At 42.2% G+C, this 288,358-nt stretch overlaps 5 protein-coding genes across 17 annotated transcripts in view; 3 read left to right on the top strand and 2 right to left on the bottom strand.

The window, feature by feature from the left end:
• The window catches only part of Evi5 (ecotropic viral integration site 5), a 159,881-nt gene extending 83,838 nt beyond the window's left edge, over positions 1-76,043 (top strand). For 4 of the 7 annotated variants that reach the window (XM_052735694.1, XM_052735689.1, XM_052735691.1 and 1 more), the window contains 7 exons: positions 5,929-6,063; positions 8,148-8,288; positions 10,055-10,213; positions 22,205-22,351; positions 24,556-24,651; positions 50,081-50,176; positions 72,486-76,043. In XM_052735694.1, coding sequence (XP_052591654.1) covers positions 5,929-6,063; positions 8,148-8,288; positions 10,055-10,213; positions 22,205-22,351; positions 24,556-24,651; positions 50,081-50,176; positions 72,486-72,797 — 1,086 coding nt within the window. In that variant the 3' untranslated portion in view covers positions 72,798-76,043. Of the gene's footprint in view, positions 1-1,035; positions 1,128-5,928; positions 6,064-8,147; positions 8,289-10,054; positions 10,214-22,204; positions 22,352-24,555; positions 24,652-50,080; positions 50,177-68,512; positions 68,526-72,485 lie in introns of those variants that run through there. The other 3 variants (XM_052735695.1, XM_052735690.1, XR_008217597.1) reach the window with 3 other exon arrangements.
• A 21,017-nt stretch (positions 76,044-97,060) lies between these two features.
• On the top strand, positions 97,061-105,278 carry Gfi1 (growth factor independent 1 transcriptional repressor). The gene is given in 9 exon segments (XM_052735849.1): positions 97,061-97,210; positions 97,363-97,586; positions 97,736-98,035; positions 99,046-99,191; positions 99,475-99,657; positions 100,947-101,443; positions 101,566-101,703; positions 102,495-102,660; positions 105,100-105,278. Coding segments are annotated over 9 exon segments (1,983 nt in total).
• Positions 105,279-154,723: 49,445 nt separating this feature from the next.
• Positions 154,724-236,666, bottom strand: Rpap2 (RNA polymerase II associated protein 2). Of its 5 annotated transcripts, XR_008217596.1 has the most exons (14): positions 236,539-236,666; positions 235,864-235,909; positions 232,464-232,578; positions 231,248-231,346; positions 230,986-231,051; positions 227,460-227,548; positions 215,433-215,468; positions 212,587-213,517; positions 209,313-209,407; positions 206,580-206,660; positions 197,787-197,855; positions 163,415-163,564; positions 159,234-159,381; positions 154,724-156,247 (listed from the first exon to the last, which is right to left on the bottom strand). XR_008217596.1 is itself a non-coding variant. In XM_052735681.1 (13 exons), exons 1-12 carry the CDS (start codon positions 236,609-236,611, stop codon positions 163,423-163,425), a joined length of 1,842 nt encoding a protein of 613 aa, XP_052591641.1. In that variant the 5' UTR covers positions 236,612-236,666; the 3' UTR covers positions 154,724-156,247; positions 163,415-163,422. The 5 variants fall into 5 exon arrangements, 4 of the variants coding, with proteins under 4 accessions (XP_052591641.1, XP_052591643.1, XP_052591642.1 ...); XM_052735681.1 differs by lacking the exon at positions 159,234-159,381; XM_052735683.1 differs by lacking the exons at positions 159,234-159,381; positions 236,539-236,666 and adding an exon at positions 236,249-236,529.
• A 51-nt stretch (positions 236,667-236,717) lies between these two features.
• On the top strand, positions 236,718-275,312 carry Glmn (glomulin, FKBP associated protein). Of its 3 annotated transcripts, none has more exons than XM_052735687.1 (19): positions 236,718-236,808; positions 237,559-237,634; positions 239,065-239,190; positions 245,247-245,363; positions 246,225-246,333; positions 248,764-249,001; positions 250,785-250,887; positions 252,815-253,002; positions 259,664-259,717; positions 260,163-260,193; positions 260,381-260,470; positions 261,572-261,613; positions 261,718-261,791; positions 264,550-264,634; positions 265,115-265,221; positions 265,846-265,909; positions 273,853-273,976; positions 274,801-274,880; positions 275,150-275,312. In XM_052735687.1, exons 2-19 carry the CDS (start codon positions 237,596-237,598, stop codon positions 275,279-275,281), a joined length of 1,803 nt encoding a protein of 600 aa, XP_052591647.1. In that variant the 5' UTR covers positions 236,718-236,808; positions 237,559-237,595; the 3' UTR covers positions 275,282-275,312. The 3 variants fall into 3 exon arrangements, with proteins under 3 accessions (XP_052591647.1, XP_052591645.1, XP_052591646.1); XM_052735685.1 differs by having other exon boundaries at positions 236,719-236,808; positions 274,798-274,880; XM_052735686.1 differs by having other exon boundaries at positions 236,748-236,808; positions 237,569-237,634; positions 274,798-274,880.
• Positions 275,313-275,441: 129 nt separating this feature from the next.
• CUNH1orf146 (chromosome unknown C1orf146 homolog) lies at positions 275,442-286,293 on the bottom strand. Its single transcript, XM_052735688.1, has 6 exons — positions 286,144-286,293; positions 284,841-284,951; positions 280,546-280,639; positions 278,642-278,810; positions 278,192-278,270; positions 275,442-276,868 (listed from the first exon to the last, which is right to left on the bottom strand). Exons 2-6 carry the CDS (start codon positions 284,907-284,909, stop codon positions 276,725-276,727), a joined length of 555 nt encoding a protein of 184 aa, XP_052591648.1. The 5' UTR covers positions 284,910-284,951; positions 286,144-286,293; the 3' UTR covers positions 275,442-276,724.
• Between the last annotated feature and the right edge of the window lie 2,065 nt (positions 286,294-288,358).

The raw sequence follows: 288,358 nt of genomic DNA, 5'->3' as shown, positions 1-288,358 counted from the left end.
TAGCAGCCAAGAAGCAGAGAGAGAGACACGGAACCCAGTGTCTCTTTCAAGGGCATACCCCTAGTACCACCCCCCCACAACTATAGCTCTTTGGTTGGTTTTTACTCTTTGCTCTTTTGGGGCCCACCACCCAGCTTCTGAATAAATCCACATGGAGACTTATTCTTTCTTATGAAAGCCTAGCTTTAGCTTGGCTTGTTTCTTGCCAGCTTTTTTTAAATTATCCCATCTACTTTTTGCCTCTGGGCTTTTCCCTTTCTCTATTTCTGTATTTCTTTTCTTTCCTTTTTATTCTATGTCTGTCTATGTGGCTGGATGGCTGACTTCTTCTTTTTTTACTCCTCAATCTCTCCCAGATATATCTTCCTATTTATTCTCTTTGCCTGCCAGCCCCACCTATCCTTTGTCCTGCCTTGCTATTGGCTGTTCAACTCTTTATTAGACCAATCAGGTGTTTTAGACAGGCAGAGTAACAGTTTCACAGAGTAAATCAAATGCAACATAAAAGAATATAACACATCTTTGCATCATTAAAACAAATGTTCCACAGTATAAACAAATGTAACACATCTTAAAATAATATTCTACAACATACCCCATTTCCTAAAGGTTCCATATTCTTCCATGTCATTTTCTCTGAGGGACATTCAGGATCTGAACTACAGCACTTGGCCCCTTTAGGTGAATGAGATGGGTTCACTTGTGGAGATCTGGAAGGAACAGGCTTAATAGGCTGCTGTATGGCCACTGGAAGTTTGTGTAATTTGACAGCTGAGAATGACTCTTGCCCACTATGAATTTTCAGGAGTTAAAGATAGAGCCAGTGTGCCCACAATTTTAGGCACAATGTGCTAATTAAATGGTGGTGTGGTGGTTTGAATGAGAATGTCCCTCATAGGCTCGTATATTTGAATGCTTAGTTCCTGTTTAGGAAGTATTTAGGAGGTATGGCCTGTTGGAGAAGGAATGGCAAGGGGTGTGGACTTTGAGAATTTAAGCCTAAGCCTCTTTCTCTGTCTCTATCTTGCTGATCAGATGTGAGCTTTTGGCTACTGCTCCAGAGCTATGCCTGCCTGCCTGCCCCCATGCTTCCCTCCATGATGATCATGGACTAACCTTTTAAAACTGTAAGCAACTCCTGGTTAAGTGCTTTCTCCTTTAAGTTGCCTTGGTCATGGTATCGCTTTACAGCAATAGAATGGTAACTAAGATGGGGAAAATTAAGGATGGGAAGTTACAACATCTGTATCAAAGTAGATTTCAGAATTAAATAGTGTCAGGACTGTTCGCAATAGCAGGTGTCTGCTCTCTAGAGTGTAACAACCTAACTTAAGATTGTGTATATTTAGGAATATATAGCATTCAATGTTCCTTCCTATAGAGGGTTTTTTATTCTTAATTAATAAAACAGGTAATATGAACAAACTCACAGTTGTAGTCCTTAAGAGTTTGTTGTTTAATTATATATACTGTATGTGACTCTGTGTAGGTTTGAACATATGTGTACAGTGTCTACAGAGGCCAGAAGAGGGCTTCTGGAGCTGGAGTTACAGGCAGTTGTGAACCTCCTGATGTGGGTGCTTGGAATTAAACTCAGCTCCTCTGGAAGAGCAGTACATACTTTTAAGTCACTGAGCCATCTCTCCAGTGCCAATACACTTGTAGTCTTTAAATACTCCATTCCAGTAACTGGTAAAAGCCAGTTGGTGACAGATCATGACTGAATAGAAAGTCTGAAGAGTTCTGTCGCCACATTGAACTGATAGGCATTTATAAAAAGTATCAAACAACTCAAAATACACATTATAGTATGTGTGGGGTGTTTATAAAGACACATTCTGGGTCATAAACTTTAAGATATTATATTTAATATTTTTACATGCATATAATGTGCTTTGATCTCTTAAATATTTAAAAGAATTGAAGTATCTTCTACTTTTATCCTTATTCAGTTAGAAATTAGTAATAGAGGGGCTGGAGAGATGGCTCAGTGGCTAAGGTATTTGCCATGCAAGGGTTTGGATACCTGGAATAAATGCTGGGTAGGAGTAGCAGTCTGTCTGTAATTCCAGCACTTGGAAGAGGGAGGTGGAATCCTGGAAGCAAGCTATAGCCAGACCATCTTGTAGTTCAATTGAGAGATCTTGCCTCAGTGAATAAGGTGGAAAGCAGTTGAGGAACGCTCCTGTTGTCAACCTTGGACCCCTACACGCACACACTTGTAACACACACACACTTGTAACACACACACACACACACACACACACACACACACACACACACACACACACACACACGACTTAGTAATGACACCTGGGAAACATTAGTAATAGACACCTGGAAAATCCCCAAATGTTTGGAGGTTAATACATCTTTACATATGAGTCAAGAGGGGATCTGAAAAGAAACTGGAATATACTCTTGATTAACTGAAGACATAACATGTGAACACTTGTGAGCTCCATCTACTGTAGTGCTTAGTAGAGAAATGTAAAACAATGCTTGTGTTATGATAGGCACTAAGTCTTAAACCAATAACTTGTTTTTCCCTTAAGAATATAGGTATATGAGAGCAAACTGAACTTAAAGTAAACAAACAAACAAACAAAAAAGAAAAATATCAAATAGAAAGCTACACAAAGCAGAGTCCAGAGAATCTGTGTAACAAAAAGCTGAGTCTTTGAAATGATCAATGATATTGATAGTCCTCTGTCTATAATGACTAAAGAGGGGAGAAACAGTAACCAGGATCCAGAATAACAACAACTTTTTTCAGATAGAGCGCAATTGTTTTATTTCATATTCAGAATTTTTCTAATTCTTCCCCAGAGTGTCATTGTGGTTTTTTTTTGTTTTTGCTTTTTTGTTTTTTTTTTTTTGTTTTTTCGAGACAGGGTTTCTCTGTGTAGCTTTGTGCCTTTCCTGGATCTCGCTCTGTAGCCCAGGCTGGCCTCGAACTCACAGAGATCTGCCTGCCTCTGCCTCCTGAGTGCTGGGATTAAAGGCGTGCACCACTGCCCGGCCATTGTGTTTTTTATAAACAAGATTCACTTAGACGTTTAGATGAAAAAGAACATTATAGACTAATTCATCTTGTTTTTAATCAGAAAGTGAGTTGTGTCCTAGACCACTGATGCATTTGTTGGCCAGGCTTAGGTTGGTTCCTGTAGCTTCCCTGTAAAGATGTGACTTTGTCTTTGCAACTGTTAAGCGGTCTGTTGGGAATACTTTTGTACCAAATGAATACAGCTAACTACAGCTGTTTCTTGGTATCTTTAGGGTTATTGATTCTAGGAAGTCCACTTAAATTTGTGGCTGCTTAAATCCTTACATAGCATGGCATCATATTAGCATAAACCCTCCACATATCCTTCTGTGTACTTTAAATGGTTTCTAGGTTACTTATGCCTAATTCAGTGTAGTTCACATGTAAATAAATAGTTGTTATATATTGCTTAGAAAATAATATAAAAAAGATATATTTAATACAGTTACAGATTTGTGAAACTTCCCATCCTTGGGTTGTGTCCATAAATACAGAGCCCACTGGTGTGGGGGCTCTATCTGTCTCCATCTGTCTTTTATCTAAATGTTTGGACATCTGTGGATCTCTGTAAAGTTGGTTATTTCATTAATTTTCCAAAGTGGTGGTTTTTATTTTTTCCTCACTTGTTCTGCACTTACTAGTGTTCTTCTGAAAGAAAATAGTTCTTTCTTCCTTTAACCTCTTTTTTCCCCTCCCAGGCCCTCTCTAGAGCCTCTTTTGTATCACTCTAGGTTCACAGACTTTTGTTTATTCAATATTTCACATGCTCTTTAATGGTTTAATGAAATTGGTATAATATGTTATACTCATTTAAATTTAAAAAGTGTAAGGCTTGCCTTTTACTTGTTTATCGTTGGAAGTTGTGAATTTTTCTTAATAGTTTATTTGAGAAAATATGTTCAATAACACATCAGAGTTTCTCATTCCCGACTTGTCCATTTGATTTGTTTTCTTTGTAAAACTGATGCCCTCTTCTGGTCTGTGAGGGCATGCACACATGCGTCCTGTATTCTTAGACACACACATGTAAACTTAAAAAATAATCATCTTTTAAAGTAATTTTGGGTTTGATCTAAAGGTTAAATATTTTATATTTATATATAATGTTTGTCTTTCATTTTTTAATAACAAATAAGAGGTCACCGCAGTGAGAATATTTGTTTCCTTAACATTTCTTTATCATTAACAGCAATTAAAAATAACTGGAGATAAATTTCCATTTTAAAGGATTTATGCAATTTTTTTAAGTATTAGAAGGAAATCATATTTAAATGATAGGTATTTTTTTAATAGTACTGGGATTTGAATGCAAGGCTCATGCATGCTAGACGTGTGGTCGGTCTAAGCAGCTAGCAGTATCCCCAGCCCTCTTTTTTACTTTTTGTCTTGATACATGGTCTTACTAAGTTGTACATAGTGACCGGAATTTCCTCTGTAGCCCCATCTAACTTTGAATTTTTAATTCTCCCCCTTAGCTTCCCAGCTGCTTCAGTTATAGGCTTGTGACACTATGCCTGATAGAGTTAAAACATACACACACACACACACACACACACACACACACACACACACACACGCACGCACGCACGCACACACCCATTTTGGGCATATGGATAGGAATGGTTGTGAACATTTTGGGGGGCCATGTATTGGAGGAGATCAGAATATGCATTTTTGTTACAGAAACCTGTTCTGGAGTACTCTGCCTTTTGTAATTGTTTATTTCTTCCCAATGTTTATGAATGTGACAGTCACATGTACTGTCTTACTGTTCTATTTTGTATTTACAAGTACTATTATATGTTGTCTTGGGAATAAGTAAAAACGTTGTATCATTTTTAAAAGTAGCTCTAAATTGCTCGGTGGACATTTGAATAAAATTAAAACATAGAAATGAGGGTGTTTACCAACACCCTTAGCTTTATTTATTTATTTATTTTTTTACTTACTGCTTTTCTGCTGCAGCTTTTATATGGAATGAGCTTTAAGAAACTGCAGGTGGCCTCGTGGCATCTGTGACTCCAGTGGAGTAGAGAGGGAAGGGGAGATGTCAGGCCTCTGCCGTTGGTTTGTGCAGCATCTGCTTCAACTTCTTTTCTTACACTAATCCATGCACATGTTGTAAAGAAATTGGCATGTGTAAAGCAAATGAAGTTTTGCTTCCTTAGGGTTTAAGAACTTCACCTTGTTTGATGTGCCATTTTTTACTTTCAATTAATTTAAATAGAATTTTTAGTCTTTAAATGCTTCTGTACTCTAGTGAACTAAATAAGCAGTCTTAAGGTATTATATTAACCATACTGAAAAGAGTAAAAGGGAAGTTAATGTTTTTTGTTTACCTCAACTTTAAATAATATTTCAAACATGCCATCCACATGAAAATCATTGAGTTATTTTATGTGCTTATTTAATTTGGTCGTCGTGCTGGGAGTTCAACGCAAGGGACTTGCACTGAAAACCAGTTTGTGTCTTTTAATAACCATACTCAGCAACTTTTAATAACCATACTCAGCAAGGATTAGGCACATTTCAAGTACTAAGTGACCATGTGAAGCTAATGGTTACCCTATTGTCTATAGAGTCAGAACAAATTCTTAGTATCTTGAGAGTGGACAGAAAGAAGATAGATGCTTTGTATGAACAGGGTTGAGGAGTTGAATAGCTCGTTACCAAAACCAGAGACACTAGAGCTGGGCTTTTTTTCCTTTCTTTCCTTTTCAAACTCATTTCTTGGGAAAAAGGAAATAATTTGGAATACTGGGTAGATCGAATTTTACTTTTTAGTTGCCCATGATACCCACATTATATCATTATTTTTCCTGTATGTGTATATTTACATGCTTGTGTTCCCATAAGATTTCAGTTTATGTCTATACCTTTAGCATAAATGCAGTGCCACCTACAATGAAGATTTTGTGCTACAGCTGGAGAAGGAATTGGTCCAAGCCAGACTGAGTGAAGCCGAGTCTCAGTGTGCACTGAAGGAGATGCAGGACAAAGTGTTGGAGATAGAGAAGGTGAGAGACGACATACGTACTTCTGCTTCCACACCTGATGGGGACCATGCTAGGTGCCTTAACTTACCGAGGGACTGAGTTAGACCTGATGGGGGGAACTGTGGATTAGTTCCTGGATCAACAGATAAGGAGATGTCGCTGGTTGGCAGGTGGTAGAGTGCTTGCTTAGGATGTGTGAGATCCTGGCTCCGGGCCCCAGCTCCACATAGAGCAGGTGTGGTGGCTCACATCTGCAACCCCAGGACTCAGGATGCAGAGGACATAGAGCAGGTGTGGTGGCTCACATCTGTAATCCCCAGGACTCAGGGTGCAGAGGACATAGAGCAGGTGTGGTGGCTCACATCTGCAACCCCAGGACTCAGGATGCAGAGGACATAGAGCAGGTGTGGTGGCTCACAACTGCAACCCCAGGACTCAGGCTGCAGAGGACATAGAGCAGGTGTGGTGGCTCACATCTGCAACCCCAGGACTCAGGATGCAGAGGACATAGAGCAGGTGTGGTGGCTCACATCTGTAATCCCCAGGACTCAGGGTGCAGAGGACATAGAGCAGGTGTGGTGGCTCACATCTGCAACCCCAGGACTCAGGCTGCAGAGGACATAGAGCAGGTGTGGTGGCTCACATCTGCAACCCCAGGACTCAGGCTGCAGAGGACATAGAGCAGGTGTGGTGGCTCACATCTGCAACCCCAGGACTCAGGCTGCAGAGGACATAGAGCAGGTGTGGTGGCTCACATCTGCAACCCCAGGACTCAGGATGCAGAGGACATAGAGCAGGTGTGGTGGCTCACATCTGTAATCCCCAGGACTCAGGGTGCAGAGGACATAGAGCAGGTGTGGTGGCTCACATCTGCAACCCCAGGACTCAGGATGCAGAGGACATAGAGCAGGTGTGGTGGCTCACATCTGCAACCCCAGGACTCAGGATGCAGAGGACATAGAGCAGGTGTGGTGGCTCACATCTGCAACCCCAGGACTCAGGATGCAGAGGACATAGAGCAGGTGTGGTGGCTCACATCTGCAACCCCAGGACTCAGGATGCAGAGGACATAGAGCAGGTGTGGTGGCTCACATCTGCAACCCCAGGACTCAGGATGCAGAGGACATAGAGCAGGTGTGGTGGCTCACATCTGCAACCCCAGGACTCAGGATGCAGAGGACATAGAGCAGGTGTGGTGGCTCACATCTGCAACCCCAGGACTCAGGCTGCAGAGGACATAGAGCAGGTGTGGTGGCTCACATCTGCAACCCCAGGACTCAGGCTGCAGAGGACATAGAGCAGGTGTGGTGGCTCACATCTGCAACCCCAGGACTCAGGATGCAGAGGACATAGAGCAGGTGTGGTGGCTCACAACTGCAACCCCAGGACTCAGGATGGAGAGGTAGCAGTTCAAGCTCAGCTTTGGTTATGTGGTGAGTTGGAGTACAGCCTGGTGTACATGAGACCCTTTCTAAAGGGAGAGTGGAAAGGCAACAAATAAAAATAACTTTAAAGCTGCCAATTTAGAAAATCCTTTCATGTGTCTGTGAGTTTAAGACTGTTCTTCACCTCCTCTTCAGTCAGATTGTTACTGTAGCTCTGTAGTACAGCTTGGAAAGGGAGTGTTGATACTTCTAGCAGTTCTTTATTATTCAATATTCTTTTAGCTATTCTGGGATTTTTTTGTGTTTCCATATAAAATTGAAGATTGATTTTTCAATTTCTTTGAAGAATTGTATTGGAATTTTTATGGGGATTGCATTGAATCTGTAGATTGCTTTTGGTAGAATGATCATTTTCACTATGTTAATCCTACCAATCCATGAGCATGGGAGACATTTTCTTCATCTGATGTCTTCTTCAATTAAGAGTGCCAGTTCTTCCTGGTAACTTTCATACAAATCCATACAAATTTCCATATTTAAGAATACAAATAGAGATGAATTCTATCCCCAGAGTCCACATGGTGGAAGGAGAGAACTAACTCCTGCAGGTTCTCTTCCCACCTCCACAGATGTATGCATGCACACACACAGGCATACAAAACTAATTTTTTAAAAAAATGATGTTTAAAAAAAGAAATCTCAATTTTTCTCTGGCTTTAGAGGAACAACTCATTTCCTGATGAGAATAACCTTGCGAGGCTTCAGGAGGAGCTCATCGCTGTGAAGCTGCGAGAAGCTGAGGCCATTATGGGTTTGAAAGAACTTCGGCAGCAAGTCAGAGATCTGGAAGAACACTGGCAAGTATGTCGGACTGTCTGTGCTTTTCCAAAGGAGCTGAAACCAGAGTACTTAGTTTGTGGGGATTTGAAATACCTGGTGACCAGTAGTGGGTGATGGAAAACAGTCTTGCTTAGTGTCACAATTGAGAACATTTACAACTTAAAAGTACATTAAAGATGTGCTTTATATAATTCTTAAAGTGAAACAAAAGATAAAGTAGAAACCAAATCATGTTTTTATTATTGCTTTGAACTTTTGCATTATTCTACTTTTCCTAGAGAACTGTAAAGAAATATTCCTCTTATATGGTACAAAACTTTTCTTTTTTAATAAATATAATATTTTTTTTTGAGAATGTCATACATGTATGCAATGTGTTTTGATCATATTTACCCTCGTGACTACCCCAAATCCTCCCAGATACACAATTTACCTTCCCTCCCAACTTCAGATCTCATTTTTTTCTTTTAAATTTACTAGTCCAATTTATGCTGCCTGTATACTCATGGGTGTGGGGTCATCCATTTGAGCATAATTGACCCACTAGGGGCTACATTCTTAAATAAAACTGACTCTCCCTTATCCAGGAACAACTGTCAGTAGTTCTTTAGCTATGAGTGGGAGCTCAAGAGCCTTCCCCCTTCATGCTGGAGTGTTGACTAGCTTGATCTTATACAGGTCTTATGCAGGCAATCACAGTTGCTGAGAGTTCATGAGTACAGTGGTCATGTCCAGAAGACACTGTGTTGTCCTGGGTTTCTCCAACCTTTGACTCTTAGATTCTTCCCATCCCCTCTTCTACAGTGGTCCCTGAGCCTTGAGGGGAGGGGCATTGTTGCATGAATCCTAAATGGTCTTACAGTAAAAACCCAGAGCTAGATGTTGAGGTAAATGCTGAAAGATCAGAGAAAACAAGCCACAGCCACTTCTCACCTCACCAACTCCTCAGCCGAAAGGAAAAGATCCTGTCTCTACAAAACCTCAGACTGAATGCCGCTGAGTCTGCAGCTGAAAGGGACCTAATTCCTGTCTCCTCCTGCCTTATATTCCTTTCTCTGTCCAGCCATATCACTTCCTGTCTCAACTTTCCTAGTTCTGGGACTAGGCGTGAGATTCCCAAGTACTGGGATTAAAGGTGTGTGCCACACTGCCTGGCTGTTTCTCTTTTAATCTGGATTAATCTCGTGCAGTCCAGGGAGGCACGGCACTCCATCACTTTGATCAGTCGTCAGTTTCTGTGTGGTTGCCCACTGCACAGACTAACCCTTGGCGTAGAGATGGGACTTAGAGGACAGTTTGATACTCTGTTTATTTAGCAAACAAAGACTTGGGAAGTGTGAAACAACTGAAGGGGGACACCAATGTGTATTTGTAAATTTCTGACTTCTTTTGAAAATGCTTATCACAAAATAAATGACACTTTAGGTATAGTCCCACAGATGTATCTACTAGTAAGGGAAATCTAATAAAGAACAAAGTGTAACAACATGTAAGAAGGAAGGAAATTAGTCCTTGATATTGTCATGGCTTTTAAAAAAATGTATTTGGAAAAGTACCCAGCTGCAATAAAGTATCAATTAAGCTGAACATGGTGATGTGTATCTGGAATCCCAGCACTTAGGAGGCTGAGGCAGGAAAATCATAAGCCTAAAGCCTACCAGTAGTACAAACCAAAAGCTTCTCTCAAACAAATAAAATGATCTTGAACAATACTTAAATAAGTGATCTGTAAAGTTAACTTTTATTTTGATTAAGTATTTGCTGAAATATTATGTTTTATGCTTTAGCGGCATTTAGCTCGAACTTCTGGAAGATGGAAGGACCCACCGAAGAAAAATGCTGTGAATGAGTTACAAGATGAACTAATGAGCATTCGTCTTAGAGAAGCAGAGACACAGGCAGAAATAAGAGAAATGAAGCAAAGGATGATGGAAATGGAAACACAGGTATGATGGGCAGGCCCAATTGGATTGAAAGTAGCAGCAGATCAGCCTTACACAGTTCTTTTCTCAGATTTTTTATGTAACTAAAAATAACATTGAAGAGATACTATAAAGTTATGAAGAATGAAAATATAGACTTTGGCTGGGCAGTGGTGGCGCACGCCTTTAATCCCAGCACTCGGGAGGCAGAGCCAGGCGGATCTCTGTGAGTTCGAGGCCAGCCTGGGCTACCAAGTGAGTTCCAGGAAAGGTGCAAAGCTACACAGAGAAACCCTGACTCGAAAAACAAAAAAAAAAAGAAAAGAAAATATAGGCTTTAAATGGGAAATTTAAATTTCATGCCATTATGTTTAGGGGGTGGTAAATGAGTCAAAAATTTAACATTGTATCATCCTTAGAATTAAGGTAAAAAGTGAAGTCTAGACAGCAGTTTTCTAATCCTCATAGAGAAAGCTAAAAGTTACCTGTCGCTTCCTGCCGTTATTCTCTTGGGATAGGGTCTGTCATTGAACCTGGAACTCCAGCGACTTACCATGTTTTACAATTAAGCTACTGGCCAGCAAGCTCCAGTGATCTTCCTGCCTGTGTGCCCAACCCCCCAGCTCTAGGGTTACAAATGTGAGCACGCCTTTCACCTGAGTGCTGGTGATCTGAACTCAAGTCTTCATGCCGGTACATCAAGCACTCTTGCTCACAGCCATTGCCCTGCCTTGTTTTGTTTGTTTTGGGTTTTGTGGTTTTTTTTTTTTTTTTTTTTTTGAGACAGGGTGTGCAATATCCCTGGCTGGCTTGTTACTTACTCTGTAGCCTGGATTAGCTTCAAACTAGTAACAAACCTGCCCCAACCTTCCCAGTGCTGAGATTATGCTTATAAAATACTTTTCCCAGAGATTTAATCTCTACTTTGACCCATCAACAAAATTTAAGCAAGCCAGACTCCATTTGGGTTTATTAGGGTTACCTTATTGCATAAATTAAGAAGGGAAATTTGTGTAGAACAGGGTTCCTCAACCTGAAAACATAACATTTGGGCTAGAAATTCTTTGTTTTATGTAGCTAGCCTGTGCATCATAGGGTGTTTAGCAGCACCCTGGCCTATGCTCTCCAGATGTTGTTCTCTGTAGTAACTAGAACTGTCTCCATACATTTCGGTAGAGAATCACAAGTGCCAACTATAATGTGCATTTTACCTTTCCAAGTTATGTCATGTGATACTGAGTAATAAGTTTAAAATTTAAGTCTAAAATCATCCTCTCAGTTCCCTTTTCTGTGTTACATCCCTATCTTAAATGTATTCGGCCTAAGAGGTGCAGATTCTTTTGTTTACAAAACTTGTTTGCATTGTAAAGGTAAGTTTGGCTTTTATGAATTACATTTGTATGAGCTGTATTTCACGTAAAGGTGTCCTGTTGGGATCCATGGTGCAGATTGTAGGGTCTCTGCTGAGCTGAAGTGTCTTCAGATGCCCAAGTTCCTTAAATAAAATGGTTTATTATTTGTGTACAACATATGTACCTTCTCCAATATACTTCAAACCATCCCTAGGTATAATGCCTAATACAGCACAGAAGCAATAGAAATAATTGTTACACTGTATTATTTACGGAATAATTACAAGAAAAGTCTGCACATGTGCAGTACAGATACAATTTAAAAAATTTCAGTTCTTATCAGTTTGAATTCGAGGATACATAGGAAGAGCAACAGTGCATTTTACTGATTTTCAAAGTATTTATTCAGTCAGTAGGGGGCATAGTTTACTCATGTCTCTCTGTATTCTAGTGAACAAATATAGTCATTCCATGTCAGGCATGCTAATGTGAATATGCAGTGTCTCTAGGATAAACATTTATTGTTTCATGTAATCCAATTACTTTCTCAGAAAGTTTTATTGAAATTAAAAAATATGGAAGAGGTTAAAATTATGAAAAGTAAAAATTAGATTTTATAGTGGGAAGTTTTATTTTTATGAACAAAATTTATATACATGTATGTGTATATTTGTGTATGTGCATATATATGGGGGGTGAGTCAAATTCAGAACATAGTTTGGAGAACCTTTGAAATCTGAAACATTGTCCAGCCATTAAAGGGCTGACAGCTGAGCAGTTAGACACCACAGACTATGTTAAGTGTGACTCAGAAACTGAATCTAAGTCAGAGTGAGAGAGAAGTTGCTGCCCAAACAGGAGAGAGCATTTAGCTGCAACTGGGTAATTTGGGGAAAGGCCTTCCAGAGGATTTGTATTTCAAACTGCTGGACTAGTAGCTGTGACTTTTGCTAGATTTTTCCATGAGTCACTGGTTTGAAAATGCTAGATCGTGGGCTGGAGAGATGGCTCAGAGGTTAAGAGCGCTGGCTGCTCTCCCAGAGGTTCTTAATTCAATTCCCAGCAACCATATGGTGGCTCACAACCATCTGTAATGAGATCTGGCGCCCTCTTCTGGCCTGCAGGCAGAACACTGTATACATAATAAAAATAAATCTTAAAAAAAAAAAAAAGAATATGCTAGATCTTGGACTGGTAGTAATCATGAAGTTTTATGTAAAAAAATTTTTGAAAAGGCAAAACAATAAAGCTGTGGTATAATGGTAGTGGTATATAGTTAGCTACAATGTTATTTTAAACACCAAGTCACTGTCCAGAAGTTTGTTCATGTTGGTGTAACTTCATTTCCTTAGTTAAAACACTTTCAGAACCTTGACTACGGAGTATACTCCAGTTTATTGAGCTGCTCTCTTCTTGTTATACGCACATTTTTTTTTTAAGTTTTTATTTTTATTTTGCAATACAATTCAGTTCTACATATCAGCCACGGATTCCCTTGTTCTCCCCCCTCCCGTCCCCCTCACCTTCCCCCCAGCCCCCCCCCCCCCATTCCCACCTCCTCCAGGGCAAAGCCTCCCCCGAGGACTGAGATCAACCTGGTAGACTCAGTCCAGGTAGGTCCATTCCCCTCCTCCCAGGCCGAGCCAAGCGATCCTGCATAGGCCCCAGGTTTCAAACAGCCAACTCATGCAATGAGCACAGGACCCGGTCCCACTGCCTGGATGCCTCCCAAACAGATCAAGCCAATCAACTGTCTCACCCATTCAGAGGGTCTGATCCAGTTGGGGACCCCTCAGCCATTGGTTCATAGTTCATGTGGTTCCATTTGTTTGGCTATTTGTCCCTGTGCTTTATCCAACCTTGGTCTCAACAATTCTCGCTCATATAAACCCTCCTCATTCTCGCTAATTGGACTCCCAGAGATCCACCCGGGGCCTAGCCATGGATCTCTGCATCCAGATACCTCAGTAGTTGGATGAGGTTTCTAGCACGACAATTAGGGTGTTTGGCCATCCTACAGAGTAGGTCAGTTCAGGCTGTATCTCGACCATTGCCAGCAGTCTGTTGTGTGGGTATCTTTGTGGATTTCTGTGGGCCTCTCTAGCACTTTGCTTCTTCCTTTTCTCATGTGGTCTTCATTTACCATGGTCTCCTATTCCTTGTTCTCCCTCTCTGTTGTTGATCCAGCTGGGATCTCCCGCTCCCCCAAGCTCTCTTTCCCTCGACCCTCACCCTTCACTACCCCCACTCATGTCCAGGCTGTTCATGTAGATCTCTTCCATTTCTCCGTCATTGGGCGCTCCCCGTGTCTTTCTTGGGGTCCTGTTTTCCAGGTAGCCTCCCTGGTGATGTGAGTAGCAGTCCAGTCATCCTTGTTCCACATCTAGTATCCTGCTATGAGTGAGTACATACCATGTTTGTCTTTCTGAGTCTGGGTTACCTCACTCAGGATGATTTTTTCTAGATCCATCCATTTGTCTGCAAACCTCATGATGTCATTGTTTTTCTCTGCTGAGTAGTATTCCATTGTGTATATGTACCACATTTTGTTTATCCATTCTTCAGTTGAAGGGCATCTAGGTTGTTTCCATGTTCTGGCTATTACAAACAATGCTGATATGAACATAGCTGAACAAGTGCTCTTGTGATGTGGTTGAGCATTCCTTGGGTATATGCCCAAGACTGGTATAGCTGGATCTTGGGGGAGATGGTTTCCCAATTTTCTAAGAAAGCGCCATATTGATTTCCAAAGTGGTTGTACAAGCTTGCATTCCCACCAGCAGTGGAGGAGAGTTCCCCTAGCTTCACATCCTCTCCAGCATAAGGTGTCTTCAGTGTTTTTGATCTTAGCCATTCTGACAGGCGTAAGGTGGTATCTCAGAGTTGTTTTGATTTGCATTTCCCTGATGATTAGGGATGTTGAGCAATTCCTTAAATGTCTTATGGTGATATTTGTATTAAAATGTTACTTGTATGTTAATAAATAAAGTTGCCCGGGGGTCAGAGCTATTAGCAAGCCATAGGAAAGCAGGGCAGTGGTGGCGTACACTTGTAATCCCAGCACTTGGAAGGCAGAGCTGGGTAAGTCTCTGTGTGTTCAGGGATACAGCCATTATTGGATACACATGCCTTTAATCTCAATACCAATCATGGAAAACCTGGAGGCCTATACAGACAGGCTGTGAGGAGGCAGTCATGTGGTTGGGTTTACAACCAATGAGAAGGCAGGACAGGAACTCTATATAAAGACTTTAACACAGGGGTAGCTCTGGTTCGGAGAGGTAGGACCACTGCAGGAGGAAGGGTAAGGTTTTAGCTCTTAGCTCTGACCTCTTGGCTTTCTTCTTTGCATTGGTTCTGTGTTTCTTATTTAATAAGAAGGTTGTTTACATCTACAATGTCTTTCAGCCATTTGAGTTTCCTCTGTTGAGAATTCTGTGTTTAGTTCTATAGCCCATTTCTTAATTGGACTGTTGGGCATTTTGATGTCTAATTTCTTGAGTTCCTTATATATTTTGGATATCAGTCCTCTGTCAAATGTGGGGTTGGTGAAGACCTTTTCCCATTCTGTAGGCTGTCGCTTTGCCTTGTTGACCGTATCCTTTGCTCTACAAAAGCTTCTCAGTTTCAAGAGGTCCCATTGATTGATTGTTTCTCTCAGTGTCTGTGCTACTGGTGTTATGTTTAGGAAGTAGTCTCCTATGCCAATGTATATGCACATTTTATCTACTGCAAATAGTTCTACTCTGAACATTCATGCATATGTTTCTTTGTATTTTATCTAAGAGTTTATTGAGTGTGGTGTTCTCTTGTTCTATGTGCTGTGGACATTGTTGCCATCTAAACCATTTGGAACTCTTACCTTGTCAATGATTTTTGAATGCATAGAGCAAGATACATGATTGCAAAAACAAAGCACTTGCACTGAGGTAGAATTAATCAAAGTACTAAAACAGTTGTGTGATATAGAACATATGTACAGAAACACTCAAAATGTGTCCCTACTTCTGAATAAAATTTTCCGAGTTGGGGAACTTACTCATAAGTCAAACTGCACTGTGATTGTCTCATCTTTTGTCTTTCTGCCTTACTTGCATGCTGACTTTTCTGGTAAACACACAGGTACTTTATAACACTGAGTTTGACAAGTGTTTTTTTTTTTTTTTTTTTTTAATGCAGTATTTGCTAAAAACGGCCAAACTCAATGTATACTTGAAGTGGTGAGTCATATAAATGAGTTTTATCTTGGTAAAACTATAAAAATCTGACCTCACAGTTTCTTATACCTGCCCTGCTTAGTCCATATTTTGTGGTTCTGTTATAATTAATTCCTGTCTGTTGAGTCTTTTTATTCTTTCCTTTTCTTTATCTCCTGGGTTTATTTTGGTTTGACTTTATCTTCACAGATGACTTGTTTAGTGTCCCTTCAAGCAGAATCTTAGTGGTTGCTTTGTGTTTTACAATAAGCATCTTTAATTAGCACTATCTTCAAATAATAAACGTTGAATTAGAGGTAATAGTTGTTGCCTCTAGTTGTTTGTTTTGAATTCATACGTAGTAACTACAGGGTGTTCTCAGACCTTCCTCACCTTTAAACTGTTATTGTCACACATACTATGTGAATAATTTCGTCTTGATGGTTGTATTGCCCTAGTTAAATGCGTTTTTCTTTCAATTGACTCCTCTTCGTGTAAACTGTGTTTCTGTCTGGTGTGTCTTTATTTCTTACTTCTCTTGCTTATAGACTTTGCTTTTTGAGACAGGGTCTCTATGCAGTCCTGGGTCTCTTGGAACTTGATCCTTGATATATAGACTAGGCTGGCATCGAACTCACAGACATCTTCCTGCCTCCTGCCTCCCAATTACTGGAATTTGAGGTGTGCAGTATTATACTTGGTTTTGAAGACTTTTTGTGCTCCTCTGCTGGTAATAGATTTTTCTTTGTTTTTTGTTATTTGAGGAAGTAATCATTTATCCAAGTTTTATGGTTTTATTTAATTGTGTATATGTGTATGGACATGTACATGTGAGTGCAGGTACTCATGGAGGCCAGAGGTATAGGATCCCTTGGAACTGGAATTACAGGTGGCTGTGAGTCACCCTGTATAGGTACTAGGAATTGAATTTTGGGTCCTCTTAACCTCTGAACCATCTTTTTGACATTTATTTCTCCGATTTTAAAAAGGACAGACACTGCTTTTCATTTGCAAATGTTTTTTGGGCTCTCTTTTTCCTGATGGCATTGCTGGTGTGTCTGTACATGTACCTCACTCTCCCTAACTCGTAACTCCATGTCTATGCTAAGCTGCCTGTTAGATAATTCAGTTTCTGTGTCATATGTAACACTGCTTCTGTGCGTTGTTCTGTCTCTTGTTACATTTCTTCTTAATTTTTTTCTTTGCCTTTTCACATGCTTTGTAAATTTTTGCACACATTTTCATCATGTGCCCCAACAATTATACACCAAAAAAGATTGGCTATCTTGAAAAAGATATCTATAGCACAGGGAAGGGCACAGCAGCAATTGGGTATTCTGTATAGGGCAGTAACTAACTAAGTTGTTTCTATGCCTGAACATGGGTGCACACTTCTTCCTGCCAGGCCTTTCATGTGGCATTTTGAGTTAATGCAGTCAGATGCTGAATTGAGGTTTGCTCTGTAGTTGTATACAGGGCACCGCAGGGTTCAAATCCCTTTGGCAATACCTCATTTTTAGAAGGAGGCCTGGTTTCCCAGAGGGCTCTTCTCAGAAACTTCATGACTTCCTTCTGCACCACACCCTGGAGTTGGGACTATCTCCAGCAGTATCCCTCTATTACTTGTTGCTGGGAGTTGGAGGGGCAAAGGTATTTCCCATTTTCTGATAAAGCCTCGGCCTTAGCCTCCATTTTACATTTACATTTACATTTGTATCAGAGGTGTTTGGCCTTCTAATGCTTCTGCCCACCAATGGCTGTAGTCCTTGGTCCAGAACATATTACTGCCTCTTCTTTCAGATACAACGTGTTTTATAACCCCAGAGACAGCAGTGCGTGCTGGTCCTGTACCAGATGAAGTTTTCATTCCTTGGAAGAGATAGGTAAGGTCAGTGCTTCTTCCTACAGTAGCTGCTTTCCCTCCCTTCAGCCTATTCTGTGGATATATTTCTGAGACTGGCCAGCAGCCTCTGTAAGGAATGTGTAAGAGAATCTGTGAATCTTTCTAGGCCAACATGTGGACTCCATTAGTCTGATGTTTATTCTAGCTGAATTTTCTTTACAGCTTCTGCCTTGGTAAGAGCTAAAATCCCCTCCCTTCTTCAGTAGGAGACTTCTGGGTAGAACTTAGAGTTCAGTCTTGGTCCCCATCCCATCCCTGCCCTTATTTAATCAGAAGGTTGGAATCAGCATTCTAGCTCTTCTGATCCCCAATCAAAAGTCCTCATTATTTGTTGGTTTGTACCTTCCGTTTCTGTTCTTCATTGATTTTTTTTTCTCCTTTCCTGGTTTTAATTTTTTTCTTTTACTTTCTCTGTATTAGTTTGAATTTTAGAATTTTTTAAATTAATTTATTTTTTTTATTGGTGTTTTGCCTGTATGTATATCTGTGTGAGGTATTGGATCCTGTAGTTACAGACAGTTGTGAGCTTCCATGTGGGTGCTGGGATTAAACCCAGATCCTCTGGAAGAACAGCCAGTGCTCTTAACTGCCAAGTCATCTCTGCAGCCCTGTAATTATTTTCTATTAATGTTTATTACCTGAAAAATTGGAAATACTTGCTTGGCTAAACAAATTCTAAAGGCAATAACTATATGTTGATTTTAAGCAGTAAGGCCCCCAGAATTTACTGTGTTCTTCTGCACTATACATTATTTTGTAGACGTCTTTTAAGCCTCTAGATTAGACACTTGCTCAGTGCTCATGTGAACTTGGTACAACTGCTGTATCCTTTCTTCCTTCTTTCCCTCCTCCCTCTTGCCTCTCTCCCTTTTCTTTATTCTCTCTTCTCTGTCCTGTTTTGTTGCCCAGGCTGTTGTCGAACTCAGGATCCATCCCAGTAGCTAGGATTATCATTGTGTGTGTCCCTGCACTCGGCTTTCTTTCACTTTCTTAAATTGAGGTTGCCTTTACTCCATTTTTTCCTTTAAAAACAGATCTTGCCTCGTTTATTTGTAAAAACAGCATACAGCACTGATCATCTGCAAATAGTGTGTGTGTAGGTGTGTCATACCAGTCCATCTGTCTCCACAGCGGCAGACAGAAACCTTTTCTATGGGGCCTTCACAGGGGCCTGGGCACCTCTGGGAGCCTAAGATGGAACTGAGGCCTGGGCCTTGGTTTAATCCTTGTACTTTGGTTGGTAGCTTCTAATCCGATTCCCAAGCTTGGGGTGAGCAGTGAAAGCAAGATGGCTGAGTTTGCGGCTAGAGTCCTGTGGAATCTTGGGCTTAAAACCACCTTGGGCTTCACAGGGCCTTGACCTCTGCACACACATTCGTAGCCTTTGCACTGTTTGCCTGCATCTTCTTCGGGCCTTTTTGTTGTGCTTCTTGGCAAAACTTAGGTTCCTCAGGAAGTTGGGGTTGACCCCCTTAAGAGATTGTTATCTTTATCATGGGGTTTTCTTGATGCGGTTTCTGTGCCATTTTTGGGATTGGTTATGTGTGGTGTGGTTCTTGGACTTGGCCATGTCTGAACAGTAACCTATGGCTCCTGAAGTGCTAGAGACCCGAAGAAAGTGCCTTTGCTCTTATATGAGCACTTAATTGAGTAAACTTTTGTAGGCTGAAAAATTTTTTAAAAATCATTATATACATTTGCTGGTAAAATGCTGTCATTATCTTTCCTTCATATACACTGTATTTTCCTTTATTTGCCTATTTCTTCAGTACTCTGAGTCTTATTATAATGTATCTTGGTGAAGATTTATTTGCCTTTAGCATCCTTGGGATCAAATGTGCTTCCTGAACTGTAGGTTCACACCCATATGTTTATTTTTTTGTAGCATTGGAGATCAAATCCATGATAGTCAAGTGCTGTACCACTGAGCTGCCATCCAGCTTTCTTCTTATTTTGAGGCATAATCTCACTAAGTCATCTGGGCTTGCTGTCTTTCACATTATAATCCAAGTTGGCCTGGAATTTGTGGTCTTCCTACTTCAATCACCTGAGTAGCCAGTATTACAGCCTTATATAACTAGGCCTTGCTCACTGTGGTAATTTGAATGTAATTGGCACCAATAAGCTCATAGTGAGTGGTACTAAGAGGAGGTGTTGCTTTGTTGGAGTGGGTGCGGCCTTGCTGGAGGAAGTGTGTCACTGTGGAGGCGGGCTCTGAGGTCTCAAGCCATGCCCAGTGAGACAGACCACTTCCTGCTGCTTGTGAGTCAAGATGTAAGAACTCAGCTCCTTCTCTAACACCATGTCTGCCTGCATGCTGCCTTGCTTCCTGGACTAAATCTCAGAACTATAAGTGAGCCCTAATTAAATGTTTTCCTTTATAAGAGTTGCTATGATCATGGTGTCTCTTCACAGCAAGAGACCTATAGAAACTCTAACTAAGACTCATATATTTTTTGTGGGGAGAATAAAATTTTCTCAAATATTAACATACCTTACTACAGCTTTTTAAAAACATTTTGTCCTGAAATTTTGGATCTTCTTTTCTTTTCTGTGTCTTATGAACTTTCCTGGAACTCTGATATTTTCCAGTATTCCAAATCTTGTTTTTCATCCTTTCAGTGAATATGTGTGTATTACGCACATACACATGTTTGTATGTGTTTGAGTGTGCATGTGGAGGCCAGGGATTGACTTTGGGTGTCTTCCTTCATCATCACTCTCCACATTATTATTTGGGACCGGTCTCCTTTTGAACCTAGAGCTCCCTCTTGGCTAGACTAGATGCCAATGAGCTCTCGCGGTGTGCTTGTCTCTGTCCTCCCTGGCTGTTAGCTCCCCAGCATTGGGGTTACAAATAGGTGTTGCCATGTCCAGCCTTCACTTGGATACTAGAAATGCGAACTCAAGTCTTCATGGTCTTACATGACAAGCATTTAACCCACTGAGCCATCTGTCCAGTCCCTCATTGAATTTTTAATATCAGCAGTTATATTGATTTTCAGTTCAGTACTACGAAGTCCATTTAATTTGTAGTCAGAATTCATTAAATAAAAATTAGAATAGACTCACAGGGGATAGACTTGATAAGTATTCTTCTGAGCATGGGAGGAAGATAAGAAAAAGTCAAGAAGTTTGGAAGGAGTAGGAAGTTTTAGAGTCTATGCATAGAATTATCCACTTTCTTCCCCATTAACACCGGAGGCAGTGCCATTTTTCATAGAATGAGGCAGAAAGAATCAAATGACATGCCAGCTGAGCATTCATTGTGCCTGTAAACTTCTTTTTGCAATATTCCTTTCTTTTTTAAAAAAATTATTTATTTTTATTTTATGTGCATTGGCGTTTTGTCTGCATGTGTGTCTGTGTGAGGGTGTCAGATCCTCTGGAACTGGGGTTACAGACAGTTGTGAGCTGCCATGTGGGTGCTGGGAATTGAACCTAGGTCCTTTGGAAGAACAGTCAGCGCTCTTAACTGCTGAGCCATCTCTCCAGCCCCCATGCAATATTCCTTTCATAAGCTTTCCTTACACAGCCAGAAGGCAAGTGATAGTGTCTACCTATTTTTCCAGTATACTGAAATTTGGTAGGATTAAATAACTTATCAGAGAACATATGTTCATAGAGATCTTGCCACATATTTGCTGTTCATGTATCATATCATTTAGTTCTGGAGACATCCAAGTAAAAAACAAGTAGTTTTGTATGGACAAGAAAACTATAGACTTGGAGATGTTACTTTCTTAATCATCAAGGGAAAAAGCCAGACTCACAAGCAGTCTGTGGCTGAACACTCAGACACTGAAGCAGGAATATTAGCATGAGTTTGAGGTTATATAGTGAGATCTTATCTCAAAACGTAAAGCAGGAAGTCCCACTAGGTGTCCATGAAAAGAAGCAATACTGGACATTGGGAAATGTAGGACACATGACTCATAGGGTGATGGGAGAGAGTTTACAGTTCACTTTTTGCTTTATTTCCCCATGTGTATCCCCAGTGTTTCAGAAATAACTGTCTCTAGGTTGTATGTGAAAGTCCTTATAGTTTATAGATTTTTTTTTGTATAAATGGTGTATTTAGGTTTAAATTTTTACTTATTTAAGTATTTAATGTTTTGAAGTAGGGTCTCATGTAGCCCAGGCTAACCTCAAACTCTGTCGAGACAAAGCTAGCCTAGAACTCCTGGTCCTCCTGCATCCTCTTTTCAAATACTGGGATTACAGATGGATGTCACCATGCCTGACTGATATGTTGATTAAGAATTTTTAATATTCTTTGTAGAATTCAGTTTTTTTGTTTTAAAGAGTTTTTGAGACAGAGCCTTACTGGGTAGTATGGGCTATCCTCAGATTCACAGTGTTGCCCAGGTTGTCCTTAAACTCTTTGATCCTGCTTTCTCGTGCCACACACTTAGCTGAGGATTTGTTTTTATATCTTTTTTCCATTTTTAATAAACATTTTAAATAACATTTTATAGATTGTTGAAGTATAAGATTTATAAGTAAAAATTTATTAAAAATTTCCGGTCTCATCTATAGTGAGTCTATTTATATTTCTCATTAGAACCAGATTAATAGTAACCAACTTCGAAGAGCAGAACAAGAGGTGAACAGTCTTCAGGAGAAGGTGCATTCTCTTTCTGTGAAGAACAAAGGGTTGCTTACCCAGTTGAGTGAGGCAAAGCGCAGACAGGCAGAGATTGAATGCAAGGTAAGTGTCAGTGTAATGATGTCTTTTATATATTTATTTATCATGATCATATTTTGTCTTTTTGTTTTTTTGAGACAGGGTTTCTCTGTGTAGCTTTGCGCCTTTCCTGGATCTTGCTCTGTAGACCAGGCTGGCCTCGAACTCACAAAGATCCGCCTGCCTCTGCCTCCTGAGTGCTGGGATTAAAGGCGTGTGCCACCACCACCCGGTCATATTTTGTCTTTTTGAGACAGGCTTTCAGTATATGGCCCTGGCTAGCCTGGAGCTTGCTGTGTAGATCAAACTAGCCTCAAAAATCATATTAATTCTTTTGCCTCTGCCTCTCATTGCTGGGATCACAGTCATGTACCACACCTAGATTAAAATTTCAGACAAGATTAGCTCATCTTGTTCAAAGGGTGAATTGAAGAAACCTCATTTTTAACTTTGGATTTGGTTAAGTTAATGTCTTCTTACATTGGCATTTACTAGTGTGACTTTTTGATGCTTCTTTTGACTAGTGTCTCTTTAAAACTTAGCTTGTGATGTCTCACCTGAAAATGCAGGAGATTGGAGAGGGTGAAGCTCACTCCCTTGATTCACATCATATTAGCAGGCAGTCAGTACTGATAACACTTTCTGGGTAACAGAGAAAGAGAAACGTGTATGTACAGGTAGATTAAGAAAAATGAGTACAATTTCCTCTCTTTTAATCAGTTTTTGTTTATATGAAGCTTTGTGTTCAAAAAAGCATTACAAGTATTTGAAATAAATTGAATTTTTTCATGAAAGGAGCTTATAGTAGCTTTAGCTAATGAAAGGGACAGATGGTTGGGGACATTGGAGAAGAGGAGTATGGATGTACATACATAAATGTGTGTGAGAATAACTAAAGAGATGCGTGTAGTCTTAGCCTTAGAGTAGATTACTGGCGAGAGTTGTGATATTTTAAGAGGAACTACTCATATCTTTAGCATAGCTCCTTTAATAGTTACAGTGCCCTTCATGTATTCAAGCCTATGAGAAATAAGACTTTCAGTGGTACATATAAAGCTGTAATTCCATCAACTTGTTCTGGTGTCATTAAAAACCAAGAGTGAAGCTTGAGTGGTTTATCAGTGTCACTGAAATCCAGAGATGAAATTACATCCTAATAAATATTCATGACTGTTAGAATTTAGACTGAAGAAATCTGTAGGCAGTACTGACAATTATATTAACTCAAGAATTGACCCTTTTAAAAGATACAGCTGGACTAGTATAAAGATAAAGTGGTATGCAATGAGGTACCCTATGACTTGTCACAACTAGAGCTGATAGACTGTTTAGGATTTCACATTGCCTTGTGATCTGTCTTTAATAGAGAACTAAATGTAATCTTTTCTATATGAACACCAGTTTTCTTTAAACATTTTGATAACAGTATTTCTGAATTTAATATTGTCTTGGCACCTATTAGCAAAATAAAATGTTCTTTGGAAGTATTTGTGGAACTTGACCATGAAGATACTTGTTTTTCTAAGTAATGGATACTCAGAACAGTAGAGGACTGGGTAGACTGATACGGGATTTTCACTTAGTTTGTATTTGTTTGTTAGTACCCTGTAAAGTGTACCGAGGATACTAACTCTGATGTGCCTTTTGCAGATCCTGGTCACTGTATTAGTGTACTGATTGTTACTCTAGCTCCTAGTCCTTTGTCACATTCCCTGTAACAATTCAGTAACAACTGTAACATTTTCAAAGAAGCCAGTCCCTTAGTTACATAAATTAGATTTGTTTTCATTAAGTTTTATATAATTAAAGCTTATGATTTGTTGATGAGTAATTTTTAAAGCTTGTTTTATTTTTCATTTACATAAACTATCTGAATATTATCTGTATTCTCAACATTATTTTTACTCTGTAAACGAGTTTGAATAGTCTCACTTAAAATAGTACAAGCTTATAATCCCCAGTTTCGATAGCAAATACTCTGAATCCCAAAAGTTTTTTCATAATTTTCACACAGGTTCATTAGGAGGCAACAACTGATTTGAACTTGAAGTTGTTTTTATCCCTTTGGGTGTGTGTGTTTATAGCTGACTGCATCATTATAGATACCATCTTAGACACTGATGGATAATACTAATGTGCAGCTTTTGTACCTTAATATTTTGTACAATCTGAAAAATCTCAGTTCCAAACTCAGCTGGCTTCTTATTGTGTTTTGCCTGGTGCTGTAGAACAAGGAAGAAGTCATGGCTGTGAGACTCCGGGAAGCTGACAGCATGGCTGCCGTGGCTGAGCTGCAGCAGCACATCGCCGAGCTGGAGATCCAGGTATGACGTGGCTTCCTCCCTGTGCACCAAAACTGTGGTGTGCTTCTGTCTGCCTCCTGGTGATTGAAGTTCTATTTTCAATACTTCATCCATCTCAGAGTACTTTGTGGAAGCCAGAGGTTGAAGTTCAATGTCTTCCTCAGTGGTATCCACTTTATTTACTGAGTCAGGGCCTCTCACTGACTGGGCTAGTCTTGCTAGCTAGCCTGCTCCAGGGATCCCTCATCTCTTCCCGAGTCTCTGCCTGCTTGACATTACAGGCAACTGCCACGCTCAGGTGACACTTATGTGGTTGCGGAGGATATCTAAACTCTCGTCTTCTCACTTGGATGGTAAGTGCTCTACCCACTGAGAAATCTCAACCCTCAGGTGCATTTTTATTTATATATAACATAAAACTTAAAATTTACAATTCTGTTACATTAAGAATATTTTTGGTGTTGTATGGCCACCAACACCATCGACCTCCAGAACATTTTATTTCCCACATGAAACTGATTGTGTCCATTAAATACTAACTTGACATTCCTTCCTTTCATAGTCCCTGGCATTCACCATCTAGCATCTTATCTCTATGAATTTGACCACTCTAGGTGCATTCTATCAAGAATTATGAAACATATGTCCTTTTGTGACGGACTGATTTCACTTTGCATGAAGTTCTTAAGGTTCATTCATGTGGTGTATATCATAATTTCTTTCCTTTTTAAAGTTAAATGCATCCTTCATTGCATGTGCGTACTACATTTTTCTTATCAATTCATCATTTATCTGCTTTTGATGTTGTGAACGACACTGCTATGATCAGAGATGTGTAAATACCTACTAGAATCCCCGCATTCACCTCTTTGGGGTACACGCATCATCTAGAAATACTGGGTCATAAAATAATTCTGTTTAATTTTTTGTGGCATTGCAATGCTATTTTCTGTAAAATGTACCATTTTGCGCTCCTAACTGCAGAGCACAAGAATTCTGTTTTTTTCCCATCTTCACCACTACTTACTGATTTTTTCAGGAAGCCTGTTGTCCTGGTGTGTTTTAGGTGGCACCACCTCCTTATTCTGATTAGCGATTTCCCAGTGGGTAGTAGTGCCAAGCATCCCTTTACTCGATATTTAGCATTTATTTATCATCTTTGGAGAAAAGTCCATTCAAGTTCTTTGTCCACTTTTGAATCTGTTTTTCTTGTTGGTGATGAGTTGTAGGAGTTAATTGTGCATTCTCAGTAGCAATCCCATGTCAAATGGTGTGGTTTTATAAATATTTTCTTCTGTAGGGTACTCTTTTCTTTTTAAGATTTATTTTTTATTTTTTGTGTATGGGTGTTTGGCCTACATGTATATCTGCACCATGTGCACCATATGCATGTAATGCACACAGAAGCCAAAAGAGCGTGTTGGATCCCTACAGGTGGTTGTAGCCACCATACTGGTGCTGGGAACAGAATTTGGGTCCTCTGCCAGAGCAGCACCTGCTCTTGACTGATGAGCTGTCTCTCTAGTACCAAGGTGTAGCAGCAGGTTTTTCTTTGGACCGCCAGCTCCTGAATAACGACACGGAGACTTTTTATTGATTATGAGAGCTTGGCCTTAGCTTAGGCTTGTTCCCGACTAGCTCTTAAAACTTAAATTAACCTGTTTACATTAATCTACATGTTGTCACGTGGCTCATCACCTCTCCCCAGTACCATGTCTGACTGCCATCTCATCTGGCTGGCGAATCTCTCACCTCAAGATTCTTTCCCAGAGTTCCTATCTCTTCCCCGAAGTCCCGCCTATCCTCTTCTGTCTAGTTACCGGCCGTTCAGCTCTTTATTAACCCAATCAGAAGGTGCCTTAGGCAGGTGAGGAAAACAACATGTCTTCACATAGTGTACAGAACGATTATCCCAGCACCACCGGTAACCCTTTTGCTTTGTTGATAATGTCTTTTGATGCACAGAAGATTTTTATTTTTCTGAAGTTCAGAATCTTAGCAGAGAACTTGGATTTTGCTTTTGTCAGTGTTCTAAGTCCATTTTGAGTGAAACTTCATATTTCTGCACTGTCACTTCTATTTTAAAAAGAAAATTTAGATTTTTAAAAGTAAATGTGGGCCAGACATGGTGGCAAATATTATTCCAGTCACTTGAGAGGCTAAAACAGGAGATTGCAAGGTTGATGTTAGGCTGGGGCACCGTACTGAAGTCAGGCCCCACTCTCCACCCACAAAGTAATTTTCAATATCCTACTTTTTTTCCCTTAGGAATATTTTGTTTTGTTTTATGTTTATGAGTATTTTATCTGCATGTGTATCTCTGTACCATGTGCAGACAGTCCCTGTGGAGTCAGAAGAGGGTATTGGATGCCCTAGAATCAGAGCTACAAATTATTAGACAGGGTTCTGAGAATGAACCTGAATCCTCTACAGGAGTAAGAAATGCTCTTCACTGCTGAGCTATCTCCTGGCCCCATGTCCTACACGAGCAAAGTATTACAGGATTTGTTTGTTTGTTTATTTGTTTGTTTGGTGTCTTAGTTATGTTTTCTGTTGCTGTGATAAAACACTGTGGTCAAAAGCAACCTGGAGAGGAAAGAGTTTATTTCATCATGGCTTGTTCATTATCTAGGGAAGTCCGGGTTTGTTCAGCCTGCTTTCTTATAGTACCCAGGACCACAGCACAAGGGTGGCAGGGCCTGCAGTGAGGTGAGCCCTCCCATACCAGTCACCTATCAAGAAAATCTACCACAGGCTTGTCCACAGGCAAAACGTGTGTGTGTGTGTGTGTGTGTGTGTGTGTATATGTGTGTGTGTGTGTGTGTGTGTGTGGATGTGTGTGGATGTGTGTGGGTATCTTCTCAACTGTAGTTCTTTCTTCACAAATGACTCTATCTTGCCACCTTGTGTGGAGCTGACATAAGACTGGCCAGCACAGTTAGTTTTTTGAGACAAAGTCTCCATGTGTAGCCCAGGCTGGCCTAGAACTCCCGTGAGTACTCCTTTCATGCGTCCAGAGAGCAGTGACTGCAGGTGTGAGGTGCCATGCCTGGCTTTAGTTACTGAAATCATGCTGTTATATGCAATTCTGTATTGACTTTTCCAACATCATGGCGATTATAAAAAATTGCCATCTATCTTAGTTACTGTTCTCTTGTTGTGAAGAAACACCATGACCAAGGCAACTCTTATAGAAGAATCTATTTAATGGCAGCGGGTGGTGGTGGTGGTGTAGTCGTCAGTGGTTATTATGGTGGGAAGTAAGTAGGCACAGTGCTAGAGAGTAGCTGAAAGCTTTACATTCTGATTCATAGTCAGGGAGGAAGGGGAGGGGATGGGGCAGAGAGTCAGAAATCCAGAGATCCTGGCAGGAACTTTTGAAACCTCAAAGCCTACCCCCAGTAATGTACCTCCATTAGAGCCACACTTATCTTAACAAGGCCACACCTCTTGATTCTTCTCAAACAGTTCCACTAATTGGGTACCGAGCATTCAGACATGGGAGCCTATGGGTGCCGTTCTCATTCAAACCACTGCACTATCTTTTTAAACACCCTCGTCACAAAACAGCAAGATTTAAATCATAGTTTTTAGCTAGGTGTGGTAGCCCATGCAGGTAACTTCAACAGCCTCTCTGTGTGTTATACACATATGTGTGTGTAGGTGTTCATGCAAACACAGAAGCCAGAACTGCACATCGGGTGTCTTTTTCTATTGCTCTTTGTGTTTATTGTCTTGAGATAGGGTGTCACGCTGAACCAGAGAATCACTGTTTTGGTAGGTTGACAGGCCAGTGAGCTCCTAAGATATGCTTGTGCCCCTCAATGGTGGGGTCACAGGCATGTGCATTTTAGGTGGATACTGGCTTAAACTGAGGTCTTCATCATGCAGAGCGAACTTTCTTATCCACTGAGCCATTTCCCCAGCCCTACGAATCAATTCTTGTTGATGTTCAAATACTTACTAAAATGAAGAACCTCATTCTGCATATTTTGTTTAAAGTGAAATCTACATATTGCATCATTTTGTGGAAAATGAAATAAAGATGCATGGAATATTCTTAAACTTTTCTCTGACTTGCTGTGCCAAGTCCTTGGTAATCATTGTATTGTTACATTGCTGTAAGGTCGGCTTTCTTAGATTCCAGTATAAGTGAGTGCATGGGTTTACCATGTCACAAATGACAAAACTTCTTTTTGTTACTATTTATTTATTTTTGGTTTTCTAGGTGGAATCTTACTGTGCTGCTCAGACTAGCCTAGAAATTTCTGTGGCCCAGTCTGTCCTCTAACCCATGATCCTGCTGCTTCTGCTTTCTGCAAGTTAAGATTGCAAGGTGCACCATCACAGCTAGTACAACTCCCATCTTTTTAAGGTTAAGTAGCGTTCCACTGTATACATTGACATTTTCTTTATCCACTCATCAACTGATCGACATGTAGGTAGGTTCCGTGTTTTGACTTCTGTGAAATCAGATGTTTTACTATTCTACCCCAAACCTTCTGTTCTTTGTATCTCAAATCTTGATGACTGGGCCATTTGTTAGCACATTTTAAGCCTGGAGTAGCTTCAGGTACTTCTTTCTACCATCTAATCTATAATGCATGCCAAAGATGCACATGTAAGGTGTTCAGGTTTTCGACTTCAGCAGCTGATGTTGTTTTGCACCCTGAGTTTCTTCCCTGACAGTGTTTGCCTGCTGTGCACACTAGTGCTGCGAAGGCACAGCAGTCTTCCTCGTATTGCTGCTCCTGCTGCCATCCTCAGTTCATCTGCTGACGGTCTTTTCTGACGTGGTGAGGATTCTCCACCCAGTTTCCTTTCCTAGCCTCCACTGTTAGTGTCTCCCAGCAGTTACCAGAGCTGCCTCTCTAAAACAAAAGCATTTGTTGGTTGCCTTTACCTACCAATCACGTCAGAACTCCTCAGCCTGAAATCCTTGTCTTTTTATTATCCCCCAAACTCATGTCTCCACTTTTCTCTCTCACCATCATGGCTCCATCTCCCGCATACAGCACTGTCCCTGTGTACTCCAGAGTGTCCGTGCCCTTCTGCATACTGGTGTCTTCTTACACTTTTGTAACTTCTGCCACTTTTGAGGCAATTTCCTTGTTCTTCCAGGACTGAGGCCTGTGTGCTCTTGATCTGACTTGCTGTTAATTCACTCAGGAAGGATATTTTCAGTAAATGTCTCAGTGGCTCAACGTTTATTTAATGTAGATTAAGATCCACAGATAGGCAGCAATTCCAGTACTCTGTAGAGAGTGGCATGGAAGATTGAAAGTTCAAGGCCAGCATGAGCTACTATATATAGATGTGTCTTAAAGGAAATTAAAACAAAAAACAAACAAACAAACCAAAAAAACCTCTTAAATTATTTTTGTTTAAATCTGAAACTCCTTTTTCACTTATAAAATATTACACTTTAGATCATTTGCAGTTGTGGAAATATGTTGAATCATTTTTTTAAGTTCCACTAGGGGGGGACTAAGACTCTGTATTTTGTATTTCTCCAGATTAATCCTTCCAATTGATGTTATATGTAAACCTTGGCTAACCTGAAACTCACAGAGATCCTCTTGCCTTTACCTCTAGAGTGCTGGGATTAAAGACATGTACCACCACCAGGCTTGGCATTTGTTAATTTCTCACAAACTAAGTTCTCTCAAGTTCTCCATATATATTGTTATATAACATGGCTTTAATTTTTGGATTATATAATATATAATCTGTTATTCTTATAGTTAAAGCCTGTTTTTTAATATAATTATGAAAATATACTTTGGGAAATATATTAGAGGAAGAAATACTCATCGTTATAAATTCTTTAACATTCTATAAATATTTTAACATATATATGCATGTATGTATATATACATACCTATGAGACTAACATTTATTGAATTTATTTTCAAAGATTCTTCAGCCATTGTGAATCTTATGAATCCACCTGCATGTTATTGACATCATGACATCTGCAATTGTCTATTATTGTTTTAATACCGCCCCTACTTTTGAAGCAACTGTTTTAGTTTAGAGTTTCACAGTGAACTTAAACCTTTTCCTGGAACTGTTTTGTTGTTTGTTTGTTTTTCAAGACAGGGTTTCTCTGTGTAGCCCTGGCTGTCTTGAAACTTGCTCTATAGACCATGCTAGCCTCTAACTCGGAGATCCACCTGCCTCTGCCTCTCAAATGCTGGGATTAAAACGTGCCGCCATGCTCCTGGCTCCTGGAACTGTTTTAAAACTATTACTACCTACATTTCTTGTTCTTAAACAGAATGACACTTACTTATTGGTGATTCTAGTCACTATTCTGCTATAGTGCTAATCTGGGAACAATATATTTTCTATCTATAAAAGTCAGATGTTGAATTACAGAATGGCATCAGGTTTAAGAAGTTAGTGTATCATGTATGTCGTTTTAATCTTTGGGCCGCCGTTAGTCATTATACAGTTCTCTCACTTTGTTCAAGATTTGTTACCTTTTCAGTTAAAGCTCATTTGTTTATTTGTTTTTCAGTCCTAAGGATTTACCCCAGGGCTGTGTGTGTTCTGTATAGTCAATCTGTCATGAAGTTACACTGGTCTAAGCTCTTTTAAAACTTAATTAGGACAGGGTCCTACTGCGTTTTCCATCATGGCCTCTGACTTATGATTCTACCGCCTCCAAAGTGTCTGGACTTACCAGGTGTTCAGCACCAAGTCTGGGCCCAACCTTCTATCTTAGTAATAGTCCCATCTTAAAAAAATAAAAGGATTTTGTGCTTGAGTATTTTGTATGTATGTATAGCTGGTGCACTGCATGCCTGACGAGGCCCTGGGTGGGACTAGAGTTACGGAGTTTTCGGAACTGAGTAAAGCAGGGTCTGCAGGATAACACATGCTTTTAACTGCTGAGCTGCCTCTCCAGCCCTTAGCATTCCAGTCTGAACTGCTGTGCTTTACGCTGCTTTATTTATCTTTTAAACCATTAGTTATTATAGTTTTAAATCAAATTTATTCTTATTAGATACATAAAACCACAATTGAATTATATTTATGGAATACTATGCAGTGCTTCCATATGTGTATGCTTAAATCAAGTTAAACAATCTATTTTCTCAGGCATTTATTTGTTCATTTTGAGATAGGGTCTCAAAAGCCCCAGATTGTAATTAAAACTAGGCATCCCCTTGTCTCTGTATTCTGACTGTTGGCATTACCGGCCTACTTCACTGTACCTGACACATGTTCTTTCTTTATGGTGAAGATTTTCAGTGTCATTCCATTCCTCTAGGTTTTAAGATCACACAGTATATTCTTTTTTTTTTTTTTTCACACAGTATATTCTTATTCTCTGAAAGCACTGTGCTGTGCAACAGCACAGAGGGATTTAGTACTTCTTCCTAACTATAGCTTCTCTCTCCTTTTTTATTCTTTCCCTCCTTTTCTTTCTCTTTTCCTCCCACATCTGTACTAGGGGTCAAATCTTGGGCCTCAAGAATGCTAGGCAAATATTCTACCACTGTTACATCCTCAGTCTTCCCCACTTTGGCTAGGGCCTCAAATTTACTAGAGGATAACCTTGAAGTCCTGATCCTCCTCTACCTACCAAAGGTTATAGGCATGGCCACCATACCAGGCAGCCCACTCCTTAGTCTGTCTGTGTATGTGCACACCAATGCCAGCAGACACCAGAGGATTGTGTTGGATGCCTTGAACTGAACAAGCTAATTTCTGTGCAGTGTAAAACACTGTTTCAGCATTTTGTTTCTGGATTTATTGTACTTGGAAATGTCCTTCATACTGGCAACTCTAAATATTTCAGCATACCAATAACAAAACTACTAGTAGCTGGCACTTGTGGACACAGACGGGTCTGGCTGTGCTCTCATCTCCTTAGTATATTCCCTAGTTTATAAGACAGAAATTACTAAACCTTTGTAGTTGAAGGAACTGAGACAGAGAAGATTTTAAAATGAATTGGTGTATATAAGGGGTGTGTGTGTGTGTGTGTGTGTGTGTGTGTGTGTGTGTGTGTGTATTTGGTATATATAAGTTCTTTTCAATTACAACAGAATTTTTCTTTAATATAGAACATCTTGTTAGGATAGTTTAATTTTTTGTTTCATAGTAGATTGATTGTCTTCTGTAATAATAACTCCTTCAAATTATAATTGTTCACTACTTAAAATTTTTCTAATCCTTCCTTCCATCAGACAGTGGTTGTAATTCTCGTCGTCTTTCCTCGGGTGTATGTGTCCTGAGCTAAGGTCTCAGTATCACACAGCCTTTCTGATCCATCTTCCTGCTTCACTCCTCTACTCTGACCGTCTCAGTCATCAGCATGTCTAACTTGCTGTGAGTGATGCCTGCCCTGCTGATACCCTCTGTTCTGAAGCTCCCTTACACTGTCTCACACCACTGTAGTTGTTAAATGTTTTCCAGCTTTTCTGTCCCATTGAAGTTCATTGTGAGGAAGAACTGTTATTTGGTTTCATTATTTCCAACATCATATAGTGATAGTCAAAATAGTCTTATTTATTGAAAAAGCGTAACATTTTATTTCTTGAAATACAATTTTTTTATATTAAATGTTCCCATTTAAAAGTGTAATGTGAAAAACAGGTTAAATTATGAATTTAAATGGGGTATTAACTTTAGTTCAGCCAAGATTTATGTGGTGTTTACGATATGCCTGTCAGTATTCATATCACTACCTGGATTAGTAATCATAATTCAAAAATTTCCTCATTTAGCTTAATGGTAGACAAAAAATTTAGAAGAATAGAAAAAGTGAATCATACAGTATACCGTTTAGAAGATGATGAATGCCATGATGAAAAGAAAGGTGTTGGTAGTATGACTGTTGGTCCACCGGGTAAGGTTCATTAGAAGGGGCGTTAAACAAGGTTTTAACGTAAGGCGTGCAGGTTAGAGAGCCCAGTGTAAAAAGCTTGCTGCTCCTCCAGATGACCCAAGTTCAGTTTCTTGACACCTCTGACCTTCATGGGCGGACACGGACACACACACACACACACACACACACACACACACACACTCTCTCTCTCTCTCTCTCTCTCTCTCTCTCTCTCTCTCACGCTTTCTTTTTTTTTTTTTTTTTTTTTTTTTGGTTTTTCGAGACAGGGTTTCTCTGTGTAGCTTTGCGCCTTTCCTGGAACTCGCTTTGGAGACCAGGCTGGCCTCGAACTCACAAAGATCCGCCTGCCTCTGCCTCCCGAGTGCTGGGATTAAAGGCGTGCGCCACCACCGCCCGGCGACGCTTTCTTTTAAATATAATAATAAAGTATAATAAGAGAGATAGTAACACATACTCTTAAATATAATAAGAAATGAAATAACACACACACACACACACACACACACTCACTCTTAAATATAATAAGAAGCAAAGTAAGACAGGCAGATTTGAGCAAAGAATTCACTGCTAAGAGTAAGGACAAGGGCCCTTCCAGAGTAAGGAGCATATGTGAGCAGTCTTTGGTGTAGGACAGGGTTCTCGAGAAGGAGGAAGTCTGAGAAATAAATGGGACCTGTTACATCTAACCTAAGAACTTCCGCTTTTCTCTGAGTAATATGGAAAGTCATTAAAAGGTTTTCAGTATATGAGTGATCAGTCAGGTAACATTTAGCCTAATAAAATACCTAGTCTCTAAACCTCGTTCAGAATACTGCTTGTAAGAAACCAGCTTTCCTTCTGTTAGTGGTGTCTTCGCGGCTCTGTTGATCCAAATGTTGTCTGAACTCAGGTTCTACGTTGACACTGTACAGAACTGTCTGCTTTTCAAGTAGTGGGACAAAGCATAGAAAAGTTTATTTTCACTCAGTTAGTTGAGGAAAATAGGTGAGGATTAAACCCATGTGATACTTAACCCTGGAGCTGAATTTTATTTTGGTTATTAAAAAAAAATAAGCATGTTGGTTTATCAAAAACACATTAAAGACTGTACTAAGTGAGCCTTGAAGTTTGTATTGCTTTGTTACAGGTGACGGAAGCTGATCATTTAAAACGGGATGGTTCTACTCAGATCCAGCATGGGTCCTTTTCCTGGTACTTCGTAGCATTTACCCACTTTTGCTAGTTTGCCCAACAGATAACCTCTAGGGATGCCTCAGATGGGCAATACCCCAACCACTGATGGCTTAGAAAACGCCCACTCAGAATTCTGTTCTGACGGTGAATGTGGGATCTAGGTTTAAATCAGTGTGCCCAGAGCAGTGTGCACTTTTGACAGAGATGGAAAGGAAGTGATAAGGTCTTTACTATCACCTTTGAAATATTAATGCTTTTAATTGTGTGAGATATAGTGAGGTTACTGAATCATGGAATTCACCATAAAGCTTTGAAATAGATTTGTACTTTCCAGCTTCCTAAATTAATAGCTACATAGCAGGTGATAATTTAAATGCTGTGTCTTAGCTTTGTTGGCTAAGATACCATCTGACCCTCAAAATATATTTATTGTTTCCATTTTGAACAACTTAATTAAACAATAAAATATTTGTCTTTCAGGACTTTTTTACTTCGGGCATTTTTAAATTTGGAAATAGCTAGTTTGTAACTGTATCACAACAAAGAAAGTTGGGTATAGAGACTGTTCCTCTCTGCTTGCTATCTAGTTATTAGGGTTTGTATATGACACAGGATCCTCTTCCTGCAGACAGATTCCAATGTGTACATTCTGCAGACACTTGACTAGTATACCTCAAAACCATGAAAAACACAAAGTCTGAGAAACTGTCACAGCCAAAGGAGCCTAGGGACATAACTAACAAAAGGGCAGGCCTAGAAACAACAGGAATTTAATAAACATGGATTTAATTCATGGTTACGAATTATACTGACTCATGAATCTTTGTAACAAACATAGCTCATGAATGTAAGATGCTAATGGGAAAGGCACTGCTTGGTGTATGGAACTGTCTTCTCAATTTTTCTTTAAATCTAAGACTATTCCAAATAAGGTCTGATGTAAATTATGTGGTTTCATACTTTTTAGGAACTTAAAATTATGTAGAATTCTAAATATCTGTAACAAAATTAATTCATTACCAGTTCAACTGCACTTTGTTTTTTGTTTTTTGTTTTTTTCAAGACAGGGTTTCTCTGTGTAGCTTTGCACCTTTCCTGGAACTCACTTTGGAGACCAGGCTGGCCTCGAACTCACAGAGATCCGCCTGCCTCTGCCTCCTGAGTGCTGGGATTAAAGGCGTGCGCCACCACCACCCGGCTCAACTGCACTTTATAAGAAACATTTTCCAGCTTTTTCTAGCTCTGTGTATGAAGGCTGGTCATTTCACATGTTCATTTATTTGTCCAATCTTGTCAGAAATACCACTCTAAAATACTCGGGTGTTTCTCTTTGTAAGTCAAACTTAGCACTGAAAAAAATGCCAAAATAATGAATCTGATTTCTTTTCTTCCTTCTGTACTTTTCAGAACATTATTCTATATATATATATTTCAGAACATATATCTATATTTTATAGATATATAAATGTATTTTCATTATCTTCTGGTTACTGAAAAGACTATTCAAACTTTGTGTCTATGACTTTAAATTACAGGAAACTGTTTTGAGGATTCATCAGTTGTACATGAGATTAGTGTGATTTGTTTTTAGATGTTTCAAATGAGTCATCTTGAAGTCATGGAGAGGCTACCACTTACCACATTTACTGTTCTGATTAATTTTTTCTTGGGGGTGAGTTATAAATCAGTAATAACTTACTAAAGTCTAGTGGTTATTCTTGATGTTTCAGTTTTACTCGGTTCATTAATCAGGGCGCTACTTGTCAACTGTCTTATAGTCATTTCATATGCAGTTACAGTTCATGAGACCTTTGACCTTATTAGACGATTGAGAATAACAGATTAGAACTTAAGAATTCCAACCATGCTGTAAGCAACATTGTGGCCTCTCTGACAGTTGAACCTAGTTTCATAATGTAGCCATTAAAATGTTACTTAACCTTTAAAATGGTAAGGAGATGGCTTTTGAAAGTATTCTGTAAAGGAGTTTGTCTTTAATCAGAGAGAGGGCTTGCCTGTCTTGGTGTGCTCCAACCTCTTCTTTCCTTGAGTTTTTCAGCTCTAGCATAAATTATTTTTAAAATGTAAGCTCTAAACTTGCATTTAAGACTAAGTAACCTGCATTGTGTCATGACCCTGCTAATACCACAGACCTTCTGTAATACTACTCCCAGAGAAAACCCACATCCTATGTATAACCTTAGATTTATTTTGAAATCTTTATGAAAAGAACATGGGGAGATTACTAATTGTTTCTGTTACTTCCTTTAGGGCTGTGATGTCTACTTATAGCAATGTTTTTCATTGTAATTAGCAGGATTAAAATGTCAAAGTCTATTAAGTAATTATTTCAAATTCTAAAAGTAATACATAAAATATTAATAACTATGTTTCAGGTGAAAAATTTAATTGTATGTTAGACATCTGATGAAAACTCAGAAAGGGGAAAGCCAGTAGGACTTAGGGTCACCAATATATACATGTAATCTGGAAACCATTGGCTGGTGTGGTACTAGTAAACCACTGAAGGTTACACCCTGAAGCTTTTTTTTTTTTTTTAATGTGCATTGCTGTTTTGCCTGCATGAGGGTGTCGGGTCCCCTGGAACTGGAGTTATAGACAGTTGTGAACTGCCATGTGGATGCTGGGAATTGAACCCAGGTCCCCTGGAAAAACAGCCAGTGCCCTTAACTGCTGAGCCATCTCTCCACCAACCCCCCCCCCCCTTTTTTTTCCTGGAGCTAAGGATCGAACCCAGGGCCTTGTGCTTGCTAGGCAAGCGCTCTACCACTGAGCTAAGTCCCCAACCCCTTTTTTTCCTTTTGAGACATGATCTTTTGTAGTCCAGTCTGGTTTTGGACTCAGGATCCTTCTGCCTCATCCTAAGTGCTGAATTCAGGCATGTGCCACCATGATTGTCCCCAAACATTTTTAAACTTATTATTAATCACTGTTTATATTACTCTATTTTAGGTTTCTTTTGTGTTCTTTTAAGATTTTTATTTACTAATTTATTGTGCATGGGTAGGTGTGAATGTGGGTGTGTGCACACCACAGCGTGCACATGGAGAACATGGAACAACTTTGTAGAGACAGTTCTTTCCTCCTACCAAGCTCAAGCCCAGGCCTTCACTGCAGGCACTTTGACTTGCTGGGCCATCTTGCAAGCCTTTTGCTTCCTTTATGGGAATTCTTTTTTTAAGATTTATTTATTATGTATACAGTGTTCTGCCTGCATTATGACTGCTTACCAGTAGAGGGCACCAGATCTCATCATAGATGGTTGTGAGCCACCATGTGGGTGCTGGAACTTGAACCTGGGTCCTCTAGAAGAGCAGCCAGTGCTCTTATCCTTTGAGCCATCTCTCCAGCCCTGTTTGTGAATTCTTAAGATAGATGCATAGATACAAAATTACTTTTAACACAATGTTTTTATTTTGTTTTGTGGTATGTATGATACCTAGATACAAAATTACTTTTAACACCATATTTTTATTTTGTTTTTATGGTATGTATTTGTATGTGTATGTGTATAGATTTTAGTGTTAGAAATTGAATCAAGTTACCATGTTTTTAACAATTAGTAATCTTACCCCTCAGAGTGGTTAGATTTCAGTATTCTCTGAAATCTGCCACATCTTTTAGGAAGAATAAATACTACTGACATAATAAATGGAAAAGAACAAAATTGAGACAGTATATTACCATTTAATGTGTTAAAAGTGTATTACAGATGGGTTTCATGAGCACAAATGTTAACTGTGTGCATACTTACTTGATTCATTTAAAGTTTACACCCTTGGTGGCTGGAGGAATGGCTCAGCAGTGAAAGCACTTCTTGCCTCTTTCAAAGCTGGAGTTTGATTCTCAGCACCTTCATCAGGCAGCTTTCAGTACCTGTACTAAAGCTCCAGGAGGGGCAGCACCCTCTTCTGGCTTTTGTGGGTGATAGCACACATGTTGCATATACAAACACAAGCATAATTTTTAAAAAATTGTATATATAATGTGTATATTAATGTACATGTTTAAATAAATTTGCATATGACCATTCATTTAAAAAAGACGGTGTGTTTGCCGTAAAATTAATTTGAAGTGTTTATAGTGAACTCCATTAAAAATGTTGCAGTATTCTTAGGAAAACAGAAGGCTTGATGATACAAAAAGAATAGAGACTAAGATGTCCCTTTTTACTGTGTATGAGTTATCTGATGCTGTAACTTTTAAATATTCATATATTTATTAGTTTAAGATAATCACTGCTAGAAAGAAAACAAGAATTATAACCTCCAAGTGAAAGGAAAAGCAACAAAGGAAACTGTTAAAAGCAAAACTGCCATACTCCCTCTCGTATCTGAAAGTCCTGGGGTTGTGTGGCTTCTGCCTATTTCTCTGGTACGTCTTTACCCATTCACCTTCACAGCTTAGTCCAGGAATGCCTGCCTTCTCTCTTCTTTGTGTTTATTTATTTATTTTTTGAGACAGGAGCTCACTGTATAGCTTTGCCTGTCCTGGAACTCACTATGTAGACCAGGCTAGCCCTAGACTCACAGAGATCCATCTGTCTTTACCTCTCCAGAGTTCTGGGATTAAAGGCATGCACCACTATGCCTAACTGTTTTCATTTTTATATGAAGGCTATTTATTTGCTACTTCTTACAGTTTCAATTCTTTGCTGCCTGATTTTTTTTTTTCATGGCTGATTCCTTTTCATCATTGACATTTCAGCCTAGGATCTCCCATTGACTCATAGATTTCCCTGTCATCGTTGTATAGTAGCCTGCTCCCTCCCCCAGTTATTTTTATCTCATCATTATGTTCTAACTGTGTGTTAAGTGTGTGCTCAAATGTGCTACCTTACATGTATAGGTCAGAGGACAACTTGCAAGGAGTCTGTTTTCTTATCTACCCCCTATGGGTTCCTGGGGTTGAAATCAGTCTGCAGCTTGGCAGCAAATACCTGTACCTATTGTTGTCTCGGGGCTCTATATTACATTGTATAGGCCCTTATCAGTATTTGAATTATCTTCTTTTTTAAAATTAGCTGTTGTCCAGCATGGTGACCACACCTTTAATCCCAGCACTCAGAAAGCAGAGGCAGGCAGATGTCTTTGAGTTTGAGGCCAGTGTACTCTACATAGCAACTTCTAGGACAGCTGGGGCTGTATAGTAAGACTCCGTCTCAAAAACAAACAAAAAATAAATAAAACAAAAAGCCCTCAGGTACATAAATTAGAATTTTATCTCATTGAATTCTGACTGCCTGTTACCCTAGTCTTCTATTTGCTTCCATGCCTGGATACCAATCTTTCCTTTTTTTTTTTTTTTTTTTTTTTTAGTACCTGCCATGTAATAGGCATTATATTTGGTTTACTATGGTTTCTCTTTGTTTTGAAAGATGATTTCAAAACAGTATTTTATTTGGAGTTTTATTAGAATTCAGAGTGCTGTTTCAACTGAATCATGCACAGGTTTGCATTAAACTCTTTTGAAGGTTAGCAATTAAGATTTTTTAAATTTAAATTTAAAATTAAATTTTTTAAAATTAAAAATTTTTAAATTTTTAATGTAGAAGGACTGTTGTAGATTTAAAAAAGGTTAAGAAGTAGTAAAGTACCAGCTATAATTACAAACTTTCGTGTGATTCTAGACAGTAATGAGGCATGTTTAGTCCTTTCAGGTAAATTTGAATAGGAACAGGTTTGATAGACAGAGTTACTATTAATTTAGAGATTTGTAATGTGTGTAGGCCAAATTATATAGAGCAGTTCCTTATCCTCAGACAGTGCATAATAAAGTATGTGATAGTAAATGTCATAACATCTGCTATTTATGTTCAGTGGGTCACAAAAACCTGTGCGCATAAATCCATAGGTAGAGAAAGAAGGAGAACAGCTGAGGCAGAGTGTTCATCGCATGTAGCTGAACATCGGACAGACCGATAGTATGTGGTTGTGTCCGCTCTTCTGTTGGTTTGAAAATGGGAAGACTAAGGTAATTCAGGTAGATGTAAATGAGAGACACGTGCCTTGCTATTTGCCTCCTGGTCTTTGAGCTTTCTGCTACCTGGGCTATTGGAGCTAATGGAGCAAAATCTCAAAAAACAAAAACTTGGTGATCTTATTGTGTAGAATGTTTTAAAACCTGTAGATTGAAACACGGCTTTTTAAAATCAGCTATCTTCCTGTCTAAGGAAGTGCCCTTCCTGTGGCAAGATAGGGTAAGTTCTAACCAACATTGAAACAGATAAAGAAACAAACAAGAATGGCCTTTTAGGCATACCCATTGAAATTTATCTTAAAAATCAGTCTGGCTACATTTCTAGACTTGAACAAGTTTGAAGCGCCTGTTTTTTCTTTCTCTTACCCCCCAGTATTTTTAGTTCTGCCTAAAACTACTAAGCTCACCCTTTTCCAGCCACTTGTCAAAGAAGCTTAATGCTGTCTCTTAGTTTTGCTGCACTGTGATGTGCAGACGCTTGTCACCTTAAAACGTTCTTTTCAACATGGCTTGATGCACCACATTTAATTTTCAGTTTTGAATGATGTGTTGGTGTGCAACAGAATGTACTTGTTTTCTCACTTCTAGTGAACTAGCATTGGTTAATTTTTTCCAATAAGCTGTCAGAGTGTGATACATCCTTAGCGCATTCTGTCTCTTCCTCATGCTTCCTCTGACTAGAGCTTCCTGTGATTAGGGGATAAAATAAGGGAATGTGTGGTTGAGGTCACCACCCAGCAGCTGGGGGTTGAACATCACCATCACATCTTGGTAGAGTAGCCCACCTAAGACACCTGGTGTGTCGTACTGTTTACTATAGCAGCCCACTGTGTAAATAAGTTAGACAGTCCCTTCACTTATTGTCATTTACACAGACACTGGTGCTTTTTTGTGACCAGAGAATTATTTTATCAAATCTTTGGTTTTTCTCCATTCTTTAGAATAGTTCTTAATTTTTAGTCACAGGATTCATATGTGTGGACATTTCTTAGATCCTAAAACAATTTTTTTGTTCCTCATTATGTATTATCAAACTTTACAATAATATTTTCTGAGCTGGGCTGGGTGGCTCACACCTTTAATCCCAGCACTCAGGAGGCAGAGGCCGGTGGATCTCTGTGAGTTCAAGGCCAGCCTGGTCTACAGAGCAAGTTCTAGACCAGGAGAAACCCTGTTGAAAGCTAAGTTGTTAACTAAGAAAGAGATTTGAGTTAAAAATTGAGCTAACCTCTGTAGAGAGGGAACTGACCAGCTAAACTAACATGGGAACAATGCAAAGTGAAACTGGCATCTGAATTGAGAAAGAGTATCAGTTATTAACAATAACTTGAGAATATTTAGAGAGTGTATTTTTCATTGTAGCTAAAAGAAAATCCAATCAAATTGGCTTAAGTAATAAAGATTTATTTCCTCTTAGAAATGAGAAGTCTAGAAGCAGAGTGTGCTTCAGGGATCTTGATTTGGGGTCCCCATTGCTGTTAACCATGGTTCTGTAGGCTCTGCCTTCTACTTTAGATGAGCTTTGTATCTGTGTACACATAGAGTGTCCGCCCTCCAGTTACATGCATTTACAAGTAGGATTCCCCTTGTAGCCTCATGTTAGTGTTCAAAGAGGTCAATTTTGGAGCATTTTGGGTTTCAGGTTTTGTTTGTTTGTTGTTGTTGTTTTTTAAAATTCATTTATTTATTATGTATACAGCATGTATGACTGCAGGCCAGAAGAGGGCACCAGATCTCATTACAGATGGTTGTGAGCCACCATGTGGATGCTGGGAATTGAACTCGGGACCTCTGAAAGAGCAGTCAGTACTCTTAACCTCTGAGCCATCTCTCCAGCCCCCTTGTTTTTTGTTTTTAAGTTTAGGGATACTTAGCCTGTATGACGACTAAACTATATAAATTAGGGAGTTAAAACTTCTTTAGTGTGTGGTGTCTGTTGCTTTTCTTAAAACACTCTGAAGCTTCAACTAGGCATGCACCCAGCCAGTAAGCTGTACATCCAGCCCCCAGAGTTTAGTTTTAGAGTAGGCTGTCATACTTCATCTCTGTAATATTTTGGAGTAGATTTTATGGTTTTAGCATGTTCCCATTATGCAGTGTGAGTGGGATTGGCATTATCACATCCTAACCTCGTTAGTAGGCTGGTAGAGTCTAGACCAGACACATTCATCACACCTGGTTGGCAGCAATGGTTCAGTACCTGCTCATATAGTGTGACTTTCAAAGTTCTGCTGAAGTTTTACACTGTATCTTCTTCTTCTGGGCATTTGATACAGGTTGGGCATCTCTAATCTGAAAATCTAAAGAAAGAAACTTCTTTGAAGATAACATGATGCAACAAATGGAAAATTCTGCACATGACCTCATGACAGGTTTCAATCAAATGTAAATGCATTAAAAATAACACTGAAATGTATTTTCAGCATATGTGAATAATGAGTTTATAAAGTGTGTATGACTGAGGTGTGGTGGTATACTCTGTAGTGTAGATGAATTTCTAAACAGTCTTATTAAATAAGGAACACAGAGCCAAATACAGGGGTGAAAGCCATAGAGATCAGAGAAATAGTGAGAGCCACCAGCTAACCCTAGCTCACCATGCTGCTGTAGCTTCCTAAGGGAACTAGCAACTTCCTGTCTAACCTAAACCTTTATTTTCTTGCTGTTCTGCCCTCTCATTGGCTCTTAGCTCAGCCACCTCACTTCCTTGTCACTGCCTGTCTGTATAGACCTCCAGGTCTCTGGTTGGTACTGGGATTAAAGGCGTGTGTCACCACGCTTGGCTGTTCCCCTAGTGTGTCCTTGAACACACAGAGAATGTGATCAGATTAAGGGTGTGTGCTACCACTGCCTGACTTTTGTTTATGGCTGGCTATGTCCTCTGATCTCCAGACAAACTTTTTTTTATTAACATACAAATAAAGTATCACCACACTGTAGTTCTAACACTGAGGAGACTGAGGCAGGAGATCACAAGCTCCAGGCCTGGGCCACAGAGCAAACCTTAGCAAATCATGTTTCAAAATGAAAACAAAGTGTCTGGGGACTAACTGAATGCTAGATAGAGCACCTCTCTGACATGTAAGGCCATAGGCTCAGCCTTCAGATCTATAAAAACAAGCCAAAGTACAAAGATTTTAAAAATGCATAAATATATTTCATGTTGTGGCTTGGGTTTTGTCTCAGTGACTTCTTATGCATATGCAAATATTTCAAAAGCTGATATATAAAACACTTCTAATCACAAACATTTTAGAGAAGGGATAACTTAATCTCTATTGCTTTTCACTTTAACTTCCCAGGAAAATATAATGAAAGTAATATTCATTACTGGAACAAAATGTAGATTTTTATTTATTTTGTGTGTATGTACTGGGGGATCTATCCCAAGTCTTCTCCCCAAATGCCAGCCAAGTACTGTGTCACTGAGCTGTATTGAACTCCCAGCCCTCACTCCCACCCCTGTGACAGGGTCTCTTCATCCCTGTCTTGTATTAACTCTTGCTTCCAGCTGCCAAGTGCTAGGATTATAGACATGGGCCACCATACTTCACATAAAAGGTAGATTTTAAATACAGAGTCAACAAACCTTTGGAGGGTAGGTATTTTTTCACCAATGTGAACGAAATATAGTGTAAACCATTTGTACTTTTGTAGCAAGTGGTGTGAGGAAATGAGGAATGAATTGTTCTGCATTAGAGTGATTTCTTTCCTCTGAGTATTGTGAAATGCACAAACATATAGACAGTGAACACATTGTGTAATTATCACACATAAGTCACTGTCTCCATCCTGTTAATACTTTGTTTACTTAATTTCTCTGTTGCTTTACCAGATATTCATCTATCTATCATTCTAGCCTCCTTATTTTTTGATGCATTTCAAAGTAAGTTTTGTTATTCTTTGCTCCTAAACACTTAAGCACTCATATTATTAACAAAGTGATTGTTGACCCTTTGTTAAAAGCTTCATACACAGATTCTTTGGCTTAAGGCTTAACTCAAATCCTGATGTAGATGTTCTCATGGTAAAACTAATGAAATGTGCATCTGTGCCTGTTAACAAATACTACTTTATACCCTTTTGAGCTTCATTTATGATCTGACGAAAAGTGTGTGTGCAAGGTATCCTTGGTGAATGCGTGGATTACTGATACACCAAGCTTCTTTCTTTACCAATTAGTTTTACTTAGTAAACCAATGAACTGGAAATCTGTTGTTATCAGCTAGACCAAAAGAAAACCTCAAGAATGCAAGTCTCTAGCAAATTTATTAGTGTAGCTGACATTTTCCACTTGCTTATCAGAAACAAACATATGACACTACTTGAAAGTAGGAAGCCATAAAAATACTTGGAAAAAACATAAACATTAGATAATGGAATGAACTGTTTCAGCAGTGATATTAAATTTATATGTAATTCTTAGAATATGTAGCTCTTTAATATATTTTACATTGTGAATATATGTTCTCCTTTTATACTGAAAGAGGTTCTTTACTAAAAATGCTTTAAAGTAATACTTAAATGAAAGCCTGTTTGTAGAACATTAAAAATCAAGAATTTATAGGTCATTTATACATCTGTCATAAATAGCATTTAGGATCTTTCTGACTGACTCTTTGTTTCCACCTTTATTTATTCACCCACTCATTCATTCATTCATTCATTTATGGTTTTTCAAGACAGGGTTTCTCTGTGTAGCTTTGCGCCTTTCCTGGAACTCACTTGGTAGCCCAGGCTGGCCTCGAACTCACAGAGATCCGCCTGCCTCTGCCTCTTGAGTGTTGGGATTAAAGGTGAGTGCCACCACTGCCCGGCTGTTTCCACTTTTAAAGTATCAGTGATTTTTCCTTTAAGTGGACTATTGGATCCACATGCCCAAGCAGAGCTCTTTGACAAGTGTTTGTAATGCTGGGTACTGTTGATATGTGAAAAGTATTTTGAAATAAAAGTGCTTAATCATTCTTTTCTCCCCTGAGTTTACCCTGCATGCATTAACAGTTGTTACTCATTTTCTAAGTCATATTTAAATTTAAATGTTATCCACTGATCCACTATAGACATTAGATTTAATTGATTATAGTGTTTTGTTTTGTTTTTTCTTGGAATTTCTTTTTGTCCGGTAAGCACAAGTTCCAGGTATTGAGAACCAAACCACAGTCCTCTACAAGAACAAGTGCTCTTAACCACTGAGCCATGTCTCCATCCCTCCATCTTTTTTATTTGTAAAGATTTTTCAGATGCCCTCTTTTTCATCAATGCTGTCTTTCCTTCAGAAAAATCAACTACTCTAGAAAATTTATTTTTAGCTAAACCCTAGTGACCAACTTTGGATGAAATATCTCTGGACTCAATTGTTTTAAACAGACTGACTGATTCTTGCCTCGCCAGCAGAGTTTCCCCCTTGCAGGTGTCCTCGTAGGCGGGTAGATGAAAATGCCTGTTCATGCTCATTCTCCAGCCTTTCAAACCTGAGGTCTTTCTGTGTTCTTCACCTCCTTCCTCACACTGTAAGAGCATATCTTCTGTTAATCATCTTATTTGTATTTGAATTTTATATCGGCTCACATCTTCCTAGTTAGGGAGTTTACTTCTTATTTAATCAAGATTGTAAATATGATAGGATATGAAGATTAGACACACCAGAGGATTGCTGAAGACATCTGACGAGTGACTGTCACCAAATTAGTCTCCTGTGGATGAACAGCGGCCCCCCCAGTGCTGCTGGAATTGGGGACTACTTTCTCTAAGAGTGGTGGTGTCATTGACTCATCTTAGTGAGCACTGGCCCTCCTTACAGTCTCTTTTTCAGTGCACTTCTTCCTGCTCGCTCACTGGCTCCCCTTTGCTCCCCTTTTTCCTACTTTGAAGAGGTAGCAGTTTGAAGGAGAGTTAATGTGGAGCCAAGGAAGCCCTTAGGGTAAGGTAACTATGTAACACACTGAGTTTTAGTGGTGTATTCACCAGTCATTTTTCTTTTCCTATGTTGTTTTTGTTCTGTGCCTTTAAAATATTTAAAAAATGGAATGAATAAAAAAATGATTAACCCTGTCTCGAAAAGCCAAAAAAAAGTGATTAATTTAAACATTTATAAATTATCAAATGCCATGTTTTCAAAATATTTAATAGCACAATCTATATGAAATATTAAAAAAGTTTAGTAAGCATAGAGTATGATCTATGTTTTAAATTTATATTTTAAGCATGAATTTGTAGTTGTAGATGTGAAAATATTCATATGTGTCTGCATACAAGGAAACATTTTGAAGGCTACAATCAAAATGACATATTGTCTTTGGAATTTCGAATTATGTATAAATTGTTCATTTCAATTTGTTTTAATTTTGAGCAATGAGAAATCAGTAAAAACAAAACAGGTTTAAAATCAAACTTAAGAGCTAGAGAGTTGGCTCAGTGGTTAAGAGCACATCTAGCTCTTGCAGAGGAGCTGAGTTCTATTTCCAGCATCCACATGGCGGCTCACAACCACCTGTAACTCCAGCTCCAGGGGACCCAACACCCTCTTTTGGACTTGGTAGACACTTGTACTCATGTGTATATACTCACACATAGACATGTAAACATACAAATTGTAAATAGTAAATTTTGTTATATATAAAATGTGGGATGATCCAAAATCACATGTAGCTATCAATTATAATAAGAATTTGAGGAACAGAATTAATAGCTTGGATGGTAAATACCAAGGGCTGTAGCATGTCCTCTTGGGTTCCTTTATATTTCAATTCCCAGTAAAATTAGCGGAAATTAAAATAAATATGAAAGTAAAGATGGAAACCTGTGAACAATCCAGGACACATTCTGCTTGGAGCTTCGCGTAATTCTCCTGCCCCTGTTTGCATCACTGTTTCTCATGTTCAGAATGCTGTAAAATCACAACCAAAAATGTGTCAGCTGTCTCTAACTCCTGTGTAACCACTTTACTTTTAAATTTTATAGAAATAAATTGGACCTAGTGGCAGATACCTTCAATCCCAGTGCTTGGGAGGCAGAGGCGGGCTGATCTATGAGTTTGAGGCCAGCCTGGTCTATAGAACGAGTTCTAAGACAGCCAGAGCTCTGCATAGCAAGACCCTGTCTTGAAAAAGGGGAGGAAAAAGAAAAAGAAAAAAATTGAAGAAGTAACAAAACAAGGTTGTTGTGTTGATTGCTTGTAAAGAATGAGAACTATTTTTGACTTAAGTGCTATCTTTCTCTGTCTGAGCTCCACGAAAATATTAGACTATCTGAATGAGTTCTTGATGGTACTTAGTACCAGCCCAGGTGCCAGGAGCATTATTAAACCTTTACATATGATAATGCTGTAGGCGTTGGAGCTCAGTTCCCCTGGAGAACCTCAAATGAGAAGGGCTCATATATATTCAATGTATTAGCTACTATTTTTACTGAAAAGTAACAGAAATGAAGAGGCATTATTGTTTACTTAAATGGGAAAAGATGGAAGACTTCAGAAATGATTTTGTTGGGATTCTGACTTAGTGTCTCTGCTGTTCTGTGTTGTGTCTTTGTCTTTTCTCTGGCTATTGGCTCAAATTGAGATTTCTAAGTTTTAAGTTAATATGAGTTACATTGAATCTAAGTATGAGTTACATTGAATCTGAGTATGAGTTACATTGAATCAGTCCAGTGGGTCATCTTCTACTACAGGGTTTTCTTTTTTTAAAGCTATGTTGCCAAAAGAAGACAGAATAGCCGGGGGGTGGTGGCGCACGCCTTTAATCCCAGCACTTGGGAGGCAGAGGCAGGCGGATCTCTGTGAGTTCGAGGCCAGCCTGGGCTACCAAGTGAGTTCCAGGAAAGGCGCAAAGCTACACAGAGAAACCCTGTCTCGAAAAACCAAAAAAAAAAAAAAAAAAAAAAAGACAGAACAAAAAAATCAGTGTATAGGAATAATTTGATAGAAGGATTTGAAGAAAAGACCAAGTTCAGTTAACATGTGATCGTAGCAACAAAGACAGTTCTCATTGAGCGAGCAGGATGGGGGACTAGGTTCCTGACTATAGGATAGCTACCCATTTTTGTTGTTGGAAGTTATAGTTATTTCTACTTTCTGCCAAGGATATTTGAGGAACATATATAAGCATAAAATGGAAGGTGGGCTTGTGTGCACTTTGAGGTCTGAAGGAGAGGTCCAGGGTCTCATCTTCTTGTGATTTTGAAAGGTAGCAGAAGGGATTGCTATACTGGAAAATTTTCTTCCATGTGACCCTTTATTATGAAGGTGCAATACCTAAGACAATATTAAAACTGACTTTAAAAGCCTATAAATACCCAAATAGCATTAAGGCAGCTTACAGGGGCTTGCAGAGTTCTCTGACAACACAGTATATGCCTTGTTGCTCTGTTGAATGTCATTCAGCTTGTACTGCTACTCTCTGTAATGTGGCAAAAGTAACTGTGTGCATGCATGGTGATCATATATGTACAGACTGTCATAGGAAGATTACACTAAAACTGTTCATATGATTGTCTCCATAGACACAGAAGCAGGCAGATCTCTGAGTTTGAGTCCAGCCTAATCTCTGTAGTAAATTGCAGGCCAGCTGGGGGATGTGTGCTGAGAAGAAAAGGAAAAGATGGCTTCTCCCTAATAGCTGTAGCCTTGGAAAATGGCCCCATTCCTACTCAGCAATTGCTAGGACCAGGAGCACCATTAAAGACTTAACTCCACTCTGCTGTTTGTTCTTGGTTCTGTGTATGCATATGAGTCTGAGTGGGTGTGTGCATGTGAGTGCGGTTGCCTGGAGAGGCCAGGGGAAAGTGTCCGGTATGTCAGAGCTTCTGGAGCTGGAGTTGCAGGCTGTTGTATACCACCTGACATGGGTGGTGGGAATTGAACTCAGGACCTCTTTAATAGCAGTACATGCTCAGAATTGCTGAGCCATTTCTTCAGTCCCAAGAGCATTTTTAAAAATCAGCTATATCTAGGATTCCCAGAGCATAGTCCTGAGCAAATGTAACAGGAGACTCACAGTTAATTATCCCTTTGTAGAGTTAGAGAATTTTTTCTGTTTCTTCAAAACGATTTCAAGTATAACTGGGAGTCTCATCAGCTTTTGACTAGGCACTGACTTTTATGGTGTGGGTAGAAAAGCAACTGCATATGAAAATAATTACATAAATGGCCTTGAAATTCAAGGGTAATTTTGTCACCAGAGGACCCGTTTGATCATTAATTTCTAAGACTTTCTCAAGGGTACATTTTATAAAGTGTATGCTTTGTCATCATTAGGCGTATTTTATAAACACTCAGTTTAATTCATTAAGAATTACTTTTCAGAGATAGAATGGATTTGATCATAATTTAGCTCCCTAAACTGCTGCCCTGTGTCTTAAAATACTTTAGTTCATGATGTAAAGTCGTTTGCTGATTTTTCTGTTGTCACAAAACAGAGAGAAGAGGACGAGTTCCATGGAGAGCTCAGCAGGTCCGACTCTCACCAGTACGTTAGGGAGCTGCAGGATCAGATAGCAGAGCTGACTCATGAGGTGAGTGATAAATGTTGGTCTTCACATAGTTCTTCCTTCCTTCCTCTCTTGATGTAACACTTTATTACTGACCTTTTCATGCTAAATGTTGACTCTGAATTCATGAATTCATGATTATAGTTAAGAGCAGCTTAGAAGATTGCCTTTTTAAGCAGATTTTTCTGTTCAAATATTAAGGATTTGCCTTTCTTAAACTTTTAATAACTTAAAAGGATCAGTTTCTGGCATGTATCTTATTTTTTAAATTGTGATCTGAAAACACTTGGTAGTCACCCACGTCTTCAATATCCTGCAGTTATATTAAAATTTCCTTACACCTAACTAACTAGATTTGTGGTGCTTGCCGTTGAGTGGAGGGAAGTCTTCTCTCCCTTCATGGTGCTCTTACTGAGATTGCAAAAAAGGATACTTGCCTAATATCAGTTAAACAGATTTCTTAGTATTTTAATGTTTTTTAAACTGGCACCTAGACTTTCTGACATTCAGCCAGTGAAATTTCCCAGAATTTGACTAGCTCTTAGGCTAATTTAAATTATTTAAACTAATCTATTGTGACTGGAGAGAATCTTTTTCTTAGTGCAGCTTAGGTACAATTTCCTGGTCTTTACTGTTTTCTCATGATACATATTCAGCAATACAGATAAAACTGTATTTCTTATTTTGAATATTTGTAAAATAATATTTATTCACAGTAATGAGATTGAAAGGATAGCATAAACTTGATTTGCTTTTAAAATGAAGAAAGGAAACTCCTTGACCACTAGATGAATCTAAACCTCAAAGAACAAGTGTGGACATTGCCCTTTCCTGACCTTACATCCTTCAGTTGAAGGCTGAGTGTTGGTGAAATAACTTCCTGCAGGTAGTTAGTTTACGAGTGAATTCCTAGTGAAGAGGAAATAAAACTTAAAACAAAGCTGACAGATTCACATGTGGTTGATTCAATCCAGTCTCCTGTGGCGTATCAGGGCCATTCCTATCAACATTAGTAGTATTATGCATGGTAACATTGGAGGGGATCTTATGTATGCCTTTAACTGTTAGTAAACTTTTAACAAATAACTTGTGTTTTATCTTTGTCACTATGGGTATTCTGCAAATCCTCCCTCTGGGAACTTCTCCTTGTCCCCAGAATGTGTTCTTAAGAAATTATGACAGAAATAAAGCAGTTTCCCGTAAAGTGTAAGAAAACTAATATTGTTGGATTAAGAAAATTATATGTAAATTGATTATATTTCTAAAATTAGCCTAATCAACAGTAATTAATTTTGCCTGTCACATGTGACTAAAAAAAAAAGTTTTTTTTCATCAAGACAGAAAATTACATGAGATTTAGCTTTAATGTATTGATTGTTCTGTGGAGGCAGGATCTCAAATTGTCATCTAGATTGATTTCAAACTTTCAATCCTTTTGCTTCAGGTTCTGGAACACTGGAATTATTGAGTGCTCCACTGACTAATAATGTATGCATGTGCAAGGTGTGTGTGTGTGTCTTTGTGTCTATAAATTAATAACTTTGAAAGCAGTTTATTGTATAGACTTGAAGAGAAAACTAATTTTCAGAGTACAATGTTCTGCTAAAGAGCTCGATCCAAATTAAAGACTATAATTGTGATGAGATATAGTTCAGAATAGCCAAAATCCTGAGTTTAAGAAGGTCCCTGGTAAACCGGGCATAGTGGTGCATACCTTTAATCCCAGCACTTGGGAGGCAGAGTCAGGCTGATCTCTGTGAGTTCAAGGCCAGCCTGGTCTACAGAGTGAGTTCCAGGACAACCAGACATCCATGGTGAGACCTTGCCTTGGGTTGGGGGTGGTGTCGGGGGACGCCTCTGATAGATGTTATGGGCCATGGAAAGCACACAGTACAGCTGGGGACCATACACACAGGTCAGAAACAAGCCTGAGAACATGGTAGGAGCTGGGTGGAGGCAGAGCCTGACTGAAGGATTAATGTGACTAAGTCATCAGAAGGGATGGGTAGACTGAGCAGAAGGAAGGTGTGTAGGAGGTAATTAGGAAATCATCTCAGGCAATCAGTTGGAGATGCTTTTCCATTGTGTTTTCCAAGTAGATTTTAATTCATTTGCCTGTTTTAGTTTATCATAAAAGAAGCTAAACAACAAATGAAAATTTAAACTAGGATACTGGGTGAAACAGACTGACTGACGGGCTGAAGGGATGGCTTTCTGGTTAAGAGCATTTGCTGCTCTTTGAAGAGAACCTGGCTTCCAGAGGCTCACGACTGCATGTAATTCCAGCTCCAGGGGGTCCATGTCCTCTCCTGGCATCCTGCGCACCTGCATGTGCACATTCTCACACACAGACGGACACATATACACATAAATAAATATAAAGTAAGTCTTTAAAAAACAAGGGATAGACTTTCCACCGAAATAACTGCTCTGAGGGATGGAGAGATGACTCGGTAGTTAAGAGAACTTACCGGTCTTATAGAGGACTTTGATTCAGTTCCCAGCACGTACCTCAGACAGCTTGCAACAGGCTGTAACTCCAGTCCCAGGTAATCCCATGCCCTCTGGCCTCCTTGGGCACTCACACATGCATGATATACATAGATTCACCACCGGCACACATACTTACACATAAATAATACATAGACAAATCTTTTTAAAAATTACTACTATAATTACTATTGTCCAGTTCTGGTATCCTTCTAAGGGGATTAAGTACTGTGCCACTTTTACATTCTGTTTACATTCTTTGATACAGTCCTTCACAGTTTAAGACAGATAACGAAAGTTAATCTCATAGTGGTAACATTTGTATGCTAGAATTTGCTAAATCTTTGACTTTCAATATGAAAATTTTCCTTTAAATATTAATATTGTAGTTGATCATGTGACTGTTAACAGTCATTTTGTTAGCTATTTGTTCTTATTGAAGGGCATCTCAAGAGGAACTTAGCACAGTCATCTTCTTCTGCAGAAAGGGCACTGTACATGTAATTGTGACCCCTTCCATAGTCAGCTCAATGAAGCAGGCTGTTTTAATGCTGTCTGAATACACTGGTGGTCTGTAACACAGTGATGGTTTATGTCTATTGAGTACTCATTGTGTCAGATAACTCATTTTGACTACCTCTGATCTTGGCCAGACCCTTCTCAATGCGATACCATTCTCAGCTGCGTGGATTGGACACTGAGACTCAACAATAGTTATTTTCCCAAGTAGCATTCAAGAAACCGATGGCTGAACCAGATTCCAGCCTAGTTCAGCTTGCTCTCCCTAGGCTGTTTCTACAGACATTAGCTCTAATATCTGAATTCTTAGGAGTAGCTATTAGCATATGAGCTGTGATACAATTCCCTGGAATATGTTTGCAGATGTCCAAAAGAGACACTTTTCTTTTTTAAGGCAGATCATCATATGTCATAGGAATCTTTTATTGTTTCTACAAACTAAGTAGGCAATTAGAAATTTGAGTGAATAAAGGAAATCCATAAACAAAGCTTTTGCTGATGTTTGCTTAGAAAATAGGTGTTAAATACTCATTTTAAAATTCTTATGTTAATGTACACCTAGCCTCTATGGTTAACTGGTGGCTGACTTTGCCCTCTGATCTTCAGGCAGGCTTTATTTGATAGATCATGCACAAAATATCACCACATTTCCCCTTTTTGTCTAAAATTTTAAAAAGAGATTATAACTAATATAAGAAAAACTGTAATAAGTTCAATAACTGCATATAATATATACAGGCAGTCATTACATCAATAATGTCTAGTCCATTAACACTTGACAAATTCAGAGAAAATACTCCATTATTTATCCTGTTTTGGTGAGTCCAAAGTGTTGTACCTAATTCACTTTCTATCCTAACTTGTATTACCAACCAAAAACTATCTTTGATGTCTCTCAAACTTTAGTGAATTTCTTTTCTGAATCTGGTAACAAGGAAAGCTATAACTATCTAGTCCTCAACTCCAGAGACCCAAGAAACAAATAATATTACCCGAGTAAGCGGGAAGTGCAAGCAAGCCACTTCCAAAAAATGTGAGAAATGACAGAAACAGCTGACTGCCTGGACAGTCATCCAAGGTTCCTCTGTAACGTTGGGGCATCCATCTTCAGCCTACAGGTCTAGACTATTTGACAGACTTTTCTTTCTTTCTTTCTTTCTTTCTTTCTTTCTTTCTTTCTTTCTTTCTTTCTTTTTCTTTTTTTCTTTCTTTGTTTCTTTCTTCCTTCCTTCCTTCCTTCCTTCCTTCCTTTCTTTTTTCTTGACAGACTTTTCTATGAAGCAGGGTTTTTGAAGGGCTGTCCCACCTTGACAAGGTTTGGCAGTCCTTTCTTTTGTGTCCAGCTTGTCCATTTGGACAGCATACTGTCAGCAGTTGAAGCAAGAGCACTTTCTTGTCCAGTGGCTTACTTTTGCCCCAAAGAAAGTAAACTCCATATGGAGTTTCTTGGATGCTCATTATCTTCTCCGAAGTAGATTGGTGCTGCCAGAGCAGACGTCTCATTGTCATAAAAAAAAAAAAAAATAGAAAAAGAACCTGTGTTATTAAAATACTGCCATATTCTCTGAAGTGTTTGAAGATGACCTCTCTATCTAAAATATATCTCTGTTTAACCTTGAAAACATACCTAATATTGACTACAAGTTTGATTGTAATGACTAACTACTAACTTGAGTTTCTTTATATCCTAATTAGTTGGTAATAATAACTTTTAAGGACTAAAAATTTGCATTGTTAAATGAGGTTTATAGGTACAATACCTTGAACAAGAATAGAAATGTATGTATAGTATGTTCTAACAAAAATAATCTCAAATTTTTATCAATATACAAAGATCCATATCAATGTAAAATATTTAAAACAAGTAGTTGCTTTTTAAAAGTAGATTCAATAACCCGCCTTTTTATTCTATCCTATCCATATCCCCCTTTTTTCAGAGCAGATTCAATAATCTGCCCTATCCTATCGTATCTATATCCCCTTTTCTCTTTTTCTTTTTCAAAACAAGAACTCTGAATCTAATCTCCTTTGTTTTTAAACCATTACCAATAACAAACTTGTAAACAATCACCCTAAACAGTGACAAATATCTGTAACCCATTGAACGACCAAAAACTCTAAGAATCAAATGACAGTATACCTCTTTGTACTTTCACAGTTTTTCCATTTTTTCTGATAGTTTCGTTCTTTTGTATTGGTTTAAAATTACTAGTAGGGCTGGAGAGATGGCTCAGAGGTTAAGAGCACTAGCAGCTCTTTTAGAGGTCCTGAGTTAAATTTGCCAGCAACCACATGGTGGCTCACAACCATCCATAATGAAATCTGATGCCCTTTTCTGGTGTGCAGACATACATTCGGGCAGAACACTGTACACATAATAAATAATTTTTTTAAAAAATACAGAATAATTACTAGTACGGGGCTGGAGAAATGGCTCAATTGTTAAGAGCACTGCCACTCTTTAGAGAGCAGGGTTCCCAGCACCACGCTGGGTGGCTCACACCTCCTGTGATGCCAGCTCCAGGGCATATGGCACCTTCTCCTGGCCTCCAAGGGCATTTGTACTGTGTGAACATGAACAAATACACACAAGGATGTGTGAGTAAGTAAATTTTTAAAATGCATTTTGTAAATGAATGATAAAATGATATTTGAATTTGAATATTTTCAATATAAAAAAGCATTTTAAAGACTGATGGCTGCCGGGTGGCGCACACCTTTAATCCCAGCACTCTTTGGGAGGCAGAGCCAGGTGGATCTCTGTGAGTTTGAGGCCAGCCTGGTCTGCAGATCGAGATCCAGGACAGTCACCAAAACTACACAGAGAAACCCTGTCTGGAAAACCCCTCCCCCTTAAAAAAAAAAAAGACTGAGGGCTGGACGTGATATGCCTATAATCCCAACAGTATAGAGGCTAGGGCATAAGGATCACTAGGCTACAGAATGAGTTTAAGACCATTCAGAACTACATGGAAAGACCCTGCCACAATGAAAAAACTCATTTGAACAATGATCTTTAGAACCAAAATATTTAGCTTTGTATGGCTGTGCACACCTTTAATCCCAGCACTTGGGAAATGGAGGGAGGCAAGATGACCATGAGTTTATCAGCACATGGGGAGTTTGCGGTTAGTCTGAGCTAAATGAGACTGTCTCAGAAGCACAGAAACAAGCAAGACTAGCACCAAGAATACTTAAGAGGGGGCTGTACTTGTTTGACTCTCTGCCTTTCCACGGGTTCCAGGGATCAAACTCAGGGCTCAGGCTTGTGTGGCAAGCTCCTTCACACACTGAGCCATCTTACTGGCCTCCACCTGTTCCTTTAGCTGCATGCTTATGTCTGCTGCTTGTTTCTGTAAGTCTTCAAGACTTCCTCCTAGGCACAGCAGGGCTCCAGGAATGTTCCCTGTTCATTAAAGTCGTAGCCAAGAATAGAATTCATATCCTAACCCACAAACTGGATGGCATCCATGCAGTTCTAGAAACAGAAATAAGGATTTTTTAATAAAAATTTTTCTGATGGCTACTGATTTTGATTTCTAAGAAAATTGTAATGTTTAAAATTAATACATAAGGTATAAGTTATCATTTGTTTTTACCATAAAAAACATTAGTTTTCCCAGAGTAGCAGCTTCTAACTACAAAGATGTAAAACCTTAAAATTGGCCTTTCTTTCATTGGATCAGTGTAGGAGCTCATGCCAGTCTCAGGGCAAGTGAGTACTTTTTCTTTGCTGACTAAACGATTCCAGGAACAGAGTAAACAATCATATTTGTGCCTGTGAAAATTACCTTAAGATCCTTAAATGTTTGTGTGGCTTATAAGTCTTAGAACTTCTATTTATATTTTTAAAATTAAGTTTAATTATTGTGTCATGTATAATATTTTTATTTAGAATAATATTACTATATGAAATGCTCATTTTGCATTCTTATTTGTTTGGACCTGGGAATCAAACCCAGGCCTTGTGTATAGTAGTCAGCATTCTACCACTGTATTACATCCTAAAATACTGAGGTTAGCAGATCCATCACTAATGAAATGCCTAAGGATAATGAGCTTGTAAAGACAGAACAATTACTTTAGCTCAACAAATGTGTAGGTACCAGTCAATGATTGGTTGTTCTGTTCCTTGGAGCCTTGTTGAAGCAGCACATCATGGCAGCAATGTGTGGTGGGACAAAATCCCTCATCTTGTGGCCAGGAATGCCAGGGTACCACATTCAATGTGCCTTTAGGAACACTCCCCCAGTGACCTTCTCGGGCACCTGCTGGCTTTTGGATGTGCTCTCTCCATCTCTCACTCTTCTGATTCTCTCCCCTCTCCTCTGAGTATGTGTGTTTGGTATTATGGGTACTAAGCAAGCACTGTATCACTGCTACATCCTTAGTCTAACACCATCTCATAAAAGTTATAGAACTGCCTGTTAATGTCATCCCTGGAGACCAAGCCTTTAATACATGGACCTCTGGGGAACATGTAAGACACAAACTATAGCAGTACTTAAAGCCAAGATTTAAGGTTCATGTATTTTTAGGCCTGAAGTGTTTTTAAAATTTATGTAGCGTTTCACTAGATACGTGAAAAAGTTAGGGCCAGAGAGTCGGGGAACTTACTCATAATTACACAGTTGTTGGTATATGAGAGAGACCAAATTAATGTCCCTGCAAAAGGCCTGACATGCAGCATCATACCCCTTCTATAACCCTGATGATATGTGACTGTGCATGCCATTAACCTACAAAAAGTTCCCTGTTTGAATTAAAAATGAACCACTTCTCTCAGGACACATTATATCCAGGGAAGAGAAGTCTAGTTTCACTTTGTATTCTTTCCTTTTCTTCTACAGATTTTGGATTTTCATTTCATTCAAAGCAAGGAAAATTATTTAACTTTGCCTTGCACATTCCTCAGTTTTTAGTGGAGTATCCTAAAATCTTGAAGATAAGGTGACTTTCTAGACGCAGGCAACTGTTGTTTTCTAGCCAAATCTGATATTGTCAGAAGCAGAAATAGATGAAAATAGTCACCACAATTCATAAATATCTGTTACTAAACAAATAAAAGCATAACTGCAGATGAGTTAGATAAATTAGTTTAGCTGTTGACCATATTCTGTATAAAGAGTTCGTAATTTAACTGGTGGCCAAACTTCTGCTAGATAGTTCTATTTTTTCCCTTATACAGGACTGCATATCTTTCTGCTCATTCCCTGCCTCAAAAAATAGCATAATTTACCACATTCAAGGAAAAACTATAGTTCTACACAGGCTAGCTTGTCTTAACCAATTTTCAGACTTACATTCTATTGTGTGAAAAGAAGGTCTGCCCAGTTATGTACACTGTGCATCTCATTCATGCTGTAGGTCACAGGGACTTTTAACTTTGTAATGAAGTATGTGCATCTGTGGTATTGATCTCATTTAAAACTGGGGTTAATTCATAAGAATTTTTAAAAATTAGGTCTGGTAGGAGGGGCTAAGATCATCTAAAAACCACTTAAGATTCAAAATCAGAAAACAAGAGGAAAGGTGCCAGAACTTAGAGAAAACAAGGAGATCTCTTGGGAATATACAGATTTGCTGAGGGTTTCTAGGATAGGTCTGGAGAGATGGCTTGGGTTAAGAGCACTGGCTGGTCTTTCAGGGGCCCTGAATTCAGTTCCTACCACCCACATGGTAAGTTATAGCCATTTGTAACTTCAACCTCAGGGGATCCAAATACTCTTCTAACTTTGGAGGGCATCAGGCATGCACATGGTGCACATACATACATACATACATACATACATACATACATACAGAAAACTCATATATAAATAATACAAATCTAAAATTTTTTTTTAAAGAAATCTATAGGATAAAATCTGAGCAAGTGGCCAATTTAGAGAATATGGGATTTGGATCTAAAGAGTCAAATAAATATCTTCAAAAGACAGCACACTGGTCATAGAGCAGGACAAGTAAGTGTACATTGACTAGAATGTTGACCTGTTTTGATGGGCCAAGGAAGGGGAGACCACAGCATTTATTTACTTCACTACTGTACTTGTATATTCCTGAAGTGGAAATTGACAGCAAAAAGGAGTCTTGATCAGCTTTCTAAGTCTACTGACTTTTGAAGGTCCTGCCACTGTAATAGGAACTCGTTTTTGTAGCCACTTCTCTTGGAGATCACATTGTCCCAAATATGGCTAATGGGAGTTCTCTCAAGCAGGTTCTGTGTTGAGTCTCCCCCATACCCCTCTACCCACCTTTCCCCCATAATCTGTTACTTCTGAGTTTGTGAGCATCTAAATAGTACTTTACACTACATGGGAATATTTATACTTCAGTGTATAGTACCAAAGCAGTGTTTATTAGTGCTGATCAATAAATGTCTTAAGAGATGGTCCTAAAATTACCTGTGACAGTTAGAATGGCAGTGTAAAGGTTGAGAAACCTAGGATAGGCGTGGTGACTTATAACCCCAGTGCTCAGGAGGCTGAGGCAGCAGGATCACTTCAAGTCTGAAGCCAGTCTGAGCTACAGAGTAAGATTCTATCTCAAAAAAAAAGAAAGAAAAGAGAAAGAAAGAAAGAAAGAAAGAAAGAAAGAAAGAAAGAAAGAAAGAAAGAAAGAAAGAAAGAAAGAAAGAAAGAAAACTAAGGCACATCACTTAGAAGGTTGGGTGAGTGGCTCACATCTGTAATTCTAGCACTTGAGATTGAAGCAGGATTGCCAAAAGTACCAGGCCAGCATGGGCTACAGAGTGAAACCTGTTTAAAAAAAAAAAAAGAAATGGCAGTCAGTATTTTTTTGTAAGAAAACATAGTCATCTCTCTAGCCCTCACTTCGTTTTTAAGTGGAACTGAAAAGAGCTCTCATAGAGAGTAATTGAATAAAGGCAGACATCTTGCTTTCATCCCCCACCCCTGAGCTGGAGCTGGCACCTAGGGCCTTGTGTGTTCTGGGCCCTACCTACCCCTGAGCGACATCCCCAGCCCAAGCAAAGCTCCGTAAGCAAGAGGAGATCCACAGAGGCAGCCTACTTCCTGGGCTACACTCTGAGAGGATTTTGAGTTCCATTCCTTTTGAGATCTTGGTCCATAGAGTGAGTTACAGATTCTCAGGGCCAGTTTGAATCTTTTAAATTTAATTGCGATGTTGTTACCATTATCCACTAAACCACCTAATACTTGACACTTAAAGTTTTTTTTCAGTGTTTGTTTATTTTCATCTTATGTGCATCGGTATTTTGCCTGCATATATTTCTGTGTGTTAGATCCTCTGGAACTGGAGTTACGGTTGTGAGCTGCCATGTGGGTGCTGGGGATTGAACCTGGGACCTCTGGAAGAGCAGCCAGTGCGATCAACTGCTGAGCCATCTCTCCAGCCCCCATCCAAATTTTTTCAATGTTTATATATTTTTATTTTGACACTTGTTTTTCATGCTGCGTGTTCTTAGATTAAGAGGCTGATTTCTTGAATTTCAATTTTGGAATATGGTTAGTCATTTTTAAAATTTTGTTTTCTTTTAGATCTTGAATTTATGGAGATCTGCCTGCCTTTGCCCCTCTAGTACTGGGATTAAAGGCATGCAGCTCCAAGCCCAGCAAGTAACTTAATTTTTATGTTACTTTTAAAAAATAAATTACATAGTGCTAGGTTTCTTTCTTTTTTCTTTTTTTTTTCAAATTAAGAACATTTACTAGGGGCTGGGGAACAGTTACTAAGTATCAGTTAAAGGAGCTTTGGTAAAAGCTGAACTGCTGGCTCTCAGATTTACTAAAACACAAAGTTTTCAACTGTGGCTAAGGCTTTTAAAACAGTAAATCATGTGCTTTTCATGAACAGTATCTCACAGATGCAGTTGGACGTGAGATAATCAGATTTTCTCTCCCCACAAACAGAACAGCTGGAAATGTCTACCAATATACATATCACAGACTTTATGCTGCTCTGCTGCCTGTCTGATTTAAGTTGTGGTCAGTGTGAGGAACCTGTGATGTGATAAGATAGCATTCATGAGGTCATGTGGTTTGTGAGTACCCAATCTTCACTGAGCAGCCTGCAAGCCTCAGGATGAAGAGGAGTCGGATGCTGACCCAGCTGAAGGAGGAGGTTTTGTGCTCCCTGGCAGGGGGAGGGATGGATGTGTCTTACATGTTTGAAAATTACATGATCAGGAGTTACAGCTCCAGAAAGAATGAGCACTACAAGCCATTCATGAGCCCTTCTTTATACTTAATAGCTCAGCCTAAAACATTAAGCTTTTATTGCAGCATTTCCTTTCTATTTAAGACGAAGTTGAAGGAGATAGCCATCGTTTAATTTTTATTGAGAGAAGAACTATATATAGAAGGTTTACATTGTTGATGATTTTTCTTTTATCAGTTAGAAATTACTTTCCAAGTAGACTTACTTATTTTCAACCTGTCAGTATCTGTGTTTGAATCATACAGACAAAATGACTACCTGGTTTTAATCAAATAAATAAATCATTTTATCAAGAGTCGTGTGTGCTCAAGTTTACCCATGTAAGGTTTATAGTTCCGTGGACTTCCAGTATATTTACAGAGTAGTACAGCGGTCGTCACAGTCAGTTCTAGAACTCTTCCAGCACCCTGTAATCATTAGCGCTCACTCTTCATCACCTCCAAAACCCTCTCCCTACCCTTAGACAGACACTCTCTCCTTTGTGTCTCTGGAGAGGTTCCTTGATACTGGACATGTAATATAAATAGAAACGTAATATTTTGGTCTTATATAACTGGCTTCTACTTAGCATAATATTTTCAAGAGTTATCCATATCATACTAGATGTCATTATTTCATTCTTTTATATTCCGTAATATTCAAAAGTATGAATATACCACATTTTATCCATTGACTAGTTGATAAACATTGGCTGACTTCTCTTTTGACTTTCATGAATAATGTGCTGGAAATATTCACATACAAACTTCTGTATGAATCTTTACATTTGAGTATATACTTAATAGTAGATTTTTTGGGTTATAAGTCAACTCCACAGCTGGGCGGTGGTGGCGCACGCCTTTAATCCCAGCTCTCAGGAGGCAGAGGCAAGTGGATCTCTGTTGCTAAAGTTTTCCTGCCTGGCCCACAGTCAGGACAAATCTCTCTCACCTGCCAGTCCCACAGCCGCTCAGACCCGACCAAGTAAACACAGAGACTTATATTGCTTACAAACTGTACGGCCGTGGCAGGCTTCTTGCTAACTGTTCTTACAGCTTAAATTAATCCATTTCCATTAATCTATACCTTGCCACGTGGCTCGTGGCTTACCGGCATCTTCACATGCTGTTTCTCATCATGGCGGCTGGCAGTGTCTCTCTGACTCAGCCTTCCATTTCCCAGCTTTATTCTCCTTTTCCCGCCTATACTTCCTGCCTGGCCACTGGCCAATCAGTGATTTATTTATTGACCAATCAGCAACACATTTGACATACAGAACATCCCACAGCAGATCTCTGTGAGTTCGAGGCCAGCCTGGTCTACAGAGCGAGATCCAGGACAGGCTCCAAAGCTACACAGAGAAACCCTGTCTCGAAAAACAAAAAACAAACAAACAAAAAAGTCAACTCCACGTTCACCAGCTGAAGCAATGCCATATTGTTTTCCAAAACTACTGTAACAGCTCCTGTCCTGCCAGGTGTCTGTGAGGTTTCTGATCTCTTGCTGACCCTAATCCGTCTTTGTGGTGAGGCCATCTTGCTAACTATGAAGACTACAGTCTCATGTGTAGCCCAGATTGGGCTCTAACTCACAATTCTCCCTTGGTCTCTCAGGTGATGAGATTCACGGTGGTTCTTTTGGACATTCCTTGCATGGCCTAAGGAAGTGGAACATCTTTGAAAAGCCCAGTTGGCCATTTATATCTTTCGGGAAATTTCTGTTTGGGTTCTTTTCCCATTCTGAACCCTGTTTTTGGTTTTGTTTTTTGTTTGTTTGACTTTTGGATGTTTTGGTTTGGTTTTTTTTTGGGGGGGGCTTTTTTTTTTTTTTCAAAATTGAGTTTTCAGAGTTTTTTGTATTTTAAGTATACTACTATTGTCAGATATATGATTGCTGGTTTTTCGAGACAGGGTTTCTCTGTGTAGCTTTGTGCCTTTCGTGGAACTCGCTTTGGAGACCAGGCTGGCCTCGAACTCACAGAGATTTGTTTGCCTCTGCCTCCGGAGTGCTGGGATTAAAGGCATGTGCCACCACCGCCCGGATTGCTGGTTTTTAAATGTATTTTTAAGCATATTTGTTAAAGTTGAGCAACTTTATCTCTAGAATAGTTTTCAGGCTGTCTTCTATAGAATATGTCCAGTACCTGCTTTTCTAGATTGAAACATGATTTTCAACAGGAAAAGAAAATGGAACTTACTTTAAAGCTTAGTCTCAGATGTGACACCATAAGCAAGGTGATAAAGAATAGGTAAGCTATTAACTTTGACCTGTGACCTTCACATGCACATGCTTGTGCACACCTGTGTACACCCCACACACTTGGATGGATGGATGGATGGATATGTAAACATTTGTCTGAAAAATATACAAGAAGTTTTCAGTTTCAATATAAAAAGATTAATACCTCACTAAGCAAGTAAAGAATCTCAGACCATTTTTTAAATATCTACAAATATGGCTAGTAACCACAAGAAAAATATATTCAGCATTGTTAACCATCAAGGAAATGCAAATGAAAACAGCAGTACATTTCCACTTCCTACTAACCAGGAACAGATAAGCAGATAGTAAGCACTGACAAGGATATGGATAAATCTGGACTCTGTACACAGCAGGTAGGAAAAGAAAATAGTACATACACTTCGGAAGATAATGTTTTATTTTCTTAAAAGGCTAAGCATATTTACCCTCTGCCTACCAGTTCCACTTCTGTCTTTATACCCAAGAAAAATGAAATGTCCACACTGAAACATGTGTATGAATATTCATAGCATTGTTTATAGTATTTAGAAAATAAAGCCAGTTCAGACATCTGTCTGCTGACAAGTGGATAGATATGGCATATCCATATAATGGAAGGGGACTAGGCAACAAAAGAACTCTGATGTACGCTGTAACAGACGACAAAGAGAAAAAGTCAGCCAGAAAAAGCTACAGATTCAGTGTCACAACTTACCTAAGTAGCACAGGAGAGGAAAATCTGTAGAGACAGCCATCGATCAATGGGTTGTTGAGAAGGGGGAAGGAGGACAAGGGCATGACAGCTGAGGGTGTGGTGGGGGTGTGTGTGTTTGTTTAAGTAATGAAAATACCCTAAGGTCAGTTGTGGTGATGGTTCCACAGCTCTATGGGTATAGTAAAACCTATCCAAATACGTGGGCTATGCTCTGGGTTGCAGTAGACCTGTCCCCTTTTTTTCTTCATTCTGAGACACAGTCTCACTGTGTAACCAAGGCTGGCTCTAACTGACAAGCCTCCTTCCCAAGTTCTTGGATTACAGTGTGTGTGCTACACGTACATGACTGACTCAGGAGCCATATTTGAAAAAATGATGCTATTTGTCTTTTGGAAATTCCCTGAGGTCCATGAATTGGGCCTATCACAGTGTTTAAAGATATTTTGTGCATAGAGATATGTAGATCTTTTGAGCATGGACTCATAAGTGTACCATGTATCTTGAGTGTAATTGACCTACTAGAGGAGACATGGCATTGAGCAATTGAAATATGTCATCCTCAGACTTGGGTCTTGATTTTCTGTTAACTTTGTTTACCATCCCATATCCCATTTTATTTGTAGCTATTCAGGCTGTTTGTGCCTGTCTGAATAGACAGTGTGTTTGTACCTGCCTAATAGAGAGCATGGGACCTGCAGCAGTGCCAGGGGTGTGGTTGACACCTAGCTGTGTCAGTGTGGGCAAATCTTTTTGTCCCTCATTACTTCATAGGAATTAGTGGTGGAATTAAATTCATACCAGAAATGTACTGGAAACAATTCCAAGTACACTGTGAAGGCCAATAGGTTCTTATCAAGCCAGTAGACCACAGGGAAGTATACATTATATTGTCACGAGCAGTGTTACAGATGATTATGTAGACATAATGACATGACTCCCCAGCTTCCATGGCTCCTCAGCTTTCATCAAGTCATTCTTCAGCATAAACTGAGATTCTTCCTAGTTAGTCCCTGCTTCTCTTGTTTACTCTCCAGACCTAGATCCAGCCCCACCAAACCCCTTATAGTTTCTCAACACATAATACATTCTCAGGCCTCCCGGTCTTTCACTGCGCCACCTACACCTGGATTTCCCCTTTAACGCCTGCTTATCCTTGAAAACCCAGCTCAGGCACCATCATCTTGCTTCCTCCTTCAGCTTCTCCCTTTGGGGCAGTGCATGGCTTCTCCTGTGGGTTTGTTGTACACCGGTGTGACACCCTGATATCGAATGTGCAGGCTCTTCCTCCAGACACAAGGTCACTGACTACAGGAGCCGTGTTTGCTCTGTTCTTCAGCATCTAGTGTACTGTTTGTCAGCGTATATTATCTTGATTTGATGGACTGGGAAAAACCCATCATAAAGCTTTAGCAATTTCTGTTAGCATAATTCTGTCCAAATAGAAAAGAAAAACTTCATGAGGGCATCTTGCTAACAGTTTAAGTGTTCTTTAATGCTTCAGCTAAAGGTTAAATCAAATGAAATGTTCATGGTACTTTGATCTAGCCTTAAAAGTTCAGAGTGAAACAAGTGTGAAGTGATTTATTTCCTGTGACTGGTCATAATTTACATAGAACCTCATATATTCCTAGCCTCATTGCCACTGGCATTAGGCTGCTGCCTAAATATTGCTAATAGTTTCAATTTTGTCAAGATTCATCAGCTACCAGGAAGAAGATGCTCAGCAAGTCTCACTTGGCTTGCCCACAGGACTGCATACAGCTTCCTCTGTGTGACAGTCAGAGTCTCTGTGGATGGCTCCCCTCCCTCCTGCTCCAGAAACACGTGGACAGGATCAGTTTCTCCAGCTCCAAACTTCCTGCCCTTTCCACATGCTGGTGCACAGCTCTTCACTGCTTCTGAGTGCGAATAAATCATTTCATTTATGAAATGTTGAGTGTTTTTTAATGACTGACTTAGTGCTAATTCTTTTTTAAGCTTTAAGTTACTTAGTGTTTCAGTGAAATGTCTTAGTGTTTTAACTTAGACTACTTAAGTACTGCATGTTAGGATTTTGGCTTACAATGATTAAGAAGTCATGACCTCCAGATGATCACTTTTATTGGTTTCCTGTTTGAGTTCTCTGGAAATCTTTTGGTTTGGGTGCTTGTTGCTAGTTTTAATCTTTGTCATGTTTATAATACAGCTTTTTTTTTTTTTTTTTTTTTGAGACAGGGTTTTTCTGTGTAACCCTGGCTGTCCTAGAACTCACTTTGTAGACAAGGCTGGCCTCAGACTCATAGAGATCCACCTGCCTCTGCCTCCTGAGTGCTGAGATTAAAAGTGTGCATCACCAGTCCCAGCTATAATACAGCTTTTTAAAGAAACTGATAGAAAAATTTAGAGCCTGGTGGTACATGCACTTGTAATTCTTGTGCTTGGAGGATAGAGGTGGGAAGATCAGGAGTTAGGGTCATCCTCAGCTTGACAATGCTGAAGAAAAAAGAAAGAGAAAATGTAGCATGTCATTTCCCATTTTCATTTGTTTTAAATTCTAAAATCTGGAAAAACTATTGAAAATATTCTATAAAGAATTCAGAGTCACACGCCTTTAACCCCAGCAAGTTCCAGAACAGGCTCCAAAGCTACACAGAGAAAGAAAGAAAGAAAAAAGAACTTGGGCCAGGTGGTGGTGGCACAGGCCTCTAATCCTAGCACTCAGGAGGCAGAGGCAGGCCAGTTTTTGAGTTTGAGGCCAGCCTGATCTCCAGAGCAATTCAAGACAGCCAGAGCTGTTACACAGAGAAATTCAGTCTCCAAAAACCAAAAACAAAACAAAAAACAAGGAATCGAACAAAATTATTGACCAAACTTTTAGGGGGAGGGAGTAAAATGTTTATAACTTAGCAATCTGTGACTGTCGGGCTTCACCCCTGCCTTCCTATGTGAAGCGTAATGTATAGCTAATTCTTGGTGTTGTCAGTCACCTACAGAAATGTTATTCAGCTTAAAAAGATCGGTGCTTTGCAGACGCTGATGCACAAACACACATGTGCAGATGGAGCTTTGCAATCTGATGTGACTCAGTCTCGGAAACTTACTGCAACTGTTTTGCAGTTCTCTCACTATCACATGACTCACTTCAATAGTTCAGGCCGTGTCTAGTAGTGATCAAAGTTCACTTGGTTAGGGGTTTTTTTTGGTGTGTGGATGGCTTTTTCCACTTTGTTGTGGATTGATTTTCTTTCAAAATACCCAATGCTCTTTCCTCTTTTTTGAATCTCAGAACGTGGTACTTGTCTGCACCATGCAATCTCTGTTCACACAAAGGAGAAAAGATATTTTAACTTGAAGTAATATGCATCATTATCTATAACGTGCCATGTAAATATATTTTATTAATATCTTCCTAATTGTATGAACTCCTTTGTTCAGATGTCAAAATTAGAAAATCACTCATGTCTCTTTAAAATCAAGTGTAAAAAGGAACCTTAACCTTTGACAAGCTAATGATACCCTATAATGTGCCTAGATGAAAGCAAACACATAGAGAACGTGTTATCTCCTTTGACCCTGTGGGCATTTGCCCAGGTGATCAAATTTTCTCAGCACGGATTTTTCTGATATTTAGTTATGGTCTATATTTAGAAGCTTCAAGACTCTGAAATTAGGACACTTATTTGTTTCACAAAAGAAATTTATCTTAACATGTAGTGCTTTAGTTTCTAGAGTAAACTAATGTTGAGTTTCAGCATACTTACACACACTCAATGACTATAGAGTCCTGTGGAGCCTTTAGCATGTCCATCTCAGAAGCCCTTCCTGCTCCGAAATCTTAGTGGTGACTTTAATGTGAAATGGCTATAGTGATTGCAATAGCTTTTGTGTTTGAATTTTTACTATCATGCAGTTAGAAACTCGCTGTTTCCTGTCACAGTCTGCACTCATCAAACTATGAACATAACAGTTTCCTGTTTTCTTATTAACTATAAGCATTTTGAGCCATATTCTTTGCTGGTTATATATCTTACCACTTTCCTTTGCCAATTGCCCAATGGTTGGAGTTTCCATGCTTACAGAGAAATTCTGAATTCTGATTTCTTTATTGCTAATTCAAGGCTAAAGTTTTTCTAATTTTTGAAGTGGTAAGTATATTCAGTGTCATAAGTGCGATTTATGTACATTCTACATGGTCTTACTTTCCTTTACTCTGTTTCTTAATGCATAACGTGGTGAAGGCGTCCACATCAGGTAAGAACCAGTACCTTCGGTCTCCAGTTAGTGCTCACCTGACTACTTACCGATATTTGCATCAGTAAATAAAAAGTGTAAAAGTGAGTGAGTGGATGTGGTCAGGGCCATTTCAGAGTCCTACCAGCTTTTTAGTGTAGCTCCTGAACATTGTGTCTGTCTTTATTGAATCAGAATGCTGAATTACTCAAAGCTGATTTTAAAATCATCTCTGCAGTCTAAGGAATAAAGATAGAGATAGAAATATATGTTCAACAACCATTACTCCATTTTTCTGGAGTTGCTCCACCCTCAGACCTATCTATAAATATGTTCTCAATCATGCACAAGGCCCTAGGTTCAATCCCCAGGAGCTAAATGAGTAAATGTAGCTTTTTATTTTTTGTTTGAGGTAGGGTCTCACTCTATTGCTCAGGCTGGGATTACAGGCCTGCGCCACTGCTCTTGGCTAATAAGTGGGTTTTATTTGTTATTTTGTTAGTTGGGTTGCATGTGAGCAGTAGCTTTCCTGGTTGGTCTTATTTAGCACTGTCAAAGATCAAATTACAAGTCAGTTTTGAAGCATATTTGAATATTTAGGGCTTAATTTCACTTAGGAATTTCACTATTAAGGAATTTTTGTTTCTTGGTGTCATAAGGATATTTGTGTTATATTTATCCAAGAATTAATAAAGACAGTGAGCCTCCAAATAGTTTGCTTAAACTCTGTGTACTTTTCAAGACACATAGTGCCAGATGTCGTGATCCAGCCTGTGAATCTCAGCACTTGGTTGGCAAAGGCAGGAAGGTCATGAGTTCAAGACCACCTGAGAAACACAGTAGTGTTTATCAATTGTTTTTATCCTCTGATTGTCCCAAAAGACTATCTGGTAAGACCAGAAACACAAAGGGAACACATTGCCCAGAGCAGCAGTGTGTCACTTGGACATTCGTTCCCAAGCCCGGCCTGAGTCTCCAAAGGAGACAACTAAAGGAAACAGCTGGTTAAGTAAAATGCTCCTGAGGTCCACCTCCAGGGGGTGGGAAGCTCACAACAACCTGCCTGGGCAATGCAAGATGGCGCCTACTGAGTTGTCAGCCAAGACAAGGCAGACTCAAATTGTTTGGAAGCATGAAAATCCTGACATTGAGTTTCTTCTCAGCCAGATCAGCTTCTCGTTGGCTCAGCCCCATTGGGTGTGAGCTGAAGGTCTGCCACAGTGGCATGCATTTTCATTCATTATCCTGTCACTCAGGATGGAACCCAAGGCTTCCTGTGTAGTAGACAAGCGTCCTGCCTCTGAACTACACCGCCAGAACTCAGCAGACATTCTCACACTTTGAATATATCAGGCTCTCCTGAGACATTTACAAGGAAAATACAGATCTCAGTTCCTTAGATGGGAGGGGTCTCTGTTTCTAACAAACACTAAAGATCATTTTCTTGGGAAGAGTGATGTGCTGTTAAGTATAGTTAACTTCTGAGAATCTGATAAAGAGGGTCACAAATACTGTGTTTACAACAGAAGACCAGGGCCTCTGTGCTGCAGGAGGCCTAGTGTTGGCCTTCTACCCAAGCCCCTAGACATGATGAAGCCTTCCAGGGATTTGTGTATACTCAGCCCTTTCAAAATCATACTCAGTACCCCGAAATTCCCTGCCCAGGTGCTCACTTACAGTCCCCACCTAGCTCTTCCTCATAACCCAGTGTGCCCGTTTCTTAGTCCAAGAGAGAGGTAAGGAGTAGCTTCAGTCTCATAACGTTGTCCCGTACCTTTCTTTGTTTCTTTACGTAAACAAAAAATTCCTTTGCTTCATTATGTCAGCAGTTCTCAAGAGGCATTAGGCATCACCTTTGATTAATTTTCTGTAGTTACATCATCTGATAAAGGGCTACAACATGTTAATTATAATACATTTTGTTAGAGCAAAGGAAAACCATAGCTTTCCAAATAATTGAGAAGTTGTGGTTCTGCCGTGCCCTACCTCTGTAACAGCGGGGAAGAAGGAAGCCATGTGCTCCATAGTATTTCCTCAGAAGGATCTGGGGAAGAAAAGAGAAAGGAAGAGATTAACTGAACTGAACTCAACACTCAGAGCTATAAATCATGTGTTGCAATATGATGATGGGATGTTGCATCAGAGCATGGCGGTTGTCATAAAGCTCTGGGCTGCACACTCGAGAAGTAGCTGTGGTGGTCTGCACCTTTTTGCTGAAGATTAGGTGCTGAGTTTAAGTTCCCTCTGTTATGCCAAGGGGCAACATGTTACTTTAGTTTCCTTGTCCCCTGTATGATTTTCTTCTCTCGCTGTAGGGCAGGGACAGTTCTTTATAGCTGAAAGAATGCCTGGGCCAGGCAGTCGCGGCACTGAACCCAGCCTCCCTTGTTCCTGTCGTTACATGCAAGCAGGGAATTGCTAACGTGTCTTCACTTCTTGGAAGTCTTGTCAGGAAAGCTGGGAGGCAGCGTGGCAAGGCTGTAATGGCTTTCCTCTCAGAACCGTTAGTTTTGAAAGTGTTTGTAACATTTCCTGCCTATTTCGCATTGCCTTTATCTCAAGATTTGAAAGATAGTGACTAGGAGTTTGTCACGGAGAAGAAGGATAAAGGTTGGTAGGAGAGATGAGGGTAGGGACGTGAAGTGTATGTCAGCATGCCCTTTAATCCTCAAGATATTTGGTGGCTAATTAGTTGTTTTTTTCTGTTCTTAATTCTGCTTTTTTATAGGGAAAAAATGACAGGATGTACAGGACAAAAGTCAAAATTAACTTTATATTTGCAGCATAAATTCTCAAGGGCAGGACTGGTGTCTAATTATATAGTAAGGATATTCGTGCTCAGCGTGGTGCTGAGTGTGGGGCTTTGATCGAATTTAAGCAAAGCAGCAGCAGACCTCTGAGAAAGACGCTTTGGAGAATGTAGTTTAGGGCTAGAAGAGTTAACAGTTTCCCAGCACTGAACTCAAGACTTAGACTTGATGACTTTTTACTTTCTCAGCCTCCATATATGAGACTGACCCTGAAAATCTCTAGGGAGAGAACAGAGGTCTGGTTGCCAAAGAAGAAAGAAAGGGGAAAGAACTAACCCCTTGAGAAAGACATCCTTTTCTAAGGAGAAGCCGAGAGATGATACACAAGGTGGGCATCTGTGCCCTAAATTTGATTTGAATGTTAGTGTGTGGTGGCCTCTGGAATTGGAGACAGTCTCATATGTTCCAAGCTGGCCTCAAATTTGTTATGTAGTTGAGAGTTAACATTAAACTCCTGATCCTCCTGCCTCTACCTTCCAGTGCTGCAGTTATGAGATGCACCACCAAGCCTGGTTTATGCAGTGTGGGGGTAGAACACATAGCTTTCTTTGTGTGTGCTAGGGAAGCACTCAGCCAACTGAGCTACATCGCCAGCTCCAAGACTCAAAAATTTAATGATTTCTGAATCATTTTTATCATTTACAGAATTATGGTAACATGTTTTCAAGATGGTGTGTGTAATAGTGAAGAGTATGGTCTTTAAGTTCATACCTCCTAGAAATACAGCTGGTTATGCAGGTGAACTGACAGGGCATCTGTGATTTACCTCAGAATAAACCAGGGACAGAATGGTGTAATTTATAATGCAGCCAGACTGTCTATGTGTGTGTGGAAATCAGGTGATGTATACACAGAGTTCATATTATCTTTAGTATAGTAAAGTTTTAGTCGAAATTGAAACTCTGCTATTAGCTGTAAAACCTCAGCAGGTTCCTCTCAGGTTTCTATTTCCTAATCTGTAGAATGAGAATAATAAAATCTAGTACATAGGACTGTCAAAGTCAGTTAGAATGAGTTATGTCCCATTAGAAAGCATTCAAAATCATTATGTCTTTAGGTAAAAAGATCAAGGCATTGTCTTCCTTGTATACAAATTATATGCTTTTTTATGGGACAGTTGTGTTTGCCTCTGTTTGAGTATGTCTAACACTCTGGATTTTGTTTTCAACAGCTCAGGTGCCTAAAAGGCCAGAGGACCTTCTCCAGCCAGCCACCTTTTGATGGTATCCACATTGTCAGCCATTTGACAGGAGATGACGAATCGCTCCACTCGTCGGATGAAGACTTTATAGACAGTTCCTTACAGGAAAGGGGCATTGCTTTTCCTTCGTGCAGAAAACCGGGCTCGACATCTCTGGGTCCCACTTTGGCAGATGGCAGTGAGAGCGAAACAGAAGACCGTGTGCTGCGAACTCCACAGGGTGACCGCGAGCTCCCAAAGGGACAGCCCCCCCAAAGGGAGTCCTACTCAACCACTGTCTGATCATCACTGTGACAGCTGGAGGTCGTGGGACAGACCACCCTGTGTCCTGTGTACATTTATGTCTGTTTTCACAGCCTCGTATGACCGTCTTTGCCAAATGTTCGCTGAGTTTCCGTTACCACAGTAGACTGGAGTATGCTAGTTGTTGGCAAATGGGTTGTAACAGTATTACAGAATATTAATTTTTCTCATTTAGAAAATACTGCTAGGTTTAATTGTAAGAACCATTTTAAAATTCAGGACTGTGGGAAATTGGATTTTCTTTAAACGAAACTGCTCTTGTGCAATATGTTATCCTCATTGAACAAACTACATTTGTGTTTATCAATTTGTTTCCAAGGTGGCTGTCTCTAGACATCTGACCAAAACATACAGGTGATTGAACTTGTATTTTGAGGTTTTTTTTTTTTTCACTAAAATGGCAGCTCTGTTAGTAGGTCATTGAATATTGTCAAACACAAACAGTTTTTTTCTGTATAATTTCTAAACACAAAGTAATTATTGTCTATTCTGAAAGTTTTTGTTTCAGTTTTATCTGTATCATACTTCTGTGTGTTAGTCAGAATAGTAGCAGGTTAACTACAGATATATTACTTGTACATATTTATAAATCAGTGTCACCCAGCATTGGACATCCTCTGCATGAGGAGCAAATGTTGACAATGACTGCTTTCAGCATTCTAACAGGACTTCTGTAAATAGTAGGTTAAAAGAAAACTAAGTACGGACCGGACACTACTGTTCTAGCAGCTGTAGTAACCTTTACTCGGCATTCCACACTAGCGGACTCGTAACTGATTGCTGTTCAAACACTACTGGTGAAGTCCTTTACTCCATCTGTAACTAATAAACTTCAAGATTAAAGAGGTTCTACCACGTGCTATGTCACGGTAATCTATTTAATATAATTTAGCTCTAGGATAAGTTCCAAGATTGGAAAAATATCTATGAGTATTGTATTTAAATTCTCTAGTTTCTAATTGACAGGTAAAGCCATAAGAACTCTTCTTAGTCCTTTCTTTGTATTATTTAGACTTTTTCTCTAGAAAACTGAATGCTTGTTATTTGTAAACTGAGAAACAGCACTCACCTGTGGAAAGGCTGCCAACGTGTGTTGACTGGGTATTTTCCACCCACATTTTTTGTTAGTAGCCTGAGCCATGGAGGAAAAGAGAATTTAGTATGTATGGAAGTACATTTTTGCACAGAATGTTGCATACATAGAGAAAAATATTTTATGAAATGGAGAAGAAGAAATAGAAGTAGTTTTCTTTCTAAAACTGTGTAACGCCTTACGCTGCATTATGGGCCAGGCTTTCCCAGTGAGGGTCCTAACTGCTCTCTTGCCTGACAGACAGGATTGGAAACATGCCTTCTGTGTCCAGAGCACCCAATTTACCTGTAATTACAAGCTAGTTAATTAAGATATTAATTCAGATCTCTTGCTAGACTTCTAAAGATCTAGCGAATGAGTTTTTCAGTTCCCTGCTCCCTGGCAGTGTTACTTAAATAATTTGCATTTAAATCTGTTTCCTAAGTATCTCCTATAGAGATGGGTGTTCATTAGCAGTCAAGTTTCTCAGTCAGTAAGAGAGGACACAGCACTACCAGAGGCTGGTCCTTTAGGGTTCGCCCTTGTGGTCCAGTACTGTGATTCCAAGAGACTGTCAATAGCCCAGTGAAGTAAGAGGACTTGTGGCCCTGTGCTTTTTTGTTTTTATCTAGACCCTCTCCCTCATCAAGAAACCTCAGTGGGCTAGAAGTATAGCTTGGAAGTTAGAATGCTTACCTAAAATGCCCAAGACCCTGTGTTCAATCCCAAGCACCACCAAAAGACAGACAAGCTCAGGGAATTTTCTAGTACTCTTTCTGGTTTGGAACTAGGTGTAAAAGAACCCTGGTCATTAAACCTTAATTCATTGATGCTCTTGTGATTTGTACAGTGGAAAATTAGAAGCAACATCCAGTCAAGCCAGGTGCAGACCTACAGTCCCAGCTGCTCAGGATGCTTGAGTACAGGACCAGCCTGGGTAACATCGTAAGACTCTGTCTCAAAAACTTTTTTAATTCATGTACACCTTAGACATAAATCTTTCTGGGTTCAGTAGGATGTTGTGCCTCAATCTGACTCCATTTCATTCAAATTAATATAAGTATATTGTTTAAGACTTTGAAGCATTGGACTGTGTCCTACTGATGAATTTATTTCATTGAAGGAAGTTTTGTGGGAGTAAATGGGATGACAGATGATGGAAAACCTTGCTTTCTTGGGATAGTGACCTTCCTGGTACCCTTACCACTCCAGGTGACACTAAAAGACAAGACTGTAAGCCCAGACATGAGGATCAAGAAAGACTCCATCAGACTTACTTTCCTAGTACTGGGGTTGGAACCCAGGGCCTTACACAGGGTGGGCAAGCTCTCTGCCACTGAGCCACACCCAAGTCTGACTTCTTCAAAATCAATGTATACATTTTCTTTATGGAAAATGAGGCCAAAGAGATTGTTTTATACAACTTCTACTCTGGTTTTTGTTTGGATTTTTTTTTTTTTTTTTTGGCCCGTTGGCAGCCCCTCGGCATTCGCTGATTGATTGAAACATCATATTCCAGCTAACTGGCCATTTATGTTTTAAAAAAAATCCCAAACCTTTCTCAGCCTTGAACACAATGCAGCTTGTTGATTTCCAGGCAGTGCCTTTGATTGAAAATAACGTCTGCTTTTGAAGTATGTTATTCCTGGCATCACAAAAAGTCATCTGGTTCCCCATTCACCATTTGCATAATGCACTATAATATTCAAATTTTTAAAAATTAAGGATATCAATTATGTTTTGTTAAGCTTTTCATGGCTAGCGTGGTTATCACATAGTACCAAGTCATTGATGACCAGCATTTGTAGAATCAGTAGTTTCCTTTCTAAAGCAGTGAGTTTTAGCCTGAAGGTTTTTGCTGCTCTAGATTAGCAAGCAATTATAATTTAAAATTAATTTCTTTTTAATTCTGAAATTAGTTAAAATTTCTGATTGAAAGTAGGGTAGATGCTATTTAAAATTCAGATTTTTACATTACATCCATAGATCTGCATACCTCTTCACTTCAGAGAAGAGATAACACAGTAATACAGTGGATGTGCAAAGTGTGTTTCATTGAACTGTTGGATTTTTTATTGTAGCACTGTATGATAACCTAAAAATGTTTACTTGTGCCTTTGCTTTAAACAATTAAAGTTTCTCATTTTACAAGACTTTATTTCCTTAAATTATTAACTTTAAGAGGGAAGGGGGGTCAGAGGACTATTGAAGAACATTTGGCCACAGAGAAGATTTGCACTGCTGAGGTCTGTGCTCCCCAGTGAGAGTGTCGCATCCACCTGCTCCACACACAGAGTAACACGCAGTCTGGATGAGTCTGACATCCAGTAGATGTTTTCAGTTTCATAGACAGCCAGATGTCTAGACTTGTTTCCTTCCTGAACATGCTATTTGTTTTAATTATCAGTGGCAGTATTTTCATCACAAATGTAGTTCAGGTTATTGAAGGCATTACCAATGAGTTCAGTAATACATTAAAAAATGTGTGTTTTAGATATCACGTCGAGGCTATTGCAGAATGAGCTTTGTGACTTCTGCAGTGTTACTGCCTGTTAGTTTCGTTAATTCAGAAGCAGCGATGCACTGTTCTGGCCCTTCATGAAGATACATGAAGTTTACAAGAGCTATAATCCAGGCTTCTCTACCTTGGAACTGTTAGCATTTGGACATCCTGCATACTGTAAGATGTTTGCAGGATTCGCAGCCTCTACCCACTACATGCCAGTAGCTCCCATGCCTTCAATTGAGGCAAAATATCTCCAGGTGTGGGGAGTAGAGAAAGCCCTAAGTGAGTGAAGTACCGAGTGAATGTGTGCTGTTGACATGGGCACAACCTTGTTAAGGACCTAAAGTACCCCAAACCATCAGACCCATAAGAAAAAGGCAGAACTTCCTCTGTGGTGTGAGGCTCAGAGAAGTGGCAAAATCTTTCTCCGGCTCCAAGTGTGGATACTGACAGCGTATACAGAAAACATCCACCATAGCCTTCTCCCCCCAGTTGTTTACGGCCTCAGATGGCTTCCTTACAGAGACTGTCCCTAAACCTGTTCTTTGATCTGTCTGTGTGTCATAGACCATGCCTCCTTCATCTGTATGTAACAACCCCGCCCCTCTGTTCAACTGTGTATCGTAAACATGCTGAGCTTCCAGGGTGCTGAGGTTTCTCCATCAGAGAGCTCAGTCCACTAGGCCCAGCTTTTCTGTGTTTGTCTTTTTCTTCATTTTCTTACCACCCAGTCAGGTCTGTCCCTGGAACCAGATCAAGGATGTGGCTTCCAGACATTGTCACAAAGAAGACAGAATGAAGTCACTCTATGGTCGAGAAATGCTTAGAAATTTAGAATATGAAGAAAATCAGTGGACTCCAGTATAAGAACATAGGTACGCCTTGAAGACACAGGGAAAATTTGAATCTATTTTTAGTAGTCAGTGATAAAGAAAATGTGAACCACAATAGGTACAATTTCACATCTGTTAGGACGGCTATCCAAAAAGAAAAAGAGGTAGGCATGGAGGCATGTACCAGCCCCAGCTCTCAGGGTTCTGAGGCGGGAAGATTGTTCCAGCCCAGAAATTTGAGACAAACTGGGTAACTTAGGCAAACCCCTCCTTTGAAAAAAGAAAAAGAAGAAAGGGAAAATAACTAAAAGGTTGGCAGTGGTGTAGAAAAATTGGAGCCTGTGAGTCATTCCTGGAATGACTGTGGAGACCAGTTCGGTACTTTTGGAAAGAGTTCAATAGTGTTACTCTGCAACCCAGCAATGCTAGACAGGTACTTGGAGCAGGGACTCAGATACTTAAGTCCACAGCAGGAGCATCCAGAGGCAAAACGGTAACAGCAACTGCTCTCAACAGCTGAATGAAGGTTGGGTGTGCACGATATATGCCTACAAGGGAACTGTATCCATAAAAAATGATACATAGACAGTAAGAGATGGGCCTTAAAAACATTGTAGTGAAGTATCCAGTGACACCTAGTCCTTTTGGAGTAGACACTGTACTAGGTGATGGGATAGCCCAGGAGGTTATTATCTAGTGGCTGCATAGCTGCTTTTTCTAATGACAAAACGTCCTGTAAGTGCGTAATGCTGATGCTTGTACAGGCTTGAATGTGCCTATTTGGGTTTGTATGTGAAATTCTCCCTCCCCAGGCTTGTGTGTTTGAACACTTGGTCCCTGGGTAATGGTACCATTTTAGAAAATAGTATAACCTATATGTAGTGGGTCCTTACTTGAGGAAGCTGAGAGGTGGGACTTGAGGATTAGAGCTGGTGTCCTATCTAATCTTGATCCACCAAAATGTGAAGAAGTCACCAGCCACACTTCTGCCTCAGTGGACTAATCTGCTCTCATTGTGAGCCTAATACACACTACCTCCCTTGAGTTGCTTATTTAGGGGTATTTTGGTCACAACAATGTGTAAGTATTAAATACAGAAATTTGGCACCAAGAAATGAGGTCATTGCTGAGATGAACATGATCATGTGACTTTTAGGCCTTTGGGACTTATTTACAGGAAGAACATAAGCAAAATTGGAGCTGCAGGGTAAAATACTGTAAGCAGAGCCTGATGGCCATGGTGGGAGCACTTAAGATCAGCATGCAAATAAAAACGTGAACAGGAATGGTCTGCCAGGCTTGAGGCTTCAGAGGGGAGCAAAGACTCTTAGCCAGGACTGAACTAGAGGCCATTCATGTGACAGGCTGGAGCAGAACAGGGTCACATGCCGCCGTGTTCTGAATGGGTGAGGCTGAACTGAACTTAATGGCTAAATTGTTGTCTGGGGAATCTCAAGGCAGCATAGGGTTCAGGCTGTGGCGTGGTTTTTGCTCACTCCTTTTAGCCAGATTGACACGGGGAAAGAAGTATCACAATGTGGAAAATGGGCAGTTTTGTTCAAAAGGAGTGTGAACCCAATAGCAGACGAGGCAACTGTGGGCGAAGCTGTAAGTTCTAAAAAGACGTTGCAGGGCCAATGGAAATGGTGTCTTGGGGACAAGACTTCACCAGTGGAAGGTATGAAGAGTACAATAGTATAAACCCATTTTTAAAATTTCTATTTAGAAAGAGTGCCTGAGAAGACAGCCTCCAAAATGCCCTGCTCCAGCATTGCCACCGAGAGAAATCTGTTACCTACTTCAGCTGCACAGTTTCTTAAAGGCTACTGCAATTATGGCCCAAGGAGGCCAGGCACCACCTCAGACTCTCAGGAGAGCTTGTTGTCATCCTCACAGTGCTGGATTTGCAGGTTTGCAGATTGCAAGAGTGATGGGATAATGGAGATTGTGTCTTGGTTCCACAGAAGCAGCTGGGTAGTATGTAGTAGGGATGGCCTTACAGTGACAATTTACCAGGCTGTGCAGGGGAAGGGTAAGTTTCAGTGGCGATAACGGGACAGTGGAGATGTTGAGGGACGCTATATGCACCAAATGGAGGTAGCTCAAGAGTTAGAGGCACCTGTACTTCAGGCTGTAGGACAGTGGGGTGAGGGCTATCCCTAAGCTCTCAGAACCCATATGATGCCACCAAATCCAAGATACTAGACACAGAGGTTTGTTATTTGCCCTGCAAAGTCCTGGTCTTGCTTTGTCAAATCTTTCCTTGCTGTGTTTCCATCTCCCTATCTTGGAATGAGAATGTTACATCATGCCATTGTGTGTCGGAAGTATGCAATTTGTTCTAACAGTGGCTCAGAGCTAAGAAAAAGATTATCTTAGGTCTCAGAACAGACTTTGGATTTGGAACAGTGTTGGAGTTAGTACTTCAGGGAATTTTACCAATAAGTAGTGGCACATCCCTGTAATTTCAGTAGAGGCAGGAGGACCAATGCAAGTTCAAGGCCAGCCTGGTTTATGTAGTAAGTCTCAGGTCAGCCAAGGCTATGTAGGGAAACCTTGTCTTGGGGCGGGGCTGGTGCGGGGAGAATACTGCAGGGATCTTAAAAGTTAAGTTGAATGTACTTTTCTTTAAGAGATGACCATGAGCCTTTGGAGGCCAGAGGCCAAACATTACAATTTGGATATGAAAATGTACCCCATGGGCTCACACGTTTGAACACTTGATTCTCAGCTGGTGGTGTTGACCTTAGTCACCTTCCTTCACTACCGTGAGCTGTACCTTCTCACACTGTGAGCCAGAATGATCCAAATGCCAGGTGTGTTTAGAATGTAAAGTCAGCTTATAAATGAAAGACATTTAGAAGGAAAAATAAAACCCGAAGTTACAAAATTTACAGTGCTCATAAAATTTTAAAAATGATTAGATGAGCCAGGCATAACAGCACATCAGTAATCCCAGCATTCTGGAAGTGGAGACAGATCAACAGTTCAAGGGCACACTCAGCTACATGGCGAGTTTAACGCGGCCTGGGCTACATGAGCCTTTGCCTTAACAACAACGGTAATAATTTGGCATAGAATTCAGGCACTAACTGGTGCTTAGGTTTTGTGTTGGTTGAACCTGAACAAATCTCAGAAGAGTGTGTGCGTGTGTGTGTGTGTGTGTGTGTGTGTGTGTGTGTGTGTGTGCATCTGATGTGCACTTGGAAGAAAGAGGATCACAGGTTTGCTGTGGGTTGATCTTTCTGTATGCTGTGAATATGTGTTGTTCCTATTGGTTAATACATAAAGCTGCTTTGGTCTATGGCAAAGCATGATAAGAGCCAGGCAGGAAATCCAAGCAGAGATACAGGGAGAAGAAGGGCAGAGTCAGGGAGAGACCATCCAGCCACCCAAGAACCAAGACACCAGCAGACAGGTAACACCACCGCTACATGGCAAAATATTGATGAATAGAAATGGGCTAATTTGCCGGGCGGCGGTGGCGCACTCCTTTAATCCCAGCACTCTTTGGGAGGCAGAGCCAGGCGGATCTCTGTGAGTTCGAGGCCAGCCTGGTCTACAAAGTGAGTTCCAGGAAAGGCGCAAAACTACACAGAGAAACCCTGTCTTGAAAACCAAAAAAAAAAAAAAAAAAAAAAAAGCAAGAAATGGGCTAATTTAAAATGTAAGAGCTAGCTAGCAATAAGCCTGGGCCATAGACCAAACAGTTTCTAATTCATATTAAGCCTCTGAGTGATTATTTTATAAGCAGCTGCAGGACTGTGGGGCTGGGCAGGACAGAGAAAGACTTCAGGCTACACAGGTTCAAAGTCATCCTCCACTACAAAGCAAGAGACCGGTCTAGGCTACATGAACCTGCCTCAAAAAGCAACAGAATACCCAGCAACTCCAGGTGGGTGGCCTCTTCTGAAGTGTGTCCCAGCTGCAACTACACACCGTATCTCATTCACTTTGTATGTAGATGCTGACACTACCTAATTGGGTATGTAACTCTATTTCCAATGTGTTGGAAATACATCTAAGTCCAGTGTGTACTGAGGGAGGGTTGGATTCAGAGAGCCTTTCTCAGATGTCACTCAGAGAAGCAGCTGCTGTGACTACAACCGCCTCTACCCCCACATTGCCAAGGATAGCCACTTTTTCAGACCATCCTCACCAAGGGGTGAATGGAAAGCTGCTGGTTGATTTGAAAGATGTTTCTCTGATTTGTTTTACAGGAAGTGCATTCTGTACACATGAGAGGCTCCGGGGTGAGAGGCATGTGGCAGTTGAAATGCACCTGGAAGCTTCTAACTGCTCCTGCCTCTACCACCGTGCACAGCCCTGCAGAGCAGGCTGGAGCAGGCATCCAGTCAACTGCTGTGCCTAGAACCGCATGTCTTCCCTGACCATGGGGTTCTTCCTCCCCAGGTTGTCTGGGCTCTGGATAACCTCTGCCCTTCCACTGTAGGTCTGGGCTAGGTGTTCCTTCCTGGTGCTTTCTGAATAGTCAACCTCCAGGTACATGGTAGGGCCCACCGCAGACAGACTGAGTCTTCCTTGTGGGTAGAAAGGACAGCATCTCAATCAGTACTGACCTCTGTTTTATCTTCCTAGAAATCCAGACCTTGAGGCAGTTAGTGGAGTATGGGGTTAGGCCAACCATACTATGTTAAGAGTTTTGGCCTGCAGACACAGCTCAGCTGCTAGAATACTTGCCTAGCATGCACAAAACCCTGAGTTTGATCCCCAGCACAAATAAACCAGGCATGGTGGTATGTACGGACATACGTGGAGGCAGAAGAATCAGAAGTTCAAGGTCACCTGTGGCTACATACTGAGTTGGAGGCCTGCCTGGGCTACGTGAGACCTTTTCTCAAAAACAGTGAAAAGGGAGTTTTTTAAAATCTTAGATGAACGAACAGTGCGTCTTGCAGCCTCTCTGCCATATCCACCCCAGCTGCTCACCCTAGACCCTCTGAGCCACATTCTCCTTCTACCTGCCCACCCCAGCATGGCTGAGCTGTCGTCAGAACTGAACATTTCAGGTGAACTGGTGGTAACCACATACGTGCAGGTGCCCACAGAAGCCAGAGATCATTGGATTTCCTGGACCTGGAGTTACAGGTGGCTGTGAACTGCCCAGTGTGGGTGCTGGGAATTAACCCAGGTCCTTTGCAAGAACATTTGGAGTTCTTAACTGATGAGCCATCTCACAAGCTACCGCACCATGCCTTTGAGGCTCATCCATGTTTGTATCCACTGCTTTTTTTCTCCATTATTTCATTGTGTGGGCGTACGTGGTTTGTTATCATTTATTTGCTACTGTAAGTGATGTTAATGCAATTATCCATGCACACTTCCTGTCAGGACATAGATTTTTCAGCTCGGTGTGTAGGAGTAGTAGAATTAATGGGTCATATATAACTCTATCTTTAACATTTTCAAGAAGTTTCAAGCTAACCTAAGTGTCTCCAGTGCTTCACAATTTCACAGCTACCATGAGGTTTCTAGCTGCCATCTGTCTTTGTTATCCTGTGGTGGCATCTCATGACGAATTTGCTTTGCTCTGTGGCTGGTCATGCTGAACACTTCCATGTACTTTTTGCCCTTTGTTTATCTTCTTTGGAAAATGTGTACTCAAGGCTTTTGCCTGCTTTGAAATGGGTTGTTTTTTATTAGTTTGGTTTTCGTTTGTCTTGTTTTGACTTTTGTCTTTTGATACAGCATCTCATGTAGCTCATGCTGGCCACCATGAAGCAAAGGGTGGCCTTGAGTTCCTGATTCCCCTGCTTCCACCTCCCAAGGGCCGGGATCACACATGTGTGCCACTTTGCCTGGCTTGGTTGTCACTTACTGCTGAATTATAAGAATGATTTATATATTCTGTATATGGATTTCTTTGTCAGATAAGTGCCATCCAAACTTAGCAAATACTCTTCCTGTTCTAATTAGTAGTTTTCCCACTTTCTTAATTTGTTCTTTGAACTACAAAGTTTTCATTCTGATGAAATTCATGCTGGTCCATTTATTTTGTTTTTAATTAATATTTTTAAGTGTATGTGGAGAACGGAGGAGGGTCCCTTTCAGGTGCTGGCTGTCTTTCTACTCTGGTCCTGGGATCAGCCTTAGGCCATCAGGCTTGCTGGCACGCACCTTACCCACTGAACTATCTTTATGCTGGAATCGTTTCAGATTTGCAGGGACTTTGCAACCATGGTGCAGAGTACCTTGCCCTTCACCAGTCCCTTGTCTCACACAACCACAGTCCATCAGTTATGTGTGCCAGCGTTAACAGAGCTTTATTCAGGCTTACATTTTCCCACTAATGTCCTTTTTTAAATTTGTTTTTTTTTCTGTCCCAGGCTCTGATCTAGAATAACATATTGTATTTAGATAGGTGCTACCCTCCAACTGGAACCTCCCCACCTGCCTCCAAGTGCTGTAGGTATGTGCTATCATCCCACGTTTTGAATATGTTGAATCATTCAATCCTCACGTGTAGCACGAATCTTAAAAGGTCTTATTAATAAAAACAAACCCAGGGCCAGGTACTGGGGTGAATTCTGGAAGATCAGAGAAACAGAACAAGCCACAGCCACCTCACCTTGCCAGTTCCTCAGCTGGTCCTGTTTCCTCAGACTGGAAGCCTCTGTGTCCTCATCCGAATGGATATCAGCTGAACTGCTGCTCAAAAGCCTAAAAGCTTAACCAGGCTCTAGTTCCTGGTCCTCACACCTTATATACCTTTCTGCTTTCTGCCATCGCTTTCTGGGATTAAAGGTGTGTGTCACCATGCCTGGCTATTTCCAGTGTGACTTTGAATTCACAGAGATCCAGGTGGATCTCTGCCTCTGGAATGCTAGGATTAAAGGCGTGTGTGCCACCATTTTGTGGCCGCTATATCTAGTGGCTGTTCTGTTCTCTGACCCCAGATAAGTTTATTAGGGTGCACTATATATTGGGGAACACAATATCACCACACTCACAACAGTATCATTATCTTAACTTTATAGTTGAGGAAATTAAAGAACAAGGTTTAAAAAGCTTGCCCAAAGTTTAGAGCCAATAATTGGTGACTTTTTTTCTCATCTTATAATAAATTCCAAATTCTGGGTCCTATATGTTCAATCATTCCTTTTCTGAAAGATGGGCAGGGTGTAGTTGGATGCTTTCGGTCATAAGTGACTGGAAACCCAACCCAAAAGTTAACAAGAAGTAGAAATCCGATGCACTCTCGGGATTTTGACAAAAATCAGCATCTCTTTGACCTGCTCCATTGAGTTCAGCAATGACTTGTTACAAAATCCTCTTGGTGTTATCAACCATGTTGGCGACTTTTCTTGTTGGTGAAAACATCTGACAAAAGCAACTGAAGAGGAAGAGTTTATCTGGGGTCATGGTCTGAGGGGTCAGTCTGTGGCAGGAACACGGTGCTGGGGTCAGTCTGTGGCAAGAACAGGGTGCTGGGATCAGTCTGTGGCAGGAACGTGGTGCTGGCGTGGGAGTCGTGTTTCGTCCCCCGCAGGAAGGAATGGGGGTGATTTGCTTCTTTTTATTGAACCCACGACACCAGCCCATGGATGCTGCTGCCCACATTTGGGGTTCTTCTGTCCTCAGCTAACCCTCTCCGGAACACCCTCACAGACGCTCTGCAGTCTAGCTGAGTTGGCAAGACTGACCATCCTTTGCATTTCTCCGTGGTATGGTGTTCTTTCTCTCTGCTGGTTCTCAGTACAGTTTCTGCATTTGGGTTGTAGCTGTAGCTCAACTGGTAGAGTACTTGCCTAGCATGCAAGTCCTGGGTCCAGTCCCCAGCACTGCACCTACTGAGGATGATGGCAAGCACTTTTAATCCCAACACTGGAGGGCAAGTTTGAGGCCAACCTGGGATACACAAGAAGGCTTGGCTTTCTCTAAACGTGCTCTAATAGATAAAACTGCAGAGGAAGGTGCCTGGTTGTTAAGGGCTATATGCTGTTTCCTGTCTGGAAAGAGTTTTATTTTACTTGATTGATGGTTTGGAAGTATAGACAAGACTTCCTACTCCTTAGGATCTCTACATTCTGAAATTTCAGTGCTGTACCTACATAGAGGATTCCCCCCATCAGATCCTTTCAGACAGGACTGTGTTAGCTCTAGAGACACTCCCTTAGTTAGGATTACTATTGCTGTGATGAAACACCATAACCAAAGCAGCTTGGGGAAGAAAGGGTTTATTCAGCTTACACTTCCACATTGTAGTCCATCATTGAAAGAAGTCAGGACAGGAACTCAAACAGGGCAGGAACCTGGAGGCAGGAGCTGATGCAGAGGCCATGGAGGGGTGTTGTTTACTGGCTTGCTCCCTATGGTTTGTTCAGCCTGCTTTCTTATAGAACCCAGGACCACTAACCCAGGGATGGCATTACCTGTAATGGGCTGGGTCCTCCCCCATCAATCATTAATTAATGATTACATTACAGGCCTGTCTACAGCCCAATCCTATGGAGACATTTTTCTTAATTGAGGTTCCCTCCTCTCAGATGGCTTTAGCTTGTGTCAAGCTGACATTAAACTAGCCAGTACAGACACCTTTTTCTTTTTTCCTCACCTTCTCCCATCTCTCCCCATAATTTTCTTAATGGAATTTCAAGACTTCTGAATTACAGTACTAATTTTCCCAGGATATTTTATCACAGCAACTGAAAAGTAACTAATACAAAACCAAAATATACCCTTTCTTAGGCCAGGCATGGGGGCACACACCTTTAATCCCAGCATTTGGGAGGCAAAGGCAAGTGGATCTCTGTGAGTTCAAGGCCAGCCTGCTCTACAGAGTGAGTCCCAGGACAGCCAGGGCTACAAAGTGAGACCCTGTCTAAAAAAAAAAAAATCTTTCCTTCCTCTTGGATGTTTTGGCCCAAGCAATGGATGAGTTATGTCATGAATTATTTGTTCCTCTGTTAACTAATACAGAAAACTGGTCATCAGAACTGCTGTGAATTTGTAGGACTTGAGAATGGTTTTATGAGGCAAGCATGTAAGAGTTTGGACAAGGGGGACCTAAAGTCCAGGAAACAGAGATTAATGCAGGAGTCTGGTGGAGTTCAGAAGACCAGATGCTGACTGAGAACTGGCCTTCAAGCTGTTTACTCCAGTTACACTCTGGAGAATCCAGCTGTGTTCTGCCTATGTCCTTAAATTTTAAGTTCAGTTCAAGATGTTGAATTCAACTTACTTTTTGGCAAAAGAGATTTCATGATAACATTGCATTGGGAATGTGCCATGGCTATTACTCATTACCTTTAGCCAGATTTATGGTGAAATTTGAGAACAATAAACAGAAAGATGTAAAAAAATGTACAGTTTAATAAGGAAAACTCTCATGGGCAGACTTTTATTCACAGAAGGAGCATCCTGGACAAACAGGGATACATGAGAAAGTGTCTTGTCTGATTTAGCCACACAGAGGCTGCTGTAGCCATGGTTCTCTGTTGCCTGAGTATATCTCAAGCTGGCAGCAAAAGCTGGCATCATCCAAGTGGTGCTGATTTTGTAGGCATGCCAAATGCATGAGTTCTAGGGTCAGGGAGGCTTGTACCAGGACACCAGGATGAAAACCAAGAAGGCCCCTCAGAATGGGCAGCAGAGCTGCTAGCTTGATTTGATTTCCATTGCTGTGATAAAACATCATAACCAGAAGCATGCCTGCCCCACCATGACAGGCTGTACTCTCTAAAACAGTGAGCACAGTAAACCTTTCCTCCCCAGCCTCTCGGGAAAAGGGAGATTTTCATAGAGATCTGACTGTGAAGTCTAACACATACTTTGGAGTTTTGTTTAGTAGCCACACAAAAATGCTACGTTAGACACAAAGACCAATATTAATGGCTGTCAAAGGTCCTCCTAAAGTCCCATACACTAATGTTCTAATTCATGATACTCCATCTCCCCATGGTATCACAGAGCCCCTCCCAGTCAGTGAAACAGAAATGATCTGGAAGCTTGAATGTGGCCTTCATGAAGAAAGCAGTTTGTACCTGGGAGAGGTGCCACCTGTTGCCATACTTATAGAGCAGGAAACCAAGCCACAAAGAAGCAAAGGCATGGTTTCCAGCATCGGCCAGCCTGGCTCAATGCCTCCACCTTTACCATCCTCTGCTGCCCCTCAGTCACCCTGAGATTAATCATCTTTCCTGGAAGAGGTACAGCAAGTACATGCCTTCAGGAAGATGACTCAGCGGTCTGTGTTCACAGACCTGAGGGGGGTCTCAGCCCTGATCCCACAGTGCACTCACCTCTGGTGAGCAACCTTTTAAAAATATCTTTAAATTTATTCTTTGAGAGTATATGTATATGTATATATATTGAGATAAAGTTTCTCTGTGTTGCCTGGCTGTCCTGGAACTTGCTCTGTACACCAGGCTGGCCTCGAATCACAGAAATCCACCTCTGCTTCCTGAGTTCTGGGATCAAAGGCATTTGCCACCACTGCCCGGTGGATACATGTATATTTTGGTCCACTCCTTATTCCTCCCTCCCCAGCCAACTCCTTCCAGATCCCTGCCTTACTGAATCCCCTCCTAACTTCCTCTCTCTGTCTCTCTGTCTCTCTGTCTCTGTCTCTCTGTCTCTCTCTGACTCTCTCTCTCTCTCTCTCTCTCTCTCTCTCTCTCTCTCTCTCTCACACACACACACACACACACACACACACACACACACATGTGTTAGTGCTGCCCATAAGCGTGTGGGTGTAAGGTCATTCACTGGAGCATGGGAAGCCTAGCAGGGGGCCAAAGGCCCTCCTCCAGGAGCCATGATTGCCAACAGGTCCTCAGTTAGATGTAGAACCTTGTGAGTCCCTCTCCCAGCCAGTCTGGAATTATTGGCTCGGTGCTAGCAGGTAGCCACAGCTGCTGTGAACGTGTAAGCACAAGGCTAGTCATACATAGAAGACACTGTTTCCTGGTGATCAGTCTTAAACTTTTACAAAATCCATTAGGAACGAAAGAAGTAATGCTGGAGGTATCTCAGGACTTAATTTTGGATAATGCAGCCGAGTTCATAATGACAGAAACCAGCGTGGTACTGCCACAGGCAGACATGAAGGTAGGTCACAACCATCTGTAGGCACATACGTGGTACATATACATACATGCAGGCAAAACACTGTGTGCATAAAATAAATCTACAAAAAAGGAAGGCGGGGCATGGCAGGGAGGGGGGAGGAGGGGAGGAAGATGGCCTCTTTAACACATTGTGCTGGGAATTCTTTATGCAAACATGTAGATGACTGGCATTAGATCCCTATTTTTCACTATGGACAAAGGTCATTTTTGAATGGGCAAAAGACCGTAACAAACTTGGAAACACTAAAATATAGGGGGAGGATTTAGGATGCAGGTATTGGCAACAACTTGCTGAATAAGACCCCAGTATCTCAGGAAGTAATTAGAAGAACTGGCAGGTGGGGTCATACCAAATTAAAAGCCTCTGCACGGAAAGGAAACGCCGGAGTGAGGAGACTGCCGATATAATTTCTCAGAGTGAGAAATCCTCCCAGCCTTTTATCTGACTGGGATTAATATCCAGAATCTATAAAGGACTAACCAATTAAACAGCAAAAGAACAAATAATCAAATCAATAAATGACAAATGAATAGACAGCTCACAAAAAGGAATTACGTGGGGAAATGTTCGACCTCTGCAATAACAGGAGGAATGCAGACCACAGCTACATTGAAATTCTTTCACTCCAGTCACAGTGACTGTCACCAAGAAAGCAAAAGACAAGACAAAAATGCTGGCGAGAACCCAAGGGGCTGGGACACTTGCCGACGACTGGTCAGAATAGGAACTGGTTTTGCCATTATGGAACTCAGTATGGAGGTGCCTAAAATTAAAAAAAGCTGAAAATAGAACTACCAGCGATACCATTCCTGCATATGTGTCAGAAGTAATAAAAGCATCACACAACAGAGACACCTGCACATGCATGTTTATTGATCCAACGCCCACAGTGGCCAAGTTATGCAATCAGCCTGGGTTTCCATTAATTAGTTTAAGAAATGTGTTGCAATTTTACCATGGACTATTACTCAGTCGTAAAGAAGAATAAAACTATGTCACGTGCAGAAAGATGGATGGAGTGGGAGGTAGTTACATAAGCAAAGGAAGCTAGACTCAGAAGACAAACTGGATGTTTTCTCTCATATGCAGAATTAGGACATGAGAATAGAGTAGAGAGAGGAGAGGGAAGAGGAAGGGGACCAATGGGGGCTAAGAGAGCCACAGGTACAGGAAAATGATCTAAGTAGATTACATACAAGCATGAAAACGTCATAATGAGACTCATTAAAATGAAAACATTTAACATTTTAAAGTTCTACTTTCAGAAAAACCCAAGCACACTTTTTTTTTTTTTTTTTTTTTTTTTTTTGGTTTTTTCGAGACAGGTTTTCTCTGTGTAGCTTTGCGCCTTTCCTGGAACTCGCTTTGGAGACCAGGCTGGCCTCGAACTCACAGAGATCCACCTGGCTCTGCCTCCCGAGTGCTGGGATTAAAGGCGTGTGCCACCACTGCCCGACTTTCAAGCACACTTTTTTAAAGTCACAGTATAATTTATAGTGGAAAAAGAGATAGAGACTATAACGTCCCAGTAATAATAAAATCCCAGCACATCATCTAGATGGACAAGTATATAACATAGTCACAGTGTATGAGATATGTATCTAGATGTTTTTATAAAGACAATACTCAAAAATGTCCTAAGTGTTTGAACTAAGATAGTGAAAAATGGGTGGATGTTTTAAATTTTCTCTTTTCTCTACTTTGAAAACAAATGTTTTCCTGGTATTCAGGATTAGATCAGTTGGTAGCATTCTTTCCTAGCACTCATGAAGCCCTGGGTTTAGTCTCCAATACCAAATAAAATCAAGCATGGTGGCACACACCTTCAGTCCGAGCACTTGAGAGGTGGAGGCAGGAGTAGGAGAAGTTCACGGTCATCCTCAGGTACACAGCTCATCTGAGGCCAGCCTGGGCTTCATAAGACACTTTTTTCTTTTCAAAGAAAGTAACAAAGAGAATGTTCTATCATACAGGTATGCTGTTTTGGGAAGTTTAATGCTGTTATTTTCTGACCTGTTGAGAGTAGATAGAATAAGCCTGTGTGGTTGGGGTCTTTGTAGGAGCAGAGAAAAGAATTACCTCCGCATATCCTTTTCATCCCTCTCAAGCTCATGATGGCCACATGACTTTGAGCGTAAACGTTTTCCACTCTGGTGCAAAGAAATGAGATTTTGAATTAGCAGAATCTGTTGGACTTTAAAATGTCATTTTATTTTTTATTTTACTTTTATTTATTTTTTTTTTGAGACATGGTTTCTCTGTGTAGTTTTGGTGCCTGTCCTGAATCTTGCTCTGTAGACCAGGCTGGCCTTGAACTTACAGAGATCCACCTGCCTCTGCCTCCTGAGTGCTGGAATTAAAGGCGTCATTTTAATTTTTTAACTGAACTAGAAAAGTATAAAGATGCACATGTTTACAGGACTCTCTCTCTCTCTCTCTCTCTCTCTCTCTCTCTCTCTCTCTCTCTCTCTCTCTCTCTGTGTGTGTGTGTGTGTGTGTGTGTGTGTGTGTGTGTGTGTGTGTGTGTGAATACACAAACCAGGACTTTTAGACCACTTCTTGGATAGGGATCCATGAAACAGAACCACTAGAACCCTGCTTGGGGATCAGCCAGGCATCCTCTTGATGAGGCAAAGGGCAGTGGGAGTAGGAGGGGGCTGCATCTGTGGCCACTGGGCCCCAACGCCCTTCTACTCCAGTCCTCCTTTCCGAAGGTAAGCCTGGTGCAAGGGAAGTTCAACAGGGCTGACCCCCAGCCTTGGGCAATGCCTGGAAGTTCTCAGAACCCCTGGCCTCTGCCTCATCTCTAGATACGGGGTCAGACATTCCTTCCAGAGGAACTAGGCTTTGTGAGTAATTTTTTTTAAAAGTTAAGATACCATAGACTCTCTCATTTAGAATACAATGTTTCACCAAACATCCTTAGAGGAAGTGATGAAAACTAGAAAGGAAAACAAATGCTTTTCTCTCTCGTTACTTTTTCCATTCACTAAATAAAATTGACTTTTTTCCGTGAGAATTCACACTGGGTCTGTCTCTATAAGAGTCACACTGTTCAGCCCACATGCACTGTTATTTACTCAGTCTCTCCTCAGGAACCATGCTCACACGTGAATGCTGAACACCAAAGCTAACAGCACCCCCCCTTCAGATGTGTGAGATCTGTGGTGTCAAAATTTATGCTTTAGTGATATCATATTTTATAAAGTAGTGAGATTTAAACATACCAGTCAGAAAATGTTTATTAAAGGAAAATAACATTTTTTCTTCATGTTTCAAAGATTCATAGCATTGCTATATGATGGGGTCTCGCCCAGCGTGGTGGCTCATCCTGTAACACCAGCACTTGACTGGTGCTGTCATCACAGTTTTGAAGACAGTCTGGTCTACAGAGTAAGTTCCAGCCCAACCAGGGCTACATAGTAAAAACTGGTCTCAAAAAAAAGGGGGTCATGGAGGGGTCTGTTAGACAAACTAATTGTAAGGTTTATAAATGGAAAAAGCTAAGATTTGTCAGCAAATAAATAAAGTTGATTCTACGTTACAAAGGACAAAGGGGCAAGGGGAGAAGTGTGTAGAGATGGCTCAGGAGTAAGGGTGTCACACACACACACACACACACACACACACACACACACACACACACACACACACGGGGGATACACAGTAAAAACATTTCAAGAGGGGCAGGTCTTACCAGCAGTGGACATGTGTATTAAGTTGTCTGTTGCTGAATTTCTCCTTAACTTACTTCCCGGCTTTTGCATTGCCTGTTGACCATGAGTGATGACCATCAAGTCATACTCTGACGTCATTATCTGAATATTACTTTGATATGTTGCTGCTCATAAAAGGGGGTTTTTAATTATATATTTGTGTATTGTAGGGCATGTGGAAGTCAGAGGACAATTTGTGGGATTCAGTTCTCTTCTTGCCCCATGTATGTTTCAGGGACTAAACTCAGGTGTGGCCAGCACCCTTCTCCACTGATCTGTCTTGTTTGCTGTGGGTAATCATTTATCTGGTGTCTAAGTTCAGGGGTCGCACAATTATCACTTTGTATTTAATTTCTTTGAATTTAAATATTTTAGAGAAAACATGCATTTTATATCCCTTCTGACTGCACTCACTAAGACGGTTTATTCAAAGACAAAAATCAAATAGGCTTCTTGTTTAATACCAGAGAACAGCTACAGCAACATGACAGGGTGTGGTCGCTGTTATAACAAACACTTACACTAAAATAAAGACCAGCTCTGCAGTGGTTTCTACAGTGGGCTTTCACAGTCCTTTGGCTATTTATTGAATATGAATTCTTTGACTTATGTATCACCCAAGATTCTACCTAAAACACTCCTAGTATTTGTCAAGGGCCACTCAAATATTCACTGTTGGACTTAGAAACTCCACTCTTAAAAATAGATCCTAAAGAAAGACTTTGAAATGGGTTCATCCCCAGCACCATGCACAAAGAGAAGTGGGAAACAGTGTTAAGAAAACTTACATCATATTACTTAAAAATAAGGAGGGAGAGAGAGAGAGAGAGAGAGAGAGAGAGAGAGAGAGAGAGAGAGAGAGAGAGAGGAATCTTGAGGACTTATGAAGAATAGGATGGGTAATGCAGATTGAATGTGTGTGTGTGTGTGTGTGTGTGTGTGTGTGTGTGTGAGAGAGAGAGAGAGAGAGAGAGAGAGAGAGAGAGAGAGAGAGAGAGAGAGAGAGCTAAATGCTTAGGCAAGAGTGGTTAAGAAAATTACAATTAACAGGTCGTTTACAGCATTTAAAATGATAGAAGATTATGATAGTCTAAAACTGTTTTTGCTGACACAAAATATAACAATTATACATATCAATAATATACTATATAATGTTTCAATGTTGTGATTTTTTAACTTAAGTAAATTTAACTCTAGAAAGTTTGTGTTGTATAAAATAAATATGCTAGGATAAACAACACACAATTATAGCTATGACTTTTTGAAGTTATAACTATGAGATTGCTTTCTTTTTTCAAGAATGGAGAAAAAAACACCTGGGGTGTTCTTTGACTGAGTTTTATTCTGTTCCTTATGAGATTGCATGCAATACACTTTAAAATGCTTTTAAACATCTTCTTAAGCCTCAGGTGCTCTTACAGCAAGTAGCCTTCATTCTCACTCCCCACAGGCATCTGTGAAGACAGAACATTAGAGGACTTTCCCAACACCATTCTGCAGTGCAGGCTGATGGTCTGACTTCCTGGTGGGAAAAAGCTGGCAAAGCTGAGCTAGCTTGCCCACAGTCCCAGACTGGTTTGGGGAGACTAGAGACTGATAATCGCATCTGCCTTCAAAAGGCATGAAGTCTTTCCCCCTTTCTTAATGTTTCTGAGCTACTCCAAAGAGGCAAACAGTACCACAGTGCATGCTGGGAGTGCGAGCAGCACCCTCCCTAGGGTTTCTCTATTCCCACTCCTCTCAAGCCCTCTAACAGAGCAGTATAGCAGTAAATCTTAGGGAAAAAATAAGCGGCGACAAATAATATCATCTCATTACTTTTCTTTATGTCTCAAATCTTTTGTTGCTTAAAACTAAGTCTAAATTTTTACTTGTGGCCCTCCTGCCTCAGCCTCCTGAGCACGGAAATGATTTTGGGAGCCAGATCCTCACTGTCTTTATTACCAATAGATATATGAGATGTTCCTTCAGACAAACAGTAGTCTGGCCAGACGCCTGAAATGTTTGGAAGACGAAATCATTTGGCATTAGGCATCTACAGGCACATTATTAATGTTACTTTGTAAAAAGTCAGTAAATTGCTTGAAAAAATAGTAAATGTATTTTTTTTTCAAGTGCCTTTTGTTCTCCATCAGATCTCTGTTTCTGAAGGAAGATGAAGGGAAGGATTCCTTCTAGCCCACTAGCTCCTTCTCCCCCTCCCCCACCCCGTGTGTGTGTGTGTGTGTGTGTGTGTGTGTGTGTGTGTGTGTGTGTGTGTGTGTGTGTGAAGCTCGTGGCAGATTGATACTTTCTTAACCTTCAGTTTAGTATAAAATAAACAAGAGGTGATTGTAACATTGTAACATCACAGACAGGTCTGGCTCCCAGGAAACCCTTCATCTCTCTGGGTCCCTTCTCCTTGCCTCCCTCCTCTGCTCCCCAAGTGTGGGTGTCCTTTCTCAACACATACACCTCAGAGGCATCCTTTCCTCACATGTTAACTGCTTTAATGTGTATATTTAGATTAATCATACAACTATGCAGGTGATTCAATGCCACCTGCCTCCTACCAGCTCCAGAGAACCCCTGCCCCAGCTCCCAGTTTTATTTGCCAAGTCAGAAATCCCAAGAAGCTACTGACAGCAAATGGAAAATAAGACCACCCAGGTTAGTCAAAGGAATGGCTTCAGTGTTGCTTGAGGTGCTAGTGTGCCTTCCTGGATCCTCCAGCAGTACTTAACCAAACTGCTGACTGGTCATAGAGCCTGGGTGGGAAAATCTGACTTTGCGCTTGCTTCTATGAAAAAACAGTTTCACATTTTTTTTTTGGTAATTTGGTTAATAACAAATTCAATTTTGTCACATTTGTCATTTTCTTCTAAAATGTTGATTTTTCCATTGTCAAAAGTAATATGAGATAACAAGGGAAAGATTTGCTTTGGAACTGCTCTGAGATATTCACAACAGGACAAGACAAAGCACGCAATAAATAAATTATTAATAAAATACCCCTGCTTTCCTTTTATCTAATTCAGTATGTGTGGCCCTTCTAAGCTAGCATACCTCTGCATTCATCTATAAAGAAAGGGTGTGTTGAGTATCCTGTACCTGAGGGCAGCTTAGCAGACAGGATGTGTGTCCTAGTAGATAGCAATGATACAGGCCCAGGAGGTAGATAAGATGCCCAGTTGGTTAAAACACGGAAAGCAATGCTCTATGCTAACCAAATGTTTTCCACATTTTACAGTGAAAAATATCACCTTTTTTCCTATGAAAAGGGCTTTTTTTCCTTATAACAATTTTGGATTAATCTAAAACATGATAGTTATAGAACAGGGTTAGTTCATGGTCACGTCCTTGGCAAGTGCAAATCCCAGAGCTTCGTTCTCAAAGAACCAACAAGACAAACGCGTGAACATATTTTGGTTGTTTTTTTTTTTTCAAGATCTGCGGGGCATCTCTGGCCCTCCAGTGTCTCACTGCAGAATTATAGTGCACAAAATAGCACCCAAAACCCAGCCCAACTCACTTGGAAGAGTATGGAGCACTCAGCGGCTTCACCTCTGCAAAGAGAGGAGAGGGTGAAGGCACCGAGTATGCACTGTGCACATCCTACTACACAACATAACATACAGTCTCAAGTGGCTGTGTTTTTTTGTTTTTTGTTTTTACTTTCAGAAGAGTGAAGTTCAAGCATCCCCCCGACACACACACGCTATCAATAGTGTTAATTAATTCCACGCTTCCATTGACATTATTCTGAAGCCCTCACTTTGCAATCACCTTCAGGGCAGTCCTTTCAGGACAGTGTCCCCCAGGCTGCGGCCTCAGGAGCCAAATCAAGTCTCCCCCCCTCCAGCCTGGGCCCGGCAGGGAGGGCTCAGGCGAGCCGCGGCCCCCAGCGCGCCGGCCCCCGCACCGCCTTTAATTTCGCAGCTCCGACCACCGGAAGCTCGCGCCAGGCGGGGGCCGGGGCAGGGAGGACGCGCCCACCGATGCCACCGGCGCCCGCGGGACGCGCCGCCAGCCCGGCCCTTCTTCGCCGGGCTCGGCGCTCGCCCACCTCTTCCAAATTTAACCGTTACCTAAATCCGAAGGGAAATGAGCAAACCTCTGGGATTGGGTGTCAAGGTATTTTCAGCTTCGTTGGGCGTATTTATCCTCAAGTGTTTCCATAACAAGCTATTTCGGGGCGCGGCGCAGGTTTCGCTCTGCGGACGCGGTGGCCACCAGCCGGGCTCCAGGCCGGCGGCACCGGGGTCCGGTGATTCACGGCCGCGATCCGGGGGCGACGCTGCCCAAGCAGGCGACAGGGTTGGGGTGCCCACAGCCAGAGGGCCAGGGAGGCCCAGTGCGCGCCCTCCGCTCCCGTCAATCTGTGTCCTGAATCTGTGACTTCTCGCTGCGGAAGTCTCCAGGAGCCAAGAATACTTCGATTTTCTTTCTAGTTATTTCTAGTGCTGGGTACTCAGACCTCTCGGGTCCTCCATAGATTACCCCTGGCCCCACAGACAAGCAAACGGGGAGGGCTGCTCAGGGGTGCCCAGGAAGCTCGCCGCAAGAATGACTCCCCCCTGTCGCCTCCTGACCCCTTGCGCAAAGGAGGCTCGTGGCCCGTCGCCCCACTGGGGGATGGGGATTGGTCTGGGAGGGCTAGCGAGCGCCTCTAACGCTCAGGAAGTGAAGTTTGTGGTTTTGGGGGCTGAGCTCGGAAGGAGATTAAAAAAAAAAAAAAAGTCAACAAGACAGATCAGTCTCTCCCGAAAGCAAGATTCAGTTTGCACACTCTCGGAGCCGGTGCCCGCGCCCTGACCCCGCAGGTAGGTTTACTGAACTGCTGTGCCTCCCGCCCAGGCGGGGGTGGACTGGTACACTTCGGGGACGTCCCGAGGGCGCTGGCGGGTCCCCACCTGCTGCAGAGCTCCGGGGGCTGGGTTTTCTCTCCAAACTGGTGGAGGGAAAGATCCGGGATAGGGGCACACGGTCTGGAGGCCAGGTCGGGGAGTAGGGTCCACGTGGGAAGGAACCATCTGGTGGGCATGTGGCGGCAGCTGGGCTCTGGACGCCGGCTCCTGAGCGCCTTGCCTTCAGGTCCCTAACTCCCGGCCTCAGATGACCAGGGGAAGCCTGGCGGGCCGCGGTGCCAGGACCGTGCCGCCCCGCCCCCTGGACGCCAGCTGCCGCACGAGGTTGCCTTCCCACGCGCTGGGCCTTGGGCCTCGCCATCCCCCTACCCCTCCTACCCGGAACCAGCAAAGCCCTCCAGGGTGCTAGAGGGGCGTAGTTTTGTGGCTGGAGCGGGGACGTGTCTGCCGTGTCCTGCGTGGTTGCTGACGCGCAGACCCAGCGCGGGATCACACAGCCCTTCTGCTTCCCACGGGTCTTGTGCCTGGCCAGCGCGGGCCTGAGCGTCGCCGAGGCCCCGGGACCCCCGCTCCGTTTCCCCTCTTCATGCTTTGCTCTGAGAACGGCCCTTTGGTTGGAGCGTCTGGCTGTACAGTCAGTCAAGGGGGTGCAGGAAAATCTGAAGCGGCAGAGCCCGGGCGTGGAACCTGACCGAGGAGTGTGACAGGCTGGCCCCAGGTCCTCCGGAGTCTGGGTCTCTAGCAGCAATTCCCAGCATACTTTTCTCCCCACTCCTCGGGGAAGGCCACACACTAGGGTTGGGGGTCTGGAGCGGGGATCCCTAGACTCCTTATGAGTGGGGATGTCAGGAGTGTTCTGTACCATGCCGTGGGAGCGGAGCGGCTCCGGTTCCGCCGTCTAAACCGCACGAAGCCCAAGGACCAGAGGCGTACATCAGCCTGGACTTCCCCGTGCCCTGGTCTCTCAGCCCGCCGCCGCCGCCGTCCAGGCGGGCTTGGGAATCGACCCCCCATCGCCTTGGACCTTGGAGACACGCAGATTCGTTTAACTGAGGCCTCCTCGGGGTCGGGCCCCCGGAGCGGACCTGGAGCTGGGACGCAGTGGCAGCCCCGCCTCCCGCCCGGGCTCAAGTTTCGACCCGAGATTAGGTGAAGTGATTGGGGGTTAATGAGAGCGACGCCAGCTCTCGGTCGTGCTGGCTCGAGGACCCCGGCCTCCTGGCCACGGCTCGCTCGTGCGCGCTCCGGTTTCATCTTGCTGGCTCCCTAAACCGTTGATTGCTCTACGGATTTGGGGCGCCGCAAGATTGGCAGTCTGTGCGCACGCAGTTCAGACTCAACTTCCCTAGGACAAGATAACTGGTGAGCAGATCGAAAAATGCTTCTTCCCCGGGACACAGTTGCCCAGGCGAGGCCTACGGGGTCTGGGAAGCTTCACAGCGGTCGCTCCCCTGGCCAGTGCCCGCACCACCGCTGGTTTTGAGGCTAACTTTTTCCAGTGGGCGTTTCTCCTGGGGCAAGTGTCGGTCCTTTGCCACCCCCCTCACTTTCCTGTCCCCCTGGCTTCCTGCCTCTCTCCTCCAGCCTCAGCTGCACGCAGTCCTTCGGTCCTGCCTAGTACGCCCCTCTTTCGCTTCTGTTTGTCCCGGGGCTCTTGGAGGTCTTGGCTCCACGCGGCTTCCGGGTGCCAACCACTGAAGCAACCTTACCGCCTAAACTAAACTAACCCAACGAGTCCCAGGCGCTCTCCGCAGCCCCGAAGGGACCTGGCGGGCATTGCAGGGCTGCGTTGGGATAACGGACCAGTTGTGGACTACCGCTCTCTGGAGAGTGATGGGAGAGCTCTGCTAGGGAAGGGGAGGGGCTGGGGCGTGGGCAGGGCCCAGCAAAGGGACCCGAGCCAGAGCCCGGGGACAGGTTTTACCACTGAGCCGTGGCAGTGGCAGCGGAGGCCCGGACTCGCGCCACCTGTCCGAGTGCCACCTGGTGAGCACGGCGCCCGGGGGCCAAGCCCCTCCTCCCGCGGGCCTCCCTCTCTTCTGCCTGGCCCGCGCTCTCCCTTGGCCTGGGTGCGGTCTACAGCCGCCATCCGTGCCGACCCGCATCTCCACCGGTCCTCCCCTCCTCTCAGAACTTGGAGCAACCTCAGGCTGACCGAGGGTCCAAACGCTCATCGAGCGGCCGGCCACCATGCCGCGCTCCTTCCTGGTCAAGAGCAAGAAGGCGCACAGCTACCACCAACCGCGTTCCCCCGGGCCAGACTACTCCCTCCGTCTGGAGACCGTGCCCGCGCCCGGCAGAGCAGGTGCGAGGCGCGCAGGGCCGGGAGGGGCAGCTGCCAGGGACGCCGACTCTGCTGCAAGCCACCTCGCTTCCAGGAACCAGGGGAGGCTACCCCAACGCCCCCCGGGTGCTTGTTTGTTTGTTTGTGTCCCGGTGCTCCGGGGGTTCTGCCGAGCCTGCCAGAGACGCCCCTGCCTCTCACAGCCGGCCCTTGAACCCGGGAGGGCTCCCGGCTGGGTCTGAGTGGACAGAGGAGGACGCGGGCCCCGCAGTGGGTTGACTCCTCTCCCGACTCCTCTCCGCAGACGACCCTGTGAACGCAGGCCAAGCGAAGGTGGAGCCCCGAGACCGTTCGTCCCCCGACTCTCAGCTAACCGAAGCTCACGACAAAGCCTCCGCGTCCCCCAACAGCTGCGAGGGCAGCGTGTGTGACCCGGGCTCCGAGTTCGAGGACTTCTGGAGGCCTCCTTCTCCCTCGGTGTCTCCGGGTAAGGACCCGTTTGTGGGGTCCGGGGGCGGGGGCTTCCAGCCTCTCTGCCCTGGACAGCTCGCCCTAAGTGTCCTCTGCTTCCTCCCAAGGCTGTTGGCTCCAGGCTGGCGCTTAATTCGTTTGCCTGGAGCTGACAGGTGCGACCAAAGAGCCAGTCCTCTCGTCTGGCTGGCATTTCTTTTTCTGACCAGAATTCATTGTTTAGAAAGTGTCAGAGCCCAGAATCCAGGACGCAGACGCGAATAACCTCAAACAGGACACCTGGGCAGTCTGAGCCGGACAGAGCTGGGTGCCACACTGGAGAGCGAGGTTGCTGAGGAAAATCTCAGCTCGTTGGCTCTGTTTTGAAAGTTTCATTCCGCCCCCCCCCCCCCTTTCTGCTTAAAAAGTCCCAGAAGGGGCCAGCATACACGGGTTCATTTCCAGGGAGCAACTGAGCTTCCTGAAAACCACGAGACTAGGGTTGAGTAGGAGTATCTCGGGTCCGGGTAAGAGTAAGAAAGGAGCAGATCAATCCAAATCCTGCCAAGGGTTGGTTATTTTCAGGTTATGGTACTGGTTATAAAAGACAGCTCATCCATCCCCGCAAGCAAAGGGTTCTTCCTGGCAGCGTGTGACCAGCGGTCCCGCAACCCGGAGTGGAGTGTGCGGGTGATTTACTCATATTCATCCAGTATCCAGTTTTAGCAAAATTCACGTGTGGGGGGCGGGGGGACGGGAGTTCTCCTGAAGTAAGTTCTACAGTTCTCTTAACTAAAATATTTTTTTTTAATCAGAAATTTATCAGGGATGGGCGTACTTGGAGCCTTGCCCGCTGCCCCTTCTAGCCACATTAAACAACTTCACTGCTTTGAGAGCTTAAGCCATTCTAGTTTGTTCGGTCTGATACTTCTAGACAGCCTCGGCCCAAGATGTTGTTTTTTTTTCCCCCTTCTTCATAATTTATCGCAAAAAAGAAAAAAGGACTGAGTGGCGACTTGAAGGGATCTAGAAGCAGGACCCTAGGCCTAAGTTCCAGTCTTTCCCAACAGGACTGACAGGTGCTGGGGGATGGGGGTCCAGCCAGACATCGTCACATCGAATTTACCGATCTTCTCACCCTATGTCATTTTAAGCATCACTTTGCTGCCCTGCCACTGGCCCGGGAAGCCCTGCGGGGCCTACCTGAGTTTCACCCAGGGTGTCCCGGGATGCTTAGCGTTCTAACCATCTAGCAGCCTGACCACACAGTGCGGGCTCCGCCCAGCAGCCTCGAACCTGACCCCACGGCCTCCTGTGCCTCCGCAGCCTCTGAGAAGTCGCTGTGCCGGTCCCTGGACGAAGCTCAGTCCTACACCCTGCCTTTCAAGCCCTACGCGTGGAGCGGCCTTGCGGGGTCGGACCTGCGGCACCTGGTGCAGAGCTACCGGCAGTGCCCCGCCCTGGAGCGCAGCGCCGGCCTGAGCCTCTTCTGCGAGCGCAGCGCCGCCGCCGAGCCGGGACACCCGGCCTCGCTGTACAGCCCGGAGCCGGCCGCGGGCGGAGCCGGTGCGGGGCCACCCGGGAGCTGCGGCGGCGCAGGAGGAGCCACCAGCGGCGCGGGCCTGGGGCTCTACGGAGACTTCGGGCCTGCGGCGGCGGCCGGGGTGTACGAACGGCCGAGCGCAGCAGCCGGCCGGCTGTACCAAGATCGCGGCCACGAGATCCACGCAGACAAGAGCGTGGGCGTCAAGGTGGAGTCGGAGCTGCTGTGCACCCGCCTGCTGCTGGGCGGCGGCTCCTACAAATGCATCAAATGCAGCAAGGTGAGGCTCCCGCGCGCCTGGCCTCGTCAGCCCTGCGCCTGCGCCCCCAGCCCGTGACCCTCCGGCGTCCACACCCCGAGACCCCCCTCAGCGGCCTTCTCCCTGGCCCCACTCGCCCCCAGGTGTTCTCCACACCGCACGGGCTGGAGGTGCACGTGCGCCGGTCCCACAGCGGCACGAGACCATTTGCGTGCGAGATGTGCGGCAAGACCTTCGGGCACGCGGTGAGCCTGGAGCAGCACAAGGCCGTGCACTCCCAGGTAAGCTGGGCGCTGGAGGCCTGAACGCTGCCGTGGGGACCTTTCAGCCACGTTCCCATCGCCTCCGGACTCCTCTGCTGCCCCTTCTGCTTTCCCGGATGTAGGTGCCCAGAGAAACTTGGGTGATACAGGGCCGGGGTTGCAGCAATCTTAGACCGTGGTGTCCCACCGCTGTGAGCCTCCAGCGGTGGAGTTCTGTTGGGCACGAGGAAGGATTGCTGCACCGCCGTTTGCTGCTCATGCATTGGCTTTACTGTTTATGTCCTCATCATCCTCCCTGACTGGCAAGGAAGGGTCTCTGCTCACATACAACATCCAGTGTGCGTGTTAGTCGTTCATTCGTTCGTTTATAAGTAACTGTTGCCTAAATTCAAAGCTTCAGGCACTGGAGAATCATGTAGCGCGCGAGGTCCTTGACGGATGCGCGTATGGTGATTAAAGACAAGAAAAATACTGCCCAAGTGTCTGTGACAACAGGCCATCTCCTCTAAAACCCACAGTGACTGGGGGGGGCATCTTCAGTGGCTTAAGGTCCTGCTGAGGAAGGTGAAGAAATCTGCCAATGGGTGTCAAAAATGCAGGGTGGAGCTATGCCTTTGCCCTGGGGTGTGGAGGGCTGTGGCTGAAAAGTGTTTTGGTAGAAAACATGTTAATAAGTAGGTGTTGAAGGATGGGTGGAGATTGAAACTAAATGGAGGGAGGGAGAATCAGAGGACTCCTGGCTTTGAAGGGTTTGTCCTTGCTGCAGAAAGGGCAGTGCATCTCTCCTCTCCCTTCCTTCCCCTCTGCAGGAACGAAGCTTTGACTGTAAGATCTGTGGCAAGAGCTTCAAGAGGTCGTCCACGCTGTCCACACACCTGCTCATTCACTCGGACACCCGGCCCTACCCCTGTCAGTACTGTGGCAAGAGGTTCCACCAGAAGTCAGACATGAAGAAGCACACCTTCATCCACACAGGTGACAAGAAGGGCCTGGGCTTGTAGGAGATGCTTGGAGGCTACCCTCTGATATTCTGGCTCCAGCGAGTGGTAGATGAGGTCCCCCCCCCCCCCCCCCCCCCCCCCCCCCCCCCCCCCGCCAGAGGGACCTTGGTTTGGCATTGGGTCTGAAGGAGTATCTTCCTCTGTGTTAATGTTAACAGCTTTGCTGCATCAAGCGCTCCCAGAAGGTCACTGTCAATGTTTACCAGAGCTATTGGGACTCATGTGCGGCATCGACACGTCATTTTTATAAGAGCTTGCTTTGTTTGGGTAGAAAAAGAAAGGCAAATGCTGCAAGCTTTCTGCTAAGTCTGTGTTGACAACTCCAAGAGACAGGAACTGTTCTTTAGCCCCATTTTAGAGATGAGGAAATCAAGGCACTGAAGGATCGTATAACTTATCCAGGGTCACCTGAGACTCAAGTCCAGGTCTGTTGGTCTGAGCTCTCAAATGTATATAGTCTTGACTTGTTATATTAGACTTTCAGTTGTGGGTGTTGGCTAATGTGGGAAACGTCTGTTATTTGTTGTTCTTTTCAAAACATCAACAATTTTCTTCCCTAACGGTGACAATTCCTAAGCTATTATAGTGCTTTAAAAATACCCAAGTGTTTCAGATTGTCTATTCCCTTTGGCCTTTTCCTGCTGCTCCATACAGTAAAACGAGGTCCTTTTATTGTCTGGACATCCAGTGATCTATCAAAATCAGTTTGAGTAAATCTCAATGCTCTAGCTTTCGGCCTGGGCTCCTCCTTCCTTCACACTTCAGGTGCAGATGGGCACGTTTAATGTGGAAGCTTGTGAGCTAAAATGATTCTCTTGCACTAAGAACGTTTCCTGTAATAGTCAACATGACAGTTACACGAGACCATATTTCTGACTTTACTGAAGGACATGAACATTCCTTTAAATCAAATCACAGCTGGGCGTGGTGGCACATGGGAGGTAAAGAAACAGGCAGATCCCTGGAGATGGAGACGAGCCCTGGCTGCATGATGAACTGTAGGCCAGCTAGGGCTTTATAGTTGTATCCTGTATTTTAAAAATATCAGTAAGCAGCTGGGCGGTGGTGGTGCACGCCTTTATCCCAGTACTTGGGAGACAGAGGCAGGTGGATCTCAGTGAGTTCAAGGCAAGCCTGATCTACAAAGCAAGTTCCAGAACAGCCAGGATTGTTATACAGAGAAACCCTGTCTCGAAAAACCTAAAAGAAAAACAGTAAATAAATGCATAAAAGATAAAATATCACAGTGCCTTCCAGGAAACCACAATCAATGTTTGTAAACATTCCTGAACAATGTAGACACTTGTATCAGAAAACCCAGGAAAAATCCCCTTTGATCATGCCTCCTTGCCCAAAAATTCCATTTATTAGTTATGTAAGACACATCAAAATGCGACTAGAATCTTGACTGAATGGCACATTTAAGCCTTTAATTAAACATTTGTATTATGGCTAGAATTCATCTCTCAAATATATTTGACTTTAGAGGGACAGAGTAAGTTTTGTTGGGTGAGTCTTTATCAGGAAATCTCAAGTATGAAGAGAGAGGGAAGAACACAGAGGAGTTCCTTAAAAACAAGCAGACAGACAGACAGGCACTTTTGTTTGTTTGTTTGTTTTATCCCAAGGCCAACTCCCAACCGTGGAGCCATGAGAGGACTATTTGGGAATGTGTTCATTTACCCCAATTTTAACCAGTGCAGAAGTCAGGGAAAGACAAAAGCTGTTGGTTTTCTTCCTTTTACCTATCTTTAAAATTTCCCCTCCTGTTATCTACTGATCTGTAGTGAAGAGTTGTTGGTATATTGAGAATCCTGTGATTTAAAACCTCGAAAAAGGGAAGAAAGTAAAAGATAGAACAGACAACCGTAAGAAATGATTTGTGGCTCTCATGTGGATTTTAGAAAGTTAAGACATTGGACAAAACTGTGTTCTTCAAGAGCGAGAAAGAAGACAGCTTCATTGGCCACACAAAACAACACCCACTTGGAAACTAAGATTTGAAAGCTTCCTCTGACGAAAGCAGTCACAGGGTCTGTAGGGCAGCCCCTCCCACCCTCCTGCCGAACATCTGCTGGGGGCCCTGTGCTTCTAAAAGTCTGGCGGGCATGTCCTCCGGGGCGGATTCAGCTGGGGAGGGCACGTGGCCTTTGCTCAGTTTCCGTTTAGCAGGAAACCGTTTGAGAGCTTTGGCTGGGAGCCTCCACTCAAAAAGTCTCCCTTCCACCTGGTGTACCCGTGTTTTACGGGTACCAAGATGCAGGCCAGGAGTTGGTTCGCGTTTCAGCCCATCACCCTCCAACGTCTTGAAGGTTTTTAGCCAGCTGCTAGCAAGAGCGTGTGGGTAGCAACGGGTCCCCCCAGCTTTATCATAGGCTCTTACTTCCTGCCCTTGGTCCTTCCATCCCTGCAGGTGAGAAGCCCCACAAATGCCAGGTGTGTGGCAAAGCATTCAGTCAGAGCTCCAACCTCATCACTCACAGCAGGAAGCACACGGGGTTCAAGCCCTTTGGCTGTGACCTGTGTGGGAAGGGCTTCCAGAGGAAGGTGGACCTCAGGAGGCACCGGGAGACTCAGCATGGACTCAAATGAGCCCCTTGGCCATCTGCAATGCCAGCTGTGAACACTACTGCAGAGGATGCCTTTCCTGCCTGCCTCCAGCCCCTTCTCAGGCCCCGAGTCCAGTGTGCAAAGCTCACTATGGCTAGTCCCCTTCCCCTTCCTTCCCAAAGCTGCTGGAGGAGATGAACTCCCTTTTCAAAGGTCAGCCCAGAGTGGGAACCACAGCAATTGTCTGGGCGTTGGGCTTCCCTACAGCTGAAGATGGGGATCAAATGTAATCTGTACCTCCCAGTCCTTCCCTTTTCTGCCCTATCTCACAGGCAGGAAAGAAGTCTGGGCAGCTGCTAAAAGCAGGCATCACCTCTTAAACTTTGGACACTGCCTGATGCTTTACGTAGAAAGAACGAACATTCTTCCTCTTCTGGGGAGGCTGCTGACCATTTCTTCTCTTCAGACACTGGTTTAGGGAAGGGGCTGTATTCCTTTGAGATCACCAGATGCACCATCAAGCTTGTCAGAAGGTGGACTTGGTGAGGAGAGGGAGTCAGCGGTCCTCTGTGGTTCCATCAGAGGAGGTGGGACTGTGCGCCAGTTCCTGGGGACAAGCTGCCCTTCGTTTACTCAGCAAGTGTTTATTGACCACAAGTTATCAGAGTGAGGAGCCATGCCAGGTACTGGGGAGCCAGAGATTAAAGTCACCGTCCCTGCCCCTCAAAATCTTTAAAGTCACGCCCCTGCCCCTCAAAATCTATCAGTGGGACCTCAGAGTAGCTACAGCCTGTGTTCTCCGCCAAGGGAGTTCTGAAAAGGCCACACAAATATTCAGACTTCCTTTTTGACACGTTTGGAGCTTTTCAAGTGTAAAGAGCAACTGGAGGGTTATTTCAAAGATTCATGAGCAAATCCAGTTTTTGTTGAGTGGATATTTTATAAGATGCCCGGGCTGGTAGATGTGGGGCAAAGGCTGCGACCTCAGCCCCTGCTCCTGTGTACCATCTAGGAAAAAAGCATTTCTACTGAGAAGGTTGTAAATATTTCTAAATCTTCTTGAGTGCATTATGTATGTTAGATCATATTTATTAGAATGTTGTTTTAACTTAATAAAATATTAAGACTATTACAAATTGCCTTTCTTTAGGCCAGGAATTCAGGGGAAGAACACTGGTGTTGTTATTTTTTTTCCTGGGGGGGAAGCTGGGACTGGAGGACTGCTGAGGAATAGCAAAGAGTAAATACCAGTTGCTCCAGTTTCCATATTTCTCCCTTTCCTTTATGCCTCAGAGATACTTATTTCTTTTAAAAAGAAGATTTATTTTTATTATTTTAAATTGTGTGTCATTGTTTGTGCATGGATACGCAGACATGAGTGTACATGCCCACTGAGGCTAGAGAGGGCATTGAATCTCCTAGGATTGGAGTAGTTATGAGAGGTTGTAAGTTGCCAAACTTGTGTGCTAAGAACCAAACTCATGTCCTCTGGAAGAGCAGGAAGCATTCTAACTTGCTGAGCTCGCTCTCCAGCCCTCCAATCAGTCAGTCAGTCAGTCAGTCAGTCAGTCAATAATCAATCAATCAATCAATCAACTTTTCTCTCTTTTTTTGAAACAAGGTCTCACTATATCTCTATAGTAAACTCATAGAGATCTGTCTGCCTCCTAAGTGCTGGGATTAAAGGTGTGTGCCACTTCATTTGGCTACTATATTTTTAAATTAAAACTTAGAAGGTGTGTAAAACTCAACTGCTAGCCATGTAGAGTACTGGATACTCTCATAGGGACATCAGTTCTTCCCTGTGAGAATTTCACTTAAAAAAAAAATAGGACATAGGCTCCTAGATGAAAAATCATAGGCCTTTGATTTAGATATGAGTGTCTTAAAAATGTTTTCTTGTGTGTCTCTGTGTGTGTTATAAATGTATGTACATGAGTGTGCAGGTGCCCGAGGTGGCCAGAAAAGGATGAGCCCTTGAGGCTGGAGTTATAGGCAGCTGTGAAACTGTCTGACATGGGTGCTGGGCCCAACTCAGGTGATCTGCAGGAGCAGCAGGCGCTCCAACTTCAGAGCCATCTTTTCAGCCCAGGTTTGAGTCTTGCTGTCAACTGATGCATCCTGTGACTTGGCAAATGTTTTCACTTCCTAGTTTCCTTGACCATAAAACATAGATGTGGTCATACCACACCAATCTAATTCTGACTACTCAGATTCCATGGAGACTGGAGAGGAGAGGGAGAGAGAGGGAAGAAAGGAGGGAGGAGAGAGAGATAAAGGTTGACTGGCTGACTGCTGTGTCGAAGGCAAATTACAAACCTAAAATGTGTGAGGAAGAGTGAAATGGGGATCTGGGTTTGTCTTAGGGTTACTATTGCTGTGATGAAACACCATGAATAAAAGCAGCTTGTGGAGGGAAGGGCTTATTTGTTGATTTGGCTTACATATCCCAAGCTATATTCCATTGAGGAAGGAGATGATGCAGAGGCCTCGGAGGAATGCTGCTTACTGGCTTGCCCAATCATGGCTTGTTCAGCCTGCCTTCTTATAGATCCTAGAACAACAAGCCTAGGGCTGAGACATACCCCTTCAATCACCAACTAAGAAAATGCACCACAGGCTTTGCCTACAGCCGGATCTTATGAAGGCATTTTCTCCACTGAGGTTCCCTCCTCTGAGGTAACTCCCACTTGTGTCAAGTTGACATAAAACTAGCCAGCAGAGGGTTATTCTGTCTCTATCCCATCAGTAGTAGGTCCTTTAAAAGACTGAAACCAGAATAAGGTCCTGACCTTCCCTACTACCTGTGCTCTGACATCTTCCAGCTAGAGCATCAGCCTATGTGGCCACGTGGTCCAGGGAAACCACCAACACTGTCCATTTCCGTTCATTTTCCCACATGTCAACTGAGTACCCAGCATGTGTTTGGAGGCACAGCAGTGGGGACAAGTCCCATGGACCTTCATTTAGCAGTGATGGAAAGACCCCTGCTTCCTCCTGCAGCCAGGAATCACACAAGACTTTCTAAGTGGGGGTTCGAGGGTCTTTGGTGCTGCTCCTCCTGGATCTAAGTCCTTGGCCATCCTTGTTCGCTTTCCAAGATCAAGTCTTTCCATATGGGTTTACTCTCATTCAAAGTTTACTCCTGTATGAGGTTTGAGAAGGTAGCTTCTCAGAAACTGTGGGTGATGAAGAGTCCAAGGGTGGGGACTCGCTTCACAGTATCTGGGGAGGTAAAGTCCTTTCTGAATGAAGATAAGATATCTTGCTCACAAGTCAGTGTGTACACTGGTCTGTTAGTTCCAACCTGATTGGAAAGTAAAATTATAATGAAGGGGAGTGGAACTGATTGAAACCTATGGGTTCTGTCTCCTCCTCATCTTGCCTGGTGACATTTGGAATATTTGCTGCACTTTTGTTATTTTCCATGTTTATGCTGTTAGGGGATGTTCTCTCTCTCTCTCTGTTTTTGTTTGTTTGCTTTGAGAGATAGGGTCTTGCTAGGTAACACAGGCTGAGCTTGAACTGGCAATTCCTCTGCTTTAGCTCCTCAAGGAGCTGGGATAACAGGCATGTTCCACGATGCTTAGCCTAGAAATTATAATTTTGATGTTAACTATGTGCTTCCCCAGAACCCCCCCCCCCCGCCCCCCGCATTGGGAAAATACTTATCTCAATATCCCTCAGTTTAGAATCAAAACAAATTACTGTGCCAGTTGCCCTGTGAAATTTGAAGATTGCAAATATCTCTCTTAATGTTATTACTTGGTGCCATTAAAAATGGATTGTGAATATTCCATGTCACATTATTCATGAGGTGGGCTCTATGCCTTTTGTCTGCCGGGGTAACCGTAGAAAGGGTAACAAGAGACGCCCAGCACGCCTTTGTTTCTTTGACTAAATTTTTAATGCCACCTCCAGCCAGACAGTTGGTGAAGCTCAGCTCTCGCACAAACGTGGAAAAGCACAGCTAACTCTGAGAAGCGGAGTCTTTCAGTAGCTAATTTGAGTTTGTGTTCATCTGCACCAGACACGATTAAGTTACCTATCAAGTGTGCTGAGCTATCAGGATTCAAGCGCGGTAAAGGTGAATTCCATCTGATTTGAGACACAAACGGAACAACTGAGTTTTCCAAGTACTGCCTTAATTAAAGGGACAGCAGAGGATTGCCCTCCTATGACTTGTGACGGCCACTGCCCTTGAAACTTGGGTGTGTATAGTGATTTGACCCAAGTCATTTTGTTGTGTGCCTATATGTTTAACCTGATCATTTAACAGACGTGAGTTAACAGAAAGGAAACCCAAAGGGCTCCCCTCTGTTTTCCTTTTCATCTGTAGAGCTCGGCTTGGTTAAATCTGCACTTTTGAATTATTACCAAAGTCAAACTTTCTATAAAGTTCATCACATAGTTGTTTAAACAACTCTTTCATCCATTAAGCCAAATCTAAAACATAAAAACTTCAAAGACATTTCACCCAAAGCCGTTTTTAACTTTTAAGTTCATGGGTTCGTTTTTAAATTGTTTTCCAATCCTTTACCCACAGGTTTATATATTTATACTATATTATATATATGGTTAGGGTACTTATAATTTATGTCTAAGTGCATCATTTATTTACTTACCATATGGACATCTACTTAAAACTGAAATATATCTCACAACAAGAATTCGAACCTTGTTTCTGTTTGTTTTGAGAAGAGTTAGCTCTGAGCTAGCAGTCTCCTGCCTCCTGACAGTTGGATTTACAGGTGCATTCCACCACTCCTCCCTTGGTCAATTTTTGTGATTAAGTTTTATTGACATCTTAGTCTTCAATTAGAAATTCTATCATTTTGAAGACTTATTAGGAAAAATGGAGTTTTAGAATTGTAGTGTTATTCATTCTTTTTTTTTTTTTTTTTTTTTTTTTTTTTTTTTTTGGTTTTTCGAGACAGGGTTTCTCTGTGTAGCTTTGCGCCTTTCCTGGAACTCACTTGGTAGCCCAGGCTGGCCTCGAACTCACAGAGATCCGCCTGGCTCTGCCTCCCAGGTGCTGGGATTAAAGGCGTGCGCCACCACCGCCCGGCGTGTTATTCATTCTTTAAGCAAGAACATTTAAAGTACATTGGAAGTTACGAAGAAGAAATAGTTTTAGGTGTATCCACCATTCTGTTGTATGAAGCATTAATCTAATTAATCTTTATTAATAAAAAGTCAGGACTCAGGTATCAGGGTAAAAACCTGAAAGATCAGAGAAGCAGGAGAGCAGCCACAGTTGCTTCCCACCTCTCTCATTCCTCTGACCAAAAGGCCTAGATCCTCTCTCTGTTGTGCCTTACCACTTCCTGTCTCCTCTCTGTACAGACCTCCAGACCTCTATGGTCAACTAGTGGCCAGCTCCGCCCTCTGACTCCAAGCAAGCTTTGTCAGAACACAAACAAAATATCACACAACAGCTGTATTTACTTCACACTTTATTTTATTCATTTAAAACTTTTGTTATGTCTTTATTTATATATGTGGGGGCATGTTAAGGTCAGAGAAAAATTTGTCTTTAAACTCTGTAGATTCTGACATCAGGCTTTGTGGTGAGCACATTGACTGGCTTTGTTTTCGAAATAGAATGTTGTAGATAGGATCCAATGTCACTGGACTCTGCCCCCTATCTTCCAATCAATCTGTTTTCTCCTAAGAGGCATCCACTATACCTAGATTGAGATATATAATGGGAATATTGTGATGCTTTTAATTTCTTCATATTGCCATAGGCTTTATATTATTATTTAGCATATTTCCACCCCATAGAAATGGCATCTTGGTTTATATATCTTTCTACATTTTTATTTTAGCTCAATATTTTGTTTTTGAGATTTTGTGTTGTTGCTTGTGGATTCGTTCATTATTTTTTTTGTTTTTGTTTTTTTTTGTTTTTTTCGAGACAGGGTTTTCCTGTGTAACTTTGTGCCTTTCCTGGAACTCGCTTGGTAGCCCAGGCTGGCCTCGAACTCACAGAGATCCGCCTGGCTCTGCCTCCCGAGTGCTGGGATTAAAGGCGTGCGCCACCACCGCCCGGCTCGTTCATTATTTTAACTGCTACATACAGAGTTCCATCAATGAATGTTTGATGGTTTATCTGTTCTGTGTAAGGAGAGTTTGGGTCAGTTCTGATTTTCTGTATTTTTTATTTTGCAGCACCTACTTTTTTTCTTGGTCTGTGCTAGCATGTATTCTGATAGGTTCATTGTGACCTTTCCATACACGTGGACCGTGCCCTGTCTCCATGACTGTATGGTCTTCCCTTTCATATCTCCTGTGAAGGAGATGCTTCAGGTCGTGTGCCTAGGAACAGGAATACTGGGTCTCTGAGGTGGCTAAACCAGTTTCTATCCCCAAGACAGCATGGGAGAATTCCTGCCCACGTCTTCTAAAATTTAAAATCTTTAAAAATCAGTTGTAAAATGCCGTTGTAATCTGTATTTCCTGGCTATCTCTTCACAAGTTTATTGACTTGACAGGTCTCCCTTCCTGAGAAATGTTTGTTCATGTCCGTTGTCTGTTTTTCTACCAGGTTGCCAGCTTTTTATCAGTTTGTTCTTTCTGTGTGCACTAAACACCCAGTTGTTAAAGCATAGGCTATAGGCTGAAATGAATCTGTCAGCCAACGGTGCTGTGTGTGGATCCCAGTGTCTTTTGCCTTTCACTTGAAGAGAGGGTCAATTGTTTTGGTCTTGTGTTAGTGTAGCCAGATGTACTGGCATGTTCCTGTGCTGGTTAGTGTTTTGTCAAGTGGACACAGCTGGGGTCATCTGGGAAGAGGAAACTTCAGCTGAGAAAATGCCAGTACGAGACTGGCCTGCAGGCGAGTCTGTGGGGCATTTTCTTGACTGATGGTTGGTGTGGGAGGACCCAGCCCACTGTGGTCGGTGTCACACTGGGCAGGTGGCTCTGAATTGTGTGAGAAAGCAGGCTTCTCAAATCACAGGAGAAAGCCAGTAAGCAAATTTCATTCCAAGTCTCTGCCTTGAGTTCCCAACATGCTTGAGGGAAGCCTTGGATTCCCTTACAACAGCCTGTGATCCTGACATGTAAGCCAAAGGAAACTTTCCTTTCCCACGTTTTCCAGTCACAATTATACAGCAAGAGGAAGCAAAATAGGACAATTCCTCTGTGGTTGTTTTTGTTGCTACTGCTTTTTGTAACTTAATTAAGAATTTCTGGGGCTGGAGAGATGGCTCAGTGCTGCCGAGCACCTGGGTTCAGCCTCCTTCCCTCCAGGTTCTGGTACCTTTGTATAAGCTTCTACTTCCTTCCTTCCTTCTAGGATCACACCCTTACCTAACTACATAGCCAACCCAAGTTTCTGTTTTTGGGTGGTTCTATCTCTGGGTTTGCCAGTCTGGGCCACTGGTCCTACTGTCTACCTCTGTGCTTAAGCCATGGTGCCACAAATAAAATGATAATTAACTACTAACAACTAGAAGCAGCAGCCTCCCTCTGTCCTGCTTTGTTCTGCTCAGGAATAACTTGGCTGCTCATAGACGTGTTCTTGCATGTGAAAAACTTGGTTGGAATTTTGGTGTGAGTCACTGTCGTGACTCTGAGACAAACAACTGCTGTCTTTGGGGGTTCCGTTGTGCCCCTTGGCAAAAGGATGATCCCATCTGAGCTTGTTGACTGTTTACCTCTCCTCATGGAAGCGTGTGGGTCATAACCGAGAATGCTGTTATCTATGGTTTGCAATGCTGCCTTAATTGCTTGTGTCCTCAGAGTATATAGGAGGAGCTAGAGTATGTAGGTGGGGAGACTAGGGGACGAGGGCTTCATCTATGCATGCATGGGAAAGCCATCACCCCGATGGGAAAAGACTTCCCAGTGCGGGGGTCTCAGGGGAGGAGCACCCACACCCCTGTACCTCACCAATGCTCTGCAAGGAAGTTCAGTAAACTCATTGATTTCCCAGAGTGAATCTTGGTGGAATCATACCTCAGTTTGTTAGTTTGTTGTTGGGACCTTAGGAAGAATAGTAAATGTTGTTTATAGCTCCACTTGGGAAGGAATTTTCATTAATTGTTTACCTTGAGAATAGAAATCATTGATACTAAATGTGACATAGCAATCATTTATTTAGGTTTTTAAAAATTCTTTAAAATGTTTTCATCATATCTGTATTTATTTATTGTTCACTGTTCTCCTAGCACTTTTTACTATGCCGTATTTATTTATGATTTGTGTGTGGCCATGTACACCATGTCACATGTGTGGGGAGCAGGACAACTTCTTTCCATCATGTGAAACCTGGGGATTGAGCCTGTCAGGGTTGGAGGCAAGTGCTTTTACTGGGAACCATGTTGTTAGCACTCATAATCCTTTTTAAAAATGGTATTTTCTGCATCAGAAGTTGTGGCCATTAAACCCAGCACTTGGGAGGCAGAGGCAGGTGGATCTCTATGAATTTGAGGCTGGCTTGGAATAGCAAGTTCCAGGTAAGCCAGGGTTACATAAGAAAACCCTGTCTCTGTTGGGTGGTGGTGGTGCACACCTTTAATCCCAGCACTCAGGAGGCAGAGCCAGGTGGATCTCTGTGAGTTCGAGGCCAGCCTGGTCTACAGAGTGAGATCAGGACAGGCACCAAAACTACACGGAGAAACCCTGTCTCAAAAAAAGGAAAAAAAATAAAAAAGAAAAAGAAAAAGAAAACCCTGTCTCAACTGAACAAAGCTCAAAGGAACTTACAAACTTTAGACCCACAGCTGTGGAACCTGCATGGGACCAGTCTAGGCCCTCTGCATACTAGAGACAGTTGTGTAGCTTGGTTTGTTTGAGAGGCCCTTGGCAGTGGGATCAGTATCTATCCCTGGTGTATGAACTGGCTTTCTGGAGCCCATTCCCTATCATGGGATGCCTTGCTTAGCCTTGACGAAGTGGGGAGGGGCTTGGTCCTGTCTCAACTGAATGTACTAGGATTAGCTGTCCACCCTTGGGAGAACTTACCCTTTTGGAGGAGGGAATAAGGAGTGGAGGGGAAAGGCAGGGGGAAGGGAGTGGGGGAGAGATGAGAGTGGGATCTGTGGTTGCTATGTAAAATGAATAAAATAAAAAAGAAAACCCTGTCTCAAAGGAAAAAATGTATTTTCTAACTATCTGCTACAAATGTATGGGAATATATATTATATTATATTAATTAATTTATTTATTTTGGTTTTTCGAGACAGGGTTTCTCTGTGTAGCTTTGGAGCCTTTCCTTGAACTCACTCTGTAGCCCAGGCTCACCTCGAACTCACAGAGATCTGCCCTGCTCTGCCTCTTGAGTGCTGGGATTAAAGGCATGCACCACCACTGCCCCACAGGAATATATGTTATATATTCATGTACTTACATATATTTATAAACATACATGTAGATATGCTGATCTCACAACTTTTTAAAAGCTTTTAAGTTTGCTATATATAATTTTAAATCTTCTGTATAATACTAAGACATGCAAATGATTATAGCTTTTGTTGCCCACCTTTTAAGTTGTTCATCCTGTCTCAGAGGTAGCAATGGCCAATGCGGTGTTGAGTGGGAACAGACAATGCTTTCAGTTTCTTGAATTTATTGTGGTGGTTTTGGTAGGTGGTTGGCAAATAGCCTTTAAGAAATCAAGCTAAGGGGTGGTGAGGTGGCTCAGTTGGTAAGCTGCTCGCCGTGCAAGCAGAAGGACTTGAATTCAGATCCCAGAATCTATGGAAAAGCCGGGCAAGAACCTGGAGACTGGAAGGTCCCTGGAGCTTTCTGGTCAGCTTGTCTTGTCCAGTCGGTGAGCTCCAGGCTCAGTAGTGACAAACCCTGTTTTAAAATGATTAAATAATAGTAATAATAATAATAATGAGAGTAATAGAGGAAGGCACATGGTGTTGCCTCTGGCTTCCATACTCAGGCTCACATGTGTGCACATACATATGTATATAATGCATACACACATAAAAATAAATAAATTGTGATGGCCGGTCTTGGTTGTCAGCTTGACACAACTGGCCAGAGGGAACCTCAGCTGAGGAACTGCCTCCATCAGACTAGCCTCCAGCCGCTTCTTAGTTGTTACTAACGCAGGCAGTCCCAGCCCACTGTTGGCGGCACCATCTTTAGGTGGGTATGCCTGAAAGGTACCTGGATGTGGGCCAGGTGGCCGGCCAATGAGCAACACTCCTCCACGGTCTCTGCTTTAATTCTTACTTAGGTTCCTGCCCTGACTTCCCTCAGTGATGGACTATAATCTGTGAGATGAAATAAATTCTTTTCTTCCCAAGGTGCTGTCGGTCATGGTATATATCACAGCAACAGACACCAAAACAGAACAGAAATAAATGTTTAAAACATTTTATTTGTACCAGTCATGGTGGCGCACACCTTTAATCTCAGCACTGGGGAGGCAGAGGCAGTGGATCTCTGTCTGTTCTAGTCTAGCCAGAGTTACATTGTGAAAACCTGTCTCAAAAACAATGTTCTGTTTGTATTAGGGTAAGAATTGCTATTTCTCTTCTTTGTCAGTGCTGGGACTGGAATATGTTTTTTTTGGGGGGGGGTTGGTTTTCTGAGACAGGGTTTCTCTGTGTAACAGCCTTAGCTGTCCTGGAACTCACTCTGTAGACCAGGCTGGCCTTGAACTCACAGAGATCCACTTGCCTCTGCCTCCCCACCACCGCCCGGCAAGGAATATGGGGTCTTATGCTGTGGAATAATCCTTCTGTACACTGTGAAAATGTGTTGCTCTCCTTGTTTATTAAAAACTGATTTGTCAATAGGTAGGCAGGGGCAGAGAGAATGCTGGGAAGAAGAAGGGCGAAGTCTGAGGAGTCGCAAGCCAGACACAAAAGAAGCAACTTGGGAAGTTCATAGATGAGGTAAACAAGCCTCAGGCAGCACATAGATTAATAGAAATTGGTTAATTTAAGTCGTCAGAGATGGCTGGAGACAAGCCTAAGCTATCAGACTTAATATAATTAATATTAAGTCTCTGTGTGGTTATTGGGGAGCTGGCTGTCCCAACAAAAACTGCCTACAGCCTTAGATTTGCAGCACCCCACTGCTGAGCTACAACTATCCCTGGAGTGTATGTTTCCTTTACTTCATTACATTCTTAAGAGATATGACCTTTCTATGTAGCTCAGTTGGCCTTGAACTCTCGATGCATTTGACTTAGTGATGAGAGTTCAGGTGAATAATTGCCAGATACATGAGTTCTAATAGCTAGTGAGTATTTTTCTTATTGTATTTTTTTTTATTTCTTGAAAAGTTTTATGGCCCTTTTCCTTTAATTTGTTTATGTAACATATTTACAGACTAAAAATGTTAAATTATCCTTCCTTCATTATGACCACCCAAGTGTTGGCTGGGATTTAGGGGTGTGCTAACATGCTCCGCTAAAATGTTAGTTTTTTTGAAAACTCTGTTAGATTGTCTATATACATGTCTGCTGTTCTCTAATTTTCAATGAGCATTTACCAATAAAATTTATACGCATGTGAGAAAGAAAGAGAGACAGAGACAGAAAAGGAGAAGAGAGAAGATTGATACTCTGAACTATTTTGTCCAGCCCTAAACAACTAGATAATGCCTTATTATGCCGATTCGCGTTCTGGTGTTTGGAAGGATCCTAATTCACAAGGCTTTGTAGTGCCTGACTGGTTGTAACTGTGGAGGAGCAGCGAAAACAGGAAGCCAGATTTACTTCTTAAAGCTTTACAAACTTCATTGAGAAATTTCTTATTTGGTTAAGTTAAGAATCTTAGTTTCAATTCTGTTTTTTTTTTTTTTTTTTCACATGAATCAGACACTTCCTAGGCGGCCCTTTCTGAGAAGTAGAGACAACTGGAATTGCAGAGACAATCTTCAGGTGTCATTAGGGTCAGCCAGTTCTGGGGAGAGTCAGGAGCCATTCTTTAACGTTTAGGAGACTTGTGTGTATTTCACCTCTTGAATTTACCTTCCCTGAGATTTCACAGAAACTTGACTTCCTCTTTCCCTGCACTGAAACCGCTATTCATGGGATGATAAACTCAGCCTGGCTGAGGGAGAACCGCCGCAGTGTAGTGCTTTTCTACAGCATATTTGTGACTTACTTTTGCCTGGTTTTTGGTTATGCCATGCAGGATATAAAAGAATACATAAAATAAAAAGTAAAATGAAGTTAGAACTAGATGGTCTTCAGAACTCTTATTTCTAAATCCTCCTCTTTTTCCCCATCTCAACATGACCGCTGTCAAGGCATGCTCAAGATGTGTTCGGTCAAGTCCTCTCTCCCCAGAAGCTGTGGAAAAAGAGATTTACATTATTCTGTTGTTCTGTCTGCTCTTCTGTCTCCCCATGTGTGGTCCACAGAGGAATGAGCAGCTGTGGTCAGCAGATGCTTATACATTTTTGTGAAATGATTGTGCTCTATGTAAGTATCACACATTTCTTATTGATTTTTTAATAAGCTGTTAGCAAAGGCATAGGGCACTAAACATTTACTTAATATTTATTTGATGATTCACACTTCAGCCTGTTGTGCGACTTCTCCAGAGGAGCTGTGAGCAAGCATCTGTTCACCCCAGATATGACACCAAGACAGGCCAAAGGAAGGACCCCACTAGTTCTAGCTGTGTGAATCTGAGCTTAGCTTGGTTGCTTACAGGCATGTGGGTGACTTGGGCAGCTGCATCACTGAAAAGCCCAGCGTGGGTGACAACTGCCCTCTAAAGCTGTGTCCCTGGAGTTTGCCGGCAGTGCCACCCAAGAGTCCTTTCTCCCCTCAGATCGTTTGTTGATTATATGATCTCTGGGAGAATGTTGGTCTCGCCATTGTGAGTTCATGTACTTTCTTGTTAGTCTCTCCCTTTCCTGCACTGGGGAATGTTTCAGCAGAGGGAATATAGAGTTCATTTCAAGTTTCCGTTCATGGTCAGGTAAGTCAGGCATTGGTGAGGACAGATTTTGGCTGACAGACCCATAGGCACTCATTTACATATCGAGTACACGGGAGGTAAGTCAGCAGTGGACTGTGGGATACTTAAGAGCCCCAAAGCTAGGCCCAAACAGCTAACTGGCCCAGGAAACTCACGAATACCCTCTGTGCATCACTAGTAATTCCCGTGTGTGTGTGTGTGTGTGTGTGTGTGTGTGTGTGTGTGTGTGTATTTTGAGGACTCTCTTCTGCTAGTCATCATCAGTCTAAGACTGGGAGGTTTCAGGTCTGGGAAGTAAATCTGAAATGTTCTAGGAAATTTTCCATTAGTTTGGAGGAATATAACTGTTTGAGTTAAAAAACATTGAATTGTGCTGGGTATGGTGATGTAGGCTTGTAATCCCAGCTACTAAGGAGCTGAGGTAAAAAGGTCATTATTTCAGGGCATGCCAGGGCTACAGAGTGAGTTCAAGGCCAACCATAGGTAATTTATGCAAGACTGATTCAAATAAAAATTAAAGATGTCTGAGGATGTAACTCAGTGTCAGAGTTCTTGCCGAGCATCCAGAGGGCCCTGGGTTCAGTTCCTAGTACCAAAAAGAGAAAGTGCAAAACAGCATTGAATTGGAAGCAGGAGGATTGCCTTACAGTCACTTTTCTAAGTAACGTTATGTTGGATTGGCTCGGACGATTATGGAGGACGGGCCAACATCTGCAGTGAGGGGGCCAGAGGCCCGGGGTTGCCGGTAGTTCCACTGCAGGCTGAGGGCTTAACACTGATGTCTCAGATCTTGTAGACTGGTGGGACCAAGATTCCTCCTAACTGTTTTACTCTGATCCTTAGTTGATTGAGTGAGGCCCACCCACATTAGAGAGGACATTAGACCTTTGCTTAGTATAGTCTATATTTGAGCCTTAATCTCATCCAGAGAGGTCCTTGAAGACACACCCAGGATAATGTTTGACCAACTCTCAAGCTGGCATGAGAGTTGATCATCATGGTCTTCAAACCGCCAATGTGCTTGTCAGAGCAAACAGCTCTCTGGCTGCTGTACTACATGCCTCCAAATCTCAGAGGCTTACACAATAAAGTTTATTTCTCAAACATCATGGTGGATTTGGGTTGTGTGCACACAGCTGCTTCACATGCCGTTGAGAAATCTTGACCTCTTCCTTCTTGTGGTGCTCCTAGGGAATTCTGGGAGTCCTTTGCTGGATTTCCTGCATTTAGCTAGCTGAGAAATGAAGATGGGGAGCATGTGGAGGATAACATGAGACCTTTGTAAAACTGGATGATGCTTGGGTAACACATGCTCACATTCCTTGATTGGGCTGCAACATTAAAAGGAGGCAGCAAAGTGTACCCCTCTGTGCTAAGAGAAAATCTAACTGGTAACCACACTCTTCTGAGGCCTAACTGGCTTTAAGTGCAGGCTCATCCCTTCTGGTAAGTTTCCTTTTTTGTAAACTGAGGAAGATGGACCAGTTGCTCTCAGGGGACTTTCCAGCTCTGACCATCTAGTTCTGTGATTCTATTAAAACCCTGACTGGGCCCTGGAAACACCCACTGCAGAGATTGACTTTTCCCAGACTCAGAGGAAGGAACATTGAGCAGAGGCTTCCTAGCCCCAAGGATCCTTCTTAGACTACATCTGCAGCCTCTGGGCCGAGTCTGCCCTTCCTGATGTCCCCAGGATTATGCTGACAGCCTGACCTAGGGTGCAGCCTTACCTGAGGCCATAGGGTCCTCACCTTTCTGGTCGTGTGTAAGTGGAGACTAACATGGCCATGACACTTCCTCTGTTTCCTTTCCTTCTCCTTTTTATGCTGTGAAGAGTGACAATCCTTCGGGGTCCTTCCTAAGAAGCTTTTTAGAGAGGGGTGAGTGTCGTATACATCCTGATCCCACACAGACCCGGAGAGAACATCATGATAAGCTGGCTGTGTCAGAGTGATTGTGTTTACAAGTTACCTTTATTTTCATGATGGTTTCTTTTATTTACTTTTTGATTACCTGACTTATAACTCAAGATCATGTCTGTCTTATCTATTACTCCATCTCCAGGGTCTTTATCAATGCAGGGCAGAAAGTAAATACTTCATATGACTGTTACTGGGGCTGGGGTATAGCTTAGAGGTACAATTTATGCTTAGTGTGTATAAGATCCTAGATTCAATCCCCAATACCCCCGAAAATTACCTTAAAAAATTTAAGTTCAGAGCAATTGGATTTCCGGGGTGGTTATGTTAGAAATATATACATGCATTTACTTACATATTAATGTTTGTGTCTGTGGTGTATACACATATACTATATATGTGCACAAATGTATGTGCAAGTTCCTGTGCAAAGCCAGAGACTGATGCTGGGTGTCTTTCTCTATCACTCCCCACCTCCTTCTCTCACCAAACCAGGAGCTCATCATTGGCTAGGCTGGCTGGCTACTGAGCCCCCAGGATCCCGTCTCTGCCCCTACGCCGACAGGTGTTATACATGCCCACTGCATGAATGCCAGCTTTCACATGGGTGCTGGTGTTCTGAACACAACAAACACTTTTGAGATGTCTCCCCAGCCCATTGATGCTTTTAATATAATCTAAGCCTACCCTGTTGACAGTAGGACTTTTGGAAGAATGAACAAGAGGCCAAGGACAGGCATACTTCATGGTCTAGCCTCCGCTTAGGGTCTCAGAAAGGTTAAAACTAAGAGTTTGGCTGCAGTTCCCACACATCACAACACCTCTGTTGTGAATTTGAGTGGTGTGTGCACCTCATGGCCAAGGCAGGAATGGTCCAGTTCACTCAGACAATAGCTGACTATAACTGGTTAGTGACAGACAGGAGTTGATTTCAGAGTCAAGCAGGCAGAGTGTGGCTGTCTTGTTTTAGTCACTCGTTGTGTAGGAATTAACTCTAGTCTTTTTGTTGCTGTCCTTCGGGTCTCACAGATCCCAGTCGGTCCTCTTGCCTCCACCCCAAGTGCTGGGATTACATCAAAGTGTTGCCATGCCCTCCCATTAACATCATGTTATCAAATAAAAAAGATCTGAGTGTCCTGATGCTCACTGTCCCTGAAACAAATGGTATGATAGATCTTTCCTTAGCTGGTGTTTTCAGTTTCACTATGACTGTTGGCTCTCTGAAACATCTGGTTTCCTTCACTCACCATCCCACTTTAAAAATTAAACACAATTCAGAAGCTGAATCTGCAGCAAAAAAAAAAAAAAAAATTACCACATCACACATGTCAAGAGTCTGATTGATGCCAGCCAAGTCTAGGCTCCTACTGTAACCCAGCACTTGGGAGGGTGAGCAGAGTAGTCATGAATTTTAGGAGGCCTTGGGCTACAGAGTAAGACCATCTCAAAAGAAAACAAAAAAAGAAAAGAAGGGAAAAGAAATGCAGGAAGATAAGGAGAGAGAGGGGAAGTTCTGATAGAGAGTTGGCATTCAATGAATGGCCCGTCATTTTGATTTTTGTTATTGATGTCTTTTTAAAATTTGAGACAAGCTTTCATGTATCCCGGCTGGCCTCAAATTCCTCCATCACAGAGGCTGACCTTGACCATGTGAGCCTCTGGACTCTATACCTCCTGAGACCTGGGATTATAGGTATGTGCCAAATGTCCGGTTTATATCTCCTGATATCCGTAACTACTACCACTTATTAAAACTTATGTCAACAGTGGCAGGGGCCTACCCCTGGGTTTGGCCCTCACTCACATTAATGGCCCCATTCTTTAAGGTTGGCACGTGTCACTAGTTGATATTATTTCTCAATTAGATTGTGATAAATTTTAACACTGATCAACTTAGCAATAAATCATACACACTCCAATAAGTCTGCTCTATATGCTTCCTGTCAAACAACTCACAAGGATTATTTAATAAACCAGCTGCTCATTGCTGATGAAGCCCAGAACTATTCTGTCTTATCACCTAAAGTACTCTTACCTGTGTGGTGGAGGCCGGACAAGGAACTGGATTCTCTGTGTCCTTGAAGAAATGCAACTGCCTGAGACACCTGGTCCAGCAATGTACTGCTGTCCAGAGACAAAGCTCTTCTTTCTTTGTTCACTGAGACCTTATTTTTTTCTCTGTGCTTGTTCATGTGATATGCATGTGTATATGCATGTGTTTGTGTGTGTGTGATTGATGTGAACCTGTGTGTGCACACATGTTGATTTCATGTGTCTTTCTCAATCACTCTCCACCTTATATATTGAAACAGAGTCTCTCACTTGACCCCAAAGCCCATAGGTTTAGCAGGTTTAGATAGCCATCTTGTCCCCAGGGTCCCTTGTTCCTCCCTCCTGAGATCTAGGATGACATGTAGATCACCACACCTGTCTGGACTTTATGTGGGTTCTGGGGATCCAAACTTTGGTCCTCATACCTACTGATACATCTCCTCAGCCCCTAATCTCTGATTCTTAAATCAGAAAAGCAAATACATCTCCTTACTGACTCTGGGGAATGGGAGTCTACATCCCTCCCCCACTGACAGCAGAATGTGCTCTTTCAGATAGTGATTTCTAATTTTTTTGTGAAACTCCCTTCCTTAATATCGGTCTCTAGATTTACTTAGACATTTTTTTTGACAAGGTCTCATGTAACTCAGTCTGGACTTGAGTTCACCAGTGTAGTTGAGTGACTTTGAATTACTGCTCTTCCTGTCTCCATCTTCTCCGGCGTACTGGTGTGTGTCACCATGCCTGGCACAGAATTTTATTCCATAGCATTTGCCATGTGTGAAGGAATATGTGTCATGAAATTATAGGCTGTGAGTATGCTAATAACATCGAGCAACCCTACCAGTTTGAGCTTAAAAACTAGAATTTTATTGGGACTGAAGAGCTGGCTTAACAGTTAAGAGTACTTGAGCTCTCCCAGAGCATCTGACTTCTGTCCCAGCACCTATCAGTCAGCTCAGTATTTATTGCCTGTAACTCCAGCCTCAGGGGATCCAAAGCCTTTGGCCTCTATAAGCACTGGGGCTCCTGTGCACAAACCCACACACAGACACATAATTAAAAATAAAATCTAAAAACAAGACAATTAGAATTTTATCAGTGCCCTTGATTTTTGCCTATAACACCTAGTCTGGCCTTGAATCCTCATGATTCTTTTTCTTTGTATTATCATTATCTTATTATTATTACTTATTTTGCTAAGTCTGGAGAGACCTGAAATATTTTCTAACAACAACAAAATGATCAGTTTTGTTTCTCACCCCAAACTTGGAAATAAAAAGCACCATTTCCACAGAAGGCACCCTCCTTCCCAAGCTCTTGCTTTTGTATGACTGAAATATCAGTACATTGTTACTTCTCTATTTAGAGATTATTGTGGTTTCAGTTTTCATTGTGTCCTTGTGGGTTTTTCTGTTTTGGTTGCCTTAAAAATGCCTCTTTTATTACTCCCCCACATAGTCACTTTCTTAGGTACCTTTGTTAGCATGTCTTCAGCAGAGCGTGGTTTGACTGTTGATGCCTGTTGGCCTCGGGATGTTCTGACACTTTTGTTCTACTCCAAGTATAGAAAACGTAGTAATTTGGGATGTATGAAGAAAGAGGACATATACATCTTAAACACCTATTATGTGTCACATGAGCTGCTAGTGTTTTCCCAATTCAGTATTCCTGTTCGGTAGCTTGTCATTCTGTTTGTATTGTGGACGGGACACTGAGGTGCAAAGTGGAAGAACCCTTCCCATCGTCAGCAGCCTTATTTCTAGATGCCCCCCTCCTTCTCTCCCTACCTCCCCACCCCGAGTCAGTTAGAAAGAGTAACTCACTTCACAGTAATGTCATTCCTATTCATGGGGCCTTGTGGGACTCAGGGAGACAGTCTCTACATTTCAGAGGACAGATAGCTACAGTTATTTGTTATTTGTATTATTTGCTATTTTTAGAATTCACACAAGTATGTATGTTAGTTGTGTGTGTGTGTGTGTGTGTGTGTGTGTGTGTGTGTGTGTGTGCGCGCGCGCGCGCGCGCGTGTGTGCGTGCATGTGGAAGCCAGAAGACAATGTCTGGTGTCATCTTCAGAGATGCTGACCTCTTCCTTCAAGGAAGGGTCTCAAACTGACCTGTCCAGTGAGCACCAGGGATGCCCTGTCTCTGCCTCTGAGCACTGGGATTATAAAAGTTCACCACTATGCCTCACAGTTTTACTTAGGTTCTGGAGATTGAACTTGGTCCTCATGCCTGCAAGGCACCTTATCCACTGAGTCACCTCTCCAGCCCCCTTTGTGTTATTATCTGACCATCAGGTGAGTGGACACTTGGTTCTCTGTGTCATTGTTTTGGAGACCAGCAAAACTCATCAACCTTAACTCATGCATGATCCCAACCCCCAGGCCAGCCCTGTTCTCAAGCATTTTCATTTTCCAAATCTACTCACACACTCTAACTTGGATATTTGCCCCTCTCCTGCCCCTCCAAATGTTAAAAAAAAAATGACAAGAAGACATGACTCTGGAAACAAGATTCCCAATACACAGGCTCAGTAACAATGTCATGACACACAATATCTTAAAGGGAGATAGAACATTATATCAATAACCACAGGTTAACTTATCAGAAAGGTGTAAGCTGTGGCCAGCAAGGAAATTACTTGTTTTTAATTAGTTAATTTATTATCTATTTCTCTCTACCTCTGTGTGTGTGTGTGTGTGTACCAGTATATTCTCTCTCTCTTTCTGTGGGTGTGGGTGTATGTGAGCATATGTGCAGGTAATACAGCACAGATGTGGAGGTCATGTGTGTGTGTGTGTGTGTGTGTGTGTGTGTGTGTGTGTGTGTGTGTACCGGTATATTCTCTCTCTCTTTCTGTGGGTGTGGGTGTATGTGAGCATATGTGCAGGTACCACAGCACAGATGTGGAGGTCAGAGGGCAATTTGTAGAAATCAGTTCTTTGCTTCCACTGTGTGGGGTCCTGGGGATCAGCCACAGACTATCAGGCTTGGCAGCAAGTATCTTTACCCACTGAACCATCTTGCTTGGCCTAGTTGTTGTTTTTTAAATAAATAAACCAGAGTTTCACTGTGTAGCCCAGGCTGACCTGATAGTCATAGCAATCCTCCTGCCTCAGTCTGCTGAATGATGAGGTTACAGGCACAAATCAACATCCTACACAGAGAAATAACTCAAGGCTTGCGAGGGGGTAACAGTGAGAGAGCCTGTTATATGCAGCACTCCTTGCTGCATTCCCGACTGTTTCACAGTCGAAGGCTGCAGATCTCCAGAGGTAATGATTCTCTTGGGACTCCTCTCTTCCCTCTTCTGCTGGGTTGAGTCCTCCTGCAGCCTGCTGATTGGTCCTGGTGGTGAGAAAGTGTGCGTGCACCTGTTAGTGGTGGGAGGGCAGTTTGGAGACTTCCACTAAGTTGATGAATGCCCTCCCCTTCAACACCCTCCCCCACAACCGTCTTCTAGATTCCAATCCCAATCATCGCCTTCTTTCCCAATTCTCCAGCCACACTGTTCAGGAAGCGCAAGCAGTGAGAAACCACAGGGAACTGTTGGACTCCACCTGTAGAAAACTGATGGAGGTCGGGCCAACTCCAGGGTGAAGAAAGCGAACTCGTGTTGTGTAAATGTACCCAGCACTGTCTCAGGAAGTCCCATAGCTTCCTGATTGCGAATGCAGATAATAAAAGTGTAAGGCTGTAGCAGCTAAGGATGAAAGCCACCAACCCGCCAAAATGTAGAAAATGATATCTTTAAGCCACAGGTGCAAGAAAGGCCTCCGACAAGGGATTGGTTTTGTGTCTCAGGCGAAGACCACTGGGAGCTTTGGGAAAGACTTGACTGCTGATGTCACAGTTGCTGGGTTTCCAGGGACTCAGGTCGACCACTCGCCACTACTTCCCCTGTTTTCCAAGAGAAATTATTTAAAAGAACCTTAAAAAAATCCATTTATTTACAGTTTGGTAAAACTGGAGAGAAAGAACCTTGTTTCTCTCCTCTGTGTTTGTGATTAGTATTTATCAAAAACCCCGAGACACAGGCCAAAAGGTTGCAAATTTAGCTTTGACAGTTTAGCTGCTTTTGATCTGGGGCAGAGTGAATCAGCCCTGGGTTGCCTGTATCCTCAGCAGGCTGCCTGGTGCTACTGCCTCCTTCATATGCACAAGCATTCATGCATACATATGTATTATACACACGTGGGTGCTGAACATTTGAAATAAGACAAGAGTGATGAGGAACTGGTTTTAAAATTTTAAATTAAAAATTTATCATTTAAAAATTTTTGAAGTAGTTTACTTTTGAGGAAATGTCTTGCTTGTATATCTCTAGCTGGCCATATGTTGTGTGACAAAACTTTTCCTGGGGAGATGCAACAAATGTGCCTACTTACCCCAGCCAAGGAACCCATGACAGACTAAAGTACGAATCCCACCAAAGTCCAACTCAGTGAACCAATGAGTTTTATTGGAGTTACTTACAGGAGCAGAAATGATTCAAAGGCAGCTGTGTTATCAAAGCCCACCCCAGCATGAGTAACAGCTCACAAAGCTGGGAACCTGGAGTACAGTGCACAGCCTGCAGGTAGCTCAACAGGTTGGAGAGTGTCCTTTCCAGGTGCCTCAGTTGGTCTAAACCTCTTCCAGGCAGCTGGGCTGTCTTCTGCTGCTCTGTTCTCAGAATTCTCTTTGCAGCTTGACTGGTCTAAGAGGGATTCTAGCTTTGGTTAGTTTCAGGGACTTCCTGAAGCTATTTGAGTAGTTTACTTTCCCTAAGGAGCTTCTCTGCAGGATGGAATGTTTCAATCTTGGAAGAAACTGTTGCACACACACCAGGTTCCTCACTGTAGTCTGGCTGGCTTTGTTAATATTTTTAAAATTGCATTTTATCTTGTGTGTGTGTGTGTGTGTGTGTGTGTGTGTGTGTGTGTGTGTGTGTGTGTCTGTGCGCACACACATGCAGGCTCATGCATGTGCACAGGTAGAGGTTAGAGGGCAATTTATTAGAATTAGTTCTTTCTTTCCATCATTGGGCTTGATTGCAATCACCTTTACCCACTGAACCATCTTTCTGGATCCCATAAAAAAAAATTCCATTTTAAACATACAAGTAGATTAAGAATAAAAGGATGAAAGAAGACTGGGTTGGGGAGAGGGCTCATCAGGTAAACTGCTTGTTGTGCAAGTGTAAGGAACTTAGTTTGAATCCCCAGACCCACATAGAGCTGGATGTGTGCTCTCCTACAGCAAGGCAGACAGGCACATCCTTAGACACTCACTGGCCAGCTCACCAGACATACACAGCAGCCAGCAATAAAGAGACCACTTTTCAGGTCTGTAGGATGGCTCAGCTGTTAAGAACACTTTGGCAGAGGACCTGAGTACAGCTCCCAGCACCTACATGGCATCTCACAACCTTCTGTAACTCCAGTTTCTGATCTGATGCCCTCTTTTGGCCTCAGTGGGCACCATGCATGCATGTGGTACACATGCATACATGCAAGCAAACACCCATACACATAAAATAAAAATTAAAAAAATGAATCACACACACATATATATACATCACACATACACACACACACACACACACACACACACACACACACACACACACACACAGAGCTTTTCTCAAACAGATTGGTGAGGACAGACTCTCCAGGTTGTCTTCTCACCACTGCATATATGTTCTAGCATGCACTGCCCCCATGCACACAAGAATAATTCAAGGGTAACACCACCTACAACCAGGTTGGAATATATCAATATCTGACAAGATAGTTTGCAGAGCCAAGTTTTGCCAGTGATAAAGAGTCATTTTATGAAGATAACAGGGGATGGTGCTAGAGAGAGGGCCCAGTGGTTAAGAGTATGTATTTTCTTCCAGAAGGACCTGAGTTTAATTCCCAGTACTCATGTTAGGAAGCTCACAACTGCTGTGGGATGGTCTATATGCTCTGAGTGTGTTGCTCTGATTGGTTAATAAAGAAAGTGCTGATTGGCCAGTAGCCAGGCAGGAAGTATAGGTGGGACAAAGAGAGAGGAGAATTCTGGGAAGTGGAAGGCTGAGTCAGGAGACGCTGCCACTGCCATGAGAAGCAGATGTTAAGATACCGGGAAGCCATGAGCCACGGTATAGATTTATAGAAATGGGTTAATTTAAGATATAAGAACTAGCCGGGTGGTCGTGGTGCATGCCTTTAATCCCAGCACGCGGGAGGCAGAGGCAGGAGGATCTCAGTGAGTTCGAGGCCAGCCTGGGCTACATTCACTACAGAGTGAGTTCCAGGACAGGCTCCAAAGCTACACAGAGAAACCCCATCTCAAACAACCAAAAAAAAAAAAAGATATAAGAACTAGATATCAAGAAGCCTGCCATGGCCATACAGTTTATAAGTAATATAAGATTCTGAGTGATTATTTGGTATTTGGGCTGTGGGACTGTGGGGACTTGGCGGGCCCTGAAGAGAAACTTTCCAACTACACACAACAGCTTGTAACTTCAGCTCCAGGTGAACCACCACCTCTTTGCAGGTACTCCACACATGTGGTGCACGTGCACATGTACACCCACATACACCAAATAAAAATAAAAACAAATCTTTAAAAAAAGATATAGAGGGCAATTCCTCAAGAAAACCTCACAATCCCCAATATGTTTTAATCATTTTTTTGAAGTAGGATTGACATGAAAAAACTATACATACTTAATGTATACAAGTATGAGTTTAGAGATAAGTGTTCATCCTTGAAAACATCATCACAGTCTGCCATTCCCATTCACAAATCCCTCCCTCCTTCCTACCCTTCCTCCTCCTTTAGAGCCCGTGGGCAAAAAACTTTTGACATAGGTTGACTGAACCCTTAACAAGTCTTTAACGCAGTATGGCACTGGTCATGATGGCGTGATATGATAGGCTAGATCTCTAGGACATACTCATGCTGCATAAACAAAACTTTGCACCCATGACCGGGGCTTCCCCACTTCTCCATCCTCTCTGATTTGGGAACTCAGCTTTCAGACTCCATGCTGCTATAGTCTGGCTCAGATATTGAAGGTTTGGTTCCCAGTCTCTATGGTAGGAATGCGAGAGGTGGAGCGTAGTGGAAGGAAATGAGATCATGGCTGTGCCCTTGAAGGGGATTTTTGGAACCCTGACCTCTGCCTGTCTCTCTTTGCTTTCTGGCATCCGAGAACCGAGCAGTCCTATATTCCCACCATAACCCCAAGGCAACGAGGACGAATGACTCCGTATGAGAACCTTTGAAACTTTGATCCCAAACAAGCATGGTTTGTTGTTTCTGGCTTTGATCTGAGATTGTTCTCACTTTATAGCCCAATCTGGTCTGGCCTCAAACTCAGGACCCTCCTGCTGTCTTAGCCTCCGAGTCTCTCAGGTGCTGGGATTACAGGCACGCATCATCATGCCTGCCTAAACTTTCCTGTTTTTAAGCTGATTATTGTCACAGTGACGGAAATAACATATAATAGCATTTGTGCTTATTTATATCTTGCTTAGTATTATGTCCTCCCAATTCATTCACTTTGTTGCAAATGCTACGATTTCCTTCTTGTTTGAAGGCCGAATGCTATTCTGTTGTGTGTGTACCACGTTTCCTTCACTTGGTCATCCTCAGTGGTGTCTGTTCTGGCTCTTGGGAATACTGCTGCTGTGAACTTGGCTTGCAGAAATCTTTTTGAGAACCTAATTTCAATTCCTTTGGAAACTGTGGTGATATTTGTAATCTAGGAAATAAAGCTTGCCTGAGGACCAGAGGACAGAGCCAGCCACAGAGCCAGGCAGTGGTGGCATACACCTTTAATCCTAGCACTTGGGATCACACACTTTTAATCCCAGCACTAGGAAGGTTGAGACAGGAAGTGATATGGCTGCGCAGAGAAAGGAATATAAGGCAGGAGGAGACAGGAACTTGCACTCTTTTGGGCTGAGCAGTTGGTGAGGTAAGACATGGTGGCTATGGCTTGCTCTGCTTCTCTGATCTTTCAGCTTTCACCCTGATATCTGGCTCTGGGTTTTTATTATAAGACCATTTAGGATTCGTGCAACAGGAAATAGTTCCAGAAGTGGGTTTCTGGGTACATGGTAGTTCTATTTCTTGTTTTGTGAGGAACCTCCATGCTGCTTCCCACTCTGGCTGCACTGCAACCAGCAGCATGCAACAAGTCCTTTCCTCCACATCCTTGACAACATTTATCTTTTGTTTATTGATAATAACTGCATTCTCTGTGGTGAGGTGCTAGTGTTGTGGTTTTGATTTTCATTTCCCTCGTCACTGCTGATTTGGGCATCTTTTCATAGATCACTTTAAATAGAATAATAATTTTCTGTGGTTCAGAATATTATCTATCTAAGCAAATAGTTCCCTTTATCTTTTAAAATAATGCATATTCACTCCCCTGCCCCATTTCTCCTTCCCCATGTCTCTCTCTGGGTGTGTGTGTGTATGTGTATTGAGGATCAATTTCAGGGCTTCATACAGGCTAAACAAATGCTCAACTCCCGAGTTCCAACACCGGTCTTTCGTATATACTTAACAACAATCTGTGTTTTACTACTGTTGGATAGAATGTTTATATTTATTAATTAGGAAAAGATTGTTGCCAGTCTTACATCTGTTTGCTCTGTCATGTACTGAGAAAGTAGTACTGAACTGTGAGGGTTCTCTATTACTCTTCGCAGTTTTATGAGTTTTTACTTCACACATATTGAAGCTGTATAAAAGGTCATCAAAGCAAATTTTAGCTGGCAATCAGAATGGGAAAGAACAATATTTCTCAAGTGCAGGAAACCAGTGAATCTCAAGCAGGATATATGTGTGTGTATACAGTTCTCACCTAGACACATCACACTGAAACTGCAGAAGACTCACACTTATATAAAATAGAACCTTCAAAGCCACCAGAGAAAATACCAGTTTAAAAAGTAAACACTAATAGGGTGACAAAATAGCTCCCTGGGTAAAAGTAATTGCTGTATATCCCTGATGACTTGAGTTTGGTCCCTGGAATCCAGGTAAAAAATGTTAAATTCAGTGGCTCACATTTGTAATCATAGCCCCAGCACTCCTACGGTGAGAACGGGGGCCGAGGCAGGAGAATCAGGTGGGAGCTCTCATAGCCTCTCACAGCAGCAGAAATAACAGGAAAAACCGTGACTGAAAACCAAGGTGGACAAAAAGAACTGATTCTTGAAACATTGCCCTGTGACCTTCACGCATGTACTGTGACATATGCATCTGAACACACACACACACACACACACACACACACACACACACACACACACACACAGAGCAGATAAATATTTTTTAAAACCTGATAGATAGTTCACATTTTTCAAAAACTGTTTGTTTGGGGCAATGCTATCTTACTTTGTAGTCCAGGCTGACCTCAAGCTACAGTCGATTCTCTTGCCTTGACTTCCCAAGTGTTGGGAGCCACACACCTGGCTAGTTCACCTCTCAAAAACAACAGAAGAGGTTGTTTCACAGTATCTAATGCATGAAGAGAAAAAAGCTCTCAACCCAGCACTCAGCTACAGAGAAGCTGTATTAAGTACAAGGTCACACGAAGACCATCTTCAGGTAAATAAAACACCAGAAGCACCTATTTTGCCCAATAACCAATGTTAAGGATTTGGCACTTCGATGGGACAGGACAGGAGAGACCGCTCACTGATTAGCACTTGTTCTTGTGGAGGACTGGGGTCCAGTTCCCAGCACCCACATGGAGGCTCACAACCATCTGTAACTACAGTTCCAGAGATTCTAACACTCCGTTCTGTGAGGATCAGGCACACATGATACACATACATACATGCAAGGCAAGAACTCATATACTTTAAAAATCCACCAATAAACAAATAAACAAAACAATCCAGGCGTATTTCTCAATGGCAGAGGCTTAGCCAAATGTGGGTAAGGCCCTGGGTTTAATCCCTAACAGTGCAAACAAAGCCTCATTTCTACAAGATGTTGAACCTGAAACTAGGCATGTCATGCTCTGGCCTCATCTGGAGAATGAGACAGCTTAAGTTCAAACTCAATGGCTCCTATGGCTTGTTAACCAAAAGGAAGAGGAAACCTGCCTCTAGCTAAGAGAGGATTCGGGGAGTACTCGGAAAGTTTGTTGAGTGAGTTCTGGGTTTGATCGAGAGACCTGCCTCGATAAGTAATCTGGACGAGTGATCAAAAAAATCCAACACCAAACCCAGGCCTCTACACACACACACACACACACACACACACACACACACACACACACACACGTACATATATACCCATACGTGTGTGCCCATACACATGCAAAATCACACAGACACACATGCACACTACACTTCACGTACAAAAACAAAATGGGGAAACATTGCTCTGGTGGCGAGCCTAGACGTTTTGCTCTCCATCCTCAGAAGCTGTGGAGGAGGTTCAACAGATGGCAGTGATAAAACAGTCAGTGAGAAAAGTCTTCTAAAGCCAGATTAGATGGAGACTAGAGAGAATCACACTACAACCAAATTCCAGCGGCCCCACCCCCACCCCCAGGCTAGTCTTGCTAGCCTGCTTGCTTTGAGGATCCTCTGTCTCTGCCTTCTGGGGTGGAATTACAGGCAGGCCAGTCTGCTCACCTGGAATTTAAATGGGCTTCTGAGGATTCAAACTCTGGTCCTCATGCTTTGATGGCAAGTTCTTAACCACTGAGCCATTTGCCCAGTCCCAAGAGCATTGTTGAGAGCAGCGGAGTACAGGTAAGCGCTCACAGGAGAGTCATCAGACATTCAGCTACTATAGTGTAACAGACACTAAGAAGCTGCTTTTGCTAATTAAAAAACAAAAGGAAGCACTCCTCACTTGGGCCCACAAGATAATGAGAAGCTAGAAGGAAGCCTTCATTTTATGCCTGTTTCCATTACTGTGGGTCAGACTCCCTATTGACTCTGCACAAACATGATAAAGTGGAGTGTCTAAAGCCCAGTGATCCCTAACCTCTATCCTTACTCATTAAGACTAAATGCCCATGAGTAGTCACCCTGGAGTACAGAATAGCAAAGCAGGATAGGCTGCCCCCAAGATGAGAACAGTTATGTGTGGGAGAGATACACCTCGGCTGTCTGACTAGCAATTACGTCTTGACAGCCTTGTATGACTAGGCTTGGACAATGATGAGCAGACACGTGCCTTGACCAGGACTGCTCAACTGTGAATACCTCTTGCCCCCAGTCCTAGCTTTTCTTTTTAAACCAAAAGTTTGTGTTGGTATACTAAAGACAGACTTGGGATTATCAGACCCCTTTATCTGCCTCTCTTCCCAGTGGATGTTGATTAAATTTCCCTTTTCTTTAACTGATGCACTGGCATGGGTGGCAGAACCTAGATGTTGGGGCTGCTGAAGGCAGGGCTTTTGGACAAATACTCTAGTTGTAGAATGATAGGAATTTGACATTCAGCAAGTTGAATAGTGGCATAGAAAGTCTGGCCTCATTCTGATAAAAATCAGTGATCACAACAGTAATGTTAGAACACACAGGGAAAATTCAGAGAACTGTGTGTGACATGTACTTAAACGTTTATGGTTTGGGAATAGGGTAAAGCACAGTGGGACTGGGGGAGGTTTTGCCGTATGTATTACGAATTTTTACAACATTTAATTCTATATGACTCTGCATTTCTTTTGGATCAAACAGGAGGGAAGAAAGAAGGGCAGCTTCAAATAGTCATTCTTGGGCTGAAAATGGCTGAGTGGCTAAAAGTATTGCTGCTCTTGCAGAGGACCCAGGCTCTGTTCCCAGCACCCACAATGGGCAGCTCACATGTATCTATAACTTTGGTTCCAGAGGTTCTGATGCCCTCCTTTGGCCCCTGAGGGCACCTGTACACAAGTGGTGCACAGACACAAACTCAGGCACACACATATACATATAAAATAAACATTTAAAAAACCATTCTGGGTCTTCTTGTCTGATGCTGTTACCTTTTCTCTAGCTGGGGTGAGCATTTGATGCAATTTGCATTCATAGTCAATTGCTTTTTTTTGAGACACAGAGACAGTGTCTTCCTGTGGCTGCTGATCTGACTCCACTCCACAATGCATGCTAGCCGCTGAATGCTTTTGTTCATTTTCTGTTCCCAAGGGCATGTTGTACTTGTAGGCATTTATATATTAAAATACTTGAGATATCTCAATATAATACTTGGTCACTGACCTTAAATTTATTTATACATCACTTTAAGTTGATAAATGAATCCAACTTTTTAGATATTTTCGGGTTTCATCACTTTGAGGTTATTTATTGCAGCAGGCAGAACGAAGAATTTCAAGGTGAGGAGATTAAAACCTGATATAGACTGATATTCAAAACTCTACTATTCCTACCTTGTTCTTAACAAAATCCCAGCACTTAGGATGGTGAAGCAGGAGGATTAAGACTAGCCTGGGCTATATAGCAAAAACAAAACAGAATTTAAAAACTCCCTACACATACACAGCTTTTCTCAGAATACCTGATGGTATATATTCTAAATATGGCCTATTGATCAATAAGACAGTTGATCATGCCGTTCCTTAGCTGAATAAATGACAGTACCAAGAAAACCAAGAAAACCAAGAAAACTTCCTCTGAGAGTTGGCATTATATCTGAGTCTTTAGAGGAATTCTGAAAAAAAAAAAAAAAGCAGAAGGCAGAGGTGGGAATGTGCATTGCGACTGCAGCACGTGTTACAAGGGAAAGCTACAGCCATAGATATCAAGATAGCCAGCTATAAAGGCCACCACCTCATACCAAAGACCTTATTCTACAGACAAAGGGAAAGGAAGCCTTCCCAGCTTCCCAGTGGAGGAGAGCCACAGACCTGGGGCTCCTCTACCTCTTGTTTGGGCTCCTGGAAGCCTGACACAGATCTCGGAGCCTGGAAGCCAGTTAAGAGTGAGGCAGAGGCTTCAGTGTAAGGTAGCCTTGCACAGGATGTATGTTGAAAAGGTGAGGAAGGAGCTAAAAGATGATTTCTATGGCAAGTGACTGAGGAGCTGGAAATCCATTTTGGTAACTCTAATTTCCTATTACAGGGCTTATGTTAGCACAGAGAACCAAGTGTTGGGAGAAGACAAACGGGTCAGCCAGATGGTTCAGCGGGTAAGGTCCTCACTCTAAGGTCCTGAGTTTGATTCCAAGAAACCACAATGTGGAAGGAGAAAACTGACTCTCAAAAGTTGTCTTCTGGTGGTGGCACACGCCTTTTAATCCCAGCACTCAGGAGGCTGAGGCAGGTGAATCTCTGAGTTCAAGGCCAGCCTGGTCTACAAAGTGAGTTCCAGGACAGCCAGGGTGGTTACACAGAGAAACCCTGTCTCGAAACAAACAAACAAACAAACAAACAAAAAGTGGTCTCCTGATATACACACATACACAATAACTAACTAAATAAATGAAGTGTTTTTAAAAACAAAAACAAAAACAAAAAAAAACAAAAACAAACAACAAAACCCAATACCAATCAGGAGCCGAGTTATATATAGTTCAGTGGCAGAGTTCATGGTTATTTGATATGCACTAGAACCTGGGTTTTATCCCTAACACTGAAGATTAAAACTGTCAGCGGCTTTCACAGTTATCATTAAATAGAAGAGGACTAGGCACAGATTACGATTTTATGAAGAACATAACCTAGGGCTGGGGAATTCTCTCTAGTGGAGCTCAGCTGCTCAGTTTGCCTCAGGTGAGTCTGTTTCTGTCCTTGTCAGAGTGGCACCATCCCTTGAGGCCACACCCCTGATATATCTTTTATTTATTTACTTTTTTACAGGGAGGAATTATTTGTTTTTGCTCATGCCTTTTTTTTTTTTTTTTTTTTTTTTAACCTGGGAAAAAGTCATCAAACGATGCATTTCCCCTTTGGGTTCTTCGTTAAAGGTTTATGGAGTTGCGCTTGTCTCCAGTCTCCTTCAGACATACAAAACAGGCCGGGCGGTAGCAGAGTCCCGCCGCCCTCACCTGCAGGTTCTCCACTACGAACAGAGCCAGTGGGTCCTGCTAGCCAGTGCGCTGGGCAGAACAGCACAGCGGCAGGCTTGCAGAAGGGACCCAGTCATCGCTCCCACCTGGCTTTCTCAGACTTGTCAGCATGCAAGTATTCTTTCTTCAGCTGAGAAAGACAAAACCACCTCCCGGTGAATTTCCCCACGGTTAATTGTTTTGAGAGCATTTCTAAGAGCTTTAAGGAAGATGTGTATTTCCACATCTCTGATTTATGTAAAACAACCCGCCCTAAACCAAAACAGACCCTTTCCCGCTGCGGGTCTGGCCTGCTTCCCAGCTGTTGGCATTCTCTGGGATCATTGGCAGCACCGGCTGCTCCACCGGAGCTGGCGCAAAGTCAACAGCTCCGCCAGGAAGGCGCCCCGCCCGCATTTGATTTTGCTAAATCACTCCTTTGGCTAATATTTCAGGGACAGACACGCGACGCATCTGGCTTCGGCTAAATATTTTCAGTCACTCGGATCCCAAGGTAAATATTTGCTAGGTCGATGGCAGCAACGTAGGCGAGCGTGAAGCGGAGCCCGTCACCGGCCTTCAATCAAAAGAGGCCTGCGCAGCTGCCGCAGGGCCCCGCCCACTTCCCGTGAGCCCCCGCGCGGGCCCCGCCCCCTCGCTTCGTGTCCGCAGCGCGTGGCCTGAACTCCGCTCCCGCCAGGCTGGTGTCGAGGTGAGGCGGGTGAGGCTGCTCCTTCGTCATGCTCCTGTTTGAACTTTGGTTTGTTTTCAGTTTTGTGTTTTAGTAGCTGCCGCCCTTGTTCTCTTCCCACCTCTGCTAAGCAGGGTGGTGGGCGTGGTCAAGTGGTGACAGGCGACGCCAGGGAAAATGGTAAGGAAGCTTCCAGAGAGACTGGGACGGGTTTGGTTTGAGGGCCAGGGAGAGAGATGCTCCCGAGTGTTTGCATGCATTACCGTGTGGGGAGACTTTCCTGGGCAGGGCTTCCACCATGCCGGGCTTTTCCTACAGACTGAGGTACATTTTAGGAAGATAATAAAAGGGCTTGGGACCTAGGAGAAGGCAGACTAGGTTGGGACTATATCAGACATAGTCTTCTTTATTCTGTGGTGGGGTAGCCAGTCTTTCAGGAGTAACGGAAGGAACCCCATGTGGATACTCCTTCTGTGTAGATGGTAGGTTCATGCGAGGAAAGTTGCTAATCTAGGTTTGGCGTGCCCGAGACCTACACTTCTTTGAATATATAATTTAAGTGAATATTTAAATGTTATAATATTTTAAACAGTCAGCTCTGTAATGATAGGCTTGTGGTTTGTTGTTTTAATCCCCCCACCCACCCACACACTCACTGGTTTGGAGGGCAGGATTGGGGTGAGATGGGTGATGTGGAGTCGGATGCCATCCTTATTGTAAATGTTCCTATTTTGTTCATCATGGATCCTGTAAAACATTTAACGATGTACCTACTACACCCAGCTAGGGAAGGGTATTCTCAAAAAGTGTTAGCAAAAGTAAATAAATAAAACGTGTGCAAGTTCTTCTGGAACTAGAAATGAGGTTGAATCCCAGACTCCAGGCTCCGCCTTTAACCTACACCGAGTGGACGGATCTAGCTAGGCCACATACTGCAGCTAATACATTTATTTACTGGCAGCAGGCTCAGGTCCTGCTCCTCCATGGCTGCTGGGCCCGTCCTGGGAACCCCTCTGCTCATCTTTCTCTTATTGCTAATTGACTTCCTAATTCCCGGAGCAGCTGCTGGGAACCTTTCCCACTCTCCCTGCTATTGAGAGAACTAGGGGCAGGTGGTTTGTACTGGTGGCCGTTCCCGTTCCCACCAGTCTCACCCGATTTCCCTGGGCCTTCAGGTTCCCTGCATCCTTATGGTTCCAATGCTCCCTTTTCCCTTGCCCTGTAAACAAGCTCAGCTCTTCCTCAGCCTGTAGATGCTCCAACCGTATTTTCCTCGAAGCTACTAGTTTTCTCCTTTCCTCATTGCCAAGCTCTTAAGGTTTTTTCCCATTCTAAAAGTGATGTATATTTGTAGTAGAAAACACTACAGAGTGAGGGAACCCGGGGAGATGGCCCAGTTAGCAAAGAGCTTGCTGTGCAAGCGTCAAGACCCGAGTTCAGAACCCCAGCACCCAAATGAAAAACCAGGTGTAGTGGCACAGGTCTGTAACCCCAGTCCTGGGGGCAGAGACAGACAGACCCCAGGGGACTTGTCTAGCCAGCCCAGTTGAAATAGTAAACTCCAAGTTTAGTGATAGACCCTGTCTAAAAAAACAGGTGGAGGAGCAGTTGAGGAAGACATACCAATGTCAGCCTTCCTCCACACGTGCCCTTATAGGTGAGTATACCCATGTACATGTTATGAATACAACACACATACACATCAGAAAGTATAAATAAACATGTTTTATAGACAGAATTATACTTCTCGAATTAGCCACCAATATCAACAGTCTTTGTTGTATGGCTTTCTGTAAACTGTAAGATGGCGACAGGCAAGGTGGAGAGAAACTCACTCTGTAGACCAGGCTGGCCTCAAACTCACAGCTCCTTGAAGGCAGAGACTATGTTGCAATTCTTTTTTGTTTGTTTTGTTTTTTTTGGGTTTCTCTGTGTAGCTTTGCGCCTTTCCTGGGACTCACTTGGTAGCCCAGGCTGGCCTCGAACTCACAGAGATCCGCCTGCCTCTGCCTCCCGAGTGCTGGGATTAAAGGCGTGCGCCACCACCGCCCAGCCCATCTTATTTTTGAGACGGGGGCTCACTAAGACCTGGGGCTCACTGGTTAGGGCTAGACTGGCTGACCAGTGAGCCCCAAGTCTACTTGTATCTTCCATCCAAGCACTGGGATCACAGGTGTGCACCAGTACAGTAACTTGTTTGTGTGGATTCTGGAGATCTACTGAACCATCCCTGAACTCTGTTTTGAGCTCCTTGTATTGGTGTCTCTCACTAGAATGTTGCCTCATAGAGACTCCTTCATTTCTTTTGTTCTTTGCAGGTAGCATAAGATCTGACAGGGAATAATCATTTCATGGTTGAGTGAGTGATTAGGGCTCAACTGACTGGTTCTCCCTCTCTGAAGTGCAAGTGCCTTGTGTTGAGAAACTATTTCAAGAAGTCAGGACTCTGCAGCTTCCAGACAGTTCAGGACACAGCAATAGGAGACAGGACATATGGTGGGCAAAATAAAGGACCCAAGAGTAGAAAAGGAGCTGATGGCGTGAATGAAGGGAAGGAGCTAACATCTATGAAGAGTGTGTACACTTATCACATTTCCATGCCCATTTTGCAGATGAGAAAGTTGAGGATTAGTATGTTCAATACTTTGCTCAGTCACATAGCGAGTACTAGAGCAGAGGTTCAAACACAGTACCGTATGAGTTCATACACTAGGAGCTCTTGTGTCTTTTGCACATTGGTGATTAGGCAAGTCTTGTCTGGACACTGCCTAGAGTCCCTTAGACCCTTCAAGGACACCTAGAAAGGGTCTGTGTTCAGCAGTTTCTGAACAGACACACCAAATGGCCTTCAGCCTCTTGGCATGAAGACAGTAAGTGACAGACTGGCACCTAAATCTTCTAACACTGTGAACCTTCCAAATGCCCTGAAGGGGTACTGAGGACGTACATTTATGCTAGTCCCCTATACCTCTGGAGGAGGCCAACAACCGCCACTTTTGGGGCATTCTACCCAGCTTATTCAAATCTCTTACATGACAGTTACCCATCTTTATCCCCTCCTGGTCCTTCCTCTGCCTGTGTCAACCCTGGTTGCTGTGCCATTTTAGGACCTGCCAGTGATGTCTTCAAGCTATGAGTCTGGGTGTCTGTACTTGGATATCTGAGCCTTAGGTACTGCTTGGTAGTTGGAAGCACCTTGAAATCAAAGAGGATATCCTGGAGCAGTGTCAAATCACAAGGGAGGCTGGTCCTCAGCACATAGGTCTTTACTTTACTAGGTGTTGTTTCATCTTTGAACACACACACATACAGATAATTAAAAATAAAATAAATCTTGTGGGTTCCCACCCTTCCCCACCTTGAGACAGGGTCTCATGTTTTAGTTCTGGTTGTCCTAGAACTTACTATGTAGACAAGGCTGGCCTTGAACTCCCAGAGATCTGCCTGCCTCTAGCCTCCCAAATGCTGTGATTAAAGGGGTTTGCCAGAGTGCCCGGCTAAAATAAATCTTAAAAAAAAAAAAAAAGTCTGGTGCAGTGGCACACGTCCTCGACACAGATAGTGAACAAGTCCCCGTCCTGCTCTCTCAAGTTAGATTTTACACATGTTCCAGCTTTTGTCTTATGACTTTCTATAAATTGTAAGATGGCCATAGGCATGGTAGAGAGAACATTAGACTTTATCTTCCCATGTCCCCTTGGACAGATTTTTGTTTCCAGGTTTTTGTTTTGTTTTAAGTACTAGGAAACTTGGAGGCAGATCTGTGGACCACAGGCCCAGAGCGACAGGGGTGAGTGACTTGCATTGAAACCTCCGGACCTGTGAGCAGAAGTAAACCTTGCCTCTGTAAGCTGTGATCACAGGTGTTTTGTCCAGTTACAGCTGACTACAGGGAGAACTAATGAGACAGTTTCTGAATGGCGACTAAAAACTCTAATGTACCGCTTGGGTCCGAGGATCCACACAGATTTCTGGGGTCATATTTATCAAGAGAAGACCTGTGCCATGCCCTAGAACAACTCATGTCATGAGGTGAGACTGTTGCCTTGTGTGCTAACTTAGGGATGGGCCCTTGTAGTCAGAGGCTACACTAATTTCCAGAGAACTACACATGGAGCAGTTGTAGGCTATAAAAACATCCTCCTCCTTGTACCTCACAAGCCTTCATTGCCTTCCTCCTAAAGCACCCCAAGCTCTGGCCCTACACAACCACCACCCACTCTCCATTGCGGAGACAGCTCTAGTACACAACAGTGCCAGGAATTCTGCTCTTCTGACATTCATTTTGATTTAAAATCTTTCGTGTTTGAGATGGACTTTTCTCTGTTGACAATGGGCAGGGTTTGGCCTACTCCTTAGGTGTGGTGCTTCTGGCTTGTGGTAAATCCTGATTGGAATACAATATAAAGCCATTTCCTGGTAAATGTATAAATGTATATGGATGTTGGCTGTTCTCCTCCTTGCCACTAACATACCTTGGAGAAGTAGCAATTTAAAGCAATTCAGACATGCTCCGCATCTGGCCCTTATAAATGGGTGGGTGCGTCACGACTCTGCACCAGTTTGTCTTGCTTATGGAGAGCTAAATCCACCTATTTGATTTGCCTCTGAGTTTGGCTATGAGCTCCATATTTCTTTATGACAATCAGTGTGATTTGTGTACAAAGACACAGGCAAGTAAGAATTTGGGAAAGGGGAGCAAGGAAAAGAGGAGTGAGATCCAGTATTTCCACACCAAAGCAAAAATAACAGTTTTGAAGACCACAGACTTATTTTACTTTCAAGGAACAGAGGGAAGGGAGAATTGTAAAAAAAAAAACCAAAAAAAAAACAACTTGGTACCTTTATATCTGTGGGGACCAATGACACAGGAATACCTCAGGCTTGGACCACTCCTCTGACAAGTGGGTCAGTAATGGCTGCCATATGAAGTTGATAGAAAGTAAGCTCTTGTTTCAGAGTACCATTGAGTGCTGGTTCTGGGGTGAGTTCCTTAAATAGGAAGATTACGTTAAACCAGACTCCATCTTAAAGAACTGGGAGGCTGAGTGCTTAGTCCAAGGGCACAAACATTAGGACTCAATCCATGTCTGTCAGGCTCCCAGTTCCAGTTCTCCCATTATTTGGTGAGGACATTGCTTTCAAAGAACAGACACATGGTTTCCCCTTGGTCCACAAGATGGCTTCAGTACTCCAAGGCCAGGAACATCCCTGTGTGCTTAGCCTCTTACAGAAGGCTCAGCTAAGCCTAGTTCTATCACTGTCTGCTACAGGAGCAAACAGGTTCCTGCTAACGTATGTATGTGTGTGTGGGTGGTGAATGTAAGTGTTGCTGTATCGCCCTGGCAAATAGCATGTGGGGGAGAGACTCCAGTGACTTTGCACACAAAAGCACTCTAGGATGAGGTCAGTCAGCCCTGGGTGGGAGTCCTGGCTCTGCTTCTTGTTAGCAGTGTGACTTTAAATTGTCTGAAGTTCAGCTGCTTCTTCATTAAAACGTGGATAAGAACATTTACTCTGAAGGGTGAATTGTTTTGAATATTAGATGAGATACTGTGGGAAATATGTCTAGCACCATTTTAACAACCAAGTTAAAAGCAATGTTTCTGTGGTGGTGTGGGCACACCTCCAGGGAAGTTATTTTAATATTGGGTAGTTTTGAGTTTCATCTCCTAGATTCTCATTACATTCAATCATTTATTCATTTTTTCAGTAAATGCATTGTAAATATTCACTGTACCTGCTACTGGGCATAGTACTGTGAGAGTGTGTTCACTCTTGTATTGATCAGTGGAAGTGGGACCATATAGCAGAGAAAGTACTTGTATGTCCTACAAGGGCATTAAAGTATAAGCCTCCCACTTCAGTGGGATCTGTTAGAGTCTGGCACTTAGTGGTTCTATGTGGTGGGCGCAGGGTAGGAGCGGGGGCAGGTGGCAGCAGAGTAGGAGAGAAAGAAGAATGAGGAAGAGGAGGGACAGCTGTTCTAGCTTAGCCACAGCTTTTGGGTGGGTGGTCAGTCTGGTGCCTGTGGATACAGATTTCCGACAGTGTTTGAAAATAAATATTTCTGAATATCTGTATGTAGCAGGAATCTTAAAAGTTCTTATTAATAAAATCAAACCTGAGGCAAGTTATTGGGGTGAGTGCTGGAAAATCAGAGAAACAGAACAAGCCACAGCTAACCTCACCTGGCCAACTTCTCAGCTGATCTTGTTTCCTCAGACTGGAAGCCTCTGTGTCCTCATATCTGAATGGCTCTCAGCTGAACTGCTGCTCAAAAGCCTGAAGCTTAACCAGCTAAAAGCTTCTAGTTTCTGGTCCTCACGCCTTATATACCTTTCTGCTTTCTACCACCACTCCCTGGGATTAAAGGCTCACTTTCTGGGATTAAAGGCATGAGTCACCATGCTTGGCTGTATCCCTGAACAGATGGATTTCTGCCTCTGGAATGCTAGGATTAAAGGGGTGTGCTACCACTGCCTATCCTCATGTTTAATATTGTGGCTGTTCTGTCTCTGACCCCAGATAAGTTTATTAGGGTACACAATATTTTGGGGAACACAATACCATCACATCCGTATGCCAGTACCGAACTACTTATAATATTTTTCACAAAAATGGGTCCAGAGAGTTTCTCTCATTCTACCAAATACTAAAAAAAATCAACCCTTCATCCACGCAGAACTTTTAGAAGACAGAATTGAATAGTATACTTTCCAACTCAGGTTTTGAGGCCAGATCACATTTATGACAATTTACACAGTGATACCTTTAATGAACATGAGAAAAACTCTTAGTAAACTAACAGTGGATGAACAGCCTTACACAAAGAGGGAGAGCACACTGTGTCCAGTAGGGCTGTTTAAGGTGCAAGATTACGTGAAACATCTACAAGAATAGTTTTCAACATTAACAGAAACGAGAAAAAAAAAGATTGCAGATGTATGAATAGGCTTTGGTAAAATTCAACAGTCACCTGTGATTTAAAGAGAAAAATCTCTTCCACAAACTATGACCACCAGGAACTCTCCAATTTGATAAGTCCTCTCTCCTTCCATTCTTCCCTCCCTCCATTTTTTTCTTTTGAGACAAGATTTCACTGTGTTGTCCTGGCTGGTCTGGAACTCACAGAGAACCCCTTTGCCTCCTAAATTCTGGGATTAAAGGTGTGCATCACCACACTTGGCAGGATAAAAGATAGTTACTTAAACTTACTGCTGACGTCATGTTTAATAGTGAAAAGCTTTCCCCTGAGAAGTTCTAGTAATTGAGTTAATTTTCCAAACTCTGAAAGCTTTCAAACAAAAATCAAGAGTCTCTGGGCTTCAACTAACTCTCTGTGTATTCTGACTCAAACCCAGACCCGTCTCACAACTCAGCTTCCCTGTGGCCACACTCCCTGTGCAGGGGAGCAGAGAGAGGGAGGCATTCTCAGTTTACCTCACCCAGACAGGATGGCTGCCGTGGTCCCAGGGGAGTTTGATTGAGAGAGTCCTGTTTTGAGCTGCTTCGTTTTCAAGGCTCATTGATTTTTTTTTAAACTTATACATGAGAACCTAACATTTTTGTACATACTAATGGAGGACCATGAGATTTTTGTTTCGTAATGTTTGAATAAGGTTAAATATAGCTATCTTTTCAAATAGTTTTCTTGATGATATAAGTGAAAACAGGCTGTCTTGTCTTGTAGCCTTTTGAGGTATACAGAAGCCAACTTATCCTTAGTTATTACACTTATTCCTTTTTCACTGTTAAACTTCCCGATCCAGCTCCTCCCCGCCTCTCCCTGCCGCCCCTAGGCTCCCTAGAGTCTGGTACTCACTATTCTGTTCTCAACTTCTATGAGATCAAGTTTTGAATATGTCACATATGGGCACGAGATCATGCAACACTTGTCTTTCTGTACTTATTTCACCTCACAAATTACAAGATTGATTTCCCTCCCCTCCCCTCCGTCCTCTTCTTCATTCTCTTCCTCCCCCTCTCCATTTATGTGTGTCTCTGACAGAGTGTTATATAACAGGCTTTCCTGGAACTTGGTGTGTAGTCACAGGTGACCTTGAACCTCTGATCCTCCCCGCTGCTGGAATTACAGGTGTGTGCTGAGGATTACACCCACAGTTTCCTACATGCTAGGCAGGCAATTCTGCCAATGGAGCTACATCCCCAGCTAAGAGTTCATTCTTTAAATGACTGAACAGTATCATTTTCTTTCACTTTAAATGACTAATACTAATTTTCTTTGTCCATTCCTCCATTGATGGGCACTTTGGTTTTCACCACTTTTTGGTTTATTTGTGAATAGTTAATAAATGTGGGAATGCAGGTGCCTCGACAGTCATTTCATTTCCTTTCGATATAGATCTTGTAATAGGACTTAGATCAAATGACCATTCTATTTTTATTTCCATTTTTTTTGAGGAATCTCCATGTTGTTGTCCATAATGGCTGTACGGTATTTCCAGAGTAACGTTGCCATTGCACCTTACCCCCTTTTATAATATCTATTGTTTCTGTAGTGAAGCAGTATCTCATTGTAGTTTTTTATGTGCTTGTTGGCCATTTATGTGTCTCTTAGAACTACTGCCTATTTTTTAAATTGAGTTAGAAGAGAAATCACTATCAAGCTTTTAGAGTTCCTCCTGTGTGCTGGGTATTAACTTGTTGGATTTGTCAGGTGTATAGTTTGTAGATATTTCCTCCTGATCTGTAGTTGTCTCTGCTATTTTTCCCCTGCCACTTAGTAGGGTAAGCCGTAGGCAGGGAGTGTAAGAACTGGGGCCTAGCAATTGCTTTCATGGAACTGGCTGACCTTGTGTCAGATGAACCTCTGTGGGTCTTAGCTTTCTGCTCTTTTCCAGTGAAAGATTTAGACTAGAGCTTAATGGCTTTCACTCTGTCGTCAGCAGCAAGACTCTGGACAAAGTGGATGTTACCAGATGTTGACTGGAAAGGGGTTGTAGAATTCTGGATAACCATGGCCATGTGACCACAGTGAAAAAGGCTTTGTATAAAATTCTGTGCATCCATTCCCTACCTAAACATAGATTGTGTTACTAGGGCAGTGAGAGGAGGGCAAGAACTAAGGGGGGGGGGTGCTACCATTTTTCCATCTTAAAAAAATGAAGATTGAGAGTATTGCAGACAACATTAGCAAGGGTTTGCTCTGAAGATCTTACATGTCATGAAATTGTGTGGTTGTTTGTGTGCTGATTTCTTTGTTTCATTTTCTTGTTTTTTGTTTTTTTGAGACAGGCTTTCTCTGTGTAGCTTTGGAGCCTGTCCTAGAACTCACTCTGTACTGTAGACCAGGCTGGCCTCGAACTCACAGAGATCTGCTTACCTCTGCCTCCCGAGTGCTGGGATTAAAGGCATGAGCCACCTCCCCCTAGCTTTTGTGCACTGATTTTAAGATAGTTTTATTATTTAGACTAGCTTTACCTGGTGATCTAAGTAGTAAGAGCTCTCACTGTGGTCGAGTGCGTTTTGTTGTTATCTTATTCCCGCACAAGCCTTGTGAGGTTGGCTGACTCAGGTCAGGCAGAAAATAACTGGCTTCCACTTTCTTTACTTATGCAAACTAGAGGTGGGTGACTGAGAACTTGCTTTTGCTCTACAAGATAAGGGGGGTTTCGCAAGCCCTAAGGGAGTGCAGAATTTCCTGAAGATGTTGTAAGGTGGCTGGCTGACTTCTGAAATCATGTAGTATTATCATCTTTGGTTATGACTGCAAAGGTACTAGGAAGCAAACTCAAAACTAGTACCTCCTTGAATTGGGATTCTCTCCATGGACCCCAGGATGAGGCTGGCTCATCAATGGGAAGTCTCCTGTCAGTGCTTTCATCCACAGTTCAATTGGTAATCAGTTTTCCAAAACAAGTATTTTTCCTGGGGGAATGACAGGCATGGAGGGTTTTCATAAGTTCCTGTTTTGCTAGCTTCATTTGGAAAAAGAGCTTTATTGGAAATGCCATGTTTCACCAGGATATTGCCTGGGGAATAAGTCTGTGTTCCCAGGCTGTGCTGCATGAGACTGACCAGGACCCTCCACTATGGGCTCTGCTTCCCAGCCTGGATGGCAGTTTTAGTACTGACCTCAAGCTTAGGCCTCTAGGTGTATGACGTTTTAGAGAGACGTTACCTTTGCCCCACACCTGCCTTCAGGCTCTCAACATTCCTGACACTGTGACCCTTTAAATACAGTTCCTCATATTGTGGTCACCCCCAACCATAAAATTATTTCGTTGCCACTTCATAACTGTAATTTTGTTACTGTTATGAATTGTAATGTAAGTACCTGATATACAGGATATCTTCTGATATGAGTCCCCTAAAGAGGTTGTGACCCACAGGTTGAGAACTGCTGGCCTAGTAGCAACGTGGGCTTCTAAACACCCATATTCTTTTTTTTAAACCAGGGTTTATAGCATGAGGCAAAGCTAAGAGTCAGTATGGTGTCACTTTCCTTGGGCATAGGTGAATCTTTAGAGAAGTGACCCTGTCCCTGATGAGAACAACAGCTGCAGTTGGCCATGACTTGCCCCAGGATCCCACTAGTAGGTTAGGTCTGGAACATTGTTCTATTTAAGAAAGGGTCTCGTGTTAGTTTTGGGTTCTTTTCCTTGTTGCTGGGGATTGAGCCCAGGGCCTTCCCACCCCAGGAAAGAACTCTACTGAGCTCCGGCTCCAGCCCTTGCCTTGCTGTTTATATAAGCCAGGCTGGTGTTACACTTATGCTTCCCTGCCTCATTTGCTGGAGTCCTGGGATTACAGGCAGGTGCCCCTACTCTTGGCTTCTGGAAGGGTTTTTAAATTTGAGAATATCACAGGAATGGGAATATTCAGGATTTCTTAAAAACAAAAAACAACTCACTGTCTGGATATTTACAGTATGCACACCTAGTTCCTAAAGCATTTAGAAGGAAAGTGAAAATCACTGTCAAAACTACCCAGAATTCAAGACTTCTTCCCTGAAGGGCATGGGGTTTTTCTGAAACATTTCTCCCTATTCTCTGCAATCTTGAATTACAAGAAAACTAGAAGCTGTGCTTGCTGAAGACCACAATGCTTTAACAATGAAGAATGGCACACAAGATCAGGGTTTGGAGATATGGAAAGGAGACAACACAGGCTCCAAGTCACCATGGCTGAATGACACTGGGTCATCCACCTGGGATCAAGAGCTGGCTTCTCAAACCTTGTCAAGGTTGAGATCTCAGCAGTGGCAGACTTAGTGTTTAATGGGATCTCATGATTCCTTTGGGAGTTAGGCTGGCTTAGCTGGAGCTTGAAGCGAAGTTATAGGAAAATAGGAAACCTTAGGGAGATAATGTAGGGGGCAGGGTGGGTCTGGGGGGAACCAAAAAAGTTAATTTCTCAAGTTTTATAGTTTCGTGTAGTCATCCTCCCCATCTGCTTGAAAATGCCTTGCTCACAGAGAATTCTCCTTTTAGTCAGCTCCCAGCACTAACTGGCCCTCTCTTCTTAGTCGTGATTACTGCTGTTGGTAGTTTTCTTCTACTACAGACTCTTGTATCTTGAAAAGAACAAACCCTGGTGACTCCTGAGAGTTCTTGTTCCTGGGCTGACCCCTCCCTGTCCTGACTCCCATCTCATGACCCTTGACCTAGCCTCTCTCGCCTTTGCAGAAGTCCCTTGCCATTTCTATCACTAGAGTCATGCCTTTTAGTCTGTGCCTTTTAGGTGATGTGACTATACAGGTAAGTGTCCAAACCAGAATGCTTTTGGGAGTAAAAGGGGGAGTGCCTTTAGAATGATGCTGATAACAGGTGTACATTAGGACTACACTAGGTGGAGCAGGGAGTGTGCCCCTCTCTTCAGGGCATTTACCCAAGTTCTGAGGGCAGGGACCATTTCCCTCATCTTTGCATCCAATGTCTGGGTCTGCCATTTTTTGTTTTTTTAAAACTTGTTTGCTCTTTGCAGAAAGTTGCAAAACCAGGACAAAGTCTTCAAGCACCTCAACAGTTTCCATCCTTAGCATTTGTACTTCTAGTTATATCTGTCAAAACTACCCACATTTACTTTTATTTTAGATTTATGTATATGTTGTGTGTGTGCGCGTGCGTGCGTGCGCACTGTGTGTATGCTTGGTGGATACAGAAAAAGACATCAGATCCTCTGGAACTGGAGTTACAGACGGCTATGAGCTACCATGTAGGTGCTGGGAACCAAACTTGGGTCTTCTGGAAGTGTAGCCAGTGTCTTCAGCCCCTGCTTTGGCTTCCTAAAGACAGACTTAGGATTCATTGCTTCTGTCCACTAATGTCTTCCTTCTGTTCTAATTCTTCCTTCTATTCTTGAGCAATCCACTAGATTCTGTTTGGTTTATATGCTAACAAGCACTCTACTGCTGAGATACATCCGTAATTTTTTTTGTCAGGGAGGGGTTCATGTAGCCTAGACTGGCCTCAAACTCACTGTGTAGAAAAGGATGGCCTTGAACTTCTGACTCCCCTGCTTCCATTTCCCGAGTCCTAGGACCACAAGTATGCACCACTATGCCCATTTTATATGATGCCGAGGATCAAACTCGGGGCTTTGTGTATTCTAGGCAAGCACTCTGCTAACTGAGCTGTATCCTCAATGGTGACCTTTTTTTTTTTTCCTGGTGCAGAAGTTTCATGTTTTGGTGAGGTCTCACTTGGCCTTATATCTGTGGATTCCACTTAGAGATTTTTTTTTTAAATTGTAAAAAAATTACTTTTTTTATTTTAAGTGCATTGGTGTTTTGTCTGCATGCATGTCTGTATGAGGGTGTCAGATGTTGGAGTTATAGGCAGTTCTTAGCTGCCATGTAGGTGCTGGGAATTGAACCTGGGTCCTCTGGAAGAGCTGTCAGTGCTCTTAACTGCTGAGCCATCTCTCTAGCCCCCCTCTTCAGAGATCTTAAGAACTCTTTTCCAAGACAGTTTTTTCTCTTTTCCCCTAAAAGCTTTGTAGTTTTGGCTTTTACATATATGTCTCTGATCCATTTTGAGTTTATTTTTGTGTAAGGTAGTCAGGGCTTAAATCTTTATTGCATCCAGTAACCAAATATCCTTGTGTTATATGCTGAAAAGGTCATTTCCCCCTCACTGAACTGTCTTGTTGAAAATCAGTTGACTAAAAATGTGTGGCTTCATTTGTGGAATCTCCTGTTCCACTGATTTCTATCAATATATACTATTGCAATTACTGTAACAAATATTTTAACAGAATAGTAATTTAATAGTGATTTTTATTAGAGTATATTATTATCCATAATATAGGTTTAATTATGACCTTTTTCTACATAATTCATACTTTGATATATTTACCTGAATTACCTTGTCCCCCAAACTCTACCCCTTTCTTCTTAAAAAAAAAAAAATCTCTCTTCAGCTTCCACTCTATTCTCTCTCTTTTTTGAGACAGGGCTTCTCTGTGTAACTTTGGCGCCTTTCCTAGAATTCACTCTGTAGCCCAGGCTGGCCCTGAACTCACAGAGATCCGCCTGCCTCTGCCTCCTGAGTGCTGGGATTAAAGGCACTCGTAAAGGCATGCGCCACCACTGCTCAGCTGATGCCAATCATTGTAAAAAAAAAAAAATCAGTGAAGGTTTCTTTTGGGCCCTTTATAACTTTAGTAAATGACTCAGTTCTCTTTCCGACTTCTTCAACTCTGTTCCAAGCATTCAGAGTGGCTGCATGACATAGAGCCAGGGTGTGGTCATCATATAGAGACTGTCTTTGTATATTAGCATAATCACCCTCTCCAAGAAGTTGGTCTTGGGAAATTTCCATACCTCTAGCCCTACTTCGTTGTTCAATGGTCTTAGCCTCATCTTTTCACCAGGTTATTGGGAGTAGACATTTAGGAATGGGGATGAGCTAGGAGGGGAGGGGCTTAAGAGGTCCATAGGAGGGTAGAAAGCAGGGTGTTCTTCATAGTCCCTTGGGAATGGAGGCACAGAGTGTGGAGAGGCTACAACAGGTGGTCTTGGGACAGAGCTGGAGATGAGACTGGGGGACTGGATATGGAGGAGGGGAGAGGTAAAGATCTGCAGTTAGCCTACCTGCTTCCCTTGGTTGTTGACCTCTTTTGGATTTAATTTTGGTGATTTGGGTGAATCTAGAAATTCATCCATTTCTGTTAGGTTTTCCAGTTACTAGAGTACAAGTCTTTAAAATGCTCCCTTATAAAGTTCTTAATTCCTTTTGTGTCTGTTATACTGTTTTCCTGTTCGTTTCTGTTCATTTGGGTCATTGCTTTCTTCTTTTGGTTAGCTGGTCGAATGGTCCGTCAGTCTTTTCAAAGAAGCAGCTTTTAGGTTCATTGATTCTTTGTGGTGTTTTCTGTTTCTATTTCATAGGTTTCTGCTCTGATTTTTATTATTTCTTGCCTCAATAGGTTTGCATTTGTTCTTGTTTTTTTTTTTTTTCCAAATTCTTGAGTTGTATCATTAGGCCATTTATTTGGCTCTTGGATTAAAATTTTTTTTTCTTTCTGATTTTTTGTTTTGTTTTTCAAGACAGAGTTTCTCTGTGTAGCTTTGTGCCTTTCCTGGAACTCACACAGCTCCACCTGCCTCTGCCTCCCAAGTATTGGGATTAAAGGCGTGTGCCACCACCGCCCAGCGTCTTTTCTGATTTTTTTTTTTTTTTTTTTTTTTTGGTTTTTCGAGACAGGGTTTCTCTGTGTAGCTTTGTGCCTTTTCCTGGAACTCACTTGGTAGCCCAGGCTGGCCTCAAACTCACAGAGATCTGCCTGGCTCTGATTTTTTTTTAATGTAGGCATTTAGAGTTACACGTTTTCATCATAGGACAATGTGCCTCAGAGGTTTTGTTGCGTTTTTCATTTAGTTCCAGGAAGTTTGTTTTTTTTTTAATTTGATTTCTTCTTTGTCCCATTAATCATCCAGCAATGACTTTTTTTTTAAAAAATTGTTTTTTACATCCTGACCACAGTTCCTCCCTCTTCTCCTTCCAGCCCTCCCACCCTCAGAAAAGGGCAGGCCTCCCTTGGATATATCAAACATGGCATATTAAGTTACAGTAAGACTAGGCACCTCCCCTTGTATTAAGGCTGGGCAAGGCAACCCAGTATGAGGAATAGGGTCCCAAAAGCCAGTAATAGTCAGAGACAGCCCCGCTCCCACTATTAGGAGTCTCACAAGAACACTAACCATAACATATATGCAGAGGACCTATGCAGGTCAGCCCCATGCAAGCTCCCTGGTTGTCGGTTCAGTCTCTGTGAGCTCCTATGAGCCCAGGTTAGTTGATTCTGTGTTTTCTTGTGTCCTTGACCCCCTCTGGCTCCTACAATTGTTTCTCCCACTTCTGCAGGATTCCCCAAGCTCCACCTAGTGTTTGGCTGTGGGTCTGCATCTGTATCCATCAGTTGCTGGATTGAAGCCTCAGGACAACTGGGCTAGGTACCAATCTGAGTATAGAAGAGTATCATTAGGCATCATTACATTGACTTTTTTTTTTCTTTTGCCAGTCCTGTTTGGTTCTATCCTTGGTCTCTGGACTGTCTAGCCTCTGGGTCCTGGCCATCCAGGCAGTGTCAGGGGTGGGCTCCCTCTCGTGGTGTGGATCTCAGGCTGAACCAGTATTAGTTGACCACTCCCACAATTTGCGCCCCCTTTATCCCAGCACATCTTGTAGGCAGTACAGACTATAGGATGAAGGTTATGTGGCCGGGTTGGTGTTCCAATCTCTCCACTGGAAGTCTTGACTGGTTATAGGAGATGGATGGTTCAGCCTCCATATCCCCTATTCAGCAATAAATTCTTAAATCTCCATTTACTAGATGTTTTTGCTGTCAGTTTTAAGTTTTACTGTATCATGGTTAGATAGGATACCTTGAATGATTTCAATCTTTTTGAATTCATAAAGATTTACTTTGTGTCTAAGGATGGTCCATTTTAGAAAAGTCTTCCATGTGCTGCTGAGTAGAATGTGTATTCTTTGGTTTGGGTGGAATATTCTATAGATATGTTAAGTCCATTTGATGTATAATGTCAATTCTGATATTCCTGATTGTTTTGTCCAGATGACCTGTCTGTTGGAAAAAGTGGGTATTGAAATGACCCGCTGTTATGGATTGAAATCAATCTTTAAATCCAGTAGTAGATTTCTTAAAAAATAAAATTGGGAGCATCACAGTTTTGTGCATACATGTTTAAGGTAGTAATGTCTTCTTGGTTAGTCTCTGATTAGTTCAATTGAAGTCTTATTTCATCAGATACTAGGACAGCAATGCCTGCTTGCTTCATGGTCCCATTCAATTGGAGTACTTTTGTCTATCCTTTTACTCTAAGGCAGTATCTATCTTTAAAACCAGATGTGTTTTTCTTTTCTTTCTTCCTTTTTTTTTTTTCCTTGGTTTTTCGAGACGAGGTTTCTCTGTGTAGCTTTGGAGCCTGTCCCAGAACTCACTCTGTAGCCCAGGCTGGCCTGGAACTCACAGAGATCCGCCTCTGCCTCCCGAGTGCTGAGATTAAAGGCACCACCACCCGGCGCCAGATGTGTTTCTTTTTTCAGATGTGTTTTTTTTTTTTTTTTTCCCCCGAGACAGAGTTTCTCTGTGTAGTTTGGTGCCTGTCCTGGATCTCAATGTGTAGACGGGGTGGGTGGTTGGGTGTTGATTCTTGGTGTTCTCAGTGGTAATTTGTCTTTCAATTATCATGACTCTGTATTTCTTTCTACAGGCTCTCTGTTATGCTCAGTCCCCTCTCTTCAGCATGAAATAATGCTTCCTGTATTTTCCTTAGGTTTAGTTTGTTGAGCATAAATTTTTTTTAGGCAGTTTACTGTTGTGGTAATTAATTCCATTCAACCAATGGCTTTTGAGGTATATGACCTGATGGGCATGGTGTTGTCTGCATATGTGACTGCTTAAGAGGAGAAAGAGGGGTTGTGCTCTCTCTTGGGTAGTGAAGACCAGGTTAGGTGGTGTCAAGCAGCTTGCAGTTGGTTCCCATCACCCTTGGACGGAATGGAGGATGACAGCTGGATAAGTGGTGGCGTTTATTTCATTCTGTATCCGTGAGTATATTATTCCCATTTCATACCTTAATAAATTCTTGAGATCCTTTGGTAGATTCTTATGGATTCACATAACAGTTTATGTTATGGAAAGATGTTTTCTCCTTCAATCGTGGCAGATAGTTTGGCTGGGTATATTAGTCCTGTTTTGGCCATAATAGTCTTTTAGGACTTGGAATGCATTGCTCCAGGCTCTTCTGGCTTTCAGAGTTTTCACTGAGAAATCAGCTGTTATTCTGATGGGTTTTCCTTTATATGTGACTTGTTGTAGCGTTCAATACACTTTGTTTTGTATACTTAATACTTTAATTATAATATGCCTATAGGGATTTTTTTCTGGTCTTGTTTATTTGGTGTTCTGTGTGCTTTTATGTATCTGTATTAGTATGTCTTTGCTTAGTTTGGGTAAATTTTCTTCTATGATGCTGTTTAAAATCTGGTATATGCCATTGACTTGGGATTCTATGGCTGTATTTCAAAAGTTTGTTTTTGTCATGGTGTCCCACCTAACCTGTGTGTTCCTTTCCTGTGTGTGTGTGTTTTGTTTTTTCATATTCCTTGCTTATTTGGTCTAAATCTTCTACTTTGAATCCTGATAGTCGATCTTCTGCTTGATTCATCCTCCTTGTAAGGCTTTCCTTTGAGTTTCCTAGTTGAGCTATTGGGTTTTTCAATTCCATCGTCATTTAACCTTGAGTCTTCAATATTTTTATCTCCCAATTGAATTTCATTCTCAAGTCTTGGATTGTCTTTGTCATTTCGATTAGCCTTATGTTTGTTTTTCTTGGGCATCACTCTGGCGTTTATTCTCCTTAGCTCTTTCTCCTTAATTTCATTTGAGCTGTTTGTATCTTCTTTAAACTCCTTGAATTCTTTGATAAAGGTTATGATTTTTTTAAACTTCTGTGTCCTGGAGTTCATCTAGGTAATTCTCATGGGCAAACATTTGTACAGGAATGATAGGATTTGGAGAGAAGATACTGGCTTGATCTTTCTTTTTTCTTTGATTTTTCGAGACAGGGTTTCTCTGTGTAGCTTTGTGCCTTGCCTGGAACTCAGAGATCTGCCTGCCTCCCGAGTGCTGGGATTAAAGGTGTGTGCCACCACCGCCCTGCGATTGTTGGTATTCTTGGGATAAGATCTGGCATGTGGATTTCTTTTGTTCTGGACAGAGCAGGTTGGGGCAGAAGAGAGGAAGTGCAGGTGGGTTGAAAATGGGTGGAATGAAGTCAGGCTGGAGAGCGGGGAATTGGGTTGGCATGTAGGATGTGTTTCTTTTTCCAAGCATAGAGACTAGGGGGTAGATTTGGCTGTGTCAAAAGGTTGGATATGGCCTGGGAGAGGCCTGTGGTTTGAGGGATAGTTATGGAAGATCCTGGCCCAAGCCTAGAGCTCCTTTGCAGTGCAGGCAGAGAAGATCAGACCCAGGCTAGATTTGGCCAGTTGTAGAAGAGGAATGGATGGGAGGTCAGGGGAACTCACCTGGTTAGAACCTGGAAGGAGGATGTGGGAAGTGTGGGTACTGAGTTGGAAGCTGCTCAGAAAGGTTCTGTGGGTGGGTGCAGGTCCTGGTGTAAGTCTAAAGCTTGGCTGTGGCACAGGCAGGGCATGGGATGGGGACCTAGGCTAGTCCTTGGAGGAGATGTGAGGAGTCTGGTTACCAAGTAGGGTGGTTGGAAGCTATGCAGAAGAGATCTGAGGGTGGTTGCAGGTAGGTCAGGTTGTAACACAAGCTCTGGCTGCACTGTGGTAGGAGTGGTCAGGACAAGGGATGTAGGACCCTGTGGAAGCCAAGAGATTAGCTACTCTGTAGGTGGGGGTCAGACTGGGCCGGGCACTGGTTTCAATACCCTGACTAGATATGGCAGGTTGTGGAAAAGGTGTGGAAGGGGAGCTCTGGTACTCACCAGGCTAATCACGGAGAACATGAGATGTCTCAGTACCAAGTGGGGTGGTAGAGGCGTCGAGGGAGGGTTCTGGTGGGAGCTTAGCAGCAGGGCAGGCGGGGTGGTCAGCTTTTGAAAGTGACCAGACTTGTAAAGGACTTCATTGAAGGTCACATTTAGATCACATTTATTGACCTAACCTTTGCTGTTATTTGTATGATAGAGTTTACAACTGGCCAAAATTAAATTTTTTTTTTTTTTTGCTGTAATCAACCAGAAAAAAATAAAGGTAATTGCATTTTCTTGAATATTCATTCAAGTTTCAATTTATTTTTTCCTTTTCAAATAAAAATCCTGTGTTGTAAGGGCTTACTTCTTCCTGCTGGAGTCATGGCTGTCTTGTGCCTGAGGAAGTTATGCTCTTAGTCAGCAGTCACTTGTGGACCCTCATTGGCTAAAATTCCAGGTATGGTGAGTAAAATTCATCTTCTATCTTCCTGAATTATATCTGGGAAACAAAAAGAGCATCTTCAACAAATGGTGCTGGTCTAACTGGATGTCAGCATGTAGAACAATGCAAATAGATCCATATCTATCACCCTGCACAAAACTCACATCCAAGTAGATCAAAGACCTCAACATAAAACCAGATACACTGAACTTGATAGAAGAGAAAGTAGGAAATAATCTTGAACACATTGACCCAGGAGACAACTTCCTGAAGAGACCACCAATAGCACAGTCACTAGGATCGACAATAAATGAGACCTCATGAAATTGAAAAGTTTCTATAAAGCAAAGGACTCTGTCAATAGGACAAAATGGCAGCCTACAGAAAGGGAAAAGATCTTCACCAACCCAACATCCGGCAGAGAGCTGATTTCCAAAATATTTAAGAAACTAGACATCAATCAAATTAAAAAATGGGGTACAGATCTAAATAGACATATCTCAATAGAAGAATCTCTAATGGCTAAGAAACACTTAAGGAGATTTTGAACATCCTTAGCAATCAGGGAAATGCAAATCAAAATAACTCTGAGATTCCATTTTATACTTGTCAGAATGGCTAAGATCAAAACCACAAGGGACAGCTCATGCTGGAGAGGCTGTGGAGCAAGGGGAACATTGCTGCTGGGAGTGCAAACTTGTGCAGACATTTTGGAAGTCAGTGTGACGGTTTCTCAGAAAACTGAGAATCAATCTACCACAAGACCCAGCTATACTGCCCTTGGGCATATACCCAAAGGATGCTCAATCATACCACAAGGACACTTACTTGCTCAACTATGTTCATAGCAGGTTTATTTGTAATAGCCAGAACCTGGAAACAACCTAGATGTTCCTCAACTGAGGAATGGATAAAGGAAATGTGGTACATTTACATAGTGTAGTATTACTCAGCTGTTAAAAATAAGGATGCCAGGAAATTTGAAGGCAAATGGATGGAACTGGAAAAGAATCATCTTGAGTGAGGTAACCCAGACCAAGAAAGAAAAAACATGGTATGTACTCACTCAAAAGTGGATATTAGCTGTAAATTTATAATCCTTTATAATCTGAGAAAGTTTGGGTCAAATGAGCAATGTGCATAAAGTCTACATGAAACATCCTTACTTGAATGTCCCTAAGCTACTTGAATATCACCTGTTTAAAATATGCTAATTAAATCACTTTTAACTGGCATCCATTAAAGGAGGTCCAGAAGGACCTCTAATTAAGCATTCTGTATTTTCAGTATGTCTAATAAGCCTTCCCGCCAATGGACGTGGGTATAATGAATTGACAACTGGACTTAAAATTCCAAATTAACCATATTTTTAAGAACTTCTGAAAGTGGTGTTTATGCAAGCCAACCTGAGCTCCTCCCCTTAAGTAAGAGCCCTCAGCATCAATCACTTGAATAAGCACTGAGTATAAGCTGGGAGGGAGTGACTGTACCAATTCCTTATTTTTTTTTTTTTTTTAAACAGATTTGACAATGGGTTACCTGCAATCACTCCCTCCTTTGCCCAGGGCTTCACACATAATAATGAGATACCTTACCACTACGCTTCACTTCTAGGCCCTGTTCTTGCTTTCCTGCCAAATACCTTCTTGTGTATTTCACAGTTTGTTTGAAAATTATTTGATAAAAATCAAATAATAAAAAATAGACACCTATAGGCCCTACCTCAAGATTGTGGCTTGCAAACCAGCTTTGCCCAGTGAGTACTGCCAACTTCCATCTGTCCTTGCTGCCATTTCCACACAAATAGGCCTAGTTCTAGACCATGGCTTGCCTGGTCTAGACCCAATCAAACAGGGCATGTACCAGCTTTATGTCACGCAGTTCTTACACTGGCCCAATCAAAAGCTGGCTATATATTTCATACATACATCCAGGCCACATTGCAAAAACAAAACTGATATGAAAAGCCAAGACATGATGTCTCCCATAAAACCTACTACTCCTCTAGAAATGTTCTCTCATGAGAATTACTTAGATGAACCCCAGAACACAGAACTTAAAAGAACAACCATAAATTTTGTCAAGGAATTTTAGTAGTTTAAGAAAACACAAAAACACGTCAAACCTCAAAAAGATAATAAATGCTTGAGGATTGGCCAAGAAAATACAGACGCAGAGCTGAATAAGTGGAATCAAAAACTCAAGAGAAAGCCATACAAGTAGAATACAGAATATCAGGACTCAAAGTAGAGGAATTAGACCATACAGCAAAGAATATGATTTTTTTTTTTTAAAAGCACAGGAAAGGAAGACAGAGGAACCGTGGGATGCCATTACAAAACCAAACCTGTGGTGATATTTTAATTGTGCTGAAATGTGATTTTATTTGTATGTTAATAAAGTTTGCCTGGAGATCAGAGGTCACAGCCAGCCAGGGACAGCAGTCAGGCAGTTGTAGCCCACGCCCTTAATCTGATCACATGGCAGGCAGAGTTCTCTGTGTGGTCAAGGACATAGCCAAGCGTGGTGACACCAGCCTTTAATTCCAGTACCAACCATAGAGACCAGGAGGTCTGTATAGACAGGCAGTGATGAGGAAGTCATGTGGTTGGGTTTAGAGCCAATCAGAAGGCAGAACAGAAAGACAATAAAAAAGACAGGAAGAAACTCTCTCAGGGGAAGCGACTGCAGCAAGTGGTAAGCTAAAGGTAGTCTTGGCTCTTCGCTAGTGCTCTGATCTCTTGGGCTTTTAATTCTGTATTTGGCTCTGTGTTATTTAATAAGACTGTTTAGAAAGTCGTCTACACAAACCTTCAAATTATAGGCATAGATGAGGAAGAAACATCCTAGGCCAATACATAGACCAGATCGTCAAGGTCATAGAAAACTTTCTAAACTAAGGAAAAAACATACTTACACAGATATAAGAAGTACATGAGACACCAAATAATAAACTCTTCATGGCATATCATAGTTAAAACACCAAATATAGAGAACAAAGAATATTGAAATTTGCAAAAGAAAAAACACAAGTAAAATATACCAAGCAAAACTATCTGCCATAGTTGAAGAAGAAAAAACTTTCCATGATCCAAATCGTATGAAAGAATTCATATCCAGCAGACCAACCCCACACAGAATACTGGCTGCAATACTTCAGACTGAAGAGAGGAATAAGCACACCCAAGAGACTGTAGAAAGAAAACAAATGAAGCTATAATTACTGAAACATTAAGAAAACAACAAAAGACGGAAACCAACATACACCTTTGGGTAATAACTTTCTCAATTCTCAAATCAAATGACAGGTTGGCTGAATGAATTAAGAAACTAAATCCATCTTTCTGTTTTTTTTTTTATTTTTTTATTTTTATTTTTTCTGGAGCTGAGGACCGAACCCAGGGCCTTGTGCTTGCTAGGCAAGTGCTCTACCACTGAGCTAAATCCCCAACCCCCCATCTTTCTGTTGTTTATAAGAAAATCAGCTTTCAAGACAGGTACCACATTAGACTAAAAAAATGAAAAAAAGTACTTCAGTCTACTGAGACCAGGAAACAAAACAGTATTGCTATCCTAATATGTGACAAAATGAACTTCAAACTAAAACTAATCAGAGATAATGAGAGATACTTCATTCTAATCAGGAGTACAGTTAACTAAGAAGACATTACTAGACTAACAATCATGCATCAAACACTATGTCACTCACTTTCATAAGAAAATCTACTACTAAAGACAGATTAACATCAATCCATTAATAGTAGGTGATTTCAATACCCCCTTTCTCCAATAGGTAGGTCATATGTACAAAAAAGTCAGAAACATCAGGTTAATTGACATCATACATCAAATGGACTTAGCAGATATCTACAGAATATTCTACTCAAACACTGAAGAATATACATTCTACTCAGCAGTCTACAAAAGCATATTTATAATAGACCACCTCCTGGGATACCAAACAAATTCAGAAAATTTGAAACTACTCCTTGTACTCTGACCATTGTGCAGCAAAACTTAAAATCAATAGCAAACAAACTCATGGAGCTTAAATAACTCATTACTAAATGATGAAAGTTCCTAGAAGAAATCAAGGAAGACAATTACTGTAGCTAAATGAGAATACAACAGAACCTCTGGGACACATTGAAAGCAGACCTATGAAGAAAATTTATAGTTCTGAGTTAAAAAAAAATCAGAAAGACCACACATAAATGACTTAATGATACCACTCAAGAATTTGGAAAAGCAAGAACAAACCAAACCTAAATCCCATAGATGGCAAGAAATAAAAAAGATGAATTAATGAAATTGAAGCAAAGAAAACAATACATAGCATGAGCCTAAGAGCTGGTTCTTAAATAAATATGCTCCACAGACCAATGGCTCAGCTAACCAAATGAAAGAAATGACTCAACAGAATCAGAAATGAACAAGGAAGCATTACAACAGACACAAAAGAAATTCAGAATGCTATAAAGGTATACTTTAAAACCTGTACTCTGGCCAAGTGGTGGCACATGCCTTTCATCCCAGCACTTGGGAGGCAGAGGCAGGTTGATCTCTGAATTCAAGGCCAGTCCGGTACAGAGTGAGTTCCAGGACAGGCAGGGCTAAACACACACACACACACACACACACACACACACACACACACACACACAAACTGTCTTGAAAAATGAAACGAAAAATCTGTACTCCCAAATCTCTATCTAGGAAGCTAGTATTTCCCTAATACTAAAAGATCAGGTAAAGACAGAACAACAGAAAAGAAAATTATAGGTCAATATCCCTGATGAACATCAATTCAAAAATCAACCAAATACTTGCAAACCACGTACAGATGTACATTAAAAAGATTATCCCCCATGACCAAATTGGCTTTATCCAGGAGATGCAGAGCCAGTTCAACATATATAAGTCAATAAAAGTAATAAATCACATTGATGGATTTAAAGACAATTCACATTGGCCATCTGAACAGATGCAGAAAAATTGTTTTTACAGTACTCAAAAGTTCTAGTTGCATTAATGAGGTCAAGAAAGAAGTCAAACTATCCCCATTGCAGATGATATTATACATTAGAAATGATCAACGATTTCAGCAAGTGGCAGAATACAGAATCAACTTGCACAAATCAATAGCTTTTCTATACACCACCAACAAAAACACAAAGACAGTACACATTCCAATTCACAATAGCCGTAAAGAAAAAAAAATCCAGGAATAAACTTACTTAATCAAAGAGGTAAAAGACCTCTACAATTAACACTGTGAAAATTAACATTCTACCAAAAGCTATTTTACAGATTCAAAGCAATCCGAATCAAAGCCCCCATCTCATTCTTCACAGCAATAGAAAAAACTATCCTAAAATTCATATGGAACCACATAAAACTCTGGATAGCTAAAACAATCCTGATCATAACAACACTGGATGGATTACAATTCCAGATTTCAAGATATATTACAGAGCCATGGTAATAATATGGTACAGGTACAAAAACAAACAAGTAGACAGGTGGAACAAAAATCAAAGACCCAAACATAAGTACATGTACCTTCAGCCACTTAATATTTGACAAAGATGCCAAAATGATACTGGAGAAAAAGCATCAACAGATGGTGCTGGGAAAACTAGATGTCCACATGTGTAAGAATGAAATCAGGCCCGTATCTATCATTTCACACAAAAACTAATTCCAAATGGACCAAAGACCTAAAAGTGAAACCTGAAATCCCTAGAAGAATACACAGGTTGTACTCTAAAATGACATAGGTGTAGGAAAGGACTTCCTGACTAGGACTCCATTTGCCCAGGACTGAAGGCCACAAAACGGAAAAGCTTTCGTAGTATTGGGAGGTACTATGCAAACTGCCACGGGAGGGAAGCAACTGAAGTGATACTCAGCTGTGGTACCTACTGTGAACTACAACAATCTCCAGCATTGCAAGTTATCCCTGAAGGGCAATGGAGGCACTCTCATCTTAGAGGTAACTAGCAGCTGTCTAATTAGACTTAAGGTCCATTCAACAGGAGGGAAATCACAATCATGTTTGTTAGGTAAAACCTAGCCAACTACCCAGGGTTGATGAGGTCATGAATCTCAAGGGAGAACCTATTACTGGTACCTTTAAACCAACATAATCCCTACATGCATTCTGAATACTTCTACCACAGCTAAGTATAGCTTCTCATTTCTCACCAAAGAAAACTTTTCTTAGCTGTAGACAGAGACTATCCAGAAAACCACAACTGCTCAAAATACAGTAAGCAACGGATCATGGGGTGCCCATCCCCAACAGCTACACCTACAACACAAGTGCATGGAGGAGGGCATGGGAAGACTGTAAGAGCTGGAGGACTAGGAGGGACTGTGTCTACAATATGGCAGCCTGAACAAGAACAGCACCAATAGACATGCTAACATGGAAGGGGAAAAACTGAACAGGGCCCCACCTGTACCCAAAGAACTGCTCACAGAGAGTGAGTTAGTCTTCCTTACCTCCAATCGCCAAAGCAAAGGTAAGGAAGACTTTCTTTCCTTATTACATATGCTTATTTCTGTGCTGCTTAGCTTTTATAGTAAAGACAATTTTGAGTTAAGAAAATACCCAAGAAGTTTTTTGATTTTAATATTAAATCTCTATCTAGCTGAGCTCATGAAGTGGCATGTGAAATGAGAAGGCAGGAAGAGGTGCAGTTAAGGGACATTCTGATGGCCAGCTTGCAAGAGACAAAGACTTGAGCTGTGTCTCTGGAAGCAGGTATTCAACACAGACATGCAAATTTACCTGCTTGTCTGCAGTGAGGTAACTAAGATGCTGGCTATGAAGAGTTTAACTCCACTCTCAGGGACAACAGTATGAGAAGGCTCATGATAGGTCACTGCAGTGAACTGCTACTTCCTGGGAGGAAGCCTGATCAGGTGGGACAAGTGGGATGGCCTGAGAATATCCTGGAATGTAAGAACCAGAACTGCTAGTCTTCAAAGGAAGATCTGCAACAAGGATGGGCACAAAGTAAAAGTGGACAGGTAGCAGCAGAGGCAGCTGAGGACTAGTGGATAGTTGAGTCTTTAGCAAGCTGGAGTAAGCTTGAGGTTTGCACCTAGTTTTTAAATTTTTAAACTTGTGGCTAGGGCATAGTTCAGTGGGAGAACACTGGCCGAGCACTTATCAAAAGCTCACACAAGTAACAAAATAGATACAATCCAACTCACCATGCTTGTTAGCAGCTGGTTCTAAATATAATGGTTAAATTTTCAAGATCTTCACATTTTAAATGCAGTTCTGTCAGCAGGGTGGCTATAAACTGTGTAAATACCACATTTTTTGGAGAATGCTTCTGAATGCCAAGAATCGGTGTCAGTCTGAAACGAATAATAGTAAATGCGTATGAGGAAATGAGAAGGGCTGAAGGACACATCTTCAACTTGGCACGGTGAATCTCCTGACAAGGAAGAGGTTTCTCTGAAATAATAAAATTCCTAAAGAAAGGCTTTACTAAGGTAAAAGTCTCAGAAGATTGAAAGACCAACAAACACTGTTCAATAAGGAAAGAAGTCTATATACCTGTACTTATTAACATCCTCATTAAGCCAGCAAAAATTCTTAGGATAAAAGGAAAATGAATAAAATTTTAATTTGTAGAATGGAGGTGATGGGGAGCTTTGGAAACAAATCTATATAGAATGTTTGGATTATACCCCTCCCCCCAAAAAAATAACTGACAAAATGCAAGATTACCTTTTGGGATGAAACTTTTTAACATTTTAAATTTTAAAACATTAAATAATATTATAAGGCATTTAATACCAATTGCATGCTTTTTTCTTTAAAGCACTTCTGATATATCTCTCTAAAAACTGACTACATGTAATGGAGACTTTAGTTTTCAAATGTAATCAACTATAATGTGCTGTGACTGAACTCAAGGCTTTGTACATGCAAGACAAGCTATATTCCAGGCACTAAGGTTTTAATAAAGCATGCAATATAGAAAACCCAAGACCACTGAGTACACTGCTGCCTGGCACTCAATTCCTCTTCCACAAAGAACCAAAGCAACAGGTATACACATACATTAAAATGAATGGTTGTGGGAGAGCAGAGGAAATCAAGACTGAAACTTGGAGGATCAAGATACCTGGAATAAGAGCACAGTGAGGGAAGGCACATATAAATTCTCTTGTACCTGCTACCGCAGCTCCACTGTCCAGGAGGAAGGAGTTTTTGCAGAAAGAAGGGTCAAAGTGTCCCAGAAAACTAGTCATGAGGATGCTGGCAATTCTAGCTACTGGGAAGTTTACCATGCTCTTAGGCTAGCAACCCACTTAGATAAGTAATCTAAAATATGCACAATAGAGTCTCATACCATCTTCCCCAGGTGCCTTCAAGGTGCCATGCCAGGGGCCATTCTGGGAAGTGAGATAGGAGTTTGAACTAATAGGGAGTTGAGAGAGGCCTGCTATTCTCATGTCTGGGCTTCCACAGACATTCTGTTGCACTATATAGGGTTTAGCTGCCTTGCCAATTCAACTTGGCTCAGCAGGATAACTATTATCTAAGCCTGTGAGTACACTGTACTGTGGAGGATAGGTATTGTGACCTGCAGAACTGAAGGTGCTATCTTTGAGAACCAGGATATTAGAGTGCTTGCCCTGAGATCAAAGATATGTATGGACTTGTGCTTCTTCCAAGACTGAAGGCCAATGCCCACTTTCCCCATTGTGTCAAAGCTAGGTGCCTGTTACTGTCAGGACAGGGAAAATCAACATCGTTAGCCTGGGTGTCATGAGGGAGTCTTGAGCAATTCTGGTCCCAGCTGCTGCCCCATCCCCAGATAAGGGGGATCAGAGGAGAACACTGCCCAACTTTGTTAGCCCTGCTCTCAGTCAGACACTGCCACTGAAGCAGCTGGGAGCACACGTGTAGATTTTGTTGTTACACTTCTTGGTAGCTCCCACTACTTCCTGCATCTTGTCTGCACTGCAGTCAAGCCTCCATGAGTGCCACAGAGGAAGCACTGAATCTTTTAAGTGCCCTCTATGTGGTGTTTGTTGGAGATTGATGGTTTCAGACACCTCTTGCTAGTAGTGGAGTCGGCATTGAAATACTCCAGGAAACCCTTACTACTGGGTAGGGCCATTATGCCCACTGTAGGGGTAGTGACACACTGGATGCCCACACCCAGTGTTCTCTATTGCTGGCATGTGGCCTGTAGAGATAGTGGCTCTGTGACAGTTATACACTGTGCCCAAACTCACTAACCACAGTTAAAGAAACTATAGTTAAATGACAGTATGGTCTCCAGCTAGACAAACCATCAATGACTGTGTAACAAAATGGCACCCCAAGATACGTTTTCAAGAGAAAGCTTCTTAAGCACTTCATAAAAATGGTAGAGATATCTATCTACTAAATATATAAACCCCAGTGAAGGAATTCAACAAATAGGAGGGACAAACACACACCCCAAGGTGATATGATGGCACCAAAAGAACTTTTTTGTAACTTTTTTTTTTGTGTGTGACAACTTACACAGCCTTGAGGCAGGGGGGATGTGGTGATATTGTGTCCCCCCAAATAGTGTGCACCCTAATAAACTTATCTGGGGTCAGAGAACAGAACAGCCACTAGATAGAGGACAGAAAATGGTGGCACACACACCTTTAATCCTAGCATTCTGAAGGCAGAGATCCATTTGGATCTCTGAGTTCAAAGCCACACTGGAAACACCCAGGCATGGTGACACATGCCTTTAATCTCAGGAAGTGACGGCAGAAAGCAGAAAGGTATATAAGGTGTGAAAACCAAGAACTAGAGAGCCTGGTTAAGCTTTTAGGCTTTTTTTTTTTTTTTTTTTTTTTGGTTTTTCGAGACAGGGTTTCTCTGTGTAGCTTTGCGCCTTTCCTGGAACTCACTCTGTAGACCAGGCTGGCCTCGAACTCATAGAGATCCACCTGCCTCTGCCTCCTGAGTGTTGGGATTAAAGGCGTGCTGCGCCACCACTGCCCGGCTAGCTTTTAGCAGTTCAGCCGAGATCCATTTGGATGAGGACTCAGAGGCTTCCAGTCTGAGGAAACAGGATCAGCTAAGGAATTGGCGAGGTGAGGTTAGCTGTGGCTTGCTCTGCTTCTCTGATCTTTCAGTGTTCACCCCAATACCTGGCTCCGGCTTTGTTTTTATTAATAAGACCTTTTAAGATTTGTGCTACATTTGGTGCCCAATGTGGCAAGAATTCATTAAAAAAACCGTTGGTGGTCTTACAGGCCAGGGATTACAGGCCCCAGGCCCAGCCGGAGCTACAAGCGATCCGGCTGCACGAAGTCAAAGCTGCACTTGACCGTAGCTACAAGCGGTTATTACACACAGCTGGAGCTACTTTCGGCCAGATCACCAACTCACATGGTCGGAGCTTAAAGGAGCCGTAGCTCAGGCCTGAATCGGCTGGACTTCAGCTTTTAGCTTTTTTTCTCTTCTGGTAGGTAGTAGGTGTTTTCTTTCGGGGAGAGGCTTGGACCTGCCTCTACTGAATATACCAGGCTCTGCTAACTCCCCATGGGAGGCCTTACCTTCTTGTAGGAGGAGTTGGGGTGGGAGGCTGGAGGGGCAGGAGGAGGGAAGAGGGGAATCTGTGATTGGTATGTAAAATGAATAAAAAATTTCTTAATAAAAATTTCATATTGTATGTACATGCATATATGGTATGTGTGTTTGGGAGCATGTGCTGTGGCATGCATGTGGAGGTTAAAGGACAACTGTGGAGTTGATTCTCTTTTTCCTCCTCTTACATGGGTTCTGGAATGGAAAAGTTGCCAGGTTTAGGCAGCAAGACCCTTGACTCACTGAGCCACCTCGACCCCAAGAACAAGGAAGTGTTTATCAACAGATTCCAAAGAGTTCAAATAGATGAAATGCTTGATAAAGAATTTAAAAATAATAATTATAAAATATCTCAATTAAAAACCTATGGGAATAAGGTTAATAGCTAAATATAATTAGAAAGACAGTACAGGATATATATATTAGAAATATTGCAAAAAAAATTTTGGAAAAAAAACCAAAACCTCAAACAAATTTTGGAAATGAAGATCTCACTAAGAACAAAACACACCCAACACCAACCAACTACCCCAAACCAGCTAAGACCCAAGAGCTGACAATATAAAATGGAACTTGAACTTGGGTCTTCTAAAAGATCCTAGTCAAAGCTGTGTGTGGCATCTACACTTGTGATCCCAGCATTTAGGAGACAGAAAATCAGAGAGATTGTCTATGAGCCTGATGCCAATCTGGTTTACATGAGTTCTGGAGCACCAAGACTACAGCTACATGGCAAAGTCCTGTTTTGAAGAACCACAAGCAACCAATCTTTCAAAAAAAAGAAACTGAAGGAATCCAGGATCACCAGACCAACTTATAAAAGATGTTTAAGAGAGACCTATATCCACAAGGAAAAGCAAGATAAACCTCCATCATGGAAGCACACAGAAAGATAAACCCACTAGAAGGAGGAATAGGTAAGAATACTGTTTATAGTATACATAACCAAACCATAAGATGAACCAGAAAAATAACAAAGAATATTCAAAACAAGTAAAAGATAACAGCAGCCAAATTGATTAAATTACTATTAAAAGATACAGAATGAGCTTGTCCTGGTAATGCATACCTGTAATCCCTAGGACTCAGGAGGCTGAGACTGGAGGATTGCTGTGCCATCAAGGTTAGTTAGCCTGGGGTGCATAGTGAAACCTCATCTCAACAAAAAACAAAAGATACAGATTGTCTAAATGGACTAAAAATCAAGACCCTATTGGGTATGGTAACACATTGTAAATCAGCACTCAGGAGTCTGAGAAAAAAGGATTGTGAGTGAGGCCAGTCTAGGAGCTAAACAGTAAGACCCCGCCTTAAAAAGGAAAACAGACAAATGAGGCCCATAATATGCTGGCTAGAAGAAACTCCCTTTACCAGTAAGGACAGAGTGAAAGGCAAGGGATGGAAAATGGAAATAAGGCAACAACAGTAGTTACTTTTGCCTGACAAAACAGACTTTCAACAAAAATTGATGATGAGCAGTAGGCCAATGAATTCATGAATCAATTCAACAAGGAAATTTAAAAGTGATACATTTATATTGTTAGAGCACACTACTGTATGAAACAAACACTATTAGAAGAGACTGGTTCCAGTACAACAACAGTGAGGTATTTTAGTATTTTTATTAACGGGATCAACCCCTCCCCAAAGTATCAAGAACCGTAAGTGTTAACCTGTATTATATAGCAAACAAACCTAACAGAACAACAGCCAAAGAACACAAATTCTACTCCTCAGCACGTGGAACTTTTTGCAGAATGGATCCTATATTAAGTCACAAAACAAGCCTTGAGAAAGAAAAGGAAAGGAAATACCTTGCTTTTATGATCACAACAGAATAAAACTAGAAGTCAACAAGAACAAACTTTCAGAAATTATATAAATACACGGAAACTGAACAGCACACTTGTGAATGAGTGGGTCACTGAGCAAATCAAAAGGGAATTTCTTTTTTCTTTTTGACGCAGGTCTTTCTGGCTGTCCTGGAACTCACTATGTAGACCAGGCTGGCCTTGAATCCATAGAGATCTCTCAAGTGCTGGGATTAAAGGGGTGTGCCATCTCACATCCAGTTCAGGAATTCAATTTTTTTTCTTGAATAAAATGTGGGATTCAGCAAAAGTAACACCAAGAAGGAATTTTATAGCAACTAGTGCCCACATGACATGGTTATCTGAACACCAGCAAAACACAGTATTTGTGGGAGGAGAAAAAGATCAGAGCAAAAGAAAATAGAAAAAAAGAAATGGTGTGTGTGTGTGTATGGGGGGCGGGGGAACCTGAAAAAAAAATACAACAGATCATGACACAGAGTTGGTTCTTTAAAAAGATACAACCAGTAAATCTTTACTCAGACTCAGCAAAGAAAAATAAAAGCTCCAAATAAGATGTAAAGGGACATATTACAACTACATGCCACAGACACTATGAAAAATGATCCATTAAACTGGAAGGCATATAAGAAATGGACACATTTATGGATACATGATCTATGAACACTCAACTATGAGGACAATAAAGTCTGAATTGTTGTCCTTTATTTAAATGGTTGCTGCCTTTTAAGCCACAGCTGTCTGAATCAGCAACTGCAACTCTGCTACCAGGAGCGGGTAGGCCGCAAGGGCCATAGCCAGAGGGAAATCTGTTCCCTCCGGCTCCAACTTGCAAAGCTATGAAGGGAACTTAACTAAACCTCTCTCCCTCTAAAGAACTCAAGATTCAAAGATTAAGGTGGAATTCTGCTCTTCAGAGGCTGAATAGCAAGTAGCTCACCTCCTCTCCTTCCTCGCGTCCTCCAAAAAGTCCCCAAGCTTCTCCTTGCCCCTCCTTATAAACCCTTTCTCACCTGGCTCCTCCCTACCACTTCCTGTCAGCTAGTTGCTGACTCAGCCTCCTGACTGTAGGTGAATTTTATTTAATCAAACACATCTTTGCATCATTAAAGAAACGTTCCAGAGCATAAACAAAAGTAACACACCTTGAAATAATATTCTACAATACTGAATAAACCAATAGCAAGTCCCACAATAAATGTGAATTAGTAATACGCTTCCTAACAGAAAAGCCTAGGAATAGATGGCTTCGCTATTGAATTTTATGAATCTTTTAAGGAAAGAAAACCAACAACTTTACAGAATTGAAAGGGAAGGGATCCTTTTAAGTTTACTCAGAGATCACCCTTATCCTGTAAGCAAAATGTACAGGATAAGGTGTTTATGAATATCATAAACATGCAAGAATTCTCAAAAATATTTAACAAATACAATATCAAGATCATTCACCATGATTCAGTTTTATGTTATGGATGCAAAGATGATCTAATACACTCAAATTAGTAAATAAAACGTCACATCAACAGAATGAAGGATAAAAACTATTATTTCAACAGAAAAAATAACATTTGATGAAATGCAATATCCCTTCATAATAAAAATACCAAACAGGTATAGAAAAAGCTATTTCAACATAATAAAAGCTAAAAACTGAAATTCTTTCCTCTTAAGAACAAGAATGGGACAGGGGTGCCTATTCTCATGGATAATATATTCAATGCACTTACACAGTTTTGGCGAGAGCAATTAGACAAAAGAAATAAAAGTGTGGTGTGGTGGTACTGTGTTCCCCAAAATATTGTGCACCCTAATAAACTTATCTGGGGTCAGAGAACAGAACAGCCACTAGATACAAAGGCTAGAAAATGGTGGAACTCACGCCTTTAATCCTAGTACTTCAGAGGTAGAAATTCCTCTGGATCTCTGTGAGTTCAAGGCCACATTGGAAACAGCCAGGCATGGTGACATATGCCTTTAATCCCAGGGAGTGAGCCTTTAATCCCAGGGAGTGGTAGTAGAAAGCAGAAAGGTATATAAGGCGTGAGGACCAGAAACTAGAAGCATTTGGCTGGTTAAGCATTTGGCTAGTTAAGCATTCAGGCTTTCGAGCAGCAGGTCAGCTGAGATTCATTCTGGATGAGGACTCAGAGGCTTCCAGTCTGAGGAAACAGGACCAGCTGAGGAACTGGCGAGGTGAGGTAGCTGTGGCTTGTTCTGTCTCTCTGATCTTCCAGCTTCACCTCAATAACTGGCCTCAGGTTTGATCTTATTAATAAGACCATTCAAGATTCATGCTACAGTGTGGTAGCATATATTTAGAGAACTACAAGTTGTAAAAGGTTGGTAGGCAGGACATGTTGATGGGGGACTAACACAAGGTCTGTTAGTGACAGGAATGTCAATGTGGGGTGTGGAGGTTCCTGTAACAAGTCATGGAGCAGATAGCATTCCTCAGGCACTGGATCCAAGATTTCCTGCCTGTTCTAACTTTGAGCTTTAACTGTGCTGCATAATTATACTCCTAGAAAGTTAGCCAAACACAATTCCTTTAATCTTATTTATCCCCTTACATTTTTCCTTGGAAAATATTTCTTCCCCACCCCAGTTTCTAATAGAAATGAAAATGATTACAAGACTATATAATATGGACCTTCTAAGTGTTGTTAGTTACTAAAATTACTTTTGAAACGAAGGTGGGGTGTAAATGAATACATATACTCTAACAGCTTCTGTGTGCCCAGTGGCTTACTTTTAGAGAGTCATCTATCCTCTCTAGAGAACAGGCATTTGAAGGCAAAAAGGACAGGATGGTTTTGACAAGTTTTAAAATAGTAATACATAAAGATGCTAACCCTGGAAATACGACTTAAATGCATAATTTTATACATGAGTCAAGAGAATTATGATTTGTTGTATTTCCAAAGTAACTCATCTAGAAGACAAATGGACTAATATATTAAAGTTGCATGTGTTAACAATTCCTTGAATATGTGTTGTTAAGTAGCAGCAACCGACTCATACTTCCAACCTGTCAGGCACATTCTAAATTTTCCAGTTATCTTTAGCAAGAGGCTCTGTCAGCTCTTTTGATCAATCAGTCAAGATTGGAACGTGTTAGCAGATTGTTTGGGTTAACGACAAGAGTTTGCTGCAGCTACTGTACAGAAGTGCCCAGAAGCTGTGGGGTTCTTAGACTGGACTGGAGAACCTATGTGGAAGCCCATGTGGAGTCGTCTTGTAAACTACAAAGGACTGAGCAACACAGTACCTGTGTGCTTATGTGCTTACCAGGCTTACCAACAAAGACTTAACTACTGGAACTGTTGTGTTCCTAGTTAACAGCAGTCTTTTCCCGTTCTCTTCCTGGCTGAGTGTGCTGCACGTGACAACATTTTCTTTCTTTCCAGAATTCTCCTTTGGGTTTTTCTTTTCTCAGCAGCTCATTAATCATAAACTCAAGTCTCATCCTGGTCCTTTTCTCTTTCTATCACACCACATCCCATGGCTCTGAGTACCCAGTAAAACCACCTTAGATTTCTCTTCCCTAGGCTGCCCTAGAGGTACACAAATGCATCATTTTCTTTCTTTTTTTTTTTTTTTTTTGGTTTTTCGAGACAGGGTTTCTCTGTGTAGCTTTGCGCCTTTCCTGGAACTCACTTGGTAGCCCAGGCTGGCCTCGAACTCACAGAGATCCGCCTGGCTCTGCCTCCCAAGTGCTGGGATTAAAGGTGTGCGCCACCACCGCCCGGTTCATTTTCAAACCTGAACCTCTGATTCCTTCCACCACAGCATTCTGGTACCAGAAGGCCCAGTGCTCTCTTTGAAGGGACGGAGGGTTCAGGGCACTGACCTCAGGGCTCTGCACACACCAACTACAGTGGCCTTTACTGTTATGTTTGCAGTGGGGGACTGAACCCAGGGCATGGTGCATGTTAGGTAGCACCCTACCACCTCGCTGCACTCCCACTCCTCCTCAGCCATCCTTAACTCTTACCCTGAATGTTTTAGGTCCAAGTAGACGCCATCCTGTGGAGTCCCTGAAGTGCTTCTTCAATCTACTTCATCTACTCCCTTTTCACTGTCTCAGCTCACTTCAGGCAAGTACCCCTTCTTGGGCTACTGCTACATCTATGTAAGTGGTTTCTTCCGTCAGTCCAATTCCATACCTGTTGTCACAATCCTCTCTCACAGATCTGATCACACTACTCCCTTTAATAACAACTTTTAAGAGCATTCTAACTTCTTTGGAATGTTTTTCCTTGTTTTTACCATATGAATATATATCAAATTATATGGAAGAATGTGCTATTAGCTATATAAAGTTTGTCTAAGGCACCGGGCCAGGGAAAAACAAACATCACATTTTTCTCATCCATCTTCCCATTCCCCACAGGTTTGTTATCTTAATTTGGCAATTATTGCTGGGTGGTGGTGGCGTATGCCTTTAATCCCAGCACTGGGGAGGCAAAGGCAGGAGGATCTCTGGTCTGCAACTCACTAGGCTGTCTTGAACTTGTGATCTTTCTGCCTCCACCTCGGAATGCTGGGATTACAAGCATGAACCACTACAGCCAGCTCCCATGTTAATTAAAAACAAGTAACTTTATTATTAATATACTGCTTATAGCTCTACTGATTATGGTGCCAGCAATAAGAAAGAAATCCAAATAAGCCATCTGGCTTTAGGTTATTTGGATCCTGGTCTGGGAAACGTGTCTTAGAAATCAAAATGATCTCATAAAACGTTCCACCTGCGTGAGAATTTCCCAGGCTCACTTCATTTCAGCTGTATTGACCAATCCGCCTCTGCACCAAGGTTAAGTTTATCTCATCTCTAGGGTTTCTTCTCCCAGAGCTTTGCACAGTGGGCTCTTTGCTATGACTTCATTTGGTTTAAATACCTTCCTCTGCTGTGGGATGGTCTCTCTGAAAGTTGTGAATAAATGTGTTGCTTTCACTGGTTGATAAATAAAGCTGTTTGGCCGACGGTGAGGCAGAATAAGGTTAGGCGGTACATTCAAACTGAAGAGATGAAGAAAGGCGGAGTCGAGGAGATGCCAGCCCGCCACCCAAAGAGCAACAAGATGCCAACAGACTGGTAACGCCACGGCCATGTGGCAACACACAGATTAATAGAAATGGGTTGAATTAAGTTGTATGAACTAGTTAATGATAAGCCTGAGCCATAGGCCAAACAGTTTGTAATTAATATTAAGCCTTCTGAGTGATTATTGTATAAGCTGCTGCAGGCCTGGGAAGACAGGAGACTCCGGCCACAGTGCTCCCACTGCAGTGGGTCTCCCCTCCTCCTCCCTCATCGCTGTGCCTGACTCCTCTCCACGGTCCTTCCTGTCTCTGACTCTGTTATCTGTTTACTTGTCTCTCCCATTCGAAAAGCATCACTAGGCCGTGACCTCCTTTATCTTGACTGTATCTTTGACATCTGTTGTAGCTTAACAGGTCATTTTGTTGTATTGCTGCAAGGTTTTTCTCTTTATCATAACATTGCCCCTTTCATTTTAGAGGAAAAGATGGAGGGCGATTTTTGATGCTTCCTTTTTGCTTGCATACAGCTGCATCTTCCTGCCAGAATATTCCAGAGCACCAGCCAGGGATTTAAAATGAGCTTTCCATGCATCAGGGGACCAAGTACTACAGAGGACTTCCCTTCCTCCTGTACTTTCCCTCTCACTTCTGTCTTGGAATTCTGTGTTATCAGAGCAGTCAGGGCCAGAGCCTGGGCCCCAGCAGCCCTACAGAGTGGCTCTGACCCCATCCTCCACAGGCCACTTCCACAAAGACTCATGAGATGAAGGAAAGGAGATCTACTCAATGTGGTCACTTTGGGAAGAGGAACAAATAAAGGAATCTAGTTACACTTCTGGCCCTCTAAGTCTGAACAGAAGGCAAGAAGTAAGCATAACTAGGCAATCCTGGTCTAGGTGTAATCCACCATTACTAACCCATGTCCTGGCTCCAGTATTTTTTGTAGGTGGTCTAGCTAAAGTCATCAAAACTGTGTGAGCTCTCTTTCTAGGAGGTGAGTTCCTCCTTGGGCTGGCACTAGGGTTAAGCCTTTTTCCTTTTCCCAGCATAAAGTTCCTGGCAAACACAGGCAGGGGACAACTGTCACTAGAATACCTTTGTTCCTGCCAGAACAGATACATGGGAAGCACAGATTCTGCCAAGAGGAGGAAACAGTGCTGAGTGTCACTGGGCAGGCTTAATCTACAGCTTTTAATTTACTTCCTGCCTGGTGGTGGTGGCGCACGCCTTTCATCCCAGCACTCTGGAGGCAGAGGCAGGCAGATCTCTGTGAGTTTGAGGCCAGCCTGGTCTACAGAGTGAGTTCCAGGAAAAGCACCAAAACTACATGGAAAAACCCTGTCTCAAAAAACAAAAACAAAAAAAAAATTACTTCCTGTCCTAGAACAACAGCCATGAACTGACTATGTTGCTCAGGCTAGACCCAAACTCCCAGTCTCAATTGATTCTCTTCTTGCCTCTATAATTGAGCTGGGACTACAGGGCACCTATGACCACCACTGTGCTGGAATTTGAAGTCTCTCTCTCTCTCTCTCTCTCTCTCTCTCTCTCTCTCTCTCTCTCTCTCTCTCTCTCTCTCTCAAACACTTAAAAAATCGTCTTTTGGGTCCTAAAGAGATGGCTCTTGTTCATGCAGAGGACCCAGGTTTGGTTCCCAGTGCCTACATGTGGTTCACAGACATTTATAACTCTATTCCAGGGCTCGGACATCTTTTTCTGACATTTGAGGGCAAACAAATGCTCTTGTTTTTGTGGGTTTGGGGGTTAAGCATAGACTTCATTTATTCTAGATAAACACTCTGCCATTATCTAGCCCTAGCCCTAGCCCAGAGTCTTTCGTCCCCCACCCCCTCCTTTTCCAATACAAGGTCTCACTATGTAGCCCTGGCTGCCCTGGAAGTCACTATGTAGACCAGGCTGGCCTTGAACTCACAGAGGTCCACCTGCCTCTGCTTCCCAAAGTGTTGGGATGCCATGTAACTTACTCTGTATAACCCACGTTCTTTCCTGTACTCCCATCAAGTTTCTAAATATAGTGAAATAGTGCTCCAGGATACAAATATTGTCTAAATCCATTACTGCAAAAATATAACATAAACCCAAAGACTACACTATGGAATCTTTTACTTCTAAGTTATCTTTGAAGTATACCTGCAGAATCTTATCAAATACTTAACCCCCTTTTGTAAAACTGACTGCCATAAACTTTGAGATAGGCTATGTTGCCCAGGCTGGTTTTGAATTCCAGGGCTCCTGATCTTCCTCCTTTAGCCTTCCAAGGGCGAGATTATAGGAGTGTGCTCTATCCTCAGCTGACATTATCCTGTTCAATCTTTTCATTAAAAACAACCTTCCATACACTGAAAGAGACTAGAGTCTCTATTTTAATCCCTAAACTTTTAAATAACTTCTAGTTAATTAAGCGATAGCAACACACCAAGTTGATATTTGACAATGTATTTCTCTAGGAAATACCTTTAAAATCATTGATAGAGAATGTGGATGGCAGTGAATTTTTAAAAAATTAATGCTTAAATTTGTTTAAGTGTGAATGAGAGCAAAGGTGACTTCGCCTAAAAGGACTGTTTCACACGTTCCATACTAGAGGGTAGTACTCTGTAACATAAAATCACATGTAAGAGAGAGACTTCTCATGGAAACTGTGGGGATTCAAATCTCAATGCTGAAAACCGGCATCTACAGTGTCTTCACCCTGCGGCAAATCGGTGTGACAACAAAAGCAAGGCCAAGTGTGAAATAGCACCTCAGTGATAAGCCCTCTGGCCTGCTGCTCCACATATGTTACACATCAAAAGGAGAGCACACGTCAGGCTGGAACAGGCACTCTCCGTTTGCTACGACAACATCTGGTCAACAGGGGCTAGGAGGAGTAGGAAGAGTTTCAAAGTCTGGGCATGACAACGGAGGGATTTTTATAAAGCATTGTGTTCAAGGATTCAGAGCTCTGAAAACTGCTGGTTAAGCCTCAGAAATTACCCACAGGTCTTGGGTTTGTTTCCCATCACCAGAGAGAGCCATATAAAGAGTTCAAATCTTGGTTTATCGAACAATTAGAACTAAACAACAGATTCAATGCCACATTATCCATCTGTCAGGCAATGAAAGCCGGTACTGAACTTGGATTTTTCAGTGGCTTTCGCCATTGTGATCCCTACTGCCTCGGTCACTGCACCAGGTTAAAGCACTGGGGCCTTCACTCAGGTGCTCCGAGGACACCAGACATCCAGCAGTCTGAATTAGCACTTCCCAAATATCTATGGGCATGTGCATCGGAGACATCCCAGAACTGCACCCTCAACACTGATCTGAAGCAGCAGCATTCTCTCCTAGGAAGTGCTCCGAGTCAGGCAGTCTGTTCTAAAATGGCACTAGACAGCACATCTCCCTCACACACAGAGTGATCTAAGTGAAGAGAGAGCTGTGAGAAGGTCTGTGTGAGTAAATGTCACCAGAAAGCACAATGCTGTATGGTTTAGGGGTGGAGGAAGGGACAGGAAGCAAAAAGCCACACTTTTTTACCTATCAGATTTGAGAAATTACTGAGTTCATACAGAGTTCTGCTGCAGGGAGGGAACCCATTCTGCTGCTCACTATGCATAAAGGCCATGGACACAGTGACTGTTAAACGATAACACTGGGATTTTCAAGAAAAACTCCAAACCTTCGCCCCTCTTATTCTCTGTAAGTTAGAGCCAGGGAGGAGGAGGTACAAAGAGAAATACTGTCAGTGTTCGCAGACATTGTATTTATCACGTTAGCAATGTCGAAAGACACATGAAGCCTGGAGTGAAGGCTCACATTCAGAATCCCGGCACTTTGGAGGCAGGGCTATCAGATGGGACCCTATTTTAAAGACCACATAACAAACATAATACCTGACAGTCTATGGGATTAGAGTCAAACAAAAGCAAAACCTGTTGGGACAGACAAGACAGTTTCGTTTTTCAGAGGTCTATCTAAATTTTAAAATGAGATAGGGTCTCACTACAAAGGCCAGTCTCTTGCCTCCGTCTCTTGCATGCTGGGGTCACAGGCGTGCACCACCACACCCACTACGCTCGGCTGAAGCACTTCATTAAGGACAGTGCAGGTGAAAATCTGCAAAGTTTAACTGTGGTATTATTTTATGAGGTTATACCACCTATTTTTCTCAAATGTGATTCAATGTTAGTCTATTTTGCTGCTCCATATACTCACTAGGATTTATCCTTCTCTCCAGAAGAACTAAATGACAAGATGATTAAACCAGAATCCCTCCGTCTTTACCACCCTACGTTCACACTCAAAAATGAAACATTGGCAACTCGTGATTAGTAACACAAAAGCCCAAGACGTCATCTACCCTCAGAAAGCTGGGGTTCACACAGACCCTAGATATAATGCAAAATGTCTTTTTCAAAAATGAAAAACAAGGGTATATATTTTCAAAAGGAATTCTGAATTCTGCCTGTATATTTAAGGGCTCTTCAGGATGCAAATAATCAGAATTTCAAATTTCAAGTTTCATATTTAACATGAACTTTCTTTACCCTGTGGTTTCTTGGACAAAAGGCAGAAAGTCCAACTCCAGGGGCAGCTACAAATCAGGCTTATGGATCTGACTTCTTCCCCACAATAAAACAATAATCAGTTGAACTAAAAGTCCAAAAAGTCACCATGCTGCAGAGCCTTCCCCTTTCTATAAGATAACACAGGCTTGGCCATGTGCTGTGCAACTACTTCATGGGAGTTTTCTGTTTTGTTGACCCGACAAGAAAACAAATACCAAGAGGTCAGAGCTGAGTTTCACGTTCAGACACCCCAGCCCTCTGGTTTACTTGGCCCCCTTGTGGGGGATCCAAACACAAGTCAGTGATTTACAACTTTCTAAAAAGATGATTTTTTTTTTTTTAAATGAGACAACTTCTTGGTCTTTCTGTGAAGTTGCAGCAGGTGTTAACTCCAAGATGAGGCCCAAGCAACTCTCTTAAGGTCATGTAATTAACAAGTCAGTAACAGATGAGCAAATAGCCCCAGAAGCACCCCACAGTCTGCACTTCTAACCACGAGACCACAGTAGCTCACACATCTGATTCATTTTAAGAACGGAGCAGGTCTCATGATTTTCAAAGGCCATTGTGTATGCTCTTCAAATAAAGCATGAGGTCTGCCATTACAAAGTAAACACCTCTTCCACTGTGTGCCTCTGCCTAAGCAGCCTGGTGGACACAGCTCAAGCAACTGAGAAGGTACCTTTCTACTCAGCACCCCAGTAAACCCTTAGTTAAGACACTGGTTCTTGGTTCTCTGTGTACAATTAGCCTCTTAGGAAACTATAAACAAAACTTCTGTTAGGTCTTACAAAGCAAAACTTGTGAATCAGTCATTAGTAAATATATTTTTTAAAGTTCCTGATGTGATTTTAATGGGCAGCCAGGATACAGAAACAATAATTCAAAGTTCCCTTAATTTTTAAAACTGGATCTTGTGGTGTTGCCTGAGCTGGTTTTGAACTCTCAGGCTCATGTTCTCTGGTCCTGGCCTGAGGAGCTGGAACTCTAGGCACAGACATCCATATCCTACATTTTTGAATTGAATAAACTGGTTAAATGCAATCACGTTGAAGCTGTGGGCAAAGCGTTACTACATTCTGGATATTCACTATGCTGAGAGAAACTGAACAGTAAAGGGAATCTTTTTCCAGGTCTTATTCATAAGTGACTAAATAAAAGAGGTGAAGGTAGTGACAGAGAGTTTTCAATGACATGTCAGACATACACAACAAGGAAACTCATTTCACTCATAAGCCACAGCACCACCAGATGCTTGCAAGGAGAGACAATCTGTGGACATGGTGATGGCCCCAATAGAGAAATGTTAGACATGAAGATGAGGCCACCTTACAAGTTATGTGGATGGATTTGGGAACTCACTAGATACTTTTAAAAAATTAATTTGTTCTTAGAAATTTTGCACATGTACACAGTGCATGCTGCCTATTCTCATCCCCACCTCTCTACCACTACTCTACCCACCCCACCCTTCCTACAACCCCTCTCATGTTCATGTCTATTCATTTTATTTTGTGATTTGCTGAGTTTAATTAGCTCAGGCCATCTTGTGTGACCACGGGTTTGGAGTTATCTGTTGGAGCCTGGTGGGCTTAGGTACACAACTAAAGACAGTGATTTCCCCCCTTTCCCAGAGGCTATGAGTAGTCAACAGTTCAGAGGTAAAGGAGTGAGCCCTATGAACCCCTCCTGCTTCCATGTCTGATTGTTGATAGCTGGTCCTTGTGTGGGCCCACTGCAGGTACCTACAGTTGTGTATTAATGATTGCAAAGGTTGTATCTGGTGTTTTTTTTTTGTTGTCCCCCCACTTTTTTGTTGTTTTAATCTCTCTATCCAGGACATGGCTCAGTGGTTAAGAGCATGTACTGCTTGCTCTTTCAGTGGTCCTAAGTTCTGTTCCCAGCTTCCACATTGGGCAGTTTATAGCTGCCTGTAATTTCAGCCCCAGGGGCTCTGATGCCCTCTTCTGGCCTCACTCACACATGTGTCCACACACACACAGACACACATAAATAAAAATAATAAGAAAACCCCTCTATCCCAATCAGGATTTAAACTTTAGTGAGGAGACTATAATAGCTAGGTGGATGCATGAGACACACAGCAAGCAGACCTGTTTAAGAAGGCAGTCTAGGCTGATGCACTTTAGTAACAGTGGGATTGGAGAAAACATCACATTAAATAAACTGTAGCTTTTAATCCCAGCACTTGGGAGGCAGAGGCAAGTGGCTAGTCATTTGTGAGTCTGAGGCCAGCTTAGGCTGTACAGCAAGTTCCACATCAACCAGGGCTGCACAGTGATAGCCTAACTCAAAATAAAGCGAAAATGACAAGACAGAGTAATCAGATATGAAAAGTAAAGGGCCCCTGGGTTTGGTCCTCAGCTCCGGAAAATTAAAAGAAAAAAAAAAAAAAGAAAGAAAAGTAAAGGGCAAGTGTATTAGTCAGGCTTATCGGGAGGAACAGAACTTATAGAATCTATCTATCTATCTATCTATCTATCTATCTATCTATCTATCTATCTATCTATTCTATGTAGGGGATTTACTGGAATGGTTTACAGACTAGTCCAGCTAGTCCAACAATGGCTGTCTACCAAGAAGGCCCAAGAACCCAGGAATGGGTTCAGTCCATGAGGTTCAATGTCTCATCTGGTCTCCAGTATACTTCAGAATCCCAAAGTAGGCTCCAACACCAGTGAATAAATGGAGAGAGTGAGGGCAAGCAGGCAAAATGCAAGAACTTCCTTTTTCCAGGTCTTTATATAGGCTGCTAGCAGAAGGTGTGACTCAGATTAAAGGTGGATCTTTCTACCTCAAAAGATCCAGATTAAAGGTGCGTCTTCCCAGCTGGGAAGTGGTGACACACACGCCTTTGATCCCAGAACTGGGAAGGCAGAGGCAGGCAGATCTCTGAGTTTAAGGCCAGCCTGGTCTACAGAATGAGTTTCGGGATAGCCAAGGCTACACAGAGGAAACCTGTCTTGAAAAAAAAAGGGGGGGTGGGTCTTTACACTTCAAATGATTTAATTAGGAAAAATCCTTCACAGGTATACCCAGCTACTTGGGTGTTAGTTAATTCCAGATGCAGTCAAATTGTTGGCCAAGAACAGCCATCACAGAAAGAGAAAAGAGCACCCCTCAACCCCAGCTTTTTAGATAAGTTCTCATTGTAGTCAGGGCTGGCTTTGAACTCTTAGCAATTCTTCTGCCTCAGCCTTTCTAGTTCTAGGGTTAAAGACTTGACCACTGTGCCTGGCTGACAAGCCAGTTTTCAGTGCTGGGTAATCAGAAAGACACAAAAGAAATAGGGGTCATCTGAAAGGGAAGATATGTTGGACCTCCATTTTGAGTCTCAAGTGCCCAAGGGACATTCAACTATCGATGATCAACATAACAATCTCATCTGTACTGTGGGAGAGATGTCAGGGAAGGAGACACAATTTTGGGATGAGGACACGTGAAATACTTGGCTGAGAAGAACAATTTTGTTCCTGAAGTAACTCCACCCCAAATATATTTGCTGTAACTTCTTTGTGTGTGCACGTGTGTATGCACATGTGTGAGTATGCATGGGTGTGCATGCTTGTGTATGAGAGAATGTGTGTACAATGCATGTGTGCACGCAGTGGTCACGTAGAGTCAACCCAGGTGTTGGTCCTTACTTTCCATCTTGTTTTGAGACAGTGTCTCTTTGTTTTCTCAGAGTGTGCTGGCCTGTCAGCTTCCAGGAATTCTGTCCTCCATATCCTTGTAGGAACACTGGCGTTACAGACACATTTTAAATCAAGCTTTTTACATGGGTGCTGGAGATTCAAACTCAGGTCCTAATGCTTGCACAGAAATGCTTTTACCCATGGAGTCACCTCCCCAGCTCCTTGGTCTCTTTCTGGACCCAATCTTGTTATTACTTTCTGAATCTCTGTCCCCTTATCTTAGCTGTCCTATGCAGCAAAACTGCAATCCAAGATCAATACTGTTTTTTTCCATACTACAGGGTGACTGTGAACTTCTAGGGTAGAGTTTAGGAGTGAGGGTTGGGGAGAAAGGAACTCTGGTTGATAGCACTACAAATCCATGAGCAATGGCCTCATCAAGATAATATATGTTAATCTCCTGTCGTTCGTGGCCAGCTCCTTTTCTGGATCTCGAGGACCACTGTTAACACATTTCATCCAGATTCCACCTCAATAGCCTCTCATCCCACCTCACCAAAAACAAAGTGTCCTATTAAAAATCCCTGTCTTCTATTTACAAACCTATGCAATCATCACATTGTTCTTCACTGTTTTCTACCTGACTAGAACAGCTGGTATTGCTCTCCCACTCAAGCTACCCTCTCTGCTTATGTCCACAATCCCATTTCTTTGCAACTGTGCTCCACCATTTATACACTACTCTCAGCTTCAAATTACTAATTTTTTTGTTTTTGTTTTGTTTGGTCTTTTTTAAGACAGGGTTTCTCTGTGTAGCTCTTGCTGTTCTGGAACTCACTTTGTAGACCAGGTCGGCCTTGAACTCACTGAGATCCACCTGCCTCTGCCTCCCAAGTGCTGGATTAAAGGCATGTGCCATCATACCTGGTCCAAATTATTAATTTTTTTTTTTTTTTTTTTTTGGTTTTTCAAGACAGGGTTTCTCTGTGTAGCTTTGCGCCTTTCCTGGAACTCACTTGGTAGTCCAGGCTGGCCTCGAACTCACAGAGATCCACCTGCCTCTGCCTCCCGAGTGCTGGGATTAAAGGCGTGAGCCACCACCGCCCGGCCCAAATTATTAATTTTTAATGACTCCTCCCCCATGCCCTTAACTAAGTTAACAAAACTAACCTAAGCCTCTTTCTAAAACTGTTACTATTGAATTTCTCCTACTCTGCATTTTAGTATAAATGTATTTATTATGTATGTGTGTGCATTTCCAGTATGAAGCAATATGTTCTTGATCTTTTATGGCACAGAATACACTAATTATTCCAAAATGGCAGCAGCCAACTCCCAAACTTGCATTTAAGATAGACGGTGGTACGATACCAGAAGAGAGAAAAACAAAGGATTCTAGCCTTGTTCCTCCCTTTGGCTCTTCTTATATGCTCTAGAATTCTGTGAACATATATAAAGAGGAACAGAATGGGATATTTGTATTTCAGCTCCAAGAACAGCAAGATTTTACTGTTAACTAAAGTTTTAAGTCTCCATAATACACAAAATAAACAGATTTGAAAGTTAATAAAGGAAAAATTGGCAAGCATTCTACATTTAGGAATAATAATTTTTCTTTTTATAGCTTCATTTAAATTTGCAGACTACTGAATAAAATGGATTTCACAAAACTATTTAAAGGGAGCCTTTGTACTAAGGTGAACATTTCTATCAGGACCTATTAATATCTGATAAACACCTTTGTGCCAGTCACCCTGCTTCTGCCTTCTAAGTGCCGTGATTGTAGGCACATGCCACCACAGCTGGGCTGGACAATTCTTTCAATGTTTTACCTATTGGAATCTGCCACTGAATTAAAGAATTTACTAAGGCTAGGTGTGGTGGGGGCACATCTACACTCCTGACAACTGGGAGACCAAGGCAGTAGACTCTTAAGACTGAGGCTACCCTGGGCTGCATAAAACACAGCTCTCTAGATCTCTGTTCACTTATTCTGTAATCATAAGAACAACAAAACCAAACCCAGGGCTAGTGAGCTGGCTGAGTGTTATAAGGGTGCTTGCTGCTAAGCCTGATGACCTGAGTTCAATCCCTGGAACCCACATGGTGTAAGGAGAGAACTGACTCCTGCAGGCTCCCTGACCGTCACCGCTTAGCAATTTATGGCATAGTTAACAATAAACCTAGATGTATGGGGATGTGTCTTTAGTTATTTTTTTAAATTATAATTTATTAGTGCATTTTTTGCTGGGGTGTGGGGCATATCTGTGCCAAGCCATGCTTGTGGAGGTCTAACAACTTGCAAGAGTTCTATTCATTCATCTGATTGACTCAAGGACATTCCCTGAGTTACAGTCAGTGGGCGGCACCAGGAGATGAGACAGTAGCAACCCACACAGCAACTCCACAGCGTGGAGGTTGTTTTTGTAAGAACACAGTTTCAAATCCACTACCCTGACTGTAGACATTTTTCCTGATTTAGTACCATACACTTTCCAAACACAATATTTAGATAAGTAGAAAGTCTCTTATTTTTACAGAGACTTATGTTTGTATCTATACATTTTTTGGGGGAGAGGTGAACTACATGATTATGTCCTGAAGACTGATTTGTAGGCCATGGAAAACAGAAGAGCATGGAAGGTAAAAAACCATAAATATGAGAGAAAAGTCACTAGGTTTAAATACTAACAATTGCATAAGCCAAACTTCAAACTTCAGATTGCTGCCTTAATTTTCCTTAGGGCAAATCACCAGTCTGGAGTGGAAGGAGAAAGAATTGGAACCACTAAAGAAATAATAAGAGTAAAATAGTGTTTGGAGGCAGAAATACAGTTTATCATAGTTTTAATTTTGTGTGTGTGTGTGTGTGTGTGTGTGTGTGTGTGTGTGTGTGTGTGTGTGTACTAAACCCAAACCCAGCTTTGTGCAGCCAAGACCAACAGACGCCTCTACCAGCCCCAGTTCTTCATTTTTGAAATGAAGAGTATGAGTAAACCTTTACCAAGTAACTGAATTCAAGTCAAAGAGAGAAACGTGGGGGAGAGAATGGGAAAGGAGGGAGGCTAAGGGAGGGAGGGTGAAAGAGAAAGGTAAATATGCCTTTGGTGACATTTCCAGTCTCTTGGACATGTCGGCCATCTTTTCAAGTATGGCTTTACTGTAGTGAACACCTCCACAACTCACAGAACTCTGTCCATCCCTAACCCTCCCTCTCCCAGCTTTTAGCTGGATGTCAGGGTATGCACCTGCAGCTGGTGAGACTCCTACGCCTCATTACAAACAAGTGCCGCCTCAGCAAAAACCCAACTTCAGTCTAACTCCTCACACTTCCAATGAAGGAAACAACACCCAGCGAGGCTGAGTCATTTGTGCAAGGCTGAGTTCAGGGCTTCGGAGGCTCTTGTACAAGCTCTGTCTCTAGGACAACGGAACTAACGTTTAATGAAATTTACTAAAAGCTAATGACATAAATTAAAATCCTATTAATTCTATCTTAGGTAAGCTGGATGTAGTGGTGCACTCATATAATCCTAGTACCTGGGAGACTGAGGCAGGAGGACTGCTGTCAGTTGTGGTCAGCACGGCAGCCTGGGCCACAGAGGGAGATTATCTCAAAAACCAAAATGCACACAAAAATTTACCTTAGGTAAAAGATAAAATCACCAAACTAAAGAAACTAATCGGTACGTAAGGCTAGTTACTTGATAGTGTTCTAAGAGATCAGAGAGGGCAGATAAGAAAGCACACCACAGAGGATCATGCCATCATGGGCTTTCCACTCCAGAGCTATTAACTGGAAAACGAAGATAAAAACTTTGATTATAGAAGACCATGGCAGCCAAATAAAATAAAATGTTTTTCTTCTAACAGATGGCTCACGCCCTGATGATGTTTGCATTTAAGGGTTTAGGATTACCTATTAATAAGGAAGCAGGGATGCTTTCCACCAATATTTCTAATTCAAAAGAAACAAGTCCTTTGTAAATCACTGTGGAGTGATATATTGTGCGCGTGTTTGTTTAAGGGGCTGGGTAAGTAACTTTAAAACTTTATGTCTGAATCCTGTTTGTGGCAGGTCTAGGAAGCAGCTGTGGACGAGACTTGACAGCTTTTCTTCAGAACTCCTGCTCCAGGCAATGCTCTCCTTTTCAATGCCATGTGAGCAAGTGGAATCAGCAGGGGCACCCACACAGTGTTCACCACGCTCTCCTCTCCAGTGGCAAACCCCAAGGCTGGGTAATACCACCAGCAAGCTCGGGGAGCCTGGTCAGATATGCAGACAGTATTAGGAAATAGGGGCTGGCTGCTGAAGCTGAGGCTGAGATTGGTAAGGGCCAACAGCTATTAACTACCCCACCCTCAAAACTGCTGGTGCCTGGAAAGGGAATCTGGAGAACCCATCTTGTTAGCTTTGTTTTGCTGAGGAATCTTGTTTTGTTTTATGGTGGTGCCAGAGACAGAACACAGGGGCCTCATACATTGGTAATTTTATCATGGATTAAGGCAGTAGGTTTGGGGACTCTAGAAAGTTATGGATGAATAAAAGACTAAGTTACAAAATTGCTAAAGATGTAGGAAATTCTAAGGAAAAAAATCTTTGTAGAAAGTAGGCTTTGATTAGAAATTTTAAAAAGTGTTATTTATCTATTTTTAAAGAAAGTATCTGAATTTTGGGGTTAAGGAAATAGCTGAGTGCTTATGTGCAAGCCTGCTGTCCTGAGTCAGAGCCCCAGAACCCACGTTAAGAAGTTGGGTGCAGTAGTGCCCATCTGTAACCCAGCACACGGGAACTGCCTGCCCCAAGCCTGCAGGTCAGCTGGTCTAGAGTAAGCAGCACAATGGCAGAAACGCAAGGTGGGAAGTGAGAAGCGACTCCAGAAGTTGTCCTCTGTCTTCCATGCACACCCTGTGACACGAGCATGCCCCTAAATGAATTTCTACAGGCCTCTCTGCTGGCTAAGAGGAAAGTACTTCAGTTACAAATATAAGTGCCACAAATTGGTTCTGATGAGTTATAAAATGTTTTTTAAAAAATAACATGTCAGGCAGTGGTGGCACATGCCTTTAATCCCAGCACTCAGGAGGCAGAGCCAGGTGGATCTCTGTGAGTTCAAGGCCAGCCTGGTCCACAGAATGAGATCCAGGACACTACCAAAACTACACAGAGAAACCCTGTCTCAAACACCCCCCAAAACAAACAAACAAACAAATAAATAAAAATTAAAAAAAAAAAAAAAGAACACAAAGTTGGTAGGTAGGGAAGTAGGGAGGTGGGAAGAGTTGGGGGAAAGGGATGAATATGATAAAAATATGTGTACAAAACTGTACACACACACACACACACACACACACACACACACACACACACACAGACAGAGACAGAGAGACAGAGAGACAGAGAGACAGAGAGAAAGATTGATTTTGCTTTTTGTGAGATAGGGGCTTAATTAACTCTAGCTCAGGTTAGCCCGGGCCATCTATGTCCTCCCCCAGCCCTCAGGCTGGCTTTGAATTTACAGCAGTCCTCCTTCCTCCTCCCAAAGTACTGGGTCACCAGCATGAGCCAAATACCTGGTGTGAGTGTGCATATTTTCTCTCTTTCTCTCTCTCTCTCTCTCTCTCTCTCTCTCTCTCTCTCTCTCTCTCTCTCTCTCTCTCTCTCTCGTGCGCGCGCACACACACACATGGTGGTATCTGGTATCTGGGTTGTTTAGAGAGCGTGGCCTTCTTGGAGGATGCTGCTTTGAGGTCAAAGTCACACACCATTCCCGGTTTACTCTCTGCTGCGGCTGCCATGATGGACTCTAACCCTCTGAAACTGGAAGCCCCAATACCCTTCCTTTTATAAGTTGCTCTGGTCATGGTGTTTTATCACATCAACAGAAAAGTTAACTGACACCCTCCTCCCAAAAACTCCTCCCAGATCCACCTCCCTACTTCCTTACCGACCAACTTTGTGCCCTTTCAAAAAACATTTTATAACTCATCAGGACCAATTTGTGGTACTTACAGTTTTTAACTGAAGTACCTTCTTCTTAGCCAGAACAGTTAGGGTTAAGGTGTGTGTGTGTGTGTGTGTGCACACTCACACCATGCTCACGTTGGTAACTCAGTACTTTGGGAGGAGGAAGGAGGACTGCTGTAAGTTCAGAGCCAGCCTGAGGGCTGGGGGAGGACATAGATGGCCCGGGCTAACCTGAGCTAGAGTTAATTAAGCCCCTATCTCACAAAAAGCAAAATCTCTCTCTCTCTCTCTCCTCTCTCCCTCTCTCTGTACCTATATAACTACTTAAAAATATGTATTTCTTGTATAAAGATTCAGCAATTAATATGGAAGGCACAGAAAGAATCTCTTTTGTTCACTCCTCAGTAAATAGGAAAATAGTTAAACTTCACAATGTTGAAAGCAATAATAAACATAGTAGGAGAAATAAACCTAGAATTTGCATAGGCAAACAAATTAAGCAGGACAAAAGGAATTTTATGTATTCTAAGGAAAACAAAGGAAAGATAACTATTTACAATTGTCTACAAATTATTTACATGGCCTTGAGTTGAACACTACTCCTTTTTTTTTTTTTTTTGTTCATGGGTATTCCTAGAAGATAAGAAATTGCCATTACAACCCAAATCTAATATGAACTAGAGCAGGGTATTTTGGCTTTGGAGACATTGTTATTCTGCACAACTGTCTAAAACACCTGATGGAATCCTGAAGGAGTTGCTGTTGGCTGTGCTCACAGTCCCAGTCCACCGCACAAGGGTGAACGCAGTACCTTTTCCGTGTGGTTATCCCAACAAAAAGAGGTGCGGATACTCAGACACACACACACACACACACACACACACACACACACACACACACACACACACTGGAGGACCAGATACTCCAAAGAATACACTCCCATGTCCTACTTCCTCTGGCGAGGTTCCACTTTCTAAAGTTTCCAAAATAGCAACAGCAGGAAGAGACCCAGTATACACCATGTGAGCCTGTGGGGATACTGCACATTCAAACAGTAACATTCAATTTCCGGATCCCAAAGGCTCAGGGCCACTTCATAATGCAAAACACCTTTGGCCTTCCTCCAAGAGTCCTCAAGTCTCAACAATTCCGACACTGTTCAAAAGTCCAAGTTTAAAGTATCTTTTGATTAAAAGCATACTCTTAAGTTGTGAACCCCCCACCCCCAGAATAAAAAATGTTACATACATCCAACATCCAACAGCACAAGGCAGAATTCTCATTCCACAACTGGAATGGTATCAGAGAGGAGGAATGGGTCCAAAACGACACTAAAAGCCAGCAGGGCAAACATGGAATCCTACAGCTCTGTGTCCAGCATCTGGGGCATGTGATGAGGAGCTGTGAGCTCCAACAGGCCTGGCCAGTGCCCCCCCCCCCCCCAATGCCTTGTTGGGTGTAGCCCACAACAGCTGCCCAAAGTTTTCCTGGCTGTATGCTGTTACGGGAGAGCAGGATCAAAAGTCACCGAGCATGGACTCTTTGGGCAAAATCAGTTTTTTTTTTGGTTTTTCGAGACAGGGTTTCTCTGTGTAGCTTTGCGCCTTTCCTGGGACTCACTTGGTAGCCCAGGCTGGCCTCGAACTCACAGAGATCCGCCTGGCTCTGCCTCCCAAGTTCCACCTCCTATGTGTTGGGAACACACTAATTTTGTAAGTGAAAAACAATGACGAGTACAGGGAGAAGGAAGTATTGGCCCTTCTTAAAGTTTTAAATACCAAATGGAAGGGCAGCTACAGATCAGACAAAAGGCAGAGTCGGGGAGCAAGGCTTTGCTGAGGCCCATCACAAAAAGGCTATTTTCTCCTGGTAAAATAAAGCTATTTTTATAGATCCATTATTTCTTTCTCTAACTCTTTTTAATCTGCTCTGATACTAGTTTTTGCTTAAAATAATGGCATCTGAATTCTACCTCTGCTTCTAGGCATAGACATGACATCTAAAGTACCCAGAAAAGCCTGAGGTTACTACTTAAGGGGGATTTCTGGTGAGGAACAAAGGTATGAGTTGATCCAGGCAGACTTATCAATCACCTGCACAGGAACCACCCTAGGAAAGCTGCCTGTTCCAGAGATGTTCGGAAGCAGTAGAAAGTCTCCCAAGCAACGGGCCCTCCGGGTACTGCCTGCGACAGTGTCTCGTGTTAGTCTCTAATACATGTTGCCTGATTTTACACTAGGGTGTGTCATCGGCCGGCCGGCCAAGGGGACACAGGAGCAAGATCACAGGGACAGTCCCACAACCTCGGTAGCCAAAGCACCCTGGGATCTCCACTGCGTCACAGCTTCACGTACTACTGTCTTAGGAGTTTCATGCAAAGAACTTTGGCAGGTTACACCTTGTTTGGCTTCCTTGTCTTCTTTTGAAAAGTCAATGGGAATGTCCCAAACCCCACTATGCTTGTATCTGAGTGCTGTGGCACCAGCAGGAAGGTCTAGGTGAGCTCTAGCAGTAGCCAGGTTCCTCTGCATGAGGGACGCTGCAGCCTCAGTGGCAGCATGGGTGAACTTGGGGGGCACTTACCTAGGTGACTGTACAATGATGGCACCTGGTGGCCCTTCCCAAGAGAGATTTATACTCTGGAACCTGCCAGTGGGTAGGGTTTAATTCCCAAGATGCCCCACAGGCATCCTCTGTCCTAACTGAGTGCCTGGCCTCTTTTTAATGGAGGCAATCTCTTTAAAACATCCACCTCACTCCTAAACTGTTTTTTGAAATTCTATGTTCCCAAGCTTCTTGCTCCCAATTCTTACTGTTAAGCTCGGCTGGAAACAGTCACCAACAACTATGCCATATCCTGAATGTCATGCTGTCTTAAAAAAAAAAAATTCCCCTCTACATTAGTCTGTTATTTTTCAGTTCAGCCCCAGGAGACAGACTCAATGCAACACAGACAAATCTTTTGCAAGGTCATAATATGCACGGCCTCCAGTCTAATTCCCTTCTGAAACATTGCGACGCTGGCCCCTACCGTCCACACTCCTGTGGGCATTCTGGCCTTCTGAATGACACCACGATTGCTTATTAAGCTTTGCTAACACCATTCTAGCAGCTCCTCTAACCTGCTTCTCAAATCTTTTCCAATGCTTCTGCAAACCAGTTCAGTGTAAGAACCACATGGCCAGAGTTAGGGACGGCAACAATCCCACTTCTCGGCGTCAGTGTTCTGCGTTATTTACTCCTACAAAGCTGCTACAGAAATACCTGACAGGACAATTAAACGGAGGAATTGCCTTTTTTCCTCATAGTTTTAGAGTGTGTTCCACTGTGGTTGGGAGGACCTGGCAGAGCAGTAGAGTTCGGGTGGCTGGGAAGCAGGAGACAGAGGGGGCTAGGAACCAGACAACCCTAAGATCTCTCTGCCCTTGATGATCTACTTTCAGTTAGCTACTACCCTAAGGCTTCCTTACTTCCCCAAACAGTGCCAACAGCTGGGGACAAGCACGTAACATACCAGGCTGTGGGGCCCTGCACCTATGAGCACCTACAATGCCTACGGCTGAGAGGACGGGAACTCCTGCAGACAGTCTCTGGAGGGCCTATGCACTGCCAGTGACCGGGATGGTGCACCTGCTGCAGAAAAGTTTGGCAGTTTCTCAAAAGGTTAAACGTAAGCTAGCAATTCAACTGCAATGTCTACACCTAACGAACTGAAAACATGCTCACACAAGAACATGCACATGGATGTATGGCACCACTGTACAAACTAGCCCCAGGGCAGAAAGAACTGAAATACCTACCACTGGACAACTCAGCAAATGAGTGTAGTGTATCCACATCACGGGATAGTACTTGTCACACATATAACAGTAGTTATACGCTACTACATGGACAAAACCTTTAAAGACATGTTCCATGAAAGAAGCCAGACACAGCCATGTCACATACGACTTCACTGACTTGAAATATTCAGAATAGGTAAATAGATACGTGGTTATTTCATAGGAATAGATAAGTGGTTGTCAGAAGGAGAAATCAAGGCTGAACTCATATGAGATTTCTTTCTGGAGTGACAAAACTGTTCTGTTATTAGACAGCACTGGCCATTGTATAATATAGCAAATATACTAAAATACAGAACCATATATAGATTAAAATGGAAATTTCATGTATGAATTTTATCTCAAGAAAAATCAATTTCAAAATTCCATAATTATAAAATATAAGAAAAATATTTCCAACAGTCTTTTAATATGGTCTCGAATACCAAACTTGATTTGGAATGGTGAGGGAGATCTGAGATTCAGGAATACGTCTAAGAACCAACATATTTCTAATGAACCATCTCTTTGTTTTTCAAGGTGTGCTCACAGATTTTTACGAGGAAACTAAGTGATGGGCAAGCTTTAAAAGACAGTTGGGTGAGGGTAAAAAGCTTTAGTCACATCTTTCCATTCGTGCCCAGTGGCTCCAGGGAAGTGGCTCTCCAGAGTATCCATCTCTGATGACTCCTTAAAGTGACTGCTGTGTCCTGATGGCTTTTGTTTAGAGATCATGGTCAAGTTGAGCTTGTTTAAAATACCATTTCCCAGGACTTACATGCTACTCCCTGAACGATGGGAATACTCAAAGCTTTTAGAGGGAATAAACTATTGAATGGTCTCTGACTACAAACAGGCTACAGTTCACTGGAAGCAGCCATTTCAGATAAATAAAATGAAAACAGACACCTTTGGAGACAGCCTTGAAAGCTTTCCATTAGAGAACACCAAGGGCATCGAAGATGGAAGAGCCTGCATCTGTTTCGATGGGCAGTGGCCACTCTCTACAGAGTGAGTGTTCATCTCCTCCACTGGACAGCCAAAGTTTCAAGGAACCTGGCACGCTTTCTGTTACGGAAACTCTATCCTCACTCCCGGCCCAGTTAACCTGCTGTGGAGGCCTTGTCTTTGGCTGCGGTTGTGGTCAGTACCTTCTCCTAGATTTCTCACCAGCATCGACTCAGTCCTATTTTGTGTTATAAATTAGAACTTAATGACAGTGGTCCAATCCAAGAAAACCAAAGGCAAAGGAAGAGCAGAGGAGTGGTGGAGAGCGGAGGGAGGTGGACGATGACTGTCACGCCTCTGCTCTGGGTAAGGTGGGCTCCGGAAGAAAGGAAAAGAAGTGTGAGGGAGCTGCGTGCTAGAAGATGCACTTTGGTGCAAATTGTGTTTCCTAATTTGATAAACAAAACTATATAAATACATTAACAGGTTTTTATCTAATAGAATATACAGGTTCTAAAATGCAGAAAAGCTAATTTATACATATTTTTGTTAAAACACATATATCAAAGACTGGTATCTTATCCGGGCACATATATTTGGGAAAATCCAATTCAAGCTGTATTGTTCCAATGGACAGACCTTTTCAGGACAGAATCTAATGGGAGAATCAAGTTTGGACAGGTTCAACTAGAATCATTACTAAGGGCTCAGGTGATAAATATCAGCAATTACTCAGTTGTTTTACTGCATTTTCAATCAGTTCTTAGAAAAATGTCAATTATCAGCATTTGAGTTCTTGAAAATCTTTAGCACATATTAGGAAAAAATGCAAAGACTACAGGATGGAAACTCATTTGTGTGAGATGAACGCACATTCTTAACCTGCTTTAAGGGGCTCTGTGTGCTCTTAGCAACAAGTTAGGTTCTGAATATATAAAATCAATGAATGTTGCAGTCACAACAGCTATTTAAGTCCCATAAAATCAGTAAGAATTCTAAATTAAGTGAAGCAAGCCATGACGAACTTTCAGATGCACACACATCTCAGCAATTGTCCAATTCTGTCAGAGCGAATTTCTTCCTGAGGCTATACTTATATAAAAACCAAACACATAGATTGATATATTACATATTATGGCCCCAATTTTTTCTCAGTGGTAATAGGTCTGTGAAAGCACAAAGGAAAGCCCCAGGGAAAGATGGTTTTCTACAGAAATATCTTACTTTTTGAACAAGGGTATGAAAATTTAAGACCTGGCATTTTCTGTTGCTCTGGGCTAGCATGTTTGTCAAAAGAGTACCCCTTGGTGCCAGCAAGAGCACCACAAAAGCTCACAATTCTAAGAGCAGCTCTCATGTAGCCAATGGATATTAGTAATAAAACTTTTTTTTTTTTTTTTTTTTTTTGGTTTTTTGAGACAGGGTTTCTCTGTGTAGCTTTGCGCCTTTCCTGGGACTCACTTGGTAGCCCAGGCTGGCCTCGAACTCACAGAGATCCGCCTGCCTCTGCCTCCCGAGTGCTGGGATTATAGGCGTGCGCCACCACCGCCCGGCTAATAAAACTTTTAATATTCAAGGAATTATAGTATACTGTTAGACTATTACACAAAATCATAAATGTCTTACTATACAAGATAACTAGACATAGTAGCTTTTAAAATATTTATGTATGTATTTTGTGTGTATGAGTACAGGTGTACACATGCCACATGTGTGTGGAGGCCAGAGGAGAATCCTCAGGTATCTGTTCTCTCCTGACACGTTGTGGGATCTGGGGACCAAAGTCAGGCTATGTGCTGAGCCCTCTGCAAGCTGACAAACTACCTTATATATATCCTCTTTCAGTAAGTATAACTGCTCCAAGGAATTATGTTTGGTTTTGAATATGCATTTCAGAAATGCCCACAAGTTCTGAGTAACTTGCCCTGGAAATCTGAAAGCAGCTGTGAGAGTTTCTGAAGAGCAAGCGGGACTTGTGTGACGATACTCAGTTTAGTGGCAACAAGCTAAGAAGATGAAAGGAAAGGTCACTGTGCTGTGGGATGTTCTGTTTGGCAAATGTGTTGCTGATTAGTCAATAAATAAAACACTGATTGGCCATTGGCTAGGCAGGAAGTGTAGGCGGGACAAGGAGGAGAATAAAGCTGGGAAATGGAAGGCTGAGTCAGAGAGACACTGCCAGCCACCACGATGAGAAACAGCATGTGAAGATGCCGGTAAGCCACGAGCCTCGTGGCAAGGTATAGATTTATAGAAATGGATTAATTTAAGCTGTAAGAACAGTTAGCAAGAAGCCTGCCACGGCCATACAGTTTGTAACCAATATAAGTCTCTGTGTTTACTTGGTTGGGTCTGAGCTGCTGTGGGACTGGCGGGTGACAGAGATTTGTCCTGACTGTGGGCCAGGCAGGAAAATTCAAGCTACATCACTGTCCACAAATATGCGTGCGGTTCCCCTTTTCTCTGGTTGGGGATGTCTGTGTTCTTTACCCTTACCATGGTAGGGCTTTGTACAATACTGACCCACATATCGACCCTATCCTCAGGGGCAATGCTATCTTCATTAGCAAATATTTTAAGCTATGTGGGAAGAAGGTGGGATGGAATGCCAAATATAAGTACACCTTATAGAAGTGAGTGGGGTTCATTTTAGCATGACACATATTTGAATTTTATTCCTAACATGCTTAGTAATATTTATTTTAAAAGAGTGATAAAAAGACAGAGTTGTAGCCTGGCGGTGGTGGCACACGCCTTTAATCCCAGCACTCAGGAGGCAGAGCCAGGAGGATCTCTGTGAGTTCGAGGCCAGCCTGGTCTACAGAGCAAGATCCAGGACAGGCACCAAAACTACACAGAGAAACCTGTCTCAAAAAAACCAAAAGAAAAGACAGAGTTGTAAACAAAAGGGGCTAATAGCTAAGCAACAGGTTCCCAAGGGGTAAATGTGAAAAGCTAAAGGGGACTTTCTAAAAAAAGAAGTAAGAAAGAAAGTAATATGTACTGCTATGGAAGTCTTAGGAGCTAGTGATAAAGGATAAAGAGAGGCCCCTGAACCTGAGCTGCAGAGAGCAAGCAGACTTGTTGGGAACTGTTAAGGAAACCTGTGGCAAAAGTCATAGTTCTAACACAAGCTTTCAAAACCAAAACTCACCAAGTTCCTTGTGACATGGGATCTACAGCGACCAATGATTTTAAAGGAAGCCAAAGGACTCGCTCTAGAAATGACTATGCTGTCTACACACCAAGAGGACCAATGGCTGGGGGTGCTTACAAGCTGTGGGGTCATAAGAAGAGTGACTAAGGACACACAGTCGTGCTTACAGCTACAGGTTTAAGTTGCACACGGGAAACGTAATTCACACAAAAAGTGCACAACTGAATCCTTTCCAGGGTCACCTTTCCAAAGGGTCATTACACCGAAACTCAGAGGTCAAAGGGTACAAGAAAGATCTAGATAGCGGTGTCTATTTTGTTACATGGTGCCGATGTTAAAAACAAAGGTTCTCTTAAAATTATTTTAGGTTTTAAAATATTTGTGTGTGTGTTATGGTGTATGTTCTTGTCTGGATGTATGTACATGTTCATGCTGGTAAGCATGTGCATACGTATGTGTAGAGGTCAGAGATTGATTTTGGCTGCCTTCCTTAATTGCTCTCCACTTTATTTTTTGAGACAGGGTCTCTCACTGAACCTGGAGCTCGTCAATTCAGGTAAGCTGGTTCATCAGTGAACTTTGGGGTCTGCTTGTCTCCCACCCATCACATGTTGGAGGGACAGATGCCGCCACACCTGGCTTCTCTATGGGTTCTGGGGTCCAAACTCAGGTCCTTCTGCTTGCTCAGTGGGCACTCTGCTGACTGACGCGGCTTTCCAGCGCAGAGCTTTGTTTTCACATGGAATAATTATACGAATTTTAATAGTATATTTTATTATTGTGTTTCTCATACTTCTTTTTATTCCTTGCTGAACATTTTGGAGATGTGGCAGTAGTTTAATACAAAAAGTATAGGGCCTAGTATGTCTTCAGTTGCAGAAGCAAGACTATGAGATTCCTGTTCATGCCTCTAACATGTCAGTCCAAACACTGCTTCCCTCATGGCATAATAAATTACAAAAGTAGAGTTAGACAGTGGTCTATGAGCGTTTATTACCAGGCATATGACACTGTGGGTGAGCACAGTTATTGGTATTTTCTCTGTCAGTGACCAAAATATTTATACATTTAATAAAGTAGAAAAACCTTTTAAAAATTAATAAGATATTTTTCATGAACTGCCAATTCAACTGGAACACTGAATAGTAGAAATAACAAAAGATTTGTTCTTAGGGTTGATTAAAAATTTATATCAGAGCATTCAAGTAAAGTTATTTTCTGTGTTCTGATTTAATGAATCATGTGCATTGTATCTGTTGGGTGACACAGATTCTTGCTCACTGAAGCCGACCTAATCCTGCCCACACACCTGGGGACAGGGAAAGTCACAGCAAAGAGAGAGAGCAGGGCTGGAGACACCCGAGGTGACCTGCGAGCATCCCTAAGTTTTCAATTGCCTATCGGCTTCAATGACCTAGCAACACCCAGCTGCATCAGTAACGCAGTAAGGAATGACCTCCAAAGAGTCTTCCAATTCATGCTGAAAAACACTCCACCTAATAAACGCCTTTAACCCTTTTGAAAAATAGCCTAGAAACCACCAGTGGTTTCTTAAAGGTGAGTGAGTTTTAAATGTTTTATGTATACTTGTGTAGTAAGTGTTCACCTTAGCTCCTTTAAACCTGTTAAATTCTAAAATATACATTTAGAAAATAAAAGTTATCCATTACTATTAAAGACAAACTATGTTAAAAAATGGAATATATGTAAAAACAGAGGTATAAAACAATGGCGCTCAGTCTTAGGAGAACAGACATTAACAATGAAATGCAAGAGACTGTTGCATAAACCTTGCACATAGGATGTTCTCTAACAAAAGATAAACAATATTTATGAGGACTAGGTTTTCTTAAGAGAGTAGAGATACAAAGAAACAATTACAGTATCTCAAAATATAGGAACGCCATTCTCCAAGGCAATGTGCAAACCAGTGACTGTTCTCCCTACCCAAACTGTTCACTAGAGACAGAATCTGAAAGAGTACTTACACTGTCAGCAACACCACAGCGATTAAAGTCCACTCCACGGGCTTGTGGATGATGTTTCGATTGGATAATCTGAAAGACAACAGGATTTACCTTCGAATTTTAGTTCTCGATAACAATTACAATTTAATGTGTCAAAGAGGTAGTTCTTTTTTTAAATTATTTTATTTTATATTTTGGTTTTTCAAGACAGTTTCTCTGTGTAACCCTGGCTGTCCTGGAACTTGCTCTGTAGAGTAGGCTGGCCTAGAACTCACAGAGATCGCCTGCCTCTGCCTCCCGAGTGCTGGGATTAAAGGCGTGCACCACCATCACCCTGCTAAGAGGTAGTTCTAAATACCTGTTCTGTTTCACAGGGTAAGGTCAGTGGTGAGATACTGCAGTTGTTATTCAAGGTTTGATGCTGACAGTCTCCCATGCCGGCTGTAACAGCCCAACTTACTTCGCTTCTGAGATCAGCTGCAGATAGTAACAATCTCAACAGGAAGCATTCCAGCCCCACTCTTACATAGTTATAGCAATAGTATTATTAGAACAGGATTATGAGAATCAGGAGGGAAATGAGATCACATTTATTAAAATAGACACAGATGTCCATGGTCCATATCATCACCCGTTGAAGCTAACAAGGTAAGTTGCTCTGACCCTGGTTTTACCTAATACTCTAGCACTTTTTGACCTGTTCTTGGTTGGCAGCAGGCAACTAAGGGATGCCATAATCTACAGAATATGAGTGCTAGCTCACCAAACTGTAAGAACAAGTCTTTGCTAGAAGAAATTGAAGTTTTTAGCAATACCTAATAAATCTGGAATATGAGTACCTTACATCTATATATAAAGACTTAAAAGTACTTTCATTTACATATAATGACCTACGGAAACCTTTACCAAAATATTGCTTATAATAGAGGGAAATAAATTGTAGCATATTTAGAGTATTAAACAACCATTAATATGAATGACCTAGATTTATATATGCTAGAAAATCATTTTGTGAATGAAACCAAGTATGGCATGGCATCATTTTCATTATCAAGAATGGGTGAGACTAAGCGCTGTCTGTGGACATGTGCAGATGGCACAAAAGTGAAAACAAGGACCAGACGGAAACATGCACGTCACAGTGCCAGGTGCTCACACTGTCTTCCTCAGTACCTCTCTGGAGACAAACGTCCCTGCCTACCTCTGTCCTCAGTCTAATACTCCCAATGTTCTTGCATTTCCCTTTCTTTTTCACACCACATATTACCTCCTAACATATTACCAGTTTTCTCTTGCCTGAGAAGAAATGTCTGCATTCTTCACCTGTTTATTCCAGGTGCCCAGAACAAGCAGCTTATAGTCTTTCCTGAACATCTGAGAAACTTTAAAAAAATTAAAACCTATTAGTTTATCAATTTGGATTTTCTCTACAGTTTAGAATGTTTTTCAAAATTAATAAAAAATCTAGCTATAAAAAGGCAGTACAGTATAAGAGTCAGCTAATGTGGAGATTAGCTCAGCTCTGTCACGTACTGGTGTTAGAGACTCCAATACCTACTAATAATATAAAATGTTAAGCTGGGTGTGGTAGTACATGCCTTTGATCCCAACACTGGAGAGGCAGAGGCAGGGGAATCTCTGTAAGTTTGAGTCTAGCCTGGTCTACAGAGCTATTACAAGTCCAGCCAGGCATAGATGGATGGATGGATGGATAGATAGATAGATAGGCAGACAGACAGACAGACAGGTATATATATGATAGGTAGGTAGATAGATAGATAGATGATAGATGGATAGACAGACAGACAGACAGACAGAGTCCCTGGTACAGAAAGCTCAACAGAACTACTTTTCCTCGCAGGCTTCTACAAAGATCAAGCGTCCCAAAGGCACATGCTGCCAGACCCTCCTCCCTTCACCTACCAGCCGGCTCTGACACAGCTGAGCAGAGCGGTCCCTCCATGGACAGTCTCTACCTGGTTCCCTTCTCCCTGGTATCACTGCAAACTTCCTGACCATGAGCACCATGGCTCTTCTCTGCAAACACTTCCTTTTGGTGATTTTATCTTGTCTCACAGCACCAAGACAACCAAGGCCGAGACTCAGACCTTCCAGCTCCAGTCTGGACCTCTTCCTGAAGCCCAGTTTCTGTATTGGATGGTCTACTCGGCACATGTGACATGCACGCACACACTCCTCCTGTTCTGGCAGGGGTAGGTCATTCTATTCCCGACCCCCCAGTTCATGGCTCTTCACACAGATTGTTCTCCTCTGGACATTGCTCACTTTCCCAGGCTTATCAGCATCCTAAATGTTCAATGACTATGTCAGGCTCACTCTTGTTTTCAGGTTTTGCTTTTAATTTATTATTTTAATTAATTTATATGTATGGTGTTTCTCCTGCATGTGTGTCTGTGCACCATGTGTGTGCCGTGCCCAGAGGGGGCAGAAGAGGGCAGCAGATCCCTTGGAACTGGAGTTACAGATGGTTGTGAGTCACCATGTGGGCATTAAGAACTGAACTCAGGTCCACCAGAAGAACAGCCAGTGATATTAACCACTGAGCCATCTCTCCAGCCCCGTTTCCAGGTTTCTTAATTTTTTTAAACTTTTATTTCTATTTTTTTATTTATTGGTTTTTCGAGACAGTTTCTCTGTGTAGTTTTGGTGCCTGTCCTGGAACTCAACTCACTCTGTAGACCAGGCTGGCTCTGAACTCACTGACATTCGCCTGGCTCTGCATGTGCTACCACTGCCCGGCAAATTTTTTTATTTTTTAGTGAGTGCCTACGATGTGTGTTGAGTGTACACGCCACGGTACATGTATGGAGGAGGTCCAGGTACAACTCGGTGGAGCTGGTTCACTTCTTCCACCTCTGTGTGGGTTTAGGGGAGCAGGCCCATGTCCACGGTGTGCACAGTGCCTGTTCACCAGCTGAGGCACCCAACAGCTGTTTTCAGGCTGCTCTATCTGATGACTTCATACAGAAACAGCATGCTCCCAACCTCCTGTGAGCATTTCAAATGCACCTCTCACTGCTGTCTCCCCCAGGTGATCGAAAACTGAGACCTTCTCACTCTTCAGTTACTGCCCTGCTCCCAGCTTCTTAGAAGTAGAGAACACACTAGAAAGGTGAAAAGAGCATATGGCTATGTAATATGGCTGCGTGATAACACGTGACACCGAAACATGCATACAGCCCTCTGGCAGGATGACGTGCCATGAGAGAAGGGCTTTTCTGTTCACTGTCCTCTTGCAGCAAATAAAATGAAACTCAGCAAGCACATAACCATGAAGAGCTGAAATAGTAGGGTAAGTGTGGACATAAAAATAACAAAACAGTGCAGCATGGCCTCTCTTGTTTGGATTTTTCTTTTAAAGAGGTGTCTAACTATGTAGCCCTGGGCTGGCCCGGAACTTACACAGATCGGCCTGCCTCTGCCTCTGAGTACCTGGATTAAAGATGTGCACCATCAGGCCTAAAATTCTGTTTTTTGGTTTTTGTTGTTGTTGTTAAACCTCTCAGTTAACATATATTTAAGATTTCATGAGTTCATTTTTGTCACTCAGGAAAAAAAAAAATGTAGCACACATGTAACTTACACCACTGTCGTCGCAGGCACTGGGGAAATTCAAGTAAGAGGCTCTTAGTTACATTTCCATTGCTACGACAAAACACCATGACCAAGACGACTTACAGAGAAGTTTACTGGGGCTTACAACTTCACGGCAGGGAGCATGGCAGAGGTAGGCAGGCACTGGAGCAGTAGCTGGGAGCTTACATCTGATCCATAAGCAAAGAGAGAGAGCCAACTGGGAATGGCCTGGGCTTTTGAAAACTCAAAGCCCACCCTAGTGACACACCTCCTCCAACAAGGCCACACCTCCTAATCCTTCCTAAAAAGTTCCAACAATGGGGACCAAATATTCAAACATATGAGTCTATAGGGGTCATTCTCATTTAAACCACCAGAAATTTTGTTTTTATCTTGCAGTATTTCTATTATATTAGCAGAATAGCAAAATAAAAAGTTTCTTTTTTCTTTTTGTTTTTCAAGACAGGGTTTCTCTGTGTAGCTTTGGTGCCTTTCCTAGAACTCACTCTGTAGCCCAGGCTGGCCATGAACTCAGAGAGATCCACCTGCCTCTGCCTCCCGAGTGCTGGGATTAAAGTCGTGTGCCACCACCGCCAGCTCTACTTGTTTTCACACTGCTGATCCAAACAGTATCTAGCATACAAGCTAAATAAGTATATCTACTACTGTCTAACTAATACTTAAAAAACAAAAAGGGGCTGGAGGTATGACTCAGGGTTTAAAAACACTGGCTGTTCTTTCCAGAGGACCTGGGTTCAATTCCCAACACACGTCATGTGGCTCACAACCATCTGTAACTCCAGTTCCAAGAGGTCCAATGCCCTCTTTTGGCCTCCCTGGGTATTAGGCACATGTTATTTAAAATTTACACACATTTAGAAAAAAAAGTCTTGATTCATCATAGATGCAATTTAAAGAAGATTTTAGTGGCAGAATAGAATAGGATTTTAATTTATATCTGCTCAGACAAGCATCTTGACCAGCTGGCTGGAGCCTGTTCTGTGCTGTGACAGGTAAAACAGTGGGGATGGTGGGCAGCTCTCTACTCAGGCGTGAAAGCCTAAACAGAGAGCCCTAAACAGGCTCTCAACTGCACGCTGGAATCACCTGGGGCCTTTTAAGCTACCTACTGTCTGAGCAGAACTCTGACTAACCAAAGGAACCTGGTCTCCAGGGGCCAAGCCACACATTTGTAGCTGTTAAATGGCTGCTCTACAAGTTCTTAGTATTGGCGATCATTTCCAAGAGAAAAACACAGTTATTTATATCAACTCTTTCCCACTGTCAATATTCACTGAAAGGAGTTCTCCACACCAGTCACTGCCAGCAATGGGGCATCTTTACAGAAGAAACAGACTACAGAGTCACATTTTCTTATTAGACGCTGGGGACTCCTCATCCCTGGGAGCACCTGACATTTCTTTGAAGGAGTTGGTTGTTGTCAGAATAACAAACAGTATATAAGAGCTTAGTTTTTGCTTTCTCTACTTTTACAGGTGCTTGACATTTAATAAAGACATCTGTGAAAACAAGCCAAAAAGTAAACAGTATCTTGGTAGGGGGTACTACTTACTATTCTGACAACAACCAACTCCCAACCAACCATGTTTCACTTTCACAGCCCCATATTTTCTACCACCCCTACTAATGTGGATAATTTTGAAGTCAATAGCATCACTTCATCGTCTTTAGATTATTGTGAATAATGAAAAAAGTAATCGGAAGGGATCTGGTTGCAAACTAGAGATGACAGGAAAGGTGACAAAATAGGTTTATGCATTACACCGGACAAAGTCTCCGCGTATCTGCAGTCTGTGCGTTAGGACTGAAGAGCCCTGTGTCTCCTGTCCTGGCTAGCTCAGGGTCCGAAGAATGACACTTGGTGGGTAACGGAAGTTACATAGTAGATTTCTTACAGAATCTTCTACAGTAATCCCATTAGGCTCTTTGGGTTTTTTAAGTGTTGGTGAAATGACTGGTTCTCAACCTAATACCCTTGGAAGTACTCAAGTATATCCCAGCTGTTCCTTTGTTAAGTGTGTGAGGAAACCAGACAGGCTTGGACTGGACACAAGGAAAGCTGCCAGTTCAGGGAATGGAAACTGTAATACAATTCAAATGACTTAAGGGGGTTTTTGTGTGCTCTAAGAGGTCAAACCTGGGCCTCATGCATGCCAACCACACACTCTACCACTGAACCACACTTCCAGGCCACACAGCAGACTCACATCAGTTCTTCATGAGGGTGTTCCTGAAATAGCATCCTCCCCACCTGCAAGTCAACTTCCTACCACAATCTTGCAGAACTACCTTTGTGGTCCTTTCCTAAAGTTCATTTAAGATACGGTAGAATAGAGTGATAACCCTGACCCAGCAGTGCCGACCTTGACATGCAGGGCTGACCCTGATATAGCAGGGCCACTGACAACAAAACTGAAAGTTTTCATCAAAGGTTCTAGAGAGGACAGGGATGCAGCTTCGTGGTAGAGCATATGTCCATCGTGCGTCAGGTGTTGGGTTCTACTCTCATGTCCCCCTAAACATGTGCACACACATACGCACATGCCTACAAATGTATAAGTATGTGCACACATACCTACAGCTAATTTCTTGGCGTGGGGATTGAACTCACGGCCTTGTACACACTAGATATGCACTGTAACCCTGAGCTACACCCTTAGCCCCTGAAAGAAGTCTTCATTGTCTAGTTCAGAAGCAAAGGGCCACACAGAAAGCCAAGTACTGTGGTCACTGACCTTCTATAGCAAAACAAGGAATCTTGTCTAAACCATAGACAGACTGTTGTAAAAACCCGTCTACACCACCTTCCATGACCAATGACCTTTCTCTACACCGCCTTCCATGACCAATGGCCTTTCTCTACATCATTGCTTTTAGAAATTAAATAACTTGGTAAAGCCCAGCATGTGATGAGAACTGCCTTCATGTGTTGACATAAATCAGACATTATTAGCAGTGCAGCTTCCAAAGGCTAACAGTGGGTCCAACACCGAACACCCCATTTCCATGGCACATACAATAATAATGGAGTGGTCCTATAGTTACTTTAAAAATACAATTCAACAGCCTGGTCTCCAAAGCGAGTTCCAGGAAAGGTGCAAAGCTACACAGAGAAACCCTGTCTCGAAAAAAAAAAAAAAAAATCAAATGACATCAGTAGTCCCAAAGGAGTGAGAAATGCTACCTGTCAGATAGCACAGTGTGACTAAAGCATCACGTTTCATGATTTTAACTGAAATGCCAACTTGATGTCATCAAATGCTGGACAAGTTCTCACTGGCAGTACTTTTATAATTAACAGCAATGATTTAGTAAGGGAATAATTCACACTGCAGAGACATAATTTTGTGCCCTACAGTGAAAAAACAAAGAGGTCCTTAGACAGAGGGAAAAGTAATGTTTGGTGGTGTTTGGATCGGAACTCATTCACACTAGGTGAGTGCTCTAGAAGCCAGGGCCCCTCTGAGAGGACTTATTCCTAGAGCTCTGCTGAAGTGACATCACCAGTTCGCTCAGAACAATGAGATACCCACTGTCCTGAAGGAAGTGCATGGCAAGTCGTTACAAATCAGTGAAAGTGTGTCACTATGACATTCACTCTCGGAGAAGTCAGAACAAATCCTCAATTTCAGTGTTTCCACACTGTGGACCTCTAGCCAAAGTTTACCATCACTATAGAAAGTTCTTTTTTCCCTTTTAGATGCATGGTTCTAGTAGAGACATAAGATGGAAAGCGTCTGTTTCCATTATGAACAGGGATACCAAAAAATCAAGTTTTGTAATATTTGGTCTGGACCCTTTTTTTTTCACAAAGCACTCAGTCTTCAAAAGGCCTGTGCCAACCTGAAGACTACTCTAGCATCCATGAAGTTTTGTGATCAATGATCTTTAAGCTGTATTGTCTCTGAGACACTCATGACAATCAATAAATCACATTATTTAGGTTTATTTTTGAACATTCACTTTCAACTATGGACACCCCAGTGAGACTGTTCTCATATGCATGTTTTATCAATCAGAACACTCTCAACTGCTCCACTTTCCAAGGTGCAAAATCTCCATTCTCTGTCTTTGCAGCTCTCAGTACTTCTCAGTACTCAAGTGTCTTCACACAATCCAGCATTAAATTACTCCCTACGCTCACCTTATGTTCCCACAGGTGAGGCCTCCCTGAGGCTCAGCATTGCTTCCTGTGTACCACAGGCGTACCGCAGAGCTGCTCATCTGGTACACATTTATAATTTCACTAAATTTGTTAGCAGCTTTGTGTCACAGATATAATGTTCCTTTTGTGTGTGTACGTATGTGTGGGGAGGCCAGAGGATATGGGTTTAGTGCCTCAGGTGTCCACCATTTCTAAGTCAGGGTCTCCCTCTGGCCTAGAACTTGCCAAGTAGCCTAGGCTGGTTGGCCAGAAGGCCAAAGGGCCTGTCTCCACTTCCTCAATGCTGAGATTATTAGCACACACAACAATGCTAGCTTTTTCATTTTTTTTTAACTTGGCTTTTGGAGACTTGTGGTGGTTTGAATAGGAATGGCCCCCATAGACTCATGTGTTTGAATGCTTGGACCACAGAGAATGGCACTGTTAGGAGGTGGCCTTGTTGGAGTAGGTGTGGGCTTGTTAAAGAAGTATGTCACTGTGGAGGTGGGCTTTAAGGCTTATATGCTCAAGCTAGGCCTAGTGGGACAGTCCCTTCCTGCTGCCTGCAGATCAAGATGTAGAACTCTCAACCACCTCTCCAGCACCATGTCTGCCTGCATGCTGCCATGTTTACTGCCATGTTTACAAAATGGACTAAACCTCTGAACTAACTGTAAGTCAGCCCCAATGAAATGTTTTCCTTCACAGGAGTTGCTGTGGTCATGGTGATAGAAACCCTGAGACAGGACTGAGCTTACAAGGCTGGCATTCGACGCACAGTCATCTCTCTATCCTGTAATTTTTCCCCCTAAATTCAGTTTACTTTATAAGCAAGCTATCCAAAGTAAAATATGTCAAAATTGGAGCCAATAAGGAGTTGTATTCAATAGAAAACAGCAAGTAATGTTTAGAGGAGGAGGAAACAACACTGAGTTTACAATGTGGGTCCACAAAGGCAAAGCACGTACTTTCCCGTCTTAGCCTACGGACTGTGCAAGAGTCAGTATGGTCAAAATAACAGAGAAGGAAGAAATTACAACATTAACACTAACCTGAAAGTCTGAACAAGGTTTTTAAGGTCAGAGTAAATATCGCCTATTGTAATCTGAAGAGGACCCAAAAGTCCAGGCAATCTGAAAAGAAAAAACAAAAAACCCCACATTATTTAAAGCTAGAACTTCATTACTGTGTAGAAACATTTTGGCGGGCATGCCTGCCCCTGGGGTTTCCTTGACCACTGTGACACTGAGGCGGAAGTGAAAGTTACGCTATATTATGACTAGGGAGAGGTCAAAGGAGCGTCATCCTAACTCCAGCTCTGCGTCCGTGCTACTGAGTGTAGAGCCCTGTGATGCAAAACCACCCTGGCTGCTGCCTCTACCTCTTTCTGTCCCTGGTTTTCTTACCTGAAGAGCAACCTACCATCACCTTTAATTCCATAGCTTACTATGAAAGCATTATCCTCTGAATAATCATATAAACACTATTCCAACAAATACAAGAAGATGACTACAGAAATATTTTAGTGATGGAGATAAACCTATCAGTAGGTGATTTATATGATAGATACATTTAGTAATACATTTAAAAAACCTTTAAAATAGTACAGATTAATGTTATTGGAAATGTAAAATGGTAAATGTTGGGCAAAAAAAGCATATGCCATGTAACACATTTGAAACAAAAATACACGATGCTTATTATACACAAAATATATTTCATTCCTTCTTAGAGTTGTTGTTTTATAGCAGGAAAGCAAAGGAATGAATACGTACACCATACCCAGCACATGGAGATGTGTCTAGCCTGCCCTCAAACTTTCTATGTAGTTAAAGACAGCCTTCAACTCCTCATCCTGCTGCTTCACTCCCCAAGTGCTGGGTCACAGGCATGCAGGGCACCCAGCTCAGATCCCACCTTTTAACATTGCTATGTTTACCTCATTTTTCTGTCCCTTGTTCTACCCCCAGAAGTACTTTAAAGCAAATTCTTGATATTATGTCATTGCACCCTCATTTTTACTCATATCTCTAAACACAAACATATTTTTTATACAATTACAATAACATCACCATACCTAACCATTACTTTTTTCTGGTGTTTATAAAAACAAAAAAGGTCAGCCCAGAAAACTGGCCTTTCAAAGCCTTTCTCCCCATCCTCCGGCTCTTAGAGTCTTTCTGCCTCCTCTTCCACATTATCCCTTCAGCCTGGGGTGGGGTGGGGTGTTGTATAAATGTTTTGTTTAGGGCTCAGCACTCAATCATCACTTTCATTAGCTAAAACAGCTAGAAAATTATTTCCAATGAAATTCCTGTCCTCTAACTATATACCTGAAATGATAATCTATCCCAACACTCAAAACTCAAATAGCCAAAGTTTGATATCGTCTTGCACTGTATCAGATAGGTGGTGACTTATACTGAATTATTTCACAGATATAAGCATAAAGATTAATTTTAAAAAACAAACAACAGGGCTGGAAAGATGGCTCAGTCAGTAACATGTTTCCCACCCAAGCATGAGGACCTGTGGAGGAGACCGGTCTATCCTGGGGCCTCAGTGGCCAGCCACTGTAGCCTGTCAGTAAGCGCCAGGTCCCAATGAGATCCTGGCTCAAGAAGCAAGGTGGAGGGCTCTTTGGAAGTAATATCAGAAGTTGGCTTCTGGTCTCCATTCCCACATACATGGACCTGCATGCATATGAACACGTACGTAGATTCTGTACATACACATATACCACACACACAGGGCAGAATAAAAGACACATATACAGAGCCCAACATATGGACGTGCTCAATAAATATTAATTTAAACATTTATTCAAAGGTAAAAACTAGGAATAGATCTTCTTTGTGGTCAGTTTTTTTAGATTGAACCAAACCAAGACATAATGCCATGTCCGGCATGGTGGCACTTCCTTCATCCCGGCACCCACAGGCAGAGACCGAGGCAAGAAGATCTCCGTGAGTTAGATGCTAGCCTGGTCTACATAGTGACCCAATCAAAGAGGATTTCAGGTGTGGCTTAAAAATATGTATTTTTAAAGTAAAATAATTGTACTTCCCATTATATCACCAGTAATATTTTATATCTTGGCTGCTCAAAAATATTATGCTTCCAGAAAATGTTTTTCTTCTTTTCAAAATACTACAAAACTAAGACTTCTCTGTATTTTCAACTCTTTAAATGGTGATTGATACATTTTTTCTTGCTAAAAGAAGGAAATGCAGGTTTAAAAGTTCAAGGTAGATCTTATACCTTTGGAAAAAAGATTTGGAAACTTTTTTGTTTTAAAAACAGAAACAAGAATACTTTTTAAGTGTTATCTGTAACTGGGCTAATTTTAAGAACAATCCTTCCCATCACAGGACACTTCAGGCCAAAGTGCACGTTGAACTGACTGAAACTCATGTTCTTGAGTGTGAAGTGGGCCTGTGAATATGCAGACGGTCTGTGGCAACGTCCAGCGATGTGACCGTTCACCACAGCTGAGCTTGCTTCAACAGCTCTCTCTTTGCTGGCTTAGGAAGACGTGGGGTATTTTGTTTTTCCACTCTACAATCTCAGTTTCCCCCTTTATGATATCCTTGTGTTGTCTACAAAAAGAATTTAGTACCGAAAAGTGTCTGAAAAGATACAATGTTAAAATGGGAAATTTTCAAATGAGGAAATTCATGTAAGCTTTTCGTATCATCTTTAAAAAATTTATAAATTACAAACTCATGAAAACATTCAGTTAATTTAAACCTCTTACTAAGTCAGAAGGACACATCCATACTTACACTTTGCTCAATTTTTCAAGAACAATCCGTTTTCTAATCTGGTTCTGGGAACTTGAATCAATCAGTGGGAAGCTGGGATCACGCCCAAACACATTCTTAAACAAAACAAACAGAAAAATAAACTGGTATTTTTTTTCTTTTTATGAGTGGAGCAATTAACATTAAACAGAAAAGTTCAGTCCTCTAGTATGGAAAGAGTTAAGAATTAAAACATTTAAACCTGAGCATTAGCTTAGTCATTACCAGGCTAAGGAACCTGCCTGGTCCATCAGCCCTCTTCTGAGGGCAGGTGTCTCTGTAAAATGCTAAACTCGATATAAACGTACATTTAAGGATTAACATCACCAATTACTAGAACTTGTGGAAAAGTCCTGTTTTTAGAAAAGATCATTCAAATGAACTAGGAATGAGAAAGTTGAAAAGAAAAGAAAACAAAAGAAACCTAGCTCTCCTGTGTTTGAAAGCGTCCCAGAACTAACAACGTAGTAAAGAATTTGGGTTGAGACCCTGGAGAGGGTAACTCAGCAGAGTGCACGGGCTAATCCTGAAAGAGGCAATTCTTTTTTTCCTAACAGAAACCTAAGCAGAGTTTTTCTAACAGAAACGACAGGTCAGGGCATGCCAAAAAGAGGGGTTATGGGTAAGGCTCCCCAAATGGAGGTCAAGACTTGGAAGGAGCACACTCCAGCAGTGAGACAGAACAGGAGAAAGACTGACTCTTGAGGACTGTTGCCACCACTCCGTTACCTCCGCTCCTGATTGGGTTATGGTGATGTGGGGTTGCTGGAAATCTTATGAGAATGGAACAGATCCATCCAAGAGGATAACAACAGCCTGCACCTCAGGTTAGCGTCTCCTGTGTGCATCAGACCGGCTCAAACTCACGATCCTCCTGCCTTAGCCTTCCAAACACTGGGATTACAGGCATGTATCTATCACTAAGCTCAGTTTGCAACATTTCAATATACAATGTTCGATATCTAATAAAATAAGACAATATAATAAAAATCAGGATCATTAGCCCATCAAAGTCAAACTCTCAGGGATTCAGATAATGAAATTATATTACTGTTAAATGATATAGTGTATAAGCTATATAAAGTTAACATCTTCAAAGAAAAACGACGGTAGAAAATGCTAGCAGGCAGCTGGAACTATACGAAAGGGCCAACAGACATTCCAGAACTGAGTGGCACCGCATTTAAAAGCACTCATCGGGCCGAGAGCAGCAGGGCCACATTCTCCCAGGTGACTTCATAACCAGTGTCCACCATGAAGCACAGACCTGGGGGCTTGCAGTCACGGCAGCTGGGCCTCTGACAGTGGCTAGGGACTATGAACATTTCCTCACAGAAGGCCTATACCAGAGATTCCGGTCACCACTTACTTCCCTCGGGCTCCCAGCTGAATGAGGTCTTGGTGCTAGAGCATGTAAGAGTTCGTAGAAGGCAGGCTGGTGTTGGGGCAGCCTTAGTGATCATCACCCAGTGCTGGGGGACTTTCAGTGATGCAGCCCAGCCCACCAGTGATGCTAGCATGCTCAGTCTTACAAAGCCAGACCTGGATGGACTATTCTTAGATTGTTGGTCCCTACTCAAGGTGAAGAGACACAAAAGATAGCTCAGAGCTCATGGGACATAGCCCTGGGGACTCAGGGGACTATACTACTTATGCAATGGCACACTCCTCAGTAATGAAAAGATGAACTACAGGGACACACAACAACACAAATATGTAAAAACCAAACTAAATCAAACAGTATTCTATCAAATTGGACAGTAAAGAATATAGACTGTTCAAATTGGCAAAAGTAATCTCTATCATATAATAGTAAATCTGGAAGAGGCAATGGTCAGGAGCAGACACTGGTTTCCTTGTAAGGAAGCACTTCCTGGTGTGGGTAGTAATGTCACGGGGTGCTCACTGCAAACATTCAACAGTCTGTACACTTGCTACTGAATGCCAATGAAAAAGCTGTAAAATGCTCTACAGTGGAGCCAGACCTCAGACACTGGTTTTTCCTTTGTAAGGCTTCTTAGTGTAAAGCCGTAAGTGACGGCAGGGGCTTACACAGCTCTCCGGAAGAGACCAGTGTTCCTCCGAGCTTAATGCAAGTTTTGGATGCTAATATTGAACTGTGTGTGCGGGGCTAGGTAAAAGTTTTGTAAAGATCCAAGAAATTTCTGTATTTTCTCTGTTTCTACCTTCCCTCCCCAATCTCCAAGTGTGTTTTTAATCTTAGGGCAACATCACTTACAACTCTTTTAATAAGAGTTTTATGCTAAATTAAGACTATTTTCCACTCTTCTCTCCATGCTACATGACTTCCCAGACAGCACATATGAACCAAAAATATGCACTGGGAATATTACAAAGTCCTTCCTACATCTCAGCAGTGTGCACTGAGCCCTTATGTATAATGGCTTTGTACACAGTTATGATGTCACACTCTGAACAGATGAACCATGGGAACTACTGAAAGTCCCATTTACAGATAAGCAGACTCAAGAACTACGTTTTTATATTTTTTATTATTATTATTATTATTATTTGGTTTTTCAAGACAAGGTTTCTCTGTGTAGCTTTGCGCCTCTCCTGGAACTCACTCTGTAGACCAGGCTGGCCTCAAACTCACAGAGATCCGCCTGGCTCTGCCTCCCGAGTGCTGGGATTAAAGGCGTGCGCCACCACCACCCGGCAAACTATGTTTTTAAAAAGCTGGCAGATGAGCGTGGATCTCTATATTCATGACTTCCCAGTAAATCCCTTTACTACAGCATTTTCATCTTTTGTGTCTGTGAGCTATGTTTTCTACATGTGTGTGCATGCATGCATTCGTGGGCATGTGGAGACCAGGGGTCAGCACTGCATGTCTTCCTCTATCACGTTTCTCCACCTTAGTCTGCACAGTCTTCATGACCATGGAGATGTTTCTTCTAGACTGGCTGATCAGAGAGCCCTGGAATCCCTGTCTCTGCCCCTCCCCTTGCCTGGCAGTGCGTATCAGATGCACACCACTGTGCCTAGAGCTTATGAGTGCCAGAAATCTGAACTCAGCTCCTCAGGCTTGGGACACAAGCACCTTCTCCCACGAACCATCTCCCCAGCCTGTAACATTTCAAATGGACACTCGAACCGAACATTACCTCGAGAAGCATTTAACTATCTAAGCAGTCAATGTATCCTACTGCAAACAGCACGAGGCATGCTCCCAGATTCGCTCTGCTGAGTTCTCCAAATGTGAGCAGCCTAAAAATTTCATGAGAAGACATACCTCTTCTGGGTGCTGCGACTTGGTAGTTTCGTCATTTAAAAAATAGCGTCCTCTATAGAACTCCCTGACCCTCAGATTCAGCATTTCAGTTTCTTTTTTCAAACTCTCGTAACTTGGCAGTGGCTTAATGGCCGTGTCTGAGCCTCTGAAGGGTAGTGTCTCATCCAAGTTGTTCTGAGGTTGGCTCAGGGCAGGACCATAACCACCTGGGTCACAGCTTACGTCATCTTCATCCAATTCCTCATCAGGTACGGGGGCTGACGACGGTTTCAGGCACACAGAGGCATGATCTGGGCCATACAGAAACTTCAATGTTTCTTCTGTCTTCCATTCAGTCAAAGTGTCCTTTAGAACACGAAGCAAGTTCGCCTTTGCAACCTTAGGACACACCTGCACTGAGCCAGAGGCTGACCCAGAACCCTGGGTAGATTTGGCAAATTTGCTCCTGAAGTGCTCAGCACTTTTCTTGCTTATACCTACAAGGGTAACTTCTGACATACTGTGTCTACTGTCAGAAACTGCTGAAGTGTTTAGTCTTTCACACGAAGGGGCAGGTGAAGAAATCTGAGTACTTTCTTTCTTTGAAGGAAGTTCACAGGCAGCTGCTTTCTCCGGACTACCCAATCTGCAATTACCCAACTGCTCGGTGACATCTGCCACTGTCTGCTCTCTGTGTGTGGAGTTCACTTTCTGACCAGCTTTCTTTTTCCTTATGCTGCTCTCTTTGTGCAGCCGTGGTCTGGTATCGGCTGCCTTTGGCCTGTTTCCTGGTAGGAGCGAAGAAACAAAGCCCTGCTCATCATCACTGGTGGGATCACTCCCGGTGCAGGAAGCTGTCGGTTCACACTGCGCTTCAGAGGCACCAGGACTGTCAATATCTGCTGCAGTGATGGCTTCACTGAAGAACTGTACTACTTCTCCAGAACAGCCACTGTACAAGGGAAGAGAATCAATTACAATGGGAAGACAAAGCATTTCCCAGTTACATTCTGGAATTTCCACTCCTTAGGCACAGCTTTACTTACACACTCTCTCTCTCACATGAACTTCAGAAGGCTTTAATTTCTCCATCTCTAACACATGTTTGATACAATTCTTTTCTAGCTTTCCTTTGCCTATTTTTAACCATTTTATAATATTTTTGTTTGTTTTTTGTTTTTCAAGATGGGGTTTCTCTGTATAGCACTAGCTGTCCTGGAACTCATTTTGTAGACCAGGCTGGCCTTGAACTCACAGAGATCCACCGGCTTCTGCCTCCCTAGTGCTGAGATTAAAGGTGTTCACCACCACTGCCTGGCTGTGTTGCAATTCTTTTTTTTTTTTTTTTTTTTTTGGTTTTTCGAGACAAGGTTTCTCTGTGTAGCTTTAGTGCCTGTCCTGGATCTCGCTCTGTAGCCCAGGCTGGCCTCGAACTCATAGAGATCCGCCTGCCTCTGCCTCCCAAGTACTGGGATTAAAGGTGTACACCACTGCTGCCCAGCCCTATGTTGTAATTCTTAAAGTAGTATAGCAAACCAACATCATAACACTTTAAATAAAGACACTATGCTGTTCAATGATTTTTGATTTTTGCTTGAAAAAAAGAAAAATATTTTCTAGTTCTGGTTGACCATTATACAGAAAACTTCATGGAATGAAAAATACAAATGTCATAACAGAAAATGAAGTTGGTACATCAACATTATTCAATGAAAGATACTTAAATTTGAAGACTCGGGAGTTGCAGCAGAATGCAAACCTAGAGAACAGCTGTCCCTCTGATGGAGGAGCAAACGCAAACAGGAAGCAAACAAGTGTGTATGACCTGCTGCTCTCAAGCATGCGGCGCGCTTTCCTATTGGCTGAGAACGTGTGGGCGAAGGTGCACACCGTGGGAAGGAAAGAGCTCAGGCAGCGGAGAGCTGAAGGCAGGTCCTGGTGGGAATGCAGAAGAGGACCAAAATTCTCAGCATCACATACAGTTTCTAACTAGAATTTAACCTGCATCCCCAGGCAAGTGACTGCTGGATAAGAAAAGAAACCATAACATCAGGAAACTAGAAGGCAGGCTGGAAAGATGCCTCAGTGGTCAAGACCACTTATTCTTACAGAGGACTTGGGTTTGACTCCCAGGACCCACATGGTGGTTCACAACTGCCCGTAACTCCAGTTCCAGGGAATCCAATGCCCTCTTCTGAACCCCCTGGGCAAACACTTCCACATATAAAAAATGAAACAAATCTAAAAAATTTAGACTGAAACTTTCATGGTTTTTATAACTCACTCTTTCTCTTGAGGTTCTAAGGCACCTCCATTTCATACTAGGGTAAAGCCATCAAGGTGTCCATCAGTAAATAACTGTCCCTTGTTTGTGCTGGATACCTTGTGACTAAGGCAATGACTGACAACCAGGGACATTTAATCTGAGAGCTGAAAGGATTTGTTCTGAGAGATGGCTGCAGTTGAGCAAACAACACTAAGAAGAGCTATGAGGTGGGGTTAGGAAAAACAAAAACCCACAACCTGCATTTATATTACTACTTTAGATATTCTTTCAAATAATAAGTAACACATTAATAGTTTAAAATCCTATAAGATCATAAAACCCCTTCTCAAATGTAATGGTCACAACGTCACCAACAAAGGGACAGCGTGAGATGGAGACTGTGTTTGTGTCTGTTTCAACAGGTTCAATTAGACCTCCTCAGCGGGACAGCTGTACAATAAATCAGACAGATCAAACACATCATCTTTCCCTCACAAAAGAAAATGCTGAACATGTCACACGTCTCTTTGTACCACACTGCACAGGAAGTCCAGGAGCTCACGCCACCTGGCCCACTCAGGTCAAACTGATTCCAACCAACCTTTGTCCTTCCTTCAGCAGCTGAAAATCAGGAGGCCTGGAACAAAACACAGAGAGAGGACGCTGAAGGCAACTGACACATCAAACACATTCAAGGGTTTACTATAACTGCACTGCATAGGAAACACAATTGGAGAAGTAATTCATAGAAAGATTTTCTTTCCTTAAGGAAAAAATTAAAGGGCAAAGTACTGTAGAACACATGCAAAAAAACTGGATTCGGTGTTTTGTTTTGTACCTAAAATTTACTCATTTTCAGAATTAAGTTCAAATTCCATGCACAGTTCCTGTTCTTGGTGACTTCCAGTCACCGTCAGCTCCAGCTAACCAGAATGTTTTGCTTCTGTCGGCACTGTTGTCTAAATGTTTTCCTGAGCACAGGTTTAAGTGGAGTTCCTAACTGATCCACCAGCTCCTTGAAGGCAGAGACTATGTTGCAATTCTTTTTTGTTTGTTTTGTTTTTTTTCCGAGACCGGGTTTCTCTGTGTAGCTTTGGAGCCTGTCCGAGAACTTGCTCTGTAGCCCAGGCTGGCCTCGAACTCACAGAGATCCACCTGCCTCTGCCTCCTGAGTGTTGGGACTAAAGGCCTGCGTCACCACTGCCCAGATATGTTGCAATTCTTATCCTATCAACCTAACTTCTGAGACAGCAATTATGGTGTACTATGACCTTTCTTTTTTTTTTTTAATATATCTTAGCACATATCGCTGGTTGGCCTTGAACTCATAAAAGTCCAAAGCTGGGATTAAAGGTGCCACCATACTGGGCATGAATGTTTGTGCACCGTGTGTGTGCAGTGCCTGGAGATGGCAGAAGTAGGCGTCAGAAAAGGCAGAGTTGGAGTTACAGACAGTGAGCTGCCATGTAGCCACTGGGAACCAAACCTCTGCGAGAGCAGCAAAACGGTATTCACCACTGAGCCACCTCTAAGCCCTTGTACAAATCAAGTAAGTTACACCTAATTCCATGAACAATTTGGTTATACACTGTCAGAAATCACATTTGACCATCATGAGTATTGAAAAGGGAAGAGCTCTTCAAAGGGCTGATACAGGGCTGGGGAGGGAGCTCAGCTGGCAGAGCCTGCCTAGCATACTCAAAGCCCTGGGTTCAATCCCCAGGTGTGGCGGTGCATGCCACAAAGCCAACACTCAGGAGATGGAGGCAGGAAGATCAGAAGTTGTAGAGTAGCAGTTTCCTCTGAGGTAGAAACATTCCACCTGGAGGGAAGCTCCTTAAATCAGATCGCAAACAGCTCACAACAGCTGTGAAGTAAGCTCCAGGTTCCCAGCTTTTGTGAGCGGCCACCTACACTGGGGTGGGCTTTGGTGATGTAGCTATCTTTAAGTTATTTCTGCTCCTGTAAGTAACCCTTCACCCATATTCCTATAAGGAACCCCTCAAAAGTCATGGTTCACAATGTTGGACTTGTGACATTTGGATTTTGGTCTGTCATGGGCTCCCTATCTTGGGGTGAGATGTATGTACTGTGTCTCCCCAGAATGTTTTGTCACACAACAGAAGTTCAAGGTCATCTTCGGCTACCCAGCGAGTTCAAGGCCAGTTTCAAAGAAAAAATAAGGCAAATACAAAGGAGGACAAACATGACAGTCAGTAAATCCATGAGGACAGAAAAGAACCTACAGAATCCCTGAAGCGACTAAAAAGATGCCGTCTTTTTTAAAGAAGTTTTGTAGCTCAAGAGACTGAACCTAGGGCTTCATGCACACTGGGCAAGTGCCCACTCCTGAGTTCCTCAACTTAATAAAATCTAGTGCCTTTTAAACACCAAATAAACAGGTGATGCCAAAGGACATATAAAGGCCTAGGAGCACACTACAGAGACATTAAGGTACCAAATACAACCTTATTTAAAGGCCTAAACAAAACCATTAAAAAATAATAAGGCCAACAACAGCACCAACAACCCCCACTAAAAAACCCAGCTCAATGAACTTCAATGAATTCAAGCTAAATGTACAGATGAAACTGGAACTTAATTGAATTTTGACATTTCAAGGTTGCCAATTTAAAAGTGCTTCCCTCTGCAGTGCTCACAGCACTGATGAGCTACAACCACGAGGTAAGTGCGCACCCTCGGCTCAGTGCAGACACAGGACGCACTCCGGGGTGCCTCACAGTCCTGTTATGGGGTCACTGCTGAGTATGGCAGGCCTTCCCATCACCCCGAGTTCTTCACGTGAGAAGGCACACGGGATGAAGCTGGCTTCTGCCATTCCCGGCACCACCTGCAGCTGAGCGATTCCTAAGACCAAAACTTAGGAATCAGCGAGTCTTTTGGAGGTGATTTTCCCTTCTGTCCCTCAGCCAATCGAAGCAGGTTATTCCCCAGCATCCCAGTCCCCCTGCCTTCTGCTCACTGAAATCAAGTCACAGCTGCCGCATTACTTTAACGTTGTTCGAGAAAATAAGTGGCCCTCCTTGTGTGGTAAATAACCACCACTGCACTGGTTACAACTCCTCAGCCATGGACTGTTTCCACACTTCTCCTACTTTTCTGATCATGCCCTCATCCATCCCCATGTATCCTGGATAGTTTTCCGTCAGCCTGACACAGCTAGAGTCACCTGAGAGAAGGGAAACTCAACTGAGAAAACGCCTCCTAAGATCCAGCTGTAAGGCATTTTCTTAATTAGTGGCTGATGTGGGGAGGGCCCAGTCCATTGTAGGTGAAGCTACCCCTGGGCTGGTGGTCCTGGGTTCTATAAGAAAGCAGGCTGAAAAAGCCACGGGGAACAAGTACCACCTCTGTATCAGCTCCTGCCTCCACGCTCCCGCTAGTTTGAGTTCCTGCCTTGACTTCCCCCAATGTAATGTGACAGTGCTATATGAAAGCCACATAAACAAATAAACCCTCTGCCCCACTGTAGCTGGAATGTAATGTGACTAGTGCTATGTAAGCCACATAAACAAATACACCCTCTGCTCCACTGTAGTTGGAATTTTCTGTGGGCCGCCAACCAGCTCCCAAATAAAGACAAAGAGACTTATTAATTATGAATGCTTGGCCTTAGCTTTGGCTTGTCCCACTAGCTCTTTTAACTTAATTCAACCTGTTTCTATTCATCTACATTTTCCCTTTAGGCTTTTTTTTTTTTTTTTTTTTTTTTTTTTTTACCTTTCTTTCATTCTGTATGTCCTACTTTCCTGCTTCCTCCATGTCTGTCTGTCTGGCCCCTGATGTCTCTTTTTCTTCCCCCCCTACTTACGCTCCCTGCTCAGAAGACCTGCCTATACCTCCTCCCTTACTATTGGCCATTCGGCTTTTCATTAGACCCATCAGGTGCCTTAGGCAGGCAAGTTTAAACAGCAACACACTGCGGTGGAATAATCCTTCTGTACATTCTGTGAATGTATGTTGCTATGATTGGTCTAATAAACAAGCTGACTGGCCAGCAGCCGAACAGGATAAAATTAGGCAGGAAAGCCAAACTGAGAATGATGGGCTGAAGGATGAAGAAGTCAGAGACACCAGCCAGTCGCTGAGGAAGCAGAACATGTAGAAAATGAGGTAACAAGCCATGAGCCACATGGCAAAGCACAGATAAGAAATATGAGTTAATTTAAGTGTAAGGGAAATCAAACAGGAACATTTTATATCATCAATACAATTTAAGCTAGTTTGAATTTAATTTTGTGAATTTATTTTTTCAAAGTGGGATCACACTACGTTAATTACACTGGTCTTTAAATTCAGGATTCAACTGATCTTCCAGCCTCAGCCTCTTCAGCAGCTGATACCACAGGCTCACCTTGCTGTATGTTTGATTTTTTTTTTTTTAAAGGAATAAAAGAAATCTCCGTTTCTGATAGCAGGAGGGACATTAGCAAATAGTAAGTACCAACTGTGTCAGACAGGTTCTAGTTTCTTCCATGTTGTGAAAAATGCACAACTTAGGGGAGAAAGGGCTTATTCTGGCCTATGGTTCCGGGCATCTCTGTAGGGAGGTCAGAGGCAAAGCTCCAGAGAGCTGGCGCCACTGCATCTAGTCAGGAGGCGGAGAGCAATGGGTGCATGCTGCTGTACAGCCTGCCTTCTCCATCCTCACATTCCCAAGATTCCAACCAGGGAATGGGTCCAATCAGTGGGTGGGTCCTACCACCTCTATTAAGGTAAACTAATCCCCGCCCCCTCCCTCCCCCCAGGAGATTCTAGATTCTCTTCAGTTGCTGGTTAACACTAACCAGCCACAATAGGTTTTTAAAATTGTGGTAAAGGGGCCAATAATTCAGCTTGGAGGTAGGGCCCATTTAGCAATGTTAGGCCTTGGCCTTAAACAGCAGCAGTAACTCATGAACGGACAGAATAGTCAGATGTGTAGAACATGAAGTTATCATTTAACAGACGTTTTGTTGTGCAGTTCAGTACTTTTCTATGCTGCTCAGCTATCACCACAGCTGTGGCTGTAATCTGTCACTGTTATAGACCATCTCCATGGTTCACATACTATTTCATTGTTCTTCCAACTTCCAGCTGTTTTTACGGGTAAGGAAAGGGAAGCCTTGGGAGGGTAACTAACTGACCTGAGCTCGCACAGCCAACAGTCAATCAAGATTAGAACTTAGGTCTTACTTCAAATTCTGAACTCTTTCCACCAGATGTTGCTCTAGCGTCAGGAGAAACAGTAACAACAAGCACCCCAGTCCCCATAAAACAAACAAACAAAAAATCCTGAGGAAAACTTTTGGTTCCTCCCTCTTACCTTTACAAACCTTACTGTCCTTCTGTTTTCTCTGACTTTACACAGAGACTCAGTCAACCCTGTTACTAGGAGATTCCCCACCCCCACCCCCCAAGACAGGGTTTCTCTGTGTAGCTCTGGCTGTCCTGGAACTCTCTCTGTAGACCAGGCTGGCCCCGAATGCTGAGATTATAGGCATGCACCACCACGCCCACTTTACTGGGTGATATTTTAAGTGACTTTAATACCTTTGTTGGTCCCTAACCTATAAAATGAGTAATGGTACCTGCACTATAACCAATAAGAGGTTTATTTTTTGTTACGGGTACTTTTACAGAGAATGAGACAGGATACACTGCTTTTTCTTTTCTTTCTTAGATGAAGTTAAAATTCATTTTTTGTTTTAAAATTGCTATTTCTCTTCATGCTAAGTATCTTCTTCATAATTTAGGTTGCCATGGTGATAGTTCTGGAAGCTCAATTAAAAAACATAAACCTAGTAACTACTCTACTGAAGGCATGCTTAAAAATGATTATTCATAAATGCTTTATCTTGAGAGGCCATGCTGGCACCTAGTACCCCAGGTAAGCCCTGCCTTACAGACCACCAACACTATCTCTGAGCCTGCCCAGCCTACACCCAACAGCTCCTTCTTTCCTCAGTACCATATCCCAGCCCACAACCCATATCAGAAGATGAAAAGATCTCCCATGCTCATGGACTGGTAGGATTAACATACTAAAAATGGCCATCTTACCAAAAGCAATCCACAGATCAATGCAAGCCCCATCAAAATTCCATCACAATTCTTTACAGACCATGAAAGGACAATTCTCAACTTCATATGAGAAAACAAAAAACCCAGGATAGCTGAAACAATCCTGAAGAATAAAAGAACATCCAGAAGTATCACCATCCCTGATTTCAAGCTGTACTACAGAGCTATAATAATAAAAAACACATGATATTGGCCTAAAAATAGACAGGTTGATCAATGGAATTGAACAGAAGACCCAGAAGTAGATCCACATAGCTATGGACACCTGATTTTTTGATAAAGAAGCCAGAAATACACAACTGGAAAAAAGAGGCATCTTCAACAAATGGTGCTGGTCTAACTAGATGTTGGCACGTAGAAGAATGCAAATAGATCCAATAGATCCATAGCTATCACCCTGCACAAAACTCAAGTCCAAGTGGATCAAAGACCTCGACATAAAACCAGTTACACTGAAGCTGATGGAAGAGAAAGTGGGAAGTAGTCTTGAATGCATTTGCACAGGAGGCACCTTCCTGACCAGAACACCAATAGCATGAGCACGAGCTTCTGTAAGGCAAAAGATACCATCAATAGGACAAAGCAGCAGCCTACAAAATGGGAAAAAGTTTTCACCAACCCCACATCTGACAGAGGGCTAATATCCAAAATATATAAAGAACTCAAGAAACTAGACATCAACAATCCAAATAATCCAATTAAAAATGGGTATGTACCTAAACAGAGAATTCTCAACAGAGAAATCTCAAATGGCTGAGAAACACTTAAAGAAATGTTCAACATCCTTAGCCATCAGGGAAATGCAAATCAAAATGACTTTAAGATTCCATCTTATACCTGTCAGAATGGCTAAGATAAAAAACACAAGTGATAGCTCATGCTAGTGGGGATGTGGAGCAAGGGGAACACTCCTCCATTGCTGGTGGGAGTGCAAACTTGTGCAGCCACTGTGGAAATCAATATGACAGTTCCTCAGAAAACTGTCAAGACCCAGCTTTACCACTCTTGGGGCATGTGCCCAAAGGACTCTCCATCCTACCACATGCTCACTTGCTCAATCATGTTCACTGTAGCTTTATTCATAATAGTCAGAAACTGGAAATAACCTAAATGTTCCTCAACTGAAGAACAGATAAAGACGATGTGGTATATTTATACAATAGAGTATTACTCAGCTGTTAAAAACAATGACATGAAATTTGCAGGCAAATGGGTGGAGCTAGAAAAAAATCATCCTAGACCCAGAAAGACAAACATGGTATGTACTCACTTTTAAGTGGACATTAGCTATTAAGTAAAGGATAACCATGCTACAATCTACACACCCAAAGAACCTAAGTAACAAGGAGGGCTCAAGAGGGGACACAGATCTATCTCTCTTGGAAGGGAATAAATTTTGCAGGTGGATTGAGGGTAGGTGGGGACTGGAACAGGAGGGATCAGGTAAGGGGAGGGTGGTGTGAGAGTCCTGAGAGAGACGACTGAAATTGGGGGCACTGGAGGGTGGTGATACAGAAAACCAGTGCAGTGGAAACTCCCTGGAATCTATGAGAGTGACCCTAGTGAAGTCTCCTAGTAATGGAGGGTACGGAGCCTAAACTGGCCATCTTCTGTAACCAGGCAAGGCTTCCAGCAGTGAGACTGGGACACCAAACCAGCCACAAAACCTGTACTGCCTACAAGATGTGCTGGGGTAATGGTGGCACAGAACTTGTGGGAGTGGCCAACCAATAACTGGTACTGGTCCAATTTGAGATTCACGCCATGAGAGGGAGCCCACACCTCACACTGCCTGGAGGGCCTGGAACCAGAACCTAGACAGCCCAGAGACTCAGGATAGAAACAAATACAGCCGGCAATAAATAAATAAATAAATAAATAAATAAATAAATAAATAAATAAATAAATAAATAAATAAATAAATAGAGTCAATAAAATAATTCCTACTAATATTCTGCTATACTCACTACACTCATAGATGCCCTAGTCCAGTTGTCGTCAGTGAGGCACCATCCAGCAACCAATGGGAACAGATGCAGAGACCCATAGCCACATACTAGGCAGAGCCAGGGAAACCCTGCAGAAGAGGGGGAGAAAAGACTGTAGGAGCCAGAGGGGCTGAGAACCCCAGGAGAACATGGCCCACAGAATCAACTAAGCAGGGCTCATAGGGGATCACAGAGACTAAGTGACAATCACAGACCCTGTATGGGTCTGAGCTAGGTTCTCTGCATATGATACGGTTGTGTAGCTTGATGTTTTTGTGGGACTCCTAAAAGTAGGAGTGTGTGTGGGATTACAGGTGTATGCCATTGCACCTGGCTCTAAACCAGTGGTTCTCCACCTTCCTAAGGCTGCGACCCTTTAATACAGTTCCTCATGTTGTGGTGACCCCACAACCATAAAATGATTTTCATTGCTACTTGATAACTGCAATTTTTCCACTGTTATAAATCATAATGTAAATATCTGGTATGCAGGATATCTGACACGTGACCCCTACAAAAGGGCCGTTTTACCCCCACATATAGATATCTGTATGTGTGTGTATATCACTTGAAAAGTGTCTATTACATATGAATCAACACAACTGGCAGCCTACAGTACTCCTTGTGGTAGAACTCAAGCCTCCTCAGACAGTGAAATCTTTTCAGACACTGTGTATTCTGCTCACTGAGCACAGAGGTAGCTGCTCAGGAAGAGGTTATAAAAGTTGCTCTGCAGAGGTTTTTGGCTTCCGCCCGAGATTATGCATGTTTACTGCTGAGAAGTGGCATGTGAAAATCCCCAGCTCTAGGCCACATGATGCGTTTAGCTCTGTCAGCATTAACCATTCACTCAAATTTGATATTTAAAAACAAAATTTCCTTTCTGTCATTTGTCCCTCCTTTTTAGATTTTAACTCATAATTCTAGAAACCCCAGTCTCCCAAGCTCTGCCAGACTCCACTTGCATAAAATGACACAGGATTTAGAAACGCAAGTACAGACTATCTAGGAAGCACACTGTTCTGGCATCAGAACTGTCTGTGGTCTGTTTCTGGGCACCAGCTGTATATTATGGCGAGCAATTTCTAAGTCACACTGTGAGGCACACCCGGCATTATGAACCACACAGCACTAACTCGTGTTTTGTCCATGAGAAGCACTGGTCCCCAGGATTTAAGGATGTATTTTAACTTCAGATATTTTTTCACTCTAAGTAATGACTTCCTAACTCTAATACATTGATCAGAGAAGTAGTAAACTTGGGCACAAAGTTAGGGGTTTATATAATAAGTAAATGTATCCTAGTATTCATAGTAACGAATGAGAGCTCAAACTGGGTCAGATTTATTGTTCTGTTTCCCATTGTTATTTAAGACGATGATTCGCCAGGGTTTAAACACATTATAAAACAGCCCTGGCTTTTCTTCTCATTTAAACTTTGACCCAGTCTCCTATCACCTTCATCTTTATAAACAAAAGCATTCTGATTCGTCTAAACTAAATCAGACAGTCTGTAACAAGGCAGCTCAAGTCTGTCTGGTTTCATTCTCATCAAACATCAGAATGGGACGAATACAAATGCAAACTTCTACTTTCACAAGTGAGGAACCGTGGTCTAGTGCTGAAATACGGTTTTATGATAGTAAAACGACTAAAAACTCAAGCTAGAGTGACCAAAACAGTGCTCTTCAAACTGCAGGTGTCAAACACGACTGTAATCAGCACATCATAAAAGTGGTAGAAAGTAACTAGACATTTAATGACTGTTTTTAAAGCTATATGCATATATTAGACGATAATGTAAGATGTATTAGTTAAAAAGTTTATAATTAGTTGCATGAGATACTAATTACTCGAATGGATTTAAAATTTGTATTTTAAGTTGGCTATTAAATCACTATAGTTAAATTTATGTTTATTATTTAAAATAAAAATCTCTGCATTAAACACTAAGGACTGCTATTCTAAAAGGCAACACATTAAAAAAATTCTCAGTGACAACAGTGACCTCTAGTGGATTCATTAAATTACGACACAGCCACAAGCCCAAGGGTTTAGAGATTAAACTCACAATGATGTGTCTAGAGAAGATAGGACATAGCTGTAACACCAACAAGCGTCAGACACAATAGAGGCTCTGGTTAGACCCGAGGCAACTGGAGGGTTTATGTTTAGACTCACCCTTCACTAATGTCCGTCAATCACACTGCTGAGTACAGTGAGTAGAATCATGGCCTCATTCAGTCTGTCATTTAGCTTATGGAATAGGCTCGATTTTTGAAAGGTTGCTTAACAAAGAAACTGGATTGACTCTATGGCTCTTTTAAGCTTTTGAGATTCTTTTTCAATTATCTTGTAGACCAACACCAGATCAAGGTCTGCTCAAAAGACCATGTGTACTGGGTTTATTCGTTGAGCTCGGTTAGCATGTGAACCGCCTCAGGCTCAACTCCCAGCAGGGTGGAAAGACACCTGACACCCCTCAGTACCTGAGAATGACCAAACTCTACCTGGCTCTTCTTCCTCTTGTGATCTGTTTTTCATGGATAAACAGTAGTGCCCTCTAATCCATGACGCCTAAAATCATGACCTTACACACACTGTATTCTCTTCCTGTGTGGCTAGTAAATGACTGACAGGTGAGCACGTGCACAGTGTGCTTACCCTGGGAAAAGGGATGATTCATGCCCTGGGCAAGGAGGACCAACATGGTGTGAGATTTTTATTGTGCTATTCAGAATGGTTTACAATTTAAAACTTATGAATTATTTCTGGAATCGTCCATCTAATATTTTCAGATTATAATTAATGTTGGTAACTGGAAAAATGGAAAGTGAAACAATGGCCAAGAGTCACTGTAGTTAGCCAACGTCCAATCCCCAACCTACTCTCGAGTTTTTCTTTTGTTTACAGCTTGTCATTAAGTAATGTCACAAAATTTATATTACAAATCAGTGAAGTTATTAAATACTGTTTCACTCACGAATTTACTCTGTCATCTCAATGACCACTAAATCCAAAGGTTGACATTCACGGTGCACAGGAGTATGCATGTGCGTGTATGTGTCTATACGCTGTAAATCAAGGTCTAGATTAGGGGAATAAAAGGCTATTTTCGCCTTTTCCCTTCACTAAAATGTAAGAAAGGTTATATAAACACGCTGAATCTTAATAACCACAAACATAAAGAAACATAGATTAAGGCTTCAAGTTATGAGGAAAAGTAGACAAAGATCAGCTAAGAGCTAGTCACTGTGTCTGAGGAAAATGTGTTTGGTGAATGCCTCCCCTTCCCCTCTTCCTTCCTTCCGCCTCTTTCTTTGAGACAGTGTCTCATGTAGACCAGGCTGGCCTGGGGCTGACTATGTAGACAAGGATGGCCTGGAGCTTGGGATCATCCTGCCTCCTCTGGTGAGTTTGGGGATTCCTGGCATGTACAATCAGGTCCAGTTTGGTAAATGGCTTTGAAGTAGATATAAGGATGCTACAAAGGGCTGAATTTAACAAGCAGAGAAGACATCTTTGGAAATAAAAGACAAAGATAAGGTAAGCTAACTGGTGTTCATCAGCGGGAGTGCACTGTGCTGGTGTTGGCCATCTCAGGGATAGCGGTTCTGGAGAGGGAAGGTAAGAACAGCAGTGTCAAGATGAGGCACGTGGGCGTCCCGCTGACCTTGGACAATGCTCAGTTTAAGGTCATGGCAGGTAGGCTTTGCACAGGAAGGATTACAGAGGAACGTGCCATCAAGGGTCTGTCACTGCTAACAACGAGCTGGTGGGATTTAGAGTGGTCTCCTATCACCTTCTTATGGGCGGAATTTAAGGTTTTGCCTGTTTGTCTTACAGCAATGTTCTTGCATCAATTGCATCTCTTTACACCTCAGTCATTACTCAATTAGCATCTGTCTTCACTGACCACAAACAACGGAACTTATGCCAGCATCTCTTCAAACACTCGTCATCCAGGATGATACTAATGTCACTAGGCCTTTGTCTGCGTTTCTATACAGTTTAGTTGGATAACGAGGACAGTTGTTGCTTTTATGAATATATTTCTTTAAATCTGAGTCAGTAAAACACTGCAAGTGTTTAATTATTTCCCGAAGAAAAGCCCTGTAATGACCAAACTTTTTAGCAAAAAGGTCCTTCTTTACTGGCTTTCTTTAAACTCAGGATACTGCAGTTACTGTAATAAACTCAGTTATCTTAGCAGCAAAGCAAGTTTAGCCAGATTCCCAAGAGCCAGGCTCTTCTGAAAAAAGTTACAGTTTAAATTCAGGATTGTTACAGTAACAAGATTCACGGACACCCTGGGCAAAGCAAGGGCCAGAATGCAAGTTCCAGTTTCGTGATAAAAATTACAACATTAGAGAAAGACATCTGCATGTAAGATTTTCCTTTTAAAAATCTTTAATAACTGTGCTTAAGATGTAGCGTTCTCCACAGCTAAGCTGTGTAAATGGTGACACTCTGCAAAGAACAAAGCCTGCTCCCAGCTGGGTTCAAGCAGGAAGGCTACTTGACCACTAGAGCAAACAAGACAAAGATTTAATTACCTCTCGTCCTCTCGAACCCATACTGGAGTTTTGGGAATTTGTGTTTCAAAAAATTTAGATGCTCTGTAACAAAAGTTGCTGCAGAAAGACTGAAAAAGAACATTTAAAATTAGTTTATTATTTTTCTACTTTGAAACATAGCCTACACAGAGAACATGAATGTACAGATGAAAGAATAAAACAAAATGCCAAAGGCTTTTACCACACAAGGTTGAGAGTAAAGGACAGCAACTTGGATGGCTTCTATGTGCCCTGGCCAACTACATCGCCTTCCATATTCCCCAGGGGTAAACAGCATCAGATACACTCTGTTCACCACTCCTTCTGGTCATCTCCTACCCTCTTATCCCCGTACAACACCTACCCACTTACCTACCCTACGTAACACCTACACACTGCACAGCCCTCATCTGCTTATCCCTGTAAAACATGCAGCTCTGCCATTGTTGAACTCGACCTAAGTGGGGTACGGCTCTGTGTTCATGTCTTATTTCTTTTCTTCAAAACCACATTCTTAAGATTCACCCAGGTTCTCATGCATTTTATCCTTTACCATTTTACCCTCACACCATTACATCCTAGGGCTGGGAGCACAACAGAGGCAGCACTTGCCTGGCCCTGCAAGGTCCTGGGGCCCATCCCTTTACCACAGAAAGTGAACGTGTTCCATGATGTATCTGTACGTTACTCTTTACTTGTGTACAATTGAACTGTTCGTGACCTTTTGCTATTACCTAGATGTTATAAACTTTAATTTCTTTGTTCTGAGATGGGGGTCTCACTATCTATCCCAGGCTGATGCAGAACTGTGAGGATCAGGGTGCCTATGCATTTGCGGCACTCCCACCCTCGCGACCTCCTGAATGCTGGGAGGGTGAGCCACCACAGCACCTTAATGAAAAACATTTTTAAAGACTATATTTAGTACTTTTACTTTTTAATTATGTAAATTAGTAAATGTGTACGTGTGTATGTAAGTGTATGCACACAGGCCATAACATGCATGCAGAGGTTAGGACAACTTGTGGAAATCAATGCTGTCTCTTCCAATCGGTAGTGAGCACTCTTACTACGTCATCTCACTGGCCCTTTTGGTTTGAGACAGGGCTTCATACAGTGTGAGCGAACTTCAAATTTTCTATGTAGTCGAGGGTGCTTTTGAACTTCTGACTCTCCTACCTCTGCCTTTTGAGCCCTAGAATCACAGACATATACCTGGCTGACTAATTTTCTCATTTGGTGTGGTGTATGTGTGTATACACAGACATGAGTGGTATATATGTGCCTCTGTGCGTGTGCGTGGGTCTGCGTGTGCACACAGGCGTGCCCTCATCTGTGCAGGCTAGAGGCTGACAGTGGCCATGTTCCTCAATCACTTTCATCTTATGTTTTGCGACAGGGTCTCTCACTGATTTTGAGCTTGGTGCTTTTGGCTCCGCTGGCTGGCTAGGGACCCACTGGATCTGCCTGTCTCCAACCCCCAGTGCTGGGGTTTGAACACATGGCACTTAAACCCGAGCCATCTTCCTGGTCCACTTTTTTTTTTTTTTTTTTTTTTAGGTTTTTTGAGACAGGGTTTCTCTGTGCAGCTTTGCGCCTTTCCTGGATCTTGCTCATCTAGACCAGGCTGGCCTTGAACTCACAAAGATCCGCCTGCCTCTGCCTCCCAAGTGCTGGGATTAAAGGCGTGCGCCACCACCGCCTGGCTCCTGGTCCACTTTTTAAAATACACACACCATTTGCTACCTTAGGCCTTCTTCCGTTTGTCTGAGACGGTGTTTTGCAGTGCAGCCCAGACGGCTTCCTCAATTGTCTGGCCTTGGCCTCCTGGGTGCGAGGACTGTAGACAATACCACCTGCTCTGTTACTTGTCACCACTTTTCAGTGCACAGCTCAGTGACATTAAGTTCACACTGTGTACAACTCTCCTCAGTATTTGTCTTTGGAATTCCTCTCGGCATACAAGACTGAAATTCTATATCCATGAAACAATAACTTCTTATTCCTACCTTCTTTGACAAGCACCATTCTGCTATAAATACAATAACTTTAGGAACTTGGATAAATAGTTTATACCATATTTGTCCTTTTGTGTTGGTTTATTTCACTTAATAACGTCTTCATAGTTCCTATGTCACTTTTTGAAGTTTTTAAAAATCATAATATTATTCCACTATATGCCTATACTCTATTTTATAGCTATGAATACTTTTATACATATACCCTGGTACACATGGCCCAGGAATTTCTTCAAGGCATATAACAAAGAATAAAAAGGCTCGGTCACAAAGAATGTGAGACGTTTCTGGGCTTGTAGCTTTACTCAGCATTAGCGAGCCTCTCTAACATGTAAGAGGTCTGAGCTCCAGCCTTCCCCACTCTGTGAGGCAAAACTGAGATTCCAAAACAGGCTCTCAGAACGGCTGTGATATCAGTCATTCCACCAGTGCCTTCTGAGTTGCACACCCACCTCACTGTGTGTCGACTGGCCTTTTCTCTATGAGAGAAAATGAGCGTGTTTTCACACCTTCACGAACCATTTACATCCAGTGCATAAAAATTTCCATTAGTTTGCCTTCCTTTTTCTTAGACTACGTGTTCTGGCCATGAATTTGCAAGAAATATAACTTCACACTTTCTACTTGTTTACTCTCTTTTTTTTTCTTTTGGTTTTCAAGACAGGGTTTCTCTGTGTAGTCTTGGCTGTCCTGGAACTCACTTTGTAGACCAGGCTGGCTCGAACTCACAGAGATCCGCCTGCCTCTGCCTCCCGAGTGCTGGGATGAAAGGGATGCGCCACCACACCTGGCTTTGTTTTCTCATTTTTTAATGAACAAAAGTTCTAAATTTTAAGAAGGAAAGTTTGTCAGCTTTTCATACTTTTCTAATTTTCTGTCCAAGTTTATATTCTCCCAGACAGTCTTGAGAGAGGTCTGCCTTCTATGTACAGGTCTATCCACCCACTCTGTATATGGACTGGGATGAGAATCTTGAGAGAGGTCTGCCTTCTATGTACAGGTCTATCCACCCACTCTGTATATGGACTGGGACAAGTCAGTTCTCACGTTTGGACAACTGACTGTGCCACCTCCAGCTACTGAAAAACCCATCCTTTCTCCACTCACCTCTGATACTCCTGTCACCATATATCAAGGGTTCATATATGTGATGAATCTGCCCTGGCTCATCCTTCTTATCCTGGTTTACTTGCCTATATTTATACCAACATGTACTTCATGTTTTTAAATGTTCAAATCTTTTTGGGGGGAGGGAGTTAGCCCAGAGAAGCCTCAAACTTGCTATACAGCCGAGGATGGCTGGGTCCCTGACTCTCCTGCCTCCATCATGCCTTGCTTGAATTCCTACTAAAAGCTCAAGCAAGAAATTTTCTTAGTACCTTAATTTTAAATACAAACAATTTGTTAATGCAGTTATTTTCTAACAGAGAAATTTTAAAGTAAGATTTAAAGTTCCATTTAATGTCATTTAAAAATTAACCGCTACCTTAAACAGCTTTTGAACTTACCTTTCTTTCAGTAATATCATAGACTTTATTGGTTTTGGTAGAAATTTTATATTTCTGTTTCGGTATCTAAAGAAAAATAAAGTATAATTTACTAAAGAATTTTAAGGAACATAAGCTTTATGTCATATACAATTAAGTCATCTATAGTTAATACTTTTGGCCAATCCAAGTTATTAGTTCATGACCTCAGGCTTTACTTCCCACTCTTTCTACAACATGTTTTGTAAAAACTAATGAACACACTGAAGAGAAGAGTACTTACAACTCCTAGCTTCTTCTGACATAAAGGATAGCCACAGAGTTTGATGATGGACCGCTCATCCACAACATCGCTATAGTGAGCCGGTGTGATGAACATCCCCTGGAGTGAAATGAAAGGGCGTTTCCCAGCAGATTAGTGGAACTGACTTCACAAGTGAAGTCAGAATTAGAGGAGCACATGAAGGAAAAGTATTTCAATAAGTGTCGGACATACAGTAACACTTAAAAAGGAAAGTTATTTTAAAAATTTCTGGGCCGGACGGTGGTGGCACTTGCCTTTAATCCCAGCACTCGGGAGGCAGAGCCAGGCAGATCTCTGTGAGTTCAAGGCTAGCCTGGTCTACAGAGTGAGATCCAGGACAGGCACCAAAACTACACAGAGAAACCCTGTCTCGGAAAAAAAAAAATCTGGGCTGACAAGATAGCTCTGAGGGTAAAGGTCTCTGCTGCCACACATGACAACCTGAGCTTCACCCCGGGACCCACAATGGCAGGACAGAACTGGATCCACTTGCATGCTGTGGTACATGTGGGTCATGGCATGTGTGCCCACCCCACTAGTAATAAAATAAAAATAAATTTAACTATACACTATATGTAACTACAGCCATCTTACTATGTATCTTATTAACTCATTTAAAGTCATTATAAAGCAAGAAATATGATAGTTAATCATTTTAAAATGCAAATTGTACATTATGTATCTAAGGACTAAAATGAAATCTAAAGATTTCGACAGTGCAAAGAAGTTTCATTTTGCATTGATTTGGGGGCTGCAGAGATGGATCAGTGGTTAGAAATGCTTACTGGTCTGCCAGCGGGCCTGAGTTTGGTTCCCAGTCACCCCTAACTGCTGGTGACTCCAGCACAGAGGAACTGATGCCATTTGGACTCCACGGGTCACTGAACGCATGTGGCATGCACGCACACATATGTACGTATACATTTGACGGTGCCGGAGAGACAGCTCAGTGGCTGGGAGCATTTGCTGCCCCTGCTGAGGTCCTGGGTTCGGGTCCTGGCACCCATGCTGGGCAGATCACAACCACCTGTGACACAGTTCTGAGGGATCTGACGGCTACTTCTAGACTCTGGGCACTGCACACTCATAGTGTACATACACACATGAAGAGATGTACAAGATACTCATATGCAAATAAATCTTCAAAGACTGAAGTGATATCTTAAATCTGGCAATCTGCCAACTTAATACATACACACTCCTTCAAGAAGTCCTCTGTGATGTTCTCTTCTAACAGCTGCTCAACGATGCGCACAGCTTTCCTCTCAAACTCCACCTTCCTTTGCACTGCGGCTTCCAGTTCTGCTCGTCTGAAATTTAATGAGCGAGTTAGACCACTGAAGACTTCTCCCACCTCCAGCACTCCATGCTCTAAAAGCCGACACTGACCTAACCTATCACTGTATGAATACAATCCATGGTTTTTAACCCTGCCACTTCTGATCCAACACCTTCCAAAGAGTAAGCAAACTATTCACTACAGTGTGTATACAGAAGCTGGCCACGAGGATTACTTCCAGGGTTAGGCACAAGGAAGCACTTCCAGACGCCTACAGAAAAGGAGGAGTCCATGTCCATAATCACAGCACTTGGGAGGTGGAGGTGGCTAGTGTGGACTACATAGGAAGAACCTGTATTTCAAAAGAGGATTTTTTTTCCTTTCAGTTTATAATTTTGTCATACATACCTGGCTTCCCCCCCTCCCCTGTGCCATGGGGCCAGGAATCAACAGATTGAAGAATAAAAAGGTAACTTGATTTCTGTTTTTCTTACAGAAATTTCTGTCAAGAGTTGAGGTTGTGACAACTCAGTTCAACACAGCAGTAACGTCTGGGGGAAAAGGCACTCACTCACCTTAATTACACACTTACTAAGTACCTATATTGATATGTGGTTGAGGAAGCTTTATCCTAGTGACCAGTGGGAGCCTGTCAGTCCTTTGTGGCCCTGCATACTTGGGCCGTAAAAGCAAGGCTACCTCAGTAAGCACCACTTCTGAAGTTCAGCCGTACAGTAGGACTGTGAGAGATGCCCAGGTCCCATGAGGGGCCATGCAAACCAGACCAGGAGAGCCCAGATGGAGTCACCGCCGTCGGGAGTGTTCTGGTGACATCGCATCTGCTGTCACCAGTGCGTACCTCTCCCTCTCACACCTGACCTGGGAACATTCTCACGTGTTCTTCCTACTTTCATTAACTTTTGAGACTTCAAACTCCAGTACTTTGCCTAGAGCAATATGCTCCGCCCCACACCCCACCTCCCACCCTTGCCCCATAACTTGGAAGTCTGGTACAGTTTTGCCAACAATTCATATCTCAGAATACATACATTAAAATGGGAATTTTGAAACTAAACACCTATTTTTTCCTACCCTTTGATCGAGATCATTTTAGTGTTATTTTGAGATACTAGGGATGGAACTCAGGGCCTTGTAGATGCTGAGCAAGCACTCTACTGCTGAGTTACAATCACTAACTCTATGAAGACACTTCTGTATCAAAGAAATATGAAAGATGTAAACACAGATTACAGTTCTTTATATTAAATATGAAAAGCTTCATGAAGAATTACTTTTCTCATTTTACACCCATCAATAAGTCATGTCAACTTGCTGGCTCAAATTATCAACCACCCTGACCTGAGTGACCCCTTGTCTTCTAACTGACAACTACCTACAGCTGCTTCCAGGGGTGCTGTCTCAGTGCTATCCCTTCCGTCACAAATGACGATAGTCAATATGGTTGTGCTGGCAGTTTTACATCAATTTGACACAAACTACAGTCACCTGAAGGAAGGAACCTCTGTAAGATTGGGCTGCAGGCAGGCCTATAGGGCATTTTCTTAATTAGTGACTGATGGGGAAGAGTCTAGCCCATTGTGGATAGGGCCACCCCCGAGGTTATGGTCCAGGGTTCTATAAGAAAGCAGGCTGAGCAAGCCATGCGAAGCAAGTCAGTAGGCAGCACCCTCCATGGCCTCTGCATCAGCTCCTGCCTCCCGGTTCCTGCACTGTTTGAGTTCCTGTCCTGACTTCCTTTGATGATGAACAATGATGTGGAAGTGTAAGCCAAATAAACCTTTCCTAACAAGTTGCTTTTGGTCATGGTGTTTCATCACAGCAATGGTACCTCTAAGACAGTGTATGGAGCAGTTCTCAAACATTTTGGTCTTGGATGCTTTTATATTCTTAAAATTAGAGCTTTTGTTCATATGGATAATATCGATCAATATTTACTATATTCAGATTAAAACAAATTTAAAATAATTTATTTCATTTGACAATATCAAGCTTGTCACGTTAACTTTTAAATGAATTCTATTAAATGAATGAACTGTTCTATATTTTTGCACATATTTTAGATGCCTGTCTTTTAGCTAGAGTGAATGTAAAGGTATTTTAAGTTAGAATTAATCAAGAGGGTCACTTGTTATCAATCACCATTTGATTATCTTATGGAATGCTTTGTCATCCTAGGTAATCTGCTCAAAATACATTTTAGCTGGAGTTGGGAGTACAGCTCGGTGGTAGAGTATTGGCCTAGGATGCTAAGTATTATGCTGCTCCACAGGGAAATACTTTCCAGCGCAGTTCTCGAATCCACCTAGCCCTAAACTAAAACTTACGTCCAATCACTTCCTTAAAGTTTGCTGTTCTGCACTTAGACAAATTCAGTTTCTCACTGTGACACGAGCAGAATTCTGCCTCCTTCCTTCCCCCTTGGAATGTCATACACCTTCCTACCTCAGGGTCTTCTTCATACATATTGTCACCCCTTGCTGAAATTCTGTCATCTCTGCTGTCTGCTTCACACCTACTATCTTAGGACTTTAGAGAAGCCTTGCCTTGAAAACCCACAGGCCATGCCCCTGCCGATCTAAATCATTAGTCCCTCCTCATATCTCAACCTTTTTCTTTATAGCACTTACTGCAATTTGTGAGGACATATTCATTTGTGCTAGTTTAACTGATATTTCTCAGTCCCAGTGAACTAACCCAAATACAGGCTATCTTGTATTTGGAAAGTATTTTAAAAGAAGAATTAGTGAATCTTAAAATGATGTCACAGATACTTTTAATCTCTTCACAGACAACTGTCCTAGAGATCTTTTGTGACATGAGAGAAGCCCCACACAGTAAAGGGTGGTTTTCACTGGTTTGTTTTTAAATCTGTACCTAATGTTACAAAGGAAACTCTGACATACACAACAATAAGCATGTACCTGAAGAGCTGGGACACACTCGATTATTCGGGAATGATGTGCCCACAGCTCTCTACAGGTGTTCACAACAGCTCCCAAAAGCCTGAGCCTCCAGTTTGCTCTTCTCAGAGCTGGAGGGTGTAACAGCTGTGAGAATTAATAGTGCTTCCTACATCTTCTCATAAATATCTTCTCCAAAAAGGGTATCCATTACTGTTTTTAACTGTTTGGGCTAGAGTACAGCTCCGTAGATGGAGAGCTTTTTCAGCATGTATGAAGCCCTAGTTTCAACTCCCAAATCCCAAGACCAAAAAATAAAACATCAAAACCAAAAAAATCTGATTCAATTAATGAGATCAAAGGAAAGTGAAATGCAGTTGTCCACGTGGTTATACCTTCTGGAAGCATCTTCTGGTTTGAGGGCACTTGTCTTTTTAGTACCTACAATTGAAGAGATAACAGTAAGTGTAAACACACTTGTGATGTAGCAGTCTTACCCAAATAACACACTGTGGACAGCTTTTCCTTTCTATCACACACTTCATTTTCAACTCCAACTTGTAAAAAGGGGTAAACAGGAAGGAAATCCCATTGTTTCTGTAAATTAACTACATTTCAGTTTTTCTTGACTAAAATCTCTCTTTGGGGACTGGCTTTTTTCATGTATCGTACCTACTTTAATCAAGTGCTTCTTTTAAAACACCCTGAACTGGGTAGCTTTAGGATAAACATTTCTCGGTCTCCCAAATGGTAGCTTGCCTAAAAAGAGGAGTCTGATACCTCAGAGACCCGGTACCAAAGCAGTCCAAAAGGAGGTCCAGGTCCAGTCCAAGGTTCAAGGCGGCTGAACACCACTGTTTCCTGGGGTCCCCAGCACAGCCCACGCAGCGGGAGATCCTGAAACACCTGAGCGAGTGTGGAATTCTCTCCCCAAGGCACCAGCACTGGGAAGCGGTCCGCCACCGGGAGTCCTCCCTCCCCGGGGGGCAGCCTCGGAAAGCACCCCGCGCGTGCGTACAACTCAAACCAGGGTCTCCGGGTCCACGCCTGGACGAGGCTCCTGTTCGTACCTGCAGCGTTCCGGTGGGCGCTGGAAGCCCGGGCACGGGGGCCCAGAGAGCGAGGAGCAGCAGGGTCAGCCATGGGAAATGCCGTCAGAAGGCGAGCGGCGGGCTTACGCAGCGGCCGCGAGGCTCCTCCCCACGCGTCGCGTCGCCCGGGCTGGGGGCGGGCCCAGGGAGGGCGGGGCGAGCGCCGGAGGGGCGGGGCCAGCCCAGGGGCGGGGCCAGGAGTGCGGCCTGCGCTGCCCGAGGTGGAGGAGAAAGCGCGCGGTCCGGCGGGTAGGTGGAGGCGCTGGGTCGGGGAGGTCCGGGCTGACCGGGGTCCGCGCAGCACGCGGCTCGCCAGCTAGGCCCCTCGAGGTGCTGGAGCCCGGACGCTCGGCCCAGCAGGAACCGGGAGGAGGGAGAAATGGCTGCCCCTCGGCTCAGCCCACAGGCAGGGTAGGGTGTGATTGTCCTATCCGCGCCTGCGGGGCAGCGATTCCAGCCCCCCGAGCCGCACGGTGTCCAGAGCACCACCGATGGCCTCGATGGCCTCGTCTTGGTGTGACTCGGTGATCTCACTGACCAGGATTGGTTACTTTGAGGGGGGCAGGTCCTGGGGAGAGCAGGGTGAAGGGCATCAGAATCTTCAACTTCTTTGGGTGACTTGTGTTGGATTTCAGTTTTTGTCAATGGGATATTTAAGACATTCCCTAATGATTATTAGAATTTTTATCTCAGGTCTATGGTTTGGATTTTTTTTTACTTTAATTTTAATTTTTATGAAAGGAATACTTTCTCCTTTTGAAAAAAGGTTCTTCTAGGAAGTTCTCTCTAGGGTTTTTTCTTTTTATTCTCTTCTCATTCTTTCAAAGTTATGCTCTTTAGGCAATACAGTAGGGGCTTTAAAATGCTTTATTAGGCTAGCACACTAACGTTCAATAATATCATTAAGCTATAAAACTTCACATTTTTTTCTAATAATTCAGAATGAAACAGTTTATGAAATGAATTTACATAATGTCACACAATTAACTGTTGTATTAGTTCATTTCAGCATCAAAACTAGGAAAAGTAATCAGGAATGGCTGTAGAGGAACTTCAGTGCGTAATAAAAAGATGTGTAAGTAATTCTCTGAAACACCTTAAAAATATGGGAAGGGCATAGATCACCTTTAATTGCTTTGTGGTCACTCATATTTACCTTATCTAATTCCTGCTTTTTTTTTTTTTTGACTTGTAAATAAACAGCATAAGATCAGGAAGGTAGACTGGATTGTGTGGTGTGGGTGTGTGTGTGTGTGTGTGTGTGTGTGTGTGTGTGTGTGTGTGAGAGAGAGAGAGAGAGAGAGAGAGAGAGAGAGAGAGAGAGAGAGAGAGAGAGAGAGAGAGACCTTTAATCCCACTACTTGGGAGGCAAAGGCAGGGGGATCTCTGTGAGTATGTAGAGGGTTGGGGTGGGGGGTGGATTGATTGCTCAGTGGTTAAGGGCAGTTATTGCTCTTGCAGAGGACCTGGGTTTATTTCTCCACACTCAGGCCCTCTTCTGGCTTCCATGGGCACCAGGCACACACCTACGTGTAGGCAAACACTCAGACATATAAAATAAAAAGAAATCCTAAATTTTTTTTGCCCCTGCCCCTGTGCACATCATGGAAGCCAGAGGTGTTGGATCCACCTAGAGCTATAGTTACAGGTGGTGTGTGAGCCACCTGACCTGGGTGCTGGGAATTCAACAGGTCCTCTGTAAGAGCATCGTATGCTCTTATCCACCAAGCCTTTAATTTTAGACCTGTGATTGCTTTCATAGGCTGTAATAGGAATCTTAACAGGTCTTATTAATAAAACAAACCTGGAGCCAGGTATTGGGGTGAATGCTGGAAGATCAGAGAAGCAGAACAAGCCACAGCCACTCGCCTTTCCAATTCCTCAGCTGATCCTGTTTCCTCAGACTGGATGCCTCTCAGCTGAACTGTGTTGCTCAAAAGCCTAAAAGCTTAACCAGGCTCTAGTTCCTGGTCCTCACATCTTATATACCTTTCTGCTTCCTGCCATCACTTCCTGGGATTAAAGTTGTGAGTCACCATGCCTGACTGTTTCCAGTGTGTTTCCAGTGTGGCTTTAAACTCACAGAGATCCGGATGATCTCTGCCTCCCAAGTGATAGGATTAAAGGCGTGTGTGCCACCATTTTCTAGCCTCTGTATCTAGTGGCTGTTCTGTTCTCTGACCCCAGATAAGTTTATTAGGGTGAATAATATTTTGGGGAACACAGTATCACCACAATAGGCTTCTTTGATACAGTAGGTTCAAGATCAATGAGCCGTACTGACTAGTGCTTACTACCACCATGCAGAGGGCGGGGCAAGAGTTCCCAGGTCAGCTTAAGCTTCATCATGAGAGCCTGTATCAAAAGCCAAAATAAGTAAAGCCAATTTTCATTCTGTATTCATGTGCACTTTCTAGAATTGAAGATTTCCTTTTTTTCCTAGAGACAAAATCAGGAAACCATTCATCCTGAGTCTGTGTTTGCATCTGTATTGTTTTTTAACAGCAAATCCTTGAAGAGCGTGATTTTAAAGAAGAGGATTTTGGCCTCTTCCAGCTAGCAGGCCAAAGATGCATCGACGACGGGCACATAGACCAGCTGCTGGAGGTTATTCAAGATGAAAAGAACAAGGCAAGCACAACCTGTGTGTCCACTCACAGTCTTTGTTTGGGAAGGAATAATCCATTGTTGCTGTTCCTCACTTACCCTCCTAGTTACTCTTCCGCTGCAGTGATGAGACACCTGACCAGGGCAACCTCGAGAAGCGAGCGTTCACTGGGGCTGGATCACACCTGGGGGCTGACAACCTGTCATTACCTGGTCTCTGAGGCAGAGTAGTCCCACAGTGGCTGTAGAGCTGCTGGTCTAGGTCCAGTGAAAGCTTAGAAACTGATAAGTTTCTGATAGTAGAGGAGGAGGCAGCAGCAGCAGCTGTTAGCCACACACTAGAGGAGGGGAAGGCGTGTCCTTCTGTCTCCTTTCTGTCTGTCTGGTGCCAACCAGTCCAAGCACTTAGGACACCCCTTCATGTGAGGCTCCCCGTTGATGTTAAAATCAACTATAACATACTTTTATAGTCCCCAATATAATCAATTTTGTGAGGTTTTGTTTTTGAGACAGATTCTTTTTTAGCCCATGCTGTCCTGGTATTCTTAAACTCACTATGATTTTTGTTGTTTGTTTGGGGTGTGTGTGTGTGTGTGTGTGTGTGTGTGTGTGTGTGTGTGTGTGTGTGTTATATGTATGTACATGTTTGTGTGAGTCTTGTCAAGGTCAGAAGTCGACACTGAGTGTTTCCTCCATCACTTCCCGTCTTTTGAAACAAGGTCTCGCTAAACCCGGAGCTCATAGATTCATCTCGGCTGAGTGGCCAACAAACTCCAGGGATCTGCCTGTCTCTGCTTCCCCAGTGCCTGGATCACCAATGCGCAGCTTTTTGTGTGGGTTCTGGGGATCTGAACTTAGGTTCTCACTTGTGCAGCAAGTACTTGATCAACTAAACCATCTCTCTGGTCCCTCACTCAGTATTTTTAAATTTTCTTGATTTTCCCAATCATATTTTCAAAGGATAACTTCTGATAATACTTTTAGTTGCTATCAATACTAAAATTACTAATCTTTATGTTTATGCCAGATGCTTTCCATATATTGCCTTATTTAGCACTGCTATTAAGTTCATCTTGTAATATCTACAACTGTAAGCTACTTAAAAGGCAGAGGGGGGAGAACTACTTGAGCACACAAATTCAAGACCACCTGGGCAATATGATGGGACTCTTATTTCAACAGAAGAAAACAATCACTTCATAGATAAGAAGCAATCACTGAAAGACACCTCAGCTTTTATGTGACATCCAGGGTTCAGACTTTTGGAGCTTTTGGCTCCTGTGCTGGATTTGTACTTACAAGAAGGTTTTGTTGTTACTATTTTTTGTTGTTTTGAGACAGGGTGGCCTCAAATTTGCTGTTTCTTTTTTTTTTTTTTTTTAGTTTTTCCGAGACAAGGTTTCTCTGCGTAGCTTTGCGCCTTTCCTGGATCTCGCTCAGTAGACCAGGCTGGCCTTGAACTCACAGAGATCCACCTGGCTCTGCCTCCCGAGTGCTGGGATTAAAGGTGTGCACCACCACTGCCTGGCGAATTTGCTGTTTCTTATTCTCCTATCTCCACTGGGATTATAGATGCATGCCACTACGTCTGGTTTTCATGGTGCTGGGGACTGAGCCCAGAGCATTGTGCTGGCTAGGCAAGCACTACCAACTGAGCTGTGTCGCCAGACCTACAAGAAAGTTGGGACAGATATTGATTATGGGGGATAAGCACAGGTGCGTCATAAACAATGACTGATTGGTTGGTTGGTTTTTCTATTGTTTGGTGTTTGTATCTGCAGTATGCAGATGTGATCTCAACAAAAAAGCAGCCTAAGTCGAAGAGAAAGCTTGCAGGATGAAGGCAAGGAGGTTGACTTTGAGAAATAAGATTTTGATTTCAGTATGGAAATAGGAGATTCGGATGTAGGTTTGTATGCGACTCTTCAAGGTTAGGTCATAAAAGCATAAAGGGCAGGGGAGATTTTGAGTTCACAAGAGGCAGAAAAGAGGCCTGGGATCTCATCTTCTAAAAGGTTTTGTATAAAGAGTGTGATGTGTGCCGGGCGGTGGTGGCGCACACCTTTAATCCCAGCACTCGGGAGGCAGAGCCAGGCGGATCTCTGTGAGTTCGAGGCCAGCCTGGGCTACCAAGTGAGTTCCAGGAAAGGCGCAAAGCTACACAGAGAAACCCTGTCTCAGAAAAAAAAAAAAAAAAAAAAAGAGTGTGACGTGCATGTGTGTGAATCCATGCTTATATATGCGAATGTGGACATAGGCATGCCATGGTGAGAGTGTGAGGTGCATGTGTGCATCCATGTTCATGCATGTGAATGTGGACATAGGCATGCCATGGTGAGAGTATAATATGCATGTGTGTGTATCCATGTTAATACATGCGAATGTGGACATAGGCATGCCATGGAGAGAGTATGAGGTGCATGTGTGCATCCATGTTCATGCATGTGAATGTGGGCATAGGCATGCCATGGTGAGAGTATGATGTGTGTGTGCATCCATGTTCATACATGTGATTGTGGACATAGGCATGCCATGGTGACAGTATGAGGTGCATGTGTGTATCCATGTTCATACATGTGAATGTGGGCATAGGCATGCCATGGTGACAGTATGAGGTGCATGTGTGTGTATCTGTGTTCATACATGTGAATGTGGGCATAGGCATGCCATGGAGAGAGTATGATGTGTGTGTGCATCCATGTTCGTACATGTGAACGTGGGCATAGGCATGCCATGGTGAGAGTATGATGTGTGTGTGTATCCATGTTCATACATGTGAATGTGGGCATAGGCATGCCATGGAGAGAGTATGATGTGTGTGTGCATCCATGTTCATACATGTGAATGTGGGCATAGGCATGCCATGGTGAGAGTATGATGTGTGTGTGCATCCATGTTCATACATGTGAATGTGGGCATAGGCATGCCATGGTGACAGTATGAGGTGCATGTGTGTATCCATGTTCATACATGTGAATGTGGGCATAGGCATGCCATGGTGAGAGTATGATGTGTGTGTGCATCCATGTTCATACATGTGACTGTGGGCATAGGCATGCCATGGTGAGAGTATGAGGTGCATGTATGTATCCATGTTCATACATGTGAATGTGGGCATAGGCATGCCATGGTGAGGGTATGATGTGTGTGTGCATCCATGTTCATAGATGTGAATGTGGGCATAGGCATGCTATGGTGAGAGTATGATGTGTGTGTGCATCCATGTTCATACATGTGAATGTGGGCATAGGCATGCCATGGTGCATATGAGGTCAGAGATGTGTCTTCATCTTCCGCCTTGTTGGAGAGAGGATCCCTTTGTTGTTGTGGCTGTATAAGCTGGCCTTGAGTGTCCCCAGATCCTCCTGTCTTGGCTCTCATCTTGCAGTAGGAATACCAGGATACACACGCATACTGCCACACCCAGCTTTTGCTTAGGTTCTGGGGATTGGAACTCAGATCCTCAGCTTGCCTGTAAGCACTGTCCTCAGTGAGCCACCGCCATCAGCAGCCATCTTAGCTGAGAATGTGCCTGTCAAGGTGAGCAGCGGCAGCATTGCGTCAGCGAGACAGGGGAAGAGGGAGAGGATAACACACTGGTCCTCAGGTATTTCATGGCTGAGTGGTTTATTTTTAGTATGTTTTAAAATAGCTAATGGGATAGATTTAAATAGTGAGGCTTAGGCTTAGTGCCTTGAAAATCACCTTTGTGCTCTATAATCGGATAACAACAGGGTTCAGATTTCAGTACAACAATATTTAACACTGATTACAACTTGATTTTCTTGCCAGGTGACAGTTTCAGCACTGGTCCCAATTTACTGCCAATCTGTCTGTGTGAAGATGAACTTGTCTTAAGACTCTGGAATGTAGACCCCAACACCTGCTTGTGTCCTGGCCGGGACCACTGTCCTGTGTAGTGTAGGACATTCAGCAGCAGCACTGGCCTCTGCCTGTTACACCAATAGCACCCTCTCTACCAACACTAATCAAGTCTTTAGACCTTGCCAAGTACCCCTGGGAACTTAAGAGCAAAACCAGCCCAGTGGAGAGCAGCTGGAATGGGGGCAAAGTGTGGTCTTGGAGTTGGAGAGATGTGAGCTCTGGCTCTGCCAGTCTCATGTAAGATGGGGACAGTTACGTTGCTTAATATCAAAACATTGCAAGGTACATCAGGTTAGGTCTTGGGAGGCAGAGGCAGGTGGATATCCGAGTTCGATGCCAGCCTGGTTTTTAAGTCTGTATCTAATTCTTTCCATATACTGACTTATTCGCTCCCCCTTCCCCAAACAAAGAGCATGAGATATTTAATGCTAGAGTCTATAAGTTCCAAAAGACATCATTCTACAGTGCCTGGTTACCTTGTAGCTGATATTTATAAACGGTTTAGCTAAAATTCTTGGGATAGGCAAGGTGGCTAATGGGTAAAGTCTTGCCACCAAGTGCAGTGGTCTGAGTTTGATCCCTGAGACCCACACGGTTAAGAGATTGACAGTCTCCAACTTGACCTCTGACCTCTACACACACATGCTGTTGCCTATGTACAAACATATACACACTAAATATTTAACAGTTCTTTAGCTCAGATAAACACATTGTTACTCTTAAGAATCTGGCTATTGTCATTCAGAGGATCACTTAAGGGGAAGGAGAGAGGAAAACACCTCCTTAGAAAGTACTGCACGCAGGAGCTGAGGCTGTTGGTTTGGGTTTTTAAGCTTAGGGACAACTGAATTAGAGTTTAAGAGAAAACCTCTCTGGGCCAGGCGGGCTGTAATCTCAGCAGCTGTCGGGAGAATAAAAAGAAACAGAAGCCTGTGCTTAAGTTAAGCTGGCCCAGAGGTCAGCCACGTGGGAGCAGGCAGCCGTATGACCAGAAGTGGGGCTGTAGGAAAAGCAAGGAAGGCCACAGAACCAGAAGTGCACACCTGGGTTCTGGTCAGCGTCCAAAGAGACAGAAGAAAGAAGAGTAAAGGAGCTAAACTCCATGGAGGGCTGTGCTGGGCCAGGAATGCTGGGAACGGAAAGCAGGATGTCATTAAGGAAATAATTATCCTGCCTATCTAGGAGACAAATTTTAAAAAGTGAATTTACTCTTAATGCAGTAAGTTATGGTAAGATAAGAATTTAGTAATTTTTTAAAAACTTAGTTACTGATTTATAATATGAATTCTCGAATATTAAAAGTCAAGCTATACCAAAAAATAGAGAAAAACAGAACATCCAATCTTTGGAAGCAGGACACTGTGCTATACCTAAGTTAGCAGACATCATCTAAGCTGTATAGTCTGCCACTTTGTTTACTGTCCTGGTCACAAGACCTGCCTTGTTACTTTGTAACAGGTCTGTGCTTGCTGCTGGGACTAGACATGGTAATGAACGAAATATTCCTTGCCCAGAAGAACTCCAGTAATGGCGTGCTTTCTGTTTGTTTGAAACAAGTCTCTCTGTGTAGTCCTAGCTGTCCTGGAGCTCCTATGTAGACCAAGCTGACCTCAAACTCACAGAAATCCTCCTGCCTTTAGCCCCTAAGTGCTGAGTTTAAAGGCATGTTCCACCATACCTGGCGTACAATATGACATTCTAATGAACAAAAAATATGCACCCTAAGAGAAGTATAGAAAGTGGAAGTGGCCGGGCGGTGGTGGCGCACGCCTTTAATCCCAGCACTCGGGAGGCAGAGCCAGGCGGATCTCTGTGAGTTCAAGGCCAGTCTGGGCTACAGAGCGAGATCCAGGACAGGTACCAAAACTACACAGAGAAACCCTGTCTCAGGAAAAAAAAAAAAAAAAAATGCTTGTTCTGAGCAAATTAACTAGCTTGTCAGAAATAACCGAACTCTTTAGTTCCTAGGAAAGATCTAGTTGCTGAGTGAAAGTAAGTAGAGGCCGTTCTGTTTCCCTCAGTGAAAACATAAAAACATTTGAACACGGTGATGGCTGCTGTGAGCCCCGGAAGGATTAGAGGTGGCATGTGAGTCTCACCGGCCTTGCCTTTGCTACTTCAGAGAAAGCGCTAGCTCCTTTGGTCAGGAAAGCAGGAGAGTCTCTAGATGACTGCTTTCCTCTGGTGCTCTGCAGACCATCATCAAGTCTATGGGCTGGAATCTGGTTGGTCCTGTTGTGCGATGCCTCCTGAGGAATGGTGGAGAAGAGAAAAGGAAAGACTGTTTCCTGATGTTTGATTTACTGGTGAAGGTGAGTCAGTGAATTTGGTTCTGTCCATCAGAACTCACAGCAGCACTACAGTTCCCTTTCACGTTTAATTCCTTTTCTTTGGTAAGAACATTTTAGTCCAGGAAATTACTCTTATGTAATACCTGGTCATACTTGACGGGATGGATGGGCAATTCCATCTCAGCATTTTCCAAAGTTTCTAGATATAAGAATTATCCAGTCTGAGATCCCGGATTCAGAGTTTTCCATAAGAGAGCTATAAATCTGTAATTTAGCAAGTGTTCTTATTATATAGATGAAGTCAGTTTTAAAGAACTGGTTTAATGTCACACTGACCCTTGTGCTGCATTAGACCCAGAATCAAGTACCAGTGCTGCTTGAGACATGAAAGCTGAAAGGAGATGATCAGGGGTGAGAGGGAGGGGAGAGGAGGGTAAGAGGTGTGTGGAGGGATCAACAATAAAAAAGTTTGTCTGAAAATCCCATAATAAAACCTAATACAGGGAACTGCAGATTGGAGGGATGCACACAGAGGAGCGTTAGGGAAGAGAACTCCTTCCAGATGATGGGTGTGGCTCTGGTGGGAGGGCAGAGAAAGCAGGCAGGCTGAGCGGTAAGAGGGCTGTCAGGGTGTACCCTAAATTACCTGTTGAGAAAGAACCAGAGATCGGAGCTCTGCATGGAGAGCACAACAGCCAACAGCAGGCTCAGGTCAAGTTCAGAAGAAGCCTGAGCTCTGAAGATCCTTTTAGCACCTTACAGGGCATTTTATAGTTAAGCAAATATAACTGTATTTTCTCAGTATGTCTTCTTTAAAATAGTAATCATGTGGCTTTAAATACAACTTGTATTAAACAGGTTCAATTGTGAATATTTTTATAGTTATGTAATCCAAAGGAATTGTTGTTGGGTTTGCTTGAACTCATTGAAGAGGCCTCTGGAAAACAGATATCCCAAATTACTCTTCTTTTACTTCAGCCATTGCAGACAGGTATGAGCACTTTGGTACCCCAAGTATGTCCTGTTTTATTTGCATACGTACCTTGATGTTTACCCTAAATGTGAACAGTCTACCGAGTAAAGCGTGTGGTGAGTTGCTGAGCTCTGCTGTTAGACTCTTACAAGGTGCTGGAAAAGGGGGCTGCTCGTAAATCCTTGGTTGTGTGTCTTACTGTTTTCGTGTATGTAACTTTTTGGTTAGCTTTTGTTTTTTAATTTACACCATTTCTTTACATGTATGAGTTTTTGCCTGAATGCATGTCTGTACACTACTTGTATGCTTGGTGCCCTTGGAGGCCAGAAATGGGCATCAGATCCCCTGAACTGGAGTAACAGCAGGTTGTGAGCTGCCACATGGGTGTTAGGAATCGAACCCAGGTCCTCTAGAAAAACTGCCAGGGCTCTTAACCACTGAGCCATCTCCCTAGCTCCCTGGCTAGCTTTCTTATCTACAATTTATAGTTAGCATTTTCCCTCTAAGCACACTTAGTGGGTCATATGATCTGACAGCAGCATGGTAGTGCCATATTTTGGTTAAGGACATGAGCCTCTGAATGGGAGGTTGGTTAAAAGGTAGTCTGGAGAATGAAAAGAGACATGCAGAATGAGAAGGCTTCATGGCTTAGTATTGGCAAATAATGGGTCTCAGCAGCCAAGACAGACATTCACCTCGAAAGAAGTGATTTTCATTTTAGAAAACATATATACTTCAGAATGTGATAGAGGGACCTAGACATTAGAATAAATTCATTTAAATCAGAATGCTCACCAGCCTTATACTTGTTAAATATTCAAAATCTTCTAAGGGCACAAAAAGCTCTGCAATACTCCTTCCATTTATATAGTGCTGTGTAATTTTCCATTCATATTTTGTGCTTAGAATCAAAAATAAGGAAAAAGATAACCAGTTATAAAAATACTTCATTAGTTGATTTTCTTATTGCTGTGCCCAAGTGCCTGACAACTGGCAATGTGAGGAAGAACTGCTGATTGAGGTCAGGGTGTGTAGTCCATCAAGTGGGAGAGACATGGTGGGAGCAGTGAGAAGTACCTGATCACACTGCAGTGACAGAGGGAGTAGTGAGAACAACCTGATCACACTGCAGTGACAGTGGGAATAGTGAGAACGACCTGATCACACTGCAGTGACAGAGGGAGTAGTGAGAAGTACCTGATCACACTGCAGTGACAGAGGGAGTAGTGAGAAGTACCTGATCACACTGCAGTGACAGAGGGAGTAGTGAGAAGTACCTGATCACACTGCAGTGACAGTGGGAATAGTGAGAAGTACCTGATCACACTGCAGTGACAGTGGGAATAGTGAGAAGTACCTGATCACACTGCAGTGACAGAATAGTGAGAACGACCTGATCACACTGCAGTGACAGAGGGAGTAGTGAGAAGTACCTGATCACACTGCAGTGACAGTGGGAATAGTGAGAAGTACCTGATCACACTGCAGTGACAGAGTAGTGAGAAGTACCTGATCACACTGCAGTGACAGTGGGAATAGTGAGAAGTACCTGATCACACTGCAGTGACAGTGGGAATAGTGAGAAGTACCTGATCACACTGCAGTGACAGAGTATAGTGAGAAGTACCTGATCACACTGCAGTGACAGAGGGAGTAGTGAGAACAACCTGATCACACTGCAGTGACAGAGGGAGTAGTGAGAAGTACCTGATCACACTGCAGTGACAGTGGGAGTAGTGAGAAGTACCTGATCACACTGCAGTGACAGTGGGAATAGTGAGAAGTACCTGATCACACTGCAGTGACAGTGGGAATAGTGAGAAGTACCTGATCACACTGCAGTGACAGAATAGTGAGAAGTACCTGATCACACTGCAGTGACAGTGGGAATAGTGAGAAGTACCTGATCACACTGCAGTGACAATGGGAATAGTGAGAACGACCTGATCACACTGCAGTGACAGAGGGAATAGTGAGAAGGACCTGATCACACTGCAGTGACAGAGGGAATAGTGAGAAGTACCTGATCACACTGCAGTGACAGAATAGTGAGAAGTACCTGATCACACTGCAGTGACAGAGGGAGTAGTGAGAAGTACCTGATCACACTGCAGTGACAATGGGAATAGTGAGAAGTACCTGATCACACTGCAGTGACAGAGTAGTGAGAAGTACCTGATCACACTGCAGTGACAGAGGGAGTAGTGAGAAGTACCTCATCACACTGCAGTGACAGTGGGAATAGTGAGAACGACCTGATCACACTGCAGTGACAGAGGGAATAGTGAGCTCAGACTACTCGACCTCTAAGCCCGCCTCTAGCGACACTTCCTTCAGCAAGGCTCCACCTCCTAAAGACCCAGAACCTTCTCAACACCGACTTCCTCTTGTCCTGTGTGCAGCACGCTTATGAGGTGAATGCAAATAACAACCCAGTCTCTGTTGCAGTTATTCAGAAACTCCCCAACAACAAGGCGTACTCAGTTGGATTAGCACTGTCCACCCTTTGGAGTCAACTTTCTCTTCTGCCTGTTCCCTACTCGGAAGAACAAATGCAGACAGACGATTATGGCCTTTGTCAGTGTTGCAAGGCCTTAATAGAGTTCATGAAACCTTTTGTGGGAGAAGTAATTGATGACAAAGAAAACAAGGAAAATGAAAAGTTAAAAGATGAATTACTAAAATTGTAAGTATATTTGAAGGGTATCCCACAGTGGAGAGGGTAATGGGTAGCTCAGTTATCTTACGTTTCTTATTTGTACAGACAAATCTAGTTTGGGATTTTGAATTTAGACAGATAGAATGTTGATCTGATATATCATGGATGTTTAATGGGGCACTAACAGATAAAACCAGGTCCTTCACTGAATTTACTTTCACCTATCACAGCAAGCAAATACTGGACGTGGGGCAGTAGATACATTTGACGGAAGGAATTCATTCTGTCTATGGGAAATTGTATTTGAAGACAGCAGAAGGACCACCAGACAGTTGAACATCCACCCTGATCACAAGTCTAACAAAGTGCTCTCCCACTGTCTTCCACACCATGGGTTCTGACTAAACATCCACTCGTCAGTATGGCTTCCAATCACTTGGCATATGGATGGTCCAAATTAAGATGTGCTACCAGTATAAAACAGTCTTTAGGTTGAAGACTGGACATTTTAAAAAGGGGAAAACATAAGCTGGATATGGTGATGCTCACCTGTCATTCCAGCCCTCAGAAGTTGAGGCAGAAGGATGGCAAGATCAAAGCCAGAGCCTGGGTTACAGAATAACCTGTCTCAAAAAATCAAATCAAAACAAAACCTCCAAACAACAAACACACACCATAAAAAGACAGAAAAGACAATAAAATTCCTAAATAATCTTGGTATACTTGCAACCTACCGAAATATTTCAGCTATATTGGGCTAATTGAGGAAATTATTTCTCACAGCTTTTCTCATGTGACTACTAAGAAATCATAAATTATAAATTATACATAGAATTTGTGTTAAATTTCTCTTGGATAGTACCGAACTTTTTTTTTTTTTCTAATTTGGGAAACTAATGCTATTGTTACTTTTCTATTTTGCAGGATTAGGGTATTTAAAGTTGGTTTTTATGAAGTAGTTTGTTTGTCTATTTACCATCTAGGAAACGTATTACCTTTTTTTTTTTTTAAAGGCTATTTTAAAGAACTAGAAAAGACTTAGTCACAGAACAAAGTTAGATTAAAATAAAGTTGCTGGGCTGTGGTGGTGCACACCTTTAATCTCAGCACTCTTAGTTTGAGGCCAGCCTGGTCTACAGAGCGCGTTCTAGCACAGCCAGGGCTACGCGGAGAAACTCTGTCTCAAAAAACTAAAGGAAAAAAAGTGAATATAACTTTATAAAAAAGTTTCTGTCTTGAGTTTTCCTTGGACAGATGATAGGTACTATCCAAGATGAGTACTGGTCCTCAGACAGACCTTCAGAGACAATGAGAATGGTCTAGAAACGGAATTGAATCTCAGCATATGGAGCCTACCAAGACATTCTCATGTTTTCCCCTTGACTGTTACTAATGAGAAAGGATTCATTATGTCTTATAGACACATTATTATTGATGCTTGCTTTAGGCCATCTGTGCTACGGTAATAAAAAACTAGGTGATTTATAATAAAAATATATTAGCATGCAGTTCTAGACTAGGAAGTCTAAGTTTGGGGTGTTAAGACTTGGTGGATGAGTAGCAAGTTCAAGTAAGCTGAGCTCATCTTTTCAAAACAGCATAGTCCTTCCCATGAGACTTGAGCCTTCCTGGCCTAACCACCTTTCAAAGGTCCTACTTCTTAATACTGTTGTGATGAATTAAATTTCAGCCTGATTTTAGAGGATGAACAAGCCATGCAGTGCTTATCTTTCACGTAAAGCTAGATATGAAGAACTAGATTATGTTTCAGGAGTGCCGACGACATAATTACCTATTTCTTATGCCTTAGTTGTTTCAAAAGCTTGAAATGCCCTTTGCTGACAGCACAATTCCTTGAACAGTCTGAAGAAGTTGGAAATGACCCTTTTCGGTGTTTTGCATGTGAAATAATAGTAAGTACAGCCAGTCTAATCTGCTATAATATTCGCTGTAATCTTAAATTTATCCTGCTATATTCTGATGTATTTCATATGAGCACTTAAATTGATAATTTATTAATAGGGCAACATGTAGCTTTTTTAGAACACAGATAAACAACAGGATGGAAATTAAATAGCAATAATCTCATTATCCAAGGCTTTCCAAATGTTTCTACTTATATGTTAATAAATAAGAAAATGTATATATACATATAAGGTCTTGAACAGTTATATCATATATATTCCTGTGTATCTTTTCTCTTAATACTATAATATAAATCATTGCTATTGATTTAGTAGTATTTTTTAAAGATTTTGTGTGTGTGTGTGTGTGTGTGTGTGTGAGAGAGAGAGAGAGAGAGAATGTGTGTCTCTGCAACACATGCATGCAGTACCTGTGGAAGCCAGAAGAGAGTATCATACTTTGGTTGTTAGCCAGCATGTGGGTACTGGGAGTTGAACCTGGATCCTCGAGATGGGCACCCAGCCCCATCTTAAGCAGTTTTAGGTGTAGCACTGGTGGGTTTACATTGTTATGCAGCCACCACAGTCACCTCAAGAGTCTGTCTTTCCCCGGAGTCTGTACTTGCGAAGCGCTCATTTCTCACCCTCTGCCCTGTCACTGCCTGGCAACCACCACCCTGCCTGAAGCACTTACATTTTTTTCATGTTGAAATTCTTTCTCTCTTTTTATTTTTAGTTTTTTGGAGATAGGGTTTTACTATATAACTCTGGCTGTACTAGAACTCTATGTAGATCATGCAAGACTTGAACTCACAGAGATCTACTTGCCTGTCTCCGAAGTGCTGGGATTAAAGGCATGCACTACCATGCCCAGCTTCATTTGTGTTTCAGACTTACTCATTTTATTTTATTACAAAGTGTGTCTCTTTTCTTTTTTTTTTAATGTGGGCCATATGTGTGCAGTAGCCAAGGAGGCCAGAAAAGGGCATTGGAGCTCTTGGAACTGGAATTATAGATGGTTGTGAGCCACCCTGTGGGTGTTGTGAACCAAACCTGGGTCTTCTGCAAGAGCACCCAGTGCTCTTTACTGCTAAGCCATCTCTCCAGCTCCCTGAAATGGTTTGCTTAGCTCACTCTAAAGCCCTCCATCTAGCACTCAGATAGTCTGGCTGTCAACAAAACTCATTCATGTGTGTATCGTTAATTATTTTGAGTCTCAAAATTTATTTTGATGTTTCAAAATAAATAAATACATTAATACATAAAACAAAGCAAAAAAACCTGCCTGAACATGTCAGGGCCACCCAGGGCAATCTTTTGAATAACTCAAAATCAACTGATTGAGACCTTCATTATACCAGCAGACTTCCTCACTGCCTTAGTCACTGTTCTGCCATGAAGAGACACTGTGACCATGGCAACTCTTAGAAAAGAAAACATTTAATTGGGGCTTGCTTAAAATTTTAGAGGTTTAGTACATTATCCTCCTAGTGGGAGCATGGCCTCACACAGGGAGACATGGTGCTGGAAAAACAGCTGAGCATTTCACATCCAGATATGCAGGCAGCAGGAAGAGGGAGACACTAGACCTGCCTTGTATTTTTGAAGCCTCAAAGCCCACCTCCACTGACATACTTCCTCCAATAAGACCACACCTACTTAAACAAGACCACACCTCCTGTTCCTTCTCAAGTAGTGCCACTCCTTGATGACTAAGCAGTCAAATATATGAGCCTAGGGGCCATTCATATTCAAACCACTACACTCACTATTGGTATTTACGACAATCTAATCATGGGAGTGATATTCAAGACAAGTATCACAAGTTCTATACACCTTCAAAGAGGAGGGATTATATGGGTGTGAATATAGAATAAGGAGGTGATAATATAGTTTATTTGCCAATAGCTTCCCTTATTTTAAACCCATTTCACAGGGATTTTTATCACAAATTGGACACCCTGTCCCACAAATTATTCTTAATCATGGAAGGAGAAAAAGGACTTGGGATTACCTTGGATTTGAGGAGGAGGAAGACAGACAATGGGCAGACTCTGTGGCCTCTCTGACATATCTAGTATTTGTTCAGGGCATCGGTATTGATCAGCTTCCAATGGTCTTAAGGTAAGAGTCAATATTAAACTCTTGATTTATTGAATATCCAGACATGTATATTAACATACTAGTACACTGGAAGATGGCTGATTAGAGATGCCTAGAATTTCCGGGTATCTCCAGTAGTGTGAAAAAAGACATCAACTAAGTGTATGGCTTGCAGGGAGATGTGGGTGGTATGAAAAGGCATGGAGTGCTGCAGCAGTCAGCAGACAGAGACCGAGGAAATCCAGGCATACTGAAAATTAGGTTTATACAGGAAACAGTACACCCTAACATTAAGTACTAGGCAAAATGGCTGGGATGGGAGAATTTCCCCAGTGGAGCTGTAAGAGGAAGAGAAGGAGCGCCTTGTGAGCCCCATAGGTAGAGGGTAGCATTCTGCATAACAAATTCAGTCTAGAGATCCGTGATTTACACAGCAAACAGCCGGAGAAGTGGGGCTGATGCTTCCTACTCTGCTCACCGATGCTGTAGGGGACCTTGAGCGATCTTGTGGTCATACTTTTCAGCTGGGGGAAAGAGCCCCAAAATTATTAAACCTGTTGAGTGCTAAAGACTTACCCTCTCTGCTGACTAAAGGAACAGCCACTCTGAGAATCACCATGGGCATAAGAGGCTGATTTTGACTTGAACCCAGATCACGGGACATAGGTTTAAGAAATAGGAAGTACAGGCTCCATTGCAGAGGGAAGCAGAGGGGACTTACAGCTGGGAACTGCATCTTTACCTCTGAGGAGTAAAACGCAATGAGTGATATAAGCTTGGGGTGCAGACAGGACAGTGTGGCCGGTGTTCTGGGTCACTCAGTGGCCATGCCTCCTCTCCTCCAGCGCAGATGCTTTCTACAGTCCGAGCTCTGCAGACCTTGGTGGAAACACAGCTGCTGCTTGGCATTTCCCTCGCCACACCCCTCTGGTAGAAGAGCACCCACAAAGTGCTTCTTAGTCTCAGCTGGCAGGGGAAAAATGAAAGGAGGTTCAACTTGCCAGGTTGCTGGGCTAACCCATGGAGAACACCGGCAAGAGTTTAGGCCAGCAGCAGTGACAGTAGCATGTGTGGCTAGCAGGAAGGGCAATGTGGACTCCAGGGGAAGCAAAGACTCCACCATCGCTCAGCAAGATAGGAAGGATGGGTTTCTTTATTTGATCGAGATGCTGTATTGCATTCCCTCAACATTACTTCTCCACCTTTATCCTGTGGGTGTTTCTGCTCTTCCTACAATCCTCTTTCTTACCTTCTTTGTTCTCTTCTTTTTTATTAGTTATTTATACTTCCAACTTTGTAATTCTAACCCTCTAGACATCTAACTCTTATCTATCCTTATTTTGGGAGTATAGTTGTTTTCAGTTTTTTTCTTCTGTAATTAAATATTTGTGGGTTTATTGTCATTACTGTGGCCTGTTTGCTGTCCTCCATTGTCACTGCTCTAGAGGCAGTGGGACCTGGGAGAATGGACCCAATAAATGAGGCGGACTAAAGTCTCATGCAACATCTAAGTTTATTCAGAGCCTCAAACAGTTTATACTCTGAGGGTTAAGTAAAGTTCTCATGAATTCAAGCTGTGCACAGTTCCAAGGACAAGCCATATGTGGCAAAAAAAAAAAAAAATGTTTATCCATAGAGGCATATAAAGGGTAATTTAAACAATTACTTGAATGCACCAGCAAACAATAATGAGTGTTCTGAAGTAAACTCACTCCTGTCCGCTACAACCGGGAAAAGCAGGAAAACACATTCCAAGAACAATTCCATGTTTTGAAGAAACTGAGGCCACAAGACTCTTGTCTTGTTCTCTTGGAGTGTTCTCACAAGCACTCAGACTTCTTACACAACTCTATTCCTGTACCATTTTCCAACACTCCATGTAGGAATAGGGACTGAGACTGGTGGAGCCTGAGACTTAAGAGGAAGCCAGCTCAAAAGGCCCACAGAAGTTATCACTTCAGTAGACAATTCCAAAGATAGTGAAGTGATTGAAATGCCCGAGAATTTAAGTTTTTAATGAGGTTTATAAAATTTATAGAAAGAAAGTTATATCCAAGCACAGGAGGCAGTTAGAATGGCCATACAGGAAACTCTCCATAGGACAGTTTAGCTAAAACACTAAGTGAACAGAAAAAAACAATATAAAAAGCTGCAAGAGTAGAGTGCCAAGCTACTTCCAAAGGCAAATTCATCAGAAACTCATCAGGCCCCCCAGCAAAAGGGGACAAACAAGATCATGGAATGATATATTTCAGGCTGAAAGTAAATGGCTTCCAAAAATTTTACTATATCCAGCAAGATTTAGGTAGAAATAAAGACCTTGAGAGCTCATCCCAAGCTAAAGTAAGTCAGGACCGTTAAGCAAGCACTAAAGAGGTGCAGCAGGCAATCCTGCACACTGAGAAGGAAGTGACAGCCACAGAAGCATGGGGAAGAATAAGTCACAAGAAAAACAGAGGACCAACTGAGAATCACTAAACCTCCAAAACAAGCTAAGTTAAAAAGAAAACAGTGCCAGGCAGCGGTGGCGCACACCTTTAATCCCAGCACTCGGGAGGCAGAGCCAGGCGGATCTCTGTGAGTTCGAGGCCAACCTGGTCTACAGAGCGAGATCCAGGAAAGGCACAAAGCTACACAGAGAAACCCTGTCTCGAAAAACCAAAAAAAAAAAAAAAAAAAGAAAAGAAAAGAAAACAGTACCTTAATCAAGAAAACAACAGGAATTAGCACCTCTCAGTAATAACCCTAAATGTAAACTGTCTTAATCCTCTAAATAAAATATGCAGATCAACTGATTGGCTTAAAGTGATATCCAACTAGTTCCTATCATTTTAAAACATTTTAGGGGTTGGGGATTTAGCTCAGTGGTAGAGCGCTTGCCTAGCAAGCGCAAGGCCCTGGGTTCAGTCCTCAGCTCCGGAAAAAAAAAAAAAAATTAAATTGTGTGTATGTGTGCATATGGGCATGTGAATGCAGGTACCCAAAGTGACCAGAGTTACAGATTCCCCCTAGAAATGGTGGTCCTGGGAGCCCAACTCAGGTCATCTGCAAGAACAATATGTGCTCTTAACTGCTGAACCATCTCTCTGGTCCCAAACTATTTTCTATCTTTAAGAAACACTCAGCACTTGGGAGGCAGAAATAGGCAAATCTCTGTGAGTTCAAGGCCATCCACAGTAAGTTTTAGGCTAACGAGGGCTACACAGTGAGACCCTGTCTCAAAGAAATAGAGACAGATGGACAGAGGAAGAGAAATTGATGAATCCCACATAGACGTAAAGTATGGAAAATAGTATTCTAAAAAAGTGGAATCTGAAAGTAAGCTAGACTAGCTGTTCGTGTATCTGACAATATAGACCCCAAGCCAAAATAATTGAACAAGCCATTAAGAAGATGTAATAATTATAAATATATATGTGACAAATGTTGATACATATAATTTCATAGAACAGACAGTACTATAAGCAGGATAAGTCCTTAATGGGGGTAGATTTCAGCACCCAGTCTCGTCAGTAGACAGGGCACTCAGAGAGAAGAACTAACAGGAATGTTAGTGAAGCTATGTCATAGCTCCAAGCTTATTAGACCTCAACGTCTTCAGAATATACATTCTCAGCAGCTGTGAAACTTTCTCTAAAAAAGAAATCACATTCTAAGCCATAAAACATGTCTTAACCAAATTTAAAAAAAAGAATATCTTTTATCAGATTATAATGTGATAAAATTAGAAATCAATAGCAGAACAAAGTATAGAAAATAGGCAAACACCTGGAGATTAATTACATAACACACTTTTGACCCATCAGTGTATCATTGAGGAAACTGGGGGTAATTTAAAACTTCTAGAATCAACTGGAAAACAAAACAAAACAGAAGACACCTACCATGAACTTCAGGATATAGCAAAGGCAGTTCTGAAAGGGAAGTCTGTAGCTGTAAGTGCCTAAATTAGAAATCATAAGGGGCTAGAAAGCTAGCTTAGTGTTGAAAGTGCTTGCTGCTCTTTCAGAGGACCAATGGTTCTGATCCCAGCACCATGTCAGGTCACTCCCAAACTACTTTTAATTCCAGCCCCAGGGTATTCTATGTCTTCTTCTGGCCTCTGGGCACCCACACACATGTGTACATACACATAAATAAAAGTAAAGTAAATCTTGTTTAATGTGAAGGGAAATGTCAGGTAAATAACTTCTTGATGTATTTGAAAGTCTCAGGCAAACAGAACTAGCCCAAAACAAATTTATTGGATGAAACTAAGTATCAGTGTGGGAAGAAATGGCGTGGAGTCTAAAAGAACAATACAAGAGGTCGGTGAGAGGGCACGTTCTCTGAAAAGACAAATACGTTCACTGACATTTAACCCAACTAACATAAGAAGATGATGAAATTTAGATACAAAGTGGCGATGTCACCACTGAAAGCCAGAGGATCACTATGAATTATTTTGAAAACTTATAGTCTAATAAATTGGAAAATCTAGAAATCAGTACATTTCTAGACATCTGTGACCTACCAAAATTGAACTGAGGCAATACTAAGAACCTAAACAGATCAGTAACAAAACATCTCCCAATGAAGAAAAGCCCAGGGCTGTACAGATCCACTCCTGATCTTACCAGATGCTCAAAGAACTAACACAAATTATCCTTAAACTACCCCAGAAGTAAAAAGGGAAGGAGTGCTTCTAAATTCATTCTTCTAAAATAATAATATCCTGATACCGAGACCAGGTAAGAATTCTATAGAAAAAAGATAACTGACTAGGTGTGGTGATACTTGTAATCCCAGAATTTGGGAGGCTGAGGCAGATCATGAATTGTAGGCCAGCCTGGGCTACATAGTGAATTCTAGGGAGTCTGAACTAAATATCAAAATTGATTAAAAACAACAAAATAGCTGGGCTTAGTGGCACATGCCTTTAATCCCAGCATTAGGCAGAGGCAGGCGAATCTCTGAGTTCAAGGCTAGCCTGGTCTACAAAGCTAAGTTCCAGGACAGCCAGGGCTGTTACACAGGAAAACCCTGCCTCGAAAAACCAAAAGAAAACAAACAAACATAAAACAAGCCAGAGATGAGCTCATGGAGATGGACGGAGATGGCTCAGTAGATAAAGGCATTTGTCATCCAGGCCCGACTACCTGAGTTGGAGTCCTAGGACCTAAAGTGAACAGAACTGACTCCAGAAAGTTGTTCTTTGCCGTCCACATCAGTGTCATAATGTGCTTGTGCCCATGTGCAGGCCTGCACACAGTTAACACATTCTTAAAATCCCCCAAAGACAACAGAATTAACAAAAGTAAGAAAACAACCCAGCTTCCTTGCTTAGTTTAGTTCTAGAAATACTCAACAAAATGCTTCCAAAGCAAATTCTTCGGTATCATAATAAGATCATACAAGTCAGTCTTATTTCAGATATGAGAAGTGGTTCAGCATACGTCAGTAAACCTAACACAGGACATGCTTATAATGACTCAAGGACAAATATCACATGATTGTCTAATGTGATTGTTAGATACAGGAAAATCCTTTGAAAAAATTCAGTACCCTTCATGATAAAAACCCCAAAGAAACTAAAATAGAAGGGTCATACATTACTAATAAAGGCTGTATGACTGTATGCAACAAGCCCATAGCCGACATACTACTGAAAGTGTAAACTGAATAGCCTTTAAAATCAATAGGGCTGTCACAACAAAACGCTGTCAAAATGAAGAAACATTACTCTAGTTCTAGAGGCAGGACTATGTGGGTAAAGTGTCAGAAAGTTGTTTCCTTTTGAGGGTTGGGATTCTATTCTAGTGGCTTTCCAAGAAAAGGGTTTATTTGGCTTACATCTTTGAAGGAAATCGGGGCAGGAGCCCTTCTTTAAGACAGTCACTTAGTAGCTCATGCTCAGCCAGCTTTCTAACACAGCCCAGACCCATGTACTTAGGGAATGGTGCTCCCCAGAGTGGGCTGGGCCCTTTCCACATCAAAGTAATCTCTAACAGACGTAGTCACAGGCCAGTTTGACGAGGGTACTCTTCACTTGAAATTCCCTCTTCCCCGGTGACAGCTTGGAAGAAGAATCTCCCATGCTTCTCTGGCATTTGGGTCTTTGATAGTCTTTGCCTTCACATTCTTACATCATCCTTCCTGTATGCAACTCTAAATTTCCTTTTTTAAAAAAAGATTTAATTACGTTTATTTGTGTCTGTCTGTGGGTGTGTGAGTGTGAGTGCAGCGCCCATAGAAATCTGAAGTGGGGCAGGCATTAGACGCGGTTGTAGGCCACCTGACGTGAGTACTGGGAGCTGAGCTCAAGTCCTCTCCAAAGCAGTGTAGCCCCCTAACCACTAAGCCATTTCTCTAGCCCCTGAATTCCCCTTTGAATAGGCATGAGGTACTGGATTAGAGCTCACCCCAAAGACCTCACTTTATTTTAACTCTATAAAAACCTTAACTCCAAAATTCTGAGTTCTGGAGGCTATGACTCCAACATGTGTTTTCTGGGGAGAACAGAATTCAAATGTGTATAAAATTTCTAAATGTGTGTGTGAGCGAGAGATTTTGGGGCTGTGATTGGAGACCAGTATTGAGTTCTTATCTAGCATGTGTGAAGCCCTGGGTTTGACCACTATCAGTGGTTGAGGAGAAGAAATTGCTGATTCTAAACACCTTTTTTTATTCTTTCCTATTTTAGCCCATCATACCTTTTGCAGATGAACATGGAACACATTGACGTGTTTCTGCAAAGGTAAGATCATTTAGATGAAATCTCAGGATTAAATTGTAACATTGAACAGTCCTTGGAACTGTGGGAACAGGAGGGAACATGTGGGAACAGGAGAATCGGGGTTCAAGCTCATCCTTAGCAACACCAAGTGTTGAGGCCAGGGTGTGCTACCTGAGACCCTGTGGCAAAAAGCAACAAAAAGGAGTATGATTGATTGTTCAACAGAATTTCTCCTTAACATACATATCATTTAATTAATTTTGAAACAGTCCTGCAATGAGCCTTGGTTGGTGTCTAATGCTAGATCCTCCTGCTTCAGCCTCCCAAGTGCTAGTGTTATAGGTGTGCACCAGTCATTCCAGCTATAAAAGACCTTGTATTTCAATTTTTATTTGTTTCTCCTAAAGTAAGGAACATTCTTAAAAATTATAAAACCACAGTGATAACTTTTAATGTTTTCTTTCAGAACAGAACAGTCTATTTTCTCCAAAGGATTGGTAAGATTTGTTTGCTACCATTGTACGTGTGTGTGTGTGTGTGTGTGTGTGTGTGTGTGTGTGTGTGTGTGCCCTTTTCTCTGTTGAGCCATCTTACCAACCTGTTTGCGAGCATTACAAATAGTAACAATAACAAATATCACTGTCAGCTTCACCTTGTATGTATGTGCATTATTTTCACCTGCAGGAACTTCTGGAGAATAGCTTATTGAGACTGGAAGACAACAGCCTACTTTATCAGTACTTAGAAATCAAGAGCTTTCTTGCTGTGCCTCAGGTAAGCAGAATATACATTCAAATACTGAGACAGCTCCTTGCCTATTCTGAACTCTGCTATGGTAACATACGCCTGCGGTTCCTCTCCCTTCCTTCTCAGCCTCTGCAAGTGCTACTCTAGCTTCTGGTTGAGTTTTTTGTGCTGATGGAAATGGTCTGTCATCTGTGCTGGCCATGACAAAAGGCAGACTACCTGACATATGGCTAGTAAGACTATAGAACTGAGTTTTAAATTCTATTTTGATTAATTTATACTTTAAAATACTTTTATTCTCTGTGAGTTTCCCCCAACTCCTAGAATTAACTTATACTTAAACAGCTATTGGCGACCATCCTAGTTTATGGCATAATGGAAGGCCCTGGGAAGCAAAACGCTTGACCTTCCCCTGACTTACACACTCAGTCTGTCGCCACCCTGTTGACCTTCTCCTGACTTACACACTCAGTCTGTCTCCACCCTGTTGACCTTCTCCTGACTTACACACTCAGTCTGTCTCCACCCTGTTGACCTTCTATGGTGTACCTGCCTGAGCTCTTCATTTGCTATGTAGGTTTTTAGCTGTGAGTGTAGATATTTCTTAATATTTAAATAGAAAGGAGCGTCTTTTGCTACTATATAAGCTTGATTATATTTAATGAATGCATTATACGTCTGAATATTTGATTTCCTTTTCTTTGTTTTGTTTTGTTTTTTCAAGACAAGGTTTCTCAGTGTAACCTTGGCTGTCCCAGAACCGCTCTGTAGATCTGGCTAGCCTCAAACTCATGGCGTGGCCTCTGCCTCCCCAGTGCTGGGATTAAAGGCATGCGCCACCACTGCCTGGTGATTACCTTTTCTTGTTATTCTATACATAATTGAAAATTACCATTCACTTTAAAATCACACTTAGTCACATCTCATTTTGTGTTGTGTAAAAAACTGATTATAGTTAGTTTGCCGTAGACGTAACAGTGAAGGCCAGAGGAGCACATCTCCTTAGCTTGTATGTCTCCTTTCTCTGCCCTCTTTTCTCTCAATGTTTAGTTTGCATCTAGTAATAATTTAACTTTCTTTGGAGTCAGAATCTATATCTAAATTAAATTTTTTTTTCTTTATTTCTAGGGCTTAGTCAAAGTAATGACACTTTGCCCCATTGAGACATTGGTATGTGTGATTTTGGGGACTAACTAATGAGTCACAGTGAGAAATTTTAATAAATAATTTAATTTTAAATGTTTTGTGTAATAGTATTATTTGTTTCATTTCAGAGGAAAAAAGGTTTAGCTATGCTTCAGCTGTATATTGACAAGTTGGATTCACAAGGCAAATATACATTATTTAGGTATGTATCAAGCTGGTGAGCTAGGCACTTTTCATTGCCCTGACAAAATAACTGAGAAAAAAACTTAGGGAGAAAGGTTTATTTGGGCTCAGTGTGCTGTCTGTGCTTGCTGGGTCCTGTGCTGCGGGCCTGTGGTAAGATGAGCTCATGTGGAGGAGGTGTATGGAGGATATAATGGAACAGAGCCCTTCACCCCACAGGAAGGACCAAGGACAGGATAGACCCTTTCACGGCATGCCTCCAGAGACCTACTTCCTGCATGAGGGTCGACCTCCTAGTTTCCATCTCTCTAGAATACCATTCTATTATGACTCAATCAAGGGCTGATCTATTGATTGGTTTGAGCCCTCAGGATCTAATCAATCACTTCACAGAAGTCTGTCAGCTGCACTCAGTCTTTAACACATAAGCTTTTAGGAGACATTTCAAAACATAGCCCATGGCTAATTACTAAGTGTGTGGCTGATCAAAACCTACTAATGCCATGTAGTTATTTGAAGGTACGCTATTTGTACATTATTGTTCAGTATCTGTAAGAGCTAAAGAATCAGCTTATTAAGATTTTGGAAACATATAAAGTGTATTATGTGAATAGCATTGTGTAATTTTTAGTTTGATTAAAATACTGTAAACGTAAGCAGTCTTAAAAGAATAACTGAGGGTGGGCTGGAGAGATGGCTCAGAGGTTAAGAACACTGGCTGCTCTTCCAGAGGTCCTGAGTTCAATTCCCAGCAACCATATGGTGGCTTACAACCATCTATAACGGGATCTGAGGCCCTCTTCTGCTGGGCAGGGATACATGCAGACAGAACACTGTATACATAATACATAAATAAATCTTTAAAAAAAAAAAAAAAGCCGGGCGGTGGTGGCGCACGCCTTTAATCCCAGCACTCGGGAGGCAGAGCCAGGCGGATCTCTGTGAGTTCGAGGCCAGCCTGGGCTACCAAGTGAGTCCCAGGAAAGGCGCAAAGCTACTCAGAGAAACCCTGTCTCGAAAAACCAAAAAAAAAAAAAAGAATAACTGAGATTGATTGTTCCTGCTAGAACTTTACAGAGTTCAATAATCTTCCATTATTTATAATTGAAACTGAGGGTGCCACAAAGATTTGTAACTTGACAGGTCAGTCACTCTAAGTTACTCTTAGATCTTACTAGTAGAGTTAAAGACTAGAACACTTTAGGCTAAGCAATAAATAGGCTTTATAAGGCCATACATACAGTTTGCATGGAAATTCCACTGTTCTTATATTAGGAAGTGGGTGTATTCTAACAACACTGGCATAAACATCAGGCTAAAGTCAGCCTGTAGATCTTAGCTTGCTTTACCATGTTGTAGGTACTAAGAATGAGCTGCAAACTGATCTAAGCAATATTGAAATGCTAAAAGTACTAGCATCCTCAAGCCTAGTACTAGCATCCTCAAGCCTGTCCTAGCCTTCACTTCTGATAACAGAGGCAGGCCTGGCTTACACAGTCCTAGCCTTTAGATCTTATACCAAGTTTCTTATTTTGTTCCACTGTACTCTGTCAGTAGATCCCTTTTCCTTAGTCCTTGTTGGTAGCTTCCCATCATGGGCTCATGGCCTCAGTCTGTGCAGGTGGCTCTGTTACTTTGGGACAGAGCATCATGGGAGTGTGTAGGCAGCAGGAGGGTTACCTCACTCGTCATGGCCAGGAGCACAGGCACAGATGGGGGAAAGGTTTAGCGTCCCAGTACCTTCTTTAAGCACATGCCCCTCGTGACCTACTTTCCTCCTATGAGGTCCTATTCCTAAAGATGCCACCACCAGCTAAGAACCAGGACTGTTGCACACGAGCCTTTAGGGGATACTGAAGGCGTAGGCCATTAACACTGCCACCAGGTTTCCTTCATCAGGTGAGCCAGGGTTAGTCTACTTTTATAGGGAACAGTTCTGAAAGTTTTTAGGTTATACTGGTCTCCATTCTTGCCATGTTAAATTATAATTATATGCATGAAAAGATTAGAATTTGCTTTAACAGAAATTTCTTATTTGATGGCTGAGGAGGTAGCTCAGTAGGTAAGAACACCTCACAAGCATGGGAACCCGTGTTCAAATCTCCAGAATCAACATGAAAAACTAGGCATGTAGCCAGTCGGTGGTGGTACACACCTTTAATCCCAGCACTTGGTGGGCAGAGGCAGGAAGATCTCTGAGTTTAAGGAAGGCCAGCCTGGTCTACAGAGTGAGTTTCAGGACAGCCAGGGCTACACAGAGACACCAAGTCTCAAGGAAAACAAACAACAACAACAAAGATGGTCATGATCACATACACCTTTAACCCCAATGCTGGGTGGGGAGGTTAGAGGGACAGGAACTAGGAGGATTGCTGTACCAGCCTAGCCTCAGGACCATGAGAGACCCTGTCTCAAAAGAATAAGGAGACCGATAGAACACACACACACACACACACACACACACACACACACACACACACACACACCTGATAGAACAGGACACCTATACCTATTGTTCTCTGGCCTCTACACACAAGTACACACACACTAAAAAAAATTTTTTTTTTAAAAAAAAACCCAGTTGTACATAAAATTTACCAGTTAGTGAAAGCAAAAACTGTTAAGATGACTTATAGTTAGCTGGCCACATTGATAATTGTCTTCACTGTGAATTTTATATTCTTAGAAGTTATATAAGGTCCAGTTGAATTGTAAACTTTATCATTAATTATATTGCAGTTTAATATAATTTTATGTGTTATAATTATGCTTTCAAGGTGCTTATTAAATACAAGTCACCACTCGGGTGTCGAAGGCTTTGTAATTCAAAATATCAAAAATCAGATTGATGTGTCATTTAAGGTAAGAATACAGACCCAGGTGAGGGGTCAGTTACTAATTTATTCACATGTAGCATACATCAGTATTGATTTACCCACAGTATTTTTCTGTCTATAATATTAAAGTATAATTCCCTATTTAAAAAACAAACACCACTCCTGCCCCTCTGAATTTTGAAAACTTGTTAACTATAAACTTAAACCATATTGCTTCTTTTGGCTGATAATATGGCTTTTGTTGTGCTATATACTTCAAAAATTAAAAATTTGAGTTTCATCTGTATGTGAATATGCATAACCCCATGTAGAAAAAAGACCACCAGTGTTCTCAAACTGGCAAGATGTCCACATATGACTGGAAAGTGAATGGGTACATAGACATGAAAGTTAAAAATGTATGTATGTTAAAAAATAATAGTTTTTGTAATATCATCTTATTATAATATATAAGGTTTATGATGCTATCACATAAACTTTTCATAATCTTTCTTTTGCTTTTCAGAAAACATGTAACAAATGGTTTTCAGGACCACAGCTGATTTCTCTGTTGGACTTGGTACTGTTTCTCCCTGAGGGTGCTGAAACAGATTTACTACAGAACTCAGACAGGTGAGGGACCACCACTAGGGTTCTAAAAGAAAACTTCTTAAACTAAGAAAATGTTTTCCTGTGACTTTATGATCTGTATTTAGTTCATAAATGTATGTAAGCTTTTCCTCTTTGTTGCTCAGTGACTTACATAGAAACAAAACCTCTTCTCTCAAGGACAGTGGCTGACTGATTTTCTATCTTTGAGGTACTCAGCATTACATAGAGATTTGAAACCACAGCATTTGTGACTAAAATTTAAGAGTCTCACAAAAACAGTTTATAAAGGGATTATGTATTTGGACTTTATTTTTCAGGTCCATTTTTTTCCCATATAGAACATATACTTTTAATTTTGGTGCATTAGAATGGATGTGGAGAAAAGCTGTATTTATAAACAAAGAACACAAGGACTGATGGTCTGGAGCACAGTGGGGCTGTCTCTGGGGCGCAGGGGTAACGCTCAGCTTATGAACTTAGACTAGACAGGGGTGAGCTGAGCCACTCCACAGACGGGTGGGGTAGTCTCCACGGGCAAATGTGTTAACAGCAGCATTTCCAAGCTTTTAACTTGCTTTATATATATTGCAGTTGTTGATTACATAAATCTATACTGAAAATAACAAATTATCTTTTAATTAACAGGATTATGGCTTCATTAAATTTATTGAGGTATTTGGTTATCAAAGATAATGAAAATGACAATCAAGTAAGTGAACTATTTAGAAAAGAACCTGTGAGTATATTCAGAACGTCTAAGTTTTTCAGCTTTTCTTGATTACTATCCTAAGCCAGCATTTATTATTTTTATCCAGCTATAAACTTAGGTACTTATTCTGACACCTGTTGTCAGTTCCCAGGCACACTTAGCTTTTCACATCTAACCTGTTTTCCTGCTCTGTCTCTGCTCTCTTGCAGGAAGTATTGCTAGGCCCTTGTCTTAGTTGGGGTTTCTCTTGCTTGAAGAGACACCATGACCATGACAACTCTTATAAAGGAAAACATTTAATGGCAGGCTTAGTTTCAGAGGTTGAGTTCATTATCATCATGGAGGGAAACATGGTGGCATGCAGGCAGGCATGGTGCTGGAGACAGAGCTAAGAGTCCTACATCTTTGATTCCCAGGCAACAGGAAGTGAACTGAGACACTGGGCATGGCTTGAGCATATATGAGACCTCAAGCCTGCCTCCATAGTGACACATGTCCTCCAACAAGGTCATACCTACTCCAACAAAGCCACACCTCCTAACAGTGCCACTCCCTGTGAGCTTATGTGTCCAATTACACAAAAAGCCCTCTTGGTGGATAAGTTACAGGTCATGTGTTAATTGACCCTCTGGAGCTCCACAAACACATGAACCTCTTACTCAGGCTCTTCTACTCGTATATAGGTCAGGGTTTTAATCAGAGCTATATGAGATAAAATTATCACATATCACCTCAGACATGACAAATGAGTTTGTTCACAGAACTTTTTGAATGGTGTGTAGGTAGTCGGATTTTTTTAATAGCACTTCATTAGAAGTATTCAATAAATAGAAAACTATTTGAGGGAGATGTCATACAGTAAAATCACATTTACGTTTAAGCTCCTTTCTGCCTACTCCATTCTAATAATTGCTATCCTATTACTTGTAACCACATGAATCATGTTTGTATGGATTTCTCTTTTTAAAAAGTGATAGGAAGACTGAAAGTAATTAAGTTTCACATAAAAGTGCCAGAGGTCTTTATTACTAAGTAAGTCACACTTAGGATGAGGAGTCTGAGGAGCAGCAGGACCTTCAGTAGACCTAGTGGACTCAGAGTGGACTCAGTACTTTGGCCTGTTATTCATGCTGACTTAGTCTAAACTAGATGATTTTTTTTTTTTTTTTGGTTTTTCGAGACAGGGTTTCTCTGTGTAGCTTTGCGCCTGTCCTGGAACTCACTTGGTAGCCCAGGCTGGCCTCGAACTCACAGAGATCCGCCTGGCTCTGCCTCCCGAGTGCTGGGATTAAAGGCGTGCGCCACCACCGCCCGGCGATTTTTTTATTGTGGAAAAAAATTGGAATATCCAGCAAAACTGAAAGAACTTAACAGCAGGCGTTCATTTGTCAGACCCACCTATCCCACTTGACTCCTCATGCATCTCTCTCCTCTCAGGTTCTCGTTTTTTTGGGGGGGTGAGGTGGATTGTTTTTCTTTTTCAAGACAGGGTCTCTCTGTGTAGCCTTGTCTATTCTAGAACCCGCTCTGTAAACCAGGCTGGCCTTGAACTCACAGAGATCCACCTGTCTCTGCCTCCTGGTGTTAGGATTAAAGGAGTGCACCACCACTGCCCAGCTCTCGTTATAATTTTTGATGCATTTCAGTGGTAACTATAGACATCAGTATATTTGGTCCCAGTATTTCAGCATGTATTTCATCAGGCAGAGTTAAACATTTGTCAGCAGTTTTTCTTCTAAGTGAGTTTACATAGATGAAGTGCACAGGTTTTAAGTGTACAGTGGTTGAGTTTGGGAGGCTGTGTAGATCTGTTTTACCCAGCTGTGTATCACATCTGCCATCATGGCAGATGTGCCCATATGTTCTTCTCTCTGGTCTACCACTCACTGACAGAGGTGGCCACTGTCCTGGCCAGGTGCCGTATGTCATTCTTCACAGTGCTGAAAGAAAACTACTCTGTTTCCCTTCTCATTAACCCTTCTCTCACAGGAAGGATCAGTAATTTGCTCAAGGGTAGAAAGTAATAGAAATTGGCTATGACTCCATGTAAACTTCTGAAATTAAAGTAACTCCTGACTCCTAAGAACAGAAAAAATACAATGTATATTGAGCAGCACTGGGCCTCGGGCCCTTGGCAGGTGTCCTTAGGGAAGGTATGAGTTTAACCTTGTCGTAATCAGGAAGGCTGAACATACACAAGGTGATGTGATTTGCTTGACACAAAGGAACCTCACTGATTAGGAGTGACAGATGTCCTTGGTGTAGAGTACAGCCTAACACAGGGTCAGAAGTCCCTGCTTAGAGAAGGAAGGCAACGTCTGTTTTGACTCCTGTAGGTAATGTCTTACAACACTTTGGTGTGGGCATTTTATAATGAAGAAAGAATACCCACTTAGAGGGCTGCCTTATTTGATGGTTTGTTTTTTTCCCCATAGGAACCAAATACTGGTTTTTATTTGTTTTGTGCTGTATGCCACCATACCAGGGAAATGATTAATGGAAGTCCTAAATTGCCAGATTGATGCCTTGTATGCAGCTTGACAGCCTGTCTGTAATGGAAACATTCCTAAGAACAGTTACAGTGAGGAAAAGCAAATTTAGCCACTGTGGTTAACAAGTCACTGACAGCTTACGTCTAGGTGTGACTCCTCTGTAAAGTGGCACTTTCAGGGCTGGGGAGGGTCACAAGTTCCAGGCCAGCCTGCAGTGGGAAGCAAGAAGTGCTGTTCTGGCTTGTCGTACAGGTTACAAAGTGATTCTGTGTTGATGCTGAATTGTGGGCATTTTACTCAGAGGAACCCTACCAGTTCCTGGTTTTGCCCATTTAGGTGTGCTACAAGATGAAAAACTAGAAAGTCAGAAAGGCACACAGGAAGAGATAGAAAGCCACTCTATTCTAAAGACAATAAAGCAGTTCATGAGTAATAACCTTTCTTTCTGACCAGCTGGAGTCACAGCCAGCTCTCACTTTCCTAAGTTCTCCTTGCCTTTCTTCTCCCACTCTTAGCTCCCTGCATGTCCTCAGCGCTTTCTCCCACACTCAGTCTCCTGTCATTTTTAGACTCTTACAGACGAGTATTTCCCATCTCTAACTTTTACAGCTCACATTCTCTATTGTTGGGTTTCTTTAGATGGTTGTCACTTGTTTGGAATCACAAGTTTATTCCAAAAGAGAGCTGTAACTGTGCTGTTGCTTACCTTCTGCATGCTTCACTCGGATGTTTTCTAATGCCTGTTTATTCAGAATTAAAATGTGCCAGGACTGGAATTGTAGCTCAGTGGCCGAATAATTGTCTGTCATGAGGTCTTGGATTCAATCCTTAGCACCACAATAAAGAAGTGAAATGAAATGAAACATCCCCACTGCATAATCTGTGAAGCCACGTGGCTAACGGTGGTGGACATCCCTTACTATTGAAGGGTAAAGGTTCTGTGATACCATTTAATAAATAGGGCCTTATGTTAGGAGAAGGGCCAAGAGGGGGACATAGCCATGCCCTTTTCCATTTCTTCCTTTCATTATGGTTGACTCTGTGCTTGTAAGGTTCCTACCTGTTCCAGAAGCTATTTCACTGTGGTGTAGAAAGGTCTAGTGGGGTTGGGTAGGCTCCAGTGAATTTTTAACGCATAGTTAAGATAGAAAACAGAAAAGTTCAGAATTGCTAAATCAGTGACATGGATATGAAATGAAAGGCAGACAATTGTGAGGACTTCGAAAGTTCAATCTTTATAAACATTGTAAAAATCTTGTTACTTTTTTAACATCAAAGATGAAAGAAATCTTAAACTTCTTTTGTGTTTTAAAAAAGATCTGGTAACTTTCATGTAAGACAAAGAATATATTTTTACCTCCATAGCATCTTGACTCCTACATGCTTCTAAAAACAGTATAGTTCATTATCGGAGAGACTGGAATTATGCTGAACAGCATGTGAAAGAACTTTTCTTTAGCCTAATTTTGAAGGGTGTTTTTATTAGTCAATGTTTTAATGTTATGGTCTACAAATTAAAATAAATTATTGCCCTTAGCTTGATGCCATAGCTCATGCCTGTAATTACAGCTTTTGGGAGGCGAGGTTGGCAAAGAAAAAGAAACTGGAGTATTTTTACAGTTATACCTTTTTTGTTATTTGTAAGTTCATGGTTTTGTAATTAAATTACTCATTTGTTTTACATCCCAACTGCAGTTTCCCCTCTCCCCTCTCTCCTCTCCTCTCATTCCCTCCCTTTACCCCCCGCCCCCCACCCCATCCACTCCTCTGTTTCTGTTCAGAAAGGGGCAGGCCTCCCAAGGGTATCAACAAAGCATGGCATATCAAGTTGAGGTAGGACTAAGCTCTTCCCCTTGTATTAAGGCTGGGCAAGGTGACCCAGTATGAGGAATAGGTTCCCAAAAGCCAGCCAAAGCGTTAAGAGATAGCACCTGCTCCCACTGCTGGGAGTCCCACACCAGTGGAAGTCAGGACAACTTTTGGGATGTAGGTCTCAGGATCAAACTCAGATAGTTGGGGTTGGCAGTGAAGGCCTTAACCCACTGAGCCTTCTTGCTGGCCTGTTGTTTTTGTTGTTGTTGTTTTTAGACAGGGTCTCAAGTTGTCCCTGCTGGCCCGGAACTCACTATGTAGCCAACAATGATCACAAATTCTGAGATTATAAGACCCTTGTATTGGTTGAAGGGGGAGGGCAAACAGGCCAGGTTGTGAATTCCAGCTAGAATTTGTCTTGCATGGACATCAGGACAACAGGATTGTCAGGATTTCCCTGTGGGAAGGTATGTGTGCTCAGGAAGTCTGCTTAGTTCTGGAGGGTGCTTGAGAGCAAAGGTGGGGGCTAGCATCCAGACGCCCACTTCCATCCTTGCTCTTCTAGGACAACCTAGTAAGATCCAGCCAGTTACAACTCACTGTTTATTTTGATTTTTGTTTCAAGTGTGGTTCTCACTATGTGGCTCTGGCTGGCCTGTAACTTGCCAACATCCTTCAAACATTTATATATATAATGTTTTATATTAAGTGATATAGACATAAAAAATGTTAAACACCTGAAGTGTTAGCTCATGGCTACCTCTTGAGTAAAAGGGACTTCAACCATAACTAATATTTTCTTTTATATAAATATGGGAAGTTATTTCCTTTTGATAAAGCTAAGTGTAGGTTACAGAGTGTTCCCTATGGGAACTTGAGAGACGGCTCAGTGGTTGAGAGGACTGGCTACTCTTGTGAAGGACCTGGGTTTGATTCCCAGCACCCACTCCAGTTCCAAGAGATCCAATGCTCTCTTCTCGCCCCTCTGTGCATGAGGCACACATATGGTACACAGACATATATTTAAAAAAAATACCTCATACACATTTGAAAAAAGAAGTGTTAAGGGTGTTCTTCATGTATGCAATGGATTTGATTGTCATTAACGACCTAATCAGCCTTGAAAGTAGCAGTTCTGGTGAGTTGTGCTTTTAGCTTACAGGTAACAGAAGAGGGAAAGTTATTTAAAAGGGAACAGATACAGAGACAGGAGCTGACAAGAAAGGACTAGATGGAGAGAGGTGGAAACAGACATGAGAACAGTGGTAGCACGTGAGTTGTATGCGCAAACATAAAAGCCCCTAAAAGCACATTAAAAACCGTAATACTAAAACAGGTCCTCTGTTTACAAACAAGATGACCCCACCAGAGACAATGAGTAACAGAGGTGGAAAGGTGGCCCCGACTCAGCCTAACGTGGGAAGAGAGTCAACAGGGCAGAGCTGTCCTCCGACCTCCACACAGGGCTGAGGTGTGCACATGTCACACACACTACATATGTGCGTAGGAGAAACGGCTTGGCGGGTGGAGGTGCCTGCACATAGGCCTGACCATCTGAGTTCAACCTCTGGATCCCACAAAGTGTCGAGAGAAGAATCAACTCTAGTTGTCTGGTGTGTGTGTGTGTGTGTGTGTGTGTGTGTGTGTGTGTGTGTGTGTGTGTGTGTGTGTGTGTGTGTGTTGTGTAGCCTTGTCTGTACTGGAACTCCCTCTGTAGACCAGGCTGGCCTCAAACTCATAGATCCGCCTGCCTCTGCCTCCCAAGTGCTGGGATTAAAGGCCTGTGCCACAAAATTGTCCTTTTTGACCTCCACATTGGCACCATGGCACAGCACCTGTCCTCATTCATGCACACACAAAGTAAATTTACAAAATAAATAAATAAAAGCAGGAATCACAGGCCCATCACCCCTTGTTGATATTATACTCTCTGGGTGCTCTGCCACATTTTTCTCTTTTAAATGAGAATGAAGTCATGCTATATAAAGTTTCTCCCATTCAACAATATTTACTCAAGAAAAAATTTAATGTCTATGTAGTTTTCCATTATGTGAATATACGACAACTTAACATTTTCCTGTTATGAAACATATTCTTGCATTCTTTTTCATTGAACATTGTTTGTAAAGGCACCTCTCCAATGCAATCATTACAAAATACATCTTTGTTTTCCCAGAATAAATCCACAGATGTTGAATGAACTGATAGGCATATTTTTGAAGTTTGAATTCATATCTAGTTTTACTTAGACCTCTGCATTTTCCAGCAGTATAAGAGAAGTTTTTTAAAAGATAGGGTTTTTTTTTTTGTCTTTTTACTAGCATATGTTATTTGACTAATAATGGGTTTCATTGTGACATTTTCACAGAGGCATTAGAATACTTCCATCACGGTGAACTTCCCTTCACACTCTGTGCCTGCTCCCTCCCTCCTTCCCTCTCTCCCTCCCTCCCATCAGTCCTTCTCTCAAATATTCCCTCTTCTATTTTCATGTCTTTTTCTTAGAAAGAGAAAAAAAAAAGCCTGGATTCTACATATGAGAGATAATGTCCGAGTATCGTATTTCACATAAAGTTAACTTCAGTTTCACCCATTTTTCTGAAGTGGCACTTTGACTCCTTATGACAGAATAATACCCGATTATGTGCACACCACACTCTCCTTCCCGTCCTGTGTTGTGGGCACCGAGGTTGGGGCTGTAACTTGGGTATTGGGAATAGTGCATCGTGTACCTGGGTGTGTGGGAATCACTACCTATGCTAGCTTTGATTCATGTTCTATTTTTAGTTTTTTTGAGAAACGTTGATACCAATTTCTATAGTGGCTGGACAAGTGAACATTCCTGCCAACAATGTATGAGTGCTACAAAGATTTCTCAGGGAAAAGATGTGTGGAGTCATTATTATCAGTTGTTACACGGGTATCTTACTTTCACTCACAGGGTCCCTATAAACTCATTATAGAGTAAGTGTGTTCCATCTCATTGATATGGTTAAGGATAACTGAATTCCCTATATAAACTGTATTTTCTGGTGTATAAGACCTGGAAGTCTTATACCATCAATATTTTGCATTTATCTCTCTCTCTTTTTTTAATTAAGTTAAAAACTTCATTACTGCCCCCTCCCTTCTTTGTACCACAGTTGTAAATGATCTTGACATGAAAACTTCTCAGATACATGACAAAATGCTAAACTGACCATCTGCCTTGGCCATCAAGAAACACAAATTAATTTAGTTTTAAAAGTCTCCATTAGTAGGAAAGAGAACAAATCTTCTGGAATGTGACCCATAGCCAAGCACTCCAAGTAATACATCCAGTGATGAGGCCGACTTAAAGTAGAGCCACCGTGGAGATGGTTTGTAGGAGATGGAAAGTGATAGGATGTTCCTGGTTAATTTTGTCACAGACCTCAAAACCAGTAGTTATTCAAGCAGAATAGTGATGAGCAGTGTGCTGTACACTTCTGTTTTAGTGGGTTCTTATGACTGACACCATAACTTGATGTTAATAGTGGCTTAAAGAGCAGGACCATGGTACAGTCATTTTTTCTCCCAGCTAGCGCATGTTTATTAACAGAAGGCATCCTGTATGTGCTGAACCAAGTAACTAATTTGTTCATTAAATCTTCTGAACAGACTGGATTATGGACAGAACTTGGAAAGATTGAAAATAACTTTTTAAAGCCACTTCATATAGGACTTAATATGTCAAAAGCACATTATGAAGCAGAAATCAAAAACAGCCAACAAAATAGCCAAGGTTGGTAGCATGCAGTTTTATTTTCCATTAGGTCTAAAATTCAAATTCTGAAATAATCATATTGTTTTTAAACATGTGTATGTGCCTGAGTGTATTTGTGTGTACCATATGTATGTATGAGCCCACAAAAGTCAGAAGAAAGTGTTGGATCACTTGGAAATGGAGTTACAGATGCCTTTAGCCCTCCATGTGTGTGCTGGGAAACACCCCAGGTTCTGTTAGAGTAGTAAGTGCTCTTAGCCACTGAGCCTTTTCTCCAGTCCCAAACTATCTCATTTTAGTATATGTTCACCTTATATAAAAATGAAAGCTATTAATTAAACTAATTAATTAAAATGATTCTTAGCCAATAAAGCTGTTTTTTATAAAGAATCAGTTCACATGTTGCATAGTTCTAGTGTTTGATTTTGTTTACAACAAATATTCTATAAGGTGTTACCTCACTGACACATATTTTAAAATTAGTAAGATTAAAGTAGCTTGAAAATGTATTATTAAAATCTGAAAGATGACAAGGTGACTCATCTGTCAAGCCCCAAACCTAAGTTCAGTCTCTGGGACCCACGTGGTGGAAGAAGAAAACCAATTCCTTCAGGTTGTCCTGTGACCCCCACACATGTACCATGCCACACATAAACACAAAATAAATAAAGACATGTACTAAAATCTGAGAGTTGGGGATCAGCTCAGCAGTAAAGCATTTGCCTAGTATGTTCAAGACCCTGGATTTCATTTCCCAGCACCACACACATACAAAGTGCTGAAACTCTGAGAACTGCTGTAGTGGCTAAATGTGAAATGTTTTTTTTCTTCCTTTATAGCAGCCTCGATGTGTAAAGGTGTCTGCTCTGTGACTGTAGGTGGAGAAGAGATCCCTTCTATGCCTCCTGAGATGCAACTTAAGGTAACTCCCAAAATTTTAAGCTACATCCAGTCTGAGGTCTGTTCTGTGCATTGTTTTAGAAGCAGCATTAATGACACAGATGTGTGTGTGTGTGTGTGTGTGTGTGTGTGTGTGTGTGTGTGTGTGTGTGTACGTAGGCCTAGAACCCCAGCAGTGGGGAGACTGACACAGGAGGATTGCAAGTTGTCGGCTAGTCTGGTCTACTTCACAAGACCCTCTCTCAAAAAGACTAATTATGGTAACAGTGATGCTCTTTTCTGGCATTTCAGGTCCTACATTCAGCTCTTTTCACATTTGACTTGATTGAAAGTGTTCTGGCTCGAGCAGAAGAACTCATTGAAATCAAAACAAAGTCTACCTCTGAAGAAAGTGTTGGAATAAAGTACAAGTTTTGTTCATAAATAAAAACCAATAAGATGATGTTTTCCAGTATATTTTAGGGGCTTGTCAATTTCCGATACATGGATCAGTAGTAAATAGTCTTTGCTTTAAAAAGCCTGGAGAGATGGCTCAGTGGTTAAGAGCACTTCCTGCTCTTCTGGAGGACATGGGTAGAGTTCTCAGCACCCACATGGAGGCTCTCAACTGTCTATAACTCCAGATGCAGAGGATGTGACCTCCATGGGCACCAGGCACCTATGTTGTATACATACATGCATGCAGGCAAAACATCCATACACATAAAATAATTTTTTTAAAAAAAGTACTACTTTAGAAGATCCAATACAAAGTAATTTGTTTTATAACATCAAAAAATGTAGTCAAAATGCTGTATTCATCCACATACTTGTGAATTTATATTTTAAAAAAACCAGATACACTTTCTGCTTTTTGGGTGCTTTTTAACACTGGAGCGCCTACTGTCGAGCTGGACACCACACCACTGGAAATGTAGACATTTTGACTTCAGAACAGCTGACTGGTTTCTTTAACTTTCCTCCCTTTTCATGCCTTAGAAGCAAGCTTACAAAATACCCGGTGCCTGTAGTGCATTGGGAGGTAGAGGCAGGAGAATTAAAAACCAGCGTTATCACGTGAAATCCTGTCTCAAGAGACTTAAAAAGGTATCTCCAGCAGCTAAATATGAAAGTGCCTGCAGAGATTAGAAAACCCAAATGTGGCCAGGTGGTGGTGGCGCACGCCTTTAATCCCAGCACTCGGGAGGCAGAGCCAGGCGGATCTCTGTGAGTTCGAGGCCAGCCTGGACTACCAAGTGAGTTCCAGGAAAGGCGCAAAGCTACACAGAGAGACCCTGTCTCGAAAAACCAAAAAAAAAAAAAAAAAAGAAAGAAAACCCAAATGTACACGGCTTTTCCTTTAGTCCAACTAGTCAATTCTGTGCTTCCATTTCTTACTAGATTTGAGCATCCAACTTGGTATCATTAAGAAACTATGAGTTTAGGCCAGGTGGTGGTGGCGCACACCTTTAATCCTAGCACTCAGGAGGCAGAGGCAGGTAGATCTCGGTGAGTTTGAGGCCAGCCTTGTCTACAGAGTGAGTTCCAGGACAGCCAGGGCTATTACAGAGAAACTGTCTTAAAAAAAACAAAACAAACAAAAAAAAAGAGAGAGAGAGAGAAACTATGAGTTTTACTGTATGCACCAAGTATTTTCTCTTTGTTTTTCCATGGTGTTTATAACATGGGCCTATATATGCCAGGGTAGCACTGTCCCACGCAGCTATACTCCAAAACATTAAAGGAATCAAAACCAAACTCCCAAAATAAAATCATGTTTAAATGTATACATTTTATTTTAAATATAAATGCCCTTAAATAGACATTTGGACATTATAATTTAATAAGTTTAATTATTTTGATAGTTTTCTAAAAGAACACTTATGATCAACACTCTGAATTTGGACTAACTGAATCAGTACTGAGTTTTATCTTTTGGAGTGTCCTCCAAACAGGGCTTTGCTCTATGATGTAAGCTTTGGTTGTTATCATTCTATAGCAGATACTGTCTATGGTTGGTTTGGAGGTAGTCTGAAAGAAAATGTAAGCATGTAACATTTACAGAAACCGTATTTCTGTAGGATTATATATTTAAAAATTCATTCTACTGGAGTGGTGGCATGCCTTGGATCCTCTCACTTGATGGGGATCCCCTCAATGCTTCCAAGAGCCATAAACCATCTAACAAAACCCCCAACACTAGGTCTAAGAAGTCTTCTTTTGAGTTGTTGGTCAGGGATGTCCAAGAGATTCCCAAACACTATAGGCTATGGCCACTGCCCTTGGTTGCCCCACATGTGGAAGGTAAGTCCCTATTGCTGAAGGTACCACGCAATTCTGACACTGGGTCTTGAGGCCCAGAGCTGGAGTGGACTTGAAAGCTTTCCTAAGAACTAGTTCATGGTAGCAGAAGATGCCATGCAAGCTTCCAAATGAGAGAAGCAACCAACAATTCTACCTAGTTATGATGCCTATGAACCACAACAATGACCAGCATGACTTGATAACCATAAAGTACAGTAGGGGCACTCATATCTTAGCAGGAACCAATAACTCTAATTAGACTTAAGACCTGTTCAACAAGAGGGAAATCATGCAGGCTACTAGGAACTTAGCCAACTACCCAGGACTAGTGAAGTCATGAATCTTGGAGGAAAACCTACAACCACCACTTTACTAAACCAGCATAATACCTAACTACACTTTAAATATTTGTCCTTTCCACAGATTAGTTCTCGCCCCACATCAAGGAGACTTCTCTTTACAAAAGGCAAGACATCATTGCAGAAAACCACAACTGATTAGATGCAGAGTTGTGGAACCTAGTTCTAAATGATACAACTACAACACAACTCCTGTAGCTAACTGAGGGATCATTGTAGCAAAAGGGGTCAGGAAGATTTTGTAAGAACCAAAAGAATGGGGAGTTTGTTGTGAGAATGTGTCTCCTAGAAATGTCAGAAGCTATATCCATGAAGTCTCATCAACATGGCGGCCTACACATGACCTCAAAGAGAAGACATCAACAGGTATGCTAGCATGGAAGGGGAAAGCTCACGAGGCCCCAAACCTAGACAGGGAACTACAGGCAACTTGGGACGCTGAGATGAGAAAAATCTTTTCCAGGGAAAACCCTCATACTGGTTATCTAATAATAAGTGGTCAGCCTGGAAATCATACACATACAAGTAACATTAAAGGGACTGAATGGGTTATACTTATGTATTTAGGAACACACACATGTAACAACTAAAGAAAAAGGCCATAAATTTGAAAGAAAATGGGGGTGTGTGGGAGGGCTTTAAGGGAGCAAGGGGTGGAAGAAATTATGTAATTATCCCCCAGGTGACTTACCTTAGCAATAGTGCACATAAGGTCAACAGCATTTACTGTGTTGTGTACAGGAAGTATTCGTAAGTTACTGCCCAAGAATCTGAAAAGAAATTGGTTAAGAAACTGACTCACATTTGCTGTCATCAGCAGGACAAGGAGAGACCGAGCTCTACTGTCCCATGCTCATCCAATCACATCCTGCATTGTGCCTTAGGAGATCTGAGGTGGCTGTGTAACCAGAATTCAGTGCTCACTTTGGTTTGCATTTGTAGAATAGGTCTATCATCAAATTAACTCTAGTCACCTTGACTTGAGGAACAGTTGTCTGCCCTATCTGATTATATTTGACAGGTTATAAAGTTTACCTTCTAGCAAAACAAAACTGCCTACAAGCATTGAGAACTGAAGTAAACAAAGCAGTGTAAAAAAACAAAACAAAAAACAAAACTGGGCTGTGTTTTGCTTCCATACCTCTGCTGAATTCTGAACATGAGATTCCATTCTTCAGGCCCATGGAGTGGGGCAAACAGAACCAAAAAACTATTCTGGTGAATGCTAATGAACTTGTCAATTTTGGTTAGAAATATTTCCTCAGCTGACATCAGACATTCTTTAGCATCCATCAATAAAAATGCAGCTCCTAGGAAAGGTGAATATAATGTAGTCACACAAAGTGAATTTTCATAAGCTCAATCTGAGCAGGGACTCATAAGGAATAAAATTTGTTATACTCCCTATATAACAAGATGGTTTGGGCAATTCTTTGACATGTTCTTCATAGCAGAACGACTATTGTAAAAATTTAAAGGAAAAACACTGGCCAGTAATTTTTGTTTTCTGTCAAGGCTCTGAGCACATAAATGTGATGCCTAATTTTAATTAAAAGATTAAGTCTATTTTAAAAGTAAACCTTTCAAGCCAGGTGTGGTAGTGCACATCTACAATCTCAGCATATGGAACACTGAGACAGGAGAATTGTCGTGAGTCCAAAGCCATCCTGGGCTATAGTACCAGCCAAGATATATAATAAGAACTTGTCTCAAAAGTATTTCATACTAAAGATATTTCTGAAAACATTTCCTGGCTTATTAGAAGGCTGTTCCAAAGGATAGAGAGAAACAACCAGGGATAAGCGTCTGGGAAGGCGTCATGTCCTCCCCACACCCACCACCTTACAAGCACTCCATGTGTTCAGCAACTCAGAAGATCGTGTATTGAATTTCAAAAGCTAGAAATCAATGAGAAAGGTAGTTTAAAGAAAATTTTCAATAATTTTATGTTGAAGAAACCTTCCCAGAAGCTCAGGAATCATGTAAATTAAAATACCCAAATGAGCAGATACCTGGTGTCTGGAATGGGACCAAGTCTTCACAATGAGGGGTTAGTTATAGCTGTCAGGAGGTAAGACACTCCAGAGACAGCAGCAGGTGATTACACAGTGGCTAGATGCATTTGTACATTTTACATAACCTCTGATCCTCATTTTCCTCCAGAACATGAGAAATTCTTTGTGAGGCTTGTCAGAGGGTTAAACACACAGATGATAACTAAAATAAAGTCACCAAGAATATTTGACTTCTTTCTCTCTGGAGTGTTTTCTATTCAGCCAAGAGGAATGATTTTAGACTTGGGTAATTTTCAGCATAAAGGTCTTTCTTTCTAAATGACTTGGAAAGCACCTGCCTTCCAAAATCTCTGCTAGAGTGGTAAACCTAACAGAATCTTCTCTTTCTTTCTTACTGTGAGATGGTCTCACTGTGTGGTCCAGGCTGGCCTTGAGCAGCCTGCACTGGGATCACTGGCTTGTATGTGACCATACACAGACTGAGAAGCCTCCCCTCCCCCACCCTTTTATCACTTCTGTTACTTCCCAAGCACAGATGGAGCTATCCTTCCATATTCCCAGCACCTTCTTAGCCTAATTTAATCCTGTACTTTGCCTATGACTCACACACAATTTTAGAATTTTTGGAACATTTATTTTTCCCCAGAAAGTTCTTCAATTTTTTTTTTCAGTAAATAAAACTAATGGGGAAACATCATATATTGGTCTGGGTATGTAAGTTTGGCCAAGGCACACTGCTGGCCTCTGTTAACAATTTATGTTCGTTGTTAGACAAGGGGACTTTTCTATTTTCACCTCAGTTCCAAAGCAAGTACTTTTTCCATCCTCTACCAGACTCCATTTCCTAAAGGGCCGTATCCTACAGCTGGTCATATGGGCTGCTTTTGCAGCAAATGCAAAATGCAGCCCATTTACTCTTCCAAAAGATCACACATTAAGCTATTATATTGCTACTGAATTTTAAAAATTAGCATGTCCATCCACATATTTAAAAGGAACTTAAGTAAGGGCAATTACAAGTATACAGTACCAGAGAGAGAGAATACCATCGATCCTCTTTCCAATGTATCTGAATACCGAACCTTGTGGCTTCGAGTCTCTAGGGCAGTTGCAATTTCGCAAGTCTTAAAAGAATTTTCAGAAACACAAACATAAGACATGCCTGAAATGATTTTTATTACAGCTAATACAAAATTATAAGTGTTTAATGGTTTGTTTTATCACTGTTCCACTTAAAAGATTTGTCACCAAAGAAACAAATCTACTCTCTGGGGCAAAAAGACTGAAAAGGAGGAGTGAGACCATTCCTAGTAGAGACAAAAAACAGGGAGCTAAATAAAAATGAAGAGTTAAAAACTATGAGAATCGAGGGAAAATTTTTGTTTTATTTTGTTTCGTTTTGTCTTGTCTTTTCAAGACAGGTTTTTTTGTGTAGCTCTGGCTGTCCTGGAACTCTCTGTAGACCAGGATGGCCTCAGAAATCCGTCTGCCCCCACCCCTACCCCAGTGCTGGGATTAAAGGCATGTGTTACCACTGCCCCACAGGGAATTTATTTATTTACTTTTTAATTCATCTACTTATTTTACATCCCAGCCATAGCCTCCCCCCCCCCCCCCGCCATCTCTCCCCTCGCAGTCTGTCTCCCTCCTCCCCCCATCCCCCCATCCCCTCCATCCAGGAAAAGAGCCAGAGGGGTTGAGGACACTACAAGAAAACCCACACAATCAACTAACCCGGGCTCACAGGGGCTTGCAGAGACTGAACTGACAACCAGAAGCCTGCATGAGACTGACCTAGGCCCTCTGCATATATGTGACAGCTGTGTAGCTTAGTCCTCTTGTAGGACTCCTAACAGCAGAAACAGGGGCTGTTTCAGACCATTTTCCTGGCTTTTGGGAAAATTCTTTTTAAGAAACGATCTGGCAATGGGTTCTTACATGCATTAGTGAGTAACTGTGGAAGAAGCTGGGAGTTACTTCTTAGATGGCTGAGAGGCCCACATATTACACACAGATATCCCATAGATGACAACCAATTTCCTAGTTCATGTGTTTACATTTACCGTAGGTGAGCCAGAAAACATACAAAGGCAGCATTACTGTATTCCGGTTTAAGTATTACCATTAAAAATAATTACCTTATTTACTATTCTACCTAAAATACTAGATCATATCAGTCAAAGAGCTAAAACCTAAGTGGTTAATATATATACTAGAACTCAAGCTTGTTAGCCTCTATATTAAGAAAAAAATCCATTACCTAGATGCTGGGGGATAGCTCAACTAGTAAGCACTTCCTGGGCAAGCATCAGGGACCAAGTTCAAATCCCTAGAAGTCATCTGGAAAGTCAGCCACGGCTACACCAAGTGCTGGACTTGCTGGCCACTAGCCTAGCTCCAGACTCAGTGAGAGACTCTGTCTTAAGAGAATAAGGAAGGGAAGGTAGAGCAGGACACATGACACCCTCCTCTGGCCTCTGTACATGTGTATACAGGTATTTGCACCCACACACATGTACACATACATACACACACACACCCCTTACCTAAACTGACTTTATATTTTCCTCCAGAACAATATAATTTAAACACGTAGTCTAAAATATACGTTCCTTTCCTTCCTAAAGAGAGAGTGTTTTATGTTACTGAGGCTTTGTCCTGGAGTTCAACCATGGCCCTTTCTTGTGTGGTTTTTAAATTGTACACTGCTTCCAGCAATAGCAGGTTCAGTAATTTAGGTCAACTCTCCTGCTGAAGCAACTTGAAAAACGACAGTTTGAAAACAAATCTGTACAAATGCATCAAAGAACTAGCAGGATATCGAGAAATTATAAGGCCAAGATCTATACAGAAATTCAAAGATATGACCCCAGCATTTAGGCCATTTCTTCCCCAAGGGCACCTGCCAATTCAAGAAGGACAGAGGGGAAGCCGAGTAGAGCTTTTGACAAAAGTAGAGCAGCTCTCCCAGGGATACAACCCGCGCAAACCACTTCAGTCCCTGGCACTGGATTAAGGTGATGCTGAATTGCTAGTACTTACAGCACCTTGGAGAAGCATTTCTCAATCAGGGCTTCTCAAAGCCGATTACGGAAGGAAACTGAGTGTCTGCTTCCCAATTCTCTTGTAATTAGTACCATTCTAGATGTACACTGTAGGTTAACTGATAATACATGGCTTAGTTTGCCAAATTTAGCAAAAGAAAATAACACTCAGTTAAATTTGAATTACAAATATAAAGTTTGTTTCCAGAGCTAGAAATCAAATCAGGAGCTTTGCACACGTGCTCTACCATTGACTTGTTTGGTGATGTTATTTAAAAAATATCTTATATAATATTTGGGATTTATATTAAATGCGTTATTCATCTTAAATGAAATTTTCTGTCTTGCCTGACAAACAGAGCATCTATTATTACAGAATAAAGGCCTTTGCAGAATAAGAGCATATTCTTCTAAATATATCATAGACCTCAAATTACTTGTACCATTTTTAAAATATAAATTACAACACATACACACATACATACACACTGGCCAGAGGTCAGTTTACATGAAAGAGAACCACCATAAATAGTAGCTAATAAAAATGGGTCCACATACATATCTCAAAATAGGTCTGTTTTCTATATTCAAGATGAAAGATGTTGAAATTTTTAGCAAAGAACTAGAAAAAATACAGAAGGGTGCAACAGATATGTAAGAGCCAGCAAAACTACCTAAAGTGGTAATCATATCTTTAAAATTAAAAAAGGAATATATCAGGTAAGCAGTGGTAGCGCACGCCTTTAATCCCAGTACTTGGGAGGTAGAGGCAGGTGGATCTCTGTGAGTTCAAGTCCAGCCTGGTCTACAGAGCGAGTTCCAGGACAGCCAGGGCTACACAGAGAAACCCTGTCTTGAAATGCCCCACCCACCCCCCCCAAAAAAAACGAGCTTCATTTTGTTTATACATCACAAATAAAAACTATAATAACCACCCTGAATGTACAATATCTAGCAATATTCTTCAAAACTAGTATCTAGAAATTCTCACATGAAAGGAAATACAGATTTAAACAGAAACAGAAAACATCTCTCATGTGATCAAGAGTTAATTTGAAAATAAAAAGAATTCCAATATGGAAATCTTCCCCATGGAAATGGCAAATTTCAGAGCTCAACCTAACAAATTTAATCTCTATGATGTGATGTTTACAAATACATAACTTATGAAAATATATTCTCAACGAAGTATAAAACTTAACAGAGAAGGAAACCATTCTTTTTCTACAATTCTTCAGAGATTAGGAGCACTAACTTAACTTAACCTTGCACCCCTTTCCCATATTTTTTCCAGCTTAACGGCTTGAACCCAGGGCTTTTTGTAAATGGTAGGTGAGTGCTCTAAAACTAGACAACTTTCCCAGTCCAGGGAAATGTCTTTAAACCTTTACTTATAAGCTACATATGCATGTAAGGACTGCAGGACGAGGGCAGACTACAACAGCAAACAAGTCAACTCTGGGCAAAAACACAAGAGAGAACCACAGCCTGATCTTTAGTAAATAAAGACTCAAAAATAAAATGTCAGCAAATGAGAATCGACTCTTTTAACAAAGAACCACGAAGATTCATTACTTAGGATCTTTTTGGCAAATAACACAAAAAATGCATTTGAAACATTGAACATCTCTTAACGCGCTGAGATGACCAGATCACGCAGGCTCTGACCTAATGAACATTTAGTGTACTGATGTACTCAAAATCAGAATACACTAGCAAGACATGGCCGCACACGCCTATCCCCAGCACTTGGGATGTAGTGGCAGGAGGACCAGCTCAGGAGCTGAAGGCCTTCCTCAGTTACAGCAAGCGGGAGGCTGGGCTCAGCTACATGAGACCCTGTCTCAGAAAAATAAATGAATAAACACAAGAGTAAAAATTAGTAAATGAACAACCAGCCATTTTTTTAAAGAGGCAATAAAGGAAATCTAAGAGCACAGGGCCGAAAACAGAAGCACACACCTGTACTCACTACACACGGGAGGTTGAGGGCAGGAGGGTGAGAAATCCCATCTTCAGCTCCACAGCAAGTTTGAAGCCCAAGCTAATGAGACCCTACCTAAGATGGACACTAGAACATTTCCAACTTTCAAACATTTAGGAAAATGGGGTTTTGAATGTGATGGCAAAACATATATAACTAACTTTGAAATACATTTAGCATTTTTCCTTCCTGTTCCCATAACTGTGAATACTTAAGCCAAAGATCTTTCAAAATACAGTCTTATATGAGGCGCTCTAAGATTTGTAAATGAAGATCAATGTTCTAAACACCCTTTACCTTAAGAGATGAGCTGATAATAATGGTGGTTGTCCATTTTATTCTTTCCTTTCCTCCACTTGCATCCATGGTATGCCGTTGGAGGAGCCCAGATTCCAACTGTGCCACAATCTGATAAAATGAAGAACAAAGAAAACACACAGAAATGTTTGATGAGTAAATAAATATAAGACAGCACTAAAACATCAAAGCCAGACAATGGACACGTTTGGCTGCACATCTGGCTACTCTGATCCTATGTTTTACTAATTAATTGTGGTTTTTTTTTTTGTTTTAAGTCAGGGTCCCACACAGCCTAGGTTGGTCTCAAACTCACTCATCTTCCTCCCTCACCTTCCAGGTGCTGAGATTACAGGTGTGGACCACCATATCTGGCTCTTTAGCTTTCTTCTCACATTTAGAAGCAATTGCTCCTAGAGCACTAACCTAAAGAAAAGATGACTTGTGTTAACAACTGTTTTATCCACTTGTAAACCAGGAAGTTAGCCTACACATACCAGGATACAAATAGAGATGTAAACCTGGAGAAAGGACGGTTTTTACCCATAGTAACAACACCAGAGCATCTCCAGCATTAGCGTCTTCTGGCAACAGCTCTTAAGCCCATACACATAGGGTCACGGGGCAAAGGCCAGATGACCTCTGAGCACACAGTCAGTTGTGATGTAGGAAGGGAATCAGTGTACAGGAGTCCTTTACCTTCTATAAGCAATTCTGAATTCTATAGTATAGTGGCAGAGGAGGCCAATGAAATGCCAAAGGTGAGTGGAACAGTTTGAATGGAAAAACAAATGAACAAACCGCGGTGGTTTGAATAAAATTGGCCCCCACAGGCTCACAGGGAGTGGCACTCTTAGGAGGTGTGGCCTTGTGGCAGTGGGTGTGGCTTCACCGGAGGAAGTGGTCACTAGGGGGCAAGCTTTGAGGTCTCAAATGCTCAAGCATGCCATTCTCATTCAAACCACTACACTGGGCATACTCTACCTTATTTATAATTTACATAAATCTCAATGTTTTCAAGATAGCTTACTCAGGACTGAAAAGATGGCTCAATAGTTGAAAGTGTGTATTAATCTGTAGAGGGCCTGAGTTTTACTCCCTGAAGTCACAGCTGTGGCTAGAAACTAGTATGACTCCATCTCCAAGAGGGTCTCACGTCTCTGGTCTCTTTGGGCAGCAGCATGCACGTGCACATACCCACATACCTTATGCAAAACTGAAAATAATATTTTCAAAAGAATTGTTTTTATTTTCTGTGTATGGGTCTTTTGCCTGTATGAATGATTATGCACCACAGGTGTACCTAGTGGCCACAGAGGCCAGAAGAGGGCGTCAGACCTCCTGGAACTGGAGTTACAGACAGCTGTGAGCTGCCATATGGGTGCTTCGAATTGAACGAAGGTTCTCTGGAAAAGCAGCCAGTGCTCTTAATTGCTGAGCCAATAAAGTACATTCTCTCCAGCCTCCAAATAATAAATCTATAGGATAATAAATAAAAAAATTCAGTTAAAAGAAAATACTTTTCCTTCAAAGCTTCTGAAAAATTCTGTCTACTCCAAGAAAATAACCCTCCAAACGAAATGAGACTTGTTCAGAATGTGCCTTACTCTACTGAGCACTAGCATATTTTCTGAACAAGACTGTTTAGAGGTGTATTTTATTTCACCAGCTAAACCATACAAACTTACATTCCACATGTTACCTAATACAGAAGTAGTTCAAAGCAAAATTTAGAAACCAACTAATGTGAATGAAAGTCACTTTGGGTGAGGGTGAGTTAGTATCTCCCAAGGCAGTCTCTTCTACTTTTGAACAGCTCTAATAATTAGCAAGTTCTTCCTGCTGAGTTAAAACCAGCTGCTCCATAATGTCCTCATTTATTGCATGAAGGAGTGAATGACAAACTACTTCTCTGAGAGGAAAGACATTTCCTGGTACACCTTACCCAGCATTTGGTACATGGTGAACAAAGTACATTCACCTCCCTGCCCCCACCACGCACAATGCAATGTGCCCAACAGCAGTTAATTAAAAATACGCCCAAACAACACATACGCGGCAATGCTTATAGTTAAATTTTGAGCCCTGACTGATGTGTATCAGTAACGGGTACATTTGTTTAATCCTTCACACCCTTATTCTTAGTTTTGAAAACAAACTGTATGGGAGTGATTTTGAACAGTGGGAGAAGAATCGGGGTCAGTGATTTCCCAAAGGTGCACTGTTGAGGGTTAGAAATCAGAAAACTAGGGCTAGGAAAGCAATGTTTCCTCAGTATTTCCACGGGAAAAAGTAGGCTATCAGTCAAGGCAAGTGCTCACTTGCTCCGGAGCTACTTAACTTTGGCCAAATCACCTAGAGCTGGCCTACTTCCTCTTCTGAAAACGAAAACTTAGACCCATAGTGCTAGAGGGATGGATGGCTCAGTGGTTAAGAGTACTGGCTGCTCTTCCGGAGGGCTTCAGTTCCCAGCACGTGTACACAGACGTACGTGAAGGCAGAATTCCAACGCACAAAAATTAAAAGAAACCAAAAAACCCAGACTCAATGTCCTCTCGGCCTGATCTTTGGTTGCTCCAGTTTTGTTTTGTTTTGTTTTTTTTCCCCAAGATTGAGAATGTTCTTAAACTTAACTACGTTTAATGTTGCACAGTGATTTCCGGTGAATCATCCTCCCTGCTCCTGTGACCCACGGGATCTTCATGGTGTCTCCTATCCCCTAGACTTTAGATAAAGATCGATGGGTGAAGCAGATAAAACATAAACTCGCAGGACTCCCGACAGGCCCGAGGTGCAAGTTTGCCGCCAGGCCCCCTCCAGGGGAGGCAGGGGAGGAAGAGAGGAAGGGGAGGCAGGGGAGGCAGGGGAGGAAGGGGAGACAGGAAGGGGAGGAAGGGGAGGCAGGGGAGGAAGGGGAGACAGGAAGGGGAGGCAGGGGAGACAGGAAGGGGAGGCAGGGGAGACAGGAAGGGGAGGCAGGGGAGGCAGGGGAGGCAGGGGAGACAGGAAGGGGAGGAAGGGGAGGCAGGGGAGGCAGGGGAGACAGGAAGGGGAGGAAGGGGAGGCAGGGGAGACAGGGGAGACAGGAAGGGGAGAAGGGGAGGAAGAGAGGAAGGGGAGGAAGGGGAGACAGGGGAGGCAGGGGAGGCAGGGGAGACAGGAAGGGGAGGCAGGGGAGGCAGGGGAGACAGGAAGGGGAGGAAGGGGAGACAGGAAGGGGAGGAAGGGAGGAAGGGGAGGTCCCCTCAGGCCACCAAGCCCGGAAGTAAAGACGTCTGTGCGTCGAGGAAACACCGCCACACAGGAAACAACTGGAGAGACGGGGCGCCGTCTGCAGCGCTGCACACGCACCTGAGGCCCGGTCCGCTCCTCCAGCCTGAGCTCCGCGGGGCTCCTGGGCCGCCCCCGCCGCGGTGCATGCCGGGCTTTGGCCTTTGCGCAGCCGCAGACCCAGCTCTGCGCAAAGGTCCAGTGAACAGCGAAGGCTAGTGCCGCAGTTCATCGGCTGACAAAAAGAA

Source organism: Peromyscus californicus, unplaced genomic scaffold (genome assembly GCF_007827085.1).
Source record: "Peromyscus californicus insignis strain IS unplaced genomic scaffold, ASM782708v3 Scaffold_13__1_contigs__length_99412109, whole genome shotgun sequence".
NCBI classification, from domain to species: domain Eukaryota; kingdom Metazoa; phylum Chordata; class Mammalia; order Rodentia; family Cricetidae; genus Peromyscus; species Peromyscus californicus.
This window is presented reverse-complemented; position numbering and strand designations above follow the sequence as displayed.

What these genes read in the sequence shown, in the direction of transcription:
- Rpap2 (XM_052735681.1), bottom strand. Translation starts at nt 236,611, where the DNA reads ATGGCTGACCCTGCTGCTCCTCGCTCTCTGGGCCCCCGTGCCCGGGCT. An exon ending in AGTCGCAGCACCCAGAAGAG is followed by an intron (nt 209,408 to 212,586) that starts GTATGTCTTCTC and finishes GTTTTGTTTAAG; the next exon opens with AATGTGTTTGGGCGTGATCC. An exon ending in GCTGTGGTGTTGCTGACAGT is followed by an intron (nt 163,565 to 197,786) that starts GTAAGTACTCTT and finishes TATTCGTTTCAG; the next exon opens with ACTGACACCGATTCTTGGCA.
- Glmn (XM_052735685.1), top strand. Translation starts at nt 237,596, where the DNA reads ATGGCTGTAGAGGAACTTCAGTGCGTAATAAAAAGATGT. An exon ending in TTTGCCCCATTGAGACATTG is followed by an intron (nt 261,614 to 261,717) that starts GTATGTGTGATT and finishes GTTTCATTTCAG; the next exon opens with AGGAAAAAAGGTTTAGCTAT. An exon ending in TTACTACAGAACTCAGACAG is followed by an intron (nt 265,222 to 265,845) that starts GTGAGGGACCAC and finishes TTTAATTAACAG; the next exon opens with GATTATGGCTTCATTAAATT.
- CUNH1orf146 (XM_052735688.1), bottom strand. Translation starts at nt 284,909, where the DNA reads ATGGATGCAAGTGGAGGAAAGGAAAGAATAAAATGGACAACCACCATT. An exon ending in ATGTTCAGAATTCAGCAGAG is followed by an intron (nt 278,271 to 278,641) that starts GTATGGAAGCAA and finishes ATTTCTTTTCAG; the next exon opens with ATTCTTGGGCAGTAACTTAC. An exon ending in TTATGTGCACTATTGCTAAG is followed by an intron (nt 276,869 to 278,191) that starts GTAAGTCACCTG and finishes ATTTTCTTTCAG; the next exon opens with ACTACCTCCAAACCAACCAT.